This window comes from Odontesthes bonariensis, chromosome 23, assembly GCF_027942865.1.
Source record: "Odontesthes bonariensis isolate fOdoBon6 chromosome 23, fOdoBon6.hap1, whole genome shotgun sequence".
Lineage (NCBI taxonomy): Eukaryota > Metazoa > Chordata > Actinopteri > Atheriniformes > Atherinopsidae > Odontesthes > Odontesthes bonariensis.
In genome coordinates, this window is record NC_134528.1 from 29108085 (window position 1) to 29396442 (window position 288358).

Sequence of the window (288358 nt, forward strand, 5' to 3'; positions counted from 1 at the left end):
AAAAATGTTATTTGGCTTTAGAGTGCAACGCAGATGATAACACCAGCAAGACAATATATCAATAATATTGTAAAACTGTAAAGGTTGTTTTACATTTCCAAATTAAACCTGATTTTTTTTAAGGCATTAAGGGCAATGTTGTTATTATTACAGTAAACTCCAGTAAAAGGTTTTTCATTAGTAACCTTTATTAGGTTATATGTTGAGCAAAAAAAAATTGAACTAAACCTAATTTGTCTGAATTTTAAATCAAGGGGGAAACATATATTGAATGCCTCTTAAATCATAATGCTTCAAAAACATTGTTTTAATGTTAAATCTACCAAAATGTAGCTGATTGAATCTTTTTTTGTTTTTTTAATTTTTATTGATAAAACACCCGCTGCGGTTGAAAAATCAGACATGAATGTGGATACAATAGTAATGCATGATGTTTCAGTGTTGCCTACAGAAAGAACTGTGGTCCGGTTATCCGAAAAATGGTCCAAAGGTTGTGGCTGCTGGAGATTCATAATGTACTTGGCAAATTAGATATTCTAGACAGCCAATTTATGTGTTACAGTCAGACTCAAAGACTAAATTTCGAAATGATTCTAGTTGGGCAAAAAAAGGGTCACTTATAGACACAACTCACAACAAACACAACTTTTGTAGAAACTCCTTCCGTCATGGGACAGTTTGCACGAGGTAGCTAACCACTTTTATTTTTTCTTAATTCAGTCCAGTCTATTATTTCATTTAAAAATGAAAGTGCTGACTGATGATACAGAGCCTGATGATAAAAAAAAGTGCAATCGTTCAAATATTTAGGGTTACGGATATAAAAATGTAGGGCAATGCGAAACATCCAAGTGGATGTATTTTGACAACTGGTCAAAGATTAGAATCAATAACTTTAATATTTTCAGCCAATTCTGTGTCACCATATTTCAGAATGAGGACACAGTATATCTGCATGTGCGATTTGAATAGCCCTGTCATTTTTATATTTTGGGACAAATGTCACAAAACAATGTTTGAACTTAGTGAGAGTTTAGAGGAGTGTTTTTTCTTTTCTTTTCTTTTTTTAATTTGTTGTTGTTTTTAGGTCATTAGCGTGCCACTGTTAGCTCTGAGTTAGTTCGGTTAGCTAATGCTGGCAAGATACATCAGCCACCAATTAAAAAGGTGCAAATATATAGAAGTAAGAATTATATTGAAAAAAATTACTACAACACCAAAAAGAAATAATCAATGTACAATATAGTATCAGCTAATTCAGCAACACATCGTTGATGCCTGCGTAAAACCAGGATATATTTCATACATATTGTTGGAAAACCATCAGTCATGGTGGATGGAGAGACACTTGATGTGGTCGAACATTTTAAGTACCTCGGGGTAATCTTCGATTCCAATCTTAATTTTAAGCAACACGTTAAAAAGTCACAAATACAATTAAATTTAACTTATCAAATTTCAAACATATAAGACCCTTCCTGACTATGGAGTCAGCGAAAACTTATATGCATGCAACGATATTTACTCATATTTCCTACTGTTATACAACATGGTCACATACATCAGAGAGTACTTTAAAACAATCAAGTCTCTCTTCAAGAGAACACTTAAAACTCTCGACAAAAAACCTATACATTACCATTATTGTAAAATTATTAAAAAGTATAAAATCTTAGACCTTGATAGCTATCAGTTGTTTTTGGATGCCTGTCTCATCTTTAAGGTTTTGAAAGGATTAGCCCCTCCACTATTACAGGATTTCATAAAGACAAAATCCTCTAGAGTAAACACAAGAGCACAGACTAGAGGAGACTGTGATGTACAGTGGCGCAGGACTAAATTTGGCTAAATGGTGGAGTCCATCAGAGGAACACAGTCTTGGAACACACTGCCAACTCATGTTAGAAACTGTGACAATTACACCACCTTTAAAAAGACCCTTAAACAGTGGTTGAAAACAACCCAGACCTGCTCTCATGGGTAACCCCTCCGTCTTTTCCATTTTGTGTATGGACTCTTAACTTTGATGTGAATTAGGATTTTTTTTTTTTATGTAAGATTTCTACAAGTCATATCCATTTTTCATGGTGTATTGTCTGTATGTTTTTTTATGATACCTGCCTTAGGACAACGGATGAAATTTAGCAACTGTGCTAACTCTGGCATATTTACATTGATGCTTTCCTGATATGTTGATTAATGTGCATTGTCCCAATCAAATAAATAATAAAAAAAATTAACTTTTAAAATTTTTTTTTTTAAAAAAGTATAAAATGCATAAAATCTTTTACAACATTTAAAAGATAAAGGATGCCACGCTTGAAATGAGTACAGTATAGAAAGAAAAAGTGCTAGCACTAGCATTAGCGTCCACACCTGTGCTAACATAAAAAGAAAAATTTATTTAAGGGTTTCCTGTTTAGTAACGTTTACAATATGTCTTAAACACAATTATCCTTCATTTCACTTGGTTTCTATCAGACATGTGTTTTGTTAAATAAAAAAAATGAAAGAAAAAACAGTAAAATTATGACATGATTTTATGGTTCGACATGCATCATCACGCATCCAATCACTGGAGCCACATGATGAATAATAAAAGTATAAAAATAAAGAATAGCACTAAAGCAACAGCAGAGCAATTTTAAACTTTCCTGTGTCTCGTCAATGATGCGTCCTTTGTTTTCTGGTGGATCCCTAAAAAGTGTTATGGTACATTTAGGCACTGTCCCATGTGTGTTCTTGTGTGGGATTTCTGGCTCTTGTGGTACCGTTAAGAATTGTTGCATTGAGGACTCTTGAGTTTAAGTTCCAGTGAAAACCATCAGTCATGGTGGATGGAGAGACACTTGATGTGGTCGAACATTTTAAGTACCTCGGGGTAATCTTCGATTCCAATCTTAATTTTAAGCAACACGTTAAAAAGTCACAAATACAATTAAATTTAACTTATCAAATTTCAAACATATAAGACCCTTCCTGACTATGGAGTCAGCGAAAACTTATATGCATTCAATGATATTTACTCATATTTCCTACTGTTATACAACATGGTCACATACATCAGAGAGTACTTTAAAACAATCAAGTCTCTCTTCAAGAGAAAAAATTAACTTTTTAAATTTTTTTTTTCAAAAAAAGTATAAAATGCATAAAATCTTTTCCAACATTTAAAAGATAAAGGATGCCATGCTTGAAATGAGTATAGTATAGAAAGCAAAAGTGCTAGCACTAGCATTAGCGTCCACACCAGTAAAATTATGACATGATTTTATGGTTCGACATGCATCATCACGCATCCAATCACTGGAGCCACATGATGAATAATAAAAGTATAAAAATAAAGAATAGCACTAAAGCAACAGCAGAGCAATTTTAAACTTTCCTGTGTCTCGTCAATGATGCGTCCTTTGTTTTCTGGTGGATCCCTAAAAAGTGTTATGGTACATTTAGGCACTGTCCCATGTGTGTTCTTGTGTGGGATTTCTGGCTCTTGTGGTGCCGTTAAGAATTGTTGCATTGAGGACTCTTGAGTTTAAGTTCCAGTGAGAACTGAACTGAATAGTGGTGTTGATAAAGCAAATGACAGCCCTGAGGTTTGAATCCAACCTCAATCCAACAACAGCCAAGGAATTTAGAATGGTCGAAGGAATATTCTATATCGTTTGACGTTGAAAACACATTATTTACTGGAAAGCAGTATAACAAAAAATTCAGTACTATCATGAAGCTGCAAAACTAAATTGGGCATCTTAAACTATAGCTCAATCATAGTGCATTTTTGTCCTTTAAACATCACCCATACCCTCAACTTGAACGTTCATCAATCTCTCATAGTCGAGTTTAGTGCGGGTGGAGCATGAAAAATCACTCAACACATGTAGTATCAGCATTCAGTCTGTACAGCCGTAGGCATGCAGTGGGATCTGGCCACCAGTAACCTCAGTCTGTCCCCTGATGACTGGATCAGCTCCCTTCCACTGATGGAGGCAAAGAGTTGGACATGTGCTGTAAGTAAATCTGTTCATCAAAATTTAAAAGTGAAATACGAGGCATTATGGGATTTCTCACCTCTGGTAATCCAGTCCGAGCAGACTGACTCCATTAACAGCCAGGATCCTGTCGCCTGGTTCCAGCTGCTCACACTGGGCTGCAGGAGAGTCTGGGATCACTGCACGGATGAAGATGCCCTTCACCTTCAAGGACGTAGCCTGGGACGTGATGTGAGAATGCCAAATTCTCAGTCACACTCAGATGTGACAGCTCCTCACTGCAAAGCTTACTTAGCTGTCACTCTGATGTCAGCGACATTAATTAAAGTTGTTGTTTGTTTTAAACATTTGTCCTTGATTCTTACTGGATGATGTCCCCCCCCTTCAAAGTCAAAGTCAAATTTATTTGTATAGCACATTTCATGTACAAACAATTCAAAGTGCTTCACATAAAATAAAAGCATTGCAGCAGGGAGTGCAAGAAGCATTAAAAATAAATCAAAAAATATAAAGAGAAACAAATAAAATCATTTAAATTAATTTAAAAACAAGCAACAGTCCAGATAAGTTCAAAGATATCGTGCAGATTTCATGCATAGACACATGAGAAAAGAAATGTTTTTAACCTGGATTTAAAAATGTCTCCATTTGGTGAAAGTTTAATCTCCACTGGCAGTTTGTTCCACTTGTTTGCAGCATAACAGCTAAATGCTGCTTCTCCATGTTTAGTCTGGACTCTGGACTGGACCAGCTGACCTGAGTCCTTGGATCTAAGAGCTCTGCTGGGTTTATATTCTCTGAACATATCACAGATGTATTTTGGCCCTAAACCGTTCTGGGATTTGTAAACCATCAGCAGGCTTTTAAAATCTATTCTGTGACTGACTGGAAGCCAGAGTAAAGATTTTAAAGCTGCTGTGATGTGTTCAGATCTCTTAGTCCGGGTTAAAACTCCAGCAGCAGCGTTCTGGATGAGCTGCAGATGTTTAATGCTCTTTTTGGGAAGTCCAGTTAAAACAGCGTTACAGTAATGGAGTCTACTGGAGATGAATGCATGGATGAGTTTCTCCTGGTCTGTTTGGGAGAGGAAACCTTTAATTCTGTTGATGTTTCTGAGGTGGTAAAAAGCTGCCTTGGTGACAGCTTTGATGTGGCTGCTGAAAGTCAGATCTGAGTCTATCAACACTCCGAGGTTACCAACTTGGTCAGTGATTGTAAGGTCCCGAGTCTCAAGATATTTACCAATGCTGACCCTCTTCTCTTTGCTCCCAAACAGAATGATCTCAGCTAGGAAATTGTTTTTGAATTGGCTCTATATGAACGAATTGGATTATTTTATGAATTATGATTATTATTAATTAATTGAATTCCAATTGGCTTGAATTGGACTTACTATCTAAGTGCCTTGAGATGACATTTGTTGTATTTGGCGCTATATAAATAAAAATGAATTGAATTGAATTGAAATTTTGTCTTCATTTAATTGTAGAAAATTCTCTCTCATCCAGGTGTTTACTTCCTCCAGACACTGACACAGTACGTCTGCTGGGCTGCAGTCGTCCGGAGACAGAGACACATAAAGTTGTGTATCGTCTGCATAACTGTGATAATTGATGTTAAAGTTCTGCAGTATCTGACCCAAAGGGAGCATATACAAGTTAAACAGAAGAGGTCCAAGAATTGACCCCTGGGGGACTCCACAAGTCATGGCCACTCGCTCAGATTCATAGCTGCCAATTGTAACAAAATAACTCCGGCCTTCTAAGTAGGACCTGAACCAGTTAAGGACCGCTCCAGAAAGTCCAACCCAGTTTTCCAGCCTGTGCAACAGGATTCTGTGATCTACAGTATCAAACGCAGCGCTGAGGTCCAACAGAACCAGGACTGAAACATTACCAGAATCAGTACTCAACCTGATGTCGTTTAACACTTTGACCAGAGCTGTTTCAGTGCTGTGATGACGTCTGAAGCCTGATTGAAAGTTATCAAGACTTCCACTTTCATTCAGAAAGTCGTTGAGCTGGTTAAATACAACTTTCTCAATAATCTTGGAAATAAAAGAGAGGTTAGAGACAGGTCTGAAGTTGTGCATCATAGAGGCGTCTAGAGTTCTCTTCTTTAGGAGTGGCTTAATGGCAGCTGTCTTTAGTGACTTGGGAAAAATGCCTGATGCCAGTGAGCTGTTAACTATTCATAGGAGATCACTTTCTACTGAGGTAAAAACAGTTTTTAAAAAGTCGGATTGTATTATGTCCAGAGTGCAAGTTGTTGATTTCAGATGCCGAACTGTGTCCTCTAGGATTTTTAAATTAACAATATTAAATTGTGACATAACGTCAGAGTTATTTCTAGGTTTTAGACACAGATTAGTTTTCTTGTTTGTCTGTGTTGCGTTAATGTTTTGTCTAATCGTTTTGATTTTTTTGGCTAAAAAAGTGGGCAAATTCGTTGCATTTCTCAGTGGAGAGGAGGTCTGGGTTTGACTGTTTAGGAGGATTTGTGAGTTTTTCAACCATAGCAAACAGAGTTGGAGAATTGTTGACATTCTTATTAATCATTTCAGATAAATGCAGCTGTCTGGCCTTGCACAGCTCATTGTTATAACTACGCAGGCTTTGTTTGTACAGCTCATAGTGAATCTGAAGCTTTGTTTTCCTCCACTTCCGTTCAGCTTTCCTGCATTCTCTTTTCAGGTTTTTGACCGTAGTGGTGTTTTGGCTGGTTTAAATTTGATTCAAACTTGATTATTTGAAGATCTAAAGTTCTTAAAGGATAGCTATCTTTCACCAGGAAAATATTTGATCAGCTCCTGTTGTTCTTTAGGGTTTAGCTTAAGTTCCTGTTCACTCACCCTTGTGTCTACCAGAGCCAGACCAAGTCCTCTGTCACCTCGCTCCAGCTCCAAGCTAAAAACCTCATCGTTACTGTAGTCGGCCTCCTCCTCCTCATCCTGTGCTTCCTCTTCCTCTTGCAGCTCCCCCAGTCTTGTCACACTGCTGCAGTCTGATCTCAGTGCAGACAGACATTCAAACACTAATCCACCTACGGAGAAAAAAACAAACAAAAAAGAAAACATGCAGCCTCATTTTTAAAAGGACATGCAAAAGAAGACCATGGGTGGAAATGTGTTACTACACCTTCACTGTGTGGATCTGCAGCAGAGGACCAGGGAGCCGTCTCACCGCCACCCCTCATCATGTAATTCTGGTCAGGCTCTATCGTGTGCGGGCGGTTAGGTGGGGTGAGGAGACATGCGGGGTCCAGAGCTGACCTTGTTACCTCAATGGTCTCTGTGTCTCTGGTCCGCAGCTCTACATTGAATAGCTTTTGGGACAAAATGTGTGCACCACCGCAGCCGAACTCTTCCTGTTTGGGTGTAACGAGAGGAGATGATGGACGTAAGACAACAGACATAGTGGAGGGAGGATATGATATGATGAAGTCCTCTGACAATGTATTAACATTTTCAGAGCTGGTGTTTGTAAAGATATCTGTCTCAGTCTGAGCAGCTTCCATTTGAAGGTCTCTACCCTGGAGGAGAATCTGCATTAGACTGTGACAAGTACTTCCAAAAAAAGTTCTCTGATGACTCTGCAGTCGTCGGTCTCATCTCAATTGATGACAACGGGAGTACAATCTACACTGAATCTGCTTTGTAGATTGGTGCCAGCGGACCTGCCTCCAGATCAACGAAAGGAAAACCAAAGAACTGGTGGCGGATTTCCGCAGGAACAGACATTCACCCTCAACCCCAGTGAACATCCAGGGCACTGACACCTGGGTGTTCACCTGAACAGTGAACCGGACCGGACTAATAACACCACTGCACTTCACAAGAAAAGGCTGAGTGAACTCTATCTCCTCAGAAGACTTGGGGCCTCCGGAGTGCAGGGGCCACTGCTAAGGACCTTTTACGACACTGTCGGGGCAGCAGCAATTTTCTTTGGGGTGGTCTGCTGAGGTAGCAGCATTTTAGCTGCAGACAGGAAGAAACTGAACAAAGTGATCAAAGGCCCAGCTCAGTCCTGGGATGCCCCCTTACATACGGTGGAGGTGGTGACTGAGGGGAGGATGGGATCCCTGAGGATGAATGAGCTCCACCCTCTGAAGGACAGTCTGAGATCACTGACCAGTTCTTTTCAGTGATAGGCTCCTTCACCCTCAGTGTGTGAAGGAAAGGTATTGTAAGTCCTTTTTTTCCAGCCGCAGTCAGACTGCACAATAAGCTCTGCTCCCAGTAGCCCCTCCCACTAAATTCAAACTCATACTTGTCACTCATACTGTTCATGTACATACCATACACTCTGCTAAACATGGCTGTCCATACATACTGCTTATAATCTTGCACATACTCATAGTGCACTTATGGCTTTCTATATGGTTTCCCATTTGCCTATTCCCTGCCATGATGTATCTAATGCCGCAACAATGTGAATTTCCCCACTGTGGGACAAATAAAGGTTTATCTTAAGCAGATGTTACTGTAACATTTAGCTTGTGGTACCATTGCTCTTGCTGCATCAGGGTTCCTCTAGCTGGGCAATAGATTCTCTTGCCATTGTTTTATTCAGGCAGAGTTTCTATCAGCCTTGTGCTGCTCACTTTATCCATGCGCCAACACTGCCACCTTATGGGTTTTCTTTACCCGGGCCAGTTTTTCTGCACTGGTTAGTTAGAGAGAGAGAAAACTTTCAGAGAGACCTCATCCCTACATATTATTACATAGAAAATTAGAATATAAACTGCCTACTGACAATAAGCTTTCTGACTGTTCAAACATGCCTACTCGGATGGAAACCTGATAGATCTTTCACCTTGAGGTTTTGACATGATCGTAAATGTAAATCTTACAATTCAGCACTTACAGACACATTTTTACTTCTGTCCTAGCTGGATGGGTTTTCAAATATCATTTCAAATCAAAAAGTTGAAATTAAATTTTGTTTGTGGCCTACCTGGTGCTCAGCTGTGATTTTTAACTGCGAGTCAGAAAGGCTGGAAATAAACTCTCTGAGCTTGTGCAGCTGTTCTCTCAGAGCCGAATCTGTCACTGGTCTCCTGAGCTGAAGCTGGTAACCTTCATCGGGAAGCACCAGAGGATGGTGGGTGTCAAAACTCTTCAGGATATCAGCTGAAGAAAGAAAAGCGCATGGTAAAAATAAAGAAAATGACAGATTAACACCGCCTATCATCACATTTGTAGCATGCCGATCTCTCACCAGTATCATGTGTTGCTGCTCGATCCTGTGCTGATGGAGTCCATGTATGTCTGCAGGGAGATGCCGGGCTGTATAAACTCAGCAGGTGGTTCAGCTGGGCCGGACTCAGGGCAGAGTAGTTAGAACGAAGGGATAACCAAGATGTCTGTACGTGCACACACACATGCACCATAATGGATAAAGATATGCCTGGAGAGCATTCATCAAGATGCCACTAGAAAATCAAACTTAACTATGAGTGACTTTTTCTTTATTGTAGCCACATGAACACATTTTTAAAAAAAAATATGGAACAGTATGAATTTATAACATTTTAAAGAAATGATAGCGTCTTTGTGGCCTCTTCAACATGACAAGAAATTCATGTGTAGGCCTGCACATGAGCAGGGCTCGAACAGAGATTAGTTGTTTTTCTTTGACAGGGATGTCAGAACAACTATAGGGGGAGCCAGAGAGCAAACAATTTGCCAAATTCTCCAGTGTTGCTTCAATGCTCAAGTGCAGCATTTCTGTGTGGAGTTTGCATGTTCTCGTTGTGCCTGTGTGGGTTTGGTGCAGGTACTCCTGTTTCCCCTCACAACCCAAAGATGTGTGTGAAGTGGCGTATTTAATCTTATGTTGGCCTTCGGGTGACAGTGAGCGTGCATGGTTGTCTGCCTCCATTTGATGAAGTGACCACTTTCACTCTCTCTCAAAACACTTTAGGAAACGGAGGGAAAGCAATAAAATTACATTTTGAGAGAGAAGCAAACATTGAATGTCTATACAAGATGAACATTTACTTCGTTTTGATTGTTGCTGCTGTAACCGTACCCGCTGATAACTGTGACGTAAAATGTAATGCATCAATAAAATCCCAAGAATCTCAGCTTTCCAATTATATGTCACATGTCACATTTTTACCCAAGACCTGTGAACACACTGAAGTTATGCAGAAAACAGCCAGAATTTCAAGCTGTGAAAGCCTAATTGTGCGTGCCTTTATCAGGAGACGTGAACTGACAACAATTTTTCAATTTCAATTTCAATTTTTCCATTTTTATCCATTTCAAAAGATACAATTTTTGCTCCTTTACCTCTCTCATATTGCATCTGTTACAAAACTGACCTTGTTAAAATGTTTAAAAATTCCAATTTGAAGGGGACACAGGCAAATCTGAAACATGGTAAAGGAGTAATTCGTTTTTTTTTGGTTTGGTTTGTTTTGTTAAGTGCGGTTGAGTAAAGCCCTTATGAGTTCTCAGTGCCTTCCTAAAGCAGACAACGGTAAGAGCGCTCTTAGTTTGGAGAATCAGAAGCTGTCCCGATGGGAAAGTTAAAGCTATACGCTTTACAGAAAGGGCAAACCAAAAGAGGGACTTTTTCACAATTTAAAACAACTCATACCTCTAAAATGTTTAGTGGTATGAGCAGGAGTGTGTCACTTTTACACCAAACATTTGTTTAGGCTTCCTTCAGTGCAGATTGTCCATGAAGCAACACTCTCTATAGATTATGGCCCATAGTGTTTATGTATAGGAAACACTACCCTGATCCGCCCTCTTAGGATATCACCTTTTTTGTCCTAGCTTCTTACACACTTACTTGTTTCCTAAATTGTCTTTGTTTTCTAAATCGTCTTCCCATTTGTCTCGGTACCTAACTTATCGCACTTACTCTAGCACTAGTTATGCTCTTAGCTGCTTGGTTTTGAAAGGAAATGCACTTATGATTTCTTGTGACCTGAAGTTCTTTTGCCTACCGATGTGGAACACACTTATTGTAAGTCGCTTTGGATAAAAGCAAAATGACCGTAATATAATGTATAGGACTGCTTTTTTTTTGGATGAATCAGCTTCACTTAAGCAATGGAAGAGGCTGTGTAGCAGCTTCCCAGTTCAGTTTATATGCACATAGAATTACCGTGACAAAATGATAAGAGGGATGGAAGTGATGCGCGGTAGTATCGCCCGATAGTCATTTTTCAGTTAGAATGTAAAGCTAATACTTCATGAGCTTCTTCACTCCCTGTCAGACCTTGCAAATCTATCTCCACAATCCACCACAAAACTATAGATAGTTCAATGTACTCGAGGGAAATTTGAATATCAGTAAACTTGCAGATGTTCTCTTCTCTGCGCAGCTGACTGTGGCTGCGGCTACACGAAAACGTTTTTCACTGTAAACGATACTTTTTCTTATCGTTTCGCTGTCGCGGCCACACGGAGCCGGCGTTCCCACTACCCCAAAACGATAGTTTTTGAAAACGGGTTCCAGAGTGGGAAAGTTTGAAAACGGCCTCGTTTCGTTTCCATTGTTACAGCTAAAACGTTTTTGCGTCAGTCACACGTTGACGCTGGGAGCCAATTTTAACACTTCTCTATTGTCTCACAGCGTGGCGTGACACAGTGGCGTGTGTACTGCATCGTTTCATCGTTTTTGTCTGGACAGCAGCGCGTTTCCGTGTGGTCGCAAGAATTTTCGAACCCGTTTTCAAAAAAAACCTCGTTTCGTTTTCGTGTAGCCGTAGCCTGTGTGATGGAGGCTACATGTTTATTTGCACACAGAGATCTGATCACTCAGGATGCAATTTAACGCCAGGTGCGAACACACACACACTTTGAGCTGTTCACTTGTGAAGGAATCCCCCGGGACAAAGGTAACCCCTAAATGTGAGCAGTTTGCTGTCTGTTATTGTTTCACACCTGGTTTCAGTCACCAACTGCCACACATCTGTGCTATATCAGTCGCCATCTTGGTTAGTCTGTGCCCGTGGTATGTTTTATTGGTTTCTTAAGAAAATTATTCTTTTTTTTCTTCACCTCCCAGCCTTCTGTTTTTGAGTCTTCATTTGGGTCCTACTATTCTGTTCATCCTGTGAGAGCTTTTTGGAAAAGGACAGGCTTTCTAAGAAAAGCTGTGATTGGGCAAACCATTTATTATGGTTTAACAAGGGAAACATCTTTTCGTCCAAGGACACCCTTCAGCGTTATTCTTCTTTCACTGAATACGTAAACGTCTATAAATGATCCACAGATCCAACTATAAATCATTCCATACCGTAAGTACATGATGTGGGACGAGTGTTTCTCTTTTATTTTCATTTCTTCATGTAGAATTTTACCTGCAGTAAATTCTTTCTCGGTGTAGCCAGCAGGTTGATAGCTGATGAGAGAGTGTGTGTGTGCTCCAAGGCTACTTCTCCCAGTCCAGCTGCATGGGCCCAGTCCAAGAGCAAGTCCAGATTGGCCCTCATTCGCACGCCTCTGGACCACTGGTAGAAACCTGGCTCTGAGCCTGCGTGCACATCAGGAGAGAGTTGTCTTTGAAAAGACTTGATCTGTTCATCATCATTATTCAGGCTGGCAAGTTGGAGCTGGGTGCATCGTAGACTTTCATCAGATTTAGGAACAGGAGGAGAAAGACAGATCTCCTGTTATGTTTTTTTTTTTTTTTTTGTCCACTGGCTCCGTTACAGACTACTTACATTTTACAGTGCACCCTTCATACTTCAAAAGTATTCAGTGGGCAGGTTCTGTAGCAACTGCCAGGCCTCCCAAGCACTGTACATGGCCTATTGAGAGCAGGGCCATCAGTGCTAAACATGACTATGGGTTTGAGCTCATAGGGTTAGCTCTAGCTTTGAGTCTCTTGGTTAACAATGTTGGTTCACAATGAAAAAACTGTTAAGAAGATGCAGTGCACGTCACGGGTCAAAGTATTGTAAGACTGTTTCTATTGTTAAAGCAGGGAAGTACAGAAAAATGAAGAAAAAAAATCTGTCTGCTTCAATGAACAGCAACAATCATGGGAACTTACTAAGCAACAGATTAGTAACTCAGACTGTAGATCATTGTCACATAGCTAGACTAGGTTGAGTAAGCGTGTTAAAGCTCTCAGGAATCCTGTCATGAGTGAAAAAACCTGCAGGCAAAATGCAGCTGAAGTTAATCCATAATGAATTCCATCTGGAACTCTCAGTTAGGGTTAGGATACACAGTTTAAAACCAAAGTGGACACAGTGGAAGCTGGAAAACCAAAGATGAGTCACTTACAAGTATCAATCACTCTTTGTTACTCTTCACATTAAAATTCCCAGTCTGTGACAGGATCCTGCAGGAATGGTAAATATGGTTCTTGGGATATGATGAGTGTTTGGTCTGGACATTTGATTTGTGAGCCAGTTTTGTCTTTTGGAACAAACTGAGTTGGACTGAAAGGCGGTTGGATAAGCTGTTTCCGTAAACCTACTGTGATGCAGCGATCATGTATTACAAAAGATACATGTCTGATATGAAGTGCTTGTATCTATGGATGCAGTACATACAGTCATGTGAAAAAGAAGATACATTCGCTATTCTCAAGTTTTACTTTGTAGGACATAAGGAAAAAAAAATCTGGTCCTTATCATGTCTTAAAATGAGATAAATACAACCTCATAAAGATAAATAAAGATGGGGTAACTGAGTTTGGCTGATTATAGGAAGGCCAATTAAATCTTTAACTAAAACTGCACAGTGTTTGCTAGTTTTGAAGGTTAAAAGCTGTTAGCATACTGTGGATGTGATCTAGGCTCTGATGCTGGTACCTCGCTCCATGAGGGAGTTGAAGAGTGATGCGTTGATGAAGTAGAAGAGGTAGCCGATGAGCTGAGAAGAAATCTCTGGGTGGACCTGAGTCTCTGAGAGTAGCGTCCAGCTCTCGTTCAGGACCTCCACCACCTGCTGGATCTCCCCAGGGACCTGTAGCTCACCACTACCCAAGACCTGAGCACTGTCGCCTGGAGCTCGCAAGTCCGAATTCTCCATGAATGGGTTGCAGTCCAGAAGGCCCGGCAGGATTGGGTAAAGGAACTGGTTGGACAGAAAGCAAGCTCATACTGATTAATTTATCCATGAAGAGTTGCAGACTGTTGACCATTCCTGTGGGTTAATTTGAGGTTGGAAAAGCTAACATTGTGCGGTGGATGTTCATATCACAGGGATAAACTAAAACATGTAACCCTCTTACTCCAATTTCAGACCACCCATATCCCCTCTGCATGTCTGTCGTCCACACAGCACCATGGCTGATTAATGATTAGTTTGGCACAGCCAGCGGTTGCAGATGTATAGTGAAGTAAGAAAAAGTTTCTAACATTTCCACCCTTTCATCAGAAGGTCTTTTCTTGTTCGTTAGAAAGAGAGCCTGGACAACCACAGCTTTGTTCGAGCTAATTGTACGCAGACATCCCCCTTCCCCTCCAATCTCACTCTTACACCCACAAAGCATCCGAGGCCAGTGCCAGCCATAGATCCGCATTCCTAAAAAAAAGCTGAATATGGCTCTGAATGTGGGCTTGGCATGGTTCTGCAACAAGAACTGCTGAGTGAAGAGCACTGAAGGAATCCACCCTGAGGAGATCAGTTACACTTACTGTAAGGCCCCTGCAGCATGGGCAGGCTGAACACAGACAGGAGACCTTAGCAGCCACAGCTCCCATCATGCATAAGACAATGGAGACTAAACGTTTGGCCAAAGCGTTGCTGGTTGGAAAATGTGGCTCAGAGGAAACAAGCCAGCTCGGATTAATTCTCTCAACAGCATCTGATTCTGAGATAACCACATGCATCCGTGGCATGTATTAGTCCAGAGTTAAAATAAAAAAAAAGTACATTGTCTGCTTATATGTGCATTCTTTATGACGGACAAGTAAACAGTCTGCCCACAAGCCTGTTAAAGTGGGCCTTTATTCATCACTACATGTCGGCTGCTGGAATGGCGACTCACCAGTGGCGTCTTTTGTTTGCAATACTTTAGCAATAACCTTTAAATCAGACGGACAAGCATTAAATATCTCAGAATACACATATTCAAGTTCAATTCCAGTTCTGGCATGATTTAGATGTGTGAAGATGGAAGACTTAGACTAATCTCAACGTCTGTCTTGATGATGAGTTGAGGGAGAGGGAGAGAAAAAAAAGCTGTGTTTTCATATCCCCGCTGACCACACTACAGAAAGTGTTGCCAAAAATCCCTAAATCCTGAGAACTCCTTGAACCTGCCAGTAAGGTACCAGGTTCACTACGTAAGAAAAGAATTAGGTTTTCGTCTAGGTAAAGCTGGAGACTGACTCCTGTGACTTCACAACATTCTTCACGGATCTAAGTTTTTTGTGATCTGACAGTCATGATGGATAATACAAGTGGATTAGCCGGCGGGACTGAGAAAAATTAAGAGTGCGTTAGATGAAAGCAAACTAAATCTGAAAGCCAGACAGTCCAAAGAACAGCCGAAGAGCTTCATCTCCCTCTCCGTTCAGCCAGCTCCGATCAGCTGAGGCCATTTAGTGTTTGAAATTTTGGCTCCAAAATGACCAACATTATTTGATTATCAAAAACGGTTTTGGGATAAGCACAGAGGGGCACAATAAGTCGCCATAAAAGGTAGGCTCAGTGAACTGAATGAGCTGACCATCAAATATCACATAGACTCCAAAGTTCAAGCAACAATCATAAACTTTACATTTCCCGATTATTTATGGATTTACTGACAAACCACATCTGGAAGCCATTAGGGTCGTCAGGCTGACTTTCTGAGAGAAGTGAATGCTACATGAGAGCAGGTAGTTAGATAACCACATCCCCCTGCACTGAGCAAAAATGTGCTGCCTCAGACTAACAGGACAGCAGCTATTGAGGAACTCCTATAGTTTCCTCTTTAGAGATTCAGTGAGCTGAGTTCCTTTTTGCATGGGAAGCTTACAGTATAAAGAACACTTAAACCTGGTGCATCAGGCACCAAGTCCCTATGAGTTCCAACTGGCACAACATGTAAGACCTCGGCTTGGCCGCTGCTAACATCGTGGCAGACCACTAATGTTGTCTCGATACTTGACATGTCATGGCCCAGCTCTCTTTAAATGGACACTGCTGGTTTGCGTCACCCAGGTCATTGGAAGGGGAGTGTATATCTGATATTCATCCATCAATCAGCTATTTCTTGTTCGGCTACTGATAGGGGAGGAAGAACTGTTGACAGAGTATGTTAAAAGTCATTGTATGAACATAAAGAGGCCGATCTCTTCAATAGCATTTTTTGGAAGGCATTTTGACGCACGCCCACACAACTACACTGGAAATTTGTCTGAAACTTTCCTGGGCGCACATCCATGGGTGTGGTGCTGCTTCAGTGAAAATGCACATAACTGGATACTGTGGCCACAATGAAATATTCTTTTCTGTTGCTCGAGGAAAACTGAGAGAACAAAGCACAACACAAACTCAGTTCAAAGATATACAGTAAATGTCCTAGTTTATATTTTCTTTTTAGGAGGCCTTGATATTTTGAGAAAATGGCAAATTCACTTTTTCTACCATGAGTTTGTGAGATGAGATGAGATGACCGAGCTCACTCTCACGTTAGCTAAGTGCGCTAAGTGTGAAGCTAAAGAGCACACAAAGGTTATTAGCTTGGCTTAGCATAAATACTTAATTCCATTAGCTTCGAAATTTGGAGCTGGCAATCATGTCCCACTAGCTGCATTTTCTCACCGACCAGGCCAGTAACTATGAGCAATAGAAACTGATACAAATTCATTAAGCAGCAACCTTAAAAGTCTGAGGTACATATCCTGTCAACAAAGACAGATTGATAAAATCCAATATGAAAGTGTCAATTAAGGGGAAAACCTCCTTGAACAGTCTGGTTGGGATTGGGTCTAAAACACAAGTTGATGGTTTAGAAGAGACTATTGCTGTTGTTAGTTCAGAGAGATCAACTGGGCAGAAGCCGTCTAAATACAAATCAGGTTCTAAAGATACTTCTAAAGCTGCTGTACTTGATGATACATCACTGATAATAGTGGGAAGGACTCCATCAATCTTTTCTCTGATAGAAACAATTTTATTAATAAAGAAGCTCATGAAATCATCACTGCTGAGAGTTAAAGGAATAACTGGCTCAGCAGAGCTCGGACTCTTTGTCAGACTGGCTACAGTGCTGAAAAGAAACCTGGGATTATTCTTATTCTCTTCTATCAATGATGAATAATAAGCAGTTCTAGCTTTACGAAGGGCTTTCTTATACATTGTTAAACTATCTTTCCAGACTAACTGAGACTCTTCTAAATTAGAGGAACGCCACTGTCTCTCCAGCTTTCTTGCAGTCTGCTTTAAAGCACGCAGCTGTGAATTATACCAAGGAGCCAACCTCTTCTGACTGATTACCTTCCTTTTCAGAGGGGCAACATTGTCCAGTGCTGTACGCATTGAAACTATAGTGCTGTCAACAAGAGAGTCAAGTGCTGCTGGAGTAAAGTTTAGGTAGTCGTCCTCTGTTATATCTGCACATGGCAGTGAAGAAAAGGATGATGGAATTAATTCTTTAAATCTGGTTACAGCATCCTCTGATAGACACCTTCTATATGTAAATTTCTTCTCAGAAACTGTATAGTCAAGTAATGTAAACTCAAAGGTTATCAGAAAATGGTCAGATAAGACAGGGTTATGAGGGAACACTGTTAACTGTTCACTCTCAATGCCATAAGTCAGCACAAGATCAAGGGTGTGATTAAGGCAGTGAGTCGGTCTGTGAATACTCTGAGAAAATCCAATAGAGTCTAATATAGAATTAAAGTTCATATTCAGGCTGTCATTTTCAACATCTACATGAATATTAAAGTCACCCACTACAATGACTTTATCTGTACTCAGCACTAACTGGGATAAAAACTCTGAGAATTCAGATATTGTCACTATTGATAAGTTAGATAAAAGATGTATTTCAATCTAGAAACTTTTAAGGAACTTTTTCTTTTATTACTTACGATGACCGTGGACATGTTTAACATTGGTTATGAGAAGTAGAAATGAACCGAGACATGATTTCAGAGACTTATCCAACAATTTGAACATAAAACACTATGCTGGAGTTAGAATTCAGGGTCTGTGCGGACAAAAGACAGTGTCAGAGAAAGCAGGAAAACAATATTGCACGTCAACGTCAACTTCACATTCTTTTTAGGATGCTATTACTCACATATCATATGTGGCCGAATTCAACTGTTTGCTCCATCGATTAGTTCCAAAACAATTTATATATTAATTTCAGCAAATGCTTTGCATCCACTTTGGAAACAGGCTTGATTAGCTGAATCGATTGAATTAGCTGAAATTTTATGCCTTTTAATTTTGGATTCAGTAGTTATAAATGATTTTTTGGATTAATTTAGTCACCATAGCTAACTTATAATGATCAGGAGACATAGACAGTCACAGTGATGCAATGTTTTGTGCAGCATCTGTTCTGTTACTTCCAACCAATGGTATTATAGAGAATAAAACAAGTTTTTTTTTCTTTGTGTCATATTTGGTCTAATATTTCTCTTATATTGTATTTGGGTACTGTTGTGGGTAATTAAGTATTACTGAGTTATTTTAGTTGCCCCACTGAAAGGAGATTAGAAATTTACCTGGTTCCAGGGATAAATCTTGGCTAGCGCCTGCCCTGGTTTCACCACAATTTTCACAAAATTGGTGTTTCAGCTGCTACAGAAGGCCCCACCATCGTTCACTCATTTCTAGGTTTCTCCATATATTATTTAGTAAAGAGCAATTAAAATTCAGTTAGCTTACCTTAGCTGTTCTTAGCACTGAAGACCAACAACCAATCTAAGCTGGAAACCAGACTGATGAGTGCAGTAAAACCTCTTTTCCAAAGCGTGTTGCGGCTCAACTCAACCTGACCCTACGTACTTTTGGTGCCAGATAATTGTCTCTACACTGTTTCCCACTTCAGTGCATATGATTTCAGTGCAGGGAGGATGAGCTGATTTTCATAGTAACGCCACAAGGAAACAAAGTAACAGAGATGGAACCCAAAGCTGCATGTGGAGTGGCCACCACACTGTGTAGCTTGTGACCAGTAATGGGTAGATTATGAGAACATAGTAGGCATGACAATTGTGTGCCAAGGAGCTAATTCAGTCTCAACTTAGGAAAAAAATATATTTGGCTAACCCATGGTCTGTAAACCATACTGTTAAAATCCACACCACCCATGGATTTCTAAAGCAGGGATTTACAAACGACTTCCTTCTTCTGGTAACAAGAACATGGTTGACATCCGTCTGCATACAGCACTGAACCTGCTTTGTGTACACGTCACAGTTCTCTTTGAAAGGTCAGTAGTTGGCAGTGTTTTTTTTTGGGGGGGGGGGCTTTTATGCCTTTAATGGATAGGACATTTAAGAGAGACAGGAAGCAGGGTGCAGAGAGAGAGGGAACTACATGCAGCAAAGCGCCGTCTGATGTGGGACTCGAACCGGGGCCAGCTGAAGCAAGGACTATAGCCTCTGTACATGGGGCACCTGCTCAACCCACTACGCCACAGACCACACCGTTGGCAGTGTTTTTGTGCCATCTTTTAGTATAGGCTCAGTTTGCTTGGAGTCTTCGTTAAAGTGGTAATAATAAAAAAAAAACAGCTGCCAGGTACCATCAACATCAAAAACCATCTACATGGTTTTATAGATAAACTCAGAAACATTGAGACATGTAGGATTGCGACGTATCATTGAATAGAAAAGAGGCACAAAGGTAAATAAGAACACAAAGGCCTGCAGGGTCTGAAAGCTGAAACTACAACCTGAAAGACGCAAGGAAACTGTCGAGCTGAGAGAAACTGCTGAGTCACTGATACTTCTATGTGAAGTTATTACTAGTAGCAATTACTATCACATCACATATCATCATTTGATGCACTGTTAACCTGAAAGTATTTTTACTGACTGAGTATGAACTGTTTTTTTGTAATCTTTCAGCATTTTGTGTATGAAGCCACTACCAATTGAAAACATCAGTCAAACATGGAGCCGCTATGAGCCAGAGGAATTACTCTGTGATTTTTGACTGGCGTACCAATGTGCCATCTGGCTGCAACGTTACTCTCTCTTAGTGGCAGAGTATTTAACAACCTGTTCAACACATGACTTACGAGGAGACCGTGCCTGAAAGAAGGACCTGTACCAGCTGTCTGTAAGTATTTTAGAATAAAACTGCCAGTCAATTTTTTTTCGATTTTTTTGTAGTGCGGTAGTCTGAGTTTAGTCGTGTGCTTGTGCGTGCTGCTGTGAGTGCATTGGCTTTTTACTTTATTCTCTGTCGTATGGTAATATTGTGCTTGAAGAATTATTGAGTACTACTGATGTAAAACTGACGCTGCAGCAGAGAGGTGGAGTGCAGTTGAGTTGGTCACTCCACACCCTAAAACCTGCTGGTCTGAAAAGAGCTTTAAAGCTGCCGTCGGCAACTTTGTTTTTGTCATATTAGCTTGAACTGTCATGGGATTCTGAAAGGAGAATATTAAATAGGCTGTTTAGGAAAAATCCCGAATTCTGTAGCTCCCTGTAATCGTGCTTGCAAAAATCGAGCGCTCCCGGCTGTTTTTAACCAATCACGTTAGGTTTATTATTGATCTATGATCTGAGCAGAACAGCCACCAACCATGTCTTCCATGCTGAGCGTGAGTCTGCCCCCAGCTTGTGTGGGCGCATACTGGTGTGAATTCACGTGCACAACCTCGTCCACAGAGGGGGAGGGACCTGAAAGTTGTATCAGTTCGAATTTTCCGACTTTAGACTCGGAATTTTGAAAACCTGCCGACGGCAGCTTTAAGTTCTTGGTTTTCAAATTAGGTGTTGTTCTGTCTGTCCGTGCGTTTTGACAAAAGCATGCCTCAGACATGTCATTAAGACCTCAGAAAAGTGTGTCACCTTGTAAGAAAAGCACATATTTTGTTCATTCTCTTTCATTTCAGTGACTGACTTCTCTTCAACTAATCAGCTAAAAATAAAAGTTGCAGTGCAAAGTTTCCTCCGGCATGAATAGTATTCATCCTCCGCCAACACTTACACACAGACACACAAAGGCCCTCGGTGTCCTGTCTCTTCTCCAAGTCACAATGACCCCAGTGTGGTCTGGCAATGTGGCCGCTCAGTCTATTAGAAAGCTGTCAGAGTGGCTAACTAGACTCTTTATTCTCAGTCCATCTCTGATTATTTTCCTTTCTTAAGCTGCACATCTCAATCATCAGTGAGTGAACAGATGAAGCTGTTACAGATTCAAACTCTACTGGCCAATATGCTCTCTTTTTGTCAAAGTAAGGTAGTTTAGCTTCATGGGCAAGGCAGCAAATGTAATCAATTCTTGAGATTGTATTATTGCCAAACAAATGAATCTAGAGAAGTAAAGCGCAATCATCTGTTACCTTGGTGATGTAGTAGACACACTGCTGGAAGGCAAGCATGATGACTTCCTCCAGGACAGCCATTGTCTCCTCACTGGCTGAGCGGACACAGGACAAACGAAGCTCCAACAGCACTGAAAAGAATATTCACAAATACATTTGTATCTAAAAAAAAATGAAAATATGTGAGTTTAAAATGTGGACTGTGATAAAAGTTAGGATGAAAAACTTGAAGCCTGATTGATGAATTAGTTGGGAAGTAGCACTGGTCAATAGCAGATATATTGTTATTGGTAAAAATGCCGCTGTTAATTGTACAAGAATCTTTTTTGTTTTATTTTACATGTTGTAGGAAAAAATGTCTGTGATCATCTATAAATCATGGAATTATACAACCCGTGCATTGTACAACCCGCGAATCTGTGTAATCAAGATTGGGATTTATGGTGCTGCTTAGAGCAATATAATGGTCACATGATTGCAATGTCACCAATACCACCAACCTAAGTTCTCCACTTCCTTGCTTTCATCATCGCCCCACTCTTCTTCCTCATGTCCCTGCGCCTTCTGGTTTCTCCACTCCAGGATGATAGGCAGCTGGTGCTGAATGAACTGCAACAATTCCAGACTGTTGGACATCCACACCACCAGAGGGCGCAGTCCCGAGATCAGCTCGTGCAGACTGAGAACCTGGAGGTCTTCGAGGATTGTACCTTTCCCGCTGAGACTAAAGAACAGGAGAACATAAACCCAAAGAACTAAACAAATCAGCTGTGAAAATAAAAGTAATGGGTGGCAACAGAGAAACAGTAAGGTGTGCTTACACTTCAGGCTGAACTGCAGACAGGTCCTTAGTGTGCTCCTGCAGGAGAGGAAACCGTTACAACTTTCACCCAAACTCATCTTTTCCTTTCACAGTAGCAGTTGCTTTGATTGGTTGCTGTACACAGTTGTAGAAGCGCATCTACAGCTGAAAATCTCTTGTTTGGAAGTTCATGTGTGAGCAGCAACAGTAAAGAGTAAAACAGCCCTAACCCAAATGTCTGCACGTTTTCCCTGAATGTCTCTGGTGCTCATGTGCAAAAAGAAAGTAGGTGAATGATCCTGTAAATGATTCAAACCCTTGCTAAAAAAGCTTAGGACAAACTCATTGGGCTTCTCCAACTCAGGAACAATGTGCAGTGCTGCTGCTGCCATTTTTCTGGTTTTGCTTCTATCTGTAAAGTGCAACAATGACATTCGTGACACTAGCTTTGTAGCCCATGTCTATTTTTCTGGATTAACATGAAATCTTGAACTTGAAGTCTGTCGTAACATGGTCTGCAAAACCTCTTTTCCCAACTCACCCACATGGCACTCTGAACTCCACTTGCAATAAGCAGCAGGAGCCTTCGGAGGTCTGAGGTGTGAAGACACGCTGACGAATACTGAACACACACGGCCAGCAGAAAGGACACTGTCAGCGTTGGTCTGTCAGTGACACCGCTACCTCCCATAGCTACAATCTCCTTGACAATGCAATCTTCATTCTCAGCATCGTAGTTCAGAGTCAGGCTGTGGCCTTCAGGTGATTTTAGAAAGGGGGGCTGCCTCCAGTTTGAGCTCTGGAAGGCAGTGCAGGTTGAGATGCAGCTGTTGCAGAGGATCATGTCTGTAGCCTGGCTTCCTGTGGCTGCAGAAGGGCTGTCACTCAGTATCCACGGAGCAGCAGACAAGCTCGGCTCAGGAGCAACTCCGTTAACATCCTGCATTTCCAAGAAAGAGACAAGAAATATGAAGCAAGAGTCTCATTCATGCATTTGAAAAAGGCACGCCGCAGTATTCTGACAGCTTTCTTTGGAAAAGAACAGTCTCTTACAGTACCTTGTGCATCAAAGTTGAGGGATCTTTAAAAAGGAACAGGTACTGCTGTCCCAACCCAATAACATCGCCAGGTCTTAGCTGCACGTCATTTCTCAGAACTTCACCGTTCCTCGTGACCGCAGCATCCTTGCAAGGGCAGAGCACGATGGGGCCACCAGCACTGTGGCGATGGAAGTAGCAGTGCTTTGGGAGGATGTCGGTGGCAAAGAGAAGGATGTCAGCTTTTGACCTGTCTTCAGGATGACTCTGTCGACCAACAACAATGTGCGGGGCCGCCAGCAGGTAGATGACAAAATCCTGAAAGGAGAGAATAACGGGAAGTTACCTGACAATGACTGACCTGAAACAATTCTCCAACTTTCAGTTTCCAGCACTGTAACATCCTCTTCCTCTCCCATGGATTTCCCCGATGATACAGTTCCATAAGTGCTGCTCTCGTTGTTATTGTTGTTGTGAAGTCTAAGTGGAAGAAATCCAATCCCAGAGTTGCGTCACTTCATTGTGGAGTCTTGTGAAAACACCTTCTTTCAATTCTAAGGTTTTATTTATCAGGATATAATGATTGAAAAAAATGATCAGCTGATCCTCACCAGGTCTTAAAATGAGGTAAATACAGCCTCTATTGAGCAACAACACACAAAAAATAACACCATGTCCATCCATTCATCCATTTTCTATACCCGCTGAATCCGTCGGTCGGGGATCTATCCCGGCAGTGTTTGGCAGCTGGTGTGAGGTGTTTGTGCTGATATGCTGTGTTTGGTTTCCTCCAAACGTGCTGCTGTGCATTATGAGCAAACATCTCCACTTTGGTCTGCTCTGTCCAAAGGACATTGTTCCAGAAGTCTTGTGGTTTGTTCAGATGCAGCTTTGCAAACCTAAGCTGTGCTGCCATGTTCTTTTTAGAGAGAAGAGGCTTTCTCCTGCAGCCCTTCCACACAAGCCATACTTGTTCAGTCTTTTTCTAACTGTGCTGTCATGAACTTTAACATTGGACATGCTGACTGAGGCCTGTAGAGTTCGAGATGTGGCTCTTGTCTGAACCTTGGGGTGAACTTGCTGAGATGTTAGGGAAACGGCCTTATAACCCTTCCCAGATTGATGGGCAGCAACAATTGCTCCTCTAAAATCATTGCTGATGTCTTTCCTCCTTGGCGTTGTGTTAACACACACCTGAATGCTCCAGACCAGCAAACTGACAAAACGTCTGCCTTTATGGAGGTGCTATGGAGAGTTTAAATAAATGTTTGTAACTTAAAAATGTCCTTTTAAAAGAAATGTTGTCCAACACTGGTCTTTAAATAATTTCACTTTGCTTGAGCACTCTGCAAGGTAATTCCATAAGTCGATATCAAAAGAAGCATGTTTAAGGAAGTGAATGGGTAGAATGAAATGCCTGGGAGATAATGACTTACGGGCAGGCTTGCATGCACTTTGTTTTCAATGATAAGTGCTACTTGTTGTCTTCATTAGTCAGTGTTCAGAAACTGTATGTAAAATATGGACGTAACCAACATGACATCCATTTGTTTTGTGGACTACCAGTTTGATGCCTCGACTTTCGCATGGCAAGTTTATTGAACCTCCGAAGTGACTTCACTTTTCGGAGCCCCTGGTTATGTCTGTCTTATACAAACACTCTAATGTCAGTACATTTTCAACACTGTTTTTTTGTGGTTTTAGCTTGTTTTTAGAGGAGCAGAGATATCCAATTCTGTAAATGTTTATGTTCTTAATGTCTCCAATTTCAATGCAGTTTTTATAAATGGATTTCTGTGGAATGTCATCATGCAAGCAGATTTCAGCAGTTTTTTTTTTTTATTAGAACCAAGCTCCTACTGAACTTTCAGTAGCAGCTTTCACAGCTTACTGAACTAAGCTGTGAAAGATCTTTTGTGTAGTGAACTCCCTAAACTGATGAAAAGATGGATGGAAATTGTTCAAAATTCCCTTTCGCAAGAATAGAAAAATATTGTGGATCCAGACAAGTAAAAGGACAAAATGGGGTCCTGATGGTTATGGAAGTCTCTGCATGCCAACTTTGCGAATCAAAGTGCTAAGCTCTTTTTCATACCATAAAACCTTTTACTCATTCTAAACACTGGGATTCTCAATTCAATGTTTATATTTATCTGAACATGCAGTTAATGGTCATTTAGACAGCTCTAAAATTAATTTCTGGTCAGAAATAGTGTTGACATCCAGTGATATCTCACCATATTCAATGACTCATTCATTTGTTTGATCAGGCCTGTCTGTGCTGCCAAACTTCCACAACAGTCAGTGCCAGCAGTTGTCTCAGACTGGGTTAGCTGTTACACGCGTCTTGTAAAGCAAATTTACAGTAGCTGTAAATTCTGTTTAATGTGCCAGGACCTGTTGTGAACATTATAACTTTGACTTATTGAGCCTAGTGATTCCAATGTAAAAAAAACAAACAAAACAAAACAACAATGAGGTAATTCAGTATTTCGTCAGCTTACATTGTACACAATTTTATATTAAAACCAAGTCATTTTCAATAATTGAGTTGTTTCATAAGTCAAAAAGCATTCATGAATATAAAAATGCATTTTCAATAAAATAAATATTTATAAGAATCTTGTGGTCTGCAGACACAGTTCTCCCTGCGGGGTTTGTACGCATGCAATAGAGGTTCCTTCCAGATTTAAAAAAAAAAAAAAAAAAACAGATGGTGGCGGTCAAATATCAAACCAGAGCCTGCTCAGAAAAAAATGGATGGATGGATGTTTCATGTGGTTTATCACCGGGTGTTGAGTTTATTCTTCCCAATGACAGCATGAATGGTGCATGCAAACACAGATTCTGACTGAGTCTTTTGCCCCATTGCCTGCAAAGTAAATATTGGGACCCAAATTCTTTTATTCAGTACACAAATCTTTTCAACATTTAGACTCTGAGGCATCACTCAGCCCAACAAATAACTGTGCTATGCTTTGCAAAAGTCTTGAGCTGCTCCCCATTTCTTAGTGTGTTTCTTCGAAGGCGCCAGACTTTCTTGTGGTCATCGAAAATGCTTTTCAGCAAGAGTTTTACAGGCTTTCTGAAGGTCTTTGAAAGTTTTCCAGGGGCATTGGTTGCTTTTTCACTCATTGTCAGTCCAGGTTACATAGCTGAACATTTTCAGAGGAATGTGTTTTTTATTTGTTGAGTCACTTAAGACTGACCAATGCATCATTCTCAGATAAAAAAGGCACCTAACTCAAGGGATGAACCGACACTCTGTATACACATAACATAGATCCTTCACTGTATTCTGAATTTATGTTGAAGCAAACAATGCAGGGAGGCATTTTATATTGACACTGACTTATTTACACAGTTTCAAACAGTTGGTGTTTGTGAATGGCCTCAACTCTGACTGGTGTTTCCAAACATGACTTTAAATGCATATGTACTGGTGATGTAAAATATTAAACGGCAGCAAAATGAGAGGAACATTTTAGTTTGTCTGGTTGGTCTCCATACTCCTGCCACAAGGTCCTGACATTGATCTAATTTAGTTGTTTTATTCATTTTCTAAAAGGTTGTGCTTTTAGTACTATGCAGGCTTTGATAGTCTCACTCAGTGAAAACTTTTTGTCTATTAGAATTATGGTCCAGGTCCAAACCGGATTAGGCAAGTAATGTTTTGTTAAACCTAGTGAGAGCACAGTTTGCAGTGATTATTACATGACGTGCGTCTTTTCCAACTGGAGAGATATAACATGCCAAGTTGAAACTGACCGAGTATTTCTCAGGGGAGACTGATTACTTTTGGTAGAACAACTGTGACGCACAACATTCCCACAGTGTTGGACAATTAACCTGTCTGTCTGCATGTGTGTGGCAGCCGTCCACCGTTAAAAACCCACTGGTAATCATTCCGGAAGCAGTGTCAGGGTTGTCCTCTTCTGTTTCCTGATCACTGTTCTGACTGTTCAGTTTTTCTGCATGCAGCTTGCTGACCTTTACATCATGGTTCTTTTCACTATCTTTGTCTTTACATGTCTCTAGACTAATTAAAAAGCCTTTTAAAGTATATTATAGTAGGTAAAAGTCTGATATCGCTTACTCTAGTGAATGCACATGTGAATATTTTGTAAATAGCCCATATTATGTGGTTGTGTCTACCAAAAGTGATATGTTGCTTGATGTTGGAGTCTGATATCATGGGTGGAGGGAGGGAGCATTAAATATAAGTAATCAGACCTAATACTAGTTCCTACCTGGAGAGATATTCAGTCACTGTTGGTAGATGTAACATATGTACTCAGCCACAGCTTTGTTTGGGCTCATTTATCTAGTATTTCAGCCTTTTTGAATCCCTTCATAAATGTACAATTCTGTACCAACTGATTGCTTTATCAATTAGCTAATTAAGTATTCAGGTTTTACAGATCTATGCTACGCGATCTATGCGCATTTGTATGCCATCACTGATGTACTGACAGGAGGCAGAATTTCACTTAAGAAGAAAAACTCACTTGTTATTAGCTATGTTGCCCAGAATTACTGTTGCTCATCATTCAATTCAATTCAATTCAATTCATTTTTATTTATATAGTGCCAAATCCAACAAATGTCATCTCAAGGCACTTAGATAACAAAGTCCAATTCAAGCCAATTGGAATTCAATTAATTGTAATCATAATTCTCCATAAAATTGATAACATAATATGTTATCATGATAACATAACTATAAAAGTTAAAGTTACGTTTGCTAAAACGGGCCCTTACTTTTAGACAAAGACAAACCAAAAAAGCTTTGGTTTTGCCAGCAGAAGCTGCAGAAGCTAGCATGCTACACCTAACGAAACAACTACCTCCTTAATAATCAAACCAACTCTGTTTACAGCTAATTATGTTGCTATTTAACATTGTCAGGAAACCCTAGCTACATTCAACATCTGCATGCCTTTGTGCCTATTCAATGTTTTTTGAATAATAATTTTATTATATACATTGATGATCGACAATAAGCTTAATCAACAAAGAAATAAGAGCTTATCAGTGGTGTCGTGGTGCCTGGGGAGGTGGGTACACTCCAGCAACTAGGCTGATCCCATCTATAGTTAGCTTAGGATGGCTGCAACGTTGTATCAGTAAAAACAAACAAAGCGTTACCGTATTCACCAGTTGATAGTGCTGAAAACATTCAAATAAAGATTCACCGGCATTGCTCTTTTATTGCAGCTAGTAAGACATAACCAGTGAGCATGACCATAAAATTAAAGGAAAAAAGATTTTAGCAGCTCAGCTAGCATATATATTGTTCCCCTTTTTTTAAACCAAATTCACTTTCAATAGTACAAGAGAAAACGCTTTTAGAATGTGGTTTTATTCATCGTGTGGTGTCTTTTGGCTAACACAGTGTATCTCAGAAATTGTTTAAGTGCAGGGCACAGTTGCTCATGAAGCCAAAACTTTGACGCTGTTGATAAATAGGGCTTTTTTTTTTTCTAATGTGGCGCAATTCCATCAAGGAATATTAAGTTAGAAAAAGGGGGCATAGTCATTGGTCAACCTTAGAATAATAGTCAGTTGTGGGCCATCAGCTGAAAGATGCAACACCACATGGCGTCTGTACTCAGGAGATTTATAAGAAGTTTTGTATTATTTGTGGTCTTCGGGAGAATCAGAGACATTTCACTGGGAAGTATTGTTTTTTAAACATTGTTTTGTCTTTAAGCCACTCCTAAAGAAGAGAACTCTAGACGCCTCTATGATGAACAACTACAGACCTGTCTCTAATCTCTCTTTTATATCCAAGATTATTGAGAAAGTTGTATTTAACCAGCTCAACGACTTTCTGAATGAAAGTGGAAGTCTTGATAAGTTTCAATCAGGCTTCAGACGTCATCACAGCACTGAAACAGCTCTGGTCAAAGTGTTAAACGACATTAGGTTGAATACTGATTCGGGTAATGTTTCAGTCCTGGTTCTGTTGGACCTCAGCGCTGCGTTTGATACTGTAGATCACAGAATCCTGTTGCACAGGCTGGAAAACTGGGTTGGACTTTCTGGAGCGGTCCTTAACTGGTTCAGGTCCTACTTAGAAGGCCGGAGTTATTTTGTTACTATTGGCAGCTATGAATCTGAGCGAGTGGCCATGACTTGTGGAGTCCCCCAGGGGTCAATTCTTGGACCTCTTCTGTTTAACTTGTATATGCTCCCTTTGGGTCAGATATTGCAGAATTTTAACATCAATTATCACAGTTATGCCGACGATACACAACTTTATGTGTCTCTGTCACCGGACGACTGCAGCCCAGCAGACGTACTGTGTCAGTGTCTGGAGGAAGTAAACACCTGGATGAGAGAGAATTTTCTACAATTAAATGAAGACAAAACTGAGATCATTCTGTTTGGTAGCAAAGAGAAGAGGGTCAGCGTTGGTACATATCTTGAGACTCGGGACCTTACAATCACTGACCAAGTTCGTAACCTCGGAGTGTTGATAGACTCAGATCTGACTTTCAGCAGCCACATCAAAGCTGTCACCAAGGCAGCTTTTTACCATCTCAGAAACGTCAACAGAATTAAAGGTTTCCTCTCCCAAAAAGACCAGGAGAAACTCATCCATGCATTCATCTCCAGTAGACTCGATTACTGTAATGCTCTTTTAACTGGACTTCCCAAAAAGAGCATTAAACATCTGCAGCTCATCCAGAACGCTGCTGCTAGAGTTTTAACCCGGACTAAGAGATCTGAACACATCACACCAGTTTTAAAATCTTTACACTGGCTTCCAGTCAGTCACAGAATAGATTTTAAAAGCCTGCTGATGGTTTACAAATCCCAGAAGGGTTTAGGCCCAAAATACATCTGTGATATGTTCAGAGAATATAAAGCCAGCAGAGCTCTTAGATCCAAGGACTCAGGTCAGCTGGTCCAGTCCAGAGTCCAGACTAAACATGGAGAAGCAGCATTTAGCTGTTATGCTGCGAACAAGTGGAACAAACTGCCAGTGGAGATTAAACTTTCACCAAATGTAGACATTTTTAAATCCAGGTTAAAAACATTTCTTTTCTCATGTGTCTATGCATGAAATATCTTTTAACTTATCTAGACTGTTGCCTGATTTTAAATTCATTTAAATGATTTTATTTGTTTCTCTTTATATTATTTTATGTATTTTTAATGCTTCTTGCACTCCCTGCTGCAATGCTTTTATTTTATGTAAAGCACTTTGAACTGTTTGTACATGAAATGTGCTATACAAATAAATTTGATTTGATTTGATTTTGATTTAAACGAAGAGCTCTTTTTTTGTAACTCTGCTTGATTACTGTACACATACAGCCTGTCTAATGCTTTTCAGAATTTTCTTAGGACTGAAAAACACCACCCTCTCCAGCCAAAGTCTTACAGACATTGGGCCTCATGCAAGAACATTTTCGTATTTTTATTCAAAATTTCTCTTACTTTTTTCGTACGAAGGTCTCGTACGAACACGCCACGTCAGATTCAACAAACGCTCTTAACTTCGGAAAAAGTGTGTAAACGACCTGCGTAAATGATGAATGCCATCCGTGCGTATTTAAGTGCACGTGCACGAGGATAGTAGATTTGCATACTCCACGTCCAAAATGATACCATATAAGGCTGTGCTTCCTCTCTCCTGTGCCAGGAAGTGTTGAGTGTTGAGTCATGAGAATGGCATCAAGGCGCAAAAAGAACAACTTTAGGGGCTCTGACACTGAAGTTCTGCTTTCAGAGATCCAAAAAGGAAAATCTGTCATTTTTAGCAGTGTCAGCAGTGGAATTACGGGACCTGCTAAAGCCAAGAAATGGGAAGTTATTACGAGTGCTGTTAATTCCGTGTCACCTGTAGTTCGTAATGTCACCGAAATAAACAAGAAATGGTTTGATATGAAAATAGCTTAAAAAGAAAATGTCTCGCCATGGGCAGGCGCTCGATGACTGCAACTAAAGCCGTGCAATCAGTTGTTGCCTCATCATGATGGCTCTTTGATGGGGTGGTCCATGAGGGGGGTCTTCTTGCACCACACCTTCTGGTCTGCCTGGGCTGGTTCAGGTGGAGACCCTCGTTCATGGCAATATTGTAAAAATCTGGCATGCTTTCTCTGGGCTATAGAGCAGTTTGCCCCCCCGCTGTATGGAGACACACCCACCTGGCCTTCAGCTCAGTGCGCTCCACAACAGCACGGGTGCTTTGATACGTATATGTGTGCTAGCCTGATTAACATAGACTTTCAAATCTCTTCGAGATTCTGGTCTGACCAAGACCAAAACGAATACGATTTGAAATGGCCTGGTCAACCCGCCTCCCTTGGGTTGCTACTGGTTGTGGCCAGAAAAGGCTGTGCCTAAGCTTAAGCCAATCACACCACTCTTTGCTCTGACATATGATTTAGCTACCAGCGGGGCTAACTGGTAGATTAAACTCTTACCAAAGCCAGTAGGGAGCAAGGCGAAAACATCTTTCCTGTCAAGAAATGATTCAAGGGCTGTTCTTTGCTCGATTTTTAACGAGAATCTCCCGTTGAACACTTTCATTACAGCATCTACAGCAGTGTCAAAAGCTTGACGCTGCTCCATGTTGATATTGAATGAAGCGCTTCCGTGTACAATCCATGGGTTGAGTGGCAGTTCAACCACGTCACTACCTTGAACACGCCTCTACCCTGGGCCGTTGCCGCTGCTCAAAGTTGATTGCTTCCCGAAAGAGTGGGTGGAGTTCCCATTTTTTCGGGAACTCGAATCCACCTGAATGAGCAGTTTGCCTGAGTAAGTGTAGCAGAGCCGAAGGTGTTGCGTCACTGCGAGGGCGGAGCCTGGGTATATGTGTGCAGTCTATTGCTCCAATTATGATTGGCAGTCCAGCCACGGCATGAAAGTCCCTCTTAATCTGTACTTGTTGGACAGCGGTGTGTGGGAATCTGATGTACCATGGGTGATAAACTGATGAGAGCTTTGATGACCAAGGGGAGCGCACGACTCACAGAGGACTGGGACACCCCCGATCTGTCTCCCATCTCCCTCTGAAAGGTTCCAGTGGCCAAAAATCCAAGGGTGGTGAGGACCTGGACCTGTGGTGGAACTGGGTTTGATCGGCGTGTTTCTCTCTGGATTGTGGCTCCAGCAAGCTGCATATTTGCAGCAGCACAGTCCTTGGCAATCTAAATCACGATGTCAGCCATTTGTCTGTCTCCACAAGGACATCTACACGCTCTCTTCCAAGAGCCTGACACACTAAGGCATCCAAAAGTAGAAAGTCAGCTGCTGGTTACGCTTCCCATTGACCTTGTTATATACAGAGTCAAATTAACATTTAATTAGTGCATAATTTAAGACAGACAGAATAATGTCAGCATCATTATGGGGTATAACGTATATATTTATTTATACAATCCATTAGCGAAGCAAACTTGATTGGAATAACAGCGGATTATTTTAGGAAACTCCTACGACAGGGCTGGATCACTCGTAAATTCTGTTCGTACCTGAAAGAAAACGTAAAATACGAAAAGATTGGTGAATGTGCAAATTCTCTTAAATCACTCGTACAGACGATTTAAGAACAAATCTGTGCGTAGGAACGGTTCTTGCATGAGGCCCAGTTTTTTCTCTGACTCCAGTGCCTGACAGGCCTAACTTTCCTTGCTGCTGTGACTGAGCTATGATTGGACGATCAGCTGCAGAGTGTGTCTGGATGTGATACCTGTGTGAGGCTCCAGCCCTGCAGCAGCAGCAGGTAGGGACAGTCATGTGGAGGGTGAATGGAGTACTGTGTGGTGTTATCGTCGCTGCTCTCCGTCTCCTCCCTCTCCGACTCCTCTCCTTCCTGCTCGCCTCTCGGCTTGGACACACAGAGGGTCTCTGTTTTGGCCCCTGACCCGCCATCCCCCTCGGAGGGAGCTGTGAGGCTGTCAGTGTGATTCTGTTCTGGGCTTGTTTTGAGGCAGTCGTAGCTCTGCACTGAAGTGTGACTGAGGCTCTCTCGTCGATCTTTGACGCATGTATCATGATCAGTCTCACTTTTGGTCTCAGTGTCTAACAGATCCATCTCACTTTTGCACCTCCACAGTTTCTGGCCACGACCCATAGTCCTCTCCACGAGGGTGGAGGTAACTCTGGAGCGGCTCTTCTGCAGCTTACGAGCCTGGGCATTGATACCTAACAGGGACACAAATAATCAAATCAGAAAGCTGGGAGTGGTGTTAAAGTGCAAATGAAGCTGCTGTATAAATACAACATGGCACAGGGGTGAAGGAATGTGGTGATAGAGCAACACCCGTTTTTTTTTCCTGTAGCAAGGTGAGGTATATGAGTGCTCGCTCATTTCTACATGGTGTGCTTATGCCAGAGTCAACAAGGAGAAGCCCCATACAGGAAGCAGAGCTCAGTGGAAAGAAAGACAGAACTCATGGAAATAAAAAGAATATGTCCATCCCCTCAGCAGGCATCCACAAGCTGACACTGATAGAGACCATCACATGCCGTGCCATTCATTAAAGCAAAACACATAACAGGACGCTCGCTTACACGACCACCACAGCTGTGTCAACCACTGCTGGGGCCCCCTGCAGAAATGATTGCAGCACTGACAGAAAACAGTCCACCCAGCACCTTTACAGCACCATGCTGTGTTTGTGTCCAGCATCTGTGGAAAGTTCTGGGTGTTTTTCAGTCAGATCATGCTTTATAAATATGAGTGGATCAGATATTTTGCGATGTGAAGCGTTTACAGCATTCTGTTTCCAAGGGCTAAGTATTAAAGAAGGGGCGTGTCCCATAAGAAGCTTCATTAAATCGCAGCGAGTGTCTGCAAACTTCATTAGGTTGCAACTTGTAACATTTTAATGGTAGCAAGAATAGAATCCACATTTGTTACAGGAATCAAAAACAAAGAAAAAGAAGGAGTCTGAGAAGGCTGGCTGATTTTCACTGGAAAAACAGCAAAACCACATTTTTACCCTGAGAACACTATAACTGGCTTTAATGTTGCATTAGCTTAATTTGATGTTAAATGATCTTATTCCAGGATGTGTAGACACCCTGATACAGGATGTGGCCTCTCCCTAAAGCCCCCTGGGGCTGAAAAGCGTACCAGCAGTGACGGTGTCCTTCTCTTTGGACGTCTTCTCCTCTACCAGACTTCTCCTCTGAATCTCAAACCGTCTTGCCAAACCCTCTCTGGGTTTCCATAGTGACTGTAGAAGGAGGGGTTTTTCGTGGTCGCCCACCACCCGGAAGCCTTCTGTGCTCCACTGACGGTTGTCAATGGAACCGATGGTGTCACAGAGTACGTAGGACTCGGCCTCCTCCTTGCTCAGACCATACCTAGATCAGATAATGTAACATTAATGGAAATAACTGTATTGGAAGGTACCACCTCCCCATCACCAAACCCAAAGTACTGTAACAACTGGCAGCAAAACACCCCAATTTGACTGAAAAATAAGTATGCCATGAGCATAAGTCTAGCTGTTATAATCCAACAACAGCACCTTTCACATATTCGTCTTACTTAAGTCTTACATTTCACTTTAGTTGTTACCGGCCGTTTGTTTAGATTTAGGAAGCTCTTGTCCATCTGCTCAAAAAGAACCTTTCTTCCTTTTGTGCAGATTTAAAAGTTTCTTATGAGATCAAAATAGTTCAGACAAAATGTTATTCTTTTCTTTTGAAGATTGAATAAGGCTTTTAATTCATAATTAATGCTAGTTAAAATTAATGTGTGTTCGAATGCCTAAATATAATGTTTTCCTAAACTTAAACAACTTTTAATGCTTAAAAAAGTGCTTTTAAGGAGCAGTGAATTAGCAGTCCTACAATGAAGGAACAGTACAGTGTCAAGTTGGACTTGTACGCGGGTCCCTTTACATTTTAAAAGCGTTTTAGGAACATAGCAGCCAGCCTGTTAATCAGCAAATCTTGCATTCAGCAGTGTAATTCAGTCCCATATGGGCCATCCTTGGGTGAAAATGGTATTGTGTACTTGTTAAGCCAGCAAAAGTATTAACCAAACTTAACCACACATCAGCGCCCCTTTGAATTTTTTTGCTTTAGTGAGATGGTGAGAGTAAATTCAAGTTTTCTCTACTTGACGCTCTTGTTCTGCTTTCTATTAGCTCTGCTATCTGCCTTCACAGAGGCTAAATGCTGTTCTGTTCACAGCTGGAAGCTAACTCTGTCGGTTCGTGAACTCATAATGTGGCCATGTACCAGCTAAAGTTAGCAAACATGCTCTAATAACTTAATCAACAAAACTTTAAATCTTTTTTCCTTCTGACAGTTGAAAGCAGCACCAAAAGCTAAACAAATCCCAGACATATTGTCTTTTGCTGTGTCAAACTAAACAGTTGCCCAGTAGGCTATATTTTTCCATCGAGCAGACTCAGCAGGCTCATTGGAAAGATTCTTTTCTGATTATGATTATGATTATCTTATTTTAGCTCCATTTTGACTCCCACAATCTCCTTAGGTGCAGTGGGTTTTGAATAGCTGTCTGTTATTCGTTATGAACAACACATAAGACGTAGTGAAAAACCACTATTAACCTAAGAACATTGATCAATGCACCTTTAACACTTTTTAGATAAATACATTTGACATGAGAAATTCCCAGCTCTGCACCAGAAGTAGGGAAAGTGGCATGCAGTTGCTTCTTTGAGCGAATTAGATCCAAGTCATATGTGAATGTTCTGTTAACCATCGCTGCAGAACAAACGGGAACATATCAACAGCAACAGCGCTAACACACCACCAAATGAATTATGCTGAATCGACATACTGTAACTAAAACTGACTGCTACATGTAAAGTTTTCACTGAAGCACAATAATAATGATTTGTTCTTTTCTACAAGCTGAATACCACTTGCATTAATCATCCCATTATGAGTTTGGCCAAAACATAAACAAAGACTGACAGACAGAGGCCGCCTCAGAGTCCAAGCCAGTACTGGCTGTCTTTCACACAGATCCATGCTCAGTGTTAGACCCTTTTCAGAACTACTCACTAAACTGTTTGGCACATGCATACTGTCTACACTGTGCTGCAGTTACAATAAACATAACGGGACGACTTTGTTCATGTAAAATATAATAATCACGCCGACATGAGAACGCGATCCTTTCATCAGCTGCCAAAGTGCCATAAAAGCTGTTGGACTAAAACAGTTGTAGCTGCTGTGATATACAAAGCACAAAGGTGCACTGCAGCAGAGGAAGCTGGAGAAACAAAACTCTCCCCGGGCAGAAACACATCCACATATGGCAGGCAGGCCTGCGGAGCAGATAACACGTGGTCTCACCGTTCCAGGGCCTCCTTGACGAGCTCCTTCGCACTGGAGAGTGTGGTGGCCAGGACGCTCTTATAGTGAGCACCTTCACAGATTTCATTTCCAAAGATCTTCAGGATTCCTGGGGCAGAAATCTGATTGGACAGCTCAAATGGGTCATCCGCTAATAGAGGATCTGCAGAGAGCACTGCACACATGACCAGACATTAGAGGTTTAAATGCCGAGTCCCAGCTGTGGTTCAGTGGCATTTACACAATACCATATTTCTGTGTTTGATTCCATTCACTCGATACCAACTTACGTTGTATATGTCTTGACGATGCCGCAGTTTGGTCGTGAATACACAGTATAAAGTTTAACAGGAAGTGATGTAAGATGTGCACTGAAGGATGTAGTTGTTTGCCCACATTAAAGAAGTTAAGTTCTGCACTTTCGTGAAGTTTAAACGGATGGTTTTAGATGGTTGAAATGGAAAAAGTGGTAGAGAGACATTTGCACTTTTCCCACACTGGATTCAGCGATTCTTTGTCACTTGTAAACCGTCCCTCTCTTGTTTGTTGTAACGTGGGTTACCCTTCCACATTTCATCCCTTCCTCCACACCCATACGGTGACATAGAGTACTGTGTGAGTATTAAGTTACCCCTCATTTTTGAAATATTATCTTTTAAAGTGTTCTCGAGCTACAGTTCTCCAGGCTTTCTGAAGGTGTTTCAAAGTTTTCCTTTGGACATTGGCTGCTTTTTCACTCCTTTTTCAGTCCAGTCCTCATACCTGACCATGTATTTTTTTGCTTGTTGAGGCATTTTACACTGACATGAATCATCTGAGTATAAAAAAGGCACCTCACTCAGGGGTGAACCAGTGTTGTTTCAACACAGTAGTTGCATCTATAAGAAATATCAAAGCATAGCACAGTTAGGCACACACTGAAAAGTATTTTTGCACCAACATTCCAAAACATAGGGAAACTGGACAAGTGGAGGACAAAAGAAGAAGTGTCAGGCCTAAAGAACTATCTACAGCGGACGAACAGGATCTGAAAGTGATGTCCTGAAGAAAGAGGAAAAAATCCAGCAAAGACCTGACACAGGAGCTGAGAGATGCATCTGGACCTTCAGCTGATCCATCTGCTGTTGGCCCATGCCTCATCAGAAATGGGCTCCATGGAAGGGTGGCTGTCAAGAAGCCGTTCTTCAGGAAGGGAAACAGGGAGAAAAGGCTGAGCTGTGCCAAAGGACACAAGAAGTGGGCTGAAAATCAGTGGCAGCAGGTCTGATGGAGGGATGAATCCTCCCCAGAGCCTGGACCTCAACATTACTGAAACAGTGTGGGATCATGTTGGCAGAGAACGGAACAAAAGGCAACCCACATCCAAAGAAGAGCTTTGGGATGTCCTTCAAGAAGCCTGGAGAACTATTCCTGAAGACTCCTTAAAGAAAGGACAGAAAGCTCGTCTGAGAGGGTTCAGGCTGTGTTGGAGGAGAAAGGAGCTCAGAGCAGATATTCACTTTAACTCTTTCGGTGCCATTGACGTCTATAAACGTCAATTTAAAAAAAAACGTTGACTGCCAAAGACGTCTATAGACGTCAATTGCGTTTTTTAACGGAGCGGGCTGGGGGACAATCTAGCGGAGTTTGTCGCTAAATCTTAGGCTTGTAAACACTAAACAGAGAATATACTGGCAATATTACCCGCAAGGTGGCAGCAGTGCCACTTTGCACAAAAAAAAAAGCTTGTTTTCTCCGTTTTTTGGTCAAACAGCTGTTTTTGGTGAAACCAACCTATGTTCTACTGTCTATTACTAAAGGACTGAAAATGGTAGAAACAAACTTTTTTTTCCTGATGAAAGAAGAGAGTCTACTCTTTTGTTTGGTAATTTCGGTGTGTACATAGTCATAAGATACACTTTTCTGTGGGTCTTGGAAAATCAGTCAAAATACTGTAAAACACTTGGCAGTATGGCTCTCTCTTCACTGAAAATGGCTGGCAGCCAATGAGTTAAAGATCATTACAAATGTTCAAACTTTTTTTTTTTTACCTAATATTACTATATTATATTATATATTTCTATTCATGTTTGCACATGTTTCAATAACTCAATTTTCCTGCTCATATATTTAGAAATGAGAGGTGGCTCAAGACTTTTGCACAGTACAGTATAAGTGTTAGAATGCCACACAGCATCAGCACCCTTCCAATGTCGACATGCAGAAAATAAACTCAGTGCCACGTACTGCTTCCTGTCCTGGCTTGGACAGGCCGCGATGTCCTGAGACCCGCAGACAGCGCCATGGAGCCTGAGTTGGGGGCTGGGCCGCCGAAGAAGACGCCCGAGAGGCGATTGGCGTGGCGATGGATTCGACTTTTGCTGGGCTGTCTGACGGCCGCCCTGCGGGTGGGTGAACTGCCAGTAGATGAGGCTGACCTGAGGGAAGACAGAGTGGAGACAAAAAAGTTTGTTTTGTTTTGTTTGAGCAAACAGGCGACCAAAGCTGAGAAGATGCCGTAGTGCACAGCATCAAAAAGAAAAAGGTGACTTTGAAAAGATAAGAATCTCAAGAATTGATCTGCAAAATCCATACTTGTCTGTTCCCAGCTTTGGTCTCCTTCACCATGCCTCCTTCAGCTCTCCCTCAGTGCATAACTGAAATAATGAAGTGTTGTTCCCTCCTGAACAAGCCCCCCTAAGCTTCTTAGAGCACTGGTTCAAAGGTTCTCTGCAGTTGCGCCACAACATTGGCATAGGATTTAACCATTTCAAATTCTGATTCTGTTAGTGGCGCTGGTAAAAGCCTTTGATATAAAGGCCTTACAGAGTTATGTCATGTGAGAAGCAGTAGAAATTTTCGTGAATCAAACAATTGTGCCCGACCAGGTTCTGTGAGTTTGAAAAGTGCACTTCTATCTAAGGTTCTTGTTTCCAGAAAATCTCTGAATAATGAAGAAAAACATAAATCAGTGAATTTGTTCATTTGTTCAAGCCTTTAATTAAAAAACACAAGTCCTTAGAAAGGATTGATAGTGTCCTCACTGACCAACTTCACTGCATTTAGAAAAGAAATGGTAAGCCAATCAAGAATTTGATGCCAGTAACCCTAAAAAAAAAGCTGGATTAAAGGCATGTTTGCCATTGTGTTCCATCAGCTTTCTTTTAAAGATACTTTTTAAAGGTTTGGGCACTGAGGAAACTAATTCCTGCAGGATTCTTAAAGAAGTCTGTGTCCATTCTTTCTGAAATATTTCAGATGCTCCACAGTCTGTGTTTGTAGCCCGACTCTCCTCTTCATGATGTTCCATACATTTTCAATTGGGAAACAGCTCTGGAATGCAGACTGAGGTCTGATATTGTTCTGCTGAAACAAGCACACACCTCCCAGGATCAGACGTCACCATCGTGGAAGCATATGTTTCGTCAACGGTGCCTTCACACATGTGAAGTCATCCCTGCCACGGACACTGATGCACAGCCTCACCATCACAGAAGCTGGCTTTTCTCTGATAACAGCCTGGATGCTCTTTATCATATTTGGCATGCACGTCAGTTTTTCCGAAAGCAGCTGAAACGTGGACTCATCTGACCTCAGAACACACGTCCACTGTCTTTCTGTCCATCTGAGATGAGCTTGTCTCCAGAGAGCTCAGCAGTGTTTCTGCCCAGAGTTCATACATAGCTTCCTCCTTTTGTAATACAGTTTCAGATTACATTTCTGGATGCAACAGTGGACTGTGTGGAGTGGAAAGGGTTTTCCAAGGTACCCTAAGCCCATGTAGTGAAACTAGCCTTTGCAGCATGACGGTGTGTCACGTATTGCTACCTGAGGGCTCAAAGGTCACGGACAAAGTTCAAACTCCCTTAATCTTCTCATGATATTAGGGACTGTAGACGCTGAAAATTCTGTGCAGTCTTGCATTGAGTTTTTTTTTTTTTTAGATCTTAAGCTGTGAATGTTAACAAATGAACTCCTGAAATTCTTTTTTTTTTCATTGCAGAAGGTGACGATATTTTTTACAAGAAAAAAATACAATAGGGTATAGAAAACAGCTCCTGACCATCCAACGAAAGTTAATGTCAGAGTAGAAGTGCATTTGTCCTGTACGCATTGAAGTATGGAGTGTATGTTTGATAACGATAATAATATTAATTATAATAAAGTATCAACAATATTAACATTTAGGCATGTTTCAAAATGTTCCAGAACGTTCGCTCCAGACTCTCTGCTGGGATTTCCCACCCAGCCCAAAAAGTAAAATCTCAGGAACATATGACAATGTAAATATTACGGAGCATTTGCTCCACATTTGTTCGCTATCGTTGGTACGTACTTACAGAACTCATATTAACAGTCTCCCCTGCCATTCTCAACATGTTGTAAAGAAAACACAGTGATTTCCACAGCATAATTTCTGCATCCCGAATGCTCGAGCATTCAGCAGCCAGTCAGAAAGAGACCACACTAAACTGTCTGCACATTCTCCTGAACATCTCCAGTGTTTAGTAAAAAAAGTGCTAAAGCACGACCCATCTCTGCTTGGAAAAGACTTTTGGTGGATGCTCCTTTTACAGCCAGTCCTGACACCCTCACCTGTCACCAAATGATCTGCTGATTGTGGAATCTTCTAGAATACTGTCAGTAAGTACAGCGAAGTTGGTCAGTGAACATTGCTTCCTTTCTTCTTGTGTCTTTTGAAAAATGTTCAAACAAATTAGAGATTAATTTTTTTGTTGCATTTTAGAGACTTTCTGTATGTGAGGTTTTGCAGTTTTAGGCTGATCAAAGTACTCTGAATCCACAGGAGAGCACGTGGATTGGCTCGTGTTCTTCCTATCAGAACTCACTGGACCCGGTTGAAGCAGCTGTGTGTGTTTCCTTGCGGCTCATACTCACTGCTGAGAACCATCACTGGTCTTCCTCCCCAGCCTGGCAAACCGTCGCTTTGTTGAAGCAGCAGGGAACCCCGGTGGTCTCGGGGGGAGAGAGCGCAACTCCTCAGAGGAATTTTTCATCTCATTCATTCCCGTCTGATTCTGTCGGCAGTATTCCTGCTCAGTTTGCACCGCGGCAGATGTTAGCTGAATCTACAGGGAGACTTCTTCGCATGTCCCATCGGGGCGCAGCTCGTGACTGCTGTGCTTCATTCCAGAGATGTTCCATCCAGGACACGCGACGCAAAGCCATTCAGCTGCTGCCTCGCTTTACGCATTCCGGAACAGGCGCTGCAGATGTTTCCAGCCCTCAGCCAGCTGTTGGAGCTGCTGCTGCTGATGGGCTGGTCAGTACAACTTCTTCTCTCTCCGATCCGCTGAAACATGATCCGACTGAAACATATTCAGCTGAGAACAGGCCAGAAGACGGACAGCTCTGACCGGTTATGATATCCGTTTTATTCCGCGCGCTGCCAAACGAGGGAATCTGTTTCAAATTCAACCCGCTCTACAGATGTGCCTCGACAGCGCAGCTGTTTGAGGGGCCAAGCGCGCGCACACACCCTCGCACGCTAGCACAAGCTTTCAAAGAGGAGCACATTCATAAGAGATATGGTTCCGGTCTTTTTCTTTAAAAAAAAAACAAAACTTTTTTTAAGCCAACAATATTCAAGCAGACAAACGCAAACCAGCCAAAGGAACAAAAACGATCCCTCAGAGAATGCATGAAGCAACCAGTTAACCATTTCTGTGTCCACGACTCCCTCTTCTGGCAACAACTGAGATCAGAGCATTTCTGTCATCAGAGCCTTGGGTTTGAAATGTGTTACAGTGCACGCAGGCACGGATTCTGAATGCAAATTAACCTCGAAATGAGAATTATGGAAGTAACACCTCCGAACTGCTGTTACTCTGTTACAGATCAGAAGGGTCAAAGAGGTTACACATGAAAAATATCGCTATTACATGAGGGGAAATCCAAAGAAGACAAAGGAAGGAACCAAATGATCAGGAATCATCTGGATGGTCAGCTTCTTTCAGAGGCTAAATGGCAGGGGCGATTTTAGGATCTGGTCTTTAGGGGTGCCCAGCCCCCAGTGCTCACAGAGGCACATTATTTCTCACTAATTGAGGCAAACTAGTACATTTATCAATTTTGGAGCCATATTAGTTTTGCTTTGAGTAGTGTTTTCCCCTACAACATTCAATTTTGACCTCTTCATTTCAAAAGACTGTGGCTTGACAGGGATAACAGAGAGCCTGAGAGAAACAAATATTGAAGATAACTCAACATTTATTTTGGGAGTAAAGAGTTAAAACAAAAACAAATGCTAGAAAATAAATAAAATAATGCATCCTTGAGCAAAAAAAAAATGTGTTTTTGCATAATATAATATTTTAAAAATGTGCTGAGCCAGGGGGTGCCGAGCTATCTCACGGTGGTGCCTTGGCACCACTAAAAATACCCTAGCCTCGCCCCTGCTAAATGGTGCAGACTTACAATAAACTAACCAACATTTAGCTGCTGACGTGGTACAGGCTTTCTATGGAATTCCAACCCCATTTCCAGAAATGTTCCCAAGTTGTTTTTTTTTTCTTTTTCCTTTTACAGCAACAAAAACACACACATGGCTGACTGGCTTTATTACTAAATGTAAATGAGTGCAGATAAAGGTGTTTTAGAACGCATGTGAAACAGGGTTGGAGAGGATTCCACAATCAGCAGATTAATTGGCAACAGGTGAGGGTGTCGTGATTGGGTACCCAGGCTCCGCCCTCGCAGTGACGCAACACCTTCGGCTCTGCTACACTTACTCAGGCAAACTGCTCATTCAGGTGGATTCGAGTTCCCGAAAAAATGGGAACTCCACCCACTTTGTCGGGAAGCAATCAACTTTGAGCAGCGCCAACGGCCCAGGGTAGAGGCGTGTTCAAGGTAGTGACGTGGTTGAACTGCCACTCAACCCATGGATTGTACACGGAAGCGCTTCATTCAATATCAACATGGAGCAGCGTCAAGCTTTTGACACTGCTGTAGATGCTGTAATGAAAGTGTTCGACGGGAGATTCTCATTAAAAATCGAGCAAAGAACAGCCCTTGAATCATTTCTTGACAGGAAAGACGTTTTCGCCTTGCTCCCTACTGGCTTTGGTAAGAGTTTAATCTACCAGTTAGCCCCGCTGGTAGCTAAATCATACGTCAGAGGAAAGAGTGGTGTGATTGGCTTAAGCTTAGGCACAGCCTTTTCTGGCCACAACCAGTAGCAACCCCAGGGAGGCGGGTTGACCAGGCCATTTCGAATCGTATTCGTTATGGTCTTGGTCAGACCAGAATCTCGAAGAGATTTGAAAGTCTATGTTAATCAGGCGAGTGATTGGGTATAAAAGGGGCCTCCACCAAAGGTTTGGTCATTCCAAGCAAGGATGGGCCGTGACTCACCACTTTGAGACAAATGCTATCAGAGAGTCATCAGTGAGTTCTTTCAGTGTCAACAGAGCATGATATTATGAAACATCTCAAGGAATCCTGGGAAATCTGAGTGCGGAAAGCCCAAGGATGGAAGTTGTTGGCTGTGCATGATCTTTGAGCTCTCAGGCAGAACTGCTTAAGAAAGCTTAATGCCATCACAATCATTTTGACCACATGGTCACTGGAGTACCTTAGAAAAACATTTTTACTCAGCAAAGTCAGCTGAAAATGGAACCTGACATTTTGTTGCACAAGGAGGAGGCTATACATCACCTGTGTAGAGAAACACTGCCGAGTGGCCTGGACAGGAGCTCAGATGGACAGAAAGACATGCGTGGATGCGTGTTCTGTGGTCAGATGAGTGGCCTTAAAGGGACACTGTGTCATTTCTTCCCCCATCTAGTGGTGCAATTTTATTTTGCAAAGTCGAATGAATTTGCTCTCTAGCGCCTCGCGTTTTCAAATGTGCGTTGCAACTTGTTGAACTACGGCAGGCGGTATGTGTCAAGATTCTCTTTTTGGCTTTTTTGGCGACGAGGATCCCTTCTCCTGTGGCGTGGCATAACTATGGTCTTCCATTGCGAACAAAAGTGCAGGCCGTTCAGGCTGGTTTATACCAGAGAATCACTAATGGCGTAGACTGGCTCTGTTTATACCTGCGTGCAAACGTGACGTCAAAATGACGTCATTTCCGCTTGCAGGCCTGGCGTTGGGGAAAACGCGATTCGAAGTGCTTTATGTCCCTCTCGGCACTTCGTCGTTTTTCATAGGCCGGAAGGACATGGCAGCCTCCATAGAGCTTGCCCGCTCTATGTAGATACAGACAAGTTATTCTTCACTCAGGAGGATAAGTGAGATAGAGATAATTTTACAGCAATGAGGACTAATTTATGAATGAATATGTTTATTTGAGCTAATAAATTACTTAATATATTACATAGTGTCCCTTTAATGAAGAACCCAACTTGTGTCACTCACAGTTATCTACTCTGACCACAAGATGGCGCTCTGCCCTCAGAAACAGCTGTGGCACCCTGAGCTACCTTCTTGCTGTGTCTTACAAGCTAAAAAAACAAACATTCAGATTAGAATCTTTGTGCCACACCACTAAAAGTGTGTATATTCAGTTTGTAGTTAGTTTAGTAGTTTTGTGAAAGTTTTTTTTGGACTACATTTCTTTTAAATTCACATTCCTTTTTTTTTTTTCACCAGCCAGTGAGCCGGGGCGGTTAAATGGGCTTGCAGGGCTCGGGGTGGAGCTGCTCTGTATAGGCCCCACTTGCATAACATGATATAACTGATATCTGAGAACCTGTGCCAGCTCACACAGAGCAACGACAACACAGGACTCCCCTTATAAATCATGCTAAGTTCTCCACCGTGCAGCTCCCCCACCAGCTGGCTTCCATGGCTTGTAATTCACCTGAAAGAATATCCATCCAGTCACAGGTGGAGAAGAATCCTCGTGTGGGCCAAGGTCAGCTCTTCTTAAAATTAAGGAGAAGAACAGAAGGGCTTAACGTCTTGTAATCAGATTCCCTGTTGAAGAGGGGAGAGTGACACCTGCAGCATGAAGCCTGGGGACTAAACAAAGCCTGGTTTCTGCTGCACTTACAGTCCAAACAGCGTACATACTGCTGCAGTATACGCCCTGAATCAGAAAAGACTGGGATGCTATGGAAGATTTTTACATTTACTTAAACTTTTACCCAATTTCAGACGGTATAAATCCAAGATATTTAATGTTTTGTCATGTGATCTTAGTTTAATTTGTTAATATACAGCCACTTCCGTTCTGGCCTTCTGGGTGATGAAGAGTTTCAGCTGTTATTTTGTCCCATTCTTCCTGCAAACACACCTTAAGGTGTGCAACAGATCAGGTTCATCACTGGCTCATTTTTTACGTTTCAAAATTCTCCAACATTCTCTGCTGAGGACGGGTCAGGACCGCAGGCAGGCAGGCAGGCAGGCAGGCAGGCAGGCAGGCAGGCAGGCAGGCAGGCAGGCAGGCAGGCAGGCAGGCAGGCAGGCAGGCAGGCAGGCAGGCAGGCAGGCAGGCAGGCCAGTCCTGTACCTGTACCCTCCTTCTCTTCAACCGCACCTTCACTGTGTGAGCCCAGGGAAGTCAACGTCTCCTCTGGACCAAGTTAGTTTTTTTGTTGCTTTTTTTGCTCTGTATAGTTTTAAATTGGCTTTTTTTGTGTGGAGCTCTGTATTGTTGTGCTTGACAAAGGTTTTCCACAGTAATCCTTGCCCGTGTGGTTAAGTCATTGACAGATAAATGACAGTTCTTTGGGGGAATCCGAGCTCACGACTGTCCAGCTAAGGCTTGCTTCTTTGCACTTTACATAATGAAATTCCTCCAGATGGATTGAATGGTTTCATGGTCATTTTTACTGTAGAAGGAGAAATAAATAAATTCCTTCCCTTCTTGCATTAAGGAACATTGCTTTTAAACATTTCACTTAATCTTTATCACACATTTGGAGATCCTCTGTCCCTCTTTGCTCCTAAAAGACTCAGCCTTTCATAGAAATCGCTTTATACTAAATTGGCACCTGTTTGAAATAACATCGTCATCATTTTTAACTCATTATTTGCCCTAAATTGCCCCCAAAACATTAAATATATTCAATCCATACTTTCTGCAAAGAAATAAACGTCAGAATGTATTTGTTAGATCGATCAAACACATCCCTGCTCTATGTCGAACAATTCAGCCTGAACCTGAGTTGTTGGAAATGCAGTACATGGCCTTGGTATTTTAAGCTGTATCTCATGTTTTGGTCAAAAACAGATAAAGAGCAACCACAACTTGAAGATTAACTGAGAACTCAGCTCAGTGTGTCGGACTCCTTATCTCAGGCTCACACATATAAGCTTCCACTTCCGAGGGAGCTCAAGTGCAGCCTGAAAGGAGACAGAAGAGGCAGTCGTTGGCTCTTTTGTTGCTTATGTTCCCATGTTCTGTGTGTGTGTAAAGATGAATTTTTTTGTATTTTTCTGATTTCATTTGGCACTCAGCAAAGCATGGAGGTAAACAGGAAATATGGGCTTGGAGAGGAGGATGTTGATTGCTGTTATGTGGCAGGCACGGTGTCAGTTCAGCAGCTGAGGCGCTCCTCTGTGACGTGTTTTAAAGTCGGCTTTAAATAAGGCTTCACCAGTGTGTACCATAAGTATACTTGCAAGCGGGGTATGTCGGTTGGTCATTTTACCAGGCAGTTGTGCCTGTTCTGCTTCAAACCGAATAGTCTGTATAACATGGAATCAAAGTGAAAGGGCAATAATGTTAACAGCTGGAGTGAAAAATCTGCTGTTATAGTTGCGTTACTCATTCAAATGAGGCGACCACAGCTGTACAGTCTGTATATCTCCCCACTGTATGCACAGAGGTGAGTGCAACAGGTGCAGCACTGAAATCAGCCTGTAAAATTTCATCTCTGAAACTGCAAACAGTAGTGTTGCCAGTCTCTCTTTAAAAAAACAAAAACATCTTGTATGCATGAAATTTCTTATCAGTTGGAACCATATTGTTTTGTTTTTGTTCAGATTCTGCTTCTTCTTTCTTTCTGAAACTGTTACCTTACATCAGCTTGGCCTGCAGTCAAACTTATGTGAAATGACCAAAAACCGAGTCAAGATAATGTTCAGTCAACTGATCTTATCCTGGAAATTCCATTATGTCAGTTCAGATTGATTTAAAAAGCCCAGCAGAGGGCGCAACAAATGAGTGGCAGCAGGTCTGATGGAGGGATGAATCCTCCCCAGAGCCCGGACCTCAACATTACTGAAGCAGTGTGGGATCATCCTGACAGAGAACGGAACAAAAGGCAGCCCACATCCAAAGAAGAGCTTTGGGACGTCCTTCAAGAAGCCTGGAGAACTCTTTCATAAGCTCGGCTTGTCTAAGAGGGTGTGGGCTGTGTTCATACCAAATATTGACTTTCAAGATCATTAGAATTGTACAAACTCTTGTTTCCACATTTTTCATTAAAACACTGCACCTACTCCCCGTTTTCATGGCAACATACAAAGAAATGATGGGTGACTCAAGACTATTGCACAGTATTGTACATGGTGTGAGACAATATTTCAGCACTGTGACAATTATCCAATCCAATTTTATTTATAGAGCACTTTAAAACAAGCTCAGTGGACCAAAGTGCTGTACAGAAAAAAATAAAAACAAAATGAAAAGAATAAAATACAAGAATAGATTAAAAGACATAAAACAGCTATATAATTTAAAACAATAATAATACTAAATTACATCAGATTGGCACTATGAAAATAAAACTGAACTGAATCGGATTGAATTAGATTGCTCACAGTCAAGAGAGAAATTATGTTTTTCCGGATTTGACACGGTTATGGTGCTGTTGTTGGCCCTCAGTCATGTCGCTGTTTGTGTTTCATCAGTGTTAAGCTCATCTGACGGTGGCTCACCTTCTACATGTGTAGCACATCCTGAAGCCCAGGTTGGCTGTGTGTTTCCTGTCTGTTTCTCTGTCCACAGCGACGGTGCATTTAAGGTTACATGCAGGCCTCCAGCTGTGAACTTCTGCCTGAATGCTTCCCATGAGGACACAGACAGAGCACGAGAGGCCCAGCAGCAGCTCGGCGGGCTGGTGATGCTGTGCAGATATGCTACAAGAAACCAGAGCCCAGATTCAGCTTCAACATGCCCACAGCATGTGACGCCACATTAGAACAGATGTAAGACTCTGCTTGAAGGCGCTGACCTCGGAACCACCGGCCCGTTGCTATGACGGCCTCCTCACAGTCATGATGGGTCACAAGCGAAGGCCAGAGTCCCTACAGTGATCCATATCTGAAAACTTGACTGAAACCTTATTCACAAACGCTCTTCACAACACCAGTTTGTTTTTAGGAATCACTCAGACAGGGCAGTGATAACAGAACTCAGCTGAGATCAGACGTCCAAAGGTTGAGTTGCCTCTTAAACTAAATGTGTCACCAAACCAAAAACTGAAGTATTGCAGTGGGAAAGGTTAAAGGAAGCAGCAAAACTGGGTTCAGTTTAGTTAAATTCAGTTTTATATGTACAAATCCCAACAAATGTCACCTCAAGGCGCTTCAAAGATACAGTGCAATTCATTGTAATACAATCATAATGCAATCAACGTCAAATTAGTCCAATTAATGCAAAGCAAATGAAATAAAACACTTTTGCTGAGTTGTCTGTTATGTGCAGGCACAACAGTGGTCCGTCCTCTGGGTTAGGGGACTTCTTTAAAGATGGAATGATTCGTGCGTCACACAAAAACAAGCAGGACTGACAGACAGACATGTCTCAGTTCTGTTCAGGTCCAGGGATGGACTGCTGGCTGCGTTTCAGCTGCTAAACATTCCTGACGGTGCAGCTGTGCAAACGAGAGCTCCCCGGAGGGTTGGTCTGGGCCATCCACCGGTGGTTGCGCTGACGGTTGTCACGGTACCAAAGTATCTGAAGACATGCAGCATTCTGCAAGGGATGTTGGCCCCCGAATTATCACCCTCCACAAAAAAGTAAACCCCTTTAGTGTATGCTTATATTCATATGAATGTGTCAGTATGTCCTGTCAAAAATTCTTCTCCCTCTTTTCAGGTCTTAAAAATCAAGTAAATACAACCTTAGATGAGCAGTAACATGAAATATTACACAGCGTCATCATTTATTTGACAAAAACTTAGCCAAAATACAGAAGTGGCGCATGTAAAACACAATAAAGGTACACCCCATTATTCAACAGCTCGTAGCAGCAAAAACCTGACCGGACTTTTTGTGTATTGTGTAATCACTCTGTCACTTCATGGAGGAGGGATTTTGGACCACTCTTTTTTACAGAATTTGTTTATCCAAAACTCTTTAAAAGTCCCACCACAGCATCTCAGTCAGGCTGAGGTCTGGACTTTGACTGGACCATTGCAACACCTCGACTCTTCTCTTCTTCACACATTCTGCTGTAGATCTGCTGCTGTGTTTGGGATCATTGTCCTGTTGATGAGCCAGTTTCAGCCCAGCTTTAGCTGTCGGACAGACGGCCTCACATCTGACTCTAGAACACTTTTGGTATTCAGAGGAGTTGATGGTGGACTCAATGACTGCAAGGTGCCCAGGTCCTGTGGCTGCAGAACAAGCCCAGATCATCAGCCCTCCACCACCGTGCTTGACAGCTGGTGTGAGGTGTTTGTGCTGATATGCTGTGTTTGGTTTCCTCCAAACGTGCTGCTGTGCATTATGAGCAAACATCTCCAGTTTGGTCTGCTCTGTCCAAAGGACATTGTTCCAGAAGTCTTGTGGTTTGTTCAGATGCAGCTTTGCAAACCTAAGCTGTGCTGCCATGTTCTTTTTAGAGAGAAGAGGCTTTCTCCTGCAGCCCTTCCACACAAGCCATACTTGTTCAGTCTTTTTCTCATTGTACTCTCATGAACTTTAACATTGAACATGCTGACTGAGGCCTGTAGGGTCTGAGATGTGGCTCTGGGTTTGGACCTTGGGGTGAACTTGCTGGGATATCCACCCCTGAAAGAAATTGCAATCATCTTTAATGGTGAAGACCAGATGATTTTCAATTATGTCCTGATACGTGAGATCTTAGAACCGCATTCCCAAATTTAACAGCATTTGTGCTTGTCTGCATAGACAAAAACAAATGAACGATTCTTTGGAATAAATTAGGAACGTCGATCGGGCAACATACAGTGGACAATGACAGGTTATCAGCCCGCAATACTGGAATCTGAGACGCAAACAAACATGACATGACAAACTGATATGGAAAACTGACAAATACACATGCCAAGATAAAAAAAAAGCAAACCAATGAACCAGTGCTCTCAATATCCCAAATGATGCAGTAAGTACACATTAACACGTTGTTCTAAAGCAAGCTGCAGTCTACACTGAATATACTGGAGTGTTCTTTGCAGCAAATAACATGAAAACATCCCATTGTTAAGCTGCTATAGGCCTAGACTGCTGGGGGGCCTCATCTGACACACCTTTCCTCACTTTACTCTCTTTGTGTATATGTGACATTATTGTGGTCATTAACTTGTGTTTCCCTGTTCCAACAGATATCCTTTGAATGGTGTTACAGTGGTTTCCCCCCCCCTTTCTGTCTTCTCAAACCCCAGCTGGTCGAGGCGGATGGCCACCCTCCCTGAGTCTGGTTCTGCCAGAGGTTTCTTCCTGTTAAAAGGGAGTCGTTTCTCTCCACAGTCGCCTCAGGCACGCTCAGGACGGGAGATTGGACCGAAGACAAAGTTTCAGTGCAATCTGTCTGTTTCCTTAGCTAGGAAATTGTTTTTGAATTGGCTCTATATGAGTGAATTGGATTATTTTATAAATAATTATGATTACAATGAATTGAACTCCAGTTGGCTTGAATTGAACTTTATTATTTAAGTGCCTTGAGATGACATTTGTTGTGTTTGGCGCTATATAAATAAAATTTAAATTTTAATTGAACTGAACTGAAATACACTGTCATCAGTTTACAATAATCCCACGGCAGGGTGTCAGGGAGCAAGGCAATAACTGAAAAACAAATACAATAAACACCGTTGCTTGAGTTGACATTAAGTAAAGCCAAGCTGCTTCCTGAAAACTACACTCTTTAAAACTCCTCATGAGCCAGAAGACCAGGAGTTTCCTGCGTGGTGGGCTTCAGAGGTAAGAACAGGCACTTTAACACACCTTTTCAAACTGGTCTTTTCAGCCAGGCCGGTTGGACTGTGCAGATAACCACAAAATGAGAGCGGCCTAAGGTGTAGGTGTATGTCTTTGTCAGACTGTGAGTAAAGCCTATTTGTTCGTGTCCATCGGTCACCTTTCACACACAGAGATCGGCGCAAAAACTTTTTCATACAAAATGACCTCTTGATGGACTGAATAAAAAAGGAATAACTTCTCATCAGCATACAGTACCTCGTGGCAGGGTGATGCAAGCATCTTACAGCTGCCTCCTCGGGTAATCCCAGGCTGATACCATGGTGTTGCATCAGGGCTCTGTGGGGCCCACTCCATCTGTTGCAGGTTGATGGTGCTCTTATGGCTCTGCCTCTGGTTTGGATGTGTGTCACCTTTGCATGGTGCTTTACATGTGGAATTATGTTGTTGTGAGGACTTCAAATAATTTTTTTTAATTTAAATACGCACAATGAAAAAAAGAGGAAATACATTTATTAATACAAAGGTCAAAAGAATGTGCAGGATAGGAAAGGAGGCTTATATACCCCCCCAATACAAAACACTAAATCAAATCAACCAATAAAAGAAAAGGCAGAAAAGAGGAGGAGACAAGGAAAAATACAGAGAGAGAACAAAATCACAATTTCATTTCAATTGAAATTTTGCCTGGACAGAAGATACCTCACCAAACTAGACTTAAACATTTTGTAGGAGGATAAAAGCTTGAGACTTCTGTCTAGGGAGTTCCAGAGCTGGGGACCATGGAATTTGATAAAACATTTATGTCTGGAAGTTCTACAAAGAGGTAAAAGAAAGTTGTTCTGACCTCTTACTGAATATGAGTGAATATCTGATGATAACAAGAAGAACGTATGAAAAGTAACTGGAATGTCTTGTTTACAATGAATGAAATTAAACATAAACAGAGATGTTTGAAGCATATTAATAGAAAAAATTGACAAGAGTCTGAATTGACTGAATAAAGGTGCAGATGGCGCCTGATTAGTAGAGTTTGAAATCATTCTTAAGAATCTTTTCTGAATTAGGAGTATCTGGTTAAGGTAAGAAGAATAATAGCAACAATAACCCCGGTGCTCTGACCCTGACTGCTGGCATGGCCTCAGACAAGACCGCCAAAAACAGTGACGTTACATTTGATTTTGCTCAAAATCAGGAGAAAAAAAAAGAAAAAAGAGAGAAAAATAAATAAATAAATACTGTAGATTTGTATATAGCGAATGTATATTCACTTTTTTATTTTATTTATTTTATTCTATGTGCTTGTTTTTACTTTAATTGTTTTCATATCTTTTACTGTATGCTGCCGCAACAAAAAAATTCCCGAATTGGGATGAATAAAGTATCTATCTATCTATCTATCTATCTATCTATCTATCTATCTATCTATCTATCTATAATCGGGACATCGTGACTCAGCAACAATCCATACCACAGTATCGTTGAGTCATGCTGAGCCTGTGTGTCAGTAGTGTGAGGGGCGAGCGGGAGCGAAGGGGGCGGGGTCTTCTAAGCTGACGCCCTGCCATCGCGACAACCTCCAGTAGAAATAATTCTTGGCTGGCTCCGAATGACTTCTCTCGCTCTCGTTCCTCAGCAAAGCGGAAGGAGCCGACCGTTTCCTGACGCAGGTCGGTCCACGCTTCCAGGAGAGAGGGCTTAACGGCGCCCAAAACCGAGACTTCCCGTACCTGTCCGTGGGGCATGTGACAGCTCGCGAGCGTCTTGTAACGTGAAGGAGAAGGAGAAGCCGGTGTTTAGGAAAGGGCTCGACCTTGCAGCGGGGATACGCAGGCAGTTCTCCGGTACTTTCCCGGTTTCCCGTTACGACAGAGATGGAGCGGCTGTGCGGACCCGAGCTCCCGTTCTGGGTGAGTCCGTCTCCCGGTGGCCGGTGCCCCGTTGGCTCGCGGGGGACCGCTGCTGTATATTTCTGAAAAAAAAAAAAAAAAAAAAAACTGTCCCCGTGCGTACTTCGCGTGCTTACCTGACAAGGTTGTGCGCGTTAAGTCTTTTGTTTTTATTCCGGGTAGCCGCTCAGAAGTGCACTAACTGCCGTAAATATTCCACTTAACAGCAATTACCGCGTTAACGAGCTCACGGTTTGTGACACGCCGAATTACGCACTTTGGGTTTTCCTTCCAGAGAAGACAAAGATTGCTTCCTCGGGCTAACTGTCTAGTTTAGCTAAATGCCATTTATTGTGGGCTGGTTTTATCGGAAATGACGGGGTCTGTAAAATGATCTTAGAGTTTGCACCCAGCGGTTCGAACAGCAGAGATAAGACCCTAACCCTGGTTAGTGGGAAACGATTCGTGAACTGCGCGTTAAAGACGCGTTGATCACGCTGGGAACGATTCTGTCTGTTGATTGAAAGCGCAACAGTAGAGAGAGCATCATTTCTAGCAACTCGCATGCACTTTAGGTCTCGTGAATATTATTGGAAATGTTAAATACATGTGTTCATGGCTGGACTACTCGTTAATCCCAGTGGCACATATGAAACATCCAGAGAGGATCCAAAAAAAAAAAAAAAAGGCTTATTTCTTCCAGCTCCCGGCTTTCCTGCCGGGGTCAGGCGCTGATGCTGATGATAATACCCTCCGACCGGGGCCGTGTCCTGTGTTAGTTCTTACCAGGGGCGATTTTAGGATCTGGTCTTTAGGGGTGCCCAGCTCCCAGTGGTCACAGAGGCACATAATAGCCGCTTTCGGACAGACCGTTCTAAGAAAGTAGTTATCAGAACTACCCTCCTCGAATTTCGTTCTGATAACTATCCTTCCCCAGCGGAACTGTTTCAGTCTGCATTCGCACATGAGTCGGGACCTGATAGGGACTGATGCGCCGCGCGCAGCCGTCTGCTTCAGTGACGTGTTAGCCGTTAGCCGTTTAGCGCTACATTCAAACACAAAACAAAACGGTAAAAGTAAGGAGAGTAGAAAAAACACCACCAAGAAGCTAATATGGAGAGTGGGGAGGCCACCGTGTTTATGGTCTGCATGATGGTGATATTAATCATGGACAATCACATCAGGCGTCTAATATCGAGGCTGGAAGAGCTCACAGAGAGAGTCAGGAGACGATACTTTTTCATTTCATGAAGGAAGAAAGGAGAGCAGAGCGCTGCAGACAAATGAGACCAGTGTAAGTTTAACTTATTAAACAGGCGCCGGTTCTGTCTGTGTTGTATGAGTAAACATTTCAGCCGTGATAGCATGACATGGGGCGTAGCTAACGACCACCACACACCTCCGTTAGATTCGTTCTATAAGAACTATGAAAAGACCCGACCTCGGAGAAGGAGCTAAATAGTTATAGGAACTAAGGGAGAAAGCCCCGAGTTCCTGTATGTCCGAACACGGGAGAAAACGGCCCCGCGGATTAAAAGGTTATTAGAACTGCCAAAGGTTCCTACAGTCCGAAAGCGGCTTATTTCTCACTAATTGAGGAGAACTAGTACATTTATCACTTTTGGAGCCGTATTAGTTTTGCTTTGAGTAGTGTTTTCCCCTACAACATTAAATTTTGACCTCTTCATTTCAAAAGACTGTGGCTTGACAGGGATAACAGAGAGCCTGAGACAAATATTGAAGATAACTCAACATTTATTTTGGGAGTAAAGAGTTAAAATAAAAACAAATGCTAGAAAATAAAGCTTTCTCACGGTGGTGCCTTGGCACCACCAAAAATACCCTAGCCTCGCCCCTGGTTCTTACCTTCCGGATACTAATGCGGCTTCAGTCTTACATGCCGTCGATCTGTCACAGCCACAAACACGATAGCGACTCCAGAAGTGCACAGTGTTGTCCGTGTGCGGCCGCGTTTGCCTGCACGAGCAGTGAAAAGGCAAACTCCGCCGCCACAGGTCACGCGTGGATGTCTGAGTTGGACGCAGTGAATGCGCCAGTGTGAGACTCACTGGGGACAGTGGTTTCACAACAAATCACTGGAAACGCGACGGGTAAACGTTGAGGTGGGGATGGCTGAGATGGCACAGGCGCGTCTTTATCTGCTATTATCTTTATCTGGGATATTTACAAGTCAATTTTTCGAGGGTCGTAATGTTCAGTGTTTGTTGGCGCTGTTTATTTTCTTCCCCAGAGAAAAGCCACCAATAACGAGCTGGAGAATTGAATCGTTTTGGCTCTTAACATTTGCAGCTGAGCATTTCAAGCTTTTTCTGAGGGATTAAAGGAGCTGTTCTATTAGACTATCCTATGACCATATTTTTGGCCCAAATGCCACACTTAGTCACTAAGCAACACTTATCTGTGGGACTCTTGTCAGACATGGGAAATGTGACATTAATGGCTTCATCAACCTGTTAAAATATCCAAAACAGTTTTGTTTTTTTGGTATATGGTAGAGGTACAAAGATTTTGGCTCAGACTTAGTGACTTGAAATGGACTTTTGGTGGATGATTTTGTATGTTTTCGTTAATAGCATCACCAGGGGGTAGTAGTATTTAAGGGTGAATTTATCTCGACCACCATTCCCTGCTTCGGGGGTTGGTTGCCCAAAGGAAACAGACTGTGTTGTTTGTGGTTGTGATATATAATTGTGATATAATGGACTGGATAATCCCTACTGTAAATAAACCTCAAGGAGTAAAAAAAACACATCAACACAAAGAAAAACAAACATCGAGAAATGGAGAGGGTGCTTCTTCAGGAATTACTTTAATTTGGGGAATAATATATAAAATCTGGGAAGATTCCGGTCAGTAACTTGAATTTATTGTTAGCCGGCTCAAACCGGAATAATTTTAAGGATTTTGAGTAATTTTTTTTGTCAGATGGTGCTACATTTTGAAAGCAGGATTTTATTAGAGCAGAGCGACATCTGAAAATGCTTAAAACGCTGCTGGTTGACACGTAGTCCTAATGAGCTGGTTTTCAATCGCAGTTTCTGACGCGTTTAACTGTAAAATATATGAATGAGACAAGCTTTATTAGGAATTCGGCTGTAATTCAATTCAAAGTAAACGCAAAAAAAATGGAGCAGACTCGCTGAATAATTGCCTAAGTTAAACAATTAACCTTCTAATACTGGGTCAGAACCTAATGAATGCTGGAGGGATTCCATTTCCAAACAGACCAGTCGGGCTGACATGTTTACACGCATTTTAAAAGTTGGGTTCTGTTTTGACTAACAAAATAATGTCATGCAAACATGCTCAGTGTGAGCTCCAGAGCCCCTCCTTGTTGCTAACGGAACCTGAAGAGCGACAGCCTGGCTGTGATAACGCGCCCAGAGTCCTTTTACATGGGAGAGCTTCTGAAAGAAAAACAGACTTTGTCAAAGGTGATTTTAATCAGACAACACTGCATTTGCAAAATCAGCCTCTACTGGTTAACAAGTAGTTTAACAGGTTTTATTTCAGTTGCTATTTATCACTGTGTCACTGTGTTGTCTCTTATGAGACTTGTAAATGACTGACAGTAACCCCCCCCCCCCAAATAAAAGACCAAGGCCTAATAACGTGTACTTTGCTGCAGAGCGCGGCTAACGTGCCGGTAGAACCTGCGGTTCTTTGCTTTTCTCTGCCATGCTCGTCACATTATCCTCTCCATGTGTCTGTTACCTGCTGGCAGCATCTACAGCTGTTACGGTGAAGCTGGGGGAGAGGGTGGCCATGCAGCTAAACATCCCAAAGAACCTGATTCCGTCTGGTAAAACAGATTAAATGTCACACTTTAACCCACTGGGAGAGTCTGATAAAGCTCGACATTAGGAGCTAGCTTTAAAGGCAGTTTGTGGTTTCTAAGTTTGTGGTTGCTTGTGCGCAAGGCCTGTGTGACATACATTTGAGCCATCCTCACCTGTTCACGAGGATCCCCCCGGTCTCTGTCCCACTCAGAATGACAACATTAACCACAAAGAGCAGAAGAACGACATGGATGCTTGAAAGAAATGAAACTCTGATGTTAAATCTACAATGTTTTGTCCAGGACTTTTGATGAATTTAAGGACGACTTCATCACAAAGAAACTCCTCTCTGCACATGAATATCCGGCTGGTTTGCATCTGGCAGGATATTGCTGGAAGACCTGGCTCCGTTTTGAGGCCATCAGAGGAGGTTTAAACTCGCTGCTGCGCTTCACGTCCACTTCAAACAAACGGGAGACCTTTGTAATCCCCAGGGCTCAGCAGTCCGTGTTCAGTGCAGGTCAAGATTAATGCTAAAGCTTGTCTAAGGCGCTAATTTACAGTCTTGTTGTTAGTGAAATGTGCTACATGTAACCTGCGGTTTTATCCTTAGCCGATTGCCCAGGTTTACATAGGTGAAATCTGCATTGTGTTGCTCATTGCTTCGTTGGTTCATTTACGAATCAGGCTTTGAGTGTATTAGCCTGTAAATAATCTAATTAAAAAAAGTCCCACGATACTGAAGCGAACATCAATCATCTTCTAGAGAAGCTGTCTTCCAAAGTATTTGAACAGCATGTTTGGTTGATTAATGAAAAGCAAAAATTCCACTTGGACACAGTGGCCCTCATTTATCAAGCCGTCGTAGAAAGCATCGTTGATATGAACGGAGAACTCGTCGTACGCAGAGGCTCAAGTGAGATTTACAGAACATGCGTACCACACCAATCCCATCGTAAGACCGAGCGGCTGTTGATAAATCCGGCGGCTGAAATCCATCGTAATTATCCTACTCACGCCTTCCACAAAAGGGGGTTGAGAGTCCGCACCTCTAGAATTTGCGACATGGATAGACGAAAGGCGGCAAAGAAACGCTGTCAACAGCGTTGGTGATGTAAATCGCAGACCGGACGAGTTATGTATTTTCCCCTACTGTGATGGTCAATAAAATGTGATAAACTCCAGATTAAATGAAATCTAAAATTGAACGATGTTTTACTTTTTCTCCAATCTCCGATCCAGGTTTGGATTTGAGTGCCTTGGAGGAGAGGGTGGCTGGCCTGATCGGAGCTACGTCTTTTTTCCTTGAATAACAGAATGCTTACCAAAAGTCAGAATCGCTGAATAAGTTCCTCTCTCCTCCTGAGCGCTCTTGGCTGTGCAGGCTGGTGGAAAGAATCTCTGGGTATGGGGTCCTCTGGATGTACATCTGGAAATGGCACTCCCTTTTTTTGGGCAATGTATGGAGAACCCCGCATGCAATAATAATATTGCATACCTTATCGGGCGTATATAGAAGGGTTCCCCCCGCAGCCGAGAGACAGATCCACCTGCCCTTTAGGTGCCCTAACCTCTCCACAGTGGCACGCGTGCACGTATGCGTTCGGTGTGAGGGTGCGCGGTTGAATAATGAGCCATCACTCTTCCAATTACGGAGTTGTACTTGTTTAATGTATTTAATTTGCGTTTATGTTTATATTTATGTTGAAGTCAAATAAAACATGGGCCTTCTTTGAAGTGATAAGTCTGTAATTTTAACCAAGGGATTTGTTGCAACTCATGAGGCACGCACTAGTGACGCTGCTGTTTATGTATGCTATTGCAGTCACCGCAAGTCAAAATGGAAAAGTGCGTACACGGCTTCAGACCTGTCGTGGCGATTTCATCTTTCCTGCGCTCACAATGGATTTGATAAATGCCAACCTTTGCGCAGAAAAGAACGTACACACGACCTACGCACGTTTTTCGTCTTACGCAAGTTTGATAAATGAGGGCCACTGAGAAGAGTGTTTCATCTTGAACTTGGGGATGACATCACAACAAGAGGAGTTTTGACCTGGGGTGCTCAGCCAGTGCGCACATTAACAGGCTCATCCAAAGCCTATTTATCCGCAGCTTTATATACCAACAATTCAGACTGTCAGCAGCAGCTTGGATTACAGCTGAGAGGAAGAGCAAGCGGGCAGGAGGACTTGCATAAGTCTGGAGTTGTTCATGTCTCGTGTGGTTATCAGGGTTTGAATGCAGTGAAGCTGAATAGAAACTGCAAAGAGGAACGTGTTGTAATTGAAGAAGTCATCATGACACATAGTGTTGCGTGGGGAAATTGATTTTTGTTAATTGATTTACATTTTTATCAATACTTTTGTACATTCAGGAATATGGTGCTGCTTTGAGTCTGTTCACTCAGGGATTGAGCTATCAGACTTTAGGTAATTAAATATTGTTCTGATACAGAAATGTCTGCTTATTGAGGGAATTATTTACAATTATTCCCCCCCAAAAGCCTGTCAGCATTGGAGATTTTACAGCATCTGGAAAAACCGCCCTGCTATTGTTCCTCAAACGTTCTCAGCGCCGCTAGTCTGTCTGCTGGCAGCAAGAATTAAACAACTTCCATGCCCTGTTTCCTGAAAATTGGAGCATAGAAAGAACCCACGTGAAGAGTAATTTCTTTAAAACCTTTTACAGTAATTTGAGTTGTCACTCGTGACCACCGCCGTGCACCACATCCGATTTGACAGGAAAATCTCCACATGCAGAGTGCACTTCCTTAACTCACAGACTGCTAACTCAGCATAAAACCAGGAATTGAAAAGTTGTGAAGAATTTTTTCAGGCTTGAAACCCGTGAGATCAGTGACAGCACATCCTTTTCAAACATTTAACATCAGGGTTTGACCCTTTATATATTATATTATTACGGTGCGCTGCTCTGTGACATATTCCTTCCTGAGTTTTTTATTTATTTATTTTTTTTTTTACATTTGTAAAATCGGATCAGAAGTGTGAGTCTTCTAGTCTATCTGTTAATCTGCTTTTAAAGGCCTACAGAAAGGTGATTTTTTTTTTTTTTTTTTTTTTTTTTTTTTTTTTTTTTTTTTTTTGCACAAAACTGAAATAGCCGATCGATTCCTTATATACCATGGATTTTTTTTTTGTGATTTTAAAATAAGTTTAGGCCCCTGGATAGTCCTGATTAGGCCCAATAAACTATCACCACATTTGACTCGAATTTTGGCAAACCGACGACAGGTGCGTGACGTCACGCGTGCCAACTGCTGGAACAATCACCATGTCTGATACTAGTAGTTCTAGTAGCGAAGCCAGCAGTTTGCCAGACCTGGACAGCTTCTTCACGGCAAATATCGAGCCTAATATTGTTGATGACAATGAAGAGCCTGAGGAAGAAACCGAGGAGGGATTGGGGCTAGAACCATACAGGTTCGAGCCAGCCATTGCCAGTGAAAGTGGGTCGGAGTCCGAGTCTGAGAGCAGTGGGGACGATGATGGTGATCATGGTGATTTATTTTATTTTTTTAAATTTTTTTTTATTTTTTAAATTTTTTTTTTATTGCGAGTAGATGTACGAAGTGCTGTGGGTGCGTGTGTTGCCCTCAGCAGCTCACACCACCGGGGACAGAGGAAGCAGAGAGACCTGCGGTCGGAACTCTGTGTCTCCCTGTCCGCCTGCCTCCTCTCTGGTGAAATCAGCCGGAGCCATCCCGCCGTGTTCAGCTCCCTGCGGTGCGGACACTCAGGGGGAATCCACCTGGCGGAGAGTGTGTCCGCTCTCCGCAGCGTGAGAACATGATGTGACACTGAGCATGTGTAAATAACCAAAGAACAGTGGTAGGTTTTTGTGTTGGAACCCTTCAGCGAGCCCGCACCTCAACATTATTGAAGCAGTGTGGGATCATCTTGACAGAGAACGCAACAAAAGGCAGCCCACATCCAAAGAAGAGCTTTGGGAAGTCCTTCAAGAAGCCTGGAGAACTATTCCCTGGTAGCTGCCAGGTTACTGATTTTATTCTAAGCCGATTAGACCTGCAGCTGGCAAGTAAAAGTGACAATAAATCAAACTGAATGATTAAAAGGTTTGTCTGAGACGGTTCAGGCTGTGTTGAAGAATGAAGGTGCTCATACCAAATATTGACTTCCAAGCTCGTTAGAATCGTACGGAGCCCCTAAAGGGATATGGAGGGATTTTTTTTTTTATTTTTTATTTTTTTTGCGAGATCTCGCAAAAGTTTTTTTCCCACGTCCGTGAACCGGAAGTAAAACGTACACAGCGATTTCAGATGTCTCTCACTTATGTCAAAGCCATGTCTACGTGCAAGAACGGATTTGATGTCTTTATATGTTAGGCCAATACTAAAATAGAAATCAATAAACTTCTCCCACGGATGATGGGTAGGCTCCTCCATCGCTGTGTCTATTTTACTTCCGGTTCACTGACGTGGGAAAAAAACTTTATTGCGAGATCCCGCAATACTTTTTGCGAGATCTCGCACAAAAAAAAAAATCCCTCCATGTCCCTTTAGGGGCTCCGTATAATCGTGCAAACGTGTTTACTTTAGATACATTTGATGTTTGCACATGTTTTGAGAAATCCCTTCACCCATTTCCTGTTTTCTTGGAAACATTTAAAGAGATTAGTGGCTCATGAATGTCGCACAGTTGCAGAAAACCATACTGGTACTGAAGAAATGACTTGACAGTTTGCTTTTTGTCACCTTTACTTGCCGGCTGCCGGCTAGGCTAACTTTGAATAAAATCAGTTCCCCGGCAGCTAGCAAGAAACAAAGTACATCCATGAACAACTCTTAAGCCCAGCGTTGCTCTTTAAATCCATATGCGAATGAAAAACAACGACCAGGCTTGCTACCTGTCTCTCTGGTAGCTTTACATTACAATTTTAATAGTGGCACAGTGGCCGTTTCTCAGTATGCGTACTTGTCTGTACTTGTGTTCTCGTGTACTTCTGAAACGTCATCACTAAAGGATAAAGTACTGTTCCAATTCAAAGTGCGCATCCAGACAAGTGCGCTCCACATTCCCGGATGCGTACTTGCTCCGCCCATTTTAGCGAGTATGCTTCTGTGCTGACTTGTGTAGACTTCAGACAGCTTGCTATCCCAGAATGCAGTGCAGGTCAAGCAAAGATGGCAGAGGAGTTGACAAAAGTTGACAGGTATGCTATTAGCCGGCTCCTAAGTACACAAGTACGTACTTGGCGTACTTGGTATTGAGAAACGGCCAATGTCTTTGGCAATGTATCATGCAATAGTGTGCAATAGCAATCACGTTTGAACTTACAGATGTGTGGCAACATTGTGGTCATGTCTATCTTTTACTGTTGTAGTGGTTGCATAGCTGTAAAAGCATCCAGGGATTCACCATGACGTCTCACCAGGAGAGTATGCAGATGTGTGGCATTGCTGCTGAAGGTAATCATTGCTCCACAGGCGTACCGTCTTGTAATGAAAGCTGCGTTAAGAGGTCGACATGAAGGTCTTAAATCAGAGATTACATAAAACTCTGTTTCTATCACATATTCCTGCTCTACAACAAGCAGACACACAGATAATACCAGCTAAATAGCATCCTTAATTGGACTCAATTGGATTATAATGAATTCAACTGCACGCAGTTCGACTTCAGTTGAACTTTCCTTGTAAAGTGACCTGAGATGACTTTTGTTGTGATTTGTTGCTTTATAAATAAAACCGAATTGAATTGAACTGAATTGAATTAATCGTTTAGAGGGGCGCTGTAAAATAAAACGAGCACACCCACAGAAAGCAGTACTGCGGGCATCGTGGCATCTTCGTGAAGGACTTCTTTCAAAGCAATTGAAAAGGGAAAAGCAACAATTCAAGAGCAGAAGTTTTGTGAGTGCACAGGTGAAAACTGAGTGAAGGAGAAGGGCTGGCAGTGCAGGGCAGCTGTGTATCTGAGAGGCCTAGTTCTGAGGTGAAACACTGTTATGGTGCTCAGTAAAACATCTGAGCATAGAAACAAGTAATTCTGTTCAAACGTTGAAAGAGCATACCCTAGATGTAAATATATATATATATACACACACACACACACACACACAGGGAAAAAAGTAAGCATTTGATACACCGCCAATTTTTAAGTTTTCCCACTAACAAAGAATGGAGAGGTCTGTAATTTTCATCCTAGGTACACTTCAACTGTGAGAGACAGAATCTAAAAAAAAAATCCAGAAAAAGCACATTGTATGATTATAAAATGATTAATTTGCATTTTATTGCAGAAAATTATTATTTGATACAATATAAAAATAGAACTTAATATTTGGTACAGAACCTTTGTTTCACAATTAGGTCAGACGTTTCATGTAGTTCTTGACCAGGTTTGCACACACTGCAGCAGGGATTTTGGCCCACTCTTCCATACAGATCTTCTCCAGATCTTTCAGGTTTTGTGGGCTGTCGCTGGGCAACACAGAGTTTCAACTCCCTCCAAAGATTTTCTATTGGGTTCAGGTCTGGAGAATGGCTAGGCCACTCCAGGACCTTGAAATGCTTTTTAAAGGAGCCACTCCTTAGTTGCCCTGGCTGTGTGTTTAGGGTCATTGTCCTGCTGGAAGACCCAGCCAGGACCCATCTTCAATGCTCTTGCTGAGGGAAGCAGGTTTCCCAAAATCTCGCGAAACATGGCCCCATCCATTCTCCCTCAGTACGGTGCAGTCGTCCTGTCCCCTTTGCAGAAAAGCACCCCCAAAACATGATGTTTCCACCCCCATGCTTCACGGTTGGGATGGTTTTCTTGGGATTGTACTCATCTTCATTCTTCCTCCAAACACGGCGAGTGGAGTTTACACCAAAAAGTTCTGTTTTGCTCTCATCTGACCACATGACCTTCTCCCATGCCTCCTCTGGATCATCCAGATGGTCATAGGCAAACCTGAGACGGGCCTGGACATGTGCTGGCTTGAGCAGGGGGACCTTGCGTGCCCTGCAGGATTTTAATCCATGACGGCGTAGTGTGTTACTATGGTAACCTTTGAGGCTGTTGTCCCAGCTCTCTTCAGGTCATTGACCAGGTACTCCCGTGTAGTTCTGGGCTGATCCCTCACCTTTCTCATGATCATTCTTACTCCACGAGGTGAGATCTTGCATGGAGCCCCAGTCCGAGGGAGATTAACAGTCAACATGAGTTTTCTAATAATTGCACCAACTGTTGTTGCCTTCTCACCAAGCTGCTTTGCTATTGTTCTGTAACCCACCCCAGCCTGGTGTAGGTCTACAATTTTGTCCCTGGTGTCCTTAGACAGCTCTTTGGTCTTGCCCATGTTGGAGTCTGATTGATTGCGTGTGTGTACAGGTGTCTTTTATACAGGTAATAAGTTCAAACAGGTGCAATTAATACAGGTAATGAGTAGAGGATAGGAGGGCTTCTTAAAGACCAAGTAACAGGTCTGAGAGCGCCAGAATTCTTGCTGGTTTGTAGGTGATCAAATACTTATTTTCTGCAATAAAATACAAATCAATTATTTGATAATCATACAATGTAATTTTCTGGATGTTTTTTTTAGATTCTGTCTCTCACAGTTGAAGTATACCTACAAGGAAAATTACAGACCTCTCCATTCTTTGTAAGTGGGAAAACCTGCAAAATCGGCAGTGTATCAAATGCTTATTTTCCCCACTGTTTGTTCCAGGTTTTCTGATCTGCTTCCCCGGAACTCTATAGTGATTGGTGAAGTATTATGGCGTTAGTATTTAAATCAATTGACCTCTGCGTGCTGTTGCAACATTGCAATAAAAACCTTTGATAAAAGAACCTCCTGGATTTTAGGAGATCCACTGATATCCTCCCAAAATACGGAATTGATCCTAAATCGGAAAGAAACTGTGCTTGTTTTCATTGTAATTAACTCAAAACGCCTTCCTTCTTTATGATGATCAAATGTCTGTTAGTTTTGAAACGTAAACGTGTTTGCTTGTATTTGCTACAAAATGTGTTATTTCTCAGAGAAATGCTGGCTCTATCAGTGCACTTAGAATGTGTTCAGTCACACTGCTTTTCCCTTCACATTTGTACTCGAGAAATACTAGAAAATTATCCCATTTTTGGCCTGTCACTGTATAATGAAGGCATTCAGTCAAACTCCCTTGATATTTTGTCACTCTTAAAGCTGCACTTAATGGCCATTCGTCTTCCAGAACAGCAAAGTTGACGGACACCATCCTGACATGTCCTCGGCCTCCTTTTACAGTCGTTGATAAGCCGTTTTCGTGTTGGTTGTGTTTCCAGCCTCATAACACGTGAATGTTTAGAGTCACATCAGTTCTATCGAGAAAGACTTGGTTACATTAATTGTTGCTTTGTGTTGCTTTGTGGGTAATGTAGGCACTGAAGATTAAAGAGAAGTTGTCTGCGGCGCTGCTTCTTATCGTTTGTCTTTTCAACTACTCATCAACAACGCTGCAGTGCTGCGACGCCAATTTGCTGGAGAACTTAAATGTAGCTTTAAGTGATCTTCATGTCTCGGTAAAGACTCGGTCCATCTTTCCTGACAGTGCTGTGCAGATGGTTTAGTTTGAATCTCTTTAAATGGCGTTTTGTCGGTATGATTCACTAAATCGATTCTGAACTGGCGCCAGATTACCGTCTTTACCACTAATATTGTCTCACTCTAATATCCTCTGTAATGTCCACTTATTGGGTAGAGCTCTATCATTCCTCGACATGACATCCATAGAAACGGTTCACTTTGGATGTTTTGGGTTTCATCTGATGTCCTCAGCTGTGATATGAGCGGAACGTGTCCCTGCTGTTCAAACGTCGCAGGACATAAGGTTTAAACCCCAACATGTTCTGTTCTTGCTCTTTTTCCTCATTACTCATGCAGTTGACTGATAGGTCGGTAGTTTCCTTCAGATAAGACGATGTGTGAGTCACAGTCTTTGACCTGGCCGGATATGTGTTCCACTGACACTTTGTTTCTCTTTCAAATCTATTTGACTGGAGACCACTCGTGTGCTGCATGATCAACCCGCAGTTGTCACATCTAAAGTAAGAAAGAAGAGCTTGTGGTTATCTGCGCTTGTTTTTTTTTCCCTGTGAGTTTTGGTTCATTCCCATGTTTTTGCGGGCGTTTTCTAAGCTGAAGTGATTCTCATTGTGGGTGAGGACTTTTTTGGCATTTTGAAAGCTATGGATCCATTTTCTGTTCTTAAAGCTGTGGATACAGCCGGTCTGGCTTCTGTTGGAAACACTACGATGTCATCTCATCGCTATGCATCACGGAGAATCTTAAAGGGACACTGTGTCATTTCTTCCCCCATCTAGTGGTGCAATTTTATTTTGCAAAGTCGAATGAATTTGCTCTCTAGCGCCTCGCGTTTTCAAATGTGCGTTGCAACTTGTTGAACTACGGCAGGCGGTATGTGTCAAGATTCTCTTTTTGGCGACGAGGATCCCTTCTCCTGTGGCGTGGCATAACTATGGTCTTCCATTGCGAACAAAAGTGCAGGCCGTTCAGGCTGGTTTATACCAGAGAATGTCTAATGGCGTAGACTGGCTCTGTTTATACCTGCGTGCAAACGGGACGTCAAAATGACGTCATTTCCGCTTGCAGGCCTGGCGTTGGGGAAAACGCGATTCGAAGTGCTTTATGTCCCTCTCGGCACTTCGTCGTTTTCCATAGACCGGAAGGACATGGCAGCCTCCATAGAGCTTGCCCGCTCTATGTAGATACAGACAAGTTATTCTTCACTCAGGAGGATAAGTGAGATTGTTGACAGAGATAATTTTACACCAATGAGGACTAATTTATGAATGAATGTGTTTATTTGAGCTAATAAATGACTTAAAGGCGGGGTAGGGGATCTTTTTTTGGAACATTTTTTTACATATTGCTTGAAATACTCTTCACACCCCCATTGCAACCAATTAATTAAAAGTTTTGACACAAATATGAAAAGTTTTAGTGGCCTCTAGAACGTACAATCTAGGAAAAACAGTATCCAATCATTGTGAACGGACCGTTCACAATGATTGGATACTGATGCCGTCTATCAAACTGCAATCTGCTCCTCCCTCCCCCTCCTTCTCCCTGTGCGCGTACCCTGCTCCGTGAACGTCCAGAAGCTTTGCAGGAAGCTAAACTAGAGCCAGCTTGGCTAGCACCTAGCATTATTAAACGTATAGTTAGCATAAACTAAATACTAAATACGGCAACGATCGATGCTTGCTGTCAGAACAGTGCTCGTGCACCTTCGTGCTCGTGCGCGTTCATGTACTCTAGAGGCGTGCCTTTTGGGGAAAAGTGAAGAAAAGGGTTGGGACTTTTTACCGGTGTATTTTCAAAATGCAGCTTCGCTGGACTCAAAATCCATGATCTCCTACCCTACCTTTAATATATTACACAGTGTCCCTTTAAGTTGACAGATGCTGGCCTGTTGCATTTATTATGTAACGCGATTATCGCGACTATTTCAGATAATCATGGTTCATTTAAAGTCGATGCACTTTAAATGATGTCCACTTGTTGTCCTGTCTGCTGGAAACATTTGTTTACGAAGCCTAAAAAGCAAGGACAAATCATTAAGATTTCTGTTTCTGTGTTTATCGTCAGTAAACGGTTGTATTTATGTTATGTATTAAGCGGGCTTAAACTGTATTAGCGTCCTTAAAACACACAGAGATGCTTAAATCTTTAATTGACATTATTTGAGCGAGTTTATTGTCAGCTCAAGTTTTATAATTCTAACAGCCATATGCAAGTGTTCCACCTATAGAGGAACCACACACGTAATTTCATTTACTGGATAACAATTATCAAACTCTCCTGTCCCACCTGAGCCGAGCAGAAAGCATGTCGGAACCGCGATTAGGACGACACTCACTGGATGTTGGAGGGGTAACTTCTAACCCACCTTCATTCTACAAGATCTGAAGCCCACCTCACACACTTCAAAGTTCTGCTACCTCTATCATTGTGTACTCTTATTAGAAAGCGAGACTTGTCTGCATGACAGCAGGAACTGCTCCATGAAGATCAGACGGTGGGTGAGGGGTTAAGTCCACACTAAGATTTTCAAAAAGTCCCCAAGAGAGAAACAAAAAAATCGAAGAAAAAGTCTCCTTCTGCTGAGAGCTGTCTTTAAAACTCGGGTGGCACAAGCTCACACTGCTCCATGTGAATGGAGTCGGGACAGTGAGTCACAGCGATCCAAAGAGCAGCTGGGTCAAAGCGATTTCACTCAGTCAGCCTGACCTTTCCTTGGCAGTCCGGAGAGCTTTAAAGCCCAACTTGGTTTCTTCCCCAGTTTACCTTCACAGTATGCTCGGTCTGCTGTGCCACGTTTCTGTTGAATGCACCTGTGTCTATTTTTGATTTAAACCTTCCTCTGCTGGATGCAGTTACCAAACAACAAAGGCAGACAAATCAATCCTGACACGCCAGCAGATGTGTAAGAGGAACAGCATTGCTGCACTTTGATCTAGTTGGGTTCAGACGCTGGGACAGGTGTGTGCCAGCCTGTGTTTCTGTGTGTTATTCCAGAGTTGTGCTGTTTGATTTAAAGTTGCTGTGTAATGCCATAACTTGGCACGCAAGTAATGATTGTTTTGAATGTGCCAGCTACTCGATTGAACTCCCCAGTGTGTTCTCTCCCAAAAAAACAAATATTCCTTTCCTGCAGAACCAGGTACCAGAGTCTCTCTCACTGTGTTTGAGACAAACGGAACAGCTGCTGTTTAACCAGCTGATCAGCTTGAGCTGTAACGTGTCGAGTCAGTTTGCTGTGCGTCAAAAAGAAAATCCACCGACTGATAAAACGGTGCATTTCCATCATTACGTCCCTCATGGATGGGACATCTTCCTGGATCATCACGTGCAGTGCAACAATCACAGAGACCGATCAAAGCCTCACAAAGGAGAAAATACCTAAGCTGCAGCTAAACATCGTCTGCATCTTATCTCGGTAAGAAAAGAGGGATGAAAAGGGTGCGGCTGGCTGCTGTCTGAAAAGACCCTGAGCTGCCTCTTTTTTTGTTAAGGTTTCAGATTTCAGAGTCATGGTGAGTCACACCATTGTTCTTTGGTGATGTGCATTAGTTGAAATACTTTCTGCTCCACATTGAAGGGGGTTTCTGCTGCCTTTTCTTTTAAAACTAAAACAAAGCTAACCTGTAGTCTGCCCGTTAGCTGCCTCTGCATGCTCTGTTCTTGACTATTCATCTAACTCGAATGCTCTTGAACTTGATGTTGACTGTTACACTTGAACAGTACCTGAACAGTTCTAAAGTATTCAATGTCAGATGTATCAGTGTGCTTAAACAGAACTTTGATAAGCACCAGTGGGAGCCAGCCTCCATATCAGATATGTGAAAATGGGAGTGTGTTGTGCAAGAGCAGCATTCTTTCATAGCAGCCAAAGCTTCAATTTTTCCCGTCATGCATGAAAAGTGTTTCTTCCAGCCGAACATGAAAGTCTTACTGTGCAAGCGAGTAACTTGTTTGCTCACGTGGACTCTCCATAACCTTTATATACGTTTATTTCCTTTTTGAACATGATAAGAAGTGGTGGGCGTGCAAAGGGAAGCTCTTTGTCCGTTATGGTAAGTCATTAGCCATAGTATTTAGTCTTGGCTTTGCTCGAGGTGTGCCATGAACATATGAGAACACTTGTAGATTTGACATTCACCCTGCGGTGCTTCGCTCTGTGCTGGCTGAGACACGGATATGTTTTTGCATACAGTGTGGACTCAGACATGCTGCTCTGCTCTCCTGCTGCTCAGGTTGACCAGCGGGAAGGAGAAATGCTGGAATGTAGCATAACACAGCAAGAGTTTATGGCCGAATACAGCGGAGCCAGAGAATATCCTGTCCGCCTGCAGCATCTTTGCTTTGATGGACCGGAATTTCGTTATATTGAGTTAATGCTTTGCAAGGGTGCAAGAAATAGTTGGGAAATGGGCCAGCACCTTACTGGATGAGATCTAGATGAGTAAATTAAGACCGTATATATACATATATATGTATGACAGACATTAGGATAATGTTAAAGCTTTTGAAAAGTGGCACAAAAAAAAGAAGAGAAAATAAATGTGAATCGGACATTTCCATTTGCTGTGTAGTGTTGCTGGAGAGTGGCAGAATAAGGTATGCTGCTAGCGGTTGTAATCTGGTAGAAGTAGCCGTTCTAACCGGAAAGAAACTCCAAGAGAACAAAAACAACTGCGGAGGACATCCTCCAGAGGAAATGACTTTCATCTCAGAGATATTATTTCATATGTAGGAAGGTGGTGGGTCGGTCAAGGGAGTTTGTTTGTCGGCTCACAGTGGAAGCAGATGCAGATGCTGTTGTTTTGGATGCACTGACCAAACAGAATTAATTTGATTAACTTACGAGCTTCAGACATTTGGCATTTCATAAGGAGAGTAGTCCTGAATTTCAGATCTAACACAATAAAGTGGGCCGCTCTCCTCCGATAATCAAACAAAAACTCTTGGTCAGGAAAAACAATGTGCTCTTCTGGCTCTTGGTGAGTTCAGTGAGATGAATCATTCGTTTGATTTCTCTGCTCTTTATCTCTTTTGAGATTTCTTTCGCATCCGGGCCTGTTGATCCACCTTATCGGAGCTTTTTCTGTGACTTCCAGCTCTGCGGCTTCATTTGTATTCAAGGCTTGCTGAAATGGAAAAATCCAGTTAAGCAACTATATTTTTTTGTCTGATCTAGTTATTTATTAAATTATCTGTCCATCCATCCATTATCTGCCGCTTGTCCGGGGATCGGGTCGCGGGGGCAGCAGCCTAAGCAGAGAAACCCAGACGTCCCTGTCCCCAGCCACTTCCTCCAGCTCTTCTGGGGGGACCCCGAGGCGTTCCCAGGCCAGCCGAGAAACATAGTCTCTCCAACGTGTCCTGGGTCTTCCCCGGGGCCTCCTCCCAGTGGGACGGGCCTGGAACACCTCACCAGGGAGGCGTCCAGGAGGCATTCTCACCAGATGCCCGAGCCACCTCATCTGACTCATCTGATGAGTGATTATTAGAGATGGAGTGCATCCACTCTTGCAGTGGAAGCTGAAAACGCATGTCGGATCTGGACATCTCACTGGAGCGGACACAGATGTTACACATCTGCCCTGCACACCAGCACAAACGGCTCCTTTAACTCCTCTTTTACATGCTCTCAGTCGTGCACACGTGCTCCAGCAGATTGGTGTGGTTAGTGAGCGTGTAAGAGGCTGGCAGCTGTGTTTATCTTGGTTGTATCTGTGGGTGGGCCTTCAGTGTGTTTGTCCAGTGTCAGGGTTACATCCCACTACAGCATGATTCATGTTTACTTTACTTTTCTCCTCTGGATGTTCTCTGGCTTGCCCACTTGTTGTTCTTCAGCCATCAAAAGATTAATCCTACTTCCCCCAGAGAGAGTGCTGAGGGTTTTAATATAAATGATTATTACTTCTCATTTGCAAGTTTCCTGACCTTTACCAGCACTAAGTCTTAATCATCTTCCGTAATACTGCTCTGTGTCTGGATCTGTTTACTCACGGTAAATCTGTGATGTCAAGAAGAGCAATAAAACCACAGGGTCAAAAATGTTTAGAACATGTCGAGCAGCGAGGGACATTTTGAAGCTTCCCCCTGTGGTGACCACAGTGCATACTCACACACCCGCAGGAGCAGCGAGCCGTCACATCTTCTCGCCAAACACTTTAACCTCCACTCAGCAGAGCAAACTGCAGCTTCAGGGTGTGGTGATGTATAGAACGTGGTTGGAGACTGTCAGTTGTGATAATCTTTATCCTGCCTTTGGGTGGGCCTTCAGACGTTTGTCTAAAGGAGCATGATAAAAGTATGGACTCTGCAACTCACCGAAGCCCTGTGGTTGTCTTGACATTTTTCTGGAAGGGCGCTCAATTCTGTGGTTAAAAGTCAAGAAAGTTGTATTTGTGTCATAACAAAACCCGATAAGGACCAGGTGATTTTAAAGTGTCGTGATACAGAAAAGCTTAAAGCTGCGGTTTGCAACTTTTTTTTTAGTCATATTAGCCTGAACTGTCATGGGATTCTGGAAGTAGAATATTAAATAGGCTGTTTAGGAAAAATCCCGAATTCTATAGCTCCCTCTAAAGCCTGTAATCGTGCCTGCAAAAATCGATTAAAAAATTTTTAACCAATCACGTTGGGGTGGAGGAATCCTACCTGTCAATCACAGCTTGTGCACACGCTGCTGAGCGTGAGTCTGCCCCAGCTTGTGTGCGCTCACACTGGTGTGAACTCACGTCCACAGCCTCGTCCACGGAGGGGGAGGGGTTTGGGGGGCGGTTTGGAGCTTGGTAGAGGTTGGGGGAGGGACCTGAAAGTTGTATCGGTTCGAATTTTCCGACTTTAGACTCGGAATTTTGAAAACCTGCCGACGGCAGCTTTAAACTTGAAAGTGGCTTTTACCTGAGACTCTACATCGGGGATCCTTTAATGTACAGTACTGAGAGAATTGTAGGCGTGTAAACTAAAGTGCGGTTCATCTCTACAGGTAGCCAATCGGACGTTCCACACAGATCGGCCCGACCTCCCAGAGTGTTTCCAGCTCTCCGTGCTGTCATGGCTGCCGTGCATCTACCTGTTGGCGGTCAGCCCCATCTACAGTTTTTATCTCAAGAGGAACAACAAAGGATACATCATGATGTCCATTCTGAACAGGTTCAAAACGGTGAGAAGAATTTCATTCATCAACTCGTTTATATTTCCATGCAGATCAGTACATATTCTGTGTCTGAAAGTTCTTGTTCTTTTGGAATTAACCACCTGGAGAAGATTCATAGTCAGATCTATAAGTTCAAACTTTTACTCGCGTTACTGAAACATAAAACCACACTAAATCATCCCTTAATGGGAGTTTATTCCCATTTTTTGGCCGTTTGTTACAACTATGATTTAATTTGGAAGATTCGACATTTTTAATTTTAATTACTCGGCTACTGAAGCTGGCTCTCGGGAGGTGGAGCTGGCTTTTGGGGAAGGTGCCTGAGCTGGTGCACGAGGTTGAGCGGTTCCAGCTAGTTGTAGTTGCACTCACCTCGACGCACAGTTTGGGCTCCGGAACCAGTCTCCTTGAGAGGGATTGGACTCTCTTTCACTCTGGAGTTGCCCGTGGTGAGAGGCGCAGAGCAGGTGTGGGCATACTTATTGCCCCCTGGCTGTACTCCTGTACATGGGGGGTTTACCCCGGTGGAAGAGAGGGTAGCCTCCCTCCGCCTTCAGGTGGTGGAGGGACTTTTTATACTGTCATTGCTCACGTGGGCAATGACAGTGAGACCTGGAAGGGGGTGATTGGGAGAAACGGCCCCCCCGATCTGAATCGGAGTGGTGTTCTGTTGTTGGACTTCTGTGCTTGTCATGGACTGTCCATAACGAACACCATGTTCAGGCATAAGGGTGTCCATATGTGCACTTGGCACCGGGACACCCTAGGCCGCAGCTCGATGATCGACTTTGTGGTCGTATCGTCGGACTTGCGGCCGTATGTCCTGGACACTCGGGTGAAGAGAGGGGCGGAGCTGTCAACTGATCACCACCTGGTGGTGAGTTGGCTCCGCTGGTGGGGGAGGAAGCCGGTCAGACCTGGCAGGCCCAAACGTATTGTGAGGGTCTGCTGGGAACGCCTGGCGGAATCCCCTGTAAGGAGGAGTTTCAACTCCCACCTCTGGCAGAGCTTCAACCATGTCCCGGGGGAGGTGGGGGACATTGAGTCCGAGTGGGCCATGTTCTGTGCCTCCATTGCTCCGGCTGACCGGAGCTGTGACCGTTAGGTGTCAAGCTGAAGAAGGAGTCCTATGGGGCCTTTTTGGCCAGTGGGACTCTGGAAGCAGCTGATGGGTACCGACAGACCAAGTGGAGCGCAGCTTCGGTGGTGCTGAGGCAAAAACTCGGGCTTGGGAGGAGTTCGGTGAGGCCATGGAGAACGACCTCCGGACGGCCTCGAAGAGATTCTGGTCCACCATCCGGCGGCTCGGGGGGGCAGCGGTGCACCGTCTACACCGTTTATGGTGGGGACGGGGCTCTGCTGACCTCAACTGTGTTGAGCGGTTGTCTCTTGATGTTCGGGAGCTCTCTCCCGACGGCTCAGCAGATGTAGACATCCCTCAAACGTAGTAAACTTACTCACTTACTTGTTTAAGAAACACACAGGAAACTTGTTGCTCTGAACTCGGTGCGCTGCACTTGCTCGCTTGCTTCAGTGAGGAGTTGCCGCTCTCTTTATTAAACATTGACTGGGAACACAACTACAATATATATGTGTTTGTATTCTCTGTGTTCAAACGGTTGGCGCTGCTTCAGATGATGAAAAAGATTAGCAGTATTCCCTGTCTTTGTCGGAACATGTGCTCGACATTACACACTACTCTGTTTCGTGTCGGACTCCCTGCTCATGGCTTAGTAGGCTGAGTTATGTGAGGATTTTATGCAAACTCAACCCCAGTTTCACTCATTTTCTCCTCCTTTTTCCAACTTATTTTTTTTTCTTTCTCTTCTCCCTCTCAGTCTCTCTCTGCAACTGCAGCCATGCTGCTCACAACAGGGAAGTTGGCAGACGCTAATACTGTTGCTGTGTTTACTTTTGCCATGTGATAGCCTATCGAATGTAGGTCACAAGCAGATTATCGAGATCGATCAAAATTTTATTGCGATCCCAATTCGAGATCCAATTATCGCCCAGCCCTACTGACACGCTTTCTGACGAGGAAGCAGAGTCGAGGAGCTCAGAAGTGGGGCCTCCCATTTCTGGGGTTGAAGTTGCCGAGGTGGTCAAAAAGATCAGAGTGGTGGTCCCCCTCCAGTGTTTCCCATACATTGAGGAAACTATGGCGGCCCGCCATAGTTTCCTTTTGGCCGCCATAGTTTCCGAATCCCAATCGTTTGAAACACAGCAATTTTATTTTTTTTATTTTATTTATTTATTTTTTTTTTTAAACAGCGATTTCCTCGAAAACCAACCAATATGACTATACAACAGGTGAATTAGTAATTAAACATGTCCTAAAGTGTGCAATGTCAGAGTTTTGAAGTTTAGTGGCAAAAAAGGCTTATGTGTTATTAGTCGCTGTCGGGGCGATTGACACACACGTTATCGATCAGTGGGTGCATGTGCATAAAGGTCAGCTGTAATCATCGTGATTTTGTTGACAAACATATTTTTTTGACCTATTTATATTATGAGAAATAATGTGAAATTTGAGCAATGACGAGTACACTAGGATGTTGTCCGGTATGTTGCTTAAAAAAAATGGAAAGCTCAATAGTTTCTGTTTAAAATAAGGTGTTTCATCCGTCCCGCATGTGTTTCAACCGTCCCGACTAGGCGGAGCGGGGTGAAGTTGGTTTTATATTCGACATTCGCCTATTTTCTGGCTTTGTAATTGTAATAGCGTCACGAAAACCGCACCAATTAGCGTCAGGATGGTATTAATATTTACAGAAAACTAAGACTAACATACCACAGGCTTTATCAACTCACCAAAGTAAGCAAGTGTGGCGAAAGATCAGAGTAACCGCGCCGAATATACTTCTAAGTGAACTACGGCAGCCGGAGCACTTAGGGACCGTCGCAAAAGTGCAACGCCTTTTTTGTTCTCACTGGATATTCAACCAATGAACACCAAACCACTTCTGATGGGTTTGTGAACTCACTATAAAGCTTTCACAGCCTTTTAGTTTCCAGAAAAATAATTTTAGGTAGAACATTTACTCAGTGTGCATAGTTAATTCCATTTTAGACTTTTATTTTTTAATATCTCTCTTGTTTTTAAAGATATCAACACCAAACCACTTCTGATGAGTTTGTGAACTCATTGTGTACTTCCCACACCCTTTATTATCAAGGACAACCTTTTAATTATTTTTAAAAAGGTATCAGTAATCAGTGTATATGACTCAGTCTTATTTATGGCTTTTATTTTGTAATAGCTCTCTTATTTTTAAAGATATCAAAACCAAACCACTTCTGATGTGTTCCTGAACTCATTGTGTACTTCCTATACCCTTTGTTATCAAGGAAAACCTTTTCAAGTTTCTCAAAAAGGCATAAGTACTCACTGTATATGATCCATTCATATTTTTCATGAAGTTTAGTTTTAACCTGTAAATATTTTCTATTACATTTGTTATCATTGGGTCTTAATGACAAGATGAGGTTTCCTTATAAGCCCACAAGGGTTTCTGACATCTCCAGCACACATTCCTTTTTTTTTTTTAATTTGTTGGGTTTTTGCTGTGTATTTTTTTTTATATATTTGAATGAATGTGTGCAAATCAATCAAATAAAATAAAATCTGCAGTCGCACAAATTTACGCCGCGTGATTTTACCCCCCCCCCCCCCCCCCCCCATAGTTTCCAAAAATTCTGTGGGAAACACTGCCCTCTTTAAAAAGGGGGACCGGAGGGTGTGTTCCAACTACAGGGGGATCACACTCCCTGTGGACTTGGAGAAGGCGTTCGACCGTGTCCCTCCGGGAGTCCTGTGGGGGGTGCTCCGGGAGTATGGAGTGCCGGACCTCTTGATATGGGCTGTTCGGTCTCTGTATGACCGGTGTCAAAGTTTGGTCTGCATCGCATCGTAAAGCCTGATTCTTACTCGGCGCAACCTCGCTTTGACCCATTCTTACTAGCTGGTCGCAAATGGCGCAAACGGTCACGTGACCCAAAATTCCGCCACGCCCCCCGTCGCAAGCTAAAAAATCCTCGCGCGTCGCAAGGGCGCGCACACAACTTTTTTTCTGACTTCGCGCGCGCTCAACCGGAAACAGCTGACCAAGAGAAAGGAAACATGAACACTGCAGAGACCGCGGTGACCGAGAGGATGCGCCTCTACAAACATCTGTACGACACGTCTATGAAGTTACACTGGGACAACGTTTGACAAAGTTTGACAAAGTTCGTCTTGTTGCAAAGGACGAACATTCCACCTTCTCTTCTGTTTTTGCCGCAGCCGCTTAGCTCTGAGATACATATACAGTTCTACACCCAGAGTAAATTCATTCCGCATCAGATGTGCCAGCCTCAGCTGACGTGACACCACAGGTGGCATTGTGTATGCTTTCTTCGTATGCTTTTCAGCTTGTTTCCTCAACAGTGACGCCCGCTGGTCTGGAGAGAACTGCAAATGTGACGCATACTCGGCGCAAACTGCACTTATGAGCTGAAGGAACTGTGAAGGGGCTGGCGCTTTCGATGACGTCATTAATGGTTGTCGAGCCAGAACAGTTGCGCGTTTGCGCCGAGTAAGAATCAGGCTTAAGTCGGACATGTTTCCTGTAGGGCTGTGCAATATATCGAATTTCGATCGCGATAACGATATTGGTGTCAAACGATCTCAAAATTAATAATGTCGAATATAAACGATATTATTTAAAAAAAAAAAAAAAAAAAAATTATTATTATTTTTTTTTTTTTAAATACCGCTGAAGAGAGATTAGCAACAACAACACTGGAAATGGAAGATATAGGGCAGGCTCAGTTAATTGAGAAAAAAGGGAGAAAAAGTTCGGTGATCTGGGACCACTTTAGATTTGAAGAAAAAGATATAATTCAATTCAATTCAAAAATACTTAATTTATCCCAGAGGGAAATTAAATGTTGATGTAGCTCAATTAAACCAAGGAGTTATTATAGATGCTGATGGCTGTGGGCAGGAAAGATTTCCTGTAGCGGTCCGTTTTGCATCCAAACTGAAGAAGCCTTTGACTGAAGAGACTCTGTTTTCCGATAACAGTCTCATGGAGAGGATGTTCAGGGTTGTCCATAATTCTCTTGATTTTATGCAAAATCCTTCTTTGCATCATTGTCTCCAGAGGTTCCACAGTCGTCCCCAGAACAGAACCAGCCTTCTTTATCAGTTTGTTGAGTCTTTTTAGGTCCCTGGTTCTGATGCTGCTGCCCCAACAGATGACGCCAGAGGAAATGACGCTCTCAACAACAGACTTGTAGAAGATCTGCAACATCTTGTTGCAAACCTTGAAGGACCTTAGCTTCCTCAAGAAGTACAGTCTGCTCTGTCCTTTCTTGTAGATGGCTTCACTGTTGTGTCTCCAGTCCAGTCTGTTGTCCACATGAACACCAAGGTATTTATATTCCTCAACCACCTCCACTTCTTCTCCCATGATGGAAACAGGGTTTGATCTGACCCTGTTTCTCCTGAAATCTACAATCATCTCCTTTGTTTTGTTAACATTCAAGATGAGATGATTGTTCCCACACCATGCCACAAAGCGGTCCACCAGCTCTCTGTACTCAGCTTCTTGTCCATCTCTGATACACCCGACCACTGCAGAGTCATCTGAATATTTCTGTAGATGACAGGAGTCTGACTTGTACTGGAAGTCTGAAGTGTACAGAGTGAAAAGGAATGGTGAGAGTACAGTCCCCTGTGGTGCTCCTGTGCTGCTGATCACCTGGTTAGACACACAATTCTTCAGTCTGACAAACTGTGGTCTGTTTGTCAGGTAGTCATTAATCCAGGTGATTGTTGAGGCCTCCACCTGAGTCCTCTGGAGTTTCAGACGAAGCAGATCAGGCTGAATTGTGTTAAATGCACTGGAGAAATCAAAGAACATGATCCTCACAGTGCTGCCTGCTTTGTCCAGATGACAGTGGGTTTGTTGAAGCAGGTGTATGATAGCGTCTTCAACTCCAACTCCATGGCGATAAGCAAACTGCAGGGGGTCCTGATATGTGCTGGTTTGCTTACACAGGTGGGTCAACAGGAGTCTCTCCAGGACCTTCATGATGTGGGATGTCAGGGCAACAGGTCTGTAGTCATTGATGACTGAAGGGTGAGTTTTCTTTGGTACCGGAACCAGACAGGATGTCTTCCACAACAGTGGTACCTTCTCTTGGGTCAAGCTAAGGTTGAAAAGGTGTTGCAGAATCCCACAGAGCTGCTCTGCACAGGCCTTCAGGACTCTGGGGCTGACACCATCTGGACCTGCAGCCTTGTTCCGGTTCAGTCTTTCCAACTGCCTCTTCACCTGACTTCTAGAAACAGAAAAATGGGAGGGGGAGGCAAAGGGGACAGCAGCATCTCCTGATTGGGTTGATGACAAACTAGTGGAAGCAGAAGAATCCATGACTGAGGTGGAGGTGGAGATGTTACAGGAAAGCTGTGGGTCAGAGGAGGGTGGGATGTCTCTTTGGCTGGGAACAGGAGGGGAGGATGGTGAGCTTGTTCCTGAACTGAACCTGTTGAAGAATGTGTTCAGCTCATTTGCTCTGTCCAGACTTCCATCCATCCGATCCTCCCTCTGCTTGAGGCCTGTGATCTTCTTCATTCCTGACCACACATCTCTGATATTGTTCCTCTGCAGTTTACTCTCAAGCTTCTTTCTATACACCTCCTTGCGCTCTCTGATCTTGACTTTGAGCTGCTTCTGTATACTCCTCAGTAACTCCCTGTCTCGCTCCCTAAAGGCTCTTTTTTGTGTGTGTTTAAGTGTGTGTTTCAAAATGTGAGCTTATACACCCTTTTCTGTATGGATATGTCTAGGTGTTTTAGTAGGGGTCGTTTGGAAAATAATAAAAATATAGTCATAATTATGACTCAAAATACAAAATATACAGTGTTAACAAAAAGGTACTACTGAAGCCTATAATAATTATACTGTATGTGCTCAGCACTCAACAAGGTGTAGCTCTAGTAGAGGTAGACCTAGGCCAGCAGAGGGCAGCCCATGGGATATTTTTTGCCGCTGGCAAAAAACCCCCGTATATATATATATATATATCGTTTAAAATATCTTGATATCAATATTGACTGAAAATATCGTGATATGGATTTTTCCCATTATCGAGCAGCCCTAGTTTCCTGTGAGGCTTGGACTCCGTCAGGGCTGCCCTTTGTCCCCGATTCTGTTCATAATTTTTATGGACAGAATTTCTAGACGCAGCCAAGGTGTTGAGGGGGTCAGGTTTGGCGACCTCAGAATCGGGTCTCTGCGGATGATGCGGTTCTGTTGGCATCGTCAGGCCGTGACCTCCAGCTCTCACTGGAGCGGTTCGCAGCCGAGTGTGAAGCGGCTGGGATGAGAATCAGCACCTCCAAATCTGAGATCACTGTCTTCAGCCGGAAAAGGGTGGAATGCCCTCTCCGGGTTGGGAATGAGATCCTTCCCCAAGTGGAGGAGTTCAAGTATCTCGGGGTCTTGTTCACGAGTGAGGGACGAATGGAGCAGGAGATTGACAGACGGATCGGTGCGGCGTCTGCAGTGATGCGGGCTCTGCACCGGCCCGTCGTGGTGAAGAAGGAGCTGAGCCAGAAGGCCAAGCTCTCGATTTACCGGTCAATCTATGTTCCTACCCTCACCTATGGTCACGAGCTGTGGGTAGTGACCGAAAGAACGAGATCGCGAATACAAGCGGCCGAAATGAGTTTCCTCCGCAGGGTGTCTGGACTCTCCCTTAGAGATAGGGTGAGAAGCTCGGTCATCCGGGAGGGGCTTGGAGTAGAACCGCTGCTCCTCCGCATCGAGAGGAGTCAGATGAGGTGGCTCGGGCATCTGGTTAGGATGCCTCCTGGACGCCTCCCTGGTGAGGTGTTCCGGGCCCGTTCCACTGGGAGGAGGCCCCGGGGAAGACCCAGGACACGTTGGAGAGACTGTGTTTCTCGGCTGGCCTGGGAACGCCTCGGGGTCCCCCCAGAAGAGCTGGAGGAAGTGGCCGGGGACAGGGACGTCTGGGTTTCTCTGCTCAAGCTGCTGCCCCCGCGACCCGATCCCCGGAGCAGGGGAAGATAATGGATGGATGGATGGACATTTTAACTCCTGATTTATCTTTCACAAGACCAGTGGTCTTGTTTGTAAAACATCCCCTCCAACTTTTAAGGTGGTGTTGACTCGGCTGCATGCGGCACGAGCCAATGTACACATCTGCGGCCGTAAGCTAAATGATACGTTTTGAAGTAACGGTGTTTAATCCCTAAACTCAACTGCTGTAGAAGTGGATGTAACTGGATTTAGGATTTCATCCGTGGTTGTAATGTTTGGTGTGTTGTCTATGTTGGCGTTCCTGTGGTGGGGCACTGGCACTGATGCATTCTACACCAGCCAGAAATGAGTGGAGCAGAGGAGGGTAGTGACAGAGGCAAAGCTGTGGAAGGATTATGGTGTGAAAGAAGAAAGGAGTGAGGGTAAGCAAGGAAGAGGAGGGTAAATGTGGGATTACTCTCACTGTGAGGACAGGGAGACGGATGTTCTGCACTGTCGCATTAAGTCAGTAAATATCCATAAATCATTTTGTGAAGGTGTTTCCCAAAGTAAGATCAAACCAGGACATCTTCACATTCTCAGTGACTTTTAAAGACAGTGTTTACAGGGAGGGGACGCACTCCAGAGGACTCCAGGTATATCAATGTCGGCTTGAAACTCCATTTTATAACTTTAAGTAATTTTTTTCTTTTACAATGTGTCTAAAATATTAGGTTTATAAATGTAAATGTGTAATATTGAACTTAAATGTGAAAATGCTCTTAAGATTAAGAGCAAATGCTCAGTTTTAACCAGAAATATCACATACTTTTAAGTTTTTGTAAAAGGAACCCAAAGGTTTCCTCAGACTGTAGTTTCCTTGATTCCTCTGAGGTTCCTAAATTCTGTGGAGAAAGATGAAGAATCGGCACGTCCTCGCTGCTCTGCGTCAGGCTGACCAGTATGTTCCCGTGTTCCTGCAGGGTGGCGCTCAGCGGTTGGAGTCGATGTGTTTTACCTCAGAACGTCACAGCTTTGAATCTTAGATTCACATAGAATTTTTCTAACTGTTGTGAATTTTTAAATGGTAACAATAATGAGATTTCATTTTTAGCCAAGTTTATTAGCTACTGTGGAGATTGTTTTTTTTTTTTTTTAAAGAAAGTGTAAAAGATCTCCTGTATTTAATGGCAAAGTGTTTTACTACTAGATCTCACACTTAAACCTCCCCAGCTGATGACTTGCATTAAGCAAATTGCTTTTGAAAAGTGAATTTCCCTCTGTGTCGATAGTGTCTCATGTCTGTGCTTTCTGTTCTACCTCCTCTTCCTCTCAGGTGTTTGGCTTGTTCCTGTGGATCGTGTGTTGGACAGACCTCTTCTACACATTCCACGAGCTGCGACAGGGCCACAGCCAGCCGCCCATCTACTTCATCACCCCGCTGGTGCTCGGCATGACCATGGTGAGGAACGTGCACCTTCTGAAAGCACCTTTGACAAGACTGCTGTGTGATTATGCAAATCATTTCTCCACGTATGCAAATTCAAACTGTCGCAGAGCTCACGGCGGGCACACGCTGTCTGAGAATCCAGACATAAACGACAAAGGTCGGCTGTAAAAATGCAGCGAATAGTTCCAGCCACGACTTCCCCCGTTGCTTTGAGTGCACTCAGGGTAGCTAACCGCGGCTTTCAAATGACAAGGTTTTGTTCCTGTGTTGCATAAACTCATCCTGTTACGTGGGCACTCAGTCCTCAACGGAGCCACCTTAACTTCTCCTGTCACTTCAACAACAAAGCTTGTCCTCCCATCAGACAATCAGTCATGGTCAGTTAACTGTAATCAGAATCCACATAAGACGCACTCATGTGGTGGAGTACAGCTAGATGCAACTCCAGTGTTTCCCACAGATGTGAAGGCAATGTGTGTGGGGGGGGGGGGTAAAAACTAAAAATTCTTCAAAATAATTCCTTCGTTAATAAATGGTCACACAGAACTTTATTGTATTAACCCATAAGAACCCAGACCCATTTCTACTTAAATGAAAATTAAAGGGGTTATAACACAGACTAAATAGACCACATAGAACCCATTTCAGAATTTTTTTCCAGAATACCACCCCCCACTGTCAGAGATCTGTAATGTGACATATATGTCACATTGGGAGTTAAGAACCTGGATAATTTCTCCATCAAGGAAAATTATGGGGGACGTAAGGATGGGTGACACAGGTGCGGCTGATCTGCAGATTTTCACATCTTCATTGTAAACAAATGAATAACATAGCTAATTACACTGGTGGGACTGTTCAGCTGTTTCAGACTGATACCTCCGGTTCAGGCTGGTCCTCATCCTCAACACGTCTCTTTCAATCGCGGCAAATATTTTTCAATACTCATCTGGATTGAAGCAGTAAACATTCAGTGTAAGAGTTTAAAAAACTACTTTATTTGATTCACATCTGCTAGTGTTTTGACCTCGACAACCCAACTACATTATTTTTATTATTTTTTTACGACAAACTTGCGACTAGTTAACTTTATAAAGAAGGCGTAATCGCATGTTTGCTATGGGACGGGACGGGACAACATTGTATTAAAAATATAAAATATTTTTATAGGACTTTTTAATTTTATAAAGGTGCACGTGATACCAACCTTTCGTGAATTTCGCCAGCTGTCTTCTTTCGGTTGAGCCAGAGCTATAGAGCTAATCTAACGCGACGCTGAAGCTAGCAAGCTTCCAGAGAAGCTAGCAAGCTTCCAGAGAAGCACAGAGGGGAGGGGCTGTGTGTGTGTGTAGGCTATGCGAGAGAGACGCGAGGGACAGAGAGACTGAGGGAGAGCAGGTTAAGGAAATGCAGCTGAACGAATACGAGTATTTTTTAAATAGCGTTAAATTAAAATAATAATAACGAAACGCAATATGTGGCGGCCGGTGTTGAATCTGTGGCGCACCGCCACGAATTAGTCTATGTGTGGGAAACACTGAACTCAGCTATGAGGAAGAGCTTCTACAGAAGAAAGGTTTGGCTTCAGTAAACAGAGTGCAGAACAGAATACAGCCTCCCAGATGTTCCAATCATCCTTAAGTTCCCATAAAACCAAAATTTTAAAGCATTTAAGCACTTGAAGCACATCACATAACAAAAAAACCCTTATGTCACTGATACACCTGTGTCTGGCCCAAAAAAATGTTTAGAAAAAGTTATTTTCATATTTTATTTTCTCATAGTTTGTAATTTACTGCTTTTATAGGAAAAATAAACATGTGATGCAAATAAAACTCAGCTTCGTGGGAACTTTCAACAGAGTGGTGTCACAGAACATACCCTGTGCATTCTCACCATGAAAAAATGAGTGTTTTAAGCGATGAGCACCTTCATTAACCTGTAGTTTGCTTTTATTTCAGCTGCAGTGCACATGCCACACGTCAGAGTTTATGTTGGCTCTTTTTTTTATTTTTTTTATCTTGGGTACATGTGTGGCCGTGGCAATCACATAAACTACAGGAAACACCAGAAAGCAACAAACAAAATCTGTGGAAATAAAAAGGTCATTAGAGCAACATCAGCTTCAAAGACTGATCAGCCAATCAGGTGGACTCATTTGAAGAGACTCAGTGCTGCAGTAGTGCTTGTATTTGACCCTCATCTTTTCTCAGCCTTTGGTAGAAAAACAGTTTTAAATCCTGTCTCATGAATTTGATTTTGATTGTGTACAAGTACAGAAAAAAAGCTTATATTCATCCAACATTGAGCCGTACGCGCATTAGCAGGTAATCGCCAGTGTTGCGTTCAGAAACGCCTTCAATTACCCATATATCGTTTGTAAGTAAACATGAATATTCATTTGAGGAAATGAAAGAATGTACATAGGTGCTGAGAGTGCGTGCTGTGACGCCGGTTTCCCTGTTCGAACACTAGAATCTGTGCGGAAGTACGGTCAGAGCTGTGCTCGTATTTACACACATTCCTAAGTATTAGTACAACTTGGTGAATTCCACACATTTCGTGGGAATGTTCTTACACGCTCATTACGCACACATCTGTGTGTGAGTACAGCTGATAAACAAGGGCCGTGTGAAGGGATATTAGAACATTCACCTGATTATTAAAAAGCAGCATGTACTGATTAGGTTGTTATTCACTGATCAGCTTTCAGCTTGTTGTTTTGTTCGTTTTTGTTTTTTTTTTAATCATCAGTACGTCCAATTTCATCAGATGTTTACTTTGTCATGTCATTTCTTTGTGTGGGTACATGTAGCCGTAATGTCCCAGGACACAACAGTTTAGCAATATATACACATTTTTTCCTATTTTGCTTGGAGTAAATGAGCAGAAGTGCACTCTGAAACCACTTGCAACTGTATAAAGATAAAAGGCGAATGGACTGTGTGCTTATTTTTATGCACCGACTCTCTTAGTGGGAAATGAAAATGATGATATGAAATAAAACAACATTTTACAGTCTAAACGCAAACGTGTTATCCAAATCAAGAGAGCGGCCTTTCAAATGGAAAAAAGGTCACACAGCGTCAGCATATAGGACGATAAAACCGATGGGGAGATGTACGGTGGCTCCTCAGAGTGAACTGAGAACATGAGAGAATCGGGAACTGTAGACCTGCTTTAAAATGTTCCCTAAAATGGAGCAACTCCCTTTGAATTCTGATTCGGATCCTACTGCAGCACACACGAGTTTGTCAACATCGGCACACGACCAAATGACACATTTTAAGTGCATTATTAAACCTTTGTTAGGGAAAAAAACCCAGATCGTCCAAAACTCCTTTTCGGAAGGATCGTATCACTGAGGGGTCACAGAGGGGGAAAAAAGGTGGAATTATTCCTAGAAGAAAGTCATAATGAAATTGAAATTAAAGCAAAATTTACATACTGAGACTGTGCTCTTGCAAAATGTAGGCTACCATCCACACAGCTGGGCGGCTGAAGCCAGCTGTTTGTGGCCGTCCTTCAACTTTCAGATAAAGGTCCAAAAAATCTGAAAAACACCCTTTTTTTTTCCTTTTCTTATTAATGATACTTTGAATTCAAAACATATTTCAGTTTCTATGTTGCTTTGATTTATTTATTTATTTTTTGCTCACTTTTGGAAGAGTGTGTGTGTGTTTTTGCTCCAACAAATCCATTAAACTTCTGTAGAAGCACGTCTAACCCAGTGTTAGATGGTCCCAATGAAAGACTGACCCTGTGAGAGCATGGCTTACCTTACACACCCTCAGTCATTCTGTCTTTGCTAATCTAACTTAGTTTCTCTCTCTTCCCCCTTCCTCCCTTCCTCTCTCCTTATTAATACCCCCCTCCTTTCCCTTTCAGCTGTTGGCCACATTTCTGATCCAGTTCGAGAGGTTACGCGGGGTTCAGTCCTCAGGGGTCCTCTTCATCTTCTGGTTCCTGTCTGTGCTGTGTGCCATTGTGCCTTTCCGCTCCAAGATCCTAAAGGCCTCCAGCGAGGTGAGAACACATCGTAGCCCTTTAGATATCAACCATCCTCTCCTGCTGCCCGTCCATCCTCACAGCCTCCCTCAGATCCTCGTCTCTTTACCTCCTCGTACTTTATGTCATCGTCTCTCTGTTTCTTTGCCACTCCTCTGCCTCCTGCACCGCTGAGTGTTCTCAGCATTTAAGGATACTTGATCAGTCAGCGTTGCCTGTGTCCTTTCCCCTGCCTTGTTTTCTTAGGAGTTGGTTCAGAGTTTACAGTGAGTGGATGCTCTGGAGGGGTCGGCTCAGGACACCGTTGAGCGGAGCAGAGAGGGAATAGTAGGTCCGTTGTTCCTGACACACTTATCTTGGCTCACCAACGGAGAAAACACAGCTCACCCTGCCGGCCTTGAGACAGGACAAGACGAGACCGCCTGTGGTGTCGAGCTGGAGGGAAAAAAAACAAGAATATGTTAAACATGAATTAGGAGCCCGCTACACGTGCCGCTTAATTCGGTACAGTTTTTTTTTTTTTTTACAATCACCACTGACCCAGGTGATTAACAGGTTAAATGCTGAGATTTCTGGCTTTCAGAACTGTAGACCTCTAATCTGTTGGAATTTCAAGTCTTCCAAATAAATTCCTTCTTTTGGGGGAAAAGTGATTAGTGACCCAGTAAACACTTCTACTTCAAAAGGATGAAAAAGTGTTGTTTTTACACAGAAAAGGTTCTCAAATATTCCTTCACAGATTTTCACTTATTTCTTGGGAAACATTTTGGGAGAATGTGTTGAATCAAAGCGAAAACGCAGAGATTCTCACACATGCTTTGACTTTTGTTCACTGCAGACAGTTTGAAGGCATTTCACGTTTCCTCTCATTAACTTCTTTTCATTTTTTGATAAACATCTGTCTTTGCATTTCAAACCTGCAGAAACAAAAAATTAAAAAACACTGAACCCAAAAGGTGTTGTGGCTTCCAGGAACCCAAACAATGAAGCAGTGAAGCGATGAAGGTGTTGCTTTGCAGCAGTAAAGGCTTTAAACCTTTACTGGGGCTGGGGGGCTCGAGCTCATGCTATCTTCTATGAAGTAGAATCAGAGTAAGAATCACTTCGAAGTATCATCCATCACTCACCATTTACCGTCCCATCTTTCCTGATTTTGGGGTTGTAATGGTTGTGATAATTACAGATGATTAAAGGAACGGTGCCATTTATCGCAGTCATTAGAGTTTGGGGTGTTTTTTTTGTCTTTATATTCTTTATATTAACAACGACTGTGCTCGTGCAGGTTAAGTAAAAACACACAGATGACCATCACAGAATGTGTCTCCCTGCTCTGCTTTCTTCAGCGTTTTGCAGTAAGTTTTAGACCGTTAACTTTACAGTTTTGGTTCACTTTTGCTGTCCAGCTGACAGGTGGTTAACAGGTGGTTATAATCCGAAATGAAAGTAAAGTTTAACCCCTATTAACATGTTTAAATTGGTTAATTTTCTCGTTTTGACATGTAGAGGATAATCTGAGTTATAGCTAAAGACCCCATGACCCCGCACTTGCACCAGATCAATATGTTCAAGAAATGCAAGTCCTCCCGCAGCAGGTACATTAACCCCCACCTGTGGGAGATCTTTGTTCACATCCTCTGTGTCAATTGGCAGCAGATTGCCACAGATTGCGAAAGGTGCGTCTGACAAGCTGCTTTTGTGTCGCCGTCCCTTTGTCAGACATGATGGATGGAATCTGGTATTATCCCTCAAAGTTCATTACTTGCCATGTGCTCGGTTCAGCTTGTGCTGCTGTAATCGGGCTGATCCAGGAGATTAGCCGGAGTTCAAATATGATTTGGAGAAGTATTATGATTTTACAGTTAAACAGTGAATGACTTCCCTCCTGTGTGAGGGCTGGGAGTGTTGACTGAGGATTCAAATCAACCGGCGGACGTTGGAGTTAGCACGTTTTGCATATGCAGCAGGAAAACACATTTTCCAGCCAAATCTCTTTGGCAGCTCTGTGCTGATGACAATTATGAATATTTATACTATATATTCAGGATAAACTACTATTGGCCACCAAATCTCTACAATGGAAACAGTCGTTTGTATTTGATAAATGACTCTAACCTTGCTTCCTTTCAATGGAAAAACAAACAAAACAAACCAGAAATGTATTCACTATTGGGGCAAAAGAGGCTCCTGTAAATGAGGTACAATGTTTGATTTGTGTAAACACGACCATTATGGTCACATGGTGTCAAGAAAAAAAAAAAGATCTACCCCAGAAGCAAAAGAGGAAGAAGACGGTGACAACAGAGAATAACCACAAGAGATAGCTGGCATGTCATTTGTTTAAAAAAAAAAAGGGAAAAAAGGTGCCCATTCATCATCCGACACGGTGCAAATCTGCCACCAGCGAAAGGACTTGTCAGCTCATAAAAGGGAAACTGTAAAAAACTCTATGAAGCCTATCATCTATCATCACCCATCGCTGCGCTGTCAGACACTCGGATGAATCTATCTCTCCTGAGGTTGTGTATTGAGACGAGGACAGTCGTCCATCTTTTTTTTTTTTTTTTTCTCTTTATTCCCAGTGAGCAAAGATCATATGTGGCCTCCTGCACCCAGCTTCTCCCTCAGAGAGCTCCACTGCTCTTTGTTGGGCTGGTCCAAACCGTTAAAATAATGTCTGAATTTTACAGAAAGGTGCTGCTGTTCTCGCTGCCACTGCTTTTCAGTCAACCAATCATATGACGAGACACTGTCTGTCCCGAGTTGAACCTGCGTGATCCGTCACAGAGAAACCAGCTTAGAAAAGCCTGTTTGTTTGTGCAGAAGACCTCCAATAAGCATGAACTGTTTTTTTTTTTGTTTTTTGTTTTTTTTGCACTTGCAAAGCGGGCTGGTCTTGGACGGGAAACTCCTGGGCTGAATATTGGTCCCACTCCAACTTGGCTTTCAACAACTGTCCAAACTAACTTCCTTGTTCTACATTTCAGAGCGAAGTCACTGACAAGCTGCGATTCACCACCTTCTACATCTACTTTGGCCTGGTGGCCTGTCAGCTGATCCTCTGCTGCTTTAATGAGAGACCTCCTCTTTTCTCCAACGTTGTCACCGACCCCGTGAGTCACCCCATCTGTCCACAAGCACGTTGGTGTGCCACTAAACATCCCAACATGTTATGCACGCGCTGATGTATGTTTAGAACTGTGAGGAGGTGAAAGTCTGAGCATCCTCGGATGGGATATTTCCTCACGCAAACAAAGAATTCAGTTGTTCCTGGAAGCATGTTCTCCTTATCCTTGTTTAACCTCCCTTTTTCTTCCCAGAATCCCTGCCCTGAGACCACGGCGGGTTTTCTCTCCACCATGACGTTTTGGTGGTTCACGAGGTGGGCACACTCTCTCAGCCTCCACAGACATGCGCTTTGTTGTAGATGTGTGTTTTTATCGGCTTCAGCAAATCCAAAGTAATTACACAGCTTGTTATTTTTACATTGCATACAGAACTTCAAAGAATCGAACATGCCGATGGGACTATTTGATTCGATCCGGATTTCTAACAATGCCCTTTTTTAATATCTCTTTTGATTAAAACCAATGATGCTTTTGCTTGCCATAGTTTGAAGTGACAGTGCTGCGAAGTTGGGAGGAGTTTTGGTCAGTGAGGTTGGATTTAGGGCTGTGTAGAGCAGAGGCCTTACGGTTAGGGCTAAATAACGCATTTGGTTGTGGTTAGGGGACAATAAGTGGGAGGGGTTTTAAGAGAGAGGCAGTGCATGAGTTATGGTTAGAGCTGTAATGAGGAAGGACTTTAGGTTTAAGGCTATAAGACAACATCTTTTAAGGGTTAGGGTGATTGGTTGGAGAAGGGTGTAGATAATAACTATATTATAATTCTATTATGAATGATGCATAGTTGATTAGATCAAATGTGTGAGACTATTTTAATCATTTAAGAAGTTAAGACAGGCTTTTTGTGTCTTATTGGGCTGAGGTAAGGGGGCGGGGGACTGCATTGTGTCAAAGAGTAAATCAGCAAGAGTAGAGAAGTGCTAAATAAATGCAGCTGGAATTCTACATGTTTGTAGAAGCAGTCGGCATGCCCAGGCGCTTGAATTTATACACCTGTGGCCATGAAAGGGGTGGGAACACCTGAATTTAATTATTTGGATGGGTGAGGGAATACTTTTGGTGAATACTTCAGCTCTTCTGTATCCACCTTCACAAAGATTATGGGGACTGCAACAGTGCGTCTGCTCTGTTCTAAGCGGTAAATCATCCATTGGGAATCATCCAAACAAAGCAGTTAAATGCCTTAAAACACCCCGTTTGGTTTGGCATGTTAGTACTGGTTTCAGAAATGTTGTTGCTCAAACCGACGAAGAGACGGTTCGCGGTGTGATCGAGGAGGAAAATTTAATTTGCTGCCGCGGCAGCTGATGTTAGACCCGACCCGTCAGCTTCGTGACCAAACATGCTTCAGTCATTTCTGAAAAGTAATTGGCACTTCCTCTGTCAAATCAGCGCTTGTTTATCGCTTCTTTTTCCTGTAACAAAGAGGAAGTTGTTTTTCTTCTAATGGAAGATGAGCATCTTCAGTTTTATGCTGTTAGCCAGTCTCTCTCCCATTCTTTATGCCAGAAAACACATCAAGCCTGTTCTGGTGAAATCCAATCCAGACGTACGTAATGACAATTAGCAAATCTGGGAAATTCAATTTGCTGTGTTTTGTGCAGAGCTTTTTTTTTTTTTTTTTTTTCAGGAGGATGACAGTAAGATGAAGGATTTTAAGCTTTGGAGTCATCATTTGGTCAATGAATGATTGACCAAGGACAGAATTAATGATCAACCAATCGGAGCTCTTGTTTCATTTGTGTACAGTGATTACACTCATTAGCGTTGAATTACTTTCTCTAACAGATTGAATTAAAATGCTGGATCTTTCTTCCCTTTCCTCTGTCCCAGTTTGGCCATTAAAGGCTACAAAATGCCCTTGGAGGCCAAAGACCTGTGGTCTCTGAACCAACGCGACAGCTCCAAGGTGATGGTGCCCAGACTCCTCAAAGAGTGGGAGAAGGAGCAGGTCAAGGCCAAGAGGTACGGGGATAAAAACGGTGGAGGAAATGTGGATTTCTCATGTATGGCGTGGAGGTGAAATGTTTTTAGTCGGTCTTGTTATTGATGTGGAAGCCTCCTACGTATTACTCTGTGAAATGGACACAGTCGCCATGTTTGCATACTAAAACACTATGACGGCAGGTTATTGGGAGAAATCTGGTTAAAGCGGGAAACTGGATTTCTGTGTACATGGATACTTTCTAAAAGCACCAGCAGCTCAATAATCGGATCGATCTGCTGCCATATTTTTCATCCCAGGGCGGCTTATTGTAAGTGTATTACTGACGTATGATACTTTGAGCGGAACCGCCTCTGTAGTGGGAGAGCAAAGCTTTTCCTTGATTGTGCAGTGTTCTGTAGACAGACATTTATGCACCTCTGTCACTTTCAGTTTGAATCAGTCGAATCATCTTCACTGCAGAAAAGAACAATTTTGTTTAATTTAACTCAGATTCCTTTACATCTGTAGTTAGTTTTTTTCCCTTCTTTGGTTTAAAAGAAGAAGAAAAAGAAAGCAAATCGAATTCATCTTACAGATTCAGACTATAAAAGACTGAAGTCTTTGGCAGCCCATAGAAGGGAGAGGATGTTATCTAAGAGGGCAGGGCTGTGTGTGTGTTCACTCAGGTGTACGTTATCTACTCTTTGTACAAGTGAAACCGTGAGCGTGTTGTGTGTAACACTCGCAGCAGGATTACAACCTACAGCTTCTACTCCCAAGATGTGCTTCAAAGAGCAGAGAGGAACCTCCAAATATAAAGAAAGAGAAGAAGGGAAAACTCCTGCTGGCTGTTAGAAATGCTCTCGGTTTTCTTTCTGCTGGGGAACAAAAAAAACATGCTTGACAAGTTTGCTGAACTCTGACCTCCATGGGACTGTGTGCTCTCCGTGCCGCAGCCTTCCTTTCTGAGTTTCACTGCGCTTTCTAAACTGAGAGCAGCTTGTAAAGTGATATGGAAAAGCTTCATCGGGTCCTTTCAGTTGTGGTCTGGAAACCAGTTTGGTGTTGAGTTCAATTTCAACACAGCTTCCATCTCAAACTCCACTCACCAGTTAGTTTTCCCCTGGAATCCTACTTCTCTGCCTTAAACTGGCATCACTAAAAAACGCCTTTCACTGAAAAGTTTTACCAGTGTCCGCATTAGGCCTCGCAGTCAGAGGTATTTCCTAAGAGCTCCTGACTCATTCCCAGATAAAGGTGCAGTCAGGGAGAGCACAGGAAATGATTTAACATTCTTTGATCCGTTCCAGGGCTGAACTTGAGGTCAACACAACCTCAAATGAGCAACAATACATTGCATATTATACCATGTCAGCATTTATTTACCAAAAATTCCACATGCCATAAGCAGCAGAAGCATGTGTAGAGACACTGGAGTACTCGTCATCAGCAGCTTGTAGAACCACCTTTAGCAGCAATCACTGGAAGTAACCATCTTCTGTATGTTGTTATCAGTGTCTCACATCGTTGTGGAGTGCGGTCCACTCCATCATAAAATGTTGCTTCAGTTAACTGAGCTTTGTGTGCATTCTTTCATTTTATCTGCACTCTTCACTTTTAAATTAATTAATTAATGATTATTTTTAATGGATTTTTTTAATTTACATTTTTTTAAAATTTTTTATTATTTATTTTTTTATTTATTCATTTATTTTTTAATGATTTAATTGCTTTCTTGTGATTTTATGTAGCTGTGAAGCACTTTGAATTGCCTTGTGTATGAATTGTGCTCTATAAATAAAATTGCCTTGCCTTGTGCAGCTCTGTTAAGGTTCCACCGCAGCATTTCAATCGGGACATTGTTCCAGAAGTCTTGTGCTTTGTTCAGATGCAGCTTTGCAAACCTAAGCTGTGCTGCCATGTTCTTTTTAGAGAGAAGAGGCTTTCTCCTGCAGCCCTTCCAAACAAGCCATACTTGTTCAGCCTTTTTCTAACTTTTCTCTCATGAACTTTAACATTGAACATGCTAACTGAGGCCCATAGAGTCTGAGATGTAGCTCCAAGTGTATTTGAGATGTCACCCATTAATCTTGTATTTTTAATCAACATGTCAAACATGCTACATGCTACATGCTATGTCCATTTCATATCTTTTCCCCCCACAAACTTTCTCAATCCACAGTGAACAGAATGTGTCCAGCCAGGCGATGTACGCCAAGCCCCCACCTTCAACCACCAACCACATCGCAGGAGGAGGGGGAGGCAGTGAAAGCAGCCCAGAAGAAGTCGAGGTGCTGCTGTCCAGTCAGAAAGTTGCTCCCCGTCAGCCATCTTTTCTGCGTGCCCTCATCAAAGCCTTTGGACCCTACTTTCTGATTGGCTCGGCTTACAAGCTCCTGCAGGACGTCATCACCTTCGTCAACCCTCAGCTGCTCAGGTAAACGGATGATTACACTTCGTGCCGTCTCTGCTGCAGCACATATAGCAAACAAACAACCATTGTTCCAGTGTCGCAAAGAACTATTTTCAGAGCATCTTTTTGCATGTTGTGCGTGTGTTTGCATGCTGGTTTTCTTTATCCAAACCACGGTGGCTCGGTTTGATTTAATGTGCGTACTGTCTTTGTTCCGCATGTAAATATGTTTCCTCTTCATGCTCCTGATGGCCCAGGGTGGAAACGTTAGGATGGAAAATGTTCTTTGAGAGCCTTTATCTCTCGGTATCAGTGAGATAAGGTGTCAGAAATGGTTGACCACAGTATGTATTTTGTTATTATCATGTAGCTCACGATTGCCTGTTAATACTGATCCTATCAGTCAGTTTTCAGAGAAAAGAACTTTTAAATCTACCACAAGTTTGAACTAAATGTTATTAAGACAATCTAACTTCTATGGGTTTACAAGCAGTTCCTTTTTGGTCCTGTTTTTTCAGTTATTGCATGGTGTTTTAGGAGAGATGAGCCTTTAACCACAGTTAAACTGCACAGGTTTGTGCAGATGGAATGAGTGGGAATATTTTGTTTTACCGTTAAGGTGAAATGAGCAATATCTTAAATAGCCTTCTGATACACAAGCTGTGTGCCATTAAATGGAAGAGGATAACTGAGGTTAAACCCTGCTGTTCCAACACGGAACAGGTTGGAACCAGACTGGAGCAAAAGCTAAAAGTAGAAAGCAGTGACAATGACAGGAGGAAAAGCAAAGAGCAATGAAAAGAAAAAGGAAAAAGAGCGAAAAAAAAGAAGCGGAATTAATATACCATAAAGACATTGGTCGAAAGACCAAAATAGAAATGAATACATGAATGAATGCAAAAGAAGATGAGAGCACTTTGAATTGTTCTTTTGTGTTCAATTCAAGTATTGATTCATTCTAAATATAACTTTATTTCTTCTTCTCATTAATCTTCTGCACAATGAGAGGAACCTTCTCCAGCCCTAAAGTGGTGTATCTTTTAGCTGCCTTTAAATCTCACACTCACTCATGTAAATTGCACATGTCAGGCAGAAACCTTTAGCCCAATTCCTGCTCCACCTTGACTGTAATTCTGGTTCCACTAGTTTTACCTGAAGCCACTGGTTTGCATCATTTATTAGGCCCGTAACCTTTCCCCTTCTAGGCTACCTCACCCAAGATGCGTATGTTTATTTAGAATTTTGAGCTCGAGTAGGACAGCGGGAGCATCCTGCGGGGCTAAAGTGGGCCTGCTGATTCATTTCAGCGTTCAGCAAAGCATACTTCCATGAGAGCTTTACAAAAGGACAGCCAGCTGTGTGAAAGACACACTGAAAAAGTGAAAAAAAAGGAGAAAAATGAAGGAACCAACACAGAAGTGTTGCACAGATTAAGTTTCCCCAAAACTTGGAACATCGGTCACCTGGAGGTCGAAAGCATCAACACACACTGGACACAGGAGCATCAGATGGTGGTCATAGGACATTCTAAGTTACCCAAACTCTGGAGGAATGAAAACACGTAGCATGTGTGATTTGGATCAGAATCAACACGTTCCAGCTGAGCAGGAGGTGAGATTAGAATCTCCTGACGGCGTATAAAATGGGCTGAATTTGTCACCGCAGGAAGGCCACAAGGTTGTCTGCAAAGATGAGAATCTCTGTGTAGTAAATTCTGTCTTCTGAAAAGCCAGCATTTATTTTGTAAGGTGGCTCACCATGGTGGATCCATGGTGAACCACACCCATGGTGTAGATGCACAGCGGTGGTATTTTAAGACCAGGTTACGAGACTTGGAAAAAGGAGGTTTAATAAAAGCTCTGATTCAGTTCCAAATCAAATCCTTTGTTCTGCATCCGAAACAAGATCCTTCTCACATTACCATCTACAACTAGTGGCATAGCGTTGCTAACCGGAGCACACTGTCCTGATGGCAGGTAAAGTCACTGAGGTGACGACGGTTAACTGCCGGCTTTAATCCCAGAGACTCTTCCTTCTCTTTGCTTTTCTAGGTTGTTGATCTCTTTCACAAAACAGAAAGGTGTTCCTGATTGGTGGGGTTACACGCTGGCCTTCCTCATGTTCTTCACAGCCTTACTACAAACTCTCATCCTGCACCGCCACTTTCAGTACTGCTTCGTCACCGGCATGAATGTCCGCACCGCTGTCATAGGAGCCATCTACAGGAAGGTATGCGTTGAATAGTCCCGCTGTTGTTTTCCAAAAAAGACGACAAAGCGTCCTACGGACAAATGGTTCAAATGAAATACTTTTCTAACGGGGTTATAAACTGTTGTTTTCCCCTCATCTTTTGTTCTTCAGGCTTTGGCGATAACTAATGCTGCCAAGCGTTCATCCACAGTGGGAGAAATAGTGAATCTCATGTCTGTGGACGCTCAAAGGTTCATGGACCTCACCACCTTCCTCAACATGTTGTGGTCTGCTCCTCTTCAGATCATGCTGGCACTGTATTTCCTCTGGCAGGTACATGCAAATCTCACAATAACCGACGAAAAAACGCAAAGATCGACCCGAAACATCGGCCGGCCGATATGTCGCCACCTGAGTCCATTTACTCTGGAATTGAACTTTGGAATTTGTTTCCTTCCTTCAGTGCTGATGTTTTTCTCGTTCTGTCTGAAGCTTTTGGAAGAAAGGGCCAAAGTCATGGTTTTATCTGGCAGTATGCAAAGGATAAGCATGAGCATAGGTCGTTGTGGTCTCATGAGTAGAACTGTGGGTATGCACAAAAGCAGAATCTTTTCTCAAGACTTCCAAAGCCATACATTCACTTCCCTTTTCCTTTTCTCAGTCATCATGAAGTCGTACGCGTACGCACAAGCCTGATTTCCACCTCCATTTCCATCCAATGCGTGGGAGCAGACGCTCCCTTCATGAGTCATTTGCTTAGATAAAAAGCATTGATTGCATCACAACTAAACACACAGAAAAGAGGGGGAAATGATTGGGATTTCAGGCCAGTAAACCAGTGAACTGAAGTCCCAGGAGTCTGAAAAGCAGAGAAGTGTCCGGCACACAGATTTTCTTTTGGAATGATATTACATTATTAGCTTGGACTGCACCGGTAATGTCTAAAAATTTGTCATCATGGACTTATTTCTCTCCTCACCATATTTTGTATAAGGACAATAAATTAACGCTTTTCCTCATAATTAGTGATTTGAGGTGTCTTGTACAGACGACTTCATTTCTGTTAGTTAGCGAGGACACGGAGTTCCAGTTTTATTACCTCATTGTCTTCTTTAGCCATTGTTCATTGCTGCAGAGCATTGAAGAACTGTTTGGATGTTGGTGAACTTGAAAGCTGCAGTGTGGAGACCTGCTGCGTTTATCGAGCTCTTCGGCGTTCTGCTTTATCTTGAATTTTCTGTGACTGGCTAACGGTGCTGCATGTAATTTACAGAACCTGGGCCCATCTGTGCTTGCGGGAGTGGCTGTCATGGTCATGCTCATCCCTTTTAATGCCGTCATTGCCATGAAGACGCGAGGCTACCAGGTATGAGGGTGCCGAACACAAATCGTTTTGAATTGCTTCTTGTTTATTTGGATGAATTATTTTCAGCTCATCAGTTTGCTTCCTGTGTGTTTCCATTTGAAATGTATTGAGTTGTCTCTGATGGATGCATGCAAGATTAATTATCTGTTCGTGGCATTAAATATCCGAATATTTCAAACTTTTGAACAATTTGACAACCACTGCTCAGTACTCGGAATTGTGAAATTGTGAATAGAAGACAGGAGAATGAACTGCAGCAGGATGGCTGCAGCAGAAGAACTCATGTGGAACCACACAGCTGGAAGCTCAATGGACAACTGGGATCTTTTCTTAGATCCCAGCTGATGTGAAATGGATCATTTGGTGTTTGTCTAGTTTGATGCGTATGAATTCGCATACAAAGATCGTTTTTTTTTTTTTGCTCCCGTCATCCTCAGGTGGAGCAGATGAAGCACAAAGACGATCGTATCAAGCTGATGAACGAGATCCTGAACGGCATCAAAGTCCTCAAGCTGTACGCCTGGGAGAAGTCCTTTAAAGAAAAGGTTCTGGCCATCCGGCAGAAGGAGCTCAACGTGCTGCGCAAGACGGCCTACCTAGGCGCGCTGTCCACCATGGCCTGGACCAGCGCCCCTTTCCTTGTAAGCTTGGTCCTCATGTCTGGAAGGGACAGCGAATCCAAACAGACTGGGAAAAAAACCCCAGTAGTATTAACTAAGAGGGTGACAACATGTGTATCAGCACCGTTGCTTGGCAAGAGGCACTTATTAAAGGAATTGCCTTCAGGCAGCTTCCATGAGCTCTCAAGTCACGTTTTCCAGCTATAAATACAACATGACAAGTTTTTCAGATATAGCCCAGATTTCACAAAGGAGCTTTATTGGAAGCTATTTTAAAAGCAAGGTGATGAAGAGCTCATTTGTGTGCGTGCTGCAGAAAGAAGACGAGATTCAGGTCAGTTTTGTAAGTCAGATTTCAGTAACGTTGCCTGCTCCAGCTTGATTGGCTACTCGCATCATTAACATTTGCAGACTCAAAGTCCCATTTTTTATTTTTCCTACACACTGAAGCTGCAGCGTGCTCCCATTAGAGTGATCAAACGCAGCTGTTTTTGTTCTTAAAGCTGCAGTCTGCAACTCTTTTTCAAGCATAATGCCTGGAACTGTCCGGGGATTCTGAAAGTAGTACATTAAATACCCCAATACAAAAAAAAATGAGTTCTCTAGGTTCCCATATATGTCACGCTAGGTCCCTCCAAAGCCAGCAGGTTTGTTTACAAAATTGCAGACCGGACCGGTAAAAGGTAACCAATCAGGTTACGAGCTGGGCTCTGCTGCCTGTCAATCACCGATTGTGCACGCGCGATACAAAGTAGGCTCGTCCCCACGCTTATTTATCTGGACTATTGAACTTCATTACGGGCTAGTCTACTTACTGTGTCTTCCATGATCGCAAATGACAGGTGAGTTGATGAATGAGGAGTCGTGTAGGTGCATCTGGCTACGTGCACGAGTTCTCATGTGTTTTAATGGGGCGGGACAGGAAGTTGAATAACTTTTTATTTTTCGGTTAAAAAATAAGCATTTCTTGCATTTTGCGACTACGGAGGTCACCGTTTTCAACTTCAAGCGTTCTGATAGATCATGTAAACTCTTAAAATGCCAAAAAGTAGGACTTTACGTATGACAACAACAAATCCTGCAGACTGCAGTTTTAAATCAGGTGTAGTAGCATCTCATTTCCTTGACAACACTCTCACTTAAGTCGGGCCCGGTTCATGACTTTTGGGCCACATATGGCCCACATAACACTGGCCAGCGCTGTGAGTGAGTCATAAGTGCTCAAAGTAGCCCAGATTGGTCTGTTAATTCTCTCTCAGTGAATATATTTACATGCTTGTTAGTCCAACCGAAATCTTCTGAAATAATGCAGTTGAGGATCGAATCCCTCCAGCATGTATGTGCTCAAGTAGACTAAAGTGGGTCTAGGGCCCTGCACGTGCTCCAAAGTTCCATCGTTTTGCTAAGACAGTAAAATGCAGCTGAATTCCCAATGAAGCCGCTCTCATTCACATATTTTTCCATTTCTTTTGTCAGATGGCTAAACACATCAGAAATTGTGATTTTTAAAATCTGCTTCCCCCTATTTATAGTCATTATCACCAGTGGACATGTGCTATGATTAGAACGACAAGGAAACAGAGCAAATACCGACCAAGAAATATGAGCTCAGACAACAATATGAGAAACCGTGAAGTCACGTCTACTTTTTGGGCTTTCATCTTATCATAGCTGGGAATGACTGAGCTGCACAACTGAACTTTAAATATGGCTGCCGTAGAAAATCTAGTCATAGAAATGTCTGTTTTATCCATGGAGGTCGACCAAAGCAGTCTGAACCCGACCCACTGAGTGGAATTTCAACAGACTTGGTGCACCTGATCCGGGAGGCCGAAGCGCCAAAGAAGTTTGTGCTTATGTGCGCCATCTATTCATTATAATTCGATATTTTATGCTTTCCATTAGTTTGCTGTGAGCTGCAGTGCTAATCTTAGCAATACAGATCCACTACAAATAGATGGAAAGGATGCAGAGGTACAGGGTACCTGCAGGTTTCTGGGTATTTAAGCGAGATCTTGAAGTGAATTCTATTTGTCAGTTGAATTCATTTGTAATTGAATCCTTTTTTTATATCACAAATGTTGTTTTTGCTCACAGCCGTTGCAGTGGAGCACTTGACAAACCATTTCCTCGCAAGCATGCCATCAACACGTAAAACAGCTTAACAGACGTGGAAGGATCAACACGGGGGGTCCCGTTTAGAATTGGTCTGTTGTAGGTGGAGGCTTTGGAGAGGTGTGGTTCCCCATCTTCTTGGCTTTGCAGCCATTGGGTATTACGGCTCCGATCTCTCTCTCGCTGCCATTTTGTTTGTTGAGACAAGTTTTAAAATTGATATCGGCTTGTTGCAGCTGACCAAATGCTTTCAGGATATTGATCTTAAACCTCATGGTTTGATTACTAAGCCTAAAATTGTTGAATTATGCTCCTATTTGAGTTTTCCTCTCCAGAGCTTCTAAATAACAGAAGGGAAGTTAACTATTTTCCTGACTCTCTCTCAGCCGTCCCGCATAGCAAAGCCGGACAGGTGTAAGTAGACACCATGGCAACATCGGCGTGTGTACTGACTCGTAACATAAACTCAGAGAGAAGCATTGCTCGCTCCTGGAGGTCTGGATGTTTTGTACAAAGAAGAGTGGGGAAAGGATTGCACATGCCACGAAGGCCAAGAAAATCTGAGCACAGTGTACATGAAAGCATTTTATCTGCGAGGGACAGATTAATGAACTATTTGTAAACCGTGGTGTGCTGAATGTCCCCGGCTGTTTACACAAAGTCCCGGGTTGTTTGTCTCTGCGCTGAGCATCTCGCTTTGGCCCCGTGTTTCCAGGTTGCCTTGACGTCGTTTGCTGTGTATGTGACGGTGGACGAGAACAACGTCCTGGACGCAGAGCGGGCCTTCGTGTCGCTCTCGCTTTTCAACATCCTCAGATTTCCTCTCAACATGCTTCCCCAAGTGATCAGCAGCATCGTTCAGGTGGACTGCTTTTCCCCTCTCCCTGTCCCGTCTCCCTCCCTTCCTTTTTAACTTCCTGTCCTGTGCGTGTTTGCTTGGCAGGTTTGATCGAATGCCTGTGTGTTTATTCTTCGTTTTGTTCTCAGACCAGCGTCTCTTTGAAGCGAATCCAAAGGTTCCTGAGTCACGATGAGCTGGATCCAAACTCGGTGGACAGAAACATCACAGCCTCAGGTAAAATCCAACAATGCTCTAACTTTTCTTAAAGCTTAAAACAACACGCTGTTTGTTGTCATTTGTCATGTGTATTTCATTATTCCATTGTTTAAGCTCAATAGGTGCTTAAAACACAGTTCATAACTGAAGGTCCCTGCCCTGCCGTGGGTGCCTTTCACCATCTGGTTGAGTTGTAGTCATCACCCGTGACTTGTTGAAAAGCTGATGAAAAGTTAGTCACGTGTCATGTTGTTGCTCAACAGAGTTTGCAGTGACAGTAGTGAATGGGAAATTCACCTGGGCTAAAGAAGACACACCTGTCCTGCACAAGTGAGTCATGCAAAGCCACGAGCTGGATGTTTGCACTCGTTTCATGTCTGCGTCCCTGAGTCATATCCATATTGGCTGTGTGTTTGCAGCATTAACGTGATGGTGCCCCAGGGCTCGCTGCTGGCAGTGGTGGGCCACGTGGGCTGCGGGAAGTCCTCCCTGATCTCTGCACTGCTGGGGGAAATGGAAAAAGTGGAGGGAGAGGTTTCCATTCGGGTAAGACTTGATTTCAGTTGCTACACTGTTCAAAATGTGACCTGCGGTTTGACCTGCGGTTTGACCTGCGTTTATGGCAGACACAGTGAATAGTGTTCCTGAGCCCACAGAATCCTATCTGTCACGGCGGTCCAGTATTTATTTTTTTAATCATGTCTCTTACGTACGTGTCTACAGGATCTCAGAATCGTTTGGCACTGTACATGAAGGAATATACAAAGTTTTTGCAATTTTATGTTGAGGAACATCTTTCCAAAGTTGCCTCACAACTAAGACACTCTGCTCTCTAAAGCTTTGTTTCCACTATACAGTCCGGTTCGCTTATTTCAGTGTTACCACCACGAAAGCGTACTGGTCCCATGGTACCCGTGACCACTTTTGTAACCCTTCTGCTTGGGGTACCGAGCACACAGGACCGGTTCCAGGCTCTGCTCTCCGGTGTTGGTGAGGAGGCTGTGCAGCGGGAGCTCTATGGCGCTGTGCCAAACCAAAAAGTTTTCCAGCTGATTGCCGCAAAAATGGCAGAGAGTGGTTTCAACTGGACCGCGAGCCAGTGTGGCTGAAGATGCTTGGAGGTGGTTCCAAATTATGGATGCTAGTTACGCTTCGGCACGCACTCCGCCCACCCCTGAGGGTCCCCTTTCTATAGTGGGAACGCAAAGCTGACCCTAAAGCGACCCGATCCGTACCGTACCGATACAAAGTGACACGAACCATACTGACAGTGGAAACGAGGCTGAAGGTGCTCTTTTTATACCCGGTCATGTTGCCAGTTATCCTGATTAGTTGCAACATGGTCTGTTTCTTTTTCAGAATAGCTTGCTTTTCCAGCCTTTCGTTGCCCCCGTCTCAAGCTGCCCTTGACTCATTGCTTCCATTAAATTCAACATGAGCAAAAGCAATGCTTATTGTGTTGTGATGTGTAATTAGGGTTGCAGATAACATTTAACCAGGTCACCCACATGAAAGGCAGCAATCTCACCACTACACTATCCAGCCACTAGAAAAATAACGTGGGCATTTAATGCCACAACAGGCATGAAATCAAGCACCCAACGGAGGCGAGAGGCCGGGAAGCGATCTGATCTCATGGCCTGCGACTCCTGCTGCTGCCTCGGCTCTCTCATCAATCTTGTTTACAATAAAGAGGATCTGATAAAGGCGTAGTTTACTTTACACGGTCCGCCTGCTGCACAGCAGCTGCTGAAGCACCTAAAATGAGACGGTAAATGAAAAAAGGATTGCAGCTTTTTATTGAGCAATCACAAATTATTGCACATGTCATTTAGAGCAGTATTTGGCAGACTGTGCTTTATATAACTATGTTTAAGAGTTTTGGTGTCGTTGTAATCACAAAACATTAGACAGCAATGGCATTCAAGGGCATGTCAGATTTACTACTGCAGGAGCAGTTGTTAGAAAATGAGAAACAGTAAATTCTTCAGCACATCAAGGACCATCTCCTCCCAGACTTTGACCCCCACCAGTTTGCATACCGCACCAACAGATCCACAGAGGACGCCATCGGCGTAGCTCTCCACTCAGCGCTGAGCCACCTGCTGCTCAGCAGCAGAGCTACGTCCGGATGCTCTTTGTGGATTACAGCTTAGACTTTCTCACCGACCGGCCCTAGACTGCGGGACTTGGCCCCCACCTCTGCTCCACTCGCACGCTGAGCACCGGCTCCCCTCTGGGCTGTGTGCTGAGCCCCCTCCTGTACTGTCTCTACACCTCCGACTGCAGTCCGGCCCACAAAAACATAACCTGGCTCTGAACACCAAGAAAACCAAGGAGCTCATGGTCGACTTCAGGAAGCACAGCACCGACCAAGCCCCACTCTACATCAACAGCGAGTGTGTGCAGAGGGTCCACACCTTCTGGTTTCTTGGCGTCCTCATCTCCGCTGACATGTCCTGGACAGACAACATCACGGCGGTCATCAGGAAGGCTCAGCAGTCCTCAGGAAGCACAATCTGTGCTCAGACCTGCTGCTGACCTTCTACCATTCATCCATTGAGAGCCTGCTGATGGTACGGCAGCTGCACCGAGGCAGACAGGGAGAGGCTTCAGAGAGAAGTGAAGACAGCGCAGAGGATCATCGGCTGCCCTCTCCCCTCCCTGATGGACATTTACACCTCTTGCTGCCTCAGCAGAGCAAAAACCACCACCAAGGATCTGGTTGACCTGTTGCCCTCAGGGAGGCGCTACAGGTGCATCAGAACAAAGACCAACAGACTCAAGAACAGCTTCTTCCCAAAAGCCATGAGCCCTCTGAACTCACACATGCACTGATTTCTCAGCCTAACCCCCTCAACCCCCGGACTTCTTTTACCCACGTACTGTGCAATATTTAAATACCGCAATGCAAACTGAATACTTCTCTGCACGAGCAGTTTTTATCTTGCACGTATCTTTGCACTATGATGTTGATATTAGGGATGCACCGATCCGCTTTTTTCACCCTCGATACTGATATCTGAGGTTTAATATCGACCGATACAGGAAAACGGCGCGGAATTATGGTAACAAACGGTAAGTTTCATTGTGTGGAAAAGACTGGGATCATTCTTTCGTCAACATCAGACTGGACTTAAACATTTCTTCCCTTTTTTTTAAAAAAAAACAAATAAACAGATATAAATGTACTGAATTACTTATTTATTTAATAATTGTGAACCAGTAAAACAGTCTTAGCCATAAAAATATAACAAGTGTAACTGGTTCAGTCAATTAGGGATTCAAACTCCAATGTAAAACAAAATATTAAATAATAAAGGAGAAAAAAACAATACTAGCTTGGTTGGTAGACAAAATTAATAGCAATCAGCTCTTTATATAGTTTAGTGCAAATGGGAATTAAACATCCATTACAAAAGCATCTGAACAAAACAATAGCTTCTCTTGCTTGGTAAAAAACAAACAAAAAAAAAATCAGAGGTTGTCCCAACGTTAGTTTTTTCACGACTAGAGGAGGTAGAAGGCCCTTGGATGGATGCCAATGCCAGGACAAAGGGAAAAAAAAAAAAAAAAAAACCCGGACGATTATGGATCAGCCCATACCCCGCCGATACCCCATCTCTAATTTTCTTCAATATTGGTACCGATATCCGATCCAAATATCGGATCGGTGCATCCCTAGCTGATAGATATATCTATATATGTATCTATATACATATATATTTTGCCTACCAGTTTGCACTGAATGAGGAGTTGCTTTCAATCTCATTGTACTGTGTATAGTTACAGGAAAGGGATTCTATTCTATTCTTGTGACGGAAACATGTGAAAGAACAGCCGTCTGCCTCTGTCCTCAGGGGTCCGTGGCCTACGTTCCTCAGCAGGCCTGGATACAGAACGCCACCCTGCGGGACAACATCCTGTTTGGGAATGCCTACAATGAGCAAAAGTATCGCTGCGTTCTGGACGCCTGCGCCTTAACCCCGGACTTAGAGGTGCTGCCTGGAGGAGACTCGACTGAAATAGGAGAGAAGGTACAAAAGCTCTCTTTATTTTCTTGGTTCTGCTTTCCTTTCAGCATCTCTCATCAGGCTCCTGATATTCTCTCACGTCTCTTTTTATTCTCTGAAGTTTGCTGGATGCTTTTCCTAATTTGATCAATTTGTTTCGAGGATCCCTGAAATGAATTGACATGGTAGGCTGGCAAACGGCTGCAGTGGTAGAAGTGTGACTTTTCTGTCCTGCAGGGCATCAACCTGTCCGGGGGTCAGAGACAGAGGGTGAGTCTGGCTCGAGCGCTGTACAGCGACGCTGATGTCTACCTGCTGGATGACCCGCTGTCTGCGGTGGACGCCCATGTGTCCAAACACATCTTTGACAACCTCATTGGTCCAGAGGGGCTGCTGAAAGGCAAGGTGAGAAAAGTCTGACCTCCTCCAGAGAACAGTTGGGATGCATTTTGATCACACGAACCGGGGACGAAAAAGGTACTTTTACTTCTGATTACATGGAACCTTTGGGGTGGGGCTTACAGAGTTGAACATTTCTGTTTGCTAGATGTCCCCAGCAGTTGCCATGAAGGGGTAATGTCCAGTTGGCACAAGAATGGATCAAATCTGAGCAATAAAAGATGAATCTTTTTCCTCACAGCAGTTCCATTCAAAGACTATAAATGAAACACCAAAAACGTAAAAAAAAGTTAAATTTTTTAAGATTTTTCGTTGGTACAGATTTCCTTATTTACCTGTCTGTGTTGGCGGCTCTGGTCCTCAGTGGAAATGCAAAAAGGAGCATGACTGAGTTGATAGTTTTTCTCCTCGCTTATGTTTCCGGTGCTGCTGGTCAAACAGCTGAGGAAAATGAATAAAAATCCCCAATGCTCCCCAGAGGATGAACCCGAGCCACATGAACTGGCCTCATGTTGCTGTTAGCGTTTAGCTCGAATCACCACAACCTCAGAGCTGCATGCGGGACTCGTCTCTTAGTCTTGCTCCTGTAGAGGAAGCCGAGTCTTATCTTTTTACTAAAGATATCATCTTTAATCAGTTTGTTACTCGTCTTGTGTTGTAAATTTGAAACTTAGTCTCTGATAAGGGCCGTGTGAATTATTTTGTGTTGCCACTTTGATGGGAAAGTGAATACACTAAAGATATGAGCTGAGCTTGTGATAATACGTGTGTTTTTGCTTTATTTGTGTATGATTACTTCATGATGTGTCAGAAGCAAAGGTTTCCTGTGTTCTTTGACTCCAGACACGCATCCTGGTGACACACGGCATCACCTACCTGCCTCAGGTGGACAACATCGTGGTGATGGTGGACGGCCGGGTGTCGGAGATGGGCTCCTACCAGGAGCTGCTGAAACAGAACGGAGCCTTTGCCGAGTTCCTCAGGAACTACGCTCTGGAGGACATCGTAGAGGAGGACGAAGCCACTGGTAGAGCAGCACCTCCTCCCATTTGATGTCTTTGAAAGATGGTTGCAGAGTTTATCATTCTGTTTTTCTCATTGCTTTCACAGAGGAGTTGATCGAAGACGAGGAGTTGTTCCCCGATGACGCCCTGAGCAACCATCACACAGACATGGTGGACAACGAACCAGTGATCAATGAAGCGAAGAAAAGTTTCATGAGGTACTGGAAACACGTCAACTTTTTTTTTTTTTTTTTTTTCAAAGTAGGAAATCACTGTCTCACTGTCTGTTTGTCTCGCGCCGCCATCCCGTCTCCAGGCAGATCAGCATCGTTTCGTCAGAAGGAGAGAACCCCAGATGTCGCTCAGTGAGGAGACACGGCTGCAGCCAAAGGAAGCATTCAGAGCCACAAGAGAAGAAGAAACCACACGAGGCGGAGAAGCTCATCCAGGCAGAGACCGCAGAAACGGGCCGGGTCAGTCCACCAGTCGGATCTGATCTGTTCTGTCTTCTCCTCATTTGTCACTGTAGCTGTGACATCTGGCGTTTTTTCTTTTTGCTGATTTTCTTTGTTTCTTCTTAATTGTCATCACTGATTAAATGAAACCTTGTGTTGGCAGGTGCAGGTATATTATGAAGTAGGAAAGACGTTGCATGAAAGAAGAGAAAATCCTCTTTCCTACATATTAAAAAGTCATCGGCTGTTGCTGATGTTTGTCGTTGACGCTTCAGTGAACTCTGCTAACTGGACTCTCTCCCAACCAGGTAAAAACGAAAGTGTACCTGGAGTACATCAAGGCGGTGGGGCCGCTGCTGTCCGTGGTCATCTGCCTGCTGTACGGCTGTCAGAGCGCCGCCGCAATTGGAGCAAATATCTGGCTCAGCCAGTGGACCAACGACGCCTCAAGAAACCAGACCAAGGAGAATGTTAACATGAGGGTGGGGGTGTACGCGGCTCTGGGCATTGTACAAGGTAAGAAACGCTGAAATCGAAGGTCTCCATAAACTCTGAACAAAGCTGAACCGAAGGTGGTTTTTTTAGAAGTCAGATGTGATGTGATGCGATGTGTGCTGCCTCACCATGGTGCTGAAATGAAATGATTTTTTTAACCTGAGCTACTGTTTTTCTCCATGGCACCGCATGCCACCTCCACCCACACAGCTTCTTGTTGCTGTTGAAAATAACGGGACAGACAGTTTAAAGGTTTGTGTTTGTGCAGAAAGCTCACAGACACTGAGAGGACTGCCTTTACCTGACAACTAAAATGCATGGTTTCTGTTGTTCTTTGAGGCTGTGGATGGGACGTGTTAATGCTTTAAAGTTACTCCTCTCCCAGTGAGCTGTTCCCTTCATCTCTTCATACTCAGGACAGATGCTGCCGATGCCTGCGTTACATTTTCACTCCTCAGTAAAACCCTCCTTTCCGGTATCTTCTCCCTCTTCTGCCTCTCCTGTGGGTTAACCCATTCTCAGGTGTCCTGGTCATGATGTCTTCCTTCACTCTAGCCATGGGCAACATCGGTGCAGCCAAGAAGCTGCACTTTAACCTGCTGGCCAACAAACTTCACACGCCCCAGTCTTTCTTTGACACCACACCTATAGGACGCATCATCAACCGCTTCTCCAAGGACATCTACGTCATAGACGAGGCGCTGCCATCTACCGTGCTCATGTTCCTGGGAACCTTCTTCGTTTCCCTCTCCACCATGATAGTTATCATTAGCAGCACACCCATTTTTGCTGTTGTCATAGCACCCCTGGCTTTCATATACGTCTTTGTTCAGGTACTCTTGTTTGGGACGCGTCTTTTCCGTTTCCCTTTTTTCTATGCAAATGAGGGACTCTTCCTCCTCGCGGAGTGGCATGTGGCTGCATGTTGCAAATTTTGTAACTTTGGAGTGTTGGCTTCTTCTTCCCCCACTGTAGCCTGTGACGTCGATGACAAGAACCTGCCGCTGCCATTTCCTGCTTCCCTCTCCTAAACTCACTTGCTCTCTCCGCAGCCAAAGCACTTCCTGCCATGCCTGCAGCCTACTTCTTCACCCTGTCACACACACTCAGAACAAACTTCTGCTAGGTGGAGCAATGCGGTCAACTACTACAACATGTGCCAAACGTCCCAACAGTGGAGCATAAACGCCCTCTAGTGGCGGAACAGCATTAACGCACCTCAGTCTGTTTAGTCCGCTGCAGCCCGTGACCAGATCCAGGGTGTCTGGGTTTGTTGTTGCCATTACATAAATGATGTCTGTGGGGTTGGTTATGTCACTACTGTTGCGCAATGTGTTACCTCTGTGTGTAACGGGTGTTGTCATGGCAACATAGAGCATCTTAGTTCTCAGGTGGGATAACAGTTGGTTGATAAAGGGAGTAGTTGAGTTCTTCTCGTTTTCCTTCATTCAGACTCCTTTAAATCGACAATTTGAGTCTACTATTAGATTTTAGGTTTATTTTAATGGCTACATTCTTGAAGATTTCTTTTTGCTGTTAACAGAAGTTCAGAGTATCACAGGGAACAGCTAGGCGTCAAAGTAAGTGATCAGACTAGTGGGAAATGGATCAGATTTAATATCTGAGCATAACAGCTAAATGCTGCTTCTCCGTGTTTAGTCTGGACTCTGGACTGGACCAGAGCTCTGCTAGGTTTATATTCTCTGAACATATCACAGATGTACCGTTCTGGGATTTGTAAACCATCAGCAGGCTTATAAAATCTATTCTGTGACTGACTGGATGCCAGTGTAAAGATTTTAAAACTGCTGTGACGGTTAAGCTGGATAAGAGCTCAGATCAGTCATACATGCATAAGGATGCATGCACAGCAGTATAAGCCCTTAATCTGAAAAGAAACAGCCATTTATACAGTAAAGACGTTCATATGACAATAGAAAGAAACTAATTATTGTGTTGGTATGTTCTAAAAATGGACTTTTTTAATGCATGTGTCTAAACAGCCCTTAAAGAATCGGGTATGAGTCAGTTCAGCCTGGTAATGTCCTTCCTTCATCACTTCCGTTTGTTTGGTTCTGAATGAAGGTAGTTTGAGCTCATCCCTGAGCTGATAATGTGCGGCTGCTGGATTAGTGCTGTGCTTTGGCACATGGGAAGTGTGTGCAGTTAACACATTTGATTTACTGACTTGGTCAAATAGCTAAAGTCCAGAGTCACTGGGGGCTCGTGCAGGAGCAGGTGATGTTGTTTCATAGGGCGGTGACAGATGTTTAGTCTCAGACACACACACACACACACACACGCACACACATGCACACATGGGTCCCGGGACACCAAAGGTCCTGTACTCGTAGTTCCACTCAGCTGTAATAATCACTTGACAGCAAACAGGAAATAAAAGGAAGCTATTTTTTTATAAAAAAAAAGGAGAAAGTGATTTAACTTGGTCTTGTTTTCAGTCTCGTGTGGAAGCTGCTGTGTCATTAAACAGAAGGAACAGCTCCTTATCCATTTAACACAGATGTTGTTTTGTTGTCACACTTGACCCCCTCCCCTCCCCTCCCCCCTTCTCGCAGGTGTGCTGATTTTGGTTAACTGCCTGCTGTGCCGGGCCTACAGTATGCTGCGGGCGGCCAAGCTCACGCACTACAACATGCTTCAGGGGGTCCTGCGAGCTCCGCAGGCCTTCTTCGAGAGCACCCCGACTGGGCGGTTACTAAACCGCTTCAGCAAAGACGTGGATTCTATAGACTCCCACATCCCAGATAATATTGACATATGGATGCGCACTTTCTGGTACACACTGAATGTGCTGCTCATATGCTCTGCCCTCACCCCAATGTTCCTCATAGTCATAGCCCCGTTAATGGTGTTCTATTGGTGGGTTCAGGTAAATAGGAAACGAGTCTGCTAACTCATTAAAACAACACACATGGCTGAGAGTGCTGCTGAGTGAGTGTGCTGGTAGATTGTTGCATGTGTTTGAAGAACCGATAATCGCTGTTCTAGAGCTTTAGGCCGAGCGTCCTTTGATCTTTGTTAGTGCAGTAGTCGTAGTCAGCTGTGTGCGTGCATGTAGCAGCTGTGGAGGTCAAGAGCGGAAGCCTCTTGGGCTGGTTACAAGAAACACCGCAGCAAGACATGTCAGCTGGATCAGAGGGGAGTACTACGAAGCCGGACGGATGCCTCGGTGAGGTATTTGGAGTCAGAGTTTGGAATGAAATCATCTGGTGGCGGCTTTTTCAGAGTTAGAGAGTTGAATCTATTTCGGTGCACGATATTGTTACCGAATTGAAAGTGCTCGTATTAATTATACAGTGATTTAAAAAAAATAATAATAATTATAATTTTTTTTTAGCATTTAATCCATGAAATGGTTGGTAACCTGAACTAAAAATCTGCCCTTTTGAGCAGAACTCAGTGTTGAAGTGACAATGATTCTCAGCTGTGGAAATGCATTCTTCATGAAACCTGTCGGGCTGTGCATTCTGCCACTAAAGAAGCTTTCCAATACGCAGGAACCTGCATTTAGCGGATGAGTCAGAACAAGCTGTGCGTTTTCATATTTTGACTTTGATTGGGTGTGAGACGATGATGTGACGGCCACCTTGTGATGGCACAGTGTCGGAGCTAAACGCACCTCTCCAGCAGGCAGATGGTAACTGAGCACTTCGTGTCCTAATTGCTTCATTTGAATTCTGATTAGTAATCATTTTTGCATCCTCATGACAGTATGATGTTTTTAAGAGCAACGGTGTAAAACGGCTCTTTTAAGATGAGCGAAAAGATCAGAACCACTGTTGTGTCTCAGAGTGGAGGTTTAGTTTAGTAGTAGTTCAGTTCAGAAATCCGCCCGTGCTTCGTAGTTCACCCTTCTGCTGATATATCTGCATCCTGACATTGCCGATATCCGTTTGGGTCGGCTCTTGGATTCAGGGCTGCTCTGAAGGCAGAAATATCTTCACTAATCTCATATCAGATGTTGAGAAAAGGGCTGTGTTTATTTTTACATGCTTAAAGCTGTTTATTAGTCAGTCATAGAGAAGCTGCCTCCATCATTTTCTTGAACTCTAGGTGTGGATGTTGTAGACATGAGACCTTTCCTCAGCCACGCATTCCTGCTCAGGTTTTAGTATTAGGTGAGATCACAGTGGACTGATGAGGATATTTCTGCCCTGCGAGCAGCTCGGTCTCACACGTCAGTGGTTGTAGGAGGTAGAAAACTACGCGCGTTAATGGTGGTGTATTTGCCGTCCTCATCACGGCTACGCTGATTCCTCTTTTTGTTGATTTTTGGAAAAATACTGAATCAAGTCTAACTTTTGCCAAATCAAAAAGACAAAGGCCACTTGCATTTTCTCTGTAAAATGAGGGTATTTCTTTCCTTTTTTGGCAGTGTGAGATTGTAGGTGGTTACATCAAGGGCTCAGGAAAAGGAAAAAAAAACCCTCTGAAGTATTTTATTGGACAGTTTAGACTGTGGCGACAACACTCTTCTCTACCAGACCTTAACAGATCTCTAGAAAATGTCACAGATGAAAGGGAGGTTCTGTGTTGTGAATCTAACTGGACCCCCCAATGACTAAAATCAGGTCTACTAACTCAAACCCATACTGTTCCTGCTGCTCTGTCACGGCACCCGTCCTGCATGGCTGTCTCTATGCTGCATGACGCATCTGCTGATCGGCTCTACTCTTTCATATTGATGGAAACAATATGAGAACAAACTGTTTGTACTAATGAAAACAAAAAAAAAAACGTCGTTTCTGATTCTGTAAATCAGATTTTAACAACAATATTTGTGCAATGGAAAGCAAACCCCCTGCAGTTAAGAATCGGTTCTACTTCCAGCATTGCAGTCCACTGCAGCTCCAGCGTTCCTCAGGTCGATGATGGAGCGCTGGTGTAGACTGAGAACGTTAGCTGGCACCTTGTCAACAATCTGAAAATTAGAATATCAAATGACTGCAGGTGTTTTGTTCCACACGGCCTTCCTTTATTACTCTGTGTGCGTGCGTGTGTGTGCGTGTGTGTGCGTGTGCGGGCTCATACATGTGCAACATTAACAGTTTCTGAGCCTGTGTGAAGCCCGATCAGGTTGTAACCTTGTGTTTGTTTCTCTCCCCCTCAACGCCTGTAGAGATTTTACGTTGCCACGTCTCGGCAGCTTAAGCGTCTGGAGTCGGTCAGCCGCTCTCCCATTTACTCCCATTTCTCTGAGACCGTCACAGGCTCTAATGTAATCCGAGCCTATGGCAGACACACTGCCTTTGTTCTGATGAGTGATATGAAAGTGGATGAGAACCAAAAGAGTTACTACCCTGGTATAGTGTCCAACAGGTAAGTGTCTTGCCGCAGAAAAGCAGCTCTGTGTTCCAGTTTTGTTGAAATCTTTCTGTCTCTCAGCCACTGGTGTCATACAGGAGACCTAATGATAAATCATCCGGCCCTTAGCAGCTTTTCATAATAGGTAAATACAAAATCAGTGGAACACCAACACATGACATGTACAGACTCAGTCCATATTAAGAGGGTACGTAGCAGCCTGGTGCTGCTAGGCAAGGCATCTTTATTTATATAGCGCATTTCATACCACAGGCAACTCAATGTGCTTTACATAAACACAAGGCATTTAAAAGAACAGCATAAAGCAGCACAAAAACAAGCAATTTAAAGAGAATAAAAAAAATTGAATAAAAATTAAAACACACAGTTAAAAGCAATCAAAGAAGAGGGAAAAAAGATATAAAAGATTAAGAGGATTTATAGCATTATGTTTTAAAATTATTTAAAGGAAATCAACCATAAGCACACCGAAAGAGAAATGTTTTTAACCTGGATTTAAAAGTGCTTACAGTTGGGGCTGATTTCAGTTCTGCTGGTAGTTTGTTCCAGTTGTGTGCAGCATAACAGCTAAAAGCTGCTTCACTGTGTCTAGTTTGAACTCTGGGCTCCACTATCTGCTAATCAAATCCACTTGATTCATTGATCATCAGTAAGTGTGAGCAGCTCTATAAAAGCAGAAGTTTTGCTGGTCTGAAGCAATCAGAGGCTTGTTGGAAGGGCTGCAGGAGAAAGCCTCTTGTCTCTAAAAAGAACATGGCAGCACAGCTTAGGGTTGCAAAGCTGCACCTGAACAAACTAAAGAAAGAGGAAACCAAACACCTCACACCAGCTGTCAAGCACGGTGGTGGAGGGCTGATGATCTGGGCTTGTTCTGCAGCCACAGGACCTGGGCACCTTGCAGTCATTGAGTCCATCAACTCCTCTGGATACCAAAAGTGTTCTAGAGTCAGATGTGGGGCCGTCTGTCCGACAGCTAAAGCTGGACTGAAACTGGTTCATCAACAGGACAAAGATCCCAAACACAGCAGCAGATCTACAGCAGAATTTGTGAAGAAGAGAAGAGTCGAGGTGTTGCAATGGTCCAGTCAAAGTCCAGACCTCAGCCTGATAGCAATAACGTGTATATGAACGCACACAAACTTCAATTAACTGAAGCAACATTGAAAAGAAGAGTGGACTAAAATGACTCCACAACGAAGTTAGAGACTGATAACATCACACAGCAAATGATTACTTTGAGTAATTGCTGATAAAAGTGGTTTTAACACGATACTAAACCTGCATTAAGTCACTTTTTGGACACTGCTTCGGTCTTTTGGCTTAGTTTTTATTCAGTAAATGATGCTGTGCCATATGTCATGTGTTACTGTTCATCTGAGCTTGTTTTTGCCTCATTTTAAGACCCGGTAAGCACTTTTTTTAAATGTCCTGATCTGTAAAACCTTAGAACTGGATTAGGCTGACTAATAATCAAAAGTTTCAAATTGTACGAGCAAACAAACAAATATATTCAGTTTAATAATCCCCCAAAGGGAAATGATATAAACTGAATTGAATTGCTCTCATGTCAAATCATTATCACCAATATAAACCGAGTCCAGTTTAGGTTCTATTGAAAGAAAAGCCGTCACACGAGAGCTCAGCTTTCTCAGATGGTGATGATCATTACGAGGAGAGAAGCATCACATCTCCGTTGTAGTTGTGATGGAGAAGTGAAGCAGTGTGCTGGCAGTCCTGTCGGAGCTGGTGGCTGTGAACAGAGGCTGAAAGACGCGGAAGGAAAGGAAAACTCAACACAAAACCTACACACACTCAGACTCCATCCACTGCACATCGTATGTAGTCGCGTCTAAGCAACAGCTATCTGACAGCACACCGCAGCTCGCTCTTCTTTTTCTCCAGTCAAAGCACAGCTCTTTCAGCCACTCAGAGCCCCGTCCATCAGCAAGACAAACGTGAATCAGCACTTGAATACTCTTGCATATGAATATCAGTGGCTGAGTTCCTCGCGTCCCCCCATGACGTGGAACTTGTTCTCACTGGACCCTGCTGTCGTTCAGGTGGCTCGGAGTGCGTATCGAGTTCATCGGAAACTGCATCGTGTTGTTCGCCGCCCTGTTCGCCGTGACTGGAAAGGAGAGTCTGAACCCGGGCCTGGTGGGTTTGTCGGTGTCCTACGCTCTTCAGGTAACTGTCATGTGATCAGGAAGCAGTTAACCCCTCGCTTACAGTGGTCCTGTCTCAGTCTTTTATGTCTCATGTGTATCACTGTTGCCGTGGTGTTCAGAGAGGCTTCACAGATTATTGTTCTTACAGGTGACCATGTCTCTGAACTGGATGGTGCGCATGACTTCAGATCTGGAGAACAACATTGTAGCAGTGGAGAGAGTGAAGGAATACTCTGAGACCAAGACAGAGGTAGGCTGTGCAGCATATTCCAGATGGAGACCATGTTCATTCATCACTCAGTGTGTTCCTGTGTCCCAGTGTTTCTCTCAGAACAGACCCAAGCTTCTTTCCAGACTACCAAACAAAATGATCACCAGACTGAGCCCAGCTCTGTTCTCAGGGTTTCTTTCTCCTGATGAAACGTCTTCTTTAAACTTCACCACTTCACCACACTGCCTTTGATCCAACTCAGGACCATTTGCTTTCTGTGGGTGCACTGAAAAATCACCGGATGTTTTGTTCCGTTTTCTCTGCTGTGTCAGCTGACCCGGCTGCCTTACACGTACACACACACACACACACACACACACACACACACACACACACACACACACACACACACACAATGGAAGGAGAAGCAACACATCTTAAATGAGTTAAAGCCAATAAGTTGGATTCATTTTCCTGATACAAGAGATCTCTGTTTGTCAGTCGATGTGTAAAAGTAAAAAAAATATCACGAAATAAACCGGAAACATATGTTTTTGCAATTTATAGACAGAAATAACACAATCCAGCAGTAAGTTTGACACATTCTTTGTCTTTACTAAGCCTTTACATCGTATTTACTTCCACCTGGAAACCAACAACCCTGAGCAGCAGAGGTATAGAAGGGGTGATGACTGTAGTTACAGCCTCTTGGCCACTGAGCAGCAGAGGTATAGAAGGGGTGATGACTGTAGTTACAGCCTCTTGGCCACTGAGCAGCAGAGGTATAGAAGGGGTGATGACTGTAGTTACGGCCTCTTGGCCACTGAGCAGCAGAGGTATAGAAGGGGTGATGACTGTAGTTACAGCCTCTTGGCCACTGAGCAGCAGAGGTATAGAAGGGGTGATGACTTTAGTTACGGCCTCTTGGCCACTGAGCGGCAGAAAGGCTGTTGAAAACGTAGAAAATGCATCAGCTATTGCATTTGATAGAAAAACATGTGCAACGTTTGTTTGGTCCGGGTTGTGAATGATGGTTAGATGTTAGAGGAACAATAACAGGTCTGTTCTGCCTTCATGTTTAAAGTCTGCTCCAAATATGTTCACATAAGTGTATCATTGACAGATGGTTAAATCGCACCTCTAACCTGCTTTTGTAACCCTGATGCCCAGGTCCACAAGTCGGATATTTTGCCAGTGTTGTAGTCCCCCTGATTCTGCCTATGAGCATCCACGTGGGACGTGTCTATCTCTGCTCATTTCCAACACTCTATTTACTGTTAAAGTGGTGTTGGCTCCGGGCTGCACTGAAAACGCAGGAATTTGCCCACACTCCATAAAACCGCCCCACAGATCAGCTCAAACAACACAAGACCTATAAACTGTAACCAGATCCAGAAATGTTACATAACCCGGAGCCAACGTGAGCGCCCATGTTACATAAGACGAGCCCCGCACTGCACAGCATGTACGTTTTCAGCAGGCGTCACATTGTATGCCCATTTCAGTACATTACCTTCTGAAACTGTTGGTGAAAGCGTTCCTTTGGAGCGTCCAATATGCCCCAGAGGTGAAAAGATGTCTGGCACCACGGTCACTCAGGAGGCCAACTCTTGTAGTTCTTCGAGTGATAAACAAAAGACCAGCAGGCCGACGAGTTGTTCAGAGAGTATGTGTTTCTGCTCACAGGCCCCCTGGGACGTGGAGGACAAGAAGCCCCCCGCTGAATGGCCCATGGAGGGGAACGTGGAGTTCCACGAGTACAGCGTTCGGTACCGCGAGGGTCTGGACCTCGTCCTGAAGAACATCACGCTGAACGTCAAGGGAGGAGAGAAGGTGCCAAGAGGTTTTTTTTGTTCTTATTGTAAGCAACAAGGGTTCAGCTGGGGGGCTCACAACGGTTCTGCGTGGCTCTGTGCAGATTGGCATTGTGGGTCGCACGGGAGCCGGCAAGTCCTCCATGACGCTCTGCCTCTTCAGACTGCTGGAAGCTGCTGCAGGAGAGATCACCATCGACGATGTGAAGATCTCAGAGATCGGCCTGCACGACCTGAGGTCCAAACTCACCATCATTCCACAGGTACAGGAGGGTTTTAAACCGATCTTTTATTCACATTGGGACATAGAAAACATGGAAAATGTTAGCTCATCTTAAATGTGATGGCAGCACCTGAACTCTTCCACTTGGAAGCCATGCTGTTGGAACATCTGTAAACATCTGGGAACTGAGGAGACGTTTGGAAGAGGAGCGTTGTGCCTTACTTGAACTGTGCTCGCAGACTGAGCCCACGCAGGGATTTTCATGTCAGAATCCCACTTTTTAATGCCTGCGGGCCTGAAGGCATCCCATACGGATTTTCAGCCCTGCTCCTGTGCACACAGAGGTGTCTCCAGACTCTCTGGATCTTTTTATGATGTTCTGTTTCTGCAGATGATTGAACATTCAAGTTTAATGTAATTTTTTTGCCGATTGCTGAGTCGCTGCACATCTTTACTTCCCAGTAGACTCTGCCTCAGACAGACACGCCTGTAATTTTCTTAGCAATTTTGTTAGAACCCCCCCCCCCAAACACCAGCCACAGTACTCTGTGACCCGACGTCGCTTTTCAACATCGTCTTCACAGCTCCTGAAAAAAATCCAACATTGAATTCTGAGAAATTGACCGACTAACTAACAAAAATAGCTGCTCCTCAGGCAAGTCCCCAGATTTAAGTGGTGGGCGTCCACAAGAGTGTAAACTCAGGAGTGGCTAAAAAAACTTCTTACGTTAGACATTTTATTGTATAATACGAGTATATTTGTTATGTAAAAGTAATTATGTGGGTAAAAGTCGAAGTTCATGGTACAAGTCTGCCACCTGCTGGCATAAACTGGTCAGCATCCTGCGTTGTACCGTAGTCTGACGGGAGGTTTAGGCCGTCTGCAGTAACAACTTCATAGTTGTTCTGCTGCTTTGGGAATATATATCTCTTGTAAAAAGACAATAAAAAAACATTGATTTAAAAAATTTTTTTTTTTAACTTTTTAATTAAAATCTGACGACTACAACTGGAACTTGATCACAGCCCCGATTCCCTGCGGTCAGATACGGGATTCATGGCGACGCTTCCTGTTGGTGCTGGTGGGCGGTACTCGACTTTTATTCAGTCGTGTTACTGAGTCCAGCTGGAACGTGTTTCTTTTCAGAACCACCTACTCGACTTTTGTTGCCCCCCCGTCGCAACTTTTTTGAGACTTCCACCTAATTCCAGATGAGCTCATGTTTTTCAAGCACTGCTGAAATGTCTCTCTCAACATTTGATATGTTTTCTATGTTCTGTTGTGGCTTTTTATACGAGATTTGCAAATCCTTGTATTCTGTTTTTATCAATGTTTTACACAGTGTCAGAACTTTTTGGGAATTGGGGTCGTAGAACTAAAACTAGAGCTGCAATAATGAGGGACAGTTTTCCAATTCAGTATCTCGGGAAGAGATCAAAAGTAAGCTAAAAATCAGTTTACTGAAAAGCTGCAGCGCTGACCTTTCATGAAGATGAACCGCCCGGCGCTGCTCTGGGCTGTTTGCGTCTGTCAGTTTTCTCAAAGCTCCGCCCCTCTCGCAGGAGCCCGTGCTGTTCTCTGGGACGCTGAGGATGAACCTGGACCCTTTTGAGAAGTATAACGATGAAGAGGTGTGGAAAGCTCTGGAACATTCTCACCTGCACAAGTTTGTCAGCAACCAGCCGGCCAAGCTGGAGCTGGAGTGTTCAGAGGGAGGAGAGAACCTCAGGTGCGTCCAGGAGAGAGGAAGCAAAGGGGGTGAGGAAAGCTGCCTGGGAGGGTTGTTTTTAAAGCCTTGTTTTTTTCTCCAGTGTGGGTCAGAGGCAGCTGGTGTGCCTGGCTCGAGCTCTACTGAGGAAGACGAGGATTCTCATCCTGGATGAAGCTACCGCTGCTATCGACCTGGAGACGGATGATCTCATCCAGTCCACCATAAGGACTCAGTTTGAAGACTGCACCGTCTTCACCATTGCACACAGACTCAACACTATCATGGACTACACAAGGTTTGATATGTGCAGTATATTCATGATTAGCTCAAAGGGAAAATCCATCAAACTGATAACAGCACATAAGAAAATGAACAAAATAATGTTGCCTCTTCATGTCAGTGTCCTCGGATCATTAAGGATTGCACAGCTCTCTGAAGGTCCCAGCACAGCATCTCAGTCAGGCTGAGGTCTGGACTTTAACTGGACCATTGCAACACCTCGACTCTTCTCTTCTTCACACATTCTGCTGTAGATCTGCAGCTGTGTTTGGGATCTGAGCATTGCTGGGATATCAACTCCTGGGATGATTGTAAACTGTCTGAATGTTTTCCACTTTGGAAATGGTCTCATAACCCTTCCCAGATTGATAAACAGCAACAATGACTTTTCTAAGATCAGTGCTGATGTCTTTCCTCGGCATTCTTAAATAAGTAATAATGTGTATATGTGAAATGTAATTGACTAAATATAGGCAAGGCAATTTTATTTATAGAGCACAATTCGTACACAAGGTAATTCAAAGTGCATATAATATAAAATATAGCCAAAGTGACGGCCAGAAGGGTTCTTGCTGAACATTATGGTGTCACACTGTGTGAAGTTCATCTTGTGGATATAAAATGTGGTCACTTTTTCATTTTTATCCTATCAGACATCCGTCCATTTTCTATACCCGCTTAATCCGTCGGTGGGGTCGCGGGGGGGCTGGAGCCTATCCCAGCGGTCTCCTATCGGACATTTCTGTGAAATTACCTTTGACCACCAAATTCTAATCAGTTCATCCTTGAGTCAGCACCTCACCTCAGGCCATGACTGTCATCAGCGAGGGAACATAAAAAAGATTAGGTGGCATCTATGGTGCCCCATAACAAGGTAAAAAACATAAAACCCTGCTCCTCCTCTACCACCAAACCTTTGTTGTCAACATTGATCTTTGCCAACTGAATAAAAGTCTGACTGCTGAGAGCAGAGCCGGCACCAAAGTGAGCTGCAGGATACTGGAAGACAGGAAGTGGAATCAGAATAATAGAAACACTTAAGGTGGTCTTTATGTTTGAGGCCTCAGGGCCCGTCCTGTGTGGGCCCGTCCTGTGGGGGCCCGTCCTGTGTGGGCCCGTCCTGTGTGGGCCCGTCCTCTGTGGGCCCGTCCTCTGTGGGCCCGTTCTGTGTGGGCCCGTTCTGTGTGGGCCCGTCCTGTGGGGGCCCGTCCTGTGGGGGCCCGTCCTGTGTGGGCCCGTCCTGTGTGGGCCCGTCCTCTGGGGGCCCGTCCTCTGTGGGCCCGTCCTCTGTGGGCCCGTTCTGTGTGGGCCCGTTCTGTGTGGGCCCGTCCTGTGGGGGCCCGTCCTGTGTGGGCCCGTCCTGTGTGGGCCAGTCCTCTGTGGGCCCGTCCTGTGGGGGCCCGTCCTGTGTGGGCCCGTCCTGTGGGGGCCCGTCCTGTGTGGGCCCGTCCTCTGGGGGCCCGTCCTCTGTGGGCCCGTCCTCTGTGGGGGCCAGTCCTCTGTGGGCCCGTCCTGTGGGGGCCAGTCCTCTGTGGGCCCGTCCTGTGGGGGCCCGTCCTGTGTGGGCCCGTCCTGTGTGGGCCCGTCCTGTGGGGGCCCGTCCTGTGTGGGCCCGTCCTCTGGGGGCCCGTCCTCTGTGGGCCAGTCCTGTGGGGGCCCGTCCTCTGTGGGCCCGTCCTGTGTGGGCCCGTCCTCTGTGGGCCCGTCCTCTGTGGGCCCGTCCTGTGGGGGCCCGTCCTGTGTGGACCCGTCCTGTGTGGGCCCGTCCTGTGGGGGCCCGTCCTGTGGGGGCCCGTCCTGTGGGGGCCCGTCCTCTGTGGGCCCGTCCTGTGGGGGCCCGTCCTGTGTGGGTCCGTCCTGTGGGCCCGTCCTGTGTGGGCCCGTCCTGTGTGGACCCGTCCTGTGTGGGCCCGTCCTGTGTGGACCCGTCCTGTGGGGGCCCGTCCTGTGGGGGTCCGTCCTGTGGGGGCCCGTCCTGTGTGGGCCCGTCCTCTGTGGGCCCGTCCTGTGTGGACCCGTCCTGTGGGGGCCCGTCCTGTGGGGGCCCGTCCTGTGTGGGCCCGTCCTGTGTGGGTCCGTCCTGTGTGGACCCGTCCTGTGTGGGTCCGTCCTGTGGGCCCGTCCTGTGTGGGCCCGTCCTCTGTGGGCCCGTCCTGTGGGGGTCCGTCCTGTGGGGGCCCGTCCTGTGTGGGCCCGTCCTGTGTGGGCCCGTCCTGTGGGGGCCCGTCCTGTGTGGGTCCGTCCTCTGGGGGCCCGTCCTGGTGTGACATTCCCAGAAAAGTTTACCATAAGTTGAAAGAAAGCATTTTCAGCCTGTCCACTGATCCTCTTCATTTTATTCCTAGTATTCAGTATTTAGTAGCAGGGACGTGTTTTCTTTAACAGATCATTGATTCTCCGACACCCTGACACCGATTATCTGAACACCTCATGGTGCTGTGGCATCACTTTGGCATCACTGCAACAGAAACACTGCACACCCACTGTGATTATGGTGTGGAGTTGCTCCGGGTTTTTGTGTTTTAAAAGCTTTGTGAATGAATCGTTCTCTGTTCTCTCCTCTCACAGAGTGCTGGTGTTGGACAAGGGACAGATAGCCGAGTTTGATACCCCCACAAACCTCATCTCAAAGAGAGGAATCTTCTACAGCATGACTAAAGATGCAGGACTGTCGCAGTAGAGCCGCCTGTTTGTCCAGACCAGGGTGGAGGATCTGCTCGCTTTCCTTCAGTCTGCGTTCTACACTCGGCAGCCGAACTGAGGGGTGTTTTTCATGTGCACTCATTATTATTTTTTGTTTGTTTGGTTTTTTTAGGACACATCCTGCTCATTTGGAATGAAGCCTGACCTCTCTTGCAGACTTGGGTCAGGTAACACTTGTAGGTTTTGTCAGAAGCCACATCAGGCAGTACAGTCGATACATGCTCTCCTTTTCTTACTGTCCTGTCTCCGCCTGCTTCTCTGGCATCTAAATAGGAAAAAAAAAACAGGAAAAAAACAATGCAAATGCTACTCGATCCAAGTCTGCGCTGTAGTGCCTTCTGTCAGTGGGATAAAGAAAGCCAGTGAATGTATCATTTTCTAATCGGCTGTCTGCTGCAAAACAACTAAAAAAGAAAGAGGAACTTCTTTTTTTTATTTTGTATTTTCTACAAAGAATGCTGTGCCACTGTACCTTCCTCATAAGAAAACAACCTCCACCTTTGTGATAAAAACCCACTTATTTTTGTACTGTACCATTATTTATGCTACTTTTTAAAGAATTGTCTCATCTAGGGAAGTTTATCAGTTACATATGTGATTCTTCTGTGAACCAAATCTATGAAAACTTGAATTCTGTATCACCAAAATATGAAAAAGAAAAAAAAATCAATGCCTTTTATTAAAAAAAAAAAGGAAAAAAAATACGAGCAGTATTTGTGTGAATGGGTTGAAATGAACTTTCTGACATCTCTCTGGCCTGGATTAAAATCGCTGACTGGGGATAAAATCAGTCCAGCTCCACAGGTGAGTGTGAATAGAAATAGAAAATAGAAGAGAAAAATACTTTATTCGTCCCCCAGTGGGGGAAATTTTAAAGAAATAGAGCTTCAGATGTGAAGAAGAATGATCATCAGGGCGACAGCAACAGGACTTGTGTAACATCCACTGAGGCTCTGGAGGAGCATAAATCTGAAAAACAATAACTCATAATCATCAGGTGTTGAGAAATTTCCCTCCGTCTGTCCAGTTTGAGATCACACATTAAACCAACAGGGTTCTGCTGCTGCTGGAATTACATTCAAGCAGATAAATCTCCTAAACTCTCCCATTTGACATGTTTGGAACTAATCATTAACAAAAGAGGACAGACGAACGAATGATGAGCTCTTCCACTTTGATTTACGGTGCTATAGAGTTTCATGTCCACAGCAATGGTGGCTCCACCACCATGTCTCCAGATCCCTTTCTCCAGCACGTTTTCTCTTCGTCTAGTGTGTGTTTTTTTTTATCAGTTCAATTCAATAATTCATTCATTCATCCCTAAAGGGAAGTTCTACTCGAGTTGTTTAAATTACGAGGCAAAACCAACTGAATATACTAAATAAATTAATATACTAAATGAAATAAATTAAATGGAAATAACAATCGGTTGGCAAAAGTTTTGGAGAGTAAATGTGGCAAAGACTGGATTGGGTTGTTTTCTTTGTCGCTCGGCAACAACTCGACTGATGCCGGCCGCTTACAGGGATGAACTCGATAGACGACATGTACGGAAAGTCACAGCCACAACAGTTAGGGTGCAGAGATGTTGCTTCTCAGTAACACGTCCAGGATTACACCATCTGCTGTGAACGACCACTGCCATCCCTCCTCCTTTCTCTCCTTTTTTTCTCTGCTCTTCATCCTGGACGTCTCCTCTTCTTTGTCTGAATCTGGGGTCATATTCCAGGCATTCCTTGGGCAATGGGAAAGCCCAATCAGCTGATCCAACATGTAAATAACTTTCCTGTTTGCATTATTACACATGACAGATGCAAAAGAATAAGAAAAAAAAAAGCTTTATACAAAAATAAAGTGTCAGAATTAGGACGGACCAACTCCATGATTAGGATTTAAGCGACGTGACAAAAAAATTCTGTCTTTTGAAAAGAGGCTCAAGGAGCCAGTTTTACTCAAGTTGACTCATTTAAGTGTAAAAGTCAGGAAAATGCCAAACTGTCTGGTTTTCCAAACAGTTCACCATGAAATGAGGGGAAATCACAGATGGACGTGACTGACAGCATGCCCGAGGTCTAACTGAGGCCCGACAGTTCCTGCTGTAATGTAGCATGACTGGGGAGGGTTTACACTAAACTTAGATTTAGCTCCAAAAATATTCACCATGGTAAATCCATGTAGTGATTTGGCAGTTTCAGAACTAACCTCGGTGAGCTAGCAGGAATTGGCAAAATGCTACAAGGAGAAAAGGATCAGTACGTGTGAGTCAGTGTGCAGTTCCCCTGAGTATCCACTAGAGAGTGCTCACAGTCAGAGAAGCCATAAGGATTCTCTGAGCTGTGCCCGATCCCTTAAAGACTTAGTGAATTCAAACGTGTGTTCTGAGACCTTATTGTGCTGTAATGAACAGTGATATGACTCACAGTGATATGTTGGTCACAGGAATGGCTCCTGAATGCAAAGTTTTTGAGTTTAACGTCCAAATACATCCTTCATTGTGACGGCTCTGTTGGATACTTTCTGCACTGCTTCAATTCAATTCAATTCAAATTCAATTCAATTCAAAAATACTTTATTTATCCCAGAGGGAAATTAAATGTTGATGTAGCTCAATTAAATCAAGGAGTTATTATAGATGCTGATGGCTGTGGGCAGGAAAGATTTCCTGTAGCGGTCCGTTTTGCATCCAAACTGAAGAAGCCTTTGACTGAAGAGACTCTGTTTTCTGATAACAGTCTCATGGAGAGGATGTTCAGGGTTGTCCATAATTCTCTTGATTTTATGCAAAATCCTTCTTTGCATTATTGTCTCCAGAGGTTCCACAGTCGTCCCCAGAACAGAACCAGCCTTCTTTATCAGGTTGTTGAGTCTTTTTAGGTCCCTGGTTCTGATGCTGCTGCCCCAACAGATGACGCAAGAGGAAATGACGCTCTCAACAACAGACTTGTAGAAGATCTGCAACATCTTGTTGCAAACCTTGAAGGACCTTAGCTTCCTCAAGAAGTACAGTCTGCTCTGTCCTTTCTTGTAGATTGCTTCACTGTTGTGTCTCCAGTCCAGTCTGTTGTCCACATGAACACCAAGGTATTTATTTTCCTCAACCACCTCCACTTCTTCTCCCATGATGGAAACAGGGTTTGATCTGACCCCGTTTCTCCTGAAATCTACAATCATCTCCTTTGTTTTGTTAACATTCAAGATGAGATGATTGTTCCCACACCATGCCACAAAGCGGTCCACCAGCTCTCTGTACTCAGCTTCTTGTCCATCTCTGATACACCCGACAACTGCAGAGTCATCTGAATATTTCTGTAGATGACAGGAGTCTGACTTGTACTGGAAGTCTGAAGTGTACAGAGTGAAAAGGAATGGTGAGAGTACAGTCCCCTGTGGTGCTCCTGTGCTGCTGATCACCTGGTTAGACACACAATTCTTCAGTCTGACAAACTGTGGTCTGTTTGTCAGGTAGTCATTAATCCAGGTGATTGTTGAGGCCTCCACCTGAGTCTTCTGGAGTTTCAGACAAAGCAGATCAGGCTGGATTGTGTTAAATGCACTGGAGAAATCAAAGATCATGATCCTCACAGTGCTGCCTGCTTTATCCAGATGACAGTGGGTTTGTTGAAGCAGGTGTATGATAGCGTCTTCAACTCCAACTCCATGGCGATAAGCAAACTGCAGGGGGTCCTGATATGTGCTGGTTTGCTTACACAGGTGGGTCAACAGGAGTCTCTCCAGGACCTTCATGATGTGGGATGTCAGGGCAACAGGTCTGTAGTCATTGACATCTGAAGGGTGAGTTTTCTTTGGTACCGGAACCAGACAGGATGTCTTCCACAACAGTGGTACCTTCTCTTGGGTCAAGCTAAGGTTGAAAAGGTGTTGCAGAATCCCACAGAGCTGCTCTGCACAGGCCTTCATGACTCGGGGGCTGACACCATCTGGACCTGCAGCCTTGTTCCGGTTCAGTCTCTCCAACTGCCTCTTCACCTGACTTCTAGAAACAGAAAAGTGGGAGGGGGAGGCAAAGGGGACAGCAGCATCTCCTGATTGGGTTGATGACAAACTAGTGGAAGCAGAAGAATCCATGACTGAGGTGGAGGTGGAGATGTTACAGGAAAGCTGTGGGTCAGAGGAGGGTGGGGTGTCTCTTTGGGTGGGAACAGGAGGGGAGGATGGTGAGCTTGTTCCTGAACTGAACCTGTTGAAGAATGCCATCCATCCATCCATTATCTTCCGCTGGTCCGGGGATCGGGTCGCGGGGGCAGCAGCTTAAGCAAAGAGACCCAGACGTCCCTGTCCCCGGCCACTTCCTCCAGCTCTTCTGGGGGGACCCCGAGGCGTTCCCAGGCCAGCCGAGAAACATAGTCTCTCCAACGTGTCCTGGGTCTTCCCCGGGGCCTCCTCCCAGTGGGACGGGCCCGTAACACCTCACCGGGGAGGCGTCCAGGAGGCATCCTAACCAGATGCCCGAGCCACCTCATCTGACTCCTCTCAATGCGGAGGAGCAGCGGTTCTACTCCGAGCCCCTCCCGGATGACCGAGCTTCTCACCCTATCTCTAAGGGAGAGCCCAGACACCCTGCGGAGGAAACTCATTTATGCCGCTTGTATTCGCGATCTCTTTCTTTCGGTCACTACTCACAGCTCGTGACCATAGGTGAGGGTAGGAACATAGATTGACCGGTAAATCGAGAGCTTGGCCTTCTGGCTCAGCTCCTTCTTCACCACGACGGGCCGGTGCAGAGCCCGCATCACTGCAGACGCCGCACCGATCCGTCTGTCAATCTCCTGTTCCATTCGTCCCTCACTCGTGAACAAGACCCCGAGATACTTGAACTCCTCCACTTGGGGAAGGATCTCATTCCCGACCCGGAGAGAGCATTCCACCCTTTTCCGGCCGAAGACCATGGTCTCAGACTTGGAGGTGCTGATGGTCATCCCCGCCGCTTCACACTCGGCTGCGAACCGCTCCAGTGAGAGCTGGAGGTCACGGCCTGACGACGCCAACAGAACCACATCGTCCGCAAAAAGCAGAGACCCGATTCTGAGGTCGCCAAACCGGACCCCCTCAACGCCCTGGCTACGCCTAGAAATTCTGTCCATAAAAATTATGAACAGAATCGGTGACAAAGGGCAGCCCTGACGGAGTCCAACCCTCACAGGAAACATGTCCGACTTACTGCCGGCAATGCGGACCAAACTCTGACACCGGTCATACAGAGACCGGACAGCCCATATCAAGGAGTCCGGCACTCCATACTCCCGGAGCACCCCCCACAAGAGTCCCCGAGGGACACGGTCGAACGCCTTCTCCAAGTCCACAAAACACATGTAGACCGGTTGGGCGAACTCCCATGCTCCCTCCAGGATCCTGCGGAGGGTATAGAGCTGGTCCACTGTTCCACGGCCAGGATGAAAACCACACTGCACCTCCTGAATCCGAGATTCGACTATCCGGCGGATCCTCCTCTCCAGTACCCCCGAAAAGACCTTACCAGGGAGGCTGAGGAGTGTGATCCCCCTATAGTTGGAACACACCCTCCGGTCCCCCTTTTTAAAGAGGGGGACCACCACCCCGATCTGCCAGTCCAGAGGCACTGCCCCCGATGTCCACGCGATGCTGCAGAGGCGTGTCAACCAAGACAGCCCTACAACATCCAGAGCTTTGAGGAACTCAGGAAGGACCTCATCCACCCCCGGGGCCTTGCCACCGAGGAGTTTTTTGAATGTGTTCAGCTCATTTGCTCTGTCCAGACTTCCATCCATCCGATCCTCCCTCTGCTTGAGGCCTGTGATCTTCTTAATTCCTGACCACACATCTCTGATATTGTTCCTCTGCAGTTTACTCTCAAGCTTCTTTCTATACACCTCCTTGCGCTCTCTGATCTTGACTTTGAGCTGCTTCTGTATACTCCTCAGTAGCTCCCTGTCTCGCTCCCTAAAGGCTCTTTTTTTCCTGTTCAATAGTTCCTTTAGCTCACTGGTGATCCAGGGTTTGTTATTAGGGAAGCATCTCACTGTTCTGGTGGGGATGGTGTTGTCCACACAGAAGTTTATATAGTCAGTCACACACTCAGTCATGGCATTAATGTCCTCTCCATGTGGCATACAAAGAGAAATCCAATCAGTTGCATCAAAACAACCCTGTAAGGCTTCTTCAGCTTCATGTGACCACTTTCTAACAGTCCTTTTTGTGACAGGTAGTCTCTGGACAAGGGGTTTATATGCTGAACAGAGAAAAACAAGGTTGTGATCTGATTTACCCAGGGGAGGTCTTGATTTGGAAATGTATGAATCCTTGACATTTGTGTAAAACAAATCCAATGTCTTGTTTTCTCTGGTAGAGCAGCTGACAAACTGTTGAAAAATTGGCAGTGTAACAGAGAGTGAGGCATGATTAAAATCACCAGATATTGCCACAAAAGAATTGGGGTGTTGAGTCTGTATCTTAGCAACAACGGAACTGATGACATCACATGCAGTGTCGGCAACAGCTGAGGGTGGAATGTAAACAGCCACCAAAACAACACTGGTGAACTCTCTTGGCAAATAATATGGACGAAAACCCACTGCCAATAGTTCAATGTCAGGACTGCAGAGACGACTCTTCACAGTTACATGTCCTGGGTGACACCATCTGTTGTTGACAAGCACTGCCAATCCACCCCCTTTCCTTTTCTTGCTACTCTTTAAATCTCGATCTGCGCGTACAGTCAGGAAGCCCGGCAGAGAGACGCTGGAGTCGGGGATATGATCCTGCAGCCATGTCTCAGTAAAACACATAATGCTACATTCCCGATATTCTTGCTGAGTCCTTGTCAAGGCTAGAAGTTCATCCAACTTGTTAGCTAACGATCTTACATTTTCCATGATGCAGGATGGCAGAGATGGTTTGAACTTCTTCTTTCTTTCTTTCCTCTTTGCTCCTGCTCTGCATCCACGACGCCTCCTTTTCAATTCCAGTGGGATTTCTGGCTTCAGTTGTCGAATTATTTCTGCTTTTCCAATGTTATTCAGCTGCTCCCTGTTGTAAACCACCTTGTTGCTATGGTTATGCATCATGACAAAAGAGTAAAATATACAAAAGTATTGGGAAAAATTAATCCAGCTGCACAGCATCCAAGGCAGGAAGGGACAGTTGTCTAAAAAATGCAATTTCTTCCAAGAAATAACAGGAATGAAATTTAGAAAAAAAGAAAAATCTCAATGTGAGGTACAGAGCTACTCCAACGTGCTGCCACCCTCAGCAGCGCATTCTAGAACTAGAACTTACATTCACACAAAGGTTCCTTCACACACATACAGTGAGGTTCAGAAAAACTTGGACACGAATGTGACATTTGTTATTTTGGCTGTTTACCAAAACATATTCAACTTGCTCTTACTTAAGTGATGTGGATTCCCAGTGCAGAGACTTTAACCTCCACTTTTCATGTCCAAATTCACTGAGGATTTCTCAGTATGTAGAACTTCATTTTTTCCAGGGCTCAAATTCACACGAATAGAATGTTCATTTTGTTACTACATCTTTAGGACTTTACTGCATCAGTTGCTTTCTGTGGATCTTTTTAGTTTTAGTTTTGTGTTCAGGAAGTGAAATGGAGCAGAGGTCAGGTGACCGGCGAGGCCTCCGAACAATATTCCACCTCTTTACCCTCTTTTGAGTCAATAACCATCTGTACTATCAAGTGTTGAAGTGTATCGCCTTCTGCTTTGCTGCATTTGGATGCGTCTGCACCCAACTGCTGTCCCACTGTCACAGTGATGGACTTTGTTTCTGCAGCCGTGTTTCATTTGCACCAAGAGCTCCTTTTTTGGCTGAAAAGTGTGCGGTCACAGGAATGGCTCCTGAATGCAAAGTTTTTGAGTTTAACTTCAAAATACATTCAAGCCATTGAAAAGGGGGGATTCTGCATTAGATGCGAACATCCTTGAATTAAAGCTGGGAATCTGCACTTCATCTTAAATCCAGTCAAATGTGTTTTGGTCAACAGCTGAAAGGAAACAGAAAAAAAATTGCGTCGTCCAAGTGTTTCCGTAAGTGTGATCCAATAGAACACACAGACCATAACAGTACTTAAATGCAGCTTTTGGATCCTCTCAGCAAGATGTCTCTTGCCCCCCCCCCCCCCCCCCCCCCCGCCACACACACACACAGACAGACAGACAAACTGCGGTTAGCGTTTCTCAATATTTTCCCCAAATTACTTCTAATGTGCACACCCTGTCTTTCTCTCCGACATGCCACAACTGAAAAAACAGAAATGAATTAGAGCGCCGGCTTGCTCTGTAATGCCCCTGCCTATGGGCAAAGGTGTTTGGAGTGACAGGCAGGTTTGGCACTGGCTGTCTGCTGACTTGCCCCGGCAGTTTGTGCTGCAGGCGCCCCAACCAGATTGAAAACAACTTTAGCAAAACAGTGACAAAGCAAGACGCTCCTTGTTTTTCTGTCAACACTTCATTCAGAATTTTTTCCAGAGCCTTTCTCAATACAGTATCTGTGACACGTATCTGGTCTTCTTCTGCCAAAGTTGTGCAATATGTTATAGGAAAAGTTTGACTTTTTGGGGAAATGCACTATAGTTGTATTGAGTGTTCAGTGAGAAGGTTTGTAATAGTCTCTGCTGGACAGACATCACTGTAAGATTTGTTCTTCACTGCCCAAGGTTATCAAATCAAATTTATTTGTATAGCACATTTCATGTACAAACAATTCAAAGTGCTTTACGTAAAATAAAAGCATTGCAGCAGGGAGTGGAAGAAGCATTAAGATACATAAAAGAATATAAAGAGAAACAAATAAAATCATTTAAATTAATTTAAAAACAAGCAACAGTCTGGATAAGTTCAAAGATATCGTACAGATTTCATGCATAGACACATGAGAACAGAAATGTTTTTAACCTGGATTTAAAAATGTCTCCATTTGGTGAAAGTTTAATCTCCACTGGCAGTTTGTTCCACTTGTTTGCAGCATAACAGCTAAATGCTGCTTCTCCATGTTTAGTCTGGACTCTGGACTTGGTCCTTGGATCTAAGAGCTATGGATGTGTTGCAGGAGAAGAGTAAAGATACCAGGTCGCCCAATGGCAAAGTCCCAACCAAAAGTATTAAGGTTAGAAATGCTGCTGCTTGGCTGTGCTGTTAGCTGCGGAATGGACAGGCGACCTGACCTGAGTGTGCCCCGGCTCCTATCCAATGTCAGCTGGGGCGTGCTGCTGCACTCACCGCCCTCAGCTGGATGTGGCAGCTGATGGATGGATACAGGTACAATGCATAAATGAATGGACATTTCTTACATTTGAAACCCAAAACGAGTTTCCACGAGGAGAGCCCAATTCTTTTACAGTAACAGAACTCGAGGCAGAGGGTTGAAGTTCACAATCTTACAAAGAACTGTTCCAAATTCAAACTTGAGAACAGCAATTCGTTCTTTCTTTTTATTTGAGCGCAGCCTTTGGTTTATTCACTGTCCACCATTCCACAGGTTTAGCCGTGTTCATTTTTGCAGCTGCCTTCCTCTTAGCTGCAGCCTTTATTGCATCCACAGCTGTGTGAAGGGGAGGAATACTGTTCAGTGGTTCGTCTAATTCCTCCAACTTTTTCTCAATGTTTGAACCTAATGTGAGAACACCTTTATTATCAGACTTGCTCTTGAACGTAGACACAAATGAAATCCAGTGAAACATATGATTACACGTGTGATAATCTGATTGGTTTGAATTTCATTCAGCACGGACTCTTCTGAGTAGAGACCCAGTCAGAGTTGATGAGCAGCAGCTGCACCACCTGCATGAGCAGCTGTTTCTTTAAAAAGCCTTCTGTTGAATGAAATGAAGTATACGAGTAGGTGGTAAAATCAAGGTAATTCTTTAGTTTAGTGGATGGTTTTGACACAAAGTCCTTAAAGTTCCTTAAAGGTCATTCTGCTGTAGGAAGTCTGTTTCCACGCTGAGGCATCTAACAACAAGCATTAGTCTGAAAGAAACATGTCCTTTTGGTGACTAACGTTTGTCAGTTATTGAAGCAAATCAAAGAGCCAACAGAGGTAAAGAAATCTGTGACAAAATCTTCCAGTAGTTACTTTTTTCAAATGAACTTGAAGTCTTTTGTACAACGCTGATTCTGAGACGTTGGGACAGACCTGCAAATGTTCGATTCATATTTGACCATCTGTCTTATTATCTGCAGAGCAAAAGCTTTCAATGGGCCTCATGCAACAACAGTTCGTAAAAACTTAACTCGTGCGTACGAGTGATTTAAGAGAATTTGCGCATTCACCAATCTTTTCGTATTTTACGTTTTCTTTCAGGTACGAACAGAATTTACGAGTGATCCAGACCTGTCGTATTCGCTTGTTCCTTTCCTTATGAGAAATGGCCAGTGCAAATAGTAACAGCAGCAGCTTTTGGCATCAGTTAATCCTCTGAAATTGATCATTTGTGTTTAGCTGTGAGTGTTGTTGGACTCATTAAAATTCTAATATCCAGTATTTTAAACCTTAATACAGGTTCTTGCTTAGCCTTTCTACCTCTATGTGCCACTTATTTCCTGCTCATTAGCTCTTTGATATGTAGGCTGTCCCCACTGTAGATGTAGGCATTTGACAACTAAACAAATTGCCCTTCAGTATATTGAAAACACAGAAGTTCAGTTCACATTACTTCAAGTTGACTGCCCAGAAACCATCCAGTTCCAATTCAATTCAGTTTTATTTATTTTGCGCCAAATAACAACAATTGTCGTCTCAAGGCACTTCAATAATACAATCCAATTCAAGCCAATTAGAGTCCAATTCATTATAATCATAATCCAATAAAATCCAATTCACTAGAGCCAATTCAAAAACTATTTTTTGAAAAACTAAAGGAAACCAACCGATTGCACCGAAACTTCTCTTCGATCCAATCTCCCGGCCTGAGCGTGCCTGAGGCGACTGTGGAAAGAAACGACTCCCTTTGAACAGGAAGAAACCTCTGGCAGAACCAGAACCAGGTAGAGGGGACAACAAACACTGTAACACCATTCAAAGGTTACCTGTTGGAACAGGGGAACACAAGTTACTGACAACAACAATGCAAAATGTACATAATGTCATATGAGAAATTAAAAGAGAGTAAAGGGAGAAAAGGTGTGACAGATGAGGCCCTCCAGCAGTCTAGGCCTATAGCAGCTTAATTATGGGATGTTTCAGGATCACCTGAGCCATCCCTAACTATAAGCTTTATCAAAAATTCAATTAAATTAATTTTTATTTATATAGCGCCAAATACAACAAATGTCATCTCAAGGCACTTAGATAATAAAGTCCAATTCAAGCCAATTGGAATTCAATTCATTGTAATCATAATTATTTACAAAATAATCCAATTCGTTCATATAGAGCCAATTCAAAAACTATTTCCTAGCTAAGGAAACCAACAGATTGCACTGAAACTTTGTCTTCAGTCCAATCTCCCGTCCTGAGCGACTGTGGAGAGAAACGACTCTCTTTTAACAGGAAGAAACCTCTGGCAGAACCAGAACCAGGAAGGGTGGCCATCCGCCTCGACCAGCTGGGGTTTGAGAAGACAGAAGGGGGGGGGGCACTGTAACACCATTGAAAGGACATCTGTTGGAACAGGGAAACACGAGTTAATGACCACAATAATGTCACATATACATAAAGAGAGTAAAGTGAGGAAAGGTGTGACAGATGAGGCCCCCCAGCAGTCTAGGCCTATAGCAGCTTAAAGGGGAACTGCGGTATTTTCAACATTAAGCCTCTTTTATGAGTTGTCTGCAATGTTTTAGAACCCCCCTCACCGCTTTTTTGATGTTTACTGCTGTCTCCGGTATTTGCCTAATTTTGATTCTTCTCAACCTGCTTCAGAATGGCAAGTCATGTGCATGTACAAAAAGGTCCGTAAAAGCACCATAAACGTCCGTTTTCAAAATCATCAACTCACCGGAGGGGTTACTGGTGTGCACTGGTAATCCATATCAAATTTCGTTGCGAACAGTTGCTTCTGTTGTGTTTTATTTGGCAGCTCGTTCATGCTCGCACTATTTTCTTAGCGGTGGTGGAGTAATATCAACGAACATCCAGTACAAAATGTCAAATAAAACACGACAGAAGCAACCTGCAGCCAGGTTTCTGTAAGACAAAATATATCAATATGATGATCACACATCAACTCATTCACTAACAGAGACTTCGAAAGGAGAGATCTGATATTCAGCAAACCACATTTAATAGTTTGATGTTTTTGTTCAGTTAAAGTTTTTGTTTTAATTTTTTTTTGCACAAGAGGATTTGCTCCTTTTGTGTTAATTGATTGGGTGGACTTCTTCAGATCCAAAGTAAACAACATCCGTTCTCTCCTTTCCGGTCCCGTTACTCCACCTGCCGCAGCTGCCACCCCACTGCCTGTGATCTCTCTCCCCCTCTCTTGCTTCACCAACACCACACAGCAAGAGATCGAGGACACTGTCAGGGGGATGAAGCCCTCTACCTGCGCCCTGGACCCCCTCCCCACCACCATAATCAAAGACAACATCTGCGCCATAAGTCCTCTGATCACTAACATCATCAACTTCTCCCTCCAGACCGGCCACATTCCATCAACCCAAAAGACTGCCATTCTCACTCCCCTGCTTAAAAAACCCTCCCTCGACCCAGACATCTCAAACCTCCCATTCATTTCCAAAATCCTTGAGAAAATAGTGTCTATTCAGCTCCAAAACCACCTCAACCACAATAACCTTAGTGAAAAATTTCAATCAGGCTTTCGATCCGCCCACAGCACGGAAACCGCCCTGGTCAGGGTTACAAATGACCTTCTGATGGCGGCAGATGCAGGCTCCCCCTCTCTGCTGATCCTCCTGGACCTCACGGCTGTGTTTGACACCATAGACCACAACATATTACTCACCCGACTTCACTCCATCGGCATCAATAACACTGCTCTCAAATGGCTCACTTCCTACATCTCCGGCCGGACAGAATACGTTTCCCTGGGAGGGTCTAAATCACACACCCAGCCTGTCACCTCTGGTGTGCCCCAGGGATCCGTCCTGGGCCCCCTCCTATTCACCCTGTACCTGCTACCCCTCGGCCGTGTCATCAGCAGACATGGAATCAACTACCACTGCTATGCTAATGACACGCAGCTCTACATCAAAACCAACCCCCCTGCATCATCTCCAACACCGCTATCCAATCTCACTACATGCCTGGAAGAGACCAAGGCGTGGATGAGTACAAACTTCATGCAGCTCAACAGTTACAAAACGGATATCATGCAAATTGGCACCCCACACCATCTACACACATCTCCCATAACCAGCATCACTTTCTCTGGACAGGACATTCCACTTTCACAAGTTGTCACAAACCTCGGAGTAAAAATGGACCCTCAGCTAAACTTCGAAGCCCACATCAACCACATTTACAAAACCTCCTTCTTCCACCTCAGAAATATCTCGAAACTCCGCCCCTCACTCACCATTGCTGACTCTGAAAACCTCGTCCACGTGTTTGTCTCCTCCAGGCTGGACTACTGCAACGCACTTCTCATCAGGATCCCTGGCAAGAGCCTGAAAAAGCTCCAATACATCCAAAACAGCGCCGCCAGGATCCTGATGAGAGTGCGTAAGTGAGAACCCATCACACCCATACTCAAATCACTCCACTGGCTTCCCATCGTATCCCGGACCGAATACAAGATTTCCCTGCTAACCCATCAGTGCATCCATGGCAACGCCCCCTCCTACCTCAAGGAACTAATCTCCCTTCAACCATCAACACGCAACCTCCGCTCTTCAAACACCAACCTCCTCAAACCTGTCAGGGCTAAGCTACGAACTATGGGCGACCGGGCCTTTTGCTCGGTTGCCCCTGAGCTGTGGAATGCTCTTCCTTTACACCTCAGAGCACCACAGTCAATTGACATTTTTAAAAGAGGTCTTAAAGGATAAGACCGGTTTTTTGACATTGGGCCCTTGATTTCACATTATAACATGATGTTCTACTCACCCCTGCTTGTTGTTGAACATTTGGAGCTGTTCCGAAGATATTCGCGAGGCGTCTAGCTGCTCTCTTGAGATATTCGGCCATGAAACGGTTTCCTATGGGCAAGCTTATACAGGCACAAACTATGCTGTTTATAATTTATTAATTACTGTACACTAGCACTGATAACGTGGAGGTGCGTCGCTTACTTAAAAAAATCCGGGTTACTAATTTTGAATTTTAGCCGAATGAATAAATAGGCAGCAGGTCTGTGGGCTGTCTGTGGTAGTAGCACGATGAGGACGTCAGTAACACCCACTTTACGACAAAAAAAATCAAAATTACAATAACCCGGATTTTTTTAAGTAAGCGACGCACCTCCACGTTATCAGTGCTAGTGTAGAGTAATTAATAAATTATAAACAGCATAGTTTGTGCCTGTATAAGCTTGCCCATAGGAAACCGTTTCATGGCCGAATATCTCAAGAGAGCAGCCAGACGCCTCGCGAATATCTTCGGAACAGCTCCAAATGTTCAACAACAAGCAGGGGTGAGTAGAACATCATGTTATAATGTGAAATCAAGGGCCCAATGTCAAAAAACCGATCTTATCCTTTAAGACCTACCTTTTTAGTAAAGCCTTTCCTTGATTGCTTTGGTTTTACTTGTCCTCACGTTTGAATAATTTCTTGATTTCTATTTCCTTAGTTGATATTTGTTTTCTTGCTTTTTTGTTTTAATTTGTCTTTCATATTCTGTAGCACTTTGAGGTTCGGAAGAATGTAAAGTGCATTATAAATAAAATCCATCATTATTATTATTAGCCTAGAAATCTAGACGCCCCTAGCGACCACAAATTGAATTTGCTCCCGGGCGCAGTCTAGTCACTTGTGGTCGTTTTGCGAGGCTGAAAATCGAAACTTGATCGGGCCAATCAAATCGTGAGGAGCGGGGTCGGAGGCCGGGCTACCTAGTGACGACAGAGGTGCGACGTTTCAGTGTGTAGTTCCAGAGAGAGGTAAACAATGGCTGCGCCCAGCGAACAGTCTTTCCATTTGGCTTTGGCAGCGACTCTAGAAGATTTAAATATACAGTTTTCTTTGCAAGACGAACAGATAACTGCACTTAAGTTTTTTTTTTTTTAAAAAAGGACGTTTTCTGAGTTTTGCCCACCGGGTACGGTAAAAGTTTAATTTACCAGCTTGCTCCGTTGGTCCGTCGCGCTGACTATGTAATCCTTCTTCATCGCTATGATTGGTTGTTGCGCCATCTTATTATGTGGCGTTGAGTGCAGAGGCAACTTAACAGACAACCGTTTATCCCGCCCACACTGCTATCCAGCGTCACTAGACCCCTGTGCAGCTTTTTGCTGTAGGGGTCTGGCTTGCTAGGCTAAGAAATGAGAGCAGCTCCTTCCAAAGTGGGATGGATGCCGTCTCTCCTCATCAGACCAGGTTTTCTCCAGAAAGATTGCCAATTATCTATGTAGCCCACGTTGTTTGCTGGACACCATTTAGACAACCAGCGATTGTAGGACGATTAAACATGAATAAACACAACTTGATGGTTGAGACTATTGCTGTTGTTAGCTCAGAGAGATCGACTGGACAGAAACAGCCTAAATACAAATCCGGTTCTAAAGATACTTCTAAAGCTGATGTACTTGATGATACATCAGTCACAGAGGTGGGGAGGATTCTATGAATGTTCTCTCTAATCGAAACAATTTTATTGGTGAAGGAGCTTTGTGAAATCATTACTACTGAAGGAAAACATGGCTCTTCGTCAGCCTGGCTACAGTGCTGAAAACAAACCTGGGAAGCAGTTCAAGCTTTACGAAGGGCTTTCCTATGTTATTAGACCATCTTTCCAGATTAATTGAGACTCTTCTAACTTCTTCAGTCTGTTTTAAAGGACCAAGCTGTGAATTATACCAAGGAGCCAGCCTCTTCTGACCGATTACCTTCATTTTCAGATGAGCAACATTGTCCAATGTTGTTCAAAGTGAAATTGTAGTGCTGTCAACAAGACAATAAAGTTTTGCAGGAGTAAAGTTCAGGTAGCTGTCCTCTGTTGCTGCACATGGCAGTGAAGAAAATGATAATGGAAATTGTTCAGTTTACCTTGTATTTGCTTTTACCCCTGTGTTTATTGATTGCAGTTACTTCCTTGATTTCGTAAACTAGCAAAACTTCGTGATTTTGATTTTGGCTTCATGCATGGAATGAAAAGGTGCCCTTTGTTGCTGCTATGGATTCCAAGAGTTCCACGGGACTCGTACAAATCTTTTGGGAGTGGGCAGTATTGGTCAGAAATCTAGCAAAAGCAGAGTTAAGAAAACAGTACCTTGCAGGACTTGCTGCCACAATTTTTAACCATTATTTGTGACTTTACCACACTTTGGACATGTGGACAAACATACCAATTTCACATTTTCTGGTGAGACTGGGGTGGATTCTTGTTTATGTCCAAACATTGCGGGAAATATATACCTCAAAATGTCCAGTTTTCTTCTTTAGTCCAACCCCTGTAAATACCTCATCAAACTCATGCGTGTTGTGATTTATAGTGCGGTCTAACCAGTATCGAAACTTGAATCCTCAAATAACCTATTACCTGAAGGCATGTCAGTCAGTGACTTTGTGCTCATCTTGTGGGGTGCTTTCATTCGATCCCACATAATAAGCCTATTATTTCCTGTGTAAGCCTATTTGTAGCCCCAAGATGTATCCATCCTCACTAGATTTGACAGAAGTTTATTAATTCCATCTCTGCATGAAGGGTTTCATTTCATAACAGGAGCAGACTTCATGTCCTGCGGATATGAATGGATACTTTATTTTGTGTAACACACATTTTGTTCCAACAGAACAGTCAATAGCAAAATTCCATTTGATCATTTTGCTGGAAACTATAAATATAACAATGGTTTTTGCCGTACATTGGTTGACCACAAATGAGAGCACACACACGCGTGGACACACACACACACACACACACACACACACACACACACACATACAATTAATGGCTGTTAAGATATGGTGATACAGTTAATCATACATGCATAATACGCAAAGTTGTTTGTCATTAGCAGTAAAACAGAACAAATATAATCCCTCTTACAGGATTGACACCTGCTGCTCTGCAAGTTCCAGATAAACAAGGCTTTATTCATTTGCTCATCACGCACACACACACACACACACACACACACACACACACACACACACACACACACACACACACATACATGCAAATAAACACACATACACACATGTACACAGAAAGATCAGCACATCTGCATCAACAACAAACAATCTCCCGCACACACTCACAGACTTTGACACAGCATGAGTCCACAGTTATTGCACTGGAAGGCGGTCTAATAGCTCCCCTGTCCTCATCTGAACTGTGGAGGAAACCATTCAAAGTAGTTTACACAGAAAAGGAATGAGCTGTGCAAATTGTAATAACACCTTCATTCATTAACACCGCGCCAACACTCATGCCCGCCGTTGAGCACGTCTCCTGCTCTTCAAAGTGTTTCTTTTTCTTCTTTTTTTTCATTTGTACTGTCCTCATCTCACCCCTGCTGGCTCACAAGTCTGATTTGTAAAGGAGTGCCTTCAAAGCCAGAGTAATGATTGCTATTTTAAGTCCTGATGTGAAGCCAAACCCTCATGCATTCTTAAATTAATAGTTTGGTTGTGTTGGGTGATAAACTGTTACAATGATGGAGATAAGCTGTTTTCTTGTCATTATCATGTGCCGCTGACTATATTTGCAGCTGCTTTAGATCAGGTTTTCTGAAGTTTCTGTTTCAGAGAAGCAGTCTGTAAATTTCCACAAATCCACACAAACACAACTAATCCTGTGAACGAAGACGCAGTAAAGTCCAGTGATAAATGCTGATGAGAAACACAAAATCCTACACATCATGCAATGTGTGCGCTTCGGCTTTTTTTTTTTTTTTTTTTTTTAATTTTTGAGCAAGTCAAACCCACTTTACACAAATCAAAAAGTCTACAGCAGTATTGCTTACTAACAGCTCCCTTAGTATTTCTGCACCTTCTTCAAAACATCCACGGACACACAATTGGATTTTAATTGTTGCCTCAATTATGTACCAACTTAAAAAGACAAAAGAGTTCATAGTGTCAAACCTGAAGAAAATGGGATGCATTTAATATTGTAGCCTAATGATATAACTTTTATTTGTTTAATGAACTACTCTTCATTATTGCTGAATATATTTTTGTTGACATTATTGAAGATTAATGAAGTGTAAAAGAGCAAATATCCTCTTGGTTGTCTGTTTTCTCCTAAAGAACGTTGTGTTTGAAAGAATTTAGATCCTAAACTTCTCAAAGGCACCTAAAAAAAAAGATCCTTTTAACACCTGAAGTGTTAAGTCTGAGGTTTGCTGCAGGAACAAATATGTTGAAATTATTAACATAAAACGTCATCCTTTCTCATGTCTTTTAAACTTAAATTTTGTCCTGAAAAGTTCATCAGGTAGTCTATGTAAACATATTATAGTTCACTTATCCAGATACATAAGTAGACATAAAACAGCACATCTTCATTGTCTGTTAATCCAGAATACAGTTAACATTCATACAGCATAATTTCTGATCAAAACCAGCAGTTTTCAACCCTTCTGACTGTGTAAACTGAACATGTGTTTTTAATTTTTGCAATCATTAAATATTCTCAAAGCAACAAATTCCCTTCTGAGACTCTTCTCTCCGTGCGTCTTGGCGCGCTGTGCGTCCTGGCGCCGCTACAGACCGCAAAGGGTTAAATGGGGTTACCAGCAATCCTTTTAACAGGCAGGTGCCCCGCCAGCCCAACACAAAGCGCAGCACTGACTTATTAAAAAGCTTCTTCCAACATCTGAGGAGCAGCTCATAATTGTCATATTACGAGTTTCGGTACTTGGCGAGTCTTGTTGACGGTGATGGCTGCACATTGGTAGTATAAATAGAGCATCATCGCTGCAGCTGAACTGGCTTTATCAGCTGACACACATCAGGCTGACTCGCAGACTCGGGCACGTGTGATGCGCTTTTGAATTTTCCCTCTTACGTTCATTTCGAGTGGAATTCGGTCTCCGCGGGTTTAAAGACGCACGAATATATTTCTAACCCTCGCCACTTGTTGACTTGCGCTCCGCTCTGGAGATGCGGTGGATGCTGTTTCCACGGTGGACCTGGCTCCTGGCGTGCGCGTCAGTGTGGATGGAGCTGAGTGTCGCGGTTTTGCGCCATGTCACCTATTCACACGCGGGCATCTGCCCCAATGACATGAACCCCAACTTGTGGGTGGATGCCATGAGCACGTGCACACGAGAATGTGAATCTGATCAGGTAATATAAAGTTGTTTGCCTGTTTACAGTTTGAAGGAGGTACTTGCATGCAGAGATAACATTTTGTATGTGTAAAATGTTCACTTTTGGTGTGTCTCTGAGTGTGTGCAGCAGTTTATTGCTGCTTGCTGTGAGCAAATGCCTCTGAAATTTCTCTTTTCACCTCTTGCAGGAGTGTGAGTCCTTTGAGAAGTGTTGTCAGAATGTATGTGGGAATCACAGTTGTGTGGCTGCCCGTTACGTAGATGGAAACAAGGGCCCCGTGGGAATGCCCAAGGAAGCAACCTGTGCCAGTTTTATGTGCATCCAGCAGGGTTCCGAGTGCGAGATCTGGGACGGCCAGCCAGTGTGCAAATGTCGGGACCGCTGTGAGAGGGAGCCACACTTCACCTGTGCCTCAGATGGCATGGTTTACTACAACAAGTGCTACATGGATGCGGAGGCATGCTCTAAAGGCATCACCCTCTCTGTTGTCACATGTCGCATCCACCTCACCTGGCCCAACACAAATCCCTCACTTCCCCAGGTGACCACTCTTCGTCCTACCACTGCTCCCCTTACGGCCACCATCCCACCTAACACTGAGCCTCAGCCGCCTGTTCTGATCAGTAGTCCCACTCAACACACTATAAGTGTGGGTGACACAGCCAGCTTTCCGTGTGATGTCACGGGTCAACCTCGGCCTCAGATCATGTGGGAGAAGCAGGTGCCAGATGGGAATGAAAGAGTGGTCATGAGGCCTAATCATGTGTGGGGCAACATGGTGGTTACTAACATCGGTCAGCTGGTCATCTACAACGCTCAGCCGCAAGATTCTGGTGTCTATACATGCACGGCTCAGAACCCATCTGGCTCAGTGCAGGCCAACCACCCCCTCACTGTGCTGTCTACAGAGGTCCGCAACACCCCTGGGACCAAAAACCTGACCCGCTGCTTGCCTGAAGAATGTGTGAAGCCCCCTGATAGCACGGAGGATTGTGGAGGCCAGCAGGAAAAAGTCAGCTGGTACTACGAGCCCAAGACCAACAACTGCTTCCCTTTCACACACTGCCACAGCAACAACGGCCAGCAGCCCATGAAGGTGTTTGAGACATATGATGGTTGCATGCAGTGCTGCGGTCCAGAGCTGTCTAGCCCCTGTGGGCTCCCCAGCCTGCAGGGCCCCTGTAAGGCATATGAGCCACGGTGGGCCTACAGCAATACCCTGCTGGAGTGTCAGTCCTTCATTTACGGAGGCTGCGAGGGCAACGAAAACAACTTTGAATCTAAAGAAGCTTGTGAGGAGATGTGCCCTTTCCCGAAAAACCACAGCTGCAAGGCCTGCAAGCCAAAAGGAAAGATGGTCACAAGCTTCTGTCGGAGTGACTTTGTCATCATGGGTCGCATGACGGAGCTAACGCAGGAGAAGGACTCAGGCCACGCCCTCGTGACTGTAGAGGAGATCCTCAAAGATGAGAAGATGGGTCTACGCTTCTTTGGCAAGGAGCCTCTGGAGGTCACTTTTCTCAACATTGACTGGAACTGCCCGTGCCCGAACATCACGGGTGCGGCTTCAGACGGCCAGGTCATCATCATGGGCAATGTCAATGACGGCATGGCTGTTCTTCATACTGAAAGCTATGTGGGCACTTCTAGTCCTCGTCGGGTAAGAAAACTAAAAGAGGTCATCTCGAAGAACACCTGTGAGATTCTCAAAGCAATCGCCAACAGCCCTCAGTAGGGTTTGGGTTCTCATGTGTACAAACACTTAAAAAAGTTGCAACTGGCTGTGATGTGCTGAACATTCACTGCTCTCATTTGTTTATGTCACATTTCATGGGATTTTCTGTTTTTTCTTCATTGTCATTCTTTCTTTTCGGGAGCTTTTTAATGATAAGTTTATTAGAAACTTATGACATATGACATTTTACGTGTTTTAGTTTTGCTCTTGGTTGTGGCATGACCGTTGGTGATGCTCATTGAAATCGCATGTATGTGAACAGACATTCATTATCATCCTCATTTTACCGTAAGCCCCCCTGACTCCGTTGGCCCCCCCTAACCCTTAACAGAAACAGAGCCTGCAAACCTTGGCAGTGAAGTCTCATTGTTTTCTGTTTATGTGTATGTACATATTTTAATTGCCTTTTCTTTTTATTACCTGGCACTAATTTAAACTGTGTACATTCACCCAGTATGTTAGTCAGCACCTGTGCAGACTATCATACAAACAGTACAAGGTAGTTTTGATGCATCCAAATGAATGAGTTGTAAAATATTTTCTTAAACACATTTTGTTCTAACCAATCATTTACATTTAAAAAAAAAAATTAACTTTTCCCCTTGTTTCTTGGCTATTTATTATAATGTTGGCTTTTCATTTGTTTTTGTACCTCACATCTCTGAAATTAAGTGGAATTGTGTAAAAATTTTCTGTTATGTCAGAAGAAAATAAACATTTGGGATTTTCCCCTGTCTCCCTTTCTTTTTATTTATTAATGTCTGTGCAACACTAAATTATATCGTCATTAAAGGATAGACTGATCTTATTTTATGAAGGTCTTTACATACTTACTTAACCAAATAACCCTTTTAGTGTGCTGTCCTTGTACATGTCAGAAGACAGAGAGTGGCTCGTCTGATAAAAGAGACTTGGGAATTGTACATTCCCGGCCTACCCTGTGCCCCATGCAATCCCTGAAAACTTCAAAATGGATCTATCCATTCTAAAGATCCCTGTGGCATTGTAAAAACTTCACCCTATTTTGCTTTGCCTCCATGGGCCAGCCTAATTGGGTAAGGAGCCCAAGCTGTAAACCTCAAATCCACTCCCATACAAGAGTTATGTGTTTCATGCCGTGCCAACAGGCATCTCTGGGTTACTAGGAACAGGCCTTGGTGGGTTACGACGAGGGTGTTCTACTTCCCAGATGAGATTCTGTTTCTCCCATCCAGAGTGGCGATGGAGGCAGGACATCAGCCCATGTACTGCTTTCCTTTACTGGCAAAACCACCAGGGAGCTCAGACCTGCACTCCAACAGCTGTTGAGTCTTTGGAGCAGACAAATAGTAGATCTCCAGCACCTTGGATCAAATCACAAAGTCATATAAACCACATCAGCAACACAACATTTCTGTTGCAACAATTAATTGTTCAGAAATAAGAAACCGTTTATTCATTTAGAAATAAAACTCTACCATGACTCTTGTAGTGAGTGATTATAAATAGTTCTTTAGGGCATATGGTCTTATTAAAAAAATGTAAATAAAACATCTCAAAAATAAATTTCCATTATTATTTTGCTAAATGTTAATGTTACTAATGTTTATTTTTACTAAATCTTGTGTACTAAATGAACATGTATGCAAATTAGTACACTTTTTTAATTTATTAATGCTCCAATTGTGTTTGGAAAGATAACATTTTAGCATACTACTAGCAGAAAAAAATAGTTGTCTCAATCAAAGTAGCTGATAGAGAAAGTTTCATGATGATATAAATGACTTAAAATATCACCCTATTCACCCATAGTGTCCTCTCAACTAAATAGTTTTGCTTTAAATTTTGTACAAGTGTACATTTGAAAAAGTTTCTGTTTTAAATTGTACAGCAACTGCTGGACTGTACTGATGTAGAAGCCTTTAATAACCAGGTACATTTTCTTTTTAAAAACTGAAAGCTTATGAAATATTTTAACACCAATAATACCCTAGATACTGTATAATGTACATGCAAATTCAACTATAGGTAATCCTAAAAAGAATTAAGGATATTCTTAATGCATTTTTGATCCATGGATGATTAGATTTTAAAATAAAAAAGAAGAAACACTTGTGACATTTAGCAGTGTGTTTTGACTTATCTGCTTAGAAATGTAACTTGTCCCATAAGCAAAATAGATAGATTGATAATTGTGAAAACATTTCAAAGCAGCTTTTTCTGTAGTCCATTAACTTGCTCAGTAATTTTGCTGAAAACTGTAAATGTAAATGACCCTCAGTTGAGGTAGATAGACAGATTGTCTTCCATGGCTCTGATATTCTCCGTTATCTTACAAAGAAAAAAATTGGAGGTGGGGACGTTCTTAAAAATATTGGAAACGGTAGCAAATCAATATTTTTATACACTCCTACTTTTAAACACCCATGTCTGTAGAGAAAGGGTTTTTGTATTATTTCATTTATTTATTTATTTATTTTTTCAGATTTATTGTCATGCATACATATGTACACACGAAATTTGTCCTCCGCTTTTAACCCATCCAGGTTGGCACCTGTTTGACACACATGCACATGCACAGGGTCACACAATCAGAGACAGATGCCAACCTGGAGCGGTGGGCAGCCATGAAGCAGCCAGAAGGCGCCCGGGGAGCATGGGGGTCAGTGCCTTGCTCAAGGGCACCTCAGCTGTGACAAGGAGGTGGACTGACACCCCTCCAGCTATCAGTTCCACCAATCTTTTTTCCAAGTGGTGAGAGTGGGAATCGAACCGCCAACCTTCCGGTTATTGGACGACCGACTCTAACCACTGAGCCACAGCCGCTCAAACTGAGCATCAGTTAAGCCAGATTCCTCTTTAAGTTTTTTCATTGTATGTTTTGTAAATAGTTTTGAAGTGTTTCAAATGAGGAATAGAGCCTGTCTGTAACTGTAAAAAAGTGTACACATAGAACAATTACTCTAAACATGCAGTGAAAAGGCAGCAAGACAAAAAAATTAAGAAAGGATCCAGGAGGCTTAACCTCTGCCTCCAATATGGTTGCCATGGTTCTAGCCTTACTTTGAAAATGTACTTCTCTATGTTTCATGTTTGGTTGCCCTTCTATTCTTTCTTTTCTCCACCTTTACAATGGAGTCTCATAAATTGGTAACATAAATTGAATTGATTCATTCATGTCCACAGACATGATTTTCTCAGTGTTCTCGTGCTACAGCACATGAGAATTTCTCCGTAAAGTTCAAGTTGGGTATTAGAAATGGTCAGTGGTCATGGCGAGTTTTCAAGAAGTGCTTGCCTAAGTTTAAAAACAAGATGGTTAAAGTTAACTAAAGATAACTATAGTGGATTTGATTAAAACTGACCTTGTAATAAAATATCAAATGAAAATATAATTTTCCTGGATTACTGTCTTACAATTACTGGCTTCCCTCGGCTAAACATAGACACCATGGTAGACACACAAACCAGAGGTCTTCTTGAAATGTATTACTAATTTTATCCTGGATTGCATAAAAAAAAATTCCAAGGGATGCGCTTTCTTTTTTCACCTAAGATGACAAACTTTGATATGCTTTTAATATAAAGTAGAACATTTTTATTTTATCTTAGTCAGGGCACTTAACTGTGCTTTTACCTGATCTATCCCACTTTATTGGGCTTTTTACCTAAACTGGTACATCTTTTCCTTCTTTTTTTTTTAAATCTTACCAAGCCCACCTTTTATTTAAGCTAGCTCACTTTGGTTTGCCTTTTACAACCTAAAATAGCACATGTTTTTATCTAAACTAGCAAACTTTGATATGCTTTTTATATGAACTAGAACATTTTTATTTTATCTTAGTCAGGGCACTTAATTGTGCTTTTACCTGATCTATCACACTTTATTGGGCTTTTTAAAATCCAAGCTAGCACACTTTAATGTCCTTTTTACCTTTTTTTAGCAAAGAAACCTTTTTGATAAAGCTTATAGTTAGGGATGGCTCAGGTGATCCTGAAACATCCCACAGTTAAGCTGCTATAGGCCTAGCCTGCTGGGGGGGCTCATCTGTCACACCTTTCCTCATTTTACTCTCTTTTTCCCCCATTTAATTTCTCAAATGATATTATTTATCCGGTTGCTATGCGCCGGCCTTATCAGCAGCAAGTCTGTGTAGCTCTCAATTTTGTTCGTCGTTTATATGATTATATGTAATTTTTTTATCTAAACATTTTTAGTGATTTTTAGTGATCTGCTTTTTATTTACATTTTGTTTTATTTATTTTTTTTGACAATGTGCACTACTACGAGAGCAGTGTACACAAGAGAAGAATTGTTGGTTTTTCTGCCCTCGGTGATTATGGGAAACGCTAACTCGCTACCAAATAAGTGTGATGAGTTAGAGGCGTTTGTGCGGAACCAACGGCTTTATAAGGCCTATTTCAGACCAGGGCGGCAAAGCGTGGCGGAACGGAAGCGATTTTCACCGGCGGAGGTGAAAATACATGGAAACAGATCTGTCCTTGCACACCGACGCGGCGGTAGTCGGGCGGTAGCGGCGCGGAGACGCCTCCGTCCCGCGCTGCTTTTGGAAAATAGAACTCGAGCGGAATTTGGACGGCAGCGGCCGGCGGTGTCTCGTTGAAATGAATGGGGAAATTAAACCAGCTATGTATTCATGTCTTCGAACTTTTTATTGAAACGGTGATGACCACCCACCGGTTTTAAGGAGCGCTGCTGCTCTTCTTCTGTCGAAGTAAACACGATGGTCTAGAGTAACATAAATGAAATGAAGTTATCAACAATAATAAACCAATAATGTAAAACTTCACTGCGGAGTTATAAAATAGTCAACTCGGAGAGGCAAAGACAAAACTTACCCATTTCGCTGAACAAGTCTCTGGTGATAACTGTCGGTGTTTTCAACAGTGGCCAGATAGATTCTGTCTCAGAGACACCTCCCCCAACCCCCTCTTAGAAAACAACAACGAGCAACTTGTAGGCCTAAAGCTACTATTATTATTATTATCATTATTATTATTATTATCTTATTATTATTATTGTTATTGTATCTATATGCGCAGTTAAATACATAGTCTGTGGGATTTGCAGACAGGGCTGGAGCGGAACTACCGCGGCCGCGGACTGTCCGGTGTGAAAAGCCAAGTTGAACACACCGCCTGATAACCGGCGTAAGACTGCCGTCGTTTCGCTGCCGCCACGCCACGCTCTGGTCTGAAATCGGCCTAAGGAGATCAGTTTGATCCGTCTGTCTGAGTCCTGGCTGAACGACAACACACCAGACTCGTGTGTGGACATACCTGGCTTCACAGCCGTACGAGCGGATCGAGACCTGAGTACGAGCGGCGGTAAGCGGAAAGGCGGGGGTGTTATCCTGTTTTTTAATCAGAGATGGGTAAACCCCGCAATGTGACCGTTAAAGGTAGGGTAGGAGATCCTGGATTTTGAGTCCAGCGAAGCTGCATTTTGAAAATACACAGGTAAAAAGTCCCAACCCTTTTCTTCACTTTCCCCCCGAAGGCACGCCTCTAGAGTACATGAACGCGCACGAGCACGAAGGTGCACGAGCGCTGTTCTGACAGCAAGCATCGATCGTTGCTGTATTTAGTTTATGCTAACTATACGTTTAATAATGCTAGGTGCTAGCCAAGCTGGCTCTAGTTTAGCTTCCTGCCAAGCTTCTTTCGTTCACGGAGCAGGGTACGCACACAGGGAGAAGGAGGGGGAGGGAGGAGCAGATTGCAGTTTGATAGACGGTATCAGTATCCAATCATTGTGAACGGTCCGTTCACAATGATTGGATACTGTTTTTTCCTAGATTGTACGTTCTAGAGGCCACTAAAACTTTTCATATTTGTGTCAAAACTTTTAATTAATTGGTTCCAATGAGGGTGTGAAGAGTATATCAAGCAATATGTAAAAAAATGTTCCAGAAAAAGATCCCCTACCCCACCTTTAAGGAGAGGGTTTGTTGTCCAGACATCGAACTGCTGTCAGTTGGTTTCCGTGCGTTCTATGCACCCAGAGAGTTCCCATACACAGTCGTCATCGTTGTTTACATTCCACCGATGGCGGCAACGGCGTGTGACGTCATCCATGACGCCGTTGCTAGGATACAGACCCAGCATCCTGAGGCATTCATTGCAATCACAGGAGATTTCAACCACGTCTCTCTATCCTCCTGCCTGACTGGCTTTGTACAGTATGTGGACTGTCCAACACGTGGAGAAAAGACATTAGATCTGTTCTATGCTAACGTGAAGGAGGCTTACAGGGCAGTGTCTCTTCCACCACTGGGTAGATCTGATCACAGCATGGTCTATCTACAACCCACATACAAACCGTGTGTACAAAGACTTCCTGTTACTACCAGATCTTTCAGGAAGTGATCACCAGAGGCGAGTGATGCATTGAGAGACTGCTTTGATGTCACAGACTGGGCTGTACTGCTGGAGGAAGAAGAAATGGACATTGACATGGACAGGAGGGTCAGCACCATCACAGACTACATTAACTTCTGTAGGGACACTGTGATTCCAGGACTGTAAGGACTGTAAGGTGCTATCCAAATAACAAACCATGGATCACCAGTGACATCAAAGACCTCCTGAACCAGAAAAAGAGGGCGTTCCAGAATGGGGGTGGAGAAAGGCGGAGGAGTGTACAACAGGAGCTTAAAAAGACATTACGTCGAGCTAAGGTGGAGTACAAGAAAAAGGTAGAGACAGCTGGAGAACAATAACACCAAGGAGGTGTGGAGGGGCATGAGGACCATCACTGGATACAGACTGAAGAACTCTGTCTGTAGAAGGTGATGTGGACAGAGCCAATACTTTCAACCAATATTACAACAGGTTTGACAGCGTGGCTTTTCCCTCCTCTGTTGCTGCTCCCTCCACCCCCACCACTACAGCTGCTTCCTCTATACTGCTTCCACTGCCCTGCTGTACTTCCACCTCAATGGCAACCTGCATTGCCAAGCCTCCTCCTCCGCCTGACTGCTCCTCCACCTCTGCAGAAACTGTCACCAACAGGCTTCTTCTGTCCAGCTGTACCTCCACCTCTGCAGCAACTTCCACCGCCTGGTCTCCTGAGCCAATCTACACCTCCACCTCTACGGCAGCTTCCACCACCAGGCATCCTGAGCCCAGCTGCATCTCCACATCTGTGGCTGCTCCCACCGCCTGGCCTCCTCTGTCCAGCTGCACCCCCACCCCCATCTCCATGGTTGATAGCAACATCACTCCTGTCGCCATCCTCTGTGTCTAACTATAGAGGAGGTTAGAGCTGAGCTCAGGAGACTTAAGTCAGGGAGGGCTTCAGGCCCAGATGGAGTCTGTCCAAGGCTTTTGAGGAACTGTGTTGGTCAACCAGCAGTCCCTCTTCAGAGGCTCTTCAATATGAGCATTCAGATGGAAAAAGTCCCGGTGCTGTGGAAAACTTTTTGTCTCATACCCAAATTAGGGCAACCGGTGGAGCTGAATGACTACAGACCGGTGGCTTTGACATCTCATATCATGAAGACCTTGGAGAGACTCCTTGTTCGTCACATGAGATTGCAGGTTGCTGAGGCTCTTGACCCCCTCCAGTTTGCCTACCAGAAACACAGGAGTGGAAGACGCGATTCTGTACATGCTGCATCGGGCAAATGCTTATCTGGATGTGCCTGGTTCATATGTGAGAATCATGTTCTTTGACTTCTCCAGTGCCTTCAACACCATACGGCCTCCCATACTGAAAGACAAGCTGCTAGGTATGGGTGTGGCCCCCTCCCTGACATCGTGGATTATAGACTATCTGACTGCCAGACCACAGTATGTCAGGATGGGGAAATGTGTTTCTGGAACACTGGAATGCAGTACTGGGGCTCCGCAGGGTACTGTTTTGGCTCCTTTTCTTTTCACCCTGTACACATCAGACTTCAGGTACAACTCAGAGTCCTGCCACATTCAGAAGTATTCTGATGATACGGCTGTTGTGGCATGTGTGCATGGTGGACAGGAGAAGGAGTACAGGGACCTTGTGGAGGCCTTTACTGACTGGAGCAAAAATAACTGTTTGCTCCTGAACACCACCAAAACCAAAGAGCTGGTGGTGGACTTCAGGAGATCTAAAACCCCATACCAGTCAGTCTGCATTGATGGAGGGGAGATAGAGACTGTTCAGACCTGCAAATACCTGGGGGTGGTGCTGGATAATAAACTGGAGTGCTCTGCCAACATAGACGCAGTGTACAGGGGGGGGGCAGAGCCGTCTCTTTTTCCTGAGACGGCTCAGGTCCTTCAATGTCTGCAGTGATATGATGTGCATGTTTTATCACACTATCATTGAGAGTGCACTGTTCTATGCTGCTGTCTGCTGGGGGAGTTGCACTACAGACAGAAACTGTAGGCGCCTGGACAAACTGGTGAAAAAGGCTGGTTCTGTTGTAGGCAGAAGGCTGGACCCTCTCAGTGCTGTGGTGGAGCAATGGATGAGGAGGAAGTTATATTCTATTTTGGAGAACAATAAACATCCTCTCCACAGCATCCTGACAGGACAGAGGAGCAGCTGCAGTGAGAGGCTGCAGGACTGAGAGCTTCAGGAGGTCCTTTGTCCCCACAGCCAGAAGGCTTTATAACAGTGACTGCTGACTTCTTCTCAAATTGATTTATTTAGTCATTTATTATTATTATTAGTAGTAGTAGTAGTAGTATTTTATTAGTATTTTTTTTTTTTTTGAGCTACTTGACTAATTTGAATTTCCCCCATTGGGGGATGAATAAAGTATTTTTCTATTCTTTTCTATTCTATTCTATTCTATTCTATTCTATTCTATTCTATTCTATGTGACATTATTGTGGTCATTAACTTGTGTTTCCCTGTTCCAACATGTATCCTTTGAATGGTGTTACAGTGTTTGTTGTCCCCTCTTTCCTGTCCTCTCAAACCCCAGCTGGTGGAGGCGGATGGCCACCCTTCCTGGTTCTGGTTCTGCCAGAGGTTTCTTCCTGTTCAAAGGGAGTCGTTTCTCTCCACAGTCGCCTCAGGCACGCTCAGGACGGGAGATTGGACTGAAGACAAGTTTCGATGCAATCTGTTGGTTTCCTTAGCTTGGAAATTGTTTTTGAATTGGCTCTATATGAATTAATTGGATTATTTTTAAATTAATTATGATTACAATGAATTGAACTCCAATTGGCTTGAATTGGACTTTATTATTTAAGTGCCTTGAGATGACATTTGTTGTAATTTGGCGCTATATAAATTAAACTGAATTGAATTGAATTAGAGCAATTTTTATCCATGCTGATGCACTATTTATTGTTTTTTAAGTGGTGAGGGCATACTGACAAGGCAGAGCCACAAACTAGAGATGTCCTGGAAAAAAGTTTAATCTGCTGTGGCTCCAACACACAACTTCCATCCACCCAACCATTTCATATATCTAATTCCGGGTAGTAAGGGGGTGGAGATGGAGCCCATCGTAGCTGCAACAGGCCAGGAGGCAGGGTACACCCTGGGTAGGTCACCAGTCCATCCAGAATTTAGATTGATCAATTACCTTACCATACATGTTTTTGGACAGTAGGAGGAAACAGGAGTATCCAGAGAGAGTCCACACATGTATGGAGAGAATGGCTAAACTCCAGCACACAACTTATAGAACTAAAGTATTGTCTGGTAAAGTTGTCAGATGCCATAGGGCACCCACAAGCAGATTAGAGCTGTTTTGGTGGCATACAAAGGACCAACAGCAATCTGGGGGGCCATAAAGGTCTCTTGTATTTAAACACTATTATCCTTCAGTATAACTTGGAATGCGGCCAAAGATTCATATGTACAGTTAACAGTTCAGCTGAGAAAAATAGTTCTTGTATTGAAAAAAAAAAAAAGGTATCCATTATTTTCCCCTCTGATTTCCAACCTATTACCATTAAAAACACCTTTAACTAATTCAGTGCATGGTTCGGGGTCTACAAAAGCACAATTTATTATCAATTAAAATTCAGCATATTTGAAACATATGTGATCCTTTTTTCAAGCACTTGCAGACTTTTATGTTTTTCTAATTTGAGTTGGGCCAACTAAAAGGGTACAAAAGCAATGCTTTGAAATGCTGTGCAGAATTTTCACTATTTTTTTCTGTCTCTTTTCTCTCAGGCACTGTTGATCTGATGGGGTCGTTGCGTTCACAGGCTCAGTTCACACAAGGCCGATATAATACATCTATTCTCAGATGTAGAGCTGTGGCAGGCAGAAAGGACCCAGATGGGAGCAGAGATGGGGACAGCAGAGCCAGTTAGACTGTGTTTGTATATCTATGTTGTGCGTCCACGATGTGTATCCAAGACAGAACGGACAGTAGCACCTGTGGAACAGATCAGCTAGCCTGGTGGTTTAAGACCTTTGATTCATGACCTGCATCTGTTATGGTCATATCATTTGGAACGTCTATTGAAAAAATACAGTAGCCACTCACACGCATTGACTGGAGATGAACAGGCTCCTATGGTAGTATTTCATCCTGTGGCAGCAGCAGCTGAAAGGCTTGAAGCTGGTCGGTGGTAGAAGTTCAGAGCTGATGTTCAAATCTGTGCATGGGAAAATGACTGAGAAACTCTGAGCAAGGTGTGTCCCCACCCTACACTTCCCTGCATAACCTTCTTTTGTCAAATGTGACAAGCTCTCTGACACTGTCTTTCTAAAACGACAGTCAGTGCATGATTGATGAGTGAATGCCAGGAAAAGAACAATTCAACAAGTCTCCCTGCTGAATGATATGCCAAGTGTCTCAACAATTATCTTGAATCAATTAATGCAACCATAGGTTGAATTTATACTAAATCCACTGTCATAAGACTTTATACTGAGTTTTTTTTTTTACCTATTCCATTTTAGCCCATAATGAAAGTTCAGGCAACACTATTTAAAGCCAACAACAAATCAAACCCAAATCCTTTTATATTTTTACATATGAGTGAAAACGTAAATTTATTAATGAGTTTTGAATTAGTTCACAGGAATGTAAAGTTTCATTCACTATAGTAAACCTATTGTACGTTCTGAGTGCCTTTGCTCTGCTCTTGGAATGCAGATAATGTGGTTGTATATTTGAAGAGGGAACAGGACCCACAGCATCCTCTAGTGTTGACTGCAGCTTGTTGACGTGCAGATGTTCATTCTGCTGCCAGTACTCAGTAAAGTACAAACTAGACAGATTTATTGAAAGGAAAGACAGATTCAGATCTTCTAAACCTACATCCAGACCTCACAGCCTCTGATCATATTCTCCTATGATACTTTAATTTTACAATGAGTTTTTATGGTTTTAATTATTGACAAGTATTTTACATTTTTTCTGTAATTTCTTCAACCTTTTTTTTTTAAGTATCCTTTAAGAAATAACGAAAAAAATATTAAAAAAAATGTCTTCTTGTTTTTGCTAAAGAGGAAAACACAATGACTTCCGGTAATAATCAATGATGGGCGAAGTAGTTCAATCTTTTACGTAAAGTAAAGTACTTATACCATATTTATGGATGCTCGTTTACAAAGAAAAGTCCAGCATTAAAAGCTTTACTTTAGTAAAATGAAGTATGAATGTGGTCCACAGGATACTAACAGTAGGATTTTTCTGCTACAGTAGGAAAAACAAAGTTTATATTTCAAAGGCCTTCTGCGAATGATCATTTCCAACAGATATTGATTCTTTCATAGTGTGGCTTACAAAAAGTACACTATACAAAAATAGATATATAAATGTAAATAACTAAAAGAAAAAATCTGTTCGAAATGACTTTTTAGTCTGCTGACTGACGTTCATGTTGTTTTCCTCTTTCATCTTAGTTTCATTTTAATTGGCTTTTCATTTCCGGTCGCTGTTGGGTTAGGATTTGATAACAAAAGTTCTTGTGAGGGTTAATAAAAGATCCTAGTTTGGATTCAAAGTGACCCCTTGTCAATATGACCCTGTTAGGGATGAGGCGGGTATGGTAAATGGATGGATAGATGGACCAGAGGAGAGTTTGCGTCCATACAGACAACTGCAATGTAAGTACGAGTTGTTTCAGTTTCTCATCACACTGGCAGCAAAATTATGGGAGTTATAGTCACTGATAATGGACATTTAATGGGTTGATAACATTTAAAAGTGGTGGATTTCAAATTTTAAATTGCACATTTATAATAATAACAATAATAATTATGAACCTTTTTCACACAAGTTCTAATGATAGGAAAGATTAAATTGCATAAAAAAGAATTCACTGAAGAACATAAGATCCTATGTGTCACCTTCCGGGGATCATGTGATGAGATGCAGCGGACCATCAGTTCCACTAGAGAGCAGCACAAGCTCATTAAATCCTCCAGGATCCCTGCTAAAGCACAGTGACACATGACTGTGAGGATACCACATTGGTTTGAACACTGTGTTGTTTTTCTCAGGAACGCCATCAGGGAACTTCAGAGACTGCTAGTAAAATGATGAATCTTATTACCTGCAATGCAGGAATATGTTCAAGAAAAAGCGTTCTGTTGCTTGGATTTTATTATCCTTTCAGATTTTATTGTCCTCTGGTGGAAAAAGCCTGTTATCTGAGGTCGTAATTGACAACATAATGATGGAGCTATATAAATGGACTGCAGGGTTTTGTCTGCCATCCAGCTGCCAGATTAAGCATTTTATGACCTCACACTGCAAACCAGTCACTGAGCCTGGGGTCACTTCTGTTCCACTACTGCTGCTGTCCTTATGTAATGAGCGATGGGAACATAATGATGTTCCTATCAGTTCAGAGGACATTTCATTGACTTTCATTACTTTCCCATCCATTACTCTAATATTAAAGTTACCAAAAGAACGTCTTATCATTTTTCAGCAAAATGGAGTTGTGTCACTGACTGTGTAGACATTTATTTCTTCATAACTTATGTAATTCTGTATAAGTACACACGCACAGAGCAAACTCAGCATGGCTCAAAGCAAAACAGTGACCGGCTGGTAGAAAACGAGGGAAGAAAGCGCATCCTCCCTTCAATTATTTTATGACAGGTGATGATGATATCACTGAATGACACTTTCTGAGGTACTGTACTGGTCTTGATTGACCGCTCCTGAAAATTGCATTGGCCTCATTAAGTTTTCTTCATGCACGGTGACATCTTCAACACAGACTCTGGCATGAAAACCGTTAGAACGATAAACATCAGCAAAGATTACATAACAGCAGAATAAGTTATGTTTTACATATCAAACACTGAAATAAGAATCAGTGTGCCAAATCACCGAAGGCTAAAAGAGATCTGTGAGAGGTAAGTATGTGTTGGATTACATTACCAAAGAAAGGGCAAGTGAAAAGATATGGGTTCATGTTTGTAGCTTGGGCTTTAAACACAGAAAAGTACTTGTTCATCATCTGAAATTCTCATGTTAAGCTGGTAATTAGTTATACTTCAGCTACATTTAAGAATGTTGGTAAGGACATCAGCTTCAGTATAACTACAGTTTATCACAGTTTGACCTTCTTGTTTTTCAGTGATATGACTACACATTTAAGGCCTGAAAAGAGCTTCTCCTATTAGATAGCTTGAAGCAGCTTTCAGAGAATATTTAGGGAAAAACACTCCTTGTATCAAATTCAAGTCTACGGGCTGGTTACACAACTAAAGTTAGCAGAAAGCTAGTTTAGCAGAAAGACAGCAGATTAACCAGCTCGCCTGGATCTGTTGAGCATGAAAAAACAAGCGAACCAACCACTCTGGGGGGCATTAGTTCGGTCACATGCCGCCATTCCGACATCCCACCATTCCGACATGGGCCTCCAATTGTCGGAATGGCGGGATGTTTTATTTTTTATAAACATCCCGCCATTCTGACAATCCCTTTAATAGCCTTTTAAAGCCTTTTTTTTTTTTTTTTTTTAGAGGAACTCCACAACCTCACTAAGCAACTACAATAAATTATTATCAAAATTCCCTGAAATTTCAAATTTCAATTGCTGCAGAGCTCTCCACAGAGCGTCTTTTGCAAGGCTGGCATCATATGCAACATTAATAATTGAAATTACAGACATCGATGACAGCTCACCTGTGTCGGACGTCCCGGCGCTGCAAATAAAACCAAGTTCATATATTAGGCTACCCAAATCTTATTATTATTATTATTATTATTATTATTATTATTATTAATATTTTTAAATCAATAAGTGAACAGTGTTTGTCGCTCCTTTTTGTGTAATAAACTATTTGAATACAGTATCATTAATTTGCTTTTGAAGTGCATTTTGAAAGTTACCACAGACTCATGACATTGTCAGGACCTGATGGTATCCGACACACCTACATGACAGCTGTTACACGCACACACAGGATTTATAGTGAAATAGTAACAACACAGCCCTTATGGATGGATCCTGAGTGCCATCATCTTTTATTTCTATTTTAAAATCTGAAATAAGCCCACATCCACCTGATCCTCCCCTCTGACTGTAGATTTGACCCTTAAATCATCATTCAGTATCAGTTTAATATCATTCAAACATCACAAGCTTTGAGAAAGAACAGGCAGAGAGAGAGGGGGAGAGGCTTTAATTACGCTTTTATAGATGTATCACATCTGTACACATGTCTTAAAACATGTAAAGAAGGGACTCACCTGTTGAGTAAGGCACGTTTCCTTATATGGAAAGCCTTGTCGGAATGGTGGGATGTTGGAATGGGTTGAGCAACCCCATTAATTCTACTTTTGTATTTTAACATAGTGCAATATATAACTCACTTTTAACTTGAGCATCTTTTCTATATATTTATATGTATTTATGGGTTAAACATGAAACTAACCACAAGCGGGTAAAGCTTTAGGCTACATTAGCAGGGCTAGCTGTTTCCCTCAAACCTCCCTTCATTCAATTCAATTCAATTCAATTAAAAAATACTTTATGTATCCCAGAGGGAAATTAAATGTTGATGTAGCTCAATTAAATCAAGGATTCATGAAGCTTGGCCACACATAATCTCTAATAACAGATATCTGGATAATTACCTGTCGGCAAGTGACAATATTTTGGGTCTTTGCCTCTCTAATTTCCTTTTTTGGCTTCTTTAGCTTTTGAATTGTATCTGCTTTCAAACAATGAGCGGTTCATGTAACAGGAAGTTTTGGATTGAATATATATTGTCTCTGTGTTTAACACATGAATACCACTTTGACTCGTCAGAAACAAAGAAATAATTCATACTATTCATTTCAACTAGAATTCCCATGGCCATATTTCTAAACATTTTCAAATTCCAGAATATTTTTGGACTGAGGAAATGTAGGCCTACATATAAGCAGATATATTTGAAAAATCTTCACTGGAACTTGTAGTTTGTTTATATCTGAGCCCATGTGAATCAGTAAGGTCCATGTTGCTCCCACTGTTGAGAGAAACTGCATTGAAGAAATACTTGCTTTAAATTTCACACAGGCCTGTAAAACTTTAAAAACTTTATGGGCTTAAAACTATGCACTATGAACGAGGCAAACTCAAGGAAATAAGAATTAATGATTGAATGACAAACAAAATGAAGATAAAGTTGATTCAGAAATAAAAAAACGATTTGTTTTTTTCTATTCGTTTTCTACTTTTTGCCTTCTATGAACAGAAGTGGGCAGAGACTAAAGGGCATGTTGAGTTTTTAATCTTCATACTTTGAAGAGACTCCGAACTGATGTGATCTAGAAAATCTATCATATTTGCGCCTCTTCAAAATATGTAAAACTGTAAGTGTGTGTACATTTACGTGGCCGGTTGAGGGGTAGAAGTGGGGAGCAGGGAGGGTGTTGCTGCATATGCATGTGCTCACTCACTCGTTCCTAGTGTTTTATTTTTGGAGCAGCATACAGGCTGGTCAGGAATAGAACAGCAGTCAAGTAGAATGGGTTGACAGCCTGGAAGGCCAGTCTCTCTTAGTCTCTCCTACACTTCCCTCCTTCTCTCCTCTCCAGACACGAAGCGAGCTCGAGTTGCCTGAGCGTGTCTGGTCTAATCACTCACAATGGCTCCCATAGCCTCCATGACCTGAATCCATCCCTTCTCCTTCCTTATGCAATCCCTTCATCACAGAGAGAGGGAGAGAGGCTCCCGTTCTAAATCTCCACTGCCCTGCTTCTGTTGCATGTATTATGCAATCTGCTTTAGAAGTTTAATCAGGGTGCTGGCAGACCGCAAAGGTACAGAGTGTGTATATGTGTCTGTGTGTGAGATCAATACAGATTCTAGGGACACAGAGCCGTGGTACACCAGCTTGTAGGAAGCAGTGTAAACATCAGAGTCGTTAGGAAGAAGCCTGATTTAGTCTCAGATTAGAGTGAAGGGTAAACTCGTCGAAACTAAAACAACCGTCTATTTCTGGCCCTGCAAAGTTGACCCACCTTGATCTAAATCTGTATGACATCATTTATTATGTAAATTGGTGTTGCTTTTTCATAAAGAACAGGCTGTTCACAGGCAGGTTTCAATTCTGCTCATTTGAAATTTTTATTGCCCTTTAGTTACACGTTATTGTATTAAACAATTACCTTTGAGGTACTTGCATTATTGCTAGTGACTTCAGTTTGCTGTTTTACCACTATAAACTGTCAGTCCTGTATATTTAAAATAAATGATGGCATTTAAGGGGCGGTCGGTGGCGTAGTGGGTTAACCAGCCGCCCCATGTACAGAGGCTACAGTCCTCGCTGCAGCTGGCCCCGGTTTGAGTCGCGCACCGGACGGCTGCATGTCTTCCTCCTCTCTCTCTGCCCCCTGCTTCCTGTCTCTCTCCAACTGTCCTGGCATAAAAAGACCAAAAAAATATTTAAAAAAAAAATGATGGCATTTAATTAGTTTGTGCTCTAGTCCTATAGATGAAGCTGGACAGGAGTCTAAAGTGTCTAAAGCAGCGGTCCCCAATCCCCGGGCCACGGACTGGTACTGGTCCGTGGGTCGGTTGGTACCGGGTCGCACAGAAAGAATAAATAACTTACATTATTTTCGTTTTATGTATTATCTGAGTCTGAATAATGTTTTATTTTGAGAAATAACCGAATTCTCTCCGTTACACCCCTCTAGGACTCACTCTTGACACGTGTCAAGATGCTTGTCTCGGTCACGTGATATGCTAATATTAAACCCACAAGCTAGCAATATGAGTAAAAAACAGTCTTTGAAAAGTTTCTTTGCAAAGGGGAAAAGGCCCAGTGAGGAGACAGAAGAAGAGCCTATAACCACTAAGAAAAAGAAAGCTGCATTTAACAGACAATACCAGGAGACCTACTTAAAATATGGATTTATCGGGACAGGTGATTCCCACACACCAAGCCCGCTCTGCATAATATGCGGCGACCGGCTCTCCAATGAGGCAATGAAGCCTTCAAAACTAAAAGTTACAAAGAAGTACACAGTGGATTCACGTTTATTATTATATTTACAAAATACCACAGTTTTTGTGTTGGTCGTATCATTTTACTTTGTTGTATTTATCCGGCACACCTTAAAGGCCGGTCCGTGGAAGTATTGTCTGACATTAGACCGGTCCGTGGCGCAAAAACAGTTGGGGACTGCTGGTCTAAAGAGTGTAAAGTGTCTAAAAGTAGCTTCACTGCAGACAGATATAACTTTTAAGGGCTGCCCTCATGCTGAGGCTTGTATAATAATGAAATGCTAATACAATACACATAAATGTTTTAGTAAGAAAGGACCATGCAATAATTATTGCTCATTTTTTCTGTGCATTCACAATAAAACAAAACATTAATGACAGATTCTCCTTTCTTCAACTTTTAAGTTAGTTTAACTTTTCCTACTTATGTACCTCCACTTCAAGACACAATTAATTATCAATCTTTCTATTATTATTACTCGCCGCAAACAGGAATTTGAATAGCTTACATACTATTTTAAAGTTCTTACACTAAAACAAGCTGATTAAATCTGTTCCTATTGACAGTAGAAAACCTCTTTTGCCTCAGCACACTGAGGGCAACAACAAACACAACTGGTGTTGCATCCTCCCTGGGGACAAGCAAGCTAATACAGCATAAAAGGGTGACATTATACTGTATCCCTCAAGCTGTGTTAGACTGCAATTTTTGATAAGCACAACTTCCCTAGATAATTAAGCTAGTTTATCAGTTTTTGACTGGAGCGTGGACGTTAGCCTCAACGGGGCTGAGAATGAACTGCCACTTGGCTTGTAGATGCTTTTTGTTTTATAAGATGTAAGATGTTAGACAGCATGGCATATATTTACATTGCTATGCTGATGATACTCAGCTGTACTTATCTATAAAACCAGATGAACCCAATAGGTTGGTCAGACTACAAGCATGTCTTAAAGACATAAAGACCTGGATGACTCAGAACTGTCTGCTTCTAAATTCAGACAAAACTGAAGTCGTTATCTTTGGACCTGAGCGCTTCAGGGAGAAACTGTCTAGCTATATAGTTACTCTAGATGGTATTTCCTTGGCTTCTAGTTCTACAGTGAGGAACCTTGGAGTTATTTTTGACCAGAACTTATCATTTGACTCGCATATAAAACATGTTTCTAGGACTGCCTTCTTTCACCTTCGTAATATTGTTAAAATCAGGAACATCTTGTCTCAGAGTGATGCAGAAAAACTAATTCATGCATTTGTTACTTCAAGATTGGACTACTGTAATTCTTTATTATTGGGCTGTCCCACATATTCTCTGAAAAGCCTCCAGCTGATCCAAAATGCTGCAGCCAGAGTTCTGATGAGAACTAACAGCAGAGATCATATTTCTTCAGTTTTAGCTTCTCTTCATTGGCTCCATGTCCGGGAAGCAGACACCCTTTCCACTTTTAAGACCAGGCTTAAAGCTTTCCTTTTTGATAAAGCTTATAGTTAGGGATGGCTCAGGTGATCCTGAAACATCCCATAGTTAAGCTGCTATAGGCCTAGACTGCTGGGGGGCCTCATCTGTCACACCTTTCCTCACTTTACTCTCTTTATGTATATGTGACATTATTGTGGTCATTAACTCGTGTTTCCCTGTTCCAACAGATATCCTTTGGCCCCCTCCCCCCCTTTCTGTCTTCTCAAACCCCAGCTGATCGAGGCGGATGGCCACCCTTCCTGAGTCTGGTTCTGCCAGAGGTTTCTTCCTGTTAAAAGGGAGTCGTTCCTTTCCACAGTCGCCTCAGGCACGCTCAGGCCGGGAGATTGGACCGAAAAACAAAAAGTTTTCAGTGCAATCTGTTGGTTTCCTTAGCTAGAAAATTGTTTTTGAATTGGCTCTATATGAACGAATTGGATTATTTTATGAATAATTGTGATTACAATTAATTGAACTCCAAATGGCTTGAATTGGACTTTATTATCTAAGTGCCTTGAGATGACATTTGTTGTATTTGGCGTTATATAAATAAAAATGAATTGAATTGGATTGAATGTTATGGTTTGTAAATGTGTGTTTCTGCAAAGAAAAAGTGAGCCAGTCTTATAGTCTAAAGCACCCTCAATGCAAATTAGCATGCATTGTGTTCCCACCAATGCCGATTGGAGCCAAACCCGATTAATACTTGCAACAACTGCAGAATTATTTGACACAGAACATAGGGGTTTCTCACTGCACATATGAGTCAGATGATTGCAAGTGTTAGAAGGTCTTCAATGTTTCTGGCTAGTTAAAGTGTTAGCAGGCAGAATTTACAAAGCCAATATCCAATGTAGTAACTGATGCTACTGTTGCTACATTTCAACAGTAGCATCCATTCTAAATCATATTTATGTCCTCCTTATGATACTTGTCAGGGACCAAGCATCAAGGCAACAAGCACAGGTGTTTTTGTTCAAATATGGGTTTTTATTTACCCCAAATGTTGCCAAATCAAAAGTTCAACTAAACAGGCCTTTAAAAGAGGTCAAACTAATGGAACTAGACTCAACTAGAATTAAGAAAACTCAAACAAATGAAGGAACATACAGACTAACTGACCTTCCTGCACAGACCTAAGGAGAACTTAAAGGGATAGTTCGCCTCTTTTGACATGAAGCTGTATGACATCCCATTTTAGCAATATCATTTATGAACATTGACTTACCCCCCGCTGCGTCCTGTGAGCCGAGTTCTAGCCTCGTTTTGGTGTTGATGAAGGTAGTCCGGCTAGTTGGCTAGGGTCCCGAAAACAAAGCGTTTTGCTTCTCAAAACAATATGCGTTTAAAAGAGTAATACATTTGCATCACAAAATCGTTCTCCAGGAAAAGTCAGACCTCAAAATCGCTTGCCGCTATTTCTCTCTCCCTTCATGTCACTGTGGGCTTTGTAAACTGTGCAGACCGAAGTGCAGACTGATAAGTCCCCTGCTTCCGAGCAGCAAACACCGTAACAGTCGCGGCTATCGCTAGGTGGCTGAACGCATTGAAATGAAGGGAGGCAAAAATAGCGCCAAGCAATTGTGAGGTCTGACTTTTTCTGGCTAACGATTTTGTGATGCAAATGTATTACTCTCTTAGAACGCATATTGTTTTGAGAAGCAAAACGCTTTATTTTCAGGACCCTAGCAAACTAGCCGGACTACCTTCGTCAACGCCAAAACGAGGCTGGAACTCGGCTCACAGGACGCAGCAGGGGGTAAGAAAATGTTCATAAACGATATTGCTAATATGGGATGTCATACAGCTTCATGTCAAAAGAGGCGAACTACCCCTTTAAATACTGGTTTAGCGAAACCATGTGCAACACAAGGAGGAAAACAAAATGGGTGTTATATTCTAAACCAACAGAAAAACACAAAATAAACACCAAACACCCCTATGACAGTGCATCATGAGGTTCAGTCCAATGAGGCTGGCCGCAGTATAATAGAGTCCTCAGGACTTGGCCAAGCCAAACCCCAGGTAACCACCGGTAACTCAAAAAGAATTAAAAGAGTATTAACAACACATAGACACTTTTTGACCTTGCACTGTTGATATGTATGCGCTACATATCAAGGTGAGAAACACAAACTAATTTGGTAAAGGAATAATGTATTGACCAGTCTGTATAAATGTTTGGCGTTGTGACTGTAAAGCAAATTAAAGTGGAAATACACTGGTGGTGAGGGGTGGATCTCATAATACTGGCCATCATAATACTCATGATCATTTATAACCTTTATTTGGGTCTCTGACAGATCATAAGAACAATATCTGGTGCATAAAGCTGGATTTGCAGTTGACGCGTAGCTCATGGTGCAGCTGACCCGTGACGCCAAAATGACGTTCCAGGCCTGGCTCTTCCCTTGAAAAGACGGCGCGGCGCGTTGTCGTGCACCAGTCGATTTTTGTAACTTGGCTGCGCCGAGAACGAAAAACCGGATGGACCGATGTGAGACCAGGCTCAGACAGGAGGTATGTTTATACAGGCAGCTGTACGAAACTGCAGTCAAACAGCACAGGGAGCACGTAAACTCCCAAAACTGGTGCACAGAGATTGACAGAACTTTGGGGAAAGAGGGAGAGTTCTGTAAGAATGTGTGGAAGAAGCTATGGGACAGATACCTGAAGGCAGAGAAGAGGGCAGAGACTCCAATTGGTGATGCCGGGGGCTTCAGACCTTCACCTCTATTATTGTCTTGGCTCACAAACTTTGTGAAACACACGAAGCATTTCATCTCCCAGATACTGCAGCAGCATCATTAATGACAGTGTTCCTGCTCTTGACAGTGGCATTGTTTTCTTCTTGACTTTCATGGTTGTAGAGTAGCGGTAACCTTCACGTAACAGCGCCACCTCTGTGACGGAGAAAATTGCAACTACTGGCGCATCGACTTACGCCACCGTGTTAGCCTGATTAACATCGACTTTCAAATCTCTTCGAGATTCTGGTCTGACCAAGACAATAACGAATACGATTCGAAATGGCCTGGTCAACCCGCCTCCCTCGGGTTGCTACTGGTTGAGGCCAGAAAAGGCTGTGCCTGAGCTTAAGCCAATCACACCAATCTTTCCTCTGACGTATGTAACGCGACGGGAACTGGTTGAATGACAGGAAGAAGAAAGAGCCGCAGTGCTGACAGAGAGTAAAGAAGGACAATAACAACACGACGAGCGAAAATGGAGAGACACGTCTTTCCTGTCAATAAATGATTCAAGGGCTGTTCTTTGCTCGATTTTTAATGAGAATCTCCCGTCGAACACTTTCATTACAGCATCTACAGCAGTGTCAAAAGCTTGACGCTGCTCCATGTTGATATTGAATGAAGCGCTTCCGTGTACAGTCCATGAGTTGAGTCGCAGTTCAACCACGTCACTACCTTGAACACGCCTCTACCCTGGGCCGTTGGCGCTGCTCACAGTTGATTGCTTCCCGACAAAGTGGGTGGAGCTTCCCCTGCCAGGGGGAACTCGAATCAACCTGAACAAGCAATTTGCCTGAGGTAGTGTAGCAGAGCCGAAGGTGTTGCGTCACTACGAGGGCGGAGCCTGGGTACCACCGTATATAGCCGGCACAAAATCATGACGTCATCAACACCGCTCACGCTCGCAGACGCGGCAACCATGCCAGAGGCTTTGGTTTGACGTAAGTGCGGCTAAGTGTGGCTCTTTGCTTGTTGGCTTCAAATGACTCAAATGAGTTTATCAGAGTTTTGTTGTTCGCGAGACATGTATGTGCTGCGTCTATTTGATATAAACTGCAGTTTGTAGGTGGCAAAACAAAAACTGTCACCTAAAAGATGCTTTTGGAGAAAGCTTAATCATGCCATAGTTCTTTTTGGATGTGTCCTAAAAACAAACAGTTGATCTGTAAAAATATTGATGAGTTCAGTTTTATAGCAGGACTCATTTTTTTTAAACACACGCAACTAGCTTAAAGATACGATGGAAAGAAACAGGTACTCTGTTCAAATTGATGAAATTCAAAATTTTGCGCTCCACTGATACTTATATCACGGCAAATCGCCAAAACAGACAAAAATCTCGCTGTCTTGTTCAGCGGAGCAGGTTTAATTGGAAAATGAGGCACGAGACATCTCTGCTTTGTCAAAACACAATTAGGAGAGCGTCTCCAGCCTCCAGACTCTCTGCTGTGAGTTGGTGGAGAACCTCATTAATTCCTATATGGTGTTGATCTCATCTGAGACCTCTTCCCCTCCTTTGTTTTCAGGCTCTGAATAAATTGCTTGTGTTAAAGCGTAGCAAAGCTTTTAAACCCAGATTTCCCTCGTTCATCCCATCTCTTCCCTACTCTTTCACCCTCCCTCCCTTGTTCTGCCTGTTCATCTTGTCCTTCTATCAGTGTTTGCTAATTGTTGTTAGACATGCTTAACTTGAAGAGTGCTGACCTTAAGCTTCTTTGGCAGAAAACAAGTGAATATGAATAAATAAATTCTATATGCACGTTGCATTTGAGATGTCCAGTCAGCAGTTTACGTACCTTTTAAAGAGTGCCACTCTTTAATACAAATCAGAGCTGAGCATCATGGATTTCATTGTAATTGTAGTACCACATTTCATCACTAGGATGAAGTAGAAGCCAGGCTGCTCAGAGTTGATCTTCCCCTGGTTATGCTCTTTTTTTTGGTAGAAGTAGAAGTAGAACTACAGTTAGAAGCTGCATCCACAAAAAAGGTGTGGACCACTGTGCCAAAATACCACCCTATGACAGTTTAGCAGCCGACATGTTAAAACAACTAAAAACGGGAGGCTTTTAAGGATTACCTCTTTACATTCTCAGTGCACGTGCTGCTCTGGTGCTGAAGAAAGGGATTGTGTGTGTGTGTGTATATATATTCGAGGGGTTCTTTTTTTGTCTTTCGGGCACCGGTGCCAACGTGCAGACTTGGCACAGGAGAGTGCTTTCACCTCACATGACCAAGCCCTCTGCTTCTCTTAGCTACCAGAGAACAAGTAAAAGGTAGTGAGGGATGAAATGCAAGGAGAGATGGAGGAGGTGGGGTGTGAACCATTAAGGGGCTGCTGACAACCAGGAGGAGACTCAAGTAATGTTTAGAGCACAAGGGCACGAGGAGAGAGAAGGAGTGGGATAGGACAGAAAGTCGATGGCATTGAATGCATATCAGTGGCAGTCCGTGTCGGGGGAGCCGCTAAAGGGAGGTCACATGGGTGGATCGGGTTAGGCAGGGACAGCGAATAGAGAAGGGGGACGTGATAGGAGGTGTCCCCAAAGTACATAGCTGAAAGTAGTCACTACGGTTGGACACGGCCCAGGAAAAACTGTGCCTGGGTACATTGTGTTCACTCTCTTACCCCCCCCCAACACACAAACCCAGCACACCAACACTCCCGCGCTCAAATTTGCTCAGAATTGCTGAGACATGTTGACATGCATAACAGCCTAAACACAGAAAACAATCTGTTAAGCCACACTGACGCGGACAGACACATGCACAGAGGACAAACTAACTCTTTACCTCATGCAAAAGAGAATCAGAGGGAAAGAAAATGTTCCAAGCTGAGCTTTCCAAGCTATTTCTGCAGCTAATGTTCTTATCATTGACATCACAAGAACTAATTGGAACGTACAACAATAGATTTTAGTGCCGTGGGAAACATCCTCACAATGCTTCCTATTAAAGGAACAATACAAGTCTTAACAAAACAAGCACTGGATCGCTAGCTTTCATCTATTCTCGCTTGTTATCTCTAGATCATTCTGAAATTAAAAAAAAAATGCTCTAAAGTGATCCTGATATCACATCGTATCCATTTTCAAAAGGATTCCAGGAGCCAGAAGCAGGTTGTTTCAAATGTTAGATTTCCTTGTAATATTTTTAAGGTATTTAGCAATAGTTCCCCAGGATTCCTGAAGAGCTTTTCAAGTTTTCTTTTGACACTGACTGCTTTTACAGTTCAGTCACCGTACTTGGCAATCTTGTTTTGCTTGTTATGCCATTTCAACACTGACCTACAAATCTGTGAAGCATGAAAAAGGCCCTTAACTCAAGGGATGAACCAGTGTTGTCTACACATAACAGACAAGTTAACTAGAACCCATTTTAAATGGTATCTCTAAACATCCATTGAAGTCAAGAAGAAGGGAAACGGGGAGAAAAGGCAGATGTATGCAAACATTTAAAATCAGTATTTATGCAAGAACACTGAGAGCTCACAAACTTTCAACCATCTCTGTATATTGTGGTCCTGATGGAGAAGTTCTGGGAAGTATAAAAAAAAAACCAAAAAAACGACTTTGTGCTGATTTTTATCTATCTTTCAAGCTCCTGGATTCGTCTGCGGCAGCGACTTATGAGAGCTCTAAAGTGGCGGCTGCACTAATGCCTCACATAGAGGCCTGCTGCTTCTTTGTTTTCTTTGTGAAAACCTTGTGTTCTTACTGTTGATATTACAGTTTGCATTATTGAAGGGAGCTAAAGGTACTGTGGGCCCCCAAGCAGGTTCATACCAGCCCTGCTGTGAGATGGTGGTAAGGAAAATAGAGCACTGGAACATCCAACACTTTTTCTAATGTGATTAACCCTCCTGTTGTTTTGCGGGTCAAAAGTGAGCCACTACCATGTTTAGCTGTAGAAAAAATTACCTTAAACTATCTTTTTCCAACTTGAAATTGTATGACTTTTTCTAAAGGGACTCCATCATTAGAAAAAGTCATACTTTATTTTTGTTTATGTTTCCATGTGGGCTGTACACCACTAGGGTACAAAGATTGTCTTATGGGTCATTTTTGACCCGTGAATTATAAAAACATTTAAACACCAGAAAAAAGTTCACTGTTTTTTTCCCCTTTCAATATAATTAATTCAGAAGTAGTTACTTCACATTTATATAATAGTAATAATAAACTTTATTATGTAAAAGAAAACAAGAAAACTGTTGGTCCAACTGACAGTTGGTTTGTGGTGAAAAAAAAAAAAAGTGTAATCCTGAAAACTGCTGATTGTCTTTTTGTATTGTATAAAAAATGTATTGAATTGAGTTGAATAGTTAAATAACACGTGGTTTCATCATACAAAATAGATTTTGGATTTAAAATTCAATTAAGTTGCTTTATTTTGGGGCTTTGGCAGGGGGGGTCATTTTTGACCCATATGACAAGGGGAGTAAACACAATGTTAAGACCGCACAAAGGGTTAAGAGATTTGCAGAAAGGTGGGAGACAAAGAGAGTTGTTGTCCTGTAACATCTGGCTGTCAGACGTGGCCTGAGCTGATGACACGGCGGCTCTCTGCTCCCTGTCGCATGAATCTTTTTCCCTCCCCCGGTGCCACCTGATGAAACCTAAATGACCCTTTTCTGGAAAAAATGAATAAATACAAGTATGAAATATATCCACTTGACATTTCTGGTGTTGCAGAACATCCACTTGACTGGGAAAGCCTTTGCTCCAACGATGTGAACCCACCAAGGAGCAGCATTGTGGGTTCAGACCTGCTCCAGGACGACTTCTCTGTGTGAATACAGATGGACACGGCGATAAAACAGATGAGATGAGTCACTGCCTTTTCATATACGTCGTTAGGCTTTCTCAAGGTTAAAGGTTTGTCTCCAGGAAAGCTGCCAATATGAGTTTCTTCTTTTTTTTCTCTCTCTTTCTTTCCCTCTAAATCTAACCTCAGGCTAAACTCTTGTTCTCAAGTCCTCTGACTCCAAATGCAATTCTCCTGTGCATTCAATCCAGCTGCTGTGCAGCTGATGCTAATGAGTGAACTCATACAAGCTTTAGTACAGCACGTTCTTTTATGAATCTGGAGCTGAAAAAAACAGTTTTTTCTCTCCATTATGACAGTACATATGATTTACAGACAACATATACTACTAACAAATTGAATGTATCTCAGGCCTATAATTGGGGGCAACCCCATACTGTAGGTTTTTGCAAAAAGCTTATTATGACCATAGTTTTTTCTGATTTGCATATTTCATGTTTTTTTTCTTTTTTTTTCTTTAAGTCAATCGAGTCAATATTCACAGCTGGCATCAGATACAAATACTTCTGGACAAAATCCACATTTTTCCACCCAAACAAAACCCAGGCGGCCAATCAACACTTAGAGCCCTGCACACAAAACTATCATCAAGGCTGTTTGACCTTTGAAAGAAAAATCAACCACAGTCAATAGAAATGATGAAAACATAAAATGCTATTTGTAGTATTTCTCAACAAAGCATTTAAAAAAACAAAAATGACCAAAGGTACTAGGGAAAATCCACTGATGAAATCATCGTTTTTCCGATTAAAATCAACTTTGAAGCTATATGCAGACATGTCGGCATGAAAAATCAAAGTGATTCGAATTTCTCAGTTGCACCAACAGAACCGGACAATGAGGTCTTGAAGTGAAGTGAAAGTGTAAAGCACATAGGAAATGTACAATGCTGTAAATACACCAGAAAGTGATTTTCGCTGTCAACTAGCTTTTTTGTTGATTGTTTTTGTCTGTGACATGGGTCAAGTGGCAGCAGCCTGACAGGGTTAGGGTTAGAGGGTTAGGGTTAGGAGGCATACCGCCACCAGAGTCAGACATATTTCTGTCAATAAGTCAATTCCCCTCCTGTGCTTGTATTCTGACATATGAACAGTAGAACCATTAGCTGAATTTAACTGTGTATGTAAATGTACTTTTATAGAAATAATATTTTTCTGTCCTGTTCTGAATATCTTACATTTCTTTCCATACAGCCACTTTTTCTCTACAGCCAAACACATTTGCCAAACACATTTGCTATGCCAAGGGAAGCTTTATGAATGTAAAGCTCCCCTTGATGCCCATAAACTCCTCATTTTTATTTATTTATTTTTGTTACAATACTTAACATGAACCGAACGGCAGTTCAGAGTACCCACCCTTTTTGGAGTCCCTGGAGGAGGCACTAGAGACTGCTCCTCTAGGAGACTCCCTCGTCCTGCTGGGGGACTTTAATGCTCACGTGGGCAATGACAGTGAGACCTGGAAGGGGGTGATTGGGAGGAACGGCCCCCCCGATCTGAATCAGAGTGGTGTTTTGTTGTTGGACTTCTGTGCTCGTCTGTCCATAACGAACACCATGTTCAGGCATAAGGGTGTCCATATGTGCACTTGGCACCAGGACACCCTAGGCCGCAGCTCGATGATCGACTTTGTGGTCGTATCGTCGGACTTGCGGCCGTATGTCCTGGACACTCGGGTGAAGAGAGGGGCGGAGCTGTCAACTGATCACCACCTGGTGGTGAGTTGGCTCCGCTGGTGGGGGAGGAAGCCGGTCAGACCTGGCAGGCCCAAACGTATTGTGAGGGTCTGTTGGGAACGGCTGGCGGAATCCCCTGTAAGGAGGAGTTTCAACTCCCACCTCCGGCAGAGCTTCAACCATGTCCCGGGGGAGGTGGGGGACATTGAGCCCGAATGGGCCATGTTCCGTGCCTCCATTGTTGAGGCGGCCGACCGGAGCTGTGGCCGTAAGGTGGTCGGTGCCTGTCGTGGCGACAATCCCCGAACCCGCTGGTGGACCCCAGTGGTGAGGGAAGCCGTCAAGCTGAAGAAGGAGTCCTATCGGGCCTTTTTGGCCAGTGGGACTCTGGAAGCAGCTGATGGGTACCGACAGGCCAAGCGGAACGCAGCCTCGGCGGTTGCTGAGGCAAAAACTCGGGCTTGGGAGGAGTTCGGGGAGGCCATGGAGAACGACTTCCGGACGGCCTCGAGGAGATTCTGGTCCACCATCCAGCGGCTCGGGGGGGGAAGCGGTGCACCGTCAACACCGTGTATGGTGAGGGCGGGGCTCTGCTGACTTCAACTAGGGACGTCGTGAGTTGCTGGGGGGAATACTTCGAGGGCCTCCTCAATCCTACCGACACGCCTTCCGATGAGGAAGCAGAGTTGGGGAGCTCGGACTTGGGGCCTCCTATTTCTGGGGCTGAGGTTACCGAGGTGGTCAAAAAACTCCTCGGTGGCAAGGCCCCGGGGGTGGATGAGGTCCGTCCTGAGTTCCTCAAGGCTCTGGATGTTGTGGGGCTGTCTTGGTTGACACGCCTCTGCAGCATTGCGTGGACATCGGGGGCAGTGCCTCTGGACTGGCAGATCGGGGTGGTGGTCCCCCTCTTTAAAAAGGGGGACCGGAGGGTGTGTTCCAACTATAGGGGGATCACACTCCTCAGCCTCCCTGGTAAGGTCTTTTCGGGGGTACTGGAGAGGAGGATCCGCCGGATAGTCGAATCTCGGATTCAGGAGGTGCAGTGTGGTTTTCGTCCTGGCCGTGGAACAGCGGACCAGCTCTATACCTTTGGCAGGATCCTGGAGGGTGCATGGGAGTTCGCCCAACCGGTCTACATGTGTTTTGTGGACTTGGAGAGGGCGTTCGACCGTGTCCCTCTGGGACTCTTGTGGGGGGTGCTCCGGGAGTATGGAGTGCCGGCAGTAAGTCGGACATGTTTCCTGTGAGGGTTGGACTCCGTCAGGGCTGCCCTTTGTCACCGATTCTGTTCATAATTTTTATGGACAGAATTTCTAGGCGCAGCCAGGTTGTTGAGGGGGTCCGGTTTGGCGACCTCAGAATCGGGTCTCTGCTTTTTGCGGACGATTTGGTTCTGTTGGTGTCGTCAGGCTGTGACCTTCAACTCTCACTGGAGTGGTTCGCAGCCGAGTGTGAACTAACAACAGCAATAGTCTCTTCTAAACCATCAACTTGTGTTTTAGACCCAATCCCAACCAGACTGTTCAAGGAGGTTTTCCCATTAATTGACACTTCCATATTGGATTTGATCAATCTGTCTTTGTTGACAGGATATGTACCTCAGACTTTTAAGGTTGCTGTAATTAAATCTTTACTTAAAAAACCTACTCTTGATTCAGAAGTGTTGGCTCATTATAGACCTATATCCAATCTCCCTTTTATGTCTAAAGTTCTTGAAAAAATAGTTGCAGCTCAGCTTTGTGATCACTTACACAGAAATAATCTGTTTGAAGAGTTTCAGTCAGGATTCAGAGTGCATCATAGCACAGAAACTGCACTGCTGAAAGTTACCAATGATCTCCTCTTAGCCTCTGATAGCGGACTTGTGTCTGTGCTTGTCCTGTTGGATCTCAGTGTTGCATTTGATACGGTCGATCACAGTATCTTATTACACAGACTTGAACATGTTATTGGGATTAAAGGAACTGCATTAGGCTGGTTTAAGTCATATTTATCTGATAGATTTCAGTTTGTTCTTGTAAATGAAGAATCTTCCTCACACACCAGAGTAAGTCATGGAGTTCCCCAGGGTTCTGTGCTTGGACCGATAATTTTTACTTTATACATGCTTCCATTAGGTAACATTATTAGACAGCATGGCATAAATTTCCATTGCTATGCTGATGATACTCAGCTGTACTTATCTATAAAACCAGATGAACCCAATAGGTTGGTCAGACTACAAGCATGTCTTAAAGACATAAAGACCTGGATGACTCAGAACTGTCTGCTTCTAAATTCAGACAAAACTGAAGTCGTTATCTTTGGACCTGAGCGGTTCAGGGAGAAATTGTCTAGCTATATAGTTACTCTAGATGGTATTTCCTTGGCTTCTAGTTCTACAGTGAGGAACCTTGGAGTTATTTTTGACCAGAACTTATCATTTGACTCGCATATAAAACAGGTTTCTAGGACTGCCTTCTTTCACCTTCGTAATATTGTTAAAATCAGGAACATCTTGTCTCAGAGTGATGCAGAAAAACTAATTCATGCATTTGTTACTTCAAGATTGGACTACTGTAATTCTTTATTATTGGGCTGTCCCACATATTCTCTGAAAAGCCTTCAGTTGATCCAAAATGCTGCAGCCAGAGTTTTGACGAGAACTAACAGGAGAGATCATATTTCTCCAGTTTTAGCTTCTCTTCATTGGCTCCCTGTTAAATTCAGAATAGAATTTAAGATTCTTCTTCTTACATATAAAGCTCTTAATGACCGAGCTCCATCATATCTTAAAGATCTCATTGTAAGATATTTTCCTAACAGAGCACTTCGTTCCCAAACTGCAGGTTTACTTGAGGTTCCCAGAGTTTCTAAAAGTAGAATGGGAGGCAGAGCCTTCAGTTATCAGACCCCTCTATTGTGGAATAAGCTGCCAGTAAATGTCCCTGGAAGCAGACACCCTTTCCACTTTTAAGACCAGGCTTAAAACTTTCCTTTTTTATAAAGCTTATAGTTAGGGATGGCTCAGGTGATCCTGAAACATCCCATAGTTAAGCTGCTATAGGCCTAGACTGCTGGGGGCCTCATCTGACACACCTTTCCTCACTTTACTCTCTTTATGTATATGTGATATTATTGTGGTCATTAACTCGTGTTTCCCTGTTCCAACAGATATCCTTTGAATGGTGTTACAGTGCCGCCGCCGCCGCCGCCGCCGCCCCCTCCCCCCCTTTCTGTCTTCTCAAACCCCAGCTGGTCGAGGCGGATGGCCACCCTTCCTGAGTCTGGTTCTGCCAGAGGTTTCTTCCTGTTAAAAGTCTTGTTCACGAGTGAGGGAAGAATGGAACAGGAGATTGACAGACGGATCGGTGCGGCGTCTGCAGTGATGCGGGCTCTGCACCGGCCCGTCGTGGTGAAGAAGGAGCTGAGCCAGAAGGAGAAGCTCTCGATTTACTGGTCAGTCTACGTTCCTACCCTCACCTATGGTCACGAGCTGTGGGTAGTGACCGAAAGAACGAGATCGCGAATACAAGCGGCCGAAATGAGTTTCCTCCGCAGGGTGTCTGGGCTCTCCCTTAGAGATAGGGTGAGAAGCTCGGTCATCCGGGAGGGGCTCGGAGTAGAACCGCTGCTCCTCCGCATCCAGAGGAGTCAGATGAGGTGGCTCGGGCATCTGGTTAGGATGCCTCCTGGACGCCTCCCCGGTGAGGTGTTCCGGGCCCGTCCCACTGGGAGGAGGCCCCGGGGAAGACCCAGGACACGTTGTAGAGACTATGTTTCTCGGCTGGCCTGGGAACGCCTCGGAGTCCCCCCAGAAGAGCTGGAGGAAGTGGCCGGGGACAGGGACGTCTGGGTTTCTCTGCTCAAGCTGCTGCCCCCGTGACCCGATCCCCGGAGCAGGGGAAGATAATGGATGGATGGATGGACTTAACATGATGTGATAGTGTGATAGTGTCGAACCGGACCGGGGGACAGAGAGAGAGGGAGAGCGATGAAGGGAAAAAAAGGAACAGAAACATGAAGAGACAAACATAAAAATGAGAAATCAGACAACCAGCTGCTACACCTGTAAAAACAAAACTTGAAGACAATGCACGGCTTTGGTGGGGAATCCAGCCTTAGAGCCACCAGGAGCACCTGTAAACAGACAAGCAGAGAACAAACAGAAAAACAAAAAAGCACAAGCAGCAGCAATCTCATATAATACACAGGTGACCTTAAAGGATAAGACCGGTTTTTTGACATTGGGCCCTTGATTTCACATTATAACATGATGTTCTACTCACCCCTGCGTGTTGTTGAACATTTGGAGCTGTTCCGAAGATATTCGCGAGGCGTCTGGCTGCTCTCTTGAGATATTCGGCCATGAAACGGTTTCCTATGGGCAAGCTTATACAGGCACAAACTATGCTGTTTATAATTTATTAATTACTCTACACTAGCACTGATAACGTGGAGGTGCGTCGCTTACTTAAAAAAATCCGGGTTACTAATTTTGAATTTTAGCCGAATGAATAAATAGGCAGCAGGTCTGTGGGCTGTCTGTGGTAGTAGCACGACGAGGACGTCAGTAACACCCACTTTACGACAAAAAAATCAAAATTACAATAACCCGGATTTTTTTAAGTAACGCCTCGCGAATATCTTCGGAACAGCTCCAAATGTTCAACAACAAGCAGGGGTGAGTAGAACATCATGTTATAATGTGAAATCAAGGGCCCAATGTCAAAAAACCGATCTTATCCTTTAAACCACAGTGAGCTGCATTTCCAAACGTAATGCAGCAGCTCAGTGCTTGTACAGCAATGTACTGCTGCTCTTACCAGAGACAGAGCTCACACACCTCTTGTTTGTTGGGATTTGACTCTTCTGCGTTGTCCATGCAGGTTGGCCCAGATACACACATAAGTTTATGTTGTCCTTACCGTAAAGTCCTAAGTGGGGTAAAGTTCCAGATTTTCCCTTTACCAGATAAACCAGATTCCTAGGCCAGAAAGTGTTCAGCAAAGAAAAGACAGGAACCAGACTCTCCCTTGCTTTGGCTTCCCAGAGATGAAAGGATCTATGAGGTGCATGAAGAGATTCCAGTTCGGTTTCTCTGATTAGGACTAAAACTGTTCAGCCTTAAGCCCTATTCGGACGGGACTAGTTTAATGGGGGGACCTGGGGTAAAGTAATAATAACCGGGAAATCTAGTCCCGTCCGAACGCGCCATGTCAGCAAAGATAGCGGAGTATGTCGGTAAACTTTGCCGAGAATTCTACCTCCTGTGAAACGGTCCGGAGTATCTACCATAGGTAATACTAATCCCGTGCGAATGCGACCTTCGGTAATAAGTACGGAATATATCGTCACATCCTTTTAAAGAGAGAAACAATTAGGTGTAAAATAGAAAATGACACTTAAGTTTGGTTGTGCAATCCTTTTTTTAAACTATACTTTACATTCAGGTAAAATAAGTATCCTGAGCAAAACTTTTGGTGAACAGTACTTTACATTAAGGTCAAAAATGAATAAATATTCTGTTCTGTTACACTGTACAATACATTTTAGTAATACTTATCATTCAGGTAAACAAACAAAAAAGTCTTCTGAGTTTGTATACAATAATTTTGGAGCAGAATGCTTTATATTCAAGAAAACTCCTCCCATGTTAGATGAATATTACAGGGATTTCTTGTCTCGTCCGAATTGGTCATTTCTTCTCCCTGGCGTCGTCTGGTTAACCAACATTACCATACGTCCCCCCATTGAACTTGTCCCATCCGAATAGGGCTTTAGAGCGACACCCAGTCATTGTCTAAGAATGACATCTTAAGCCCCATACACACACGTCGCTGCTATTTACTCGCCACTCGCTCACTCGCCTACTCGCCACTCGCTTGGGTGCTTTTGCTGACTTGGTTGGGTGGCCACTGTTTGGAGAACACTGGGGGAACGTCACCTGTCAATAATCTGTATTCTGCATTTTAATTGGCTACTCGCTTTACTCGCGTCGCTCGAAGTTGAAATATGTTCATCTCGGAATCCGCCCACATCGCATCGCTTGTACTCTCCTCGCCTACTCGCCTCCTTGCCTCGCGTGAACACATAGACATTCTATTGACTTCACTCGCTGAGCGAGTAAATAGCAGCGACGTGTGTGTATGGGGCTTAACCAGTGGTACAAACGGTCTTTGCTGTTTTGACTGCTGGGGCACTTCATCGGGAAAGAAAAATTGTTCAAAACAATTGAAAAGGACAGCTTTTAGAAAGTGGTTCGCTTCTGCCCACTCGAGTGAGATTATTAGATTGTCTGTTCACACAGCTCAAAAAGTCTTTAGACCCAACACCTAGGTAGGGAGGATGTTTTTTATTTACCAAGCCCTCTGACACAGAAAGCACCACAAAAAAAGTTTCAGTCACTTTAGTTTTTTTTTTGGTAAACTTTATCTAATGACCTGCAGTGTGAAGTGGAGATTAGACGACAGTAGAAAGAACATTTTTGACAATCAAGAAAAGTCCCCATTATGTGTGTGATTTTGAAGGACAGTGCTTATTGACTAGATTTTCCCTTTACACCTGTTTATGCTGGGAACACACACACACGTGCACACATTTATTTCCTCCTGATGATTCACCCCCTCCCCGCCCTCCTCTGCTATATTTGGATTTGTCTCCAGGCTTCAGCTAAACATGAAAAAATGTGTGTGTGCGCGCACGCATGTGTTGTGGGGGTGCAGCTGGGACATCACATGCACAGCTGGGAACAACTCCTGCTGTGCCCTTGGTACATGCTGCGTGAGCATGTGACATCAGAACTGGGGAGACACTGGTTATTTCCACGCAGCGGTGGTCTCTGGTTATTTCGGTAATGGAATATTAACACTGTGTCAGGACGCTGTCAGTTTAAACTCGGCCTGCTGTCTGGCAGCAGCAACATGGGCCTGCTGTTGGGCTTGATTGGAAGTTGTAAAAGGGATACTGATTGCACCACACAGGGGATTCAAAGTTAGTGAAAGCTCTGTAGTCTGTAGCAACAAAATAAATGGCTGCCTTTTTTTTTTTTTTTCCAAGGATAGAGGCACAAAACGTTTTACTTCCAACACCTTCTTCTGCTCATTAGACCGCTGGTTAAGTCAGACTCTCCACATCTCAAAACAATAGAGGCTTCTGCATTTACATCCCCCTCCTGCTGCGTTCCACTGCTTACGCTCATTATTTCTCCAGCCCTGCACTATAATTAGATGGCTATTTCTCCAAATCAGCGTGCTCATTCTTTTTTAACGTGACTGAAATGCACTGAAGTTTGCCACCCTTGATGCCCCACAGCGGGATGGTTGTATTAGGCCTTAGGGGAACCGCGGGAGGAAACACATCATGTGTAAATGTGTGGATTTTATTCAAAGGCTGGTTTGTTTTTGGCTTTAAACCAGCTGACCGCGACACGCAGGCTGCTTTGACAGAGGCACTTACTGTACACATTGTGCTCTGCACCGCCTTGTGACTTTTTATTGCACTGATTGTGTTACTGTTGCACTTCGACTCTATCAAGTCAAATTCCAAAGCTAAGAGATAACGCTGCCATGCAGCCCTGACTGTATTGTTTGTTGCTGGGCAGATTCAGAACAGCAGGAGTCTTTGAATATACCTTCCTTTGTGATATATTTTGTTATACTACTAACCCGGGTTGTAAATAGATCTTAGACTCAATAAGTGCCTCAATTTCCAGGAAAAAGACTGATCTATGTTTTCCTCCACAAATGACTTCATGACTCAGGGGCAACAGAGGAGCTGTGTGTGAAAGGGAAATCCCTCTGCCTACTAGGATGTTCAATCTAATTAGCAACTCTACTCGAGCAGTCAGGGTCATGCCACTAACCTGAGGCTTGTGTTGCTCTCTGGATCCAGCTTACAATATATGTAACGTCATGTTTGCATCAATAAAAGAGTTAAAAAAAAACCCAGATAGATTCATGAACCAATTGCAGTACTGTGCAAAAGTCTCGAGCCACCTCTCATTTCTTTTCATTTTCTTTTCATTTCCAAGCAGTCAGACTTTCTTGAGATCTTTTAAAAGTGATTTTTTTTAAGGTCTTTTCAATATTTTCATTGGATATTAGCTGCTTTTTAAAAAAAACTCATTTTCAGTCCAGTACTTGTCCCTGATCTTTTTCAGAGGAATGTGTTTTTCAGTTTGTTAAGCCACGCAACTCTGAAATCCCTTTCGGGATTAATAAAGTATTTATCTATTCTTCAGCATATCTCAGCAAGCTATACCGAAGCCTTAAAGAAGCCTGGAGAACTATTCCTGAAGTCTACTTAAAGAAATGACAGAAAGCTTGTGTAAGAGGGTTCAGGCTGTGTTGCAGAATAAAGGAGCTCAGGCCAGATATTGTATTTCCAGCACATCAAAATTGTACAAACCTTGTTTTAACATTTATTCTGTTTTACCATTTATGTTTGAACATTTGAATAAATCACACCTAATTCTCTTTTTTTCCCCTGGTAATATATAAAGAAATCATAGAGGCTCAATATTTATGCACAATCCTATATATCTCCAAAAAATGTACCGTGTGTAACCCACCTAGAAGGTAAGTGCACACTGGACCAGCTTACTCTAGATTCGCAGGGAGGGGTAATTAATTGAATTGTACACCACCACAAGTAACCAGGACACAGTTGGGTTTTAGCAAAAATATTGTATTAGCAAAGGTTTACAACATTTCACAACAACAGACCAGTCTTTTACTCAATTGAATATTTCTGAATCTGGTGCACCAAAAATAAAATATTTTCCCCAAAAATAAGAGTTTATTCAGTTTAATCGTCTGCTGAAATCCTTTCCACAGTCCTACCACACTGAGAGCAGGGCAGATGAATAACTCCAGATGCTCAACACAGGTGGCTCGCCATCTCCCTCGTCAGGGAGAGAATCAAATCCAGTCCAGGATCTAGAATCCAGGGGTATCCAAAAACTTAGCCTGTGTAACATAACTCGGCTTATAAATATACGCAAATCTATTTCACTTTTCTGACTGGGCAGTTTTAACTTTATTGAAATCAATTTTCAATACATCCTCTTAACTTATTCCATGAATTTAGAATAATTATTGTACTGCAATATCAACATGTGAAATGTCAACAATTTTACAACCAATCATTTAATGGCCATAAGCAAATGTAAAACAACTGAAATTGTAAATAATCATGAAAACCTGTAAGTGGTTTTAACCTAAAATGCTCACTGCATTTGAATAATGCATGTGAAGAAAGATTCCTGCTCACAATACCTTGTGGTCGTGCACACCAGCAAGGGAGTAATTCACACAACAAGTTGCATAGTCTATAAACTTAGCTAGACAATTGCTTACTTTAACCACAAAACGTAAATAACACATATATTTACACACAAGTGTTCTTCTTTGGCTCTACCATGAAAGAAATTCTAAAACAGAACTGTGCACTAAAGCTCAACGGCTAACCATTTGGCTAATGTGGCCTTGTACACCGAGAAAATAAAAGTATAAACAATGCACAGATGTCATCAATGTTTCTCCAACTCTTGCTTGCTGAACTGTTTTCCTTCTTTTTACGTAAGGTTTAATTAACAAATGTTTCACTCGCAATTTCAACTTGTTTTTCATTCACTCGCTCTGCACATGTTAGGTTGGGTCTCTCTAACCTGAGCCAAACTGTAACACCATGCAAAGGATACCTGTTGGAACAGGGAAACACAAGTTAATGACCACAATAATGTCACATATACATAATGTCATATGAGAAATTAAACAGGGGAAAAAGAGAGTAAAGTGAGGAAAGGTGTGACAGATGAGCTCCCCCAGCAGTCTAGGCCTATAGCAGCTTAACTATGGGATGTTTCAGGATCACCTGAGCCATCCCTAACTATAAGCTTTATCAAAAAGGAAAGTTTTAAGCCTGGTCTTAAAAGTGGAAAGGGTGTCTGCTTCCCAGACATTTACTGGCAGCTTATTCCACAAGAGAGGGGCCTGATAACTGAAGGCTCTGCCTCCCATTCTACTTTCAGAAACTCTGGGAACCTCAAGTAAACCTGCAGTTTGGGAATGAAGTGCTCTGTTAGGAAAATATCTTACAATAAGATCTTTAAGATATGATGGAGCTCGGTCATTAAGAGCTTTATATGTAAGAAGAAGAATCTTAAATTCTATTCTGAATTTAACAGGGAGCCAATGAAGAGAAGCTAAAACTGGAGAAATATGATCTCTCCTGTTAGTTCTCATCAGAACTCTGGCTGCAGCATTTTGGATCAGCTGAAGGCTTTTCAGAGAATACGTGGGACAGCCCAATAATAAAGAATTACAGTAGTCCAATGTTGAAGTAACAAATGCATGGAGCAGTTTTTCTGCATCACTCTGAGACAAGATGTTCCTGATTTTAACAATATTACGAAGGTGAAAGAAGGCAGTCCTAGAAACCTGTTTTATATGCGAGTCAAATGATAAGTTCTGGTCAAAAATAACTCCAAGGTTCCTCACTGTAGAACTAGAAGCCAAGGAAATACCATCTAGAGTAACTATATAGCTAGACAATTTCTCCCTGAAACGCTCAGATCCAAAGATAACGACTTCAGTTTTGTCTGAATTTAGAAGCAGACAATTCTGAGTCATCCAGGTCTTTATGTCTTTAAGACATGCTTGTAGTCTGACCAACCTATTGGGTTCATCTGGTTTTATAGATAAGTACAGCTGAGTATCATCAGCATAGCAATGGAAATTTATGCCATGCTGTCTAATAATGTTACCTAATGGAAGCATGTATAAAGTGAAAAGAATTGGTCCAAGCACAGAACCCTGGGGAACTCCATGACTTACTCTGGTGTGTGAGGAAGATTCTTCATTTACAAGAACAAACTGAAATCTATCAGATAAATATGACTTAAACCAGCCTAATGCAGTTCCTTTAATCCCAATAACATGTTCAAGTCTGTGTAATAAGATAATGTGATCGACCGTATCAAATGCAGCACTGAGATCCAACAGGACAAGCACAGACACAAGTCCGCTATCAGAGGCTAAGAGGAGATCATTGGTAACTTTCAGCAGTGCAGTTTCTGTGCTATGATGCACTCTGAATCCTGACTGAAACTCTTCAAACAGATTATTTCTGTGTAAGTAATCACAAAGCTGAGTTGAGCTCAACTGATGACATTAAAGCGTCCTTGTTACTTTTCGGAAACTATTAAGTTGCGCAAGTATGCAGACACTTACCAGTGTTCCCTGGTAACGATGTGAGGTGGGGGCTGGAGGGATGGGGGAGGGGGTCAAATCAGGATAACGTGTGTTCATGAACAACTATGCTGTGCTGGTAAAAAGCCAAGCTAGTGAGCAACCATTTGAGACTAATGAGTGAGGATGAACAATGGACACTGAGGCACTATGACTGCAAATGAATGCAACAAAGCAGAAAATCACACTGGTATAGTTCATCTGTAAAAGTGTTTTGGCCCACTTTGATCTCAATCACAGAGGCGGGTTATCAGCATCTCAGCCTTACACCTTCTGTCTTTATTTGAAGCTGCACTGACTGCAGGTGAACTTTTCAGGCCACTAATCCCGCAGGATGACATCAGCACTTCAGTGTAAAGAAGTTTTTCTTTTTTATTTATAAAGCAGCAAAGGTGCTAGTTTAGTTATTAGACAGATAGCACATTGTAAAATTATTATGAGTTGAAAAAAGTACGATGTATTGGCATGAGTCAAACCACCTAACAGTCAGGGTTTGACAGACCTGCAGAGGGGGTCTGTGGATCCCTGTTTATCCCCTTCACCCTTTTAATGAACAAATGCAACGTGCAGTAATATGAAGATTTCTGAACATCTTTTTTCTTTGGCTGGACTTTTGCTTTTGTTTGGTTGTTTTTACAAATCAAGAGCAGGATCTGAACAGTATCATTAACCATGAACTGCACACATCCGGTTATGTTTGGTCTGTGAATATTTATACCACTGGGTGCCAGGCAGATGAGACAGGTCATGTATATTTCATCAACTGATCGCTGTTCTTGGATATATTTTGTGCTTAATTCTAAGTCATCATTTCATGTGGGAGGGAGAAGTGTTCACACCCAACAGCAGGATGTATTCTGAGCAAAAAGAATCCCAGTTATGCGTGTTCTTCTCTCTGTTGCAGCATGACTGTGACATATTAAAAAAAAAACTCTGAGCACAGCTTTGGCTGACTCTTCCTTCTGTTCTTGCTGCTCTCTGCTCTTCATCTCCCCTACAATCTACCTCAGTCAACCCCTGTGCTCCTGGCCTCCGTTCCCCATCAGCGTCACTTGTTACCGTGGGGTGAGCAACTCTGACAACATCACACTCATTATGCAATGCTGTCAGCCTCAGAGCAGGGAGAGAAGCTTTTTTTAGCTCCCGCTCTACAAAAAATAAAAAATAAAAAATGCATCGCTCAAGCCTGCACATCTGTCCTGAGAGGGTAGGAGCATGTGTGTGCGCATGTCTGCCTGGATGTAGTGCACGTGAGAACGTTTGTATGCTTATGTCTGCTACTGTGAGAGAGAGAGACAGAGGGTAATAAAGGGGCACAGAAAGCAAGAGAGAAATACTGCAGTAACCAAAGGGCAGCTTCCTGCTCAGGTTGATGGATGATGTATCTCTTGCTTCTAGACACACACACGGACACACAGACACAGTGAAGATAGCCCAAAACAAACAGCTCCACATGCAAGCCAAGGTTAGCTGTAGTCTGTATCATAGAAGCATCATGTCTCATGGTAAAGCTAATAGCGATTCTTAAATATTGGGCATGCAGACCAGGTTCAATGAGATGCGGAAACTGTCAGTGACTTGTCTCTGCCTGCCATGCAGCCCTGAAGGGCTGATACTGAGAACAGTCCATCTCTCCCACTCTGTCTGCTGCTCACAGACAGAATAGAGAAGGGAGGAAGACGAATGATGCTGAATCCAATTATTCCCTCTTATCTGTCTCTGTACTGTGCAGAGGCCGGCAGTGATACAAAATAGTAATGATAATATGAATCTCAATGTTTTTTTCAGTGAACACATACAGTTTGTGACACTTCTCCCGTTTTGATGGCTTACAGTCTGGAATTAAAATTGAGTTTTGGAGGTCATCTGCTGACCACTACATTTCTTCCTGTGGGAAATATTCATAGTTGTAAACGAACAAGAAATATAACAACAGCAAAGAGAACTGGAGCATGAATAATTAAAAAGGAAATCCTTTATAGAGCCCCACTTTGCAAAAACTACAGCTACAAGTATCTTTGGGTGTGTCTCTATTAGTTTGGAATGGAATGGAGGCCATTAGGCCATTTTTTGAGTGTCCTGTGGGCAGTGGAGCTCCACAGGCACTTCAGGGTTACCTAAAGCTCCTTGTTATGTCTTTAATTAATGCTCTTCTTGTGTGGTGTGTGAGTTGGTGGTCTGCCCTTTTTGTGGTTCTTTTTTTTTTTTTTCCAATTATAGGCAGAGTTTTCAGTATTTCTGTTATAACCAACCCCTAACCTGTATTTCCAGATTTTTGCCCTGTACCTGTTAGCTCCTTGGTCTTCCTTGTACTTCTTGTTTGGTTGTGTTTCAGACTCTGGCGGATTAACAGGTGTGTATATATACGCCACGTGACGTGGTGGACTTGATCTAACCAGTTATGTGATTTCGGAGGTTAATAACCCTTGTATGGTATTCGGGTCAAATTGACCCATTTCAAATTTCTAAAAGAAGAAAAATAGTACAAGTATACATGTTTTCGGGAAACTCAATGGCCTTAGCTTATTTTCTGTGATAAACATGTACAAATGGAAAAAAAATGTGAGGATACATGCTACTGTACCCCACACATTTACATCCTTCATATGGTCTTCGGGTCAGTTTGACCTGCATACACAGAGACACACAGAAATATGCCCACACAGACACACAATGTTACATTATTATCATCAAAGCACAGAGTGCTCATGAGCACTCTACACAGGGATGGAAGAATAAGTAGCAGAGAGGACCGTAAGCCAGTGGTCATACTTGACTACAATGCCACCAAAGGAGGGGTACCTAGACAAGCTGCTGGCCTGCTACAGCTGTCAAAGAAGAACGCTACAGTGGCCACTCATGATCTTTCACAACATGCTGGATGTTTCAGCCTATAATGCATTTCTATAATATAAACACTAATAATAATTTGTGTTTTTAATGTTGTAAAATGTCCTTGGGTGTTTTGAAAGGCGCTGTCAAATAAAATGCATTATTATTATTATTATTAATAATAATAATAATAATACATTTTTTCCAAGATAAGCATGATTTATGACACCTAAGTCTTGAGTATAGTGGATTTTTAAGATCCTTTTATAACCTTATGACAAAAAGAGTAGTCACGCTTCCTTTTTTAATTGTGTTCAAGCAGAGACTGATTATATTCATTGAACATGCATGTTATCTCAGTTGTTTGAAATTGAGATAAAGACAATATACGTTAATGGTTTGTGAAATAAAATTTTATGTGAGAAATGCTTTTCAGTTTTTTCATCTTTTAGATAGTCCATCCATCCATCCATCCATCCATCCATTATCTATACCGCTGAATCCATCGGTCAGGTCGCGGGGGGCTGGAGCCTATCCCAGCAGTCAATGGGCGAGAGGCGGGGTACACCCTAGACAGGCCGCCAGTCCATCGCAGGGCCACATAGAGACAAACGAGACAAACAACCATGCACGCTCACACTCACTCCTAAGGACAATTTAGAGATGACAATCAACCTAACATGCATGATTTTTTGGACAGTGGGAGGAAGCCGGAGTACCCGGAGAGAACCCACGCATACACAGGGAGAACATGCAAACTCCACACAGAAAGGCCCCACCACACCACCGGCTGCACGGTGGTGTGGTGGTTAGCAGTGTCGCCTCACAGAAAGAAGGTTTCAGATTCAACACCCAGCTGGGGCCTTTCTATGTGGAGTTTGCTTTTAGATAGTACTTAATAATTTATTCACCAAAAGAATTCAATTGGTTTACTTAACCATTTTGGACAGTTTTTCTTGTATAGGTCCATTAGATATCCCAAAAACATACCTGTTTAAACTGCTAGCTACGATGCAAAAGAATATTAAAAACACCAAGAGGGTGAATACTTTTGAAAAGCAACATATCTTCCTCTTTATTCTATCCACCCATTCATCCATTCTAGACATCCCTCTCCTCAGCAACATTTCCTTTTCCTTTTAGGGATCCCGAGACATCCCCAGGCCAGATGAGATTCATAGTCCCATCTCCTAGATGGGCATGTCTGATAAAGTAGCAATCTCAGCATTTCACAAGCTAAAATCAAATATTAGAAGCGGTCTGAAAAAATAAACCAAGATTTTGCTCTTGTATTTCTGTTCATCAACACCAAGATGTCCTCAGATTGCAGAACTTACATAACAGTGTCGCTTCAGATGGGTCCTCTTTGTCATATCTAGGAGAGATAACACACAATTGTGTCCTTGGGGTGAAATGACTTGTAGGGCAGTCTACTCTGTTTTGCAGTTTCTGTTAATGAAAGCTATAATTTTTTCACAGCTAAATCAATACTCTCGGTTCCTGACTCTCAGGGAAAGGGATGGGGGAGGGAGTGTCTTGTTTGGGATAAGACCGAAATGAGCCATGGGACTTGGCACTGCGCAGCCAGAAAATAAGATTTATAGAACGGCTGTGTTCATAGCTGATTGGCTCTAATTGTCTCCAAGCTAAACAGGAATTCCATTCTCCTAAATGAGCCAACGTTCAAATTCAAATTAATTTATTGGCTGGCAAGCACACAGAATCTCTTCATCACATAGAATAGACAGTATAGGTAGCATTTTGGGGTGTTTTTGAGGGGAATGAATATTGGCAAATTCCCAATAAAGCTGCTCTCATTCACAGATTCCTTTTGTTAAGACGGTTCAACGGATCAGAAACTGTGACTGAAAAGCAGTTCATTAAGATTATGTATCAGCTCGTGGTCACTTAAATGGTTTCCAGACTGTCACTCTGCTCCAATAAAACCCTGATATTCTAACTGTACCCTCAACTGACATAATCACCGTTAAAGTAACTTAAAGACAATGTCTGTGCAGTGATTACAGCTGTATTAACATGGAGTATGATCTCCCACATGTAATGGCATATTGTCTTGGCCACAGCTGTGTGGAATCTGACATACTTCAGTTAATACCTTGATTCTGCACCTGTGTGTGTATACTGAGACAAAGATAGTGGTCCAATTAAATGGCTCTGACCATAGCTCAGCTCAACTGTATATGTAGCTGTGAGTAATGACTGATTTTTCGGGTCCTGTGGCTGCAGAACAAGCCCAAATCATCAGCCTTCCACCACCGTGATTGACAGTTGGTGTGAGGTGTTTGTGCTGATATGCTGTGTGGTTTTTCTCTGAAGGTGTCACAGTGCATTATGGCCCAACACCAGCACTTTGGTCTCATCTGTAAACTTTAATATTTAACATGGTAACTGAGGCCTGTAGAGTCTGAGATGTAGCTCCTGGGTTTTTTTCAGTTTCTCTAAGCATTGCACAGCCTGACCTTGGGGTGAACTTGCTGGGACATCCAGTCCTAGGAGGATTAATAATTAACTTGAATGTTTTCCACTTGTGAATTATCTCTCCCATTGTGGAATGACTCCAAATAGTTTGAAAATGGCCTCATAACCCTTCCCAGATTGATGGGCAGCAACAATTTCTTCTGTAAGATCATTGCTGATGTCTTTCCTCCTTGGCATTGTTGTGTTAACACACCCTTGAATGCTCCAGACCAGCAAATTGACAAAACTTCTGCTTGTATAGAGGAGCTCACAATTAGCTGATGATCAATCAGTCGAGTGCATTTAATTAGCAGGCTACTTCTTACCCTCATAATTCCTATGGAAGCAGCACGAGTGGGCGTAGTCTTTGACACTCTGCTTCTGCATTTTGGCTCAGTTTTTGTTAAATAAATAAGGATATGGTGTAAAATGTTACGTGTTAAGATGTTCATCTGAGATGGTATTTTCCTCTTTTTAAAACCTGATAGGGACCAGATGATTTATCATCATGTCCTGATTTGTAAGGCTTTAGAACTGCATGACAGTGTTTTATAGGTCTGACGTTAACATGAGGCCAATGTAATGCATCAGCTCTTCAAATCAATATAATCTTCTTCCATAATTCCAGCAAAATTATTTAACTTAGGAAGATTGACCAGTTTCAATTACCTCAGTGTAGCTTTCAGATGAACTTCATATTACATTATTACACAGGATGAGGACTATGGATTTTTCCCTAGCTACGGTCATTTGAGAAATCACATCAGTAACAGTATAAATAACACACAAAATGGTCGTGTTGAAAAACTGAAAAAAAATGACTCTTCACAGTTCACATTCTCTTACTTTAAAGAGAAAGCCATATGGCTGAAACTCAGTAAACACTTACAAATACAAGTAACCCATTCTGGTTTTCCAGATATGGGTGGGTCATGAATATTCTATTCACTGTTTAGCTTTGACTCTGGCATCACCGCCTGTGACACCCAAACAGCAAACAAATCTTTCCCCTTTTATTTGGTTAAAGCAACCAGAGATGACACATTAAACAGTAAACGTTAACAGGATATCACTTATATCTTAGACTGTTCCTGGAATATGTTGCTGATAACATAAATCCTACAAACACAAATATCTTACCATACATTCATTCATAAAAGGCGTTCAGGAAAGCATGATACATAAAATGACAAACAACACAAACTAATCCAGTGTCAAAGTGTCCCATTTTGTCTGTGTAAACACCTCCTCTGAGGTGGATTCCGTACAAATAATGAGTAGTCAGCTAATGAGGATAAAAGGTCACTAATTGTGTGTCGATTAGTTATTTTTCATGGATTTTTTTCACATCCTGCTGAACACAGAAACACTCATCTAGCTTATAAATTTCACACTTCCAAATTACATCTTATGCAGGAGCAAATGAAATCAGACAACTCTGGTTTGAAAACGAGATGCAGAAAATGAGTTATAAGCTCTGACGGGAATGACAGTTTATTTAAAGCTGCATCAAATGAATGAACAGCTCACTTGCATGAGTTCTGGCTTCAGCAGTGACACCAAAAACTGTTTAGTCAAAGTGGATTTATGGTACAGGCTAGTTGTTTTTCTATCAGCATGCTAAGAATGACCTATTTGCTGTAAACCCACCCCTGAGTTATTGTTGCTTTTTTTTTTGGAAAAGTTAGAGTACAAATATATTGAGAAATCAAAAGCTTGGCAGGCCTGCAGTGCCTAGATACATATGCTGAGCAATGACTGTATAGCTGTTTTTTGAAGGATTGTGTCTGAAGAATTAACCTGAGAGTCTAATGTGCGTTCAAGTTCTCTGCTTTTCAAACAGAACACCATTTTACCTTAGCACACAAATCCCACTGAGGTGACTCACATTACTGGAGACAAACATAGATAGATGGGAAGTACAGGCTTAGGGGTATTTCACATACATTACTGTTGCGCTTTAACTCTTTTGCCACATTATTGTCTATTTATCCTGGAAGATTCTACAATCTGACTGGTGAGGGCGTCAGGATTGGGTATAAAAGCAGCATCCACCAAAAGCTTAATCTTTCCAAGCAAGGATGGGTCATGAGCTCACCCCTTTCTGACATACTCTATCAGAGAATCAGTGATGAGTTAAAAATATTTCTTGATACAAAATTGCAAGGAGCTTTGGTTTATATCTACACAGCAGAATATTGTGAAAAGAAAGGGAGTCCGGGGAATTCTCAATGCATAATGCTCTCTTGAAAACCAGTTTCATGCAACAATAGTCAATAGCTACATCTAGAGATGTGACCTGAAACTATTACACAAGGGAGAAGCCACATATCAACTCAATACAGAAACACCACTAACTTCTCAGGACACAAGCTAATTTCAAATAGACAGAAAGACAGTGGACACCTGCTCTGTGGTCAGATGAGTCCATTATGAGAGAAAAAAAAGTCTGTCAGATTCTACCTAGGAAATGAGAGGGACCATCCAGGCTATTATCAGAGAAAGGAACAAAATCCAGTTTTCTGAAGGAAAGGGCATCAAATTTCAGATTGAATTTTTTCTAATTACAATGAAGTGAAGCGATTTAAAAACATTGAGAATAATTTCCATTTTACTTTAGTCTTGTACATAAGGGTTCAAATGAAATGAACAAACAACAGGTTTCTTTTCTCTTTTTTTGGCATTTTAGAAAACTTCCCAGCTTTTCTGGAAATGGGTTTTGTATTTGCTCATGTGCAGCACACCACAACCTTTGAAACTAATTATTTCCCTGGCACAGGGGACAACAATGAAATCCAAATTACAGTGCATTGTCAGGAATGTGTCACGCACGTCCTCTGCCTGCGTGAGAGGGCACTCCGTATTTGTGACCTTTACAGATGCTGTGTGTGGTGATACAGCTAACAAAAGGGTAGAACGAAGTGTCAGGCCGAGGTTGGAATGTAACATAGGATATTTGACAGTGGCTTGTACAAAAGGCGGACAGTTTTTCCACATCCTCCTCTTGCTCAGCAGTAACCTCCACACAGTCCTGAATTGGGGAAAACATGCTCGTACTTCTGCTCCCTGTTGATTTAAAACTAAACTGCTGAGGGGGAAATGTACTTTTATCCTAACATTTTATTAAAATGGGATTGAACTTGTGCTTTTATGGGGCATTTGTGCATTAGGAGTCTCACTGCATAACTGCTGAGTAGACGCGCTCCATCTGGACCTATAGAAGCACTCTGTAAATATGCAATGCAGTTTAAAAGTAGTATATGGGTGAACATGAGCTTTATGAGTACACACACTTTTAATTTAATTCAATTCAGTTTTATTTATTTAGCGCCAAATTACAACAAATGTCATCTCAAGGCACTTCAATAATATAGTCCAATTCAAGCCAATTGGAGTCATTGTAATCCCCCATAAACCAATCAAATCCATTTAATTAAATTCCAAAATTAATCCAATTCAATCGTACAGAGCCAATAAAAAAACAATTCCCTAGCTAAGGAAACCAACAGATTGTACTAAAATTTGTCTTTGGTCCAATCTCCCGTCCTGAGCGTGCCTGAGGAGAGAAACGACTCCCTTTTCACAGGAAGAAACATCTGGCTGAACCAGAACCAGGAAGGGTGGCCATCCGCCTCGATCAACTTTTAGACTTGGTTCTCTTACAGTCTTGTCCTGTTGATGTGCAGAGTAACTGGGCTTGCACTCCCGTCATCGACACCCGCTCGAAGAAGACAAATTTAGCTTCGCTGTATGTGACGTGCACTTTTACTGTCACATTCCTGCATGCCACACAAGTGAAGCGTGGGTTTTGCAAATTTGCTGCCATTAGCACAGCAGGTGTGTTCCTTTGCAGGCATGTTTGTGAGTGTAAAAGTGCTGTGCGTGTCACTAAAACACAACAGCATACACTTAGTAATTTAGAAAAAGAAATAAATTGATAAAAAAAAAAAGGTGTTACTTCAGTAACTGCAATCTTGAGCTGCTATAAGGACAACTTGGTCTAACAGAAATATGTGAAAGATCAAATAACTTTATGAAAAATATGAAAATACCCTTATTTAGTTTAGGAACTACAAAGACTGACAAAAGTCTGCATAAGTAGGAGAGAGAGGACAGTGGCGGAGCGACAAAAACGAGATCTTTTGAACCCCGCCCCCCCCCCCCAAACAGACTAGATTCAGCAAAAGATCATTGTTTTGGGTGCTCATAAAATTAGTCTTTTTTTCACCGTCACCAAGTTATTAGAAGGAAAGGCTCTGCTGTAACACTGTGTAGATGAAAGGGAGGTCTTTGAGATTGTGAAAAAGTTAGTTGGTCATTTTTATGATTGTCATTTTCAAGAATGATTTTTTTTTTTAGTGCAGTTTTTAAAATTTAGTGCAGTTTGTACAGGTGAACACCAGACTTCAGTGATGCTGTAACAACAAACATGACCGTGTGTGGCGCTCATTTCAGACATGAGGATTATGTGCCCAGAAATCTGTTCTGGGATGTAAAAGGGCGGACGGCCTCGAGGAGATTCTGGGCCACCATCCGGCGGCTCAGGGGGGGAAAGTGGTGCACCGTCAACACCGTGTATGGTGAGGGCGGGGCTCTGCTGACTTCAACTAGGGACGTCGTGAGTCGGTGGGGGGAATACTTCGAGGGCCTCCTCAATCCTACCGACACGCCTTCCGATGAGGAAGCAGAGTTGGGGAGCTCGGACGTGGGGCCTCCCATTTCTGGGGCTGAGGTTGCCGAGGTGGTCAAAAAACTACTCGGTGGCAAGGCCCCGGGGGTGGATGAGGTCCGTCCTGAGTTCCTCAAGGCTCTGGATGTTGTAGGGCTGTCTTGGTTGACACGCCTCTGCAGCATCGCGTGGACATCGGGGGCAGTGCCTCTGGACTGGCAGATCGGGGTGGTGGTTCCCCTCTTTAAAAAGGGGGACCGGAGGGTGTGTTCCAACTATAGGGGGATCACACTCCTCAGCCTCCCTGGTAAGGTCTTTTCGGGGGTACTGGAGAGGAGGATCCGCCGGATAGTCGAATCTCGGATTCAGGAGGTGCAGTGTGGTTTTCGTCCTGGCCGTGGAACAGTGGACCAGCTCTATACCCTCGGCAGGATCCTGGAGGGTGCATGGGAGTTCGCCCAACCGGTCTATTTGTGTTTTGTGGACTTGGAGAAGGCGTTCGACCGTGTCCCTCGGGGACTCTTGTGGGGGGTGCTCCGGGAGTATGGAGTGCCGGACCCCTTGATATGGGCTGTTCGGTCTCTGTATGACCGGTGTCAGAGTTTGGTCCGCATTGCCGGCATTAAGTCGGACATGTTTCCTGTGAGGGTTGGACTCCGTCAGGGCTGCCCTTTGTCACCGATTCTGTTCATAATTTTTATGGATAGAATTTCTAGGCGCAGCCAGGGCGTTGAGGGGGTCCGGTTTGGCGACCTCAGAATCGGGTCTCTGCTTTTTGCGGACGATGTGGTTCTGTTGGCGTCGTCGGGCCGTGACCTCCAGCTCTCACTGGAGTGGTTTGCAGCCGAGTGTGAAGCGGCTTGGATGAGAATCAGCGCCTCCAAATCCGACCATGGTCCTCAGCCGGAAAAGGGTGGAATGCTCTCTCCGGGTCGGGAATGAGATCCTTCCCCAAGTGGAGGAGTTCAAGTATCTCTGGGTCTTGTTCACGAGTGAGGGACGAATGGAGCAGGAGATTGACAGGCGGATCGGTGCGGCATCTGCAGTGATGCGGGCTCTGCACCGGCCCGTCGTGGTGAAGAAGGAGCTGAGCCAGAAGGCCAAGCTCTCGATTTACCGGTCAATCTATGTTCCTACCCTCACCTATGGTCACGAGCTGTGGGTAGTGACCGAAAGAACGAGATTGCGAATACAAGCGACCGAAATGAGTTTCCTCCGCAGGGTGTCTGGGCTCTCCCTTAGAGATAGGGTGAGAAGCTCGGTCATCCGGGAGGGGCTCGGAGTAGAACCGCTGCTCCTCCGCATCGAGAGGAGTCAGATGAGGTGGCTCGGGCATCTGGTTAGGATGCCTCCTGGACGCCTCCCTGGTGAGGTGTTCCGGGCCCATCCCACTGGGAGGAGGCCCCGGGGAAGACCCAGGACACGTTGGAGAGACTATGTCTCTCGGCTGGCCTGGGAACGCCTCGGGGTCCCCCCCAGAAGAGCTGGAGGAAGTGGCCGGGGAAAGGGACGTCTGGGTCTCTTTGCTCAAGCTGCTGCCCCCGCGACCCGATCCCCGGAGCAGCGGAAGATAATGAATGGATGGATGTAAAAGCCAAACTAATATGAGATTAATAGCAGAAAGCTGATCATTGCGTGCAGTCGTTTCTGGGTTATGTCTTCTTTTGCATCAGGCTACCCGGACATCATTGTGCGGCTGTGGCTCAGTGGTTAGAGTCGGTCGTCCAATAACTGGAAGGTTGGCGGTTCGATTCCCACTCTCGCTTGGTGGAACTGATAGCTGGAGGGGTGTCAGTCCACCTCCTTGTCACAGCTGAGGTGCCCTTGAGCAAGGCACCGTACATGCTCCCCAGGTGCTTTCACAGCTGCCCACCGCTCCAGGTTGGCATCTGTCTCAAGCCCCTTTCACACTGCGACCCGCTATCTTAGCGGGTCCAAATTGCACCTTCGACCCGCGTCGAGCAATGTGAACGCTTGGCGTGTCAGGGTGACCCGTGTCGCCTGAAGCCGAGTTCAGGGGGAGTTGCCTAGTGGCAGAGCGTCACACGAAACACAAAATGCTGGGCGTGTACAATGACGTAGGCACAAGCCATGCGTCGGAGGTAGGGTGAATACCTGTCTGCATCAAATTTTTCAAACAAACGATGGCGGGACACCTTGAGAACTCATTTTTGCAATGCAGTTCATGGAGATGTTACTTTACGGTGCGTCTTGCTGCGTGGGAAACCGCGCTCTCCCATCTTTCTCGCCAGCCCGAATTCCAGCAGAGGTCCATCTTTCACCGTCCCCGAAATGTGGCGGAAAATAACGTCCTCTGCTCGGGGGCTGAGGAGCTCCTTGTCTCACCAGTTGGCCATATTAAAAAATGTCTCCAACTTGATGTAGGCTAAAACAGAGTAAAACTTGTCCTTACCTGTCGCTGTTGTTCTGAATCAGCTGTCCATTCTGTCTTTTAAACTCCTCACGCCACGCCCACGTCCGACCCGCGTCGATTGTGTTCACATCAAACTCGGCTCGGCAAAAAGACTAGGGTCCGACGCGGGTCGAAAGGCGAGTCGAGTTGACGCGGCAGCCCGGGTCGGCAGTGTGAACACAACAGCGGACACGCTAAATTCGCGAATTAAACGCGGGTTATTCGGCAGTGTGAAAGGGGCTTCAGAGTGTGTGTGCATGTGTGTCAACAGGTTACAACCTGGATGGGTTAAAAGCAGAGGACCAAATCTACCTTCAGGTATAAATAAAGTCACTTAACTTGTAGACCACAGGACCAACAGTGATGGAGTGCTGGGATCCAACACAACAGATATGGGAACTGTGAACTAATTTTCTTATACAATTATTTTTCTTGAATTTATTTCTCGATTCATTCTTCTTCTCTGGCCCTGATGTCTTTAGCATCGTAAAACGTAGCATTGCTATGTTATACAGTTAAAAAGAAAATGCATACATCCCAGCAGCTTGTCAGGTAGGGTGGGATGGTAGGACATGGATGCAGACTCAGAGGATGTAAGGCAAACTGGGTTTATTCACAAAAACAAAAGTTAAACAAAAGCGCGGCTGAGCCGGATATCAAAACGAGACTGTGACAAAACCATGAATATAACTGTGACTAAAAAACAAAACAAAAGACTTGACATGGAAAAATACTTAGCTTGGAATACGTGGGTTTGTGGCACGAGGGGTCAAAATCAGGTAAGCAAGGTAAAAAGGGTTTCAAGGTAAAGATCCGACAAACTGAAAGGGGAAACCTGGAAACTAAATAGAGGACTGGGAGTGATTGGTGACTGGGTGCAGCTGGTGACAATAACAAACAGGTGAGGGGAATGAACTAATGATCAGGCATGGGAAGTGAGGGGAAAAACAATGGCAAGACTAAAAACAAGAACTCAAAAACCAAGACATGAAACCTAAAACATGATACAACATAAAACTGAAAACATGGGGAAAATCCCATGGGCGTGACACAGCTGATCTTCGGGCGCGAGGTTCTGTTTCTTTTCCTGTTCGAATGCTCCAGTCGTAAACAACCCTGCCTGTTTTCTTGCACAAACATTCCAGTTCTGTGATAACAACGATAACACAACATTAGCTTACATCTCACACGGGTTACATTTAGCACAATGGCTCAGTTATAGATTCATTTCCCTCTGATTCTCCAGATCCTGGTCTTTTTTAAATGCTTTTTAATCATAATTAACCCTCTAACCGCCAAAGTCGCAGAATTGCGACATTACGTCAGCATAAACAAAACAGTCTGTAGATAAAATAAACGGGCTTTAAGGTGTTCAGTCCTCCTACCACTAGTTGGCAAACATGTTACCCTTTCAAACAAGACCAAGCTCACGTCATTTTGTAGTTCACAGTGTCTTTATAAGGCAGTGCGAAAAAGCCACGCGAGCTCAGATACGGAAGTAGTTATTCAGAGCTTTTCTGTAGAGACGTGCGAGTCGAATTTTTATTGTCAGCGAACTATTAGTGAGTTTTTAACACCATGGCTTGTAAGAAGTTGAACCGTGCGGAAGCATTGAGCATGCTATTTGCCGATTCCGACTCCGAAGGAGAGTTTTTACCTCGAGAGGAGGAGGATCGGACGAGCACTCATGCTTCCCACCGTGAAACTTCCGAAGGCAATGGTGCCGGCATGCGAAGCGAGGCTGTTCTCCAAGCACACACTCCAACTCATTCGGTGCCGTTATCCGACCTCAATGGAGTGGGTTGTAGTGGGGAACGCGGTCGCAGTGTCCGTAGAGGTGTTGGTCGAGGAACCAGGGGTGGGAGAAGTGGGTCTGGTATCTCTGGCATGCGCTCTCTCCACCCAGCCCCCGGTGGTGCGGCTAGCCGCGGCGCTTTGCCTTTCCGCCAGCGCAATGATCCTGACATCGGATCACACAATGTTCAAGCACAAACACATACTCCTTCTGTCCCTTTATCTGGCTTTTACGGGGTGGGTGGCAGTGGCGATTACTAGCCGTCCAGTGGGTGGCACCGCGGCGAGTAGCCGCTGCACTCCTCATGTGCGTAAAGGTCGTCGGCAGACTAAGTTCAGGTGCCGTCAGTGTGGTGTAGGTGTCTGTGCTGTGCCATGTTTTGAGAGGTACCATACTCTAAAAAATTATAAACAGTGCCACCTGGACAGATAAGTTTTTACTACCGTTTTCACCACCGTTTTCAACACCGTTTTCACGTTTCACAATGTGTTGTCACCTGTTTTAGTGTGTGTTTCTGCTATATGATGACATTTTACCACTTGTTTTATTATTGCATTCCTCATTCCTGATCATTATGAATAAGGTTGAACAGGTTAAAAAAAAAAAAAAATCAATTCAATGTCTTCCACTTCTTGCATGTGTTTTCCTACCCTATGGTAGCCTAATGACAGTATTTTACCACTTTCTCCTGTTTTATTGTTGGTTTCCTCCTTATGAATGAAGGTAAAAGACAGAAAAATGAAAATAAGTTCAAACATCTGCTGCCACCTGATGACGTCATAATATGCAAATTAGATCAATAATTTCATACCCCACATAAACTATGGATCATGGGCAACATTTTTCTAATGTACAGCAGGCATCTATCTTTAAAGCAATACTATGTAACATTTCTACCTTAAAATAACAGCTTGAAAAAATTTGTGTGGCTAGAATGAGTTTTAATATTACGATTGGCCTGTCTCCTATGCCCTTCGGGGGTCTGAGTTGGAAAAACTGCGCTATGTAACTTTGCTGGAGTGGCCCGGTGGCGGCCCGGGAGCTGAGCGGAAGTACTTGACTTGCTTTCTGGCACACCTACCGCAAAAACAAATAGACCCCTCTCACGCTCCCAGGTACATTTGATTACTCTTACCTTCTTGGTCGACATAGCTTGCACCTTCTAACTCCTCGCCGGTTCGTCAACAAACGTGAAAAGTGAAAGTGAAAGGGTGTTGTATTTACGACAGTGTAACCGTACATTACCTCCAAGCCTGTAGGGGGAGCTCCAGAGTGGGCTTTTTGAGAAGTTACATTATATCGCTTTAACCCCCTTTCAGCCACCAGCTTTTGAAATATTAATGTCAAAATCCAGTATTTTCAAACAAACAATTTTGGCGCCTAAAGGGTTAAAAGGCCAATGTCTGTCATTTAATTGAGTATTTGTATTTTTAGTCTCATTAGCATCAAAACTCTTGAGTAGATCTGTAATTCTTATTAGCTTGAATGCTCTCAGTCATGCTACCTCATTGCAGAATGGTGTTTTATTTTAAGGTGTATGAATCCCTGATACTGAAAGAGCTCTAAATCTTGTTGTAAAGCATATATAGAAGTATTCTTTAAAGATGTCTATTCAGGCACTTGGCAAGAGACTGAGCCAGTGTTGCATTCTCTTTCATTAATCGACTACCTATCTTTCAACACTATTGGAATAATACTTATCCTATCATCTCAGACTGTGGTTAGATTGAAGGTTTTATCCACTCACTATCCTATTTTGATATAGAACGTCTTATAACACATGGATATAGGCTAATGCTTGTTCGTTAGCACGCTAACTACAGTAAAAATGTGTGATAATACAGATGCATTTTTGACATAGTGTCATTCTTTTTTTTTGTTATTCTTTTTATATTAAAAAATTAACAACAGTCCTTGTATATTCTTGTATATCTTTAAAAACCTCCTTGAACAGATCACATGTAGCTTTATGGTAGCATCTGTCTTAATGAAATGCTTTGGCAAAAGTTAAGCAATTAATAAAAAAAAGATTTTATAGCATCGGCAAGAACCAAGTTTTATACTGTAAAAAACATGAGTGAAAAGTTCAAGCAGTCAGAAACGTTCCAGTTTCCCTCGAACACAGCATTTAACAGGAGACCCCATACTTCACAGAAACAACTTCACAGATTGTGTCAGTAATTACCAGAAATGACTGGATATCCCCAGGATGTTTTTGTCACATGCTTCTTGTCTTTACAGCATTTTCTCTGGCTTAACACCCTCAGGCCACTGCCTTACCACTGTTTTCTTAGTTTTAAACCCAGCCTGTGCCAAACTTTTTCCACCTAGGCTGTGGTCCTATGAGTCCTGGGTATTTTTTCCATGGGGTCAGGTGATACAGCATTAATTATCATCATGTGATAGGTAGGTGGTGTCATGGCTGCTGTTTCTGAGGTCCCTGACAGTGAGGGTCTGACAATGGAATGACGTTTTAGAGGCAGTGGACTTGGCCAGATCTATTAATAAGTGAGTGTTAAAAGTGAAGGTTTGTGTGTGTGTGTGTGTGTGTGTGCGTATGTGTGTTAAGAAGAAACACACTGCATAAACTTCCCCAACAGAAACAACATGAATCACTACCTAACAGGTAAGGTCAACTCGTTTTAAGCAGAAAATCTTAAAACAACTTGGCTCCTTCTTTAAAAAAGTAGCCAATGGGAGAAAAATGGTGAACTTTAAAGAGCATGAATTATAGAAAAGATGAACAGCGCCGTGAGCTCATCCCATGACACTCCATGAGCAGCGTTGTGTATGAACACATTGAAATGATCACATACGTGAGAAACCTTCTTAATTTCTGTGAAAACTTAGTGAGGCTGTTCAATGGACAAACACAGAGTGAACACAGTTCCCTGTCATGGCTTCGAACAACGTTCTTTAGTGTGCTCCTGAGTTGTGTCTGCACGGAGCCACAGGCATGCCTTGGCGGAACACACTGGACCTGACTCAAGAAGCACAAATGTGCATGACAAAGCTACTTTACAACTGGCCAAATTCAACCTAAATTACACCTACTGTTAACCTGATACACAAGTGACAGCTAGTTTAGTCTGGGACAGCGACTGGCTCTGATGTCTGACATGTTAGCACCAGGTATATCCTTGTAGCACCCACAGTTGCAGATATGCAACAAGCTTTTTATTTATTTACATTATTTATTTACATTATATTTTTATTTATATTTTCATTTACATTACATTATTTGATTTTTTAAATTCACATACATTATTTACATTCATGTGTAATATTTTTTTACATGACATTTTATGTGCCGACACAACAATTATTTTCTTGGGTCAGTGAATTACACTCTGCTTTGCGGTGCTCTGTTCTAGTTGGTTCTGGTCTCGTTTGGTGTGGTCTGCTTTGTCCACCTTTCACAGCGGTAATGGGAGATCAGATCTCCAAATTGTATTATTATGATTATTTTTTTGCATTTTTTTATTAGCTTCATGTGCACATTTTTATTTACATTACATTATTACATTTATTTATTTACATTACATTATTTAAATTCATGTGCACATTTTTATTTACATTACATTTTTTGCATTTTATATGTGCTTCACTTTTTCACAACAAAGATCTGTGAAATCTGTTTGATTTGCTGTTAAACGGAAAGTTTATGATGGTTGCATTCGGCACTTTGTATTAAGAATGTTCAATAAAGGTCTATTATATACATTTTATTGTGGTAGCAGCAGTTACTGGTGAACTTTCACTATAGCTTTTTTGCCAAACAATCTGCAGAGAATGACTTGGTTTTGTGAAGAAAATTAATCAGGAAAGCCCACAGTTGCAAATATACAACATTGCCTAAAATGATCAAAAATAGCCCAATTCCAAAAATATTGGTTTATTCCCACCCAAAAAGATGCAAAAAGAGCCAAAATGATTTTTTTTGGTGATTCGTTTAGGGGCAAAGAAATAAACCGTGATGAGCACAACTTTTTGCCTCCTAATTGCCAAGAGCCTCCGAGATGACATTGCTCAGAAACCCATCTATAATACATGAAAAGATTCTCATTTGGTACTCACTTTCCAATCCGTAACATATAGGATAGAAATTCACATCAAAGGAGTTTGAATGCTTTGTGCCTATCGGATGACAAAATGTGTATATATATATCTGTATACTTTGTTTGATACATTGAAACAAGTCTGACAAGATGCTTTTGGTGCTTGGCAGAATATTTAATAATTGTTCAATTAAAAAACGATTAATTCACAATCAGACAAATTGTTATGACTTTTCTTAATTTCCATAGTTGAAGCATAGGGAGCAGTTGAAAGAAAGTTAGGAGAATATCTTCATACAAATGCAGAAATATATTATAAGTTGTGAGACTAAAAAAAACGATGATTACTATTTTTTGTCACTTGTTGTTTTCCGCTGTTGCAGCGGAGTTGCAGGGTACTTAACAAACGAAGATGTGAAACTCATCAACACATTTGGTAAACACCAGAGCCTATTCTAGTACTGTTTTCTCACATGAATACTGTTGTGGAGAAATTAGAGTCGAATCCCGCGTTGGTCAGCCGTCCATTGGGGAGTTTATTGAACAAACCGTCACAGCAAAGGTGCATACAGAATGTACAAAATGTCCGACGAGCTCATCTAGTGACACCCTTTTATACCGTTTTATCATACCAAGTGTACGTGGCCCTCTCCGGAGGCGCCTAGCTTTCGCAGTTTATCATAAACACGCTCCTTCTAACTATCAACCATATTCTGAACCAGTCAACAAGGCCCAGGATGTAACTAGGCCAGAAGTCATGAACATGTCATGACATCCTTCTCCCACATAGTCCCCCCTGAAATCACTTATCAGTGATTTAATAAAGAAATAATCTAAAATAAAAGAAAATCATCCCACATAGTTAATTAAGAATTAATTACCATAATAAACACTAAATTATTCTAATAATTCTACAATATCAATCAACGGGACCATTTTGAATACATGAAAAGGAATATATATATGTGTCTACTCGAATCATATTCAATGATTAACTTAAATTACACGATATTGATTTCAACAACACTACAAGTTTTACATTGCCATCACACTTGTCCACTGTTCGCAGTGCATAGGTGCGAAAAACCCACCGGCTGCTACTTTCGTAACTCATGTTCTTCTCTTGGGAAAACTCACCTACGGCCCCACCCCACTTGGCGACCGACCACTTTACCAAGGTCGCACTCCGAACAGTTGACTGACACAATTGGCAATGCACATATCAATGATCAGTTTCGATTGATAATACACATAGACTGAATACACCACCATCAATTCAGTTAATCACCGTTTTGTACCAAGTACAATACACAAAATTATGGATTATCACACAACAATAGTAATAAAATGCAATGTAATGCAGCTCCTCCAGTCCCGTCCCATCTCCCGTACTCTGGTGTCGTCTGCTTCTGGCCGAACATACGTCCGGCTGGGTGTGGAACTGCTAAGCTAACTCTGGGAGGAGAGGTCGCCAGTACGTCACTCCCAATCAAAGAGATCTTCAGCATCTCTTCTCCCTATTAGACTAACCTTAGTTCCACCCTCGAAGAAAGAAACTTGTGAACCGTCCGTTGATAACCTTCATTCGTTGACCCGCTCTCCCATGCGTTGGTCCTCAGGCCTGGTCTCGCATGGTCATCTGCCTCCAGATTCCTTCCGCTGTTTGTTTGAACATCACTTGCAGCAAACACCTTCTCAGAATGGGTATAATGCAACACACCAATAGGGAGACCATTATCACTATCAACAATATTGCTATTCCCGCCTTAACTGTCATCGCTCCCCCTTCTCCCCAAAATCCCAAACAGACCAGTCCACTACCGTTCACCTCCACCAGCATCACACGTCAGCTCCTCTCTCCGTTCTCTGAACTCCTTCACGGCCGTTGTAAACGTTCCATCAGCTGCAGTGTTCCCAGTTATAAATGTACAACATTTTCCCAACCATCTGGCCAACACCATTTTCCCTTCTAATATACCTTCTAAAACTTGTCTGTTCTACCAAGCCATCATACTCGTCTCATGTAGTTGTTCTCCAAAGCCCGCAAACCCTTCACTCGTGTAGCTAAGAATTCCCTGTTGGTTGTATTATATGTAATTAGTCCACTCCCCATTTTGTTAAATATGATTCCCTGCAAACCAGCCTCAAATCCAGCTGCAATCTCCCTGCGTGCTTTGAGCTCAAAGGAATCCATCTCGGCTGTCATATTGCATCCAAGTAAACGTGCTTATCCCTGATGTAGCCATCACTCGATCTTTTAACTCTCCCTTCTTCCACATCCAATCCTAGCATCTCGTTTACCTTGTCATACACTACCACAACTGATGTGTTCCTCCTCACCAGTGCCCAAAAAAACCTCCCTGTTGGGTAGCACATTTAACAAAACATGATCTCCACACATCCAGTAACTCTCAGCCACTGGGTGTGTCTGATCCCCAAAAAGATATAGAGTTAAAATGATCATTTCTATATTTTCACATTTTGATCCAAATAAATAAATCCCAATAAATCTTGTTTTCATTTAACATTCGTACTACCTACGTGAGTTCCAAAAGCCTCCAAACTCACCATTGTAATCTACTCTATAATCAGTGGGAGGCCCATCCTGTGATGTACTCAGATTAAATTCCGCACAAGAAGACTCAAATTTGTGGCCCTCCCTTATTTTGAAAATAGCTATGTAATTTATTTGGCCCAACCATCGATCTGCACTTAATACCACACATAGGAAACAATAACCGTTTATCCTCTTCCGATGTGAACCTACCTTCTCTGCATTCCCGTTGCTGGACCACCGCACAGTCCCTGAAGGTGTGTGGCTCTGGAACAACAACAGGCAATGCTCCTGGAGCGTCTGCACATATGAGGCACTCCGTCGCTGTCAGTTCTCTCGTAGTGTACCATGCCCGTCTATACCACATATCCTGTGCTGCCTTAACCCATTTTCCACAGTTACACTGTTTTCCCGACTCCACCTGTGCATGTACACTCCGTCTGTTCTTGGATTAACATGATTATTCTGTCCTGTAGTGCTAATGGTATCAAATCCCCCTAGATTTTCCCGTGAAATCTTTCTATTCTTACAACCATTGTGAACAACTCCTTCTGACCCGATCTGACATGATCTTACCAGATTGCCCCTTTTTCGTGGCGTCCAGAGGCGGTGATTTGGTCGTCTCCTCCACCGGACCCATGATCCACACTTCCTCAATCATTTCTTCCATGAACTTAAATTCAAGCTTAGCAGATACCTCTTCACGACTAGCTCTAGTGTGTATTGCTGGCAAAGTTTGTGGCGTGGCATGGTCTGAGTGGGTGTGTACTGTTGCATCATACTCATCTGACCCAGGCTGGCTACTTCCCTGCGGGGTGGCTCCATCACGGGACCCTTCCAGCCTCTCCTGTCCGCGGGATCCCGTCCCACATCTCCAGGCTTCGTTCTCCTGAGCCCATGCTGTCGGCCAACACCCACACCTGGATGCTCACAGTGTCAGAAATCTTAACCTCTTCCTTTCGTTCATCCTTTCCCTCGGACTTAACTCCGTCTGTGTCTTTAGTCCGAACCTTAGTGCAGTGATTCAAATGGTACCATGTGTTGCTACCTTCCACTTGAACTGCTGTTGATGTTGCTCGCACCATTGTGTACGGTCCTTTCCGTCTTGGCTCAAGCCACTTCCTCCGGAACACTTCGATGTGCACCTGGTCGCCTGGCACCACTGGCCTCTCAACCAGCTGTTTGAGACTCAAGTCTCTGAACTCCTCCTGTAGATAGATTGTTCTGTGGATTGCAGTTAATTGCTTCATGTAAGCTGTCCACTCTGTTTGCACCTGCTCAAGTGGGAACTGAGGTGCCGGCCTGGGTCGACCCGTTAGCATTTTATGCGGTGTTAGTGCCTGACTCTATGAGTCTGCATACGAAAGCTCATTAGTGCAAGCGGCAAAGCATCTAGTTAGTTTAGTTGAAGCACAGATTCAATTCAATTTCACTTTCCAGGTTCCATTGATCCTCTCATGCATCCCTTGACTCTGTGGACGATAAACGGCCCCACAGCGCTGCTTGATTCGCAGCTGCTGCAGAATGCCTCTTGCACTTTTATAAACAAACACTTAACCATTATTTGAGCTAATCTCTGATGGAATGACAAACAGATGAATCAATTCTCTTACCAAAAAAATTTACGACTATTTATCCAATATGTATGACCAATCTCCTTGTGATGGCGCGACCTCTGGCTCCAGTAACACCATAGGTGCCAAAACAGCACGCTGACACTTTGATGCTACTTTCGCTGCTTCATCAGCCGCGATATTACCTTTACCAACCATTTTGTTACCTCTACGATTATTTGACACTTTATCACTGCCAATTTTCAATTTTCCTGCCTGCAATCAGCTCCTTCATTTGGACCTCCTGTCGCACTGGACTTCCGTCTGACCTCCTGAACCCTCTCTGCTTCAAAACTGCTTCAAACAAATAGCAAATATCATGAGCATATGCAGAAACTGTGTACACATTCGTAACCTTACCTTTCACCAGTCAACATGCTTCCGTTAGTGCCTTCAGTTCAGCCAACCCTGCCTAACATGGCCGCTCACACTTCTCAGCTTTCACCGTCACAAAGTTCTCCACCTTCCTGTTTCACAACTGCAAAACCTGCATGATCACCCAAATGATCTCACAACATGATCCATACACAACATAAGTGACGTCAGCCTGCACAAGTGAAGTTGCTTCTAAGTCAGGTCTCAGTCTAATGTATCTCACAGCTTCTGACACACGCTCATGTGGTTCTCCTTCCAACTCACGTGGAATGACATCTGCAGGATCCGATGTAGTACACTTCTGTATTCTCACATCTGGACGTGTCAAAAGATGCACAACCTGCAAACATCCTGTCCGAGTCACAACATACCTACTCTGATTTATTAGTTCTGAAATCTTATGGTTTTTATTGGAGACATATAAGGAAAATGGCTTCTCATAGACTAGTGTTGCCCGTTTTGGATGACTTTTGCTAATTTCATTTCAAATTTCCAAAGGCTAACTTAGCCTCGGTTGTCCTCTCCAGTTGGACTTCCAACCTTTGATCTTTGGATCTTTCATGATTCCTTTCAGAGGAAGCTAATTTCATTGCACAACCTTCCCAAAAGAAGATCATACTTGTTTTATTTTAATTTCACTTATTTATTCATTAGTTATTTATTCATTTATTTTGGACATGGCGCTTTTCTTACTCCCTCCAAGTGGGATGGAGAGATATCAGTAATTCCCTATGGGCTAAATAGATACTCTAATTCAGACTATCAATGCTAAAATTTAAATTAGAAACTTTGTTCCGTTCAAATTTTAGAACTTCGTAATAGTGGCACATTTAAATTTTAAATTCAGAAACTTTGTTTTGTTGTGTCCTAGTAACAGTGACCTATTTAAATTCAAGTTTTAGAAACTTAGTAGTCGTGATACATTTAACTTAAAAACTTTGTTTTGTTTTGTAATGATGACACACCTGAGGGCGGTTTTTAAACCCTTTTGAGTACGTCTGATGTAAGTGTACTTCTTCCCTCTATATGTCAATGTAAACCAATACTGGGATTCCTCTGCCAGAGGAACGCCTTGGACCTGCCGGGCCACTTGCTCCGCCCCGCAGGGACTGGCCACGGTCCTGCCGAACACTCGGGTTTCTCGGTGCTCTCGGACAGCTGTAAACAAAGTGTCCCCTCTCGCCACAGGCCCAACATGCCCCCGAGGACCTTCGTCCTCCTGGTGCGCCTCTTCTTGACCTTTGACAGGGTCGACGATGGACTTGCCCCTGTGATGGCTGTTCAGCGGCCCCCGCTGTCATGGCCTCATTTCGTACCTCTTGCTTCGCTTGCAGTTCTTCTAACTGCAACCGTGCAAGTTCCCTTTGCATATCCTTCTCCTGATCCTTCCGTTTCAGTTCTTTTCTGTATTTGTTTACTGCATGCACCACGTGGTCTCGGAATTGTCCATGTGACATTGAATTCAGCCCCACCACATCCTCCAGCCGCCCCTGAACTGGGGCAGGCAGAGCCTCTTTGATGGAAACTCTGAACAATGTCACCCAAGCTGGGCTCTTCTCCATTTCTCCCTCAGACTCTTGTCTCCATTTCTTCAATTGTTGTGCAATGTACACAGCCGGACTCTCTGTTCCTGACAGTGGTTCCCCCTTTAATGCTTCGAGGTCCACTCCCGCAGGAAACTCAGCTCGTAACGCTCTCCAGAGTGCAGCTCGATATGCATTAAAATCAGTTCCATCAGCTCGGTGGCTCAACATCCAGTCATTCTCACTGTGTCTCAAAATGCCCTCCATGGTAGAAGTTCCAAAACACAGTGCCCACACTGCCTTAATGTGTCCAACAGACAACAGTTTATTCACAGTTTCTTGTTCAAAAGCTCTTATCCATCTACTTGCACCTGTGTGAATGTCCGGCAGTCTGGCAACCAGCCCCGCTAGGACGAGCGTCTGCCACGGCACATACTGTCCCTGCGTCATTTCTATCAAACTCGGTGCTGACGCTGTTGGACTCTTATGTTCTTCAGAAGATGCCTTTTGAACTGGAGGTGCCAGTTCGGGTGATTTTTGGTATTGTGGGAGCTGTCCCCTTGCCTGATCTGACTTACAGATGGCGTCTGGCTCAGGAGCTCCATGACTGATTGATGTAGCTATTTGTAGTTCTGGACGTTCATGAGATATTTTGTGATCTTTTATTTCAGAATCTCCTTGTATGTTTGCTGCTCCCGGCAGTGTTGGAAATAGCTCTGCATTTTCAAAGAAATGTAAAACTTTTAATTCAAGCTCTCTTTTTTCCTGTCTCTTTTTGCTTTTGTCCTTTGGTTTGTAAGCTTTAATCCTTTGTTCCATAATCTTACAGGTAGTTACATTGAAAGTGCCACCTTTTGGCCAGGGTGAGACGTTATTTTTTGTTCGTTTTTCCCATTTTAGAGATATCTTTTTAATATCTTTGGAATGTTCAGGATGTTTGGCGCTGATGATTATTGTTGGTGTTATATCCATTGTTTCACCTAGTTAGTTCCCTTCTATTGTCTTTTGACTTTTTCTTTTTATTTACTTATCTATTTTCTAAATTTCCCTTATTCATTATTCGAATTCCCCCTTTTTTTTTTTTTTTTTTTTTTGAAAGTCAATTTAAATGCACTAATTATTTAACTCTAATCAATGCTAATTTAATGCTCGGCTAAATTTAGCTTAGATGCAGCTAATTACTGGATTGGATGTTGTCAATGCTAATGTTAAGGTTAGCCTACGTTAGCTTTAAAAGCTTATGCTCTAGGTTGTTTTTTTTTTTTTTTTTTTTTTTTTTTTTAATTAAATTAAACCAATGTTAATTCAATGTTAGGCTAATTTAGCTTTTTGACTTCTGGTTTGGAGTTCGGTTACTATTATTGCTAATGTTAATGTTTGCCAACCAATGCCAATTGATGTTAGCTTCCTAGCTGTTGCTAATAAATGCTAACCTCTTGCTAATTAAGATTTAGACCAATATTTGCCTTATTACTATTGCTAATCAATGCTAATTGTCTTTCTAATCAATGCTAATTATGGCTAATGAAATGCTAACAAATGCTACTAATGCTAACCAATGCTAACTATTGCTAATCAATGCTAATTGTATTTCTGATCAATGCTAATTATGGCTAACGAAATGCTAACAAATGCTACTAATGCTAACCAATGCTAACTATTGCTAATCAATACTAATTATTGCTAATCAATACTTGCTGTATTGCTAATACTACCCAATGTTAATTTATTACTAATCAAAAGCTCAGTTAATGCTTACTCTGTATGAAGTGACTCAGGCTAAAGGCGTTGCCCCAACTTTTGCTCACATCCGGATGCTTCCGATCCAATCCACGCACAATGTCCTCCACCAATCCAGATGATCCAATGTACGTCACAGCTACGTCAATTCTGACCAATGAAATAAAAATATTTTTTTTTTTTTTTTTTTTTTTGACCAATGAAATCTGAACACACCTCTAAATCTAACTCCAGTGAAACACGTCTGAGACACGTAACTTCTAACCAATAAAATATGAACACACCTCTAAGCCTGCCTCCAATGAACCACGTGAATTGTAACCAATCAAATATGAACACACCACTTAGTCTACCTCCCAGGCTGTTATTAACTCCTCCCAAGCATAACAATTGAACCAGACATAACAATTGAACCACACCCCAACTCAAAATGGCGTTTGTCACACTTTGTAACAAGTTAAGAAAAAGGAGGAAATACAAACTTTCAGCTGGACAGAGAAGAAATACAATTTAACACAGAAATAACAGTTGCACTATTCTTCACCTCAAAATGGCGTTTGTTAAGAAAGAGAGAGAAATACAATTTAACACGCTGTGGACAGGGACACTACAAATCAAAAGATACAGAAACAATGCATAAGCGAAAAACTTTCTTTATCAGGAATGTCACATTCAACCTGCATTACTCGACTGATAACAACTCCGCAACTTGCACATTACCTAAAGAAAACTAATAATTATTACAGTACAACCATAAATTGCCCCTGGAAGACACAAGGAAAGAAAGTGTGATCACACACGAACATTTGAAGCAGCAGGAAACTCTCAAGGCCAGAGCACGCACCCACACACTCGCCGCGGGAGCGCGCAGCACCCTCTGTCCCCCTGAGAGCCAGAACACATTCACTCGCCTGTTAAGAATAGAACTTTAGAAACTTAACACCAATCACAGCAGTATTCAATAATAACAAGATGCACTCAACGAAAATATAGAGTCTTAAAGAAAGAAACCCACAGTGTTTAAAAATAACAGCACATTTCGGCACAACACCTTATTTCCCCAAGTTATTAATGCGGCAACTATCACAATTAAGCAGATTATACCAGTGAAGCAAATTATGACCATAAAGCCAGTTATAATAATGAAGCAAATCTGAGTGTAAATTAAAATACTACGAATACTCAAAAGTCAAGGGATGAGATGAGTTAGGTTAGAACCTTGATTTATCACACAAAATAATTTTCCTTTTTCTTTTTTTTTTTTAGATTCACATAAAACATCAGATTTCACACCCATTTGACAGACACAGACAGAGACCGGTCCCACACACTCATACCAAGTCAGTCGATTACCAAATCGGTCGATCAAAGTTTTTGTGTCAGTCACCGTTCAAATCTTCACATTTTTAAATGATCAATTTCTTTCATTTAGACTTTTAATTTTTCAGGAGATGTTGGTGTCGGCAATATATGGAATACAAAATGTGTTTTCCCTACAAGCCTTGTGATATGGTTTCTTGACCAATGCAGCAAATGCTGACGTGTATTTATCAGCTTCGCTGTGACCTCTTAATAAAAATCTCCTGTGGTCAATACGTAAACGAATTTGAATTTTCTTCTCAAAATGTCTTTATACTGAGGTCTCGGATAACTCCAAAGAGTTCTAAGCAGATATATAAAATTATATAAACATATATACTTAAAATGTGCTCCTCATAGAACTGGATTTTTTCATTTCAGAGTTTTTTTTGAAAGCCTGATTGATTCAATCGTTGAACTTTAATGTTCGCCAGTCAATCAATTATCAGTATTCGTTTTACTCCTTGACTAGTGAAAATAATTTTCACGTATGTTTAATGCGTCTAGTGTACCCCGTACTCCCGTCAGTGTTCCTCCCCCCCATGCATAGAAGGATGGCTGATAGAATGCAAGAGCTACTATTGGCGATTACTCAATAACCTGCCCGCCACTTTACAGCTATTAATTAATCCAGTTTGAATTCATCCGATTCACAATTGGCCGGAGCGCAGCGACTAGCCCTTCTTAATTACCACAAAAATACAACGACACCATAGCCCGACCAACTGCTCACAGCTGTCTGCTTTACAACTCACATAAGCTGCTGTTCACCCAATTTTATCCAAATTCACACATACGGCACCTCTTGGCCCACAGTTTCCCAAACAATTTCAGCAGCCCCCCTGCGCAGAAGTAAACAATGGAAGAGCTTACCGTGTGCAGGATCCGTCTCTCTCCTGTGTTCTTTTAAATTTGGGGAAGCCGGAAAAAGCGGTCAGCCGTGCTCCACCACCAGAAATCAGCGTAATGGTCGAAAAGATCCAACCTGCCGGCTTTTACAACTGATGTCGGCTGTCGGGGCACAGCGGACACGCTCCGCCGGGATCCAGATGCAAACTCTCACGAATTCGGGGTCACCATTATGTTGTGGAGAAATTAGAGTCGAATCCCGCGTTGGTCAGCCGTCCATTGGGGAGTTTATTGAACAAACCGTCACAGCAAAGGTGCATACAGAATGTACAAAATGTCCGACGAGCTCATCTAGTGACACCCTTTTATACCGTTTTATCATACCAAGTGTACGTGGCCCTCTCCGGAGGCGCCTAGCTTTCGCAGTTTATCATAAACACGCTCCTTCTAACTATCAACCATATTCTGAACCAGTCAACAAGGCCCAGGATGTAACTAGGCCAGAAGTCATGAACATGTCATGACATCCTTCTCCCACATACACAACCACAAAACACTAATCAACACACGCATGAACACACATGCACTTCTGTGCATCCATGTCCTAATAAACGGGCCCTTTAGCCTCATCGCTCATTCACATGTATGTCTCAGTTGAAAGCCATTGTCAGATAAGTTGAGTTGTTGATCAGTATTTCTCCAGCCGTGTGGTCCGAACCACGCTCGGCTGCACAGAAACACCACTATTCCCACAGAGCTGTCAGCTTGTCTCAACACATCGGACCCTCTGATGGATCTATTCGACTGTTGCTCAAACCTGATGGTCGCAGAACTAAAACTAGAAGAAATACCTTTGACTATCTGGATATCAGCGCAGTCAGGAAGTATGAAAAAAAAAGTTAAATGGAAAAGAATAGGAATTTTAAAAAAGGTATATAATTACAGAAATTACATTAAAAAAATGGATTTAGAAAAATGAGTGGGCTATTTAGTGGACCACCGTCCTTGTCCCGGAATACACGCAGAAAATTCAAGCAAACTCAATTGATTTGTTTGTAGAAAAATATTATTGGGGTGATTGTTGAGATAACTTTTTTCCAGGAGTGGATTGGCTTGAGCTGTTCAAAAACTGTCAATGTCTATCATGACACCAGAGGCCAAATCCTTGGCAAGGGCCACTGCCTTCAATGAACACCATGTCACTCTGTTCTTTGATACGCTGGCATCAGGGATGGAAAGGTATTTGATGCTTGATGTGAGGGGGGGTAGGGATACGGCTCATGCACGGGGTAAGTTGTGCCACAAGACACCTTTTTTTGGACATGCTATATTGTCGAAACAGTTGTGTTTACACTCATTCCGTTTGTTTGGAGGGATGCACAATATCCTAAAACATTGTTGGATATTACTGGATGGTGTAGTGGTAAGATTGCCACCTTTCGTGTAGGTGACCTGGGTTCAAATCCCTTGCATGAAAGGCACTACCTCTAGTAGGAGTCCTTAGGCAAGACCCCCTTACCCTACCTGTAACACTTTGGATAAAAGTGTCTGCCAAATGCATAAAAAAGTATTTGCAGATATATTAGTTAGTGACAAAACTATGCTTGCCTTGGTGTAATGATCCTAAATATGAGAAATGGATCATCTTACCCCAGTCTCCCCTATCTGTTTTGGGAGGGAATTTCTCCCTTTGGTGTGGACTGTGCAAATCTTATAAATGCCTTAAAAGCCACGAGACACAGAATGTAAAGTGGTGAAAAAGTCCCAAAGGTCTAGTATGACCTCTTTGAAGTTTTCATTGCTTTTCTCACTATTAAAAGATAGTAGCTTGATATGCTATTCTGCCCAGTAGTAGCTCAGAGATGCTTGAGGCTGCTCCTGTCAGTCACAAGAGCCTCACAGTTGTTCTTATGGCTCCTCTTGGTAGTCACCGATTGGCTGCTTGTTGATGGACACTGAGATTGCACCTGCTCTCCGTTGAGTTATTATAACCTGTTCTCATCACATAGGTCTACTGTAGTGACTGTCAGACTATACTGCATATTCAAGGACATGAGCCAGGAGCAACATTTGGGCCCTCTGGTTGCTGCATGTGTGGGGGCAGTTTGTGACATGCAAAAATACACTGATGCACATTACTCATATCTTGTTATTCAGCTGAAAGTCACATGTCTCTCTTCTGTCAGAGGCTCTCACATGGGGAGAAAAACTGATAAATGCACATATGTGTTGCTTGGATTGACCCTGAGCTTTCCAGCACCTGCCATGTTTCATGTTCAGTTGGTATTCCAATCAGCTGCGTGGTCTCATAACCGAGAGAAACAACCATGTGAATAGAACATCTATTTACAACCTGAGCCCGCCATCCAATTAATCACCAGGCAGCCGGCAGGACTTCTAAAATTAACAGGAGCCACTTCAGCTGCCATGGTAAATACAAAGAGCGAGAGGAGGAAGATGAGAGAGGAAACAACTGTGCTATAGCTAAGGCTGTAGAGGAAGAGTGGGAGGAGGAACACGAGGAAACAAATGTGATACTCACTGCTGACACATTGGTGACATTTAGCCCCAGATGAATTCATCAACAAGGGGTCAATGCAAGTGCCCATTTATTTTTGGGCACTGGCAGAGGCACACGGGCACATGTGTGATGTCCTACAACTCCAGCCAACTCAGGCACACTCTTTTTCATGCATATCTCTGCAATAAGAGGCACACACAGCCACAGAACCCCTGAGGCTGGCATCGACTAAGCCCTCAGGGTGCAAACTAATTTGCTCACAAACTAACTCCCTGCAAACTCTTCTGGACAACTGTCTAAATACTCACCCTGCTGTAGGGCAAAGCTGAGTCGCAATGAGATAGATAGTTTGTTTCTGCAAGTATGATTGGGATTGTGCACCTACAAGCATGGCCACATACATGCATGTATGTGTACAAAGTTGTGCTTATGTGGTTCATGCTGGGACAAGTGAGGAAAGTTATTCTGAAACCATTTTGCTTGAAAGATGATGTGAGGCATCCAGTTCTTGTAGACATACACATTCCCAATTATCAACTGTCATACCTGATTCAATTTCATGCTGATATTGTGAAGTCTGAACCATTCATTATGGTATGACCACATCATGACAAATCTTATAATTATATATAATCGTCTTCTTTAGTGTTTTTCCAGCATGTATTATTGTAAAATCAGCGCTCTTTTCTGCTTCTTTGTACATTTTGTTTGTGAGAGGGGGGGGGTTGGGTGTTTGAGTTGTGGAAATAGTGCTTACACCATCAGAGCACTGTCACCGTCCAGAAAAGTTTTCAGAAATCTTCGATTTATCACTTCAGTGTTTGCTGTTATGTCAGCAGAGTCTCACCACAAAACATGCAATAGATGAAATATCCATCCATCCATCCATCCATCCATCCATCCATCTTCTGTACCCGCTGAATCCGTCGGTCATCGGGCGAGAGGCGGGGTACACCCTGGACAGGCCGCCAGTTAGATAAAATTTCCCTATTGTGTCGCGGCATAGGGTAAAAAATTGGGAGTTGGTAACACATCGGTAGGCTTTGGCAACCATGAAGTATTACATTTGTAACATAAACATGTGTATTTTGTAATCTTGACCATGTACTTTTAACTCTTTTAGCTGTCACAATAACTGTGCGTTTGAGGGTTAGGTCCAAAGTTAGGGGTTGAAAATCTATCTTAATTGTTCTGCCTGAATTTGTTCATTAACCGAAACAGATAGGGTGGGTGTGGGTGCTTGTCACCTCCTGGGCCTGTCATCATTTCCCTGTCAGCCAAAGCAGGTCTTTGCCTGTGACCAGGGGGAATGTGAAGGCTGCAGTTGAGAGACAGGCTCTCTGCAACCAAACCCCCCTCTTAAGCCCTGCTATCCACCAGATGATCCCACTCCTGCTGGCCTTCTCCGAGGGCTCAACGGGTTTAATGTTGGGGAGAACATTCAGGACGCTCCCCGGGCGCTGGGAATGACTGCCCACCGCTCTGGTTGTTTACGGCATCGGTCTCCATGAGTGTGTGACCCTGTGCATGCGTATGTGCATGTGTGTGTTCAACAGGTGCCGACCTGGATGGGTTGAATGCGGATAACTTTGTGTATTTTTCTTCATGACCATAAAGTTTCAACAACTTAGCTCAGGAGAGGATATTCCATTTCAATATTTATAAACAGGAAAAAATTGAAGAACAAAAGTTGGGGGCGATCTGTTGCTTCACTAGTTTTATCATAATTTTTTGTGCTCTTGTCTCCTGTGCTGTCATTTGAAGTTTTCTCCCTAACTCCCAACGCTCTGCCTCTCAGATTCTGAACAGTGCTTTCCCTCCAACAGAGGTAAGGTTCTTTCCAGACTCCAGACTACCAAAGACACTATTTAGCACAGCACTAAGACTGCTGTCTTTACGATTCTAGATGAAAGGTGTTCATATTTCCCAACACTGATAAAACAGCAGCAGATACCCACGAGACTCTCTGCCTGTCTCTGCCTGTCCCTGTCTGTCTGAGCCCAGCTCTGTCCTCTGTGTCTCTTTGTCCTGATGACTGCCTGAAACTGACCTTTGACATCACACAGGGAAATTTACTTACTTGGCATTTTGGAGCACTAAAAAAATGACAGGATGTTTCTTTTTGTTTTCTCAGCTGACCTGGGGGTAATAAGTAATCAGCATTGGTATTTGAAATGGATTTTTCTACTTGTCATGTAAAATAGGTTATAGTCATATTTCACAACATTGTAAGTATTTGTGGGCGAGAGCAAAGTAGAAAAGTAAGTAACTGTGAGTAGGAGGGGTAATAACAAAGTGAAAGTACTGTGGAAAACAGTATCAGGAGTCTGAAATCTCTATGCATGACAGTGGACTAACTCGCCCTTCTAACTTCTTAAGCGAACAAAGGTATCATGCAGCAATGCATGGCTGCATGTGGGCATTGAACATATGCGTCATCACGTAATCTGCGTGTCTGTACAGGCAAACAGGGACGTGTGTGGAAAATGTAGTCATGGTGAGATTTCAATTTCCTTTTTTTTTAAATAAACTACAATAAAGATGTTATAATGATGGAACTCTCTACTGCAAGAATCCATGGGGCAAGAGTTTCAACAATACAAATGTGGGAAAGAACTGCAGAGGGGGTTACAGACTTGCTGGCGAATCATGCACAATGAGATGTCTCACATGTTTTCTTTTGTGTGTTTTTTTTTATTTTTATTTTTTTTCTCTTTCTACATTTTGATACTTGATGTCATTATAGCATTAGGTAAAAAATACATGCTTTGACTATTGTTAATTATAACTTAACTTTTTCTTTTCTTTTATTTCGCTTATGACCTAATGGGTCATGTGATGTGTATCTAAGGTTGGGGTGGGGTGAGTGGATGTTGATCACTGATTTGTAATGCTCCTGTTTCCCATCTTGGGATTTTGTTCATAAAAAAAAACAGTGAATCATAAAAAAAAAAAAATAAACTACAATATTTTGTGTTTTTCCACCAATATAGCGGGTACGTCCTGTCAGGGCCGACTTTGGAACAATGTTTTTTTCTCATTTTTCTCATGATTAATTTTGTTTTTGTTTTCTGTAACACAAGTGGATTTAGGGTTTTCATTAGCTGACCTAAATATAAATATAACATCAGTTCAAAATCATAGAATTTTTTCCAAAGTTGTTTTTTTCTTTACTATCACTTTTAATTCTCATCAGGCATTTTCACATGGTAAGATCTTTTTCATGGTAAACCTTTTTTGTGTCTGCACTGCAGGAACTGAGAACAATAATATCAACAAAACACAGACAGATGGACCAACTGTGTCCTGGCTATAATTAGCCAACTTGTAATTGAGGAAATACAATAGGACTCATCTGCCAACCGGCATCCAGCTGTCAGTAAGCACTAGCTGTCAGGTAAAAGCACTTTAAGGTATTTTGGTTAGAGCTTGATGAGAATGAAGATAAAGGACTGTTAAAAGAAAAAAACTGAGGAATAAGTGCTGACAGACGTGACCTGTGGGTGTCTCTCAGATGTCTCAGTTTGTATACTGCTGCAGCCTCCCTGGGCTTTTTGTTGCAGCTGAGGTGACTCCCTCTGCATGATCTTTTATCCTCATCTTCAACAACTGTGCAAGAACTTGTAAACTTATACCCTTGTAAATATTCCACAGCGATTATTACAGCTATTAAGGTAACAGTTTCGATATGAATTCTGCCAATAAGCTGGGCATCACAGGTTTATAACACGGAGAGAAGAAAAAAAATGAAGATATATGCCAAAGTCAGCCTAGTTCTGACAGGCTTTGTGGCACATTTGTTCATTTACTGAAGGAGAAACTCTTCTGTGTAACTTGAATTCTTAATAACTTGTTCAGATGAGGTGTTTTATTGCAGTGCAGTCCTTTGAAGGATGGTGAGGTGTTAGTGGAAACACTGACCCAATCAACCTGAGCCTGCAAACTCAGTGTCTTTTGACCTCCTCGTCTCCAGTTTCCCATCCTGTTCACTTGAAACCGGCTGTCAGTCACTGCACAACAAGAGCACACACGTGCATGATCCCCAAATGTGCTGCTGGATGAGAAGGCTGCTCTCATTCATTCCACTTGGACTGGAACCCCTGCCCCATCCTCCTTCTTCCAAAACAAGGGATCAGCTTTCTTTCTGCCCCATATTATTCTTTAACTTGGCTTTTTTCAACATCCAAAGGTTTGACAAGCAGAAATTGAAATATGAGCTCATGGAAATGCTAACAAAATACTGTGCAACATTTGCAATGCATCGTAAGCCTTGAGCTGACAATTACCCTGATAGCTGTTCATAATAACTGACATAGAGCTAGTGTTTTAGTGCAAAGTGACTTTGACAGGACACCTCTCTGGGGATGGACACACTGGTTATTACTTGAAGTACTGGACCTCTGACCCTCTGCTGCAGAGTAGTCTCCCTGACAACAAGCCCAGAATGCAATTTGTTTCATTCAATGTTTATTTATGGAGCTGATGCTTCTTTTAAGAAAGACTTGCAGTGAGTTAGCAGAGAAGTTCAGTGTCTTGTTTATTGGCATTTTAATAAGATGTACTCCAGCATTAAACACTCATATTTTATCATGTCATCACCTCGTGGTGGCAGCAAAATTCCTGATACTTTTTTTCAGTTCACAGTGTCAAAGGACCCGAATAAGCAAGTTCTACCTATTGGTACCATAACCAGCCATTAAGACTACACAAACATCTTTCGTGTATAAAAGTGAGTTGTAAGATTTAGGGACATGAGAGAAGACATACATCATAACTGACTTTCTACAGTACATGAAATACCACGTATGAGACTGGAGCATGATGTTCAATCCAATCACCATACCAATCATCACATACTCAGTTGCATACACAGTTGAGTTGAGTTGCAGCTTGACTTGACCATTTAATTTGACCGCCTTCCTTGTCCCAGTTATTGACCAAGTATTTTCAACTTGGGGATCCTGTAGACTTTTTGAGAAAACATTTACGTCATTCTATCATGTCGAACTTTTTCAGTGGGAGATCCTTGTACATTAATGTGTAGCCAAATTCACTCCAGATTACTTAAATGGTGATTTTGTCAGATGAGGCTGCAGTTATAACATCAAGATTTTATTAGAGCAGAGCGACAGTCTGGAAATGCTTAAAGTGACCACAAGTTGACACATAGGGCTGATTTTCAGTCAAAATGTCTTACTTCGTTTGCCATGTGACAAAAGAAACAGAATAATGAGTGAATGAGAGCAACTTTATTGGGAATTTGGCTGTATACAAAGAGATGGAACTTTGGAGCATATACTGAATTCCTTGAGTCTAGTTTAATCCCCAACCACATGGTCTTTGTGATTTTGTTTGGCTTCGAGAGCACTTATCTACCAGGTTGCTCTGCCTGTGGAAAAATAGTGCCAAAGGAATAACATGTAGGCTACAAGGGATGAGCCATGCAGCAAACTTTTTCTAGAAAATTGCTTTTATTAACAACATTTTATAACATAAGCATGCAATAATATTCAGTGAAAAATAATTTACAGTATACACACCTGTTTAATATGAGAATGAAATGCTGGCAGTGTGTAATAGTGAGGGTTAGCAATGAGTAACCTGTGTGTATTTGCAGTTCACATCAGGCTGAGGTTAGCAGAAGGATTGTATTAAGAAAAGAGAGAGGCTGAGTGGGGATGGTTGGGAGAGACAAGACTTGGTCAGTATCTGAGGGCTATCTTAGGTTCACTTCCCTCACGGTACAGTACTTTTCACTTCAGTAAGGGGGACTGATTGTCCCTGTGCAACCATTTGAACTTGGACTTTCTGTTGAACCTCCACTCTTTGACAAACTTTTTACTAACTTTAAACCAGTCTAACCATGACAACATTTTCACAGCTTTTATGGTAATTTTGGCAAATTAGTTAAAATTTTCAACATGGTAATCCATATCAAATTTCGTTGCGAAAAGTTGCTTCTGTCGTGTTTTATTTGGCAGCTCGTTCATGCTCGCACTATTTTCTTAGCGGTGGCGGAGTAATATCAATGAACATCCAGTACAAAATGTCAAATAAAACACGACAGAAGCAACTTTTCGCAACGAAATTTGATATGGATTACCAGTGCACACCAGTAACCACTCCGGTGAGTTGATTATTTTGAAAACGGACGTTTATGGTGTTTTTACGGACCTTTTTGGACATGCGCATGACTTGCCATTCTGAAGCAGGTTGAGAAGAATCAAAATTAGGCAAATACCGGAGACAGCAGTAAACATCAAAAAAGCGGTGAGGGGGGTTCTAAAACATTGCAGACGACTCAGAAAAGAGGCTTAATGTTGAAAATACCGCAGTTCCCCTTTAAGGTCTCCAGGAATCAACAAAAACTACGAGTTGTTTTTTTTTAACAAGTTCCTGCCGCAACAGAGCTTCCATGGATCTGGTATGTTTGATCAGATTGGGATCTGCAGAGTTTTTACACCCTAACAGCATGAGGGTTTGTTCACTTATATTTATTTACTACAGCACTGTGCAAAAGCCATAAGCCCCTCACTCATTTCTTTATATGTTGTCAGAACAATATCGGTGCAGGGATTTATTGAAACAGGGAAGAATAAATGAAAAAGCAGGATAGGCTATAAGACAAAGTTTGAAAGTGAATATCTGCTCTGAGCTCCTTTCTCCTCCAACACAGCCTGAACCCTCTCAGACGAGCTTTCTGTCCTTTCTTTAAGGAGTCTTCAGGAATAGTTCTCCAGGCTTCTTGAAGGACATCCCAAAGCTCTTCTTTGGATGTGGGCTGCCTTTTGTTCCGTTCTCTGCCAACATGATCCCACACTGTTTCACTAATGTTGAGGTCCAGGCTCTGGGGAGGATTCATCCCTCCATCAGACCTGTTGCACAGCTCAGCCTTTTCTCCCTGTTTCCCTTCCTTAAGAACGGCTTCTTGACAGCCACCTCTCAGGTCCTGTCAGGTCTTTGCTCTTTCCTCCTTCCTTTGCTGTTCATCTGACGTCATAGAAAGCCCACACTCTTAACCCGAACTAGTTGAGTTTACTAGAAAATCGCGTGGAAACCCGTTGCCTTATCCCGTTTAAGTTTTTACAAAACATGAAACTAAACCTTTTAAGTTGTATTGGCATAGATAACTTAGACATATTCAAGTTTACATTAGTAGTCTTTACTCAAAACCATTAGTTCACATAACTTATCTCTTTTCTGAAGTCTAGCCAATCATTTTAGGTCAAATGCACATAAATATGTATAAAAGCAACACTTAACATCATTTGTTAATATAAGTAATGTATTGTCTTATAATTTAATTAATGAATGATACTGTTTTGATTTAGAGATTGTATAAAATATTGTAGCAATGGTAGAGGTGGGGACAGGAAAAGTCTCAGTCCAGACTTTCTTGTGCAGCAAGCACATTTATCTTGACAGACAATTCACAGGAGAAATAGTGAATTACAATCACCTCACATATATTCGAACAAGTGGTGGTAACTTTCTGTCTCACCACTTTCAGTTATGGTGCAGATTTAGTTAAAATGCAACACGAACAAAAACCTTGTACTACACCGTCACTGCGTACAGAACATAAACATAAACACATACAAACTCTACCACAGCACTAAATACAGCACATAACGGGGAACAGAGAGCACCCATAATGCAATGCGGCAACACACCCACAGCACGCCACAATATATTGTTTAAAAAGAAAATTGTACGGGAAGGAAGAAATTAAAAAATACATTTAAATTGTTCAAGTTCTTTTATTTCAGAAAACACTGAAATTAACAATTAACACAAATAATTCACTGCAGCAATAATGAATTAAGACTGGTGCAGTCTTAAGCTAACCTTTAGCAAACGTTTAGCAGCCAGACCGATCTTAATAATTGCTTTACACGCTCTTCCGTCTACTTAGTGTAGTTAAAACTACTTTAAAACATCCACAGTTTATTTTTAAATACACAATTCAGTTTTCTCCAAAAATCGAGCAGGTCACACTCTCACACAGGACAGGTCTTGACTCTCAGTCGAACTTCAAATAGGCTCCGCCCCTCCCTCACAGAACGTAACTTTATATGTAATCTCTGCCTAACATGATCATTGCAGTGTATATTTTCAAATTTCTAATCCAAAGAACTAATTTGATTTAGTAATTACATAGATTTTTACAAAACATAATAGAATAAGTAATGAACACTAAAACGTTTAATTGAAAACAAAATCCGGGTTTACAGTGCACTAGTGCCCAAAAATAATAGAAATAAAAAAGAAATGGGAACAAATAATGTGTCTTTGCAACAGGCTGCTAGTAACAAAGAGCCTACAGGTACGATTCAAAATTGGTACCTTGCTTAATTGTCATTTGGAAAGCTTCAGAAAGCCTAGAACTATGGCTCCAAAACCCCATTGAAATATTACAAGAACGTTTGGGTTCCTGGAAACAAATATAAAGAAATAATGGGTGGCTCACATCTTTTGCACAGTACTATACATGTGGCCAGTACTGGCAAACTCCCTCCCCCACTGGATACATGTTCTGGCAGAATACTAATGTGCTGCTGTCCCATTGTCAGAGTTGAATGTGACCATTAATTTCAAGCAACAATTAAACCATATGGTGAGAGGGCATGGCTGGGCATCAGACACTGGATCAAACATCTCTCACAACTGAAGCCTGTCAGCGGGAAACACTTTACTAATGAGCAACAGGACAGGTTAGGCAACAACTTATACATAACCAAAATCCCATTGTGTGGAAGAAGAAGGGAAGGCAGGGAGAAAGGGAGAGTTGAAGATGGGCAGCGGAGTTTAGCATGTAAATCATCCTGGTTGAATAGCTGCCAGGTAGTGAGGCAACTTCTCTCACAGCGTAAGATGCCAAACAGGAACAAGTATATGGAGCTCTAAACTCTCAAGCAAGAGAGGAAGCTGATGTAAGAAGCCCATTTTCTTACCACAGAAAGCATTGAAACCCTGACACCAAACCTTTATGTGATCGGGGAAAGCTTTCCTCAGTGAGAAGCAGCACTAGGAGGATAATAATTTGGAGTTTGCATGGAAACAAATCATTCCCTGGCTAACGAGTAGGGGTTCAATTAGATGCACTGGCTCAAACAGGGTGGAATTCAATTATGTAAAGAACGAGTTACGGTTGAGGGATGGATATAAACAAGGTGCTCTGATGTTTTATTCATCCCACACCCCAAAATGCCTCCTGCATTAACCAGCAGCACTCAGCTCTGGCTTCAGCGTCTGGAGCCTTATTTCTCCAGCTCTGCTTGCCTTCAGGCTGTCAAATTAGAGGGATAGCAATTTTCATATTTGCTAAGATTGCTATGATTCTAATCATCTTACTGCAGAAAGCTAACAGAGGTTTTTTCGAATTTGGAGACTACATTATGATGTTGCAATCACAAATTAACATGCTAACAGTGACAGCTTTGAGTAAATGGACTCTCAGAGTTATTCATCAATCTTAATGACTAAGATATACATTCACAATGTAACATCAGTTGGTTTTAATCTCATCAATAGCATGTGACTCCTCTGGGTGCCAAATGAGGTCTGATTGGACAGATATGACAATAACTGTACTTATCACTTGAAACTTTAGCTCAGTGAACATTCTCCTGATGAGTTCACGTCTCCTTCAGTATAAATCTTCTTTTTTTTAATGATTGCTGCTGTACTTGTTGACAGCTTTTGGCTGTAACACTACCTTTAGCCCCAATCCAAATCCTCCCCTTAAAGGAGAACTCCGGGGCATTTGAAGCGCAATCCCATTGCTAGAGGTTGTCAAATACTGACAGTAGGACACAGACCGGTGCAAATCGGCGCTCCCTGTGCGGCAATTGCGCTGTTTGCGCAGCCTGTCATGCTAGCCAAATACATGGTGGCCAAGGGGCAAATAATAAACCTTCCACGTAAAACAACAACTTGCACACTGCAGAAACGTCACACCACTTTATAAACCATCCGACAATAAAGTCACAAGCCTTACCATCAAAACCATATGCATGGTTCTCACATTACTGGCATGGGGACGTTACAAAACAACTTTAGAAACAGCATGTCACTTACCTGTTGTCGGTATGCGCGCATGTGAAAGCCCAAAAGAGTCAATGGACGATACTCAAGTATTTAAAACATTACAACAATACATGCCCAGTAATATTGTTGTAATGTTTTAAATACTTGAACGCAGTTTTTCTAGAGAAGATAATTGCTTTGTACATGGGAGTATTGGCCATTGACTCTTTTGGGCTTTCACATGCGCGCGCATAACAACAACCGGTAAGTGACATGCTGTTTATGAAGTTGTTTTGTAACGTCCCCATGCCAGTAATGTGAGAACCATGCATATGGTTTTGATGGTAAGGCTTGTGACTTTATTGTCGGATGGTTTATAAAGTGGTGTGACGTTTCTGCAGTGTGCAAGTTGTTGTTTTACGTGGAAGGTTTATTATTTGCCCCTTGGCAAGTGGTTGGGTTGAGGAGAGAAATCCACGAGGGGACTTATTTCCTGTCTTTTCAGCCCCTCTCCACCCCAAGGGGTTTCAGTGAGATCAGGAACAGTGCCTCAGGTGGGAAGTAATGACGTCCCTCAGTGGGGACAGTGTACTTTGTAATTTTGCACTTACACATGTACTGTGAAAGGGGAAAACACAGAGTAACTGCATGTTATGCCTTCTTTAAGGCATTTTCTCAAACTCAAGAAGGAACCAGAGGTAGGGGGTCAGTAAAATGTGATCAATCATGTTATAAATACCTCGCTTGGAGTGTTATTGTCAGCCGGGGAGACAGTAATTGAGCTCGTCCTCCAACTGGGGTGTCCTTTCCCTGAGCTTGGTATATGCTGACCCTCACAGACTGTGACATCAGTTTAACATGCAGAGCAGCAGCTCTCCAAACGCCCACCGTCAATGAATCATGTACACTCTCACGCATACACATGCATGCGTGCGCACGCATGCACACACACACACACACACACACACACACACACACACACACACACACACACACACACACACATTTAATCTCATCCGCATAGCCGACAGCTCGTTAATTTTACACCCCATAAAGGCGTGAAGAGCATTGCATCAATATCTAACACAATCACTTTGCTGAGACCAGCAGATAAAATACACTCACACAGAAATGAATACAATTGTTAATCTTCATAAATGATGTGCGCTGTGTGATATCAATTCTGGTGTTTGTAAGTATATACAGTATGTACGCTTGCAGTCTGGTTTGCCTTGTGCCTTAATAAAGCCAAGGAAGTAAAAGGAGAGTACTTTCAATTCTTTTGACTTCTAAACGTGTATTTGAGGTGATTCTCAGACCACCTGAGCAAACATACCGGAAAAACCAAACAGTTCCTGCAGAGAAACTTAGCAGGTTGATCAGGTTACAACCTGAACAAATAAAAGAAGGCTTTAGCTTTGGGGGAATGAATAGACAGAGTCTGGAGAAAACAATCAGCTGTTAAAGATGCCTATTTTCCTGCCTCCATAGCAACTGTGGGCTTTTTCCATCTTTGATAATATACTATTCCATAATAGTATTGAGTGAGTGGTGCTGCAAACACCCAGTGGCATACATTGCATCAATGTTATGTTCACTTTTTCATCAAAATTGTGGAAATATGCTATTGGAATGAAGAGCATTCATCTCATGGATCCTCTGCGTTTGGGATGATGGTTTATTTGTTGCTGTCTTTCACATTGGTCTACAGTCTCAAATAGATTTTACAGTAAGATGGGTAGAGGCCACAGCAATTCATTAATATAATTGTAATCCAAACGTGTAGTTGGCCCTTTTGCCCTGTTGTTAAGTTCACTTTGTTTTGGTAAAAATGGAGACTTCTCCTCAACTCACCTCTCTGTTTAAATTCAAGCAACCTATGCGATAAAAATGATTTGAAAAACTGGTTGAAGTTACTGCAGCCACTACAAAGAAATATCCTTCATTCATTTTATATAGCCACCATATCCTGTTCAGGGCCCCCTTTACCCTGCCACCAGGCAAGAGGCAGGGTATACCCCAGACATTTGACCTGTTCATCACAGGACCAACACAGAGATAAACAACCATGCACACTTACACTCACCCCTATGATCAATTTGGAATCCGTAATCACTCTAAAATGCATGTTTTTTGAGACCCCCAGACAAAATTTGAAATCCAAAATAAATCTAAATGCGTAGAGGAATAAAAATGTTCAAAGGTTTAATTGAGGCTAACTCTGGGCCTACTTATGAGCAACTTCTTCAGTTTCCACACAACTGAAGTATACAGAAAGATCTTTGGGCAAGATACCCCACATTGCCCCCAATGCATTCCCACTTGTAAGTCAGTTTGGATAGAAGTTTGTGCTGAAACAATGCAATGTTGTATGAAACTGAGTAATAACCACTCTATCTTTTCCCAAGGGGAATGGATTTGATTAGTTTCTAACCAGACACATACATTCACATGAAATCCATGTGAATATGAACAGTGTCATTCAGTTGCCAGGCAGCTCAGTCTTAACAGACAACTTCTAACAGAATGTTTGCCCACTTGTTCAAAATGTAGGAATGCAAAGACAGTGAAAAACATTGTGCCGGACAAGTATTAAACCACTGATCTACTGCAAGACAAAGCATGGATAAGCTGGATTGGATGTTATCTCGTAGAGGACATACAGAGATGTGGGATGTTGACATGCGAACAAAGAGCATCAACATGCTGGCGTATCAAAGCTGCATTAATGTGGAGGGCACTCAGGAAAATCATGCGATTGCACAATTTTTGAGCATTTATTTTAAAAGGTCAAGGTTAAACTGTGGACCAATGTAGCTTTTTGTACTTTCTGTTGTGAGATCGGGCTTCTTCAGGAGCGCTGAAAAAAGCGGGTCTGCACAGTCATTAGATCTTTACCTTATTCAGCAAGCTATTGGAGATTTTGAACTGATGTGCTATTGAGTACTCTCCTCCAAGCTCGTGTAAACAGCAAATAAAGGAATATCCTTCAGAACACTGTTGTAAATCCCTGTAGTAGAGTTCCACATGCTTGTAGTATCAATGACACGACTGTATTTAAGGATAGTTAGTGTTGTACTATAAAAAGTTAGTTTTTCATAGTGACAAATTTGAATGTGTCAAATCAGTAATCAGATAATATATACATCAAAACTAAGATTCCTAAAACAATAAAGATATTGTGTGGAGTCACTACACTCAGCCCAAAGAAAACGTATATCTGAAATATTTCTGTAAGAACTGCAGGTATGGTCCTTGAGTCTTGATTGAAAACCAGCAGTTGACAGACTCATGAGAGAACTGACCTTCTCTTCTCTTGCTGCTCTCTGTAGCTCAAAGGCATCTGAGCAGTCGTAGCTGCTAATGATTCACTGGCTCAAAATGTTAGGCAACACACACACATACAGAGTTGACTCGGCAGCTTTGTAGAAGGTCACTGTATGGAAAGATGGAAGGTGACACCTCCTGACACAGACCCCCACTCTGTCGTCACAACTCTATGTGCTCTGCTCACAAAAGGAAACCGGACAATGAGGAAGAGGATGATGAGGGTCAGGAAGATTTACACACACACATCTCAGGATGAGTCCCGATCAGTAGCCACGTCTCATCTCGACTAGCTCTTGTGTCTCGGCTTGATGTATAGCTGAAATCCAAACCACTCCATTACATGGTCGGGCAGATGTCAGCAGCTGCGTGCAGAGCTGCTTACGTTCCCTCTGAAAGCCACGCCAGCAGAATGTAACTCTATTGATTTGCTATGGCAGGAACTGTAGGCTATTAAAAAGAGAAAATATCTCTGGCCCTGTGAAAAGGCCAGCACACAAGAGGAAGGGAAATAACATCAATTTGATGAAAACACTTGATATGCAATGTGATGTCACCAAGCTGATAAATTATCACCGGTGAAGGAGGGACAGTGACCTGGGACACTTCTCCATCACAGGGTGAATGACAGAAATATACTGTGTACATTTGAAATGCATCTCGGTTGCCGTCTGGTACATGACTCTGGACCTTACTGGCTGATGTCTAAACAATTTGCAACAGAGCATTTTCATGAATCAGATACTCGTTGCTGTCATTTCAGTTACATAATACTGGAAGTAGTCCTCACCCAGTATGGCCATCCTTCTCTGCCTGACTCCCTTTTTAACCCCCTCTGGGAACCTGCATAGGTTTCCCCTCCGTTTCCTGAACTCACATTCCCTTCCTCATCCCTCTGCTTTTTGATCTTCTGCTCTCCTCCTCCTCTCCCTCCATCAAATGTTAGTATGTATCTGCTCGCCCACTGCCGTCAGCGAGGGCAGCGCTTTGAACCCAAGGATGAAAGAGTTGATCCTGTAATGAGAATCCTAATACCAAGAAAGTGTTTGGCTCTAAAGCACACATATATGCACGCGGACATTCACACACTGGCAGACTTTGAGAGAGGGAATTTTTCAGTGAACGTTTGTGCATAGCTCGGCTGCATGTCTAATGGGAGCTATTCTGAAATTCTGCTGCCACATGAAAGTTGAGTTAAAGTGGTTATGTAATTTCAAAGTATCACTCTCACTTGTTGTGGATGGATAGCGTGCATTTATTCAGAGCACAGGACTCAAAGTAAGCAAGTGACATGGAAGTTTGCAGAGAATGTCAGATAATAAACACACAGTCGACACTTGTTAAGCATGATGAAATGCCCTCTTATTGCAGATACCATTATTTTTGCCTTGAGCAAAAGTATACTTGCTGGATGGTGAGATGCACAGGGACTGTGGTTGTACTGCAACAGGAGAAGTGAAGTGTGTGTAACAAGAAGCGCTAAAATTTTTGGTCATAAAGGTACTTTTTATTTTTTGAATCTGGCCATCATTTCTATTGGTAATAATGACACCACACCCACAAATGGGACACCAAGAGTGGTGAAGTGTATCTGTAAAGCACTTTGCTTGTACCTCCTTAAAAGTAGGACTACAAATTGGGGTGACAGAAATCCTGACAAGTGCACTTGCTGACAAGGTGGAGGAAGCGAAAGAGAGCCTAAAATAAAGCTATGTCCACTGTGGAAGAACAAAAGTGTCAACTGATCTGCTTTATTTAGTAACAGAACAAATGGACCTCCTCATTGTCTAATGATAAAAATGAAAATGATGCCAACAACATAGGGAGCTCAGTATTGTGATACACCAGTTCAGTGTACTTGGGATGCTATTAACTCTAAAAGTTGAACATGAAAGTGGTGTTTGAAGCTCATTAAACCTTTGGAATATTTCAAAATCTATGTTTCTATAAACGGCCAATTACTTGGTCATCTATTTCTTGGGGGAAATTATCTAATGATAATAGATAGTTTTAATGGAAAAAGTATGTGAATCTCTAAGAATAGCAGTTTATTTGACAGTAAAATTACAATCAATTGTTTTAAATCAGTGGTATAACATTCAGATGGGAATAGGTGACCTGTTTTCTTTGAATAAGAGTGATCTGTTAAAGTCTGGACTTTGTAACACTTGTTTGTGGGTATGTATGATGGCATGAACAAAGGATATGTCTGAGGACCTCAGAGAAAGAGTTGTTGAGGCATATTAGACCGGAAAAGGATACAATGCATAGTTAGAAAGGTTCTGTACAAATGGTGGAAATTCAAGAGCATTATTACCCTCTGCAGGAGTGCTCAACTTACAGATCATTCCAAGAGGAAGGAAAACCCTGCATACCAGCGAGATAACCATTGTGAAACATGGTAGTGGTAGTATCATCAAGCCTGTCCATATGTCTACAGCAGTGATGGATTGCAAAACTAGTTTATGAAGGTGGTAGCTTATAGGGTCTTTAATATCTAACTCCATTTTAAACATTGTTTTTTACATGTATTATTATGGGTCCAAGGGCACAACTCTTAATGAATGATCACCCTCACGTGTCAATATGTCTTAAAAGATATGCCAATGACACATTTACACTCCGTTCTGCTTGGCCTTATCAGCGACTCCCAGATGTGTGCAAAGACATTGGTGCGAACAGTTTTAACAACACTCACCCTAGCTGTAATAAACTCCCACACCTGTTGCACTTCACACAGGCCTTTACTGAGAGCAGATTGCTCGTCACACCGCAGCACTCCTGTGTTATGATGCTCCACGTGCATCGCACCAGCAGTCCAACACTGCATTGTTACTGAAAGATTCTAATCCAAACCACGTGGGGAAAAAAGTGAGCATCGTCCTTGGATGTGTCATTCCTTTGAGCATGCCAAACTATCCCCTTTAAAGAATCAGAAGAATGCAGGAGTGCAAAACACTCAGTAAGTCCTCTCACAATAAAAGGGTTTCACGTCACAGTGAGGCCAACAAAGGAGAAGGTGGAGAGTACTTTGTATTTGTCTCTGTTCTGGTCTGACAGGAAAGATACTGAAGTATGATACAGGGAAACTCGCTGTGTCTCTGAAGGCTCAAACACAATCAACTGTCAGCGGCGACAGGATGATGTGTTGAAAATGACAATAATGTTTCGTGAAATTGTATTTTAAAAGCTCCTTGGCTGAATTTTTCTGTCCATCTACAGGTCTAAGAAGAAATCAAATCGATACTGCAGAACGGCTTGGAGCTGGAGTACTGGAATGAAAGCCATATCGACCCACAGAGCAATGATGTAAGGTTGATGCTACTCCAGCAGACAGATTTCCCAGCAGCACTTGCTCTTGAGGAGTCCTAAAAACGGCACAGATGTGAATCTTTCCAGTCCACCTTGACCTTTCTCTGAATATCATGCAGTGCATCAGAATGCCATTTAGTCTCTCGGCTGGTGAAATATTTAAACCATGGGAGAGGGCTGATTAATGTGCAGTGCTGAAGCCTCAGCCCATCTCTTTTTTCTTTTTTTTTCAAGAAAAATATGACAGAAGCCAACCAAGTTGCATCTATTTTGATGTGGGCCATAAATAAAACATGTTGGCTGACTGATGGAGCTCCAGCGCGGACAAACAAAGATCATTTTGGTAAAGCCTTCACATTTAGGATTTACAGTGTCTGCAGGCTGAACCCAAACAACCTGACCCGATCTATGCCAACAGCAAACACTGATTATGTTTAGGTGCAGCTTTCACACCTGTTCTCAGCATGCCTGTCTTCCTAACCACTTCTAATTCCATCAGTTATTTAAATAATAAGGACAAACAGAAGAAGTAGAAGCAAGGGAATAGTGAAGAATGCTTTTCCAAATGTTTCCTGGAGCAACTGAATGACCACACTTTAACCATGCTATGTCTATTGGAGAGAGGAATTTTCTTGCCGTGTGTCATCTTGGGGTTGTTCCTTCTCTGTGTATATATATATATACTCAGGTTACACAACCAGCAAAAAACAGTAATGCTGCAATTGATGACCCAAGAAAGTATATCAGACAAAACTCCTAACTTAAAGTGATAGTCCGGAGTAGATTCAACCTGGGGTCATTTGAACCGTGACATCCAGCCAAGTAGCCCACCCGAAGTTTTTCCGATATTGGCTGAACATCAGCTGAGTTACTGAGTTATCCCAGAGAGTCTCTATTATGAGGAGAGGGAAAGCTGGCGGCTTTTTCCGGGTGGTACTGCACTCTAGGGGCGCCAACGAAGCAGTGCAGAGCAGGCCGAACTCTCTGGTGATACTATGAGATCCACTTTAGATGCAGCTATTGCTTTGGATAGAATTTTTTATATATTTTTTTCATTTTAATTTTCCTAAAGGCAGGATAAATTATCCTTTCAAACGGCACTTGGTTTGATTTTTTAGACTCACTAGATTTGTTTAAAATACACATTTATTGTCAGTATTGCATCCCGAGTGACGTCACCTATGTGGCATCACTTTACGGCATGGTCAGTCCTAGCGCTGAGCTAGCAGAGAGGGGTTAGCTCAAATAGTTACAGATTTCAGCACAGCCCTTTTACATACTCTCTGACTAGCCTCTGGTTTAGCTTTGGTTGTTGTTAGCAGCACCAGGTTAGCACTCTGGCACAGTGGACGAGTGCCGTAAAGCAGCCGGTCGTAATCAGCCGTGCGTTCTTCAGATTCCGTTAGCTAGATGCTAGCGGAGACTGACTCGCAAATGCCAGACCTGTAAGAAAACAGAAAACTATAACTCCCAGGTTATTGTACTTTCGATATAAATTCACATCCCTCTGTCAGAAATCAGAGTAATATTTTCAGGTTTCAGCCGCTAGCGGGGACATTTTTTGAGTTATTAGCGCCAGGCCTATGGCTAATGATCATTCTGCACTCGCTCGCCAGCGCCCCCAGACAAAATCAACTGAACTGCAGCCAAATTTTTTATAATGGGGCGAATAGGAAGTGGAACGGCTGTCTGTAAAAGGGCTGTGGTTATCCCGAATAGCTTAGTACAAGGGTTAATGGATCCTGGCAGTATCTCCAAAATTACCACACTAAAATCACATGCCATGACACCAAACTTCTACAGTAGTACAAATATGGTCTGTACTCACAAAACGATGCATTTGGAAGTTTGAAAATAGTCCAGGATTATTTATTATTATCAACACAAGCCTAAGGCTAGGCGTCCACTATTCCGGCACGTCAACGTAACTCGCCGGATTGGATGCCTAGTTGTCGCCGTGTTGCTACTACAGTGGGTGTGTGGGGCGTGTAGAATGGCTCCGGGGGAAAGTAAATAACTTGTGATTTTAACCAACCGAAGTTTCTCCCTCTAAAAATTTGAGTTTTGGAGGGAAATTAATGTGTATAAATCGTTAGCAATGGAACATTATTTCATATTGCACCATGGATCCGGATCTGCGAGCGAGGAGAGCTGCTGTGCTGCTGCTGCTGCTGCGACACAGGAGAACACATGATCTACTGTCATTGGATAACGCACTCCGTCTGCCGTGGCAAATTTGCATAAAGTCCGGCCGAGCCCAACTTTTTGACGTGCCGCAGGTCCGCCGCTCGCCGTGCCGGAATCCCAGCATGCTTTGCGAGCACGGCGACAACGATCGGCCGGATTTCATTGAAAGGCTAGGCGTCCACTATTCCGGCACGTCAACGTAACTCGCCGGATTGGATGCCTAGTGTCGCCGTGTTGCTGCTGCAGTGGGTGTGTACAGAGGGGCCTGTATACGAAGTTGTAGACAGAACATACGGGCTCCGGGGGAAAGTAAATAACTTGTGATTTTAACCAACCGAAGTTTCTCCCTCTAAAAATTTGAGTTTTGGAGGGAAATTAATGTGTATAAATCGTCAGCAATGGAAAATTATTTCGTATTTCACCATGGCTGTGGATCTGCGAGCGAGGAGAGCTGCTGCTGAGCCGACACAGGAGATCACATGATCTACAGTCATTGGATAACGCACTACGGCTGCCGTGGCAAATTTGCATAAACTTCGAGCGAGCCCAACTTTTTGACGTGCCGCAAGTCCCCCGCTCGCCGTGCCGGAATCCCAGCATGCTTTGCGAGCACGGCGACAACGATCGGCCGGATTTCATTGAAAATGAATTGAATGCGTTGGATACGGCTTGACGTGCCGGAATAGTGGACGCCTACCGTAATAGCTTCTCTGCTGCTAAAGCTGCGTCGACGTCACTTCTGGGAGCTGGGAGCTTCAAAGTAAGATGAGGGTTGATCTACTACTGTAGACAACAAAGTATATGCTATATTCTACATGTTTTTTTATGATTTTTTTATGTTGTAGAGTTGTGAATTTATTTTATCAATGGAGAAATTGAGCAGCCTTGCTTTGTTGTCTACAGTAGTAGATCAACCCTCATCTTACTTTGAAGCTCCCAGAAGTGACGTCGACGCAGCTTTAGCTGCAGAGAAGCTATCAGGCTTGTGTTGATAATAATAAACTCCTGGACTATTTTCAAACTTCCAAATGCATCGTTTTGTGAGTACAGACCATATTTGTACTACTGTAGAAGTTTGGTGTCATGGCATGTGATTTTAGTGTGGTAATTTTGGAGCTACTGCAAGGATCCATTAACCCTTGTACAAAGCTATTCGGGATAACTCAGTAACTCAGCTGATGTTCAGCCAAGATCGAAAAAACTGCGGGTGGGCTACTTGGCTGGATATCACGGTTCAAATGACCCCAGGGTGAATCTACTCCGGAGTATCACTTTAAGGAAACAACCTTTTTGATCCTGTGGATAAAGGTTTCTCCTTTTATCAGTGTAGGGAAACGTTAGGGCTTTCCCGGGTCTCATGAGACATGTATGCTGTGTGTACCTTTCACGCTTTCTTAATCACATTTTAACTACTGATTTTATCTGATTTTATCTATTGTTCTTATTTCTTTCTTTTTGTTTAAAATTTAAATCATGCTTTTTATTTCTACTGTTTTAATGTCTCTGTAAAGCACTTTGAATCGCCTTGTAGTTGAATTGTGCTGTACAAATAAACTTGCCTTGCCTAAAATTCCCTTGTTTTTTTTATTTGTGTATTGGAAAAGTAGTGACAAAACTATTTCCCCACAACTGCTATGGAAAAGATTAAATACCCATATGTAAAATCCTTGACATGTCAAGGGTTTGGCTCAGTGTGATATGGATTTGACTGTGGTGGAGGACTAGATGGGAATCTCAGTTGTGCATGACTCCTTAGTGGTTTAGCTAGAGATTAATCTTTAAAGTTTAAATCAATTTTGAATTTCCCACAAATACAGTGCCTGTAACAGAAAGGGAACCCTGCACAATGACATATGGCAGATGTATCAGTTGTCCTAGATGTTTTTGTTTTTTCTTTGTACGTTTGCTGGGATAAAAACCGGTGACTTCCACTAAACTACATTACTTTAAACAATATGATTAAAAAAGCTTTTTTTAAATGCAGCCATGCTTCGATACAAAATAGTTTTCTTAGAAAGCAGCCGAGGGACTGATTCATTCGTCCGTGTTTTAAACAAGACAAAGAGCTTTGAGTGCAAGCACAGCCAGACGAGGCTGGCAAATGTTACACTGTCTGAGGTTATGCGGGATGTGGTTGTGAAGACAGAAATGGTGGAAAATACCTGAGAATTTCAACTGATTCAAACAATGTGGGTGTTCTCGGCCTGTTTAATTTGAGCACTGCTTTTGCCACAATTGATCGTGACATCCTAATCGGAAGATCTGACAAACGGATAAGATCCCTCTTGTGCAGAGCTTGTCTGGTTTTTCTCATACTAATAAGGAATTTATTTTCATGAGCTGATACTGTGTCCCGGACAGACTGTGATTCTCCTTTCTTTATGCTTATCCCAAAATTTTAATTGCCCCTTTAATTGGCTCACCAAAAACATTTGGATGAGTGCACCTTTTAACACTTTTTTAATTAAAAAAGGCGTAAAAATGACTCTAATTATTAATCTTTTAAGCCTCTGTAAAAGGCCTGAAAGCAGAAAGACTGGGGATGCACGTATAAGTTGGTCTGCTCAAACAAGCCAGGCAGCTGCACACCTGGAAGTGATTTCACAGTCTGACCTAATTTTCTGAGACTTCATCTATAAAACCTTATTTATAAGATCACTAAGTTTTGGTGGTTTGTTTTTGTTTGGTTGTTTTTTTTTTTAATCTTGGGAACGTTGCCAGATTTAGATAATTTTATCCTGATCCTTACTGTCATTACAGGCTGCTTTAATGCAACTCATCTATCCTGCCAAAAAACAAATCTTACGCTGTACCTTTAAAGACAATATCTTAATCTTGATCATTTCAATTAGACTCACATTTTGGGATACATTTTTTCTTCTTAATTAGTTTTTGCATTTTTGATTTGGAAAAGCAATAAGATGCAACTCAAAAGTGGCAAAAATATTACTCTTCTTCACGCGTGTAGTTAATCCAAATCTTGACAGTCAGAGGTTTATCTAACAGTCAACAAGGAGAGAAGGAAGTATTTCCATCAAATTCTGGCAAAGAAAGCTCAACATGAGGGCTGTTTATCTGCACAGATACAAAAACAGATTAAAGGGAAACAACAAGATTGAATATGTGAGGGGGGGGGCTTTTTCTCCTTCAATCTTCTCGTTTCTGTGCCAACTACAAAAAAAAATAAAGAATAAGGAAACCTCCGTCGGAGGACATGTTTTGCTTTTTCCCAAATAGGCCACAGTTGAGTGCAAGAAGCAGCTTGTTCCAAGCACATCACAGAACTCTGAGAGCCAACAGAGCTGTGTAATCTGTTCAGTTCCTCACACACATCTTAATACTGCAGTTAACACAGTAAAATATGCTATTATGTTCTATTAGTCTCTTGATAAGATACAAGCACAGAAGTCTGCACTGCACTGCTGTAGTGAAGTTGCAGGTTTTCTTTACATCAACCGTCCCTCTTCCCCGGTTCTGTATCACTGTTGCAATGTGAGAGCAAAAGTTAGCGTGGTCTGAGAGTGGCCAAGACAAATGCAGCCTTATCTCTATGGTGCAGAGGCAAAGGCAGTTACACACTAACATCCACACACAGAGGCACAGATTAGAGAGGAGACTGTGCCTGGGTTTCCTATTATTAGAGCAGAGGTTTATGGTTGGAGAGAGCTGCAGGGAATCACTGAGATTAAATTACACAGACCGGGAACATCAAATACAGGAGAAACTTCCCAGGCTCCAGAGAGAATGATGGGGTTTGGATGAGTCGGGAATAGAGCAAAAGAGATAGTTGAGTTGTGTAAGAGGGAGATGTATTACACCAAACATATCTCCATCAACTCCTTTTTATCTTGGATGCTTTCAAACACAGCACCAAGTGAGACTTTCCTGGAGTAATGTGGCCATAAAAATCCTACAAATATGCCTCATCACAGTAGCACAGAACGGTTTAGTCCATTTATCTCTGTGCAGTTACCTTGGGATCCTGATAAGTCTGGTCTTCATCATACCAATTTTTAAGGTAAAGTAAACAACTCTATGACGCTAGAGATATACATTCATTATATGTAGCATTTGCTGAGAGTGCTATAAAATATTTGAGGTATCGAAGTTGTTTTAGATGGTGAAAATGCTCCCCTTCTGTGGCTTTGTTATAGATATTAGTTTAGCTTCCCTGTCAGAGGAATTTATCACTGATTCTTCAAACCTAGACCCCAGACTGTATGTATGTATATATATATATATATATATATATACATTCTTTGAAAGAAAATATTGAAATATGAGTGGAATGGAAACAGCTGACCAGTAAACTTACTGAATTCATTAACTCCACAAAGAGAGAAAACAAAGGTTCAAACTTCAGTGAGGATTTCCTTTTGATATGTTTTACAACTTTAATGCTTGGTGTTTTGGGGCTTATCTTCAACTGAAGAGCACCGTAGCTCCTCTGGCTCAATAAATTTAGCCTTTCTGTAGGTGGAGCACACTTCTTTGACCATACAGCTAAGGTACTATGTTGAAACATGCCCCAACATGTCTCTGCTCAAAAGGAAATCAATATGAACAATAAACATCCGTAAAAAATCTCCAATTCTGTTAAACTGACAGTTGCTAATTACAAAATAAACTCTACAAATACTGAGAAATGGCCATAATAATACAAAGGCTCAGGTGATACCTTCAGAGTAACTTTTTAGATCAAGTAATAGTTTATAACTGAAATATATTTTAAAAATGTTTGAAAATGAATATCAACAGATTGTCATAGGCACTGTCATGGTAACAAGTGAAAATGTTGGCATCCTTTGTGCTTTACCTTGACGGAAATGAAAGATATAAGCATCATCATTTGAAATCAAAGCTGTGTATAAGTACAGTTGAAAAAGGCCTGACGGACACATCAAATCCCTTTTTCAGAGAAATGGAAACAGCTGTGATGAAACTAACTCTGATGGCTCAGAGCTCTGACATGTAGCTGCAGCAGAGATTTTGTCCCCAATAACTTAGCATACCAGTGTAAAAACACCTGCCTCTTTCCCACGATTATCTGTGTATGTGTGGGCCTCAGAGACCCTGTAGTGTTTTTTTTTTCTCAACCTCCCCCATCCTAATAAACGAGGTTATGCCCGTTAGGCGAAGAAAATGTTGATGCTTTTTCCTCCCTTTGGTGAATCGCTTGAACATAATTCAAAAGCTGCTGCGCTCCTTTCTGCCTCAGCAAGCCATTATCGGCATGAAAAGGTGAAGGAAATGTGTTGTCATGGCTACGTGGTTTGCCATTAATGTGGTCTGAAAAACATCTTTGTATCTCCATTATCTCTGTCTATTTTTATTAGATTTTTTTAACACTTTTCTTCCTGGAGAGCTGCCTGCTTTTCCAGCTTCTCTTCATTCCTGTGACATGACAGGGAAGCGCTCTCTGCATAACTGTAGAGGGACCCACCCAGGCTCTTTAAAAGGCTATTCATTCCTCTTGGGCTGTGACGTCACAGCTGGTTATGATGTTGGTGCGAGCGGAAAGAATTCTTCCATGCTGCATTAGCATACAAGTAGTCCCTGCCGTGAAGACGGGCATGATTGGCTACTGGGAGGAAGGGGGGGCAAAGAGGAGGGGTGGTGAGGATTCTCCTGCGGTGACGCAGAAACCCTGCAAGGTCTATTTTTAAACCTAATGAAGTGTGCAACACCCTTTCGATACTGTAACCTTCAATTGCACCTTCAAACCAAAACAAACAGAAAGAGGGAGGCCGAGCAGCACATTCAGCTCTCTCCTTTCCTCTCAAGCTTATAGAGTCACAATGAAATATGGATTATGACTCCATATTACTAAGATTTGGTGCTTTTAGGTTGAATGATTGTCTGGCTTGGAATGAGAACAGGGTCAAATGGATGATCCCCACTAAAATGAGTTGGCAGCACTTGAAAGCAGCAACTGACTGAGGTTCTGCCCTGGCCAAACACAGCACAGCCTGTATTCATTAAAGTCTCAGCTCCGGCTTTATCAGCAAATAACACAGACTGGATAAGGTTCTTTTATGTCCTCTTTATCTTCTCCCTCCTCTGGTCTTCGTTTCTTTCAGTGAAATGTTGAGCTTCCTTGAATTACCGATGTGCTACTCGCTCCCGTGGCGGCGCCGCTGGCCCATGAGCCTCTGAAATGTCACTGCCACACTGTACATGTCGTGCTAAGTAACTGAGGAACAGGTGCAATCCTCACCGCCCAACATCCTGGAAGGACCTGACACAGTGAGTCAACAGGAAGTGGCTCTATTAGCAACAGTTGAAATGGGTACAGCGCCACCTATCATACCGGGGTATGACACGCTTTGTGCCAATGATTCCATTCATTCACCGCCATTTATCCAAGTATAATTACCCTTGCTTACATAAGGAACATAACCCAACTATAGCTATAATCGAATTAATCTCATCATGTAGACCCACTGACTGTCTACAAGCACGTTTAGTGTGACTTTCAACCGAGTTATCTCGGGGTCTTAAAGGAGAATTCCGGCATTTTTACAAACATATCCCATCTTTTGGAGACCAAGGAAAGTTGGCCAAAGGGAAAAACGCGAGAAATTTTCATGCCCGCTGCGCAAAGTTGTCCGATTGCGCTGATTTCCATGAAAGCGGGCTCTATCGGGCAATCTTTTAACCTTTCCTGAGGCTCTTAACGTGTATCAAAATACTTTTGACCGAATTGGCCGTGGTGTCAGTAGCAATACAATTCAACCCCGAGGGTTCTTATCTCCCGCAGCTGAATAATGGGCGAAGGTGCGCTCCTTCCAGCAGTCATGTGACACGACATGACATCACGGCGAATATGGGTGTTGAAACGAGTCAGGTGTTCGATAGGAAACAATAACAAACATGGCAATGTGTAGTTTGGTTCCCAAGGGTCGTTTTTGGTGGACAAAAAGACAATTTTGGAATACTATAGTGTATGACTTCGGCTATCGATTAGTTTGTGCGCACGCCTGTGGAACACGGAAGCTGAGAAAGGTAAGAGCGCTGTTTTTGAAATCTCAAAATGTATAATGTCTGTGCTAGCTAATGGTATGGTTAGCCCCTGGGTTGAATTGTATTGCTACTGACACCACGGCCAATTCGGTCAAAAGTATTTTGATACACGTTAAGAGCCTCAGGAAAGGTTAAAAGATTGCCCGATAGAGCCCGCTTTCATGGAAATCAGCGCAATCGGACAACTTTGCGCAGCGGGCATGAAAATTTCTCGCGTTTTTCCCTTTGGCCAACTTTCCTTGGTCTCCAAAAGATGGGATATGTTTGTAAAAATGCCGGAATTCTCCTTTAAGACCCCGAGATAACTCGGTTGAAAGTCACACTAAACGTGCTTGTAGACAGTCAGTGGGTCTACATGATGAGATTAATTCGATTATAGCTATAGTTGGGTTATGTTCCTTATGTAAGCAAGGGTAATTATACTTGGATAAATGGCGGTGAATGAATGGAATCATTGGCACAAAGCGTGTCATACCCCGGTATGATAGGTGGCGCTGTACCCATTTCAACTGTTGCTAATAGAGCCACTTCCTGTTGACTCACTGTGTCAGGTCCTTCCAGGATCCTCTCCACAGCATCCAGTGAGAGGCTGCAGGACTGAGAGGTTCAGGAGGTCCTTTGTCCCCACAGCCATACGGCTTTTTTAACAGGGACTGCTTACTTTCATGTTCTTCTCAAATATATTCATTTATTATTATTGTTGTTATTGTTCTAATATACAATCATTGTAAATATTTTTTTAAAATAAGAAAAAGAATTTTGAGCTACTTCACTCATTTTGAATTAACCCCACTGGGGGATGAATAAAGTATTTTTCTATTCTTTTCTATTCTATTTAGAGGTGTGTCGGTAACTACATTTTTGAAAAAGTTTCCCTCTGTTATCAATTGTTATCGTATAAAGTGCGTTGAAGACGGACATAGCAACGGTTAGCAGTTGGCCTAAAGCTTTGCATTTGGTTGTTCACTTATTTGGATTTTTGCAGTCAGAAATGACCATGGTTGGGTGACTGGGAGGAGCGCTACATTATCACCTAGCTGCTGCAAACCCGATTAGAAGCTTCTCTGTTTTTTTAAATCCTTTAAGGGTCTGTTGATCAAATTAACAGAAGAACAAACTGTAATTGCAATTAACCAAAACTTCTCTGTTTTGTTGATACGGTATATTTAAACCATCTGACAAAATGTGCAAAATGTATAGATATGTTTCTCTGCACTGACATCACAGAGGTGTGTGCACAACCAGGGAGCAGAAAACAGTGCTTATCCCAGTTTGCTTTATAAAATCAAGCTCCGAGGAAGAAATGACAGGGCTGTTAACTTAACCAATCACAAAATAGATGGATGGAAATTCTTCAGTATTCTGAAGAGATCAAACGCCTTTGCAAAGATCAGAAGATTGTGGATCCAAGGCTAGTAAAAGAGTGGACTGTGGTACCACGAGTAACAAATTCAGCAAAGTCTCAGAAAAGATGGAATCCATATCATAAGACTTAATCTCTTGCAACAACATTACTAAGGATTTGTATGTTCATACATTTTTCTTTGTAAAAACATTGGGCATCTCATTGATATATGTATATTACTCATTACGTGTATTTACTCACTTCAAAGTGTTTTACTCTTTGTTGTCAAAAACTGAGTTGGGATCTGGTCATTTCTGCCAATTTATTCATATAATCGGTGCTGGTGCTTACTGGCATAACCTTTATAAGTTTCAGCTTGTTTCTTTTAGTCTTGGGAAGGCACCTTAACAGAAGATGGGATTTCTTAGATGTGGCAGGTTGTTAAATATAACTTGTTGTGACCGTTTTTTTACCTCTTGAGGCCAGTGAAACTAGCATCACCAAGATCCTTATAATGTCAGAAAAAGAGAGCAGAAATGCTTAACCAGAGTCAAAAATCAGGTAACATCTTTCAAATATTTATACAAATCTGCATTAAATCTGCATTAAAACTGTGAACTATTTTTTCAATATTGAGTCAACAAGAATTTACAAAATGTATGTTTCTGAAAGGAGCTTTTTGAAATCTTGTGATGGCCGTTGGCAGTTTTGCCCCTTGGACTCGTGCTCATCAACCTGCCAGTTGCCAACTCCACTGACATGATGAAACGTGAAAGTGAAGAAGTCCATTTCTTCAGTGAATGAGCCATGAACAAAGGTAAACAGCTTGGTTGCTGCTGCACAATAATTGTGCAGGTTCATGAGCCTGTGAGCAAAGTTTCTTAAAGCTTTTATACCAACTTAGCTTTAAAGGTGCTAATTGGAGGATTTTGTCTCTTTTTCTCAGCAAGCAAACTGCCACCTGTTAGCTTAATTTGATCATCTACATCTCGGCAATTAAGTGAATACATTTTTAAAAAGACAGACTATTTCTTTGAATTTGAACTCTGTATTTTCACATCATTGAATGACTAATTGCTTTACTTTGCCTCCATTACTATTCATCATGGGGTGAAATTCATACTCCTCCCAAACACAGTCTTTTCTCCGGCAGAAAAAATACCCAAAAAAACAAGTGCCTTAATGTTGAGAATGTAACGAAACTGGTTGTATGGAAGAGACACAGTGGGATAAGGACCCGTAATAAGTTAAATTTGTGTTAGAAAAATGTATCTTTGAAGCAGAGCAGGGGGAGAGCACACTGTCTGTGAAAGAGACAAGATGGAGTCACAGCAAGGCAACACCCCACACCCTGGGAGTCTCCCAGCTGGTGTGACACCAGACCATCTGTGGGCCTGTTTATCCCAGTGAGCTGGGTTGGTCACGTGGAACTCAGTGTGTATGTGTGTGTGTATGTTTGTTTTGCATATTGTTTTCCACTTGGACTGCAAGGCTCAAAAGACTGCATTACATATTGAAAAGCAACCATTTGAGCAGCAGTAAGGGCTAAAATAGTTTCTCTGCTACAGGCCGACCCAGTAAATGAATGCATTGTTTGGAAAGTTAATACAAAAACCGACTGGATATGCACTTCTTTTTATTCCCCAACTATTGTACACTTAATTGAATACATACTTAAATCTTGGGATGCTGATAATAACTGCTAAAGTGTGTCATCTGACAGGGAAGCAGTGATGAAAGCAAAGACTGGAGTATCTCCACACACAGAAGCGCTGACATCACTCCCAACATGAAGTGAGAATGTTTTCGGTGGGACTGTGGCTTGCGAGGGTGGAATTGCACATAGCAAAAATCACTTCTCGGTCTAATCCTCTATCAGCCACTCCCCCCCTCCGAGCCCCGCAGAAATTAATTTGCCATGCCAGGGAATCTGAGCAATTTATTTGCCACAGCAATATGAAGTCAGATTTGGATTTCACTGCAGAAACGGAATTTATAAACAGACATATTCCTGCTGGCTGTGCTTTAACTTTATACAGGGCTCAATCACACACCGAGGGGAGGCATGACTGTCAACACTACATGATCATTCAGAAATATGTTGGAATTTGGTACTGATATGAGATACATGCACTTACATTTTCCAATGTGAAGCTATTATGTAATGTAGAAGTATTGGTTTTACCTTAAAAACAAGGTGACGACCTTATAAAGTACAACAGCCAGTGGTTCCTAACCTTTTCATCTGTGAGCAGAAACAATAAAAGAGCACCTTTCACATTTCACATCACATCATTCAGTCTTTTATTGTTCACACTTCAAGTGAAAAGTGATTAATCTCCCTGAGCAGTTTACATCGTTTCCATTTTTTGGATCCCAGAAATGTTTTCTCTTTGATTTGATCATCCCTTAAATTTAAACTCACAATGCCTTCATGGGTACCCCATCCCTAGTTTGGAAAACACTAAACTACCAAATACATTAATTGTTATTAAATTATATTGTTAATATCTTGACTAGCTTCAACATAACCATGTCTCTCAAAGATTGAATCATACCTGCTGACCATCCAATGTCATGTAGAAAGTCAGATAGTTGCTTATTCTGTTTTCATCTCAGGTAGTAGAAGGAAAAGCTCAAACCTCATGGATTAAGAGCAGATGTCAGGGAACAGATCTTTCTTACTGAACTTATACAAAGGCTTCATAAAGCGATATGGCTTTTCTTTCTTTAAGCACGTTAAGCACTTTTGAGTAGTCAGTCAGTACATTTACATAACACGAGAAAAAAAAACATACAGTCTGACTAAAACCGGACTTTCAAAATACATGTAAACAAGTTAATTCAACCAAAACTATACAAAATCGAGCTTCTCAAAGCCAGGTAGTGCGGTTTGGAGTCCTGCATGTACAGGAGTAATTTGACCTCTCATCTTGCTCTGCGCATGCTCTAAAGTTCCCGTCCAGTAGCCATAACAACAAAGAATAACCACAAGAGATGGTGTAAATCTTTATGTAAAAACAGTAAAGTCTAAGATCATATGAATACAACTGAATCCCAAATGAAGCTGCTCTCATTCACATTTTTATGTTCTTTTATCAGACAGCTAAACCCGCCAGAAAAGACTAAATGTCAACTAGTTGTGGCTTAAAGCATTTCCAGAATGCCACTCCTCTCTAAAAAAAAATCCTGATTTTATCAACTGATAAAATCACATTCGAGTAACTTAAAGACGTAACGCCTGTGCAGTGAATTCAGCTACACTGACATGTACAATAATCTCCCACAGAGAAAGTTAGAAGCAGCAGAAAGTCTGGAGCATTATTTCACACAGTGTCAGACATACTTTGCTCAATTAACCGATTTCCCTCTGATGCACGTAAACAGGAACAAAGAACAGTAGTCCAAGTCAAAGTGTGTCTTACCTGCAGTGGACCACAGTCAGAGCACTCTCACTTTGGAGTCAGTGTAGAATTATCACGGCCGAGCCCAGCTAGCAGCTGCAAAGAATGGAGCCACCAGAAGAGGGAATGCATGTCTCACAAGCCTCAATGGCCTCCGTGACATAAATTTAGTCGCATTCAACAGTTCAAAGTTCACCGGGTACCCCTGGCTGTCCGCGTGCAGCCTCAATGTTTGTAGCTGTGCACCTGAACCCGTCGACCAAGGATGCACTTGGAACAACATGGACCCTGGTTTTGAGGAGAGACTTCGCAGGAGAATCCGTTATCCAAACCTCTAAAATGTACTGTTGCTCAATTACATGCCTACGCAGTTTAAGCATCGCACAGCTGACTCAAAAGGCATGCATCTATAGAAAACCATGCAGTCAGGCTTACACAAACTGGGTCTACGCAACACACTTCATGTTGCAACTTTGGCCATGTTACACCATGCTGCAACATGTGCATTCTGCTTTCAAGAGTTAGGACGACAAAGTAGGTGTCTATACAAAAGTGAAGCCATGAAAAAGTCCACACTGTTGTGTTTGCTCAAACCACTATGAAATTGTTGAAATTTGAGGTTTTAATTGTGAAAAAGTCGCCCTGCTCTGAATATCTGTTAGCTTAGCTTCCCTGTCAGAATTTCTCCAAATGGAGAGTGCACTGACAGCTTCAAACAACCCCACATAAAATTAATTTTTTTTTTTTTTTAAATACCCTTTTAATGCATAGTTTGGAATGGAGTTTTCCAATGCACTGCTTCACACATTACTGAAAGTAAACGGATTATTTCCTGTAAAGCACAACAGACCCAATACAATTGAAATACTTGCATAACAGTGTTGGTCTCTTGATGAGGAACTTTAAGCACTGATAGTCATTCATGTGCAACTCAAACAGGTTCCTAAGGTGACAAGTTGCCTCTCTTTGCTCAGCTTTATGGCACCGGTTTACATAACTAATATTTGATAAAGAAGGAAACATTATATTCCTTCTACTTTGAAATCTTATTGAGTAGCCAGATCCTAAATATTTGACTTGAGGTACCCTTTCCTCGCTGACAGTAAAGTTATGAGTAATCATCATTATCCACCATACTGTAACATTTGCAGATATCCATCTCAAAATAAACAGGCTAAATGAGGATGTATAGCTGCGGTGGTTCAATCTGGTACAGCAGATGAAAAATGGCTCTCCACCCATCTCCACTGCCACTTAGCAACAAGTCGACTTCGTGTCCGAGCCCTGAACAGATCCAAAGTTTACAGTACACCAGCTCCAGGCTATACATTACCGCATAGATTACATTATCAATTTCAGCCTTAAATTAGCCTCCTGACACAGAAGGGCAACGCCCACCATGCAACCATCAGCGTTATCTGCCGGCGTACAGGATCTGCTGCTGGTTAAATATTAACCGTGAAGTCAGCATTTCAGAGCTAATAAATAAGTCCACTTCCAACAGATCATGTTCAACTGTACTTTATTTTATTAAAAAGACCAGGGTGCAAATATGAAATTAAAAAAAATAAAGACAAGCATATAATTTTTAAGCATTTAATACAAACTTAACAATATAAACTATTTCAGTCCCTCTTGACATGTAAGACACTGACTCAAAATACTTTGTTATACTGTATTTTTTTCTTTATCAAGTATTGCACAATGTAGGTACAAAATTAATATTCATACGATTACATTTTGTCCATAGTATAGCAAAATCTTTTTTTAAACCTCTTAACAGAAAATACAATTCATCTTTCTGAAAAAAAAGCAAATATTCCTACATTTGAATTCCACCACTAAGGTATACTCTGTACACAATCTTCAGAATATTTGATGTAGTTTGTTTTTTTTTTGCCGGTTTTTTCTCCTTTCAAAGATGGATTTATTTAACAATTATCTTTAAAAAAGAAAAAAGAAAAGCTGCTGCAGCCATCACAGATCACTGGAGTAGTAAAAAGATATAAATGCAACACCATGTCATAGAAACAATATATACTCTGATATCTTACAAACTCTGTACTAAATTAAATTATACAATTAGAAAAAGACCAAGTAACCCCACTTAGTAGTGCCAATTCATAAAAATCAACCTCGTCTTACCACCTGTAAAATACTGTAAGAGGCCAAAACTTGAAGCTTGTATTTTACGGTTTTTTGGAGTCATTTGTTAAAGTAAAAAATTTTGTGCTTGGTTGGCAAAAAGGAAAAAGAAAAACAAATGATGCATGTTGAATTGAAGTAACCAAGCTTGGATGTGTTTGTACAACAAGCTTTTAGTAGAAACAAACTCAAGGGGGCACAGTAAAAACACCCTTGGGCACATGCGCTTCACTGAGTCAATGCTAGATCCTTCAGTCCAGTTTCTAAGTGTGCGTTTTTGTTTTTCCTTCTCTTTGAGCCAACGTCATTCATAAATAGCATGTTGATAAGTTTAGTTAGCCATGACCGGCTGGAATTGCTGGTTAGAATACTGCATGTTGCTCAGACTGAAGTTGAGACCATCCATAAGGGACTTGTCGTTGAGGCTTCCGTAGGCTGCAAACATGTCAAAGGCATTGTTGTACTGCAGTGGGCCAAGCCCCAGGGAGCCCTCCCCGGGGAACACGGCTCCAGGGCTGGACTGGCCCTGGAGGCTGGGGAACACAAACTCCTTGGCGTTGGGGGACAGAGCTGAGGCCTTCTGCTGCTGCTGCTGACCCAGGCCCAGCCCGTACAGCGAGTGCATGGAGGTGGACATGGCTTTCTGCTTCAGTAGAGTGTTGACATTCAGACCCAGGTTATTGGTAGGGGAGGTGCGGGCCACCTTGCTGCTACTGCCATTGTTGCCGTTGTTGGCATTGTTACCGCGGCCACTGCTCTTCATCTTAGTGGAGCCGAATTTGGTGGCAGCGAAGGTGGCAGTAGTGAAGGTTAAGGGCTGGGTGGAGCGTGGCATGAAGGATGGGCTCACAGCAGCAGACTGCCCGAAAGGAGGGGAGGGGGAGCTGGACTCAGAGGAAGCGCCGATGGGGTCACTGATTGGCATGAAGACCTGGGCCTCGGGATTAAAGCTGTTCTTGATCTCCTTGTCCAACTCCGACCCGTTTTCATTGTTATCATCCACATACAACACCTTGACTGGTCCTTTCTCCCCAATCTGGTAGGAAACCTCAAATGGGTCAATCCACACGCTAAGGTCCTGAGGGAGATTATTCCGGACATCTTCAATGTCAAGCCCGCTCTCTTTGGCTGCCTGCTCCACCACAGGATCCACCTTCTCCCCTACATGGATGCACCTGAACCCTGAACCTTTGTATGGCTTATCCGGGTACCAATGGCCTTCATATTTTTTCTTCAGCTGTCTCTCGAGCTCTTCGCCAAAGATATTCACACGTCGTCTGGGGAGTTTGTTGTATAAATAGGAAATAATAAAGTTGAGTGCTACTTGAATTTCAAGCTGCATAGCTGCTTCAGTGACGAGGGGTTCCTTCTACCTACAGAGTCGCTGTTCTCCGAATAGCAAAAAACCTCCAAGGCAGCCGTGACCAGTGTGATGAGAAACCTTGAGTGCTTGTTGACAAAATTAATATCCTCCCTGAAGAGTTGGGTTCAAGATCCTGGAGTGGGGGAGGGGTAAATCAAACAAAAAGAAGAAAAAAAAAAGAAAAAAGGGGGAAGTGTTATTATTCAAACCCATTAAGCCGTTTTGGCCAATAAATGACAAGTGATTAATGACATATCTGCATCTACTCAAAAACTAACAGTGTAATCACTGCACCTCTGGGCTGTACAATAGCAACAGCTATAAATAAACAGTCCACTGACTCAGATGGTGTCAGCAGTGCGTGTTCCCCAGCGGGCTAGTGTGACAGATAAACGCTCCCAACCCTGACCTCTGCGAGGGCGGCGGATCTAATGGCAAGTGTCAATAGTCAGACTTGCGACTGCCTCATATTGACATGTTCAGACAAAATTCCTGGCTCACGAATCGAGGGAAAAATGTCTTTAAAAAAAAAAAAAAAAATTCAAAAGGCTATTCTAGTGCCTTCCCCGTGCGTCTGTTACAGCAACCAGAGCGGCACGTACTAGCTTGCGACGAGAATTGCAATTACATAATCATTCAAAGTCTAACCACGACCATAAAGACACTCTGTTCCTTACACGACGACGCCGTAAAAATAAGAGTATGCAAAAAACGACTTCAGCTCTCGCCATAACCCGCTTTTTCGGTGCTAGCATTTGTTGGCCAATTTAATGAAGGGTGGGAGCAGAATGTAGCAAGCTAGCCATCTAGACGCCAGATACTGTTAATGTTTAGCTCGACCAGCTGGTTATCAGTGCTGCTAGCACTGACAGCGAGTAAATTGACTAAAGGATACACACACCGAGAGCTAATTTTAAGATTACTTAAGTCACTGGCAACGGAAGAAAAAAGAAAAAAAGGCTTTTATCTGCACTGACAGGCACATTAATCTATAACAAGTTACGTAGCATTTTAATTAGCTAGGTGGATTACCAATTAAATACTGGACGATAAATCTTGTAGTTCTTCAGTGTCACCGTTGAAAAAGACTGAAAAACAGGAAAACAACCCACGACTACTTCAGTTTGATGACGTTACATTATTATTTACTTACATGGAAATTCACAGCAGGTCCTTCGTGCCCAGCCAGAGTCCACTCCACTTGTACAGCTCCAAATGTTGCTTTCTAGAGGTGACAGAAAATAATGTTGTTGTTGTTGTTGTTGTCCACGACGCTGCTGATCCAGGCGATTTCACGTCTGTGGGGTATTGTGTCCGAATTGTGGGTTTTGAAAATGACTCCCCACAGCCTGGGAGTTTTTACAACTCTGCCCTTTAAAACTTGGGTTGCTTTGTTTTTATAGTAGTCCTCCGCCACGGACACCGAGGAGGTGGTGATGCGGCTCACAGAGGTCAACACCCAGAAACGTGCCCTTATTGGCTAGGCGCGTCTACGTCACCAACTACCACCAAAGCTACAGCTGTGATTGGACTATTGTGTGCTCAATCAAAGGTAGGTTTCTATTTACGGTAGTGGTTTGCCTTTCATGTGTTTTCGACTACGTTGTTGGTGTGTATAGAGTTAGTGCTCAGTTGTGCGCCACACCAATGGCCAAACAAAAACTTTACTGAGATGAGAACAACTTCAGTAATCGGTATGATTGTAGTTATCAACTAGGGAAATGTCCTTAAATCAAACCAAATTTAGCCCCACTCTTTCCACTACAGGGTTAAACAGAGCAAGACGTCTTCCACTGCGGAGGGATACACCTGCTAGTGGTTGTGTTCCTTGCTCCTGCCAATGACATTTTGATGTTACAGGAGCCAGCTGTACGTGTGTTTCTAAATCTTCTGTGGTGTTCTGTGATACAGCACAATTTACAGCATTTTGTGAACACGTATCAAAATTGCAATCACTATAAACCTATTGCTGTTGACTTGTGACATTGTTAATTTTAGATCTGTGGATTGTAAAGTTGGATCCAGGCAGCTCTCCGGTGCCTAAAGGCTGCCTACTTGTTTTTAGCAGTTGTGCAGTACATGGAGTATAAGCTCTCCCCCATCAGACCCAAGGTGTTGGACGCCACAGCTTGTTCTCTTACCTAACATGGGCTCCCACTGCCCGTTTGCACAATAAACACAAAGCCACATGAATTATACAGATGTGAAGGAGGAGGCAGGAGAGGAGAGGAGGAGGAGAGAAGGCAGGCTGTCCTTTTGAAGGAGGAGGAGAGTGGAGACACAGTATCCCCAGACTCATAACCCCTCTCAATGTTGTATGCCATATTTGTGAATGTTAGATGTGAGCTGATTTATAGGAGAGCTGCCAGCTACTCACAGGCTCCCTAGAGGGAACAGCTGAGGAGTCAATATAATTTCAGAGGCGTATATGATTGATCTGAATCAATAATAATTCATTTAGATAGTCTGTTTTAAGACTTCTCCTCCTCACTAAAATGTGATTGCAGAGATGGAAACTGGACACATTCCTATTCCCTTTCTCTGCCCATTTCAAATTATCATAAAAACTGCACGATATTTTATTCCCTCTTGCAAACACCCAAACAGCTATGTACAGCCCACCATTAAGAATGAGAAAAATAAACAATGTATGAAATACAATCAGAGGCAGAGAATTAGAACTACCCCTCATTTCTTCATATATTGTCAGGAGAAAATGGTGCAGTGATTTATTGAAACGTGCAAACATAATTGGATATAAAGTATATCAAATAAAAACAGTAAACAAATTTGTACAATTTAAACAAGTTTGAAAGTGAATATCTGCTCTGAGCTCCTTTCTCCTCCAACACAGCCTGAACCCTCTCAGACGAGCTTTCTGTCCTTTCTTTAAGGAGTCTTCAGGAATAGTTCTCCAGGCTTCTTGAAGGACATCCCAAAGCTCTTCTTTGGATGTGGGCTGCCTTTTGTTCCGTTCTCTGCCAACATGATCCCACACTGCTTCAGTAATGTTGAGGTCAGGGTTCTGGGGAGGATTCATCCCTCCATATGACCTTTTTTAGTCCACTTCTTGTGTCCTTTGGCACAGCTCAGCCTTTTCTCCCTGTTTCCCTTCCTTAAGAACGGCTTCTTGACAGCCACCCTTCCATGGAGCCCATTTCTGATGAGGCTTCAGCATCTCTCAGGTCCTGTGTCAAGTGTTTTTCATGTTTTCTTTAGGATACGTCTTCTTTTGTCCTCCACTTGTCCACTTGTCCACTTGTTCTTCAAATTATTTTAAGGACACACTGCAGACCATGCTGAGATATGCCAACTTTTTATCCAAAAGCTCCTTGATAGTGCAAAAGTAATATTTTGTGTCTGTCAAACTGCGTTATCTAAAGAAAAGGGAACAAATGATGTCTCTTTGCACCAGGCTGCTAGTAACAAAGTGCCTAGAGATACAGTTTTAAAAAAAGTTCTTTGCTATGTTGTCTGTTATGTGTCGACACAACGCTGATTCATCCTTGAGGTAGTGGCCTTTCTTATTTTTAAATGATTCATAGGTCAGTTTTAAGTTGTTTAACAAAAAAGAGGCACATTCCTCTGAAAAAAATGAGTGAAAAAAGAGCCAAAGAAAAATTTGGAGAGACAGTCAGAAAGCCTGAAGAGCTGCTGCTCAGGACCACTGATCACCAAAAGAAAAGAAATGAAGGGTGGCTCAGGACTTGTGCACAGCACTCTAAGCTTTATGGAAGTCACTTTAAATTGCTTCAAATAAATAATGTATGTTTTAACGCATACAGTATGTGTTCAAGGCTTAAATCTGGTTTATCAGTGTTAAGAACCACATTCCCGTCCCATAAACAAAGTGCTCTAAAATGCAGTCAGATCATAGCTGGAGGGCTGCAGGATGCTGCAGGCACAATGGACAGTTCTTTCAGCCTCCAGATTGAATCTCAGCAGGGGTGAGAGATGAGTCCCCCACCAACGAGGAGCTTGTGTGATGGATGACCCAAGCACAAACTAAACACACCGTGGGGGCCTTGGAGACACACCAAGGCCACCAGAACAGGACAGGCTTTTCTTTTCCACTCAAAGCACAGGAAACGTGTGACTATGACCAAATGCTGAGACACCTTTCACTTTGCACCAGGTTGCATCCCTTCAGCAAGAAATATGCTTCACCAACGCTGTAAGAAATACCAAGCATGTTCACAATCATTAAGCTGTGTATACTCAGGAAGTAAGTGTTAGTTTTGGCAGTGAAGAGCTGGAATAACAGTTCTACAGTGTGCTTAACAATGACTTGTTTGTTTTTCTCCACCAGAGTATGGCTCTGATATATGGTGAAAGTTTCCTACTGATGTTAGTCTGTCTGTCTGGCTGGGACCTGGGGGTAAACACAGCTAATTAAGTGAGATGTTTTAACATGATTCATGCAAATTGTTTTTGTGAAGTCAGTCCACTTTGGCATTTTTCACCTCTCTCCTCACAAAGCTGCGAAATCCTTTTCTTTCCCTTCTGGTTTTGTAGCTGCGCGAAAGCTCTGTCAAATTCCCAGATGTGATTGGAGGATTTTAATACGTACTCAGGATGAAACGAAATCCGACGTCAGACATTATGTGCCACTCTTTGATTGTCCATCCATCCATATTCTATACGCGCTGAATCTGTCGGTGGGGTCGCGGGGGGGCTGGAGCCTATCCCAGCGGTCATCGGGCGAGAGGCGGGGTACACCCTGGACAGGGCGCCAGTCCATCACAGGGCCACACAGAGACAAACCAGACAAACAACCATACACTCCCTCCTAAGGACAACTTTAGAGACACCAATTAACCTAATATGCATGTTTTTGGAAAGTGGGAGGAAGCCGGATACACGAGGAGAACATGCAAACTCCACACAGAAGGGCCCCAGCTGGGAGTTGAACCTGGAACCCTCTCGCCTCTTTGATTGCTACCAAGAAATGACATTTTAAAAGAAACTGCCTTCTGCCACATTGAATTAAGAGAAGGGAAACAAAAGCCCCGTTCATGTCAACCTGCAGAGCTGCCTTCATTTCTTTTTGGTTATTTGTCAAACACAGAGAGAACTCGGATAGAATTATAAGACTCCTTTTTTCCACTAGACTTCAAAGCCCAAAAGGTGTTAAAGAAGATGACTTCACTCTCTGAAGTCCTACACGTTGACCTCTTTTGTGTCTTGAGTCCGGGAATTTCCACCTGGAGGAAAAAGCTGCGACTTTTTTCATTATCATTTTTTAATATCAGGTTATGGCAGCTCAGGTAACTCTTTTTTTTAAGGTGGTTGTGTCTTCCTAAGAAGATGAATAGGTGTAATTTACACACAGGACAAAAAATTAATAGGTTGCTATGACAATCTACTGGTTCCCAGCTTTCCTGCAGTTCTTTATTAAACCCTGTGCCCCTCTGAAGACAGATTCACTTAATCTCCGTTTTTTCATTCCAGTGTTACCTAACCTCTAGCAAAGTGCAGCACCATAAATCTGTATGTGTACTGTAAACACTAACAATAACCAGAGCATGGTTTGTTCTTGTTATCGGGGTGTAATCAATATATAACCCGTTAACAGTCTTTATTTTCCTTCAGCTATACAGAGTGTTACCTTTCACTGTCATCAGTTTCATTTTTCTTTTGCTTGCAGCAGGCAGAGTTTTGTAGTCATATTTTATACTACATTTAGCATACTGTCCATCTGAAAGAAAAAAGTTAGATACTATCTGATGAAAATAGCAAAGAATTGAGCAGCTAAAGAGCAACATCATTATATCCATTTTCTGTGCCTGCACCAATCAACCTAACATGAATGTTTTTGGACTGTGATAGAAAGCCACAGTGCCTGGAGAGAACAAGCCAACCTTATACAGAAACTGACATTTGCACCAGGAATCTTCTTGCTCTGAGGTAACAGAGCTAACCACCAAACAATGCAATTATAATAATGAGCAACATCATTTTCTCCTTAGTTGCAACTAAAACAGAGCAAAAAAAAAACCTTTTAAGGGACCCATAAGCTGTCATCTGAAGGCTTTTGTTTTCATTCTGATAATCAGATATTTATACATTTAGTCAGGACTGCTCGAAGCACAAACAGAAACCAGAAAAGTTCCTTTTCCAAGATCTTGTCCCTTGCAAACACATTCTGCATTGACAATTCATATGAAGGTATCTGTTTTTTAAGCTTTGCTGTAAAAGAGGAATCAGTCAGAGCTCAATGGAGGACTGTTTTCTTATTCCCACTCCCACCTGCTCCACTGGGTTTCTGAACATCATGTCTGGACATCATTTTATGCCTTCGTCCATCAGCCATGATGTATTAAATATGTTTGCTATAGACAGGTTTCTTGACTACAAATGTTAACTTTCCAATGCAATTCAGTCTGTGCCACAACTTGGACTGTATCGTGTAGACCCAATTGTTTATGTGAAAGTTACGCAGTGTAAAAATCTACTTAACTCAAACTCCTATGAGATTTATTTAGGTTTGACTTGTTTTAGATGGTGAAAAATGAGCTCTTGGTAGCGCTTAGCTAAGCACCCCTGTCAGTTTTCTTCAGATTCTCCAAACTGAGACCACTGTCTTCTACAGCTAAGACAAGTATGTCAAAATGAGCTAACACTAGCTATTCAAGTTACAGAAAGCAAGTAAAGCAGTAACAGCAAAACATAGGAGCGTATTAAAGTAAATGGTGATATGTTGTAATGCATATGAGTTCAGCTTTCATTGTTAAAGGACAATTGTCTCGTGTTTTCAAAGATACATGAACCTCACTTTAACGCTAGCCAGCAGGCTAAGACAAAAATAATGAAATTCAGTTCATCTATGTAGCGCCAATTCAAAACAAAAGTCTTCTGAAGGCACTTTAAAGAAAAAGTCAACAATTGTGATGCAAGTCTAAGCTGTAGCTGTAGCTCAGGAGGAAGAGCAGTCGCCCACCAATCGGAAGGTCGGTGGTTCGACTCCGAAGTGTCCTTGGGCAAGACACTGAACCTCACGTTGCCTACTGATAAATCCATCGGTGTGTGAATGATTAGAAAGTGCGTAGTGTGTATAGACGTAGACGTGCTGTATGAGTGTGTGTGAATGGGTGAATGTGGCATGTAGTGTTAGTAGCGCTTTGAGTGGTCAGCTAGACTAGAAAAGCGCTATACAAGTACAGTCCATTTACCATTTATCTTCAATTCCCTGTCCTCAGCATGCAGGTTGTTGCAGGACTTAAATATAATGGAAAAATTAGAACACTGGATGTGTTAAAGGGATAATTCGGAGTAAAATGCACTTTAGATCAATTTACGGGATGTTGGGAGTACATACGTTGAGTTGACATCAAAATCATGTCATTCGGATGTGTTTTGAGAATTTCGATTTGACCGTTTTTAGCCAAAAGTCGTTAGCCTGGAAGTGATGAGGGCATCGAGTATCGCCGCTACAAAACGCTTCATCACTTCCAGGCTAACGACTTTTGGCTAAAAACGGTCAAATCGAAATTCTCAAAACACATCCGAATGACATGATTTTGATGTCAACTCAACGTATGTACTCCCAACATCCCGTAAATTGATCTAAAGTGCATTTTACTCCGAATTATCCCTTTAAGAACACAAAGTGGCAAAATGGGGAACTTAAAGGTGCCATGGCATGAAAATAAATGGAGGCTTTTATATATTTTTATAGGCTTTAGTGGTCCCCTAATACTGTATCTGAGTTTTTTTCCTCAAAATTCTGCCTTGATGCAGAATTACAGCCAGTCCCAAAAATGAGCTTTCCTTAGGATCCCCAGAATGAGCTGTTTAGGGTCTGCAGCTTTAAATGCAAATTAGGAGGAGAAAGGTGGGGCAAAGATGCTAGCGACTAAAACTAGCGAAACCTGTTGAAATGAGCTTACTTTAACAATATGACGAACTAGTTAGTGAACAACTTTCCTAACACAGTCAAACATCAAGCAAGTGCTACACAAGACACAGCAAGACGACAAAAAAGGCGTGCGTGAAGGGGAAAGCCAAAAGGAGTGAGGATTTTGACATTCTCATCTGATTGCTCTGGTTTGCAAAGATGCACGTAGCGCGAGTCATTTCAATCAGGGGAAAGACAGATATCGTGCGTGCCATAACACCAACAGCAGGACGACTATCAAAACAACAAATAAGTACACAACACTCGCGTTACAGTAAATGAGGTGTCCACTCGCAACGACACAGACAGACTGACCGTTTTGACTCTGGAACCATGAATGAATCATTATCCTGATGACATGCACTGAATTTGCGGATTCATTCTTCTTCAGGAAGCTTGAAGTAGGGGGTTTTGGTCTAAAATGAGCGAGCTAACCATCTCATGGGCATGCAAACACCTCCAACAGCCCAGTTGGCACAGATAAGAGCTTGCTAACATGACACACGCATTCCTGATGCTATTAGCTGCATAGCTAACGATACAGACCCTTTCCTGTGGTAACAAACTATGTAACTATACTGTACATACAGGAAAGCAACACAATTATACGGCGTTAAATTACTTACTCTCGGGAATGAGATCCTTCCCCAAGTGGAGGAGTTCAAGTATCTCGGGGTCTTGTTCACGAGTGAGGGACGAATGGAGCAGGAGATTGACAGACGGATCGGTGCGGCGTCTGCAGTGATGCGGGCTCTGCACCGGCCCGTCGTGGTGAAGAAGGAGCTGAGCCAGAAGACGAAGCTCTCGATTTACCGGTCAATCTCTGTTCCTACCCTCACCTATGGTCACGAGCTGTGGGTAGTGACCGAAAGAACGAGATCGCGAATACAAGCGGCCAAAATGAGTTTCCTCCGCAGGGTGTCTGGGCTCTCCCTTGGGCTCGGTATTGGCCCAAGTTCTGGAAACATTCGTCGGTGAAATATTTGGCGCACACATACACAAATCTCTTTGGTTCTGTCGTCACTTTCCCAGAAAAAAACAAAATCTGTCCACTGGCTCTTTAGAGGTTCTGATGCAGGAGCTCTAAACAGATTTTTTACATCCATGTACAGAGCAATGAGCTGGCCAAAGAGCTGTGGGCGGGGAAAGGCAGTTTCGGCATAGCCATATATGGGCTCTGGGGAGAAACAACCTCGACGTCATATGAGGCGCTACGTCATAAGAGGCAGCTTTCTCGATCAGGCCATCTGCATGGTCACATTACCAAAGGCGGAGAATAATTTCCAGTGCATGGTTTAGGTCTATCGTCATTTTTAGCCACTGGGGGACCGCAGGCAGGCTAGAGGAACTCATATTAATGTTAAACAACCTTAAAAAGTGAAAACTTCATGCCATGGCTCCTTTAATATCAATCAGTTACTGGGTACTGACTTATAATTTTACAAGTTCCCTGCAGTATCTATCAGATGATCAGATTTCCTTGTGTCTCAAAATGTTCAAATAAAAAACGTTCCAAGTGTAACAGCATAATACTGAAAGCGTAATTATAAAAGTTTTAAATAAAGCTGTGGCGATCCTCTCTGCAGACACAAGGTTCCCCTCAGCAGGTGTGTGTAAACGACTTCTCCGTGCACATACTGTGTATCACTTAACAGTTAAATGAATGGGATTCTGAGTGGAACACAAGTTTTACTGCTTTATTATTGAAATGTGGAAAAGGAGGTGCTGCTCAATTAGTATTCTCAGTTGCTCTGCAGTGATGGCAATCTAAGATTATACTGCTCACTGGAGTTTATGGCTTCATGAACACATGAACAAGCACCTACGTTATTCTTCCCCTCAATATTAAAAAATCATAATATTAAAACCTTCAGCTGTGAAGATGAAAGTGTTCTGAAAGTAATTAATCTGCATTTTTATTCTGGAAAATCCTTCCAAGTTTAGAAAATGAGCTGTAGTACATTCAGCCTTCTTGGGTCTGTGGAGCGCGGAGCTCAGGCGCTACGTCCTGCCTCCTTTTGAGTTGTTTACTAATGCTGTGGAAGGCAGGGGGAGGTCAGTGGGCTCTTTTTCACACCAGTGCCAGGAATGTCATTATTATAAGCAGTGGTAATATTTGCCCCCCTCCTCTGCCCCATCTGACACACTAATACTTACATGCATGGATGAATATACACATTTCACTTTGAGCCTGCATCTGAACTGACTTAACATCTGTGAAAGAGGCTTAATGTAATGTTTTATGTGGAATTCTGAGCATATTCATATCATGTTGCGCCCAGCGGATTCCTATTTGAGCCAGGTTACAGTGTTTTAACCCCTGAAAGGGTTCAAATCAAACCATCTGGAGGGGAAGGAAGGTTACACAATAGGAGATCAGCTGTGCTCCTCCTATTTAAATACCATTCTGCTCTGCTATTTGGTTTCATGTCAGAGGATTAAGTTTAGCATGCCGGCTGCTGTGTCATGAATCAGACAGCAGAACAGAACAGAGTCGCATTAAGCTTAATAACACAGCCATGGCACCGAGACAAGATCACTCTGTGTTTCTGCTGCTGTCCTGGCTCACACCGTGCACTACATGGTAGAGCTGTGCCCTTGCAGTGAGATTGACTTTTTGAGAAATTCAATTACGCTCTGAAATGAACAGCCAGTGCTTGTGGAGAGAATGGTTTTCAAGCGAGAGCCATCCATTGCTGTAGGAATGTGCCACATATCCATGAATACTGAATGGACTGTGCTACAGTAGGCAGGCTGTCCCCGTCACTGTGATTTGTATTTTTACCCCCACCTCGCCTGCTCGTCTTCCATTTGGACTGTAACCTTCTCCCCCGCACCCGCTGTACACTCCTTAAAACAGATTTGTGTCTTCTCCTCTCATCTGTGGGGGTGAGATACTTCTCTGGGCAGGCATTGCAGCGGATGATGTCAGATTATGTGAACGTCATGCATCATCATGATAAGATATCGACAGAGACGTGTGCATGTACAAGCTTAAAGGCAACCTCAAAACATAGCTTTTTTCACATCAGTGTGTGCAGAGCCAGAATTTGAACAGATCCTCTATTGAGAAGCCTTCAATTCTGTTTGCCAGAAATGATGTCAATGTAGTCATGGCAACTATTCTTACACATTACCCCATGCTCTTCACACAGTTTGAATAGCACTCAAGTGCTATTTTTCTGACAAATGTCAGACCTCATCTCTTAAATGGCTTTTTTAAACTGTCGTGAGTTTAAAAAGCTGAGCAGGAAGAGCGTTGGACGAGCCACAGAGATGAATGTGACTGCTTTGATCTGCGTTCGTAAACAGCTGACCACAGTGAGATGGAATAATGAGGCTGAAATCATGATCATTCGCACAGAGAGAGGGTAATGATGAGTGCCACTCTCTCGTTCTTTAGATATACAGTATGTTTCACCAAGGAATTTTGTCCATACAATGAGTATTTATTGGCTTATTAAGAAAAGTAGCCAGACTTTTTGATGGGGTGTAAATGTGAGCAGTGCTGGAGTGTATTGTCCGGTGTATCTCCCCAGCACCTCCAGCGGCAGCAGCAGTCTGTGCTCTCTGGTTCAGAGAGCTGACACAGTGCTGCTGGAGTAACAAGAGAAGGTGGAGCAATATTTCGCTGATGGATGTCTTTTGATAGAAAACGCAGAAAGGTGATAGACTGGGAAAAAAAAGAGCCCAAGAACACAAAAAAGAGCCTTGGTGCAGAAAAACAAGTGTTTCGGGGGCCGCTGTACTGTGCACACCTGCATCAGCAGCTCAATGCTGTAATCTCCGGGGAGGGGAGAGGGAAAGTAATTGTGACATTGCTCTTTGGCTGGGAATTGCTACACAGTGCAAATCAGCCCAGTAATCAGAAAGCATTGGGGTGAATAGTCGACACAGTCAATTCAGTCAATTCAGTGAGTTCAGATGATGAATAGAAAGAGCAACGTTTAACTGCGACACCCCTGAATGATAAGAAGGGATCTCCTGAGAGGGTCTGCCTGTGACAGCCCTTCTACTTCTACTCATTGTTCAGCCTAGTCCCAGGCTTGTTATATAGACATTTACTAGGACTGATTTTGTTCAGACTGCGAACACATTGGGCAATGAGTCACACTAATCTGATGCATTGGTTCATGTAAATGAGCTACGAGCTGTTCCTTTTGTTATATTGCTTAAGAGCCAGTACACCCAATTCAGAAATATTTACCTACCATTGCAGATAGTTGTGGAGTTATTTGACTGGATTTTGAGAGGAAGTTTTTTGTTGAGTTAGATATAGTCCTTCCAAACTAAAAAGGTGAGAGTGTGTGGGCACAGAAAAAGGATGTTCACCTTGGCTGTACTGTGCTGGTGACAGAGATGGATACCACAAAACGAAAGGAGGACATAAAATGAAGCTATCTGCATCGGTGGCTGGTTGATATGACTTAAAAAGACAGCTAGCTGTTAGCTGTTAGCTGTTTCCCCTACTTCTAGCTGTGATGCTAAACTTGGCTAACCAGCTCCAGATTTGTATCCATAGGCTTCATATAAATTTGTAAGCACTGGTTTCAAAAGTTAAGCCAATGCAAAAATGCCTTAAAGTTCAGTGCCACTGATAGTTGTTAAGGCGCAGGTGCCAAAACTTTTCTAGCTCCAACAGACTCCCTCCCATTCAAAAAGCATCAACAACTCTCATGAAATACTGAGTCATACAATTTTCTAAACAGGTCATTATAGTGTCAGTGGCTATTTTAATTTATTCTGATCAGTGTGTTGGCGGTCCTCCTGAAAATGTTTCAGAAGTAAGCACATTTTATTTTACATTCAAGTTTGGTTTGGGGATTTGACTGGCTTTACTGACAGTTTACATGTCGCCATTCCGACATCCCACCATTCCGACATGGGCCTCACATTGTCAGAATGGCTACACTTAATTTTCTATGAAACGTCCCGCCATTCCGACACTTTTTTCCTCCCTTTGTCGGAATGGCAGTATGTTCTTTTTTTTATAAACATCCCGCCTTTCTGACACTTCCTTTGATCAAATCAAATCAAATCAAATCAAATTTATTTATATAGCACATTTCATGTACAAACAGTTCAAAGTGCTTTACATAAAATAAAAGCATTGCAGCAGGGAGTGTAAGAAGCATTAAAAATACATAAAAGAATATAAAGAGAAACAAATAAAATAATTTCAATTAATTTAAAAACAAGCAACAGTCTAGATAAGTTAAAAGATATTTCATGCATAGACACATGAGAACAGAAATGTCTTTAACCTGGATTTAAAAATGTCTCCATTTGGTGAAAGTTTAATCTCCACTGGCAGTTTGTTCCACTTGTTTGCAGCATAACAGCTAAATGCTGCTTCTCCATGTTTAGTCTGGACTCTGGACTGGACCAGCTTACCTGAGTCCTTGGATCTAAGAGCTCTGCTGGCTTTATATTCTCTGAACATATCACAGATGTATTTTGGGCCTAAACTGTTCTGGGATTTGTAAACCATCAGCAGGCTTTTAAAATCTATTCTGTGACTGACTGGAAGCCAGAGTAAAGATTTTAAAGCTGCTGTGATGTGTTCAGATCTCTTAGTCCGGGTTAAAACTCCAGCAGCAGCGTTCTGGATGAGCTGCAGATGTTTAATGCTCTTTTTGGGAAGTCCAGTTAAAAGAGCATTACAGTAATGGAGTCTACTGGAGATGAATGCATGGATGAGTTTCTCCTGGTCTTTTTGGGAGAGGAAACCTTTAATTCTGTTGACGTTTCTGAGATGGTAAAAAGCTGCCTTGGTGACAGCTTTGATGTGGCTGCTGAAAGTCAGATCTGAGTCTATCAACACTCCCAGGTTACCAACTTGGTCAGTGATTGTAAGGTCCCGAGTCTCAAGATATTTACCAACGCTGACCCTCTTCTCTTTGCTCCCAAACAGAATGATCTCAGTTTTGTCTTCATTTAATTGTAGAAAATTCTCTCTCATCCAGGTGTTTACTTGGATTAAAAATTTAAAAAGAAAAAAATTCAAATTTATTTAAATTCCTAAATTGTAACGAGTGAACATCCACTGAGGACCACTGGCAGTATGGTTGCAAAGCTGAAACTTAAAGGAATTGACGGAAGGGCACCACCAGGAGTGGAGCCTGCGGCTTATTTTGACTCAACACGGGAAATCCGTAGTTTTCTCTGGACCCCTGCCAAATCTGACCAGTGATGACATGTTTAGCCGCATGTCGTCCTACAATCGCTGGTTGTCTGGATGGTGTCCAGCAAACAACGTGGGCTACATAGATAATTGGCAATCTTTCTGGAGAAAACCTGGTCTGATGAGGAGAGACGGCATCCATCCCACTTTGGAAGGAGCAGCTCTCATTTCTAGAAATATGGATGAATTTATTTGCCACCCTAAAACATGACAACCCAGGGCTCAGACCAGGATGCAGAGTTGTAGTCTTACACACTTCTCTGCAGCTTCCCACCTGCTGCTACCCACCCAATCAATTAACACAAAAGGAGCAAATCCTCTTGTGCAAAACGAAATTATTAAAACAAAAACTTTAACTGAACAAAAACATCAAACTATTAAATGTGGTTTGCTGAATATCAGATCTCTCCTTTCCAAGTCTCTGTTAGTGAATGAGTTGATTTGTGATCATCATATTGATATATTTTGTCTTACAGAAACCTGGCTGCAGCAGGAGGATCATGTTAGCATTAATGAAGCAACTCCCTCTGACTGTTTAAATGTTCACGTTCCTCGAACCACAGGCAGAGGAGGAGGAGTGGCAGCTATCTTCAGATCAGGGTTACTAATCAGTCCCAGACCCAAGATTAGTTTGAGCTCTTTTGAATCTCTGATTCTCAGTTTTTCCCACGCAAAGTGGAAATCCCAGAAACCTCTTGTGTTTGTTGTTGTGTATCGTCCACCTGGCCCTTATTCTGAGTTTCTGTCTGAATTCTCAGAGTTTTTATCCCAGTTAGTGCTGAGTACAGATAAAGTCATTGTAGTGGGTGACTTTAATATTCATGTAGATGTTGAAAATGACAGCCTGAATATGAACTTTAATTCTATATTGGACTCTATTGGATTTTCTCAGAGTGTACACAGACCGACTCACTGCCTTAATCACACCCTTGATCTTGTTCTGACTTATGGCATTGAGAGTGAACAGTTAACAGTGTTCCCTCATAACCCTGTCTTATCTGACCATTTTCTGATAACCTTTGAGTTTACATTACTTGACTATACAGTTTCTGAGAAGAAATTTACGTATAGAAGGTGTTTATCAGAGGATGCTGTAACCAGATTTAAAGAATTAATTCCATCATCCTTTTCTTCACTGCCATGTGCAGATATGACAGAGGACGACTACCTAAACTTTACTCCAGCAGCACTTGACTCTCTTGTTGACAGCACTATAGTTTCAATGCGTACAGCACTGGACAATGTTGCCCCTCTGAAAAGGAAGGTAATCAGTCAGAAGAGGTTGGCTCCTTGGTATAATTCACAGCTGCGTGCTTTAAAGCAGACTGCAAGAAAGCTGGAGAGACAGTGGCGTTCCTCTAATTTAGAAGAGTCTCAGTTAGTCTGGAAAGATAGTTTAACAATGTATAAGAAAGCCCTTCGTAAAGCTAGAACTGCTTATTATTCATCATTGATAGAAGAGAATAAGAATAATCCCAGGTTTCTTTTCAGCACTGTAGCCAGTCTGACTAAGAGTCCGAGCTCTGCTGAGCCAGTTATTCCTTTAACTCTCAGCAGTGATGATTTCATGAGCTTCTTTATTAATAAAATTGTTTCTATCAGAGAGAAGATTGATGGAGTCCTTCCCACTATTATCAGTGATGTATCATCAAGTACAGCAGCTTTAGAAGTATCTTTAGAACCTGATTTGTATTTAGACGGCTTCTGCCCAGTTGATCTCTCTGAACTAACAACAGCAATAGTCTCTTCTAAACCATCAACTTGTGTTTTAGACCCAATCCCAACCAGACTGTTCAAGGAGGTTTTCCCATTAATTGACACTTCCATATTGGATTTGATCAATCTGTCTTTGTTGACAGGATATGTACCTCAGACTTTTAAGGTTGCTGTAATTAAACCTTTACTTAAAAAACCTACTCTTGATTCAGAAGTGTTGGCTCATTATAGACCTATATCCAATCTCCCTTTTATGTCTAAAGCTCTTGAAAAAATAGTTGCAGCTCAGCTTTGTGATCACTTACACAGAAATAATCTGTTTGAAGAGTTTCAGTCAGGATTCAGAGTGCATCATAGCACAGAAACTGCACTGCTGAAAGTTACCAATGATCTCCTCTTAGCCTCTGATAGCGGACTTGTGTCTGTGCTTGTCCTGTTGGATCTCAGTGCTGCATTTGATACGGTCGATCACAGTATCTTATTACAGAGACTTGAACATGTTATTCGGATTAAAGGAACTGCATTAGGCTGGTTTAAGTCATATTTATCTGATAGATTTCAGTTTGTTCTTGTAAATGAAGAATCTTCCTCACACACCAGAGTAAGTCATGGAGTTCCCCAGGGTTCTGTGCTTGGACCGATTCTTTTCACTTTATACATGCTTCCATTAGGTAACATTATTAGACAGCATGGCATAAATTTCCTTTGCTATGCTGATGATACTCAGCTGTACTTATCTATAAAACCAGATGAACCCAATAGGTTGGTCAGACTACAAGCATGTCTTAAAGACATAAAGACCTGGATGACTCAGAACTGTCTGCTTCTAAATTCAGACAAAACTGAAGTCGTTATCTTTGGACCTGAGCGTTTCAGGAAGAAATTGTCTAGCTATATAGTTACTCTAGATGGTATTTCCTTGGCTTCTAGTTCTACAGTGAGGAACCTTGGAGTTATTTTTGACCAGAACTTATCATTTGACTCGCATATAAAACAGGTTTCTAGGACTGCCTTCTTTCATCTTCGTAATATTGTTAAAATCAGGAACATCTTGTCTCAGAGTGATGCAGAAAAACTAGTCCATGCATTTGTTACTTCAAGATTGGACTACTGTAATTCTTTATTATTGGGCTGTCCCACATATTCTCTGAAAAGCCTTCAGCTGATCCAAAATGCTGCAGCCAGAGTTTTGATGAGAACTAACAGGAGAGATCATATTTCTCCAGTTTTAGCTTCTCTTCATTGGCTCCCTGTTAAATTCAGAATAGAATTTAAGATTCTTCTCCTTACATATAAAGCTCTTAATGACCGAGCTCCATCATATCTTAAAGATCTCATTGTAAGATATTTTCCTAACAGAGCACTTCGTTCCCAAACTGCAGGTTTACTTGAGGTTCCCAGAGTTTCTAAAAGTAGAATGGGAGGCAGAGCCTTCAGTTATCAGGCCCCTCTCTTGTGGAATAAGCTGCCAGTAAATGTCCGGGAAGCAGAAACCCTTTCCACTTTTAAGACCAGGCTTAAAACTTTCCTTTTTTATAAAGCTTATAGTTAGGTCTGTTGAATCTGATAGTGTATCTGCTAGTGTGTCTTGTTCTGCCTCCACCTCTGGCACCCTCTATACTTTCATTACCCCCTACCCGAACCAGGGTTTGAATCCCATTCCCGCTTATCTTACCTCTTTTATTTCTCCCCCTACCCGAACCAGGGTTTGCATCCCCACCCCGCTGTGACTGGTGTGCAGTTGGTGAGAGGCTGAGGTAGCTTGTGGCTGTAAAAAGATGGTTGTTGTGGTGTGAGGAGCAGATCTATATAGGGAGTATAGGGAATTACTCACTGAGTCTGGTCCTTTATTTTATTATTTATTTATTTTTTCGTTAGCACAAGTTTCTTGTGTTTACCTTGAATAGGGATGGCTCAGGTAATCCTGAAACATCCCATAGTTAAGCTGCTATAGGCCTAGACTGCTGGGGGGCCTCATCTGTCACACCTTTCCTCACTTTACTCTCTTTATGTATATGTGATATTATTGTGGTCATTAACTCGTGTTTCCCTGTTCCAACAGATATCCTTTGAATGGTGTTACAGTGCCGCCGCCGCTGCGGCCCTCCCCCCCTCCCCCTCCTTTCTGTCTTCTCAAACCCCAGCTGGTCGAGGCGGATGGCCACCCTTCCTGAGTCTGGTTCTGCCAGAGGTTTCTTCCTGTTAAAAGGGAGTCGTTTCTCTCCACAGTCGCCTCAGGCACGCTCAGGCCGGGAGATTGGACCGAAAAACAAAAAGTTTTCAGTGCAATCTGTTGGTTTTCTTAGCTAGGAAATTGTTTTTAAATTGGCTCTATATGAACGAATTGGATTATTTTATGAATTATGATTATTATTAATTAATTGAATTCCAATTGGCTTGAATTGGACTTACTATCTAAGTGCCTTGAGATGACATTTGTTGTATTTGGCGCTATATAAATAAAAATGAATTGAATTGAATTGAATTTACTTCCTCCAGACACTGACACAGTACGTCTGCTGGGCTGCAGTCGTCCGGTGACAGAGACACATAAAGTTGTGTATCGTCTGCATAAATGTGATCATTTATGTTAAAGTTCTGCAATATCTGACCCAAAGGGAGCATATACAAGTTAAAAAGCAGAGGTCCAAGAATTGACCCCTGGGGGACTCCACAAGTCATGGCCACGCGCTCAGATTCATAGCTGCCAATTGTAACAAAATAACTCCGGCCTTCTAAGTAGGACTTGAACCAGTTAAGGACCGCTCCAGAAAGTCCAACCCAGTTTTCCAGCCTGTGCAACAGGATTCTGTGATCTACAGTATCAAACGCAGCGCTTCCTTTGATAGCCTATTAAAGCCTTTTTTTTTTTTTAGAGGAACTCCACAACCTCGCAAACCAACTTTAATAATCTATAATCAAAATCCCCTGAAATTTTAAATATCAAAATACAGGTATTAATGTAAATCGGGTGAGTCTGAAACATGTTAGATTAAGTAGAAATACAGTGTCAGTGACCTGTCACAGCAGCCAGCTGGAGCGGAGCTCTCCACAGAGCGTCTTTTGCACGCTGGCATCATATGCAACATTAATAATTGCAATTACAGCCATCGATGACAGCTCGCCTGTGTCGGATGTCCCGGTGCTGCAAATAAAACCAATTTATTAGGCTACCCAAAACGTATGATTATTTTTTTTATATAAGTTTATTAGTTTTAAATCAATAAGTGAACAGTGTTTGTCGCTCCTTTTTGTGTAATAAACTATTTGAATATAATTAATTTGCTTTTAGAGTGCTTTATATGTGCATTATACCTCAGTTATATGAAATTTAATTACGCTTTTAAAGACTGTATCACATCTGTACACGTCTTAAAACATGTAAAATGCATGAACAGAAAGAAGGGACTCACCTGTTGAGTAAGGCACATTTCATTTTATGGAAAGCCTTTTCGGAATGGCGGGATGTTTGCATGTCGGAATGGTGGGACGTTTGCTTGTTGGAATGGCGGGCCGTTTGCTTGTTGGAATGGCGGGACGTTTGCATGTCAGAATGGCGGGCAGTTTGCATGTCGGAATGGCGGGCCGTTTGCATGTCGGAATGGCGGGACGTTTGCATGTCGGAATGGCGGGACGTTTGTTGTCGGAATGGTGGGACGTTTGCTTGTCGGAATGGTGGGACGTTTGCTTGTCGGAATGGCGGGACGTTTGTATGTCGGAATGGTGGGACGTTTGCATGTCGGAATGGCGGGACGTTTGCTTGTCGGAATGGCGGGACGTTTGCTTGTTGGAATGGTGGGACGTTTGCATGTCGTAATGGCGGGCCGTTTGCATGTCGGAATGGTGGGACGTTTGCATGTCGGAATGGCGGGACGTTTGCTTGTCGGAATGGTGGGACGTTTGCATATCGGAATGGTGGGACGTTTGCATATCGGAATGGTGGGACGTTTGCATGTCGGAATGGCGGGACGTTTGCTTGTCGGAATGGTGGAACGTTTGCTTGTCGGAATGGCGGGACGTTTGCATATCGGAATGGCGGGACGTTTGCTTGTCGGAATGGTGGGACGTTTGCATATCGGAATGGCGGGACGTTTGCATATCGGAATGGCGGGACGTTTGCTTGTCGGAATGGTGGGACGTTTGCATGTCGGAATGGTGGGACGTTTGCATGTCGGAATGGTGGGACGTTTGCTTGTCGGAATGGTGGGACGTTTGCATATCGGAATGGCGGGACGTTTGCTTGTCGGAATGGTGGGACATTTGCATGTCGGAATGGTGGGACGTTTGCTTGTCGGAATGGCGGCACGTTTGCATGTCGGAATGGTGGGAGGTTTGCTTGTCGGAATGGCGGGACGTTTGCATGTCGGAATAGTGGGAGGTTTGCTTGTCGGAATGGCGGGATGTTTGCATGTCGGACTAGCGGGATGTCGGAATGGTGGGATGTCGGAATGGCATTTGTCGCCCTACTGGGTTGTTTGGTGCCAATGAAAGTGATTGATAAGTAATTTGAATGAAAAATGCCAAGTGGATTTCATGTAAGATAATTTGTCCTCAGTTGGTGATTGTGTTTGCAATACATTTTACCTTGTTTTATTCAGTTTAGGCTCCAAGTAATTATGGCCTTTTCTTTACTTAATTGGACTAACACACCCTGGAGGGATTCTTATTCTGAGCAGTTTATTTATTTTTTTGTCTTTTTGTAAGTAAATGTTTTTTTTAGGTTTTTTGCACTTTATATGCATATGATATATATAATATCAGCATTAATTATGCAACTATCAGAACATTTTTTTTAAAGAAAGGAAAGGAAAAAAAGCAACCATCAGCATTCCTTTTAGTGTATTGATTACTCAGAAAAAGATAATCTTCTAACAATCTTTTTTTCCAGCCACAATATTTTTTCACACACAAAATGAATTCTCTTACATATAGGAGTTGAATCAAGAGGGATTCGAAATGCTGCAATGATCAGACTCCATTTGTCTTCTCATAACAGTTTTGAACCTGAGAACAGCTTTTAAAATGTGTTGATCCTACATTTTCTATTAATAGATCTACAGAGCACACACTCACATAGAAAAAAGAAAAAACCCTCCAGGTTTGTGACACGTTGCTCACCGTTAATGATTGTGATAAGTTTCGAAATATACTAAAATTTGACCTTAGTGGGTCAGCTCCTCCTACTATTTATCTTTCACCATCTAAAACCAACGTCACTTGTCTGCTTGTTACGCCACCTCCAATGAGCACAATACACAAGGCCACACAAGGCCACTCCAGTGCTCGCCATAATACAGCTGAGCTGTGTCAATCCCACAAAGCTGCCGATGTTGGGAAATATCCACTGCCCAGAATATACAAAGACTCCACACCAACAGCTCGACTTAAACTGTGAAAAAAAAAATAAACATATCCTGGTTACTGGTATAATACGATTTGTAGTACTTTGCAAGACACACTATTCCAAGTTGTTATTCACATATCATTAGTGGTGTAACTCAACACGTGTTTTGTGAAATCAGTCGCTCTTTGGTAATTCTGTTTTGAAGCAATGGCACTGCTTGTGTGTAAGATTACAACAAAATGGATCCAGACTGAAATAGCTCAACAACATAACTGGTTTTACTGGGGATTCATGATGGCCACGGCACCCAGAGAATGAATTGTTTTTGTCTTGCCTCGTTTTGATTTGAAGTATTTTAAATCTATTGGATGGACTGTCGCAAAAATATGTCCACACGTGTATGTCCTTAAATTGTAACAACTGTAGTGATACACTGATTTAAAATTCAGTGTTAGGATTTGATTTGATTTGATTTTGTTTATTGACATTGTACAAAGCATTAAAAAGGTATACAAATAAATAAGTCAGTAAATATGTCTTGAAAACCTTGTACAACATGTCAAAAGGATAACACAAAAAAGCTTGGGGAGCTTGTTTCCATTGTGGTCCTTGTGAATGTACAGCATGTATGTGCTAGTTACCATCAGTGTATATGAATATGTGAGCAAGCCAAACATACATGTATCACAATGGACAGGGACACCAAAAATAAACAAACAAATACACACTCTCTCACGCACACTCCAACACACACACAGTGTGGCAAATTGGTAAACCAGGAGGTGCACGCATAATCAAAGTAACCTTGAACCAAAGCCCCTGCCAGAATCTCCAGAGCTTTCCTGTCAATTAAAGGAGAGATTCTAGCCAAGAATTTAGTTCTCTGGTTTAGTTTAGAAATGACCTTTGTAGCCATGGCCTCTCCACTTAATTTGTTATCAAGAATACATCCTAAATATGTTACTGATTCTTTAGCTGTAATTACTGCATCACCCACTTTCACATTCAACAATGGTGAGTTTCTTAGTTTGACATTTGATCCAAACATAATTGATTCAGTTTTTCCTAAATGCAAAGAGAGCTTATTTTCGGCTAGCCAAACTTTGACTTTTTGGAGTTCTAGACTGAGAATCCTCTCAATCTCAGCTTTTTCATGATGGGAAACAATCAGGGCTGAATCATCAGCATATAAAAACAGATCACAATCACAGGCTGCTTTCATGTCATTGACATACAATAAAAACAACAACGGTCCTAAGATGCTCCCTTGGGGAACACCACAAGAAAGAGGAAGAGGCTTGGACCGCAGACCGTTTACCTCTACTACCTGATCCCTGTCCCCTAAGTAGGACTGTATCCAATCTAAAGACATTTCATTAAAACCCATGGCCTTAAGTTTGGCTAAAAGAATACGATGATTGACGGTGTCAAAGGCTTTTTGAAGGTCCAGCATGACCATGCCACAGTATTTACCAACGTCAATCTCTTTCCTAATGTAATCTGTTAAATAGAGTAGACATGTTTCTGTAGAATGAGACTTTCTAAAACCAGATTGAAACTCATAGAGAAGGTTGTGTGAAGAAATGTACGTATCAATTTGTTCATAGACAACCTTCTCTATAATTTTGGATATACAACATAGAATTGACACTGGGCGGTAGTTTCCATGTTCAACTTTGCTACCTTTTTTATAAAGGGGGATTACTCTTGCCCTTTTGAACTCGTTTGGAAAAGTACTTTGTTCGATAGACAGTTTTGTGATATGTGTTATACATGGGGAAATTAATTCGGCAGCATCTTGAATAAATCTTGCGGGAATATTATCAAGCCCTGTTGCTTTTCTGGGATCCAGACTTTGAAGCTTTTGCAGAATTTTTTCATTTGTGACCTTAACCAGAGAAAAAGTGTCTGCCACTACACCCCTCTCCTGGTAATATGACTGTACATTGTTTGAATTATATTGTCCTGTTTGATCCGGTAATTCCCTTACCAATGTGTTTGCTATAGTTGTAAAATACTTATTTAAACTATTGGCCACCAGTAATTTATCAGAAACAACAGTGCCTCCTATTTCCAAGTTTAAATTGCTTGATTTTGTTTTGACTTTATTACTGTATCCCACAAGTTTCAAGGTCTTCCATAATTTTCTTGGATTATTTCTATTTTCCGAAATTTTGTCAGTGAAAAAACCTGTCTTTGCTTTCCTGATCATCTGGCTTACCTCATTCCTTTGATGTTTATACTGATTAAACAATTGCTCTTCCCTATTTTTCCTAAATTTACTAAACAAGTGGTTTCTTAGCTGTATGGCTTTTAAAATTGTGTCATTCATCCAGGGCTTGGTTTTTGTTTTAATTCTGATGTTTTTCTCTGGGGCCACAGAGTCAATGGCCTTAACTAGCATAGATTTAAAATGAGACCAGGCATTATCCACATTTGTACCATTAAGAACTGGAGACCAGTCTATATCCCTTAATATACTGCAAAAGGCCTCCCTGCTGTAATTTTTGAGGGATCTAATTTTGATTGTATTGTGACAATAAGCCTTGGGTTTTTGGATTTTACGTGTACAGTAGATCATTGAATGATCACTAAGGCCATAGTCTATCACTCCACTTTTTGAGATTTTTGCTTTGTCTGATACCATAATTAGATCTATGGTGGTTTGAGTGTTTATGCAGACCCTTGTAAACTGTGTAATAAGCTGCTGAAAATCAAACAAACTGCAGAAATTCTTCAGAGCTTTACATAACGATGTGTCAGGTTTTAACACATTAGTATTAAAATCCCCAAGCATTATCACCTCTGACTTAACAAAATCCACATATTTAACACAAGACTCTTCCAAAAGTTCATAAAAATTATTTTGATCAGGTGGTCTATAGCAGGTTCCAATCAAAATTGGCTTCGATTTAGGCAATAAAATGTCTAGCCACAAATTCTCTAGGTCCCTATGGTCCAAGTCAGGTCTACCATTAAAACCAATATCTGCACGTACATACACACACACGTCCCCTCCCTTCCGGTTTCGGTCCTTTCTGATAACAGCATAATTTTCAATTTCAATTTCTGCCGTCACTTACAGAACTGTCAAGCCATGTCTCTGAAAATGACCAAATCGCCACTTTCCCTGTACTAACAAGAAGTCTGATTTCGTCCATTTTGTTAAGAAGACTTCTTACGTTAAGATGTAGAATAACAAATAACGAGTCAGGAAAGTTATGAGGAGGCCCAGCTGGATGAGGAGGCCCAGCTGGATGAGGAGGCCCAGCTGGATGAGGAGGTCCAGCTGGATGAGGAGGCCCAGCTGGATGAGGAGGTCCAGCTGGATGAGGAGGCCCAGCTGGTTGAGGAGGCCCAGCTGGATGAGGAGGCCCAGCTGGTTGAGGAGGCCCAGCTGGTTGAGGAGGCCCAGCTGGTTGAGGCCCAGCTGGATGAGGAGGCCCAGCTGGTTGAGGAGGCCCAGCTGGATGAGGAGGCCCAGCTGGTTGAGGTGGCGCCCGTCTGGATGAGGTGGCGGCCCAGCTGGATGTGATGGTGGCCCAGCTCGATGTGGCGGTGATCCAGCTCGATGTGGCGGTGGCCCTGCTTGATGTAGTGGTGACCCAGCTGGTTTTGGTGGCCGAGCTGGTTGTGGTGGTGGCCCAGCTGGATGTAGTGGCCCAACTGCTTGTTGTGGTGGCCCAGCTGGATATGGTGGTGGCCCCGCTGGTTGTGGTGGCCAAGCTGGTTGTTGTGGTGGCCCAGCTGGATGTAGTTGCCCCAGTAGTTGTGGTAGTGGCCCAGGTGGTTGTGATGTTTGCCAGGTCTGATGTGGTAGTAGCCTAGCCAGTGGTATTGAAGGCCCAGTTAGCGATGGTAGAAGGCCTGCTAGCTGTGATGGAAACCCAGAACAAAGTCGAGCCTGATGTAGTTGTAGCTCTGTTAGCAGGAAAGGATGCCCACCTGGATGTGGTGTTAACCCAGCTGGCTGTATGTTTGGCCAGGCATAATATGCAAGCCCAGCCAGAGGTGGTGAAGGCCCAGTTTGCAGTAGTGGGAGGCCTGCTAGCTGCAGTAGGGGCCCTACTGGCAGTCCAGCCTGGTATGGTTGTAACCCAACTAACAAAGGGGGCCCAGTTAGTTGTTGTGCTGGCCCAGCTGGTGAAAGCCTGGCCTGGTGTAGTGTATGCCAGACTAATGATGGTGGATGCCCAGCAAAGTATGGTGATGGGGCTAGCTGTGGTAGCATTCCAAGTAGCACTGGCATAGGCAGTTGTGGTAATATGCCAAACAGCTGCAGTTGTGGCACATCCAAAACATGTAAACCGAGAAACTGAGGTCCAGGATTGACTTCAACATCACCAGCCAGTAGCAGTATCATCAGGAGATTAACAATTCCCCAAAACGGATGAGTTGTAATTGAATGATTGTCTTTACCTGCTGGTGGCCTAGCCTGGCCATGATGCAGCACTCTTGTGTACAAAGCAAGTTGGCACTGCTTGGCTGGTAACAAAGTCAAGTTATCCACTTTTCTTGGACAGGTTAAACTCAGAAGGTATAGAATAATGAAGACAATAGACAGACAAGATGATGGTGAAATCCGAGGTCTTTTCTTGTGAATATGAGACTTTTTAAGCAAATCCACAGGACCTGCCGAACTGTGTGTCTGCTCCTCGGCGGCCATCTTGCAAACCATCACCATTGACAATATGGATTGTCAACTGGAGCCAGTTGACAATATGGATTGTCAACTGGAGCCAGTTGACAATCCAGCCAGTAAGTTAGCCTGGGTGCCAGCCGAATTTAGCCCCGCCCATAAATGTTTTGGTCGGGAAGTTCGGTCTGGCTCTGCTCAGTTGGGAAATCATTATGCCCGACCAAGAATCGGTCGACCCAATCAGATTGCCAGGGCGGGCTTTATACGATGATGGACAGATGATCAACAGGGACATTATCGACTACGTCACTAAAAAGCGCTTGGTTTGACTTCGTTTGAAACAAACATGGCTGCCGCTGGAGAGCTAGGGTGTGTAGATTCTGCCATCGAGTCTGTTCTACAGGATCTCCACATTGCATTCATTTTGAAAGACGAACAGAGGAATGCGATAAAGGCTTTTATCGATAGAAAATATGTTTTTGCCGTCCTTCCTACAACAAGTGTGTGTTGCTTAATCTACGTCACATACTACGTTGCTCTGATTGGTTGTAGGTCTATCCAATTGAGCGAAGAGCCATACTCAAAACTCTATTGAGCGGTATCAGACTCACATTCTGACTAGAATCGTGAGTATGACGTAGTCAGGCTACCAGTAAGTGCTCATCTACTAGAACATACCACCCAAACTCAGAAAAAGCTGTGATGGCTGAAGAAATGGGAAAAAAATAATAACAGAGAAAAAGATTTCCATACACTGTTATTTCATTGCAGAGCGTATGGACCTAAGATATTTCACATTGCATTTCAGGCCTCCAACAAATTCTAATTCAGAAATAGTAGGAACAGAACAACACATCTGGTGAGGTAGCGTTACGGGGGTTTGGGTTTTTTTGGTCCCATTCTTCCTGCTAATGTGTCTTAAGGTGTGGAATGGTACAGGGTTATAGTTGCATTTTCTTTTCAAAATTCTCCACATATTCTCTGTTGGGGGACAGGTCAGGACAGCAGGCAGGCCGTTACAGTACTTGTACCATCTTCTTCTTCAGCCATGCCTTTGTAATTTTTTGCAGAATGAGAATTTTGCTTTTCCATGCAAAAGATTAGCCTGACTACGTCATACTCACGATTCTAGTCAGAATGTGAGTCTGATACCGCTCAATAGAGTTTTGAGTATGGGGCGTGTTTCAACCGAACCAGGAGAAAAAATGCCTCTTCGCTCAATTGGATAGACCTACAACCAATCAGAGCAACGTAGTATGTGACGTAGATTAAGCGACACACACTTGTTGTAGGAAGGACGGCAAAAACATATTTTCTATCGATAAAAGCCTTTATCGCGTTCCTCTGTTCGTCTTTCAAAATGAATGCAATGTGGAGATCCTGTAGAACAGACTCGATGGCAGAATCTACACACCCTAGCTCTCCAGCGGCAGCTATGTTTGCTTCAAACAAAGTCAAACCAAGCGCTCTTTAGTGACGTAGTCGATAATGTCCCTGTTGATCATCTGTCCATCATCGTATAAAGCCCGCCCTGGCAATCTGATTGGGTCGACCGATTCTTGGTCGGGCATAATGATTTCCCAACTGAGCAGAGCCAGACCGAACTTCCCGACCAAAACTTTTATGGGTGGGGCTAAGTTCGGCTGGCACCCAGGCTAGCAAAAGATGTGGTCTTTGGACTTGTTGCTGATAACACTCTTGATGGTTCTCTTTGTCTTTAGTTAATCTGCATCCATTTTTTCCAGAAATATATTGTTGACTGATTGGTTCGACCACTATACATGTTCCCATTGTGTGATGGTCCATCCCAGATACCTCAAAGCACCAGAGAAGCCAACGCTGCCTCTGACCAACCGTAAAGCTTTAAACAAAGGTTTCCCACAGTATCCCTTGCCCATCTGGTCATATCAGTTACTGATGTATGATAGTTCTTGATGCAGTGCTATCTGAGGGATCAGAGATCACAGGTGTCCAGCTTAGGCAGCACTGCTGAGCTGTGGCTCAGTTGGGAGTGATTTATCAACCAATCAGAAGGCATGTGCTTTGATCCCCGACATGTCCTAGGGTGAGATACTGAGCCCCACACGGCCTCTGATGAATTCATCCGTGTAGGAGTGTGTGTAATGGAGAAAAGTGCTGTAGATTTACCTATATTCCAACCTGCAAAAAAGGTATTAACTGGATCAGTGTTCGGTGTGTCTCACAACAAACAGAGATATTATAAACATGGTAAGCTTGTACAGCCCAGTGCAGCGGACCCTCTTCCTCTGAACGGAGTTCTGCCAGCTGTTTACTCAGTGCAGTGTTTACTGTCTGCTACGACCAACAGCGTGGGTGGAGAGACATCCACAGCCCTGACTGGGGATCAAGCCTGGAAGGGAACCGACAGATTGTGAAGAATGTTACAGAGGAGTGGTGAATGCTTCCATGTGCGTGTGAAAAACCATTAATCAAAGATTTTCCTCGATTCAAATCAGGGGTCACAGACTGAACCCAAACATGCCTCTATGGGCTTCCTCACCCCCCTCTGACCTCTTTCCTTTCCTTATAAGCTCTGTTGTGTAAGCATTCTCTTCTTTATACTTAACTACTTTTTTCTCAGGGTCCCTTTGTTCTCCTCATCAATACTTTTGTCCCGTAAAATGTTCTATATTTTTTCTGTTCTCAGTCAGAGTGTAAGTGGCTGCAGGCTGGAGCAACGCCAGTACAAACAGCTTGGACAAACCTGCTTTCAGAGCAGGGTCCGTAATAGCATTTCTCCCCTACTAGCTCACATGAAAGTGAGTGTGTGTCTATGTGAGTCTGGTACAGTCACATGACCAGACCCAGGACATAGTGCTATGTATATACGAGGTCACTTGATTTGAATAGGCACATTTGAAGAATATCCACATTCCTCACTGCTGTTGGCTAGGATTGATAACTATGCTTATTTTCTAATTATTTTTCTACCAGCTGAGGCTGTGTAGCAAGTTTCTAAACAAACACAGTCACAAACCTGAATGGCACAAATTTCATAGATGATTTTTCATAGATTATACTTTCTATCGCATTTAATCTAACATTTGTGGCAATTTTATCTGAGACTGGCCATAATACAATCCAACCAACCTTGCCAGGAAAGTAAATCAAATTACATCCAGGTTTTATGTTACTGCTCATTTGCTCATTGAAACAGAAATGATATCTACTGTATAGGAATGACTGCGTTTTCATTGATTCACTAATTCACTGTCATCTGTACTCTGAAATGAGAATGATCACTGGTCCATGGGTTGGGTTGAATTGAAATGAAATAAATTAATTTATTTGATACAATTTCATTAATTCCAAAAAGGGATTTTTTTTTTTTTTAAATGATCAGTCATTGGTCATAATAATAATAAAAAAAAGTCTTTGTGTTGAGTTTTTGCTGTGGGCAGGAATGACCTGTGTTGTTCTTTATTTGCAGTGCTAAAGAAGACTAGCTGTACACAATTTGTTGTTTGATCACTATGTTATGTCTTCTTTATATCTGTCATGATCTTCGCGAGAGTTTGAGCCCACGTGCAGATCACACTCAGAAGACGGGAGAAGGTTAACAGTCTTTATTAGCAAAAACCTGGAAGCAGGAATAACAGGCGTCCTGATGACTTGGAGGTAGAACCGGGCTGGCGTCCTGATGACTTTGTGGTTGAGCCAGGCTGGCGTCCTGATGATTTGGAGGTAGAGCCGGGCTTGGCGTCTTGGTAGCTTGGTGGATAACAAAGCTACTGAAAGGTTTCCCTCTTGGTGTGCAAGGATCACGTGGAACAAGGTAAGTAACAAAAGTTTGATTTTAAGGAGGTTAGAGTTTACCCTAGAGGTAACGAACGTACCATAGGAGTCATTCTCACGGTGAGTTCCTGGCAGCAGCTTCTCCTTATGCTTTCCACTGATGAGCTCTGATGGAGAACACCTGCCCAGGAACCCAGCGGGAGACCAGACGCCATCTTCAGGGGAGACAAGGAAGCAGCAGCCAAGGACAAAACAGAACACAGCCAGAACCCTGACAGTATCATCAGTTCCAGGAGCTCTAGGGCAGCCCCCAGCACAGAGCCAGCTTTATTTAGCAGTTTGTTCAATTTGTGTAATCACCTGTTGCTGCATGGCCATAAAACAGAATGCACTCGTCCACTGGAGAAATCAAAGAACATGATCCTCACAGTGCTGCCTGCTTTGTCCAGGTGAAAGTGAGCAGGTGGATGATGGCCTCTTCAACCCTAACCCCGGGACATAAACAAACAATAGAGGGTCTTGAAAGGTGCTCAATTTCTTACTTAAGTGAGCCAATAAGTCTCTCCAGAACTTTTATGATGTGGGATCTTAGAGCAGTGAGTGATTTCTTTTTCTGGCTGACCCTTTGTGGTCTCAACTTTTATAGTTTCAACTTTGTGATGCAAACCTAAATGAACCCGTCTGTATTTTAACTCAAATGACCAGGATCGGAACAAACCTAAAGCCTGATTCTTACTCGGCGCAACCGCGCAACTGTTCTGGCTCGAGAACCATTAATGACGTCATCGAAAGCGCCAGCCCCTTCACAGTTCCTTCAGCTCATAAGCGCAGTTTGCGCCGAGTATGCGTCACATTTGCAGTTCTCTCCAGACCAGCGGGCGTCACTGTTGAGGAAACAAGCTGAAGAACCGGACGAAGAAAGCATACACAATGCCACCTGTGGTGTCACGTCAGCAGAGGCTGGCACATCTGATGCGGAATGAATTTACTCTGGGTGTAGAACTGTATATGTATCTCAGAGCTAAGCGGCTGCGGCAAAAACAGAAGAGAAGGTGGAATGTACGTCCTTTGCAACAAGACGAACTTTGTCAAACGTTGTGAAACGTTGTCCTTTGGGACAACGTTGTCCCAGTGTAACTTCATAGACGTGTCGTACAGATGTTTGTAGAGGCGCACCCTCTCGGTCACCGCGGTCTCTGCAGTGTTCATGTTTCCTTTCTCTTGGTCAGCTGTTTCCGGTTGAGCTCGCGCGAAGTCAGAAAAAAAGTTTTGTGCGCGCCCTTGTGACGCGCGAGGATTTTTTAGCTTGCGACGGGGGGCGTGGCGGAATTTTGGGTCACGTGACCGTTTGCGCCATTTGCGACCAGCTAGTAAGAATGGGTCAAAGCGAGGTTGCGCCGAGTAAGAATCAGGCTTAAGATGCAGCCCCTGTTTGGGTAGCTATTAATTAATACTGGTAGCAAGCCATATAATGTTATGTGGTAAAAGCTAACTTACAATGTCAAATTTGATTTGACTTGATTTGAGCTAAAAAAAAATTAAAAAAAAGCCTGAAAGCTAAAATATCCATTTGTCAATATAATTATGTATAGTAAAGAAGAAGACATATATTGGTCTAACATACCAACATCCATTCAGCCAATCAGCAAATAGAATAACATCAACTAATGGCAGGGGCTGATGTGTATACCCTGTGTACCCTGCCTCTCACCCAATGACAGCTGGGATAGGCTCCAGCCCCCTCGTGACCCTGAGTTGGATGAAGCTGGTATAGAAAATGGATGGATGTCTCTCATTGATATTGTTTTATCATCATTAAGAAACATGACTCAGTTTTCACAATAATTTAATATTGGCCCTTCATAGGGACTTTTTTTTAAGTGTACATGTAAAAGCTCACATGTTGGAACTCTCTGCACTTGTTCGATATGCAAATATTCTGCCTCTCCAACAACCTGTTCTCCCTGTGTAAAATATTAACAGAACTACATGAATGTGAATCAGGAGAATCGTCAGCAATATGTAACTCATCCTTAAATCCAAACCTGCATTTGTGCACCTGGACGAGACAGATTGTTGTTGTTTATTATGTATGAATAAAACCACCTCCAATAACAGTGAGTCATCGCGGCAAACTCCCTGACTCCAGAGAAAGAGCTTTGACAGGGGAGGAGAGAAAGATTGTCACCCTCATCTTCACCCTCACCTCCATCACAATATTTTGATTATTATTCATGCTAATATACTTAAAGGTACTTTTTATGAAGCACAATTCCCTCATACGTCAGCCCAGAGACAAACAGAAGTTGATTGAAGAGGCTTTTGTCTCTTCAGAGAAGTCAAAACAAGAGAGATGATATATCTAGTTTTATGCAGTCAGATTTAAAAATCCACCCTTTTTTAACATTTATCTTTAGGAAACTGGCCTGATGCAGACTTTCTCAGCAGAATGTGGGCAGCTTATGCAAGCAGAGCTCCACTTTCAACAGCAGCTGTTATCAGGTGCTAATTCACAATCCTATCTTGTGTTTGTGTATCCATGTATTCATTATTGGCACGGGGCAGACTGAGCACAGGATCATAATTGTGTGCAGCCACTGGTGCTGTGAACGATTTCAGGAGGAGTTGCCCTCCAAAGTGGAGTGGAGCTGAGTTGCCACAATGCGGTATTGTTCTGCTACGTGCTGATATGAGCTTTCTTGTTATCCAGTTTCACCTTAGCAATAATAAAATATGGAGGGGTCGCAGAGAGGAATCAATAATGTGTTTCTAGAGGGAATCAGAGTCTGTGATTTGAGAGGTTTGGATTTCATCGGGCCAGACCGGGGTGAAACTCCAACCCAGGCCTGGTCTCTGTGGGAATGAGGCAGAGGCAGTACTGAATACTCCCTATTCATGGATGAAGCCCTCTATCCTTTTCTTTCTCTGCTCCCTGTAACATGTTAACTGTCTGTTGCCCAGGGCAGAGGCAAACTCCTGAGTGCTAGCATGCAACAGCTGGCATTCCTTGACTTGGATACTGGACTATAACTTTGAGTCTGTTTTGTAGCGACTATAACACTAACACAAGAGTTGTCAGGGTTTTCATTGGGATCTGGCTCAGAAAAAAAAGAGGAAATAGCTGAAATAAAAATGAGTTCTCCACAAAAAAACTTCCACCATTGCTCCAGTAACTGGGTGCCACAATACATTTTGAGGGAAGAAAATAACATAATCTTTCATGAACACATAAGGACTAATTCATTCTTATTATAGAGCCTTTGATATCAGTCAGTGTTCATGTAAAATGGACATTATGCCCACCAAACTGACATGAAAAACCAGCACTGACAGGAGACCCCCTGCTGGTTCTCCTCGAGCAGCCAGCATCTGAACAAACAAAACACCACTTGAAAACGCTGAAAAAACATCTTCCAACTGCTGGTCAGCATATGCTGAATATCTACGCCTGCGCCAAAGGCAACAGCATGCCAGTGCAGTGGGGGCCGGGAGGACGGACATCATTCAGAAAAGGAAAACGGAAGACTGGGAAATTAAAAGGTTTCCTCCTCATGGTCACGGTTTTTTAAAGTGTTGCTCGTCTGGAGAAAGAAATGGAGGATATTGTGAGATGGTAATTTGGCTGCTACCTTTCAAGCTTCAATACTGTCTCCCTTTTCCTGCAGGCATTTGCCACCCTGAAAAGCAAATCAGAGTTAGCCGTCTCATTGACAGCCACAACACCAATTCGACAAATTGAATTGACTGAAAAAAGACATCATTGGAGTCCAGCAATAAGCGACTGGGCACACACCAAATACAAAGACAGACGTTCACCGATGATCCAGACAAACCGATCGTCACTTTGCTGTATCAGTGCCCTTAGAGTGCTTATTTTTGCATTTTAGTAAGAACTGCTTAAAGCCTCACTTCAGCTCTGACATAAATAAGAGAAAAGCTGTTGAGACGTTCAGAGTATGAAATCAAACACATAGTGTATGTTCTTGGACATGATTTTCTGCACAGAGAAAACTGGTCAGAAATGTTTAAATGTCTCTCTGTCTGGAATCACACTCACTAATCTCTGATAATAAGGAAGTTGTATTTATAGGGCCAGAGATGACTGCTGTCACACAATTTAACCCACCAGGTCAGTACCAGTGTGCATTTTGTGACTCACTGAGCAAATTTCAGCATTGGTCCCAACGTTAATATAAATTCCCTTTTCTCTGGTGATTCTGCTTTGTTCACATTGATCATCTTACATTCAACACATTCTAAGGCAAGGCAAGTTTATTTGTATAGCACAATTCAACAACAAGGCGATTCAAAGTGCTTTACAGATACATTAAAACAGTAGAAATAAAAAGCAGGATTCAAATTTTAAACAAAAAAGAAAGAAAGAAGAACAATAGATAGAATCAGTATAAAATATGAATAAGTTTTGAAACGCAAGCTTCACATTTGGAGAGTCTTCAACCTGGACTTAAATACACTGAGTGTTTCAGCTGATCTGAGGCTTTCTGGGAGTTTGTTCCAGACATGTGGAGCATAGAAGCTGAATGCAGCTCCTCCATGTCCGGTTCTGACTCTGGGAACTGATAGAAGACCAGATCCAGATGACCTGAGGGGTCTGGGTCTTGTAATGCAGCTACTTATGTATTTGCCTCCTGCCTGCAGTTAAAATGATGATACATCTTATATAATGAAAAAATATACGTATTGATTCCTACTTTACATTGGTTAAAAGAGATGCCAGATTCTAAATTTGTTACAGATCTAACTGTCAGCCTTTTCTACGATGACACAATAGATTATATTTACTGGGGTAGTGACCATTAATTCAACTCTACTTTTCATAGTGCATTGTTTGAATACTTTGTGTTGATCTTGTGGGTAATATAAAATCTCACTCTGCATTTGGACAGCACTATAAAATGGTGAGTAGTGAGGGATTTCTGGCACAGCCTAAGTTTCCTCCATCACTGGGAAATCCAGAAAATCTACCAGTACTTACATTTTCAAGCTCCAAACTGCAACTGTCAGAAAACTGCCACTGACGACACCAGAGTTTTCAGTAGTCATGCTTGTACGCCGTAGGTAAGCACAAGGGATCATTCCAGACACTGGAAAAATTGTATGTTGACCCAACCCAGTCTCATGGCAAAAACGTAATCTATTGATTTGTGTCCACAGACACCATCATTGCAGCTTTTTCATGCTACTTGACACCAAAATAACTACAAAGAGGAACACAGTGTCACTGCAGTTTGTCAAGTAATCACAACTGTATCATCACATTTAAAAAGTCAAAGGGGTTAGGGGGTTAAGTTACATATGTAACTGTCAAGCTAAAGAGATGAGTTCAAGTGCTGTGCTGAGAACTGCTGCCTAATGTGACAGTACTCTGGGGAGCTGTGTAGCTCAGATGGCCTGAGTAAGCGCTTCATGTGTGAAGATTTAAGTCCTTGTGAGGCTGGCCCAGGTTCAAGGCGTGACTTGTATGGCACTTTGCTCCATGTCACATCCCCCTCTCCATGTTTGAAATATTATTTTTTCTGTCTGACTCTGCTTCATTGCTACTTTACACTTTACAATTTGGTGAAGGTAAAAAATGAAAAAATACACGAATACAGTGATGAAAACATGAAGACTTGCATTAAAACAGACACTGTCGTGACTTGTCACATCTGAATATCTTTTTCCTGGATGACTCGCTGCCTTTAGCCCTTGGCTAAACACTCCAAACATGCTAGACACATGAATCACATATCCTACTGGAATACTTTGCAGATGGTTTGCAAATAAAATGAAACTGAATGAAATAAAGATTTAAAATTCTAATTCAAAATGTTGCCATTAGACCCAAGTAGCTACATGTTATTACATAAAACTATCAGGTGAAAAGTGTTCATTAGTAGTATTCACGCTTCATGTATAGCAATGCGGAACATTTAATAGCGTTCTATTGGCCTCTTGAGGCTGGTCAGTCCTGATAGACCCACATGTTAAAATGTTAAACTGTTAACATTAACTAAAGTGTTTGGTTTTTTTGGATTACTTTTGAGTTGAGCAGCCCACTGCACATGAGGATTAGTCACTCATTTCCTGGTGTTGACCGCTCAACTCAAAGAAATAAAATAGAAATGACATGTAAATAAATATACCCTGTCCCAGCTCAGAGTTCATTTTCTGAACATTAAACATGACTAATTTAAGCAATTCACTATCAAAAAAAGAAATAACTGATGTTGTTTGATGTGTTCTGAGAACAGTTTTTCAGATGGCAGAGGACATGATGCAGAAAGAGGGTTTTTTTCCGTTTTTAATCAAGGTTTGCTGTGGGAACTAATAAGTGGCACTTACCAGCATTACCACTCAATACACAGTTCTTTATGATAAATCGGGCTGTTCCTGTTGCTCTTTGTCATGTTGCCAAATTATGTTAGTTTTCAATCAACTGATCACGGGAGATGCAGGGAAATTCAATCATGTAATTGCTACTCAAGGCCACAGCCGATGCAGCTCAGCAAAAACAATTTTTGGGAGACTCTACCAAGCAAACCATTGCTGATTTACACACACAGCAGACGTAGAGACACACAGGCGTGTTTGTGCTTCTTGGTCATCTGATCTGGCCCTGTTTTGGTCACCGTGAACACTTGGGGAAAATTAAGTTTCTGGCTGTTTAGCTCCAAAAGGCTCGACTGTCTTCACCAGCACATTTTTTTAAACTTTGGTAGTGGGACCCGTGTCCCATTACATTTTTATTTATCCTACACTTTTTATTTTACTTTTAGTTAGTTAGTAAATGGACATTTAGTCCTCATTTATTTACTCTAATCCTCACTTAAAGAGGAAGAAAATAAGACTCTGCACTCTTGTGTGAGGGCAGGTGAGCGTGCGTGTGTGTGTGTCTGTGGGTTGCACTGTGCGAGACAGTCCTCTCTTGTTTCCATTCTGTGCTCAGTTTCACTCTATTTCAGAGTTGGCTAATTAATCATGCATTATTGAGAGACAGAACCAGGGAGTTTATTAGCCTTCACAGCAGTCTCAGAACTCCCAGAACCCGTTTTTCATGACTGATTTTGTGTGTGTGTGTGTGTGTGTGTGTGTGTGTGTGTGTGTGTGTGTGTGTGTGTGTGTGTGTGTGTGTGTGTGTGCGTGTGTGTGTGTGTGTGTGCGTGTGTGTGCGTGTGTGTGTGTGTGTGTGCGTGTGTGTGCGTGTGTGTGTGTGTGTGTGTGAGAGAGGCGATCAAGGTCAGACAGAGAGCAGCTGAATGTTTTTGATTTTCCTTTATGTGTTCTGTAGTGTGCTGAAAGAAAACCTCTCTCTATCTCCATGAAATTAGGCAGCATGCGCTCATCATCTCAGAGCCGGGCACGTCTATTCTGTTCTGTTCTCTTCTCACACTCACACACATTTGCTCAAGATTAGCTGTCTGTCCAGATCAGACCCTGCGGTTGCACTGACTGGAGATAGAGCTGTTTAATGCAGAGGTATGCTGGTCAGCTGCAGTTAGCCATTAGCTGTCTGTAACCAGCAACCTTGCAGCATCACAGGTCACCTGCACTTTCTCTTCACATGCCAAATTCACCTCTCTCAGCAGGCACCAGTTTGGGTTAATAGACTGCCAGTGCCCCCCAACAGCCCTCCCTCTCCTCCTCCTCTCCCCCTTTTCCTCCCCACAGTAGATAACATGGCCCTGCGTACACGTGCAGACAGAGCCGCGCCGCCGTCTCCCCTCCCCTCTCCCCGGCCTTACACACAGACATGCTCTTTTTCTTCACGCACACACACACACACAAATCCACATGAGTTCTTGGCAGGATAAAGACCTTGCTTCAAGGGTTTAATCAGAGGCAAAGGGACTCTCGTCTGAAGGCAGCCGCTCTGAGAAATAACCCACACATCGAGCAGCGGTGTGGTGTACCAACCCACTTTGCAATCAGACAACATTTTGAATACTAATCAAACACGAGGCTCAGAATTTGAATTTAGCTGAAGTGATGTGGAGGAGCCATCTGTCCATTGATTAGCTGGACACCACCGAGATCACGCTCCTCTCAGATGCCAAACATGACATGCATATTAGAAATGCTATTGATTCAACCGTACGACTGCGTTTCTTATGAATTAGAATGATTTCTGGGTGTCTGTGAAGGACAGAAGTGAACATTTTTACAGCCCGGCCTATCATTATACAGCATGTAAAACCCCCTTATTTAGACTTGGTTATCTAAATACAAGCTGGAAAAAAAAAAAGAGTCGAAGTTTACTCTTGTTGTTCTGAAAGCAACTCCCAGCTGGGGCCTTTCTGTGAGGAGTCTGCATGTTCTCCTCTTGTATGCGTGGGTTCTCTCCGGGTTCCTCCCACTGTCCAAAAACATGCATGTTAGGTTAATTGGTGTCTCTCAAATCCTCCTTAGGAGTGAGTGTGAGCATGTGTGGCTGTTTGTCTTGTTTGTCTCTGTGATGGACTGGCGGCCCCTCCAGGGTGTACCTCGCCTCTCGCCCGATGACTGCTGGGATAGGCTCCAGCCCCCCGTGACCCGACCAACGGATTCAGCGGGTACAGAAAATGGATGGATGGATGTTCTAAAAGCCCTTACAGGAAGGTAAAGTGAAAAGCCAGTTGCGTCTTGCTTCCTCTCTTATTGAGGAAAAGGTGGGACAGAGATACCCCTTATCCAACTGATAAAGGTGTTTTATTCTCAAAAACTCATGAAGTTTTGTTTGGATTGTTTGGGTGTGGTTTGAATGAGAGTTACCTGGCATCACAAGCAAACAAATCCCAACATCCTTACAGTGATCTTCACCAGGTGTTGAAGTCATCTGCTTCCAACAGAGCACCACCAACTTCAAAGTAGGAGAGGACGTAAATACAACCAGTCTCAACATTCAAATCAGACAAATGGTGTATGACTAAACTAAATCAAAGTCCAAATCTTATATGTTAAAGGATCTATAATCTTACTTAAGTTGGTTTCACAGGAGTGTGGTAATGCCGACGAGTAAGCTGTAAGAGACCTCATACAACAATCAGGTGTCAGGCACGACTGCCTCTCTTGTGTTTTTAATTGTCTGCACCATTGCTACCAAAAGAGAGAGAGAGGAGGATTTATTGTCGTGTAGATACAGGAAACACACGAAATCACTCCTCCACATTTAACCCATTCAGGTTGGCACCTGTTGAACACACACGGGTGATGCATGCCGTACTGAGCAGTGGGCAGCCATTCACAGTGGAGCATGGGGGTACGGTGCCTTGCTCAAGGGCACCTCGGCCGTGGAAAGGAGGTGGACTGCCAGCCCTCAGTTCACCAATCTTTTGAGCGGTGAGAGTAGGAATCGAACCGCCAACCTTGCAATAATTGGACGACCCACTCTACCAACTGAGCTCTCCTCTGTTGGACTCTGGCAACTAGTGATGGGTCATGCGCACAAGCATCGGCTCTGAGAGCCGACTCCAAGTTTTTTTCCATTCGCTGCTTAGGTTTCACTTTCAGTGCTCAGTCCCAGCTCTGGTTACAGAGCTTTGTTATGATTGGCCAGCATGGGACCAGCATGCGGTATTCACGTGAGAATTAATTTTTTGGTTCATTTGTCCAATAAAAAAGTTTAATTGAGTACATTATTAATGTTAGCTTGAGTTTGGTTCTGTTCTGTGGATTTGTTTGAAGTTTATTGTTAATTTGTGCAATAAAAGTTTAATTGAAATAAACAAATGTAAAAGTGGTTTTGTCACAGAATAAACGCAAAGAATTAGGCAATTATAAGGTCTCTCATAATAACACTGAAAGCAAAACTGTTTTCAACACAGAAACCATGATTTTTTTTTGCAAAGTTAAGGTAAAATATAGGCTACAAAAGATCCTAAATAAGGAGCCGTTTGGGAGTCAAAAGAGCCGAATCTTCTTTGGGAGCCGAGTCAAAAGAGCCGGCTCTCGGAAAAGAGCCGAACTTCCCATCACTACTGGCAACATGTCAAATTGACGCTGCGTCTGTCGGTGAGAGAGGTCAGTAAGGTCAATGAGGTCAGATAAATGAGAGACAACAGAAAGCAGGTGGCTAACTTAACATGCTAGAATCACTCTTCTCATTTGTCATTTTCATCAGGTTTTTCGGTGCTCATGTCCTTTATTTCAACTCCAACTGAAGCCGCCTGAGTCTGGAACTACAGCCTTTGAACATGGGACACACGTTTGATTTGTGGACTCAGGTAGGAGATTCAGCAGGTTTGTTCTTCACATCGGTTTCGTGTATAAAACCCTTAACACCAGAAGTCGTGTGATCAGGCTGGTTGAAAACGATAAGTGAGATATTCGACGTCAACTGAATAAACATTTACACATACATTTTTTTTACATTTCTCTTTTTAAAAGGTATTTTCGGGCCTTGGTGGCCTAATTTCTTTCTCATTTGATGAATGGACAGCTATGGATATATGAATATGTTAATCTGGCCCCACCCATATCTCCACTCACCCACTGGACTGCCATGTCTGCGACACTACATAACGGCCAGTTCTATTTCTGCAGTAAATCAGCCTTACATGTTTGAACCAGAGAGTAAAACTCAAGAAGAAGAACCTAAATTATGCATGGTCACATGCATATGGAAGTATCGGAATGGTTGCTTTCCATAATATTAGACACATAACAACATTATCCACTGAGGCCCAGGCTGCTTGTAGCCCCATCGGCTGGCCTCGGGCCTCTCAGCACACAGCTGCATCCCCGTGTACAGAGCGTTAGAGAGAAAACACACTTACAGATTGATAGTCATGCCTGCTCATTGAATGCAGGCCACGGGATCTGGGCCCTGGGTCTTTGAATGCACAGGGCTGTGGGCATGCACCAAGAGACGCCACTTGAGAGCATGTATTTTAAATGAAAGCAGGACGGAGAGAAAACACAGAAAAAGATAAATGGAAAACAAATTACAGGTTGTCGAACTTGCTCGCTTGTGGTGTCTCACAGAAAAAAAGCTGGAACAATGTCAAACTTTAGCATCAGTTTAATGGCAACACACTGCAATTTTTGTGTCAAGTTTGCAAAGTAGCTGCCCGAAAAATGAAGACTGTGAAATTTCCAAATAAGTGATCTGTTTGCTGAAAGCAAACAGAAACTGATTTTTCACTATCACAGCCATAAACAGGACATGTGAAGACTGCCATCTACTTAACTACAGCAAAATGCAAAAACATGCAAAAAAGCTGTACAGCCCCTCCCAGTAAGTGGTCAGTTTTATAAATCTTCTACATCCAACATACTGACCTCACCTTTCTGAGACTGTAGGTGGTGCTCTGCAAATTCAAAGAAGAAATCCTCAGTTGAGACATTGATCGTCTATTTCCTTTTTGATTTGTCTTATATCACATAAAAAGCATCTTTAGA

General features: G+C 42.7%; 4 protein-coding genes and 1 long non-coding RNA gene across 6 annotated transcripts; 2 read left to right on the top strand and 3 right to left on the bottom strand.

Moving 5' to 3' along the window:
- Positions 1 to 2522: 2522 nt before the first annotated feature.
- Positions 2523 to 41998, bottom strand: radil2b (Ras association and DIL domains 2b). The gene is made up of 18 exons (XM_075457640.1): positions 41441 to 41998; positions 38789 to 38979; positions 36563 to 36737; positions 34356 to 34588; positions 32967 to 33421; positions 23279 to 23575; positions 22762 to 23160; positions 22240 to 22277; positions 21919 to 22142; positions 21437 to 21549; positions 13779 to 14043; positions 12315 to 12487; positions 9212 to 9356; positions 8948 to 9123; positions 7130 to 7358; positions 6844 to 7034; positions 4072 to 4211; positions 2523 to 3980 (listed from the first exon to the last, which is right to left on the bottom strand). The coding sequence occupies exons 1-18, from the start codon at positions 41566 to 41568 to the stop codon at positions 3887 to 3889; spliced, it is 3666 nt and encodes a 1221-aa protein (XP_075313755.1). The 5' UTR covers positions 41569 to 41998; the 3' UTR covers positions 2523 to 3886.
- An 11219-nt stretch (positions 41999 to 53217) lies between these two features.
- On the top strand, positions 53218 to 122834 carry abcc3 (ATP-binding cassette, sub-family C (CFTR/MRP), member 3). Of its 2 annotated transcripts, none has more exons than XM_075456974.1 (31): positions 53218 to 53536; positions 72842 to 73018; positions 82379 to 82504; positions 86381 to 86518; positions 89485 to 89610; positions 89818 to 89879; positions 91456 to 91587; positions 93732 to 93986; positions 96014 to 96191; positions 96324 to 96485; positions 97426 to 97518; positions 97956 to 98159; positions 100969 to 101115; positions 101241 to 101328; positions 101574 to 101640; positions 101730 to 101856; positions 105171 to 105347; positions 105561 to 105728; positions 106566 to 106749; positions 106833 to 106944; positions 107043 to 107199; positions 107490 to 107697; positions 110253 to 110566; positions 112817 to 113016; positions 115083 to 115209; positions 115339 to 115440; positions 117088 to 117234; positions 117320 to 117478; positions 119002 to 119168; positions 119251 to 119445; positions 121998 to 122834. In XM_075456974.1, the coding sequence occupies exons 1-31, from the start codon at positions 53501 to 53503 to the stop codon at positions 122107 to 122109; spliced, it is 4647 nt and encodes a 1548-aa protein (XP_075313089.1). In that variant the 5' UTR covers positions 53218 to 53500; the 3' UTR covers positions 122110 to 122834. The 2 variants fall into 2 exon arrangements, with proteins under 2 accessions (XP_075313089.1, XP_075313090.1); XM_075456975.1 differs by lacking the exon at positions 110253 to 110566 and adding an exon at positions 108199 to 108509 and having other exon boundaries at positions 53219 to 53536.
- Positions 122835 to 141310: 18476 nt separating this feature from the next.
- wfikkn2b (WAP, follistatin/kazal, immunoglobulin, kunitz and netrin domain containing 2b) lies at positions 141311 to 143216 on the top strand. The gene is made up of 2 exons (XM_075457651.1): positions 141311 to 141496; positions 141669 to 143216. Exons 1-2 carry the CDS (start codon positions 141311 to 141313, stop codon positions 143214 to 143216), a joined length of 1734 nt encoding a protein of 577 aa, XP_075313766.1.
- A 16476-nt stretch (positions 143217 to 159692) lies between these two features.
- On the bottom strand, positions 159693 to 166920 carry LOC142374408 (uncharacterized). The gene is made up of 3 exons (XR_012768710.1): positions 166874 to 166920; positions 166590 to 166725; positions 159693 to 159993 (listed from the first exon to the last, which is right to left on the bottom strand). It is a non-coding gene; the product is annotated as an uncharacterized LOC142374408 (long non-coding RNA).
- A 78520-nt stretch (positions 166921 to 245440) lies between these two features.
- On the bottom strand, positions 245441 to 248829 carry tob1b (transducer of ERBB2, 1b). Its single transcript, XM_075457587.1, has 2 exons — positions 248597 to 248829; positions 245441 to 247576 (listed from the first exon to the last, which is right to left on the bottom strand). Exon 2 carries the CDS (start codon positions 247420 to 247422, stop codon positions 246412 to 246414), a length of 1011 nt encoding a protein of 336 aa, XP_075313702.1. The 5' UTR covers positions 247423 to 247576; positions 248597 to 248829; the 3' UTR covers positions 245441 to 246411.
- Between the last annotated feature and the right edge of the window lie 39529 nt (positions 248830 to 288358).

Excerpts from the sequence above, each read along its gene's own strand:
- abcc3 (XM_075456974.1), top strand. The coding sequence starts at position 53,501 with ATGGAGCGGCTGTGCGGACCCGAGCTCCCGTTCTGG. Across the intron at positions 107,698-110,252 it reads GGCTCTGGGCATTGTACAAG|GTGTGCTGATTTTGGTTAAC; the intron begins GTAAGAAACGCT and ends CCCTTCTCGCAG. Across the intron at positions 115,441-117,087 it reads ACTCTGAGACCAAGACAGAG|GCCCCCTGGGACGTGGAGGA; the intron begins GTAGGCTGTGCA and ends TTCTGCTCACAG.
- radil2b (XM_075457640.1), bottom strand. The coding sequence starts at position 41,568 with ATGAATGAGATGAAAAATTCCTCTGAGGAGTTGCGCTCTCTCCCCCCG. Across the intron at positions 34,589-36,562 it reads GTCAAGGAGGCCCTGGAACG|GTATGGTCTGAGCAAGGAGG; the intron begins GTGAGACCACGT and ends TATCTGATCTAG. Across the intron at positions 7,035-7,129 it reads TGCAGATCCACACAGTGAAG|GTGGATTAGTGTTTGAATGT; the intron begins GTGTAGTAACAC and ends TTTTCTCCGTAG.
- tob1b (XM_075457587.1), bottom strand. The coding sequence starts at position 247,422 with ATGCAGCTTGAAATTCAAGTAGCACTCAACTTTATTATTTCCTATTTA.
- wfikkn2b (XM_075457651.1), top strand. The coding sequence starts at position 141,311 with ATGCGGTGGATGCTGTTTCCACGGTGGACCTGGCTCCTGGCGTGCGCG. Across the intron at positions 141,497-141,668 it reads GAGAATGTGAATCTGATCAG|GAGTGTGAGTCCTTTGAGAA; the intron begins GTAATATAAAGT and ends CACCTCTTGCAG.